Here is a 288358-nt window from a genome sequence, read left to right as displayed (position 1 = left end):
CTTTCTTTCTAATTTTTGTGTTTGTTTCATTGACTGTGCTGGGTCTTAGTTGTGGCATTTGAACTCTTCAGTGGTGACATGTGGGATCTAATTCCCTAACCAGGGATCAAACTCAGGGGCTCCTGCATTGGGAGTGTGAAGTCTTGGCCACTGGACCACCAAGGAAGTCCCCATAAGGAATATCCTTGAGTAAGATTTAGAAAACAGAAGTGAAGCAGCAAATCATTTTGATGTTTCACACTGACAATGAAGCCCTTCTTGACCAAACTTAAAACTCCTTTGAGCCCTCATCCTTTGAATTGCTGAGCAGTTTAGCAAGAGTACCCACGCTGCTGCCATCTAATCAAGTTCCTCTTAGTTTTTCTCCATTCACTGACCCCTCACTCTGCGTTGGCTATAAATCCTCACATGTCTTTGCTGAGTTTGGAGTTGAGTTCAGTTCTAGACTGAAGTCTCTTTCCCCTACTGCAGTAGCTTGAATAAAATCTGCCTTGCCATTTATAACCAGCATGCTAAGCAATTTTTCTTTTACAATATACACTGTGTTATAGATGATGGCCCACCCCTTTGCTGTAATTGTTGTATATCTGCTGGCTTATCTCATTAGCATGAGGCGGTAAGTAAACTTGTAGCTCTTCCAGCTTCACCAAAGTCCTCCTTCAGCTGTTCCAGCTCCTGGGTCTGGTGTATGCTTAGTTCCACCAGGAAGGGCCTCAGCTTCGGTGAGATACTCACGCTATCAAGGTGAGTGCTAATAAAACTGAGATTTCAGTTTATCCTCGTGAGCTCCAGCCTGTTCTTGTTCTCCTTCCCTTTTACATCCACTATCCCTTCTGGATGACCTGAACTTCAACTTCCAGCTGCAGACTTGAGGAGTAGAGACATCATAATCAGTCTTACTAGAGACGACATAATCAGCTCCCACAACTAAATAAAGTCAAATCGCTTTAACAGGCAAATCCTCTTCATTTTCAAAGCTAGAAATAGAAGAGATTCAGATATGGATGCAGATAAAGAGCTATAGACGGCCCTATACATAGATGAAATATATGCAGATGTAGATACAATTTCCTAGAGCTGCCATTGCTCTGATACAAGGAGCAAACGGATATGCCATTTCACTTGAGTGAAATAGTATCCCTTGAGTTCAGTAGTATTCAAGTATGTCAGTCAGTCAGTGGCAAAGAATCTGCTTGCCAATGCAGGAGATTCGGGTTCAATCCTTGGGTCAAGAAGATCCCCTGGAGAAGGAACTGGTAGTCTACTCCAGTATTCTTACCTGGGAAATCTCGTGGACAGAGGACCCTGGTGGGCTGCAGTCCATGGGGTCGCAAGAGAGTCATACATGACGTAGCAACTAAACAGCAACAAATGTCTGTGACACTGAAAAATAAGAGTGTAAAGCAAGATACTTGGGCTGGGGTATCAACCCCCATTCCTGGCATTCTCAGCACTATCAGAAATTCTCCAAATATAGCAGAAGCTTCCTTTGAAACAGGATCCCTACTCCATGGTGTGTATTCTTGAAGATTCTAGGTGGGGCTACTCCATTAAAAGGTGGATCATCCAGTATTAGGCTCACTGGCACAGCTCCTCTGGTGCCCTGAGAATTACCTTCTGCACAGCATGTAGGTGAGCTCAGCCGTTGGACAAAAACTCTGGAAAGAGAAATGAGAAACTTCCATGACCATGCCTTTTCAACACGACTCAAAAAACAGCAATGGGAGTTGCAAAAAGCAGAGAATCAGAGACGAGGGAGGCAAAGAAGAGACATTTTGAAAGACTAAATTGTATAGTGAGATGCCATCCTGAAAGGTTTACAATGTTTTTCCTGTTTATTCTTCTTTTTCTTTAATTGCTTTCTAAGAGAAGGTCTGTCATGACAGATCTCTGCTGTCAGTCTTGCTAAACGTGTATCATTAGCTCAATTGTACAGATATGCAAAAAAGAGGCTCATAGAAGGGAAGCTGCTGCTGCTGCTGCTAAGTTGCTTCAATTGTGTCTGATTCTGTGTGACCCCATAGACAGCAGCCCACCAGGCTCCCCCGTCCCTGGGATTCTCCAGGCCAGAACACTGGAGTGGGTTGCCATTCCGTTCTCCAGTGCATGAAAATGAAAAGTGAAAGTGAAGTCGTGTCAACTCTTCAAGATCCCATGGACTGCAGCCCACCAGGCTCCTCCGTCCATGGGATTTTCCAGGCAAGAGTACTCGAGTGGGGTGCCATTGCCTTCTCCAAATAGAAGGGAGGTTCAGTTCAGTTCAGTCGCTCAGTCATGTCCGACTCTGTGACCCCATGAATCACAGCACGCCAGGCTTCCCTGTCCATCACCAACTCCCGGAGTTCACTCAAACTCACGTCCATCAAGTCGGTGATGCCATCCAGCCATCTCATCCTCTGTCGTCCCCTTCTCCTCCTGTCCCCAATCCCTCCCAGCATCAGAGTCTTTTCCAATGAGTCAACTCTTCGCATGAGGTGGCCAAACTATTGGAGTTTCAGCTTTAGCATCATTCCTTCCAAAGAAATCCCAGGGCCGATCTCCTTCAGAATGGACTGGTTGGGTCTCCTTGCAGTCCAAGGGACTCTCAAGAGTCTTCTCCAACACCACAGTTCAAAAGCATCAATTCTTCGTTGCTCAGCTTTCTTCACAGTCCAACTCTTGCATCCGTACATGACCACTGGAAAAACCATAGCCTTGACTAGATGGACCTTTGTTAGCAAAGTAATGTCTCTGCTTTTCAATATGCTGTCTAGGTTGGTCATAACTTTTCTTCCAAGGAGTAAGTGTCTTTTAATTTCATGGCTGCAGTTACTATCTGCAGTGATTTCGGAGCCTAAAAAGATAAAGTCTGACACTGTTTCCACTGTTTCCCCATCTATTTCCCATGAAGTGATGGGAGAAGGGAAGGGACTTGTGCCTCTATGTTACTTCAAAATTTATGTTCTTAATACCTAAATTCTACTGTTTGTAGAATTATTTGTAGAAAAAATTTTACTGTTTGTAGAATAAATTCCTGATTTATTAATTTTTAATTAATTTTTATTGAAGTGTAATTGCTTTACAATGTTGTGTTAGTTTCTGACGTACACAAAAGTGAATCAGTTACACATATACACACACACACTGTTTTTCAGAGTTCCTTCCCACTCAGGTCACCACAGGTCGCTGAGTAGAATCCCCTGCGCTGTGCAGTCTGTTCTCATTAGTGACCTATCGTAGACAGAGCAGTGTATATACGTCAATCTCCAAATCTCCCAATTCACCCCACCCCTTTCCCCCCTTGGTAACCATGTTTGTTCTCTACATCTGTGGCCCAATTTCCGCTTTGCAAATAAGTTCATTTGAACCATTTTTCTACATTTCACATATAGATGATCTTATATGACATTTATTTTTCTCTTGCTGACTTACTTCACTCTATATGACAATCTCTAGGTCCATCCACATCTCTGCAGATAGCACTAGATTTTTCCTTTTTATGTATCGGTCAGTTCAGTTGCTCAGTTGTGTCCAACTCTTTGCGACCCTGTGGACTTCAGCACGCCAGGCTTCCCTGCTTTACCCCTGGTTTAAATGTAAGTATGCTAGTCACATTATCAGACTGAAGACTCCTCATGTCTATTCTTCCATAAAAGCAACAAGATACTGAAAAATTTGTCAAAATCAACTTTTTCTATACTTTAGAATCTAAGTCAAAAACTGTCACAATCTACAAAGAATTTATTTAAGAAAAACTTCTGAGCTTTAATTAATACAGTTGAGTTTGTAGGTTTTAAATTTGCCCTATTCCCATCCTCCTTCCCCTAGCTCCAAATCAGCCTTGAAAACCAACATCTCTGAAATCTTGCAGCCGTAAAAGTAAGCGGTGTTGCAGGCATTGAAAAGCGGTAAACTAGGAGCTCCTCAAAGAGCACCATCTCCAGAGCATTCTCCTCATTGGACCTATCTCTCGGCTCCTTGAAAAAACTCCATATGCAGGTCTTGAAAAAATCCCTATCAGCAGGATATCTAACACAAACAATCAACTGCAATTTTGTTTAATACAGCAATAGCCTAAAGCAGCAATGCCAGTTTAGGGGGCGAATTGGACAGGGGAAATCCAAACCTAAAATTTAAAAGGAAGATCTGGAGGAAGAGACAGCCAGAAGGGCCTTTGAAAAGTGCTTATGTATTCATAAATATCTCGAAGGCCACCTGCACATCCAAGACTCTGCAAATGCCCAGAAAAGGCCTGACGGGGCCCCAAGCTCTCACTTTTGTCTGACACTGAGGCCCTGTGAAAACTAGAAATGAAGCCTAAGTTAGATTAATAATTTGCCTGAGCATAGAAGGAATGCCTTAACCTACGCAGAGCTCCTTAGCAAAGACTGGAAGACTTACTTGCCCCAAGCACTTATGGGAATCTCTGATCAGTCATTCAGTTCAGTTCAGTGGCTCAGTTGTATCTGACTCTTTGCAACCCCATGGACTGCAGCACACCAGGCCTCCCCGTCCATCACCAACTCCTGGAGTTTACCCAAATTCATGTCCATTGAGTTGGTGATGCCATCCAACCATCTCATCCTCTGTCGTCCCCTTCTCCTCCTGCCCTCAATTTTTCCCAGCATCAGGGTCTTTTCAAATGAGTCAGTTCTTCGCATCAGGTGGCCAAAGTATTGGAGTTTCAGCTTCAGCATCAGTCCCTCCAGTGAACACCCAGGACTGATCTCCTTTAGGATGGACTTGTTGGATCTCCTTGCAAAAGGAATTTCTCTCCTTGTGAGAGTCCAAGGGACTCTCAAGAGTCTTCTCCAACACCACAGTTCAAAAACATCAATTCTTCTGAGCTCAGCTTTCTTTATAGTCCAACTCTCACATCCATACATGATTACTGGAAAAGTCATAGCTTTGACTAGATGGACCTTTATTGGCAAAGTAATGTCTCTGTTTTTTAATATGCTGTCTAGGTTGGTCATAACTTTTCTTCCAAGGAGCAAGCGTCTTTTAATTTCATGGCTCCAGTCACCATCTGCAGTGACTTTGGAGCCCCTCAAAATAAAGTCAGCCACTGTTTCTACTGTTTCCCCATCTATTTGCCATGAAGTGATGGGACCGGATGCCATGACCTTAGTTTTTTGAATGTTAAGTTTTAAGCCAACTTTTTCACTTTCATCAAGAGGCTCTTTAGTTGTTCTTCACTTTCTGCCATAAGGGTGGTGTCATCTGCATATCTGATGTTATTGATATTTCTCCTGGCAATCTTGATTCCAGCTTGTGCTTCATCCAGCCTGGCATTTCCCATGATGTACTCTGCATACAAGTTAAATAAGCAGGGTGACAACATATAGCCTTGACGTGCTCCTTTTCCTATTTGGAACCAGTCTGTTGTTCCATGTCCAGTTCTAACTGTTGTTTCTTGACCTGCATACAGATTTCTCAAGAGGGAGGTCAGGTGGTCTGGTATTCCCATCTCTTAAAGAATTTTCCACAGTTTATTGTGGTCCACACAGTCAAAGGCTTTGGCATAGTCCATAAAGCAGAAGTAGATGTTTTTCTGGAACTCTCTTGTTTTTTTGATGATTCAGCAGATGTTGGCAATTTGGTCTCTGGTTCCTCAGCCTTTTCTAAAACCAGCTTGAACATCTGGAAGTTCACGGTTCAAGTGCTGTTGAAGCCTGGCTTGGAGAATTTTGAGCATTACTTTGCTAGCGTGTGGGATGGGTCATTAGCTGACTACTAAGCACAGCTAGTGGAGAAGGCAATGGCACCCCACTCCAGTACTCTTGCCTGGAAAATCCCATGGATAGAGGAGCCTGGTAGGCTGCAGTCCATGGGGTCGCTAAGAGTCGGATACGACTGAGCAACTTCACTTTCACTTTTCACTTTCATGCATTGGAGAAGGAAATGGCAACCCACTCCAGTGTTCTTGCCTGGAGAATCCCAGGGACGGGGGAGCCTGGTGGGCTGTCATCTACGGGGTCGCACAGCGTCAGACACGACTGAAGTGACTTAGTAGCAGTAGTAGCACAGCTAGTAAAGAATTCAGAGCTGCACACTGAGGAATACAAGCTTTTTTCTCAGGGCTGCCACAATAAAGTACCAAAACTGAGATGCCTTAAACCAACAGAAATTTATTGTCTCATTGTTCTGGAGCCTAGAAGTTCAAAATCAAGATTTCAGCAGGGCCACATAATCTCTGATCGCTCTAGGTGAGAATCCTTCCTGGTCTCATCCAGCGGCAGGTGATTTCTGCCAATCCATAGCACTTCCTGGTTTGTAGATGCAAGACATCGGTTCCATGCTCTTTTCTCCTCATGTCTTCTTTTCTCTCCTTGTCTTTCTTATTTCTTCATAAGGTAACATAAATTTTTGTTGAAATTGGATATTTTAGATAAAATAAATGTCACAACTCTGAAAATCAGATCCCTCCTCCCCAAAGTTTGTTGTTATTGTTATTGCTTCAGGAGTGTGGGGTGTGTGTGTGTGTGTGATTGCTTAATCACTTTCCTAGTCTAATTCTATAAAATTCATATTATGATTTGAATTATGTAACTCCAAAAGACATGTTTAAGTCCCAATACCTGGTACCTTAGAATGTGACAATATTTGGCGATAGAATCTTTACAGAAGTAATTAATTTAAAATGAAGTCATTAGGGTGGGCCCTAATCCAGTATGATTAATGTACTTTCAAATTGATGAAAAACAAATGAGTCCCAAATAAAATAAACTTAACTAAGTTTATACTGTAACACACTGTATTCAGACTTAGAAAGACATAGACAAAGGATTCTTAAAACCATTAAAAGAAAAATACTCATCATCTATATGAAATTCTCAATAAAGTTAACACCAACTTCTCATTAGAAACTACGGAAGACAGAGGCAGTGGAACTATACAAAGTGTTGGGAATGGGAGGGGGAGACTATCAATCAGGAATTCTATATTCAGGAAAACTATTCCTCAAAATTGTGAGAGAAATCAAGACACTACAAGACAAACAAATGCTGAGGGAATCCACAATTACCAGTTCTATGGGAATCTTTCAGTCTAAAATGAAAAGACACTACAGGGTAACTCAAATCCACACGAAGAAATAGATTATTAGTAAGGATAACTACACAGATAAATATAAAACACAATATAATGTAATTTTTTTCTTCTGTCTGATTTAGAAGACAACTATATATTACAATTAATATAATTTTTTGTTGATGGTCTTATAATGTTTAAAGGTATGATTTGTAAAACAATAATATCACATAGAAAAAGGAAGGAATGGAGCAAAATTTCCCCATTAGAACAAAATTTCTATATACTATTGAAATTAAGTTAACATTAATATTAATCTAAATTAGATTGATTTAAGTTAAGGTGCCAGTTGTCAGGGCAAACACTAAGAAAACAACTTTTTAAAAAGAATAAGCAGAAAAGAGAATTTAAATGGTACACTAGAAAATATCTATTTCACACAAGAGAAGGAAGTAATGGAGGAACAGATAAATAAAAAAGACATATAGAAAACAAATAGCAAGATTTCAAATATAACTCCTACTTTAACAGCATTTACAGTAAATGTGAATAATTAAATGCTACGATGCAAAATGTAGAGACAGGTAGGATGGAATTTTTTAATGATCCAATTAAATATGGTATATAGAGGACAGTAAAATTCAAAGACACAAATAAGTTAAAAGATAGAAAAAGATATATAATACAAATAGTATGCAAAAAAGAGCTGGAGAGATTACACTAATAAAAGACAAACTTTTAAGAAAAAAATGCTACTAGACCGGAAAAACATTTTATAATAATAAGAGAATTGAGTTACAAGAACAAATAATTACAAAACAAATTACAAACAAATAATTACAAAAACCGAACAACTGACTCCCAAATATATAAAACTAAAATAAAAAAAATTAGAGGTAGGAACAGAAAATTCAATGATAGTTGCTCTTGAGAATTCCCTGGGGGTCCAGTGGTAGGAATCCTTGCTGTTGCTGCAAAGGGCTGGGGTTTGATCACTGCTGAGGGAACTAAGATCCCACAGACTACATCATGTGGCCAAAAAAAAAAAAAGAATTAAGAAAGTAAATAGCTGCTCTCAAAAAATTGATAGAAAAACTGGAACAAAAATCTGGAAGAATATGTATAACTTAAAAAATATCGTCAACCCACTTAATCTAACACCCATAATCAGCAATATTCATAAATATATTCTACCACAGATGGACCATTTTACAAGATAGATAATATGTTAAGTAATGAAATAAGCATTAATAAATTTAAATGGACTTAAGTCATACAAATGGAGTTAAGTTAGAAATCAAAAACAGAAGGAAGCTACAGCAATCAAGACTGTGTGGTATTGGCAAAAGAAGAGACAAACAGATCAAAGGAACAGAAGCGAGATCCCAGAAATAGACCCACGCAAATGTAGTCAACTTACGCTGACAAAGGAGCACAGGCAATTCAATGGAGAAAGCAGAATCTTCTCGACACATGGCACTGAAACACTGAACACCAAGTGCAAAAGAAGAGAAATAGATCCAGACACAGAGTAGACATTTTTCATAAAAATTAACTCAAAACAGTTCATAAACCTTGATATAAAACACAAAACTACGAAGCTCTTAAGGACAAAATAAGAAAAACTCTAGGTGGCCTTGGGCTTATTGATGACTTCTTAGGCACAACAACAAAAGCACAATTTGTGGGGGGAAAAATGTGATAAATTGGACTTTTCCTAATTTAAAAACTTTGGCTCTGCAAAGACACTGTTAAGACAATGAAAAGACTAACTGCAGACTAAAAGAAAATCTTTGCAAAATATGTATCTGATAAGGTACATGTATCCAAAATATAGAAAGAACTCTTAAAACTTAGCAGTAAGAAAGCAAACAACCCAATCAAAAAGTGATCAAAAGAACTGATAAGGTACCTTATTAAATGCTGCTGAGTCACTTCAGTCGTGTCCGACCCTGTGCGACCCCATAGACGGCAGCCCACCAGGCTCCTCCGCCCCCGGGATTCTCCAGGCAAGAACACTGGAGTGGGCTGCCATTTCCTTCTCCAATACATGAAAGTGAAAAGTGAAAGTGAAGTCGCTCAGTCGTGTCCGACTCTTCGAGATCCCACGGTCTGCAGCCTACCAGGCTCCTCCATCCATGGGATTTTCCAGGCAAGAGTACTGGAGTGGGGTGCCATTGCCTTCTCCAACCTTATTAAATAAGATATGGCAAATAAGCATATGAAGAGATGCTCCATATTGTACATCACGAGGGGATTACAAATTAAAGTAAAATTACACACTTTTAAAATGGCTGAAATCATTGACAGCACTAACAATACCAAATATTAGTAAGGATGTGGGCAATAAGAACTCTTATTTATTGCTAGTGGGAATCCAAAAGTGGTATAGCAACACTGAAAACAATTTGGCAGTTTCTTAAAACATTGAACATTGGCTTACCATATGATCCAGCAATTGCACTCCTTGGTATTTACCCAAATGAGTTGAAATGAATGATGTGCACACAAAGTTCTATTCACAACTTAACTAAAACTTGTAAGCAGCTATGATGTCTTCAAGGGTGAAAGAATAAACATCTGTGTTAATATTAATGGAATATTATGTTGTACACAATGGAATACTACTCAGCTGTTAAAATAAATGATAAAACATGGAGACATCTTAAATATGTATATTGTGAAGTGAAAGAAACCGATTCAAAGACAATACAGGCTACTTGATTCCAACTGTTGAAAATTTAGCTAAGCTACTCCATGGTAGCAGTGCGTTGACCTCCATTTTGGAGGGCAAGAAACTTGCAGTGGCCTTAAACGGACATCAGCTCCACATGCAAGAACATTGCCCAGATAGCAGCCTGCAGAGGCACAAGAAAATCTAAGTTCCCAATATGACTTCCCCCAAAGCCCTTGTGATAGACTCTCACCCCTCCGCCCAGGGCCTTCCCCTTGTGTGCTCCTGAGATAAGACAGCTGCTGAGCTTATCAAAGCCCTGTTCCTCTTGGTTTGAACTAACCAATCTGGCTTAGCGGGAAACCCTGAAGCACTCCACCCATGGACCTTAAACAAGCCCATGACGCACATCCTGTCTCTCTCTCTGCCTGTACCCTGCCTTGACCTCCCCATATGCTCCCCCAGTGTATGCGGTGTACTTCCTCCATGATCTATGGGCAATAAACTCTATTTCAATTGCCTTGTGGCCTCTTGTTGAACCAGAGCTCACCATCTGTCATCGCAAGACTCAACAAAACTAGTTTAACAAAAGCACAACAGTTGGAATCTGGAAAAGGCAACATTACTGAGACAGTAAAAAGATAAGTGGCTTCCAAGGATTTGGAAGGAGGGAAGGATGGATGAACAGGTGTTGCAGAGGTTAACTCGGGGGCAGTGAAGCAATTTGTATGGTACCATAATGGTGGATACATTTGTGAAAACTCATAGGATATACAACATAGTGTGAACTTTAATGTAATATTGGGTCATCAAGTGTATCTCTAGCACTAGATCCAGCGATTGTTGGATCACATGGTAAGCCAACTTTTAGTATTATTTAACATATTTAACAAGATGTTGATAATAGGGTAAACTGTATAAGGGTAGAGGAGAATGATGGGAGGAGGGGTAGGTGGGAAGTTTCTGTACTTTCTGCTAAATTTTTCTGTAAACCTAAAACTGCTCTCAAAAAATTAAGTCCACTAATTTTTTTCAAAAGGTACAGCAAGTTTGCTGGATATAATAATCTGCAAAAAATCAATTGTACTTTGATATATGAGCAAAATTAAGAATAAAATTTCACTCACAATAGCACCAAAATGAATGAAATACTTAAGAATATATTTAACAAGAAAAGTGCAACGCATACACTGAAAATCATAAAACTTTGCTGAGGTCAATTTTAAAAAGTGTTAGTCACTCAGTCATGTCCGACTCTTTGTGACCCCATGGACTGCAGCTTGCCAGGCTCCTCTGTCCAAGAGGCAAGAATACTGGAGTGGGTAGTCATTCCCTTCTCCAGGGGATCTTCCCAACCCAGGAATGGAATCCAGGTCTCTGCTCTGCAGGCAGATTCTTCACCATTTGAGCTACCAGGGAAGCCCCAGACCTAAATAAATAGGCATTCTGTGATTATGGATTAGTAAACTCAATATCGTTAAGATGACAATTCTCTCCCAAATAGATTCAACACATTCCTAGCAAAAAACTTCTTACAGAAACTGACAAATTCTAAAATTTATATGAAAATACAAAACACCCAACAGCCAAAATAATTTTGAAAAGAACAAAAAGTTAAAGAACTCTCATTTTCTAATTTCAAAACTAACTATAAAAGCTAAAACAATCAGACAATCTGGTAATGGCATGTGTGTGTGTGTGTTAGTCTCCCAGTCGTGTCTGACTCTGTGACTCCATGGACTGTAGCCTGCCAGGCTCCCCTGTCCATGTAATTCTCCAGGCAAGAATACTGGAGTGGGTTGCCATTCTCTTCTGCAGGGGATCTTCCCAATCTAGGGCTTGAACCAGAGTCTCCTATGTTGTAGGCAGATTCTTTACCATCTGAGCCAATAGAGATGCCTGGTATTGGCATATAGACATGCAATTATAATTGACCCTTGAACAACACAGATTTGAACTGTGAGGGTCCACATGTAGGCAGATTTTTTTTTTTAAACAGTAAGTACTATAATACAGCACTACATGATCTGCAGTTGGTTGACTCCACAGATGCAGTTATGATGAAACCTCAGCTATGGAGGGCAGACTAAATTTATGTGGATTTTTAAATGTGAGGAGAGCCAGTGCCCCTAATCTCTGAGTTGTGTAAGGTCAACTGTATGTAGATTAATGAAACAGAATTGAGAGCCCAGAAATAAAGCCTTATATTTCAGCCAACTGATTTGTTTTACAAAATTCCAAAGCAATCCATTGGGAGGAAAGGATAATCTGTTCAACAAATGGAACTGGGATGAGATCCATTAGATGCGCACACAAAAAAGATCGATTTTGGCCTTCTTCTTAGAACATACACAAAATTAACTCAAAATGGATTATATACTTGAATGTAGGAGTTAAAACGATAAAACTTATAGAAGAATATGTAAAAGAAAAGCTCCAAGACCTTGTGTTAGGGAAAGACCAAAAGCATAATCCATAAAATAAAAAAAAATTGTTAAATTGGACCTCATCAAAATTTAAAATTTTTGGACTTCAAAATTCACAATTAAGAAAATGAAAAGATAAGCAAAAGACAAGAAGCAAACATTTTCAAAACACATGCCCAATAAAGGACTTATATCCAGAACCTGTGACGAATTCTGACAACTCAATAATAAGATGATCCATCAAAAATGCTTAAACATGTTAACATACATTTATGAAAGAAGATACATGAATGGCTGATGTAAAATGTTACACAGAAAGATGCTCAAAAATATCATCCATTGTTGCTGTGTTCAGTCACTCAGTCTTTGGGACTCCATGGACTGCAGCACTCGAGGCTTCCCTGTCCTTCACCATCCCCTGGAGTTTATTCAAACTTATATCCATTGAATCGATGATGTGACCCAACCATCTCATTCTCTGTCGTCCCCTTCTCCACCCGCCTTCAATCTTTCCCAGCATTAGGGTCTTTTCCAGTGAGTCGGCTCTTCGCATCAGGTGGCCAAATTACTGGAGCTTCAGCTTCAGTATCAGTCCTTCCAATGAGTATTCAGGACTGATTTCCTTTAGGATAGACTGGTTGGATCTCTTTGCAGTCCAAGGGACTCTCAAGAGTCTTCTCCAACATCACAGTTCAACATCATCCATTAAGGAAATGCAAATTTAAATCACAATGAAATGTCATTTCACACCCACGAGAATGGCTCTAATAAATCAGACCGACATTAACAAGTGGTGGCAAGATGTGGACAAACAAGAACCCTCTGATGTCAGTTACAGGGTAAGGTAGTTCAGGCATTTTGAAAAAGAGAGCTTCCACATGGAGAAGCCAGAATGCTTCCACATACCTCTGTGTCTCAAGCTCTAAAAGGAGAGAAGTTTCTTTGTTTGGTACCCCACCTATGTATCTCTTCACCAGGTTGCTGACTCATATGTAATAAACTGGTCATCTCGTGAGTAAATGGATTTTCCTGAGTTCTGTGAGCTGTCTAGCAAATTAACCAAATGCAAAGAGAGGGCCGTGGACATGAATTGGAGCAAACTGCAGGAGACAGTGAAGGACAGGGAAGCCTGGCGTGCTGCCATTCATGGGGTGGCAAAAAGTTGGACACAGCTGAGCAACCGAAGAACAAGAAAGGACAGGGTTGTATAAGCCTCTTGTTTGCAGCACAAATGCAGGTAAAAGCTGGGTTTGCCACCGGCATCTGAAATGGAGCACAGTCTCCTGGGACTGAATCTTTACCTTGAAATTTGACTCTATCTCCAGGTATGTAGTGTCAGAATTGAACTGAACTCACAGGCACCAGAACTGCAAGTGTGAAGTATGGTTCCTCCCCTCATTGAAAACTGGGGGTCTCAACACCAACTCTGTGGGAAAGTAAGGATGGTAGTGTGACGAACTAGGGGAGCAAGAGACACACACATCCACCAGAGACGCCTGTGGAGTGCAGAAGGGGTCTGCGAGGGCCTTTGGGCCCCATTTGTGGCATGAACAGTAACTGGGAGAAAGCGTATTTCCCCTTTGTGGATGGTCCCACAACTGGGACAAAGAGAGGCACAACCACCAGGTCCTTTGTGGGCCATCCTCCAAACAGAAGGGCTGGAATAGGGTCAGGGACCACCAGTGTGATGAAGCAGAGTAGATGCCAAGATACGGCCACATTCTGTCCAGGCTGCCATTTGAGACAGCATCATACTTGCCTGTTGCCAAGAGTCTAATAGTATAAATTACATAGAAGGCAAGGACCCAGTGCAGGACTTAATAGATCAAGACCTGCATGAGGTCAGGCCCCTCCCGCATAACCCAAGGTGGCAGTTGCATAAGCCCCTAAAAGTTTAAAAGGGGCTTAAAATTTAAAATTTCATCCCAGGAGAAAGGAAAAGACGCAACAGGGGGCAACACCGTGAATGTAATCAAGCTTCAAAACTTAAGGACCGAAAACAACAGAATTTATTCTTACTTAGACATGACTAAGTTTTCTGCCTTGGGCAAAATAAGAACTTTGAGGCAAAAATCAAAATGAATTATACAGAAGAGAAAGGAGACGGCATTAGAAAAGCTTCTAGAGCAAGAACGCTACCCTCCACTGAGCTCCCCAGATTTGAACTTCTAGAAGGGGCGGCCGGAAAGGCTGACCCACAGTTGGCGCGAGGATGCGCGCGGAGCCCTGGGACCGGCATGGCCTCCGCACACGCCAAGAGCTGCAGCCGTGGCAAGGGTGAGCTGCCATGGGAGCGCGTCAGTGCTTGCAAGGAGGCCTAACGAGGCGGCCTGGGAACTCATTATTTACTTGTTTTAATAATTTACAGACCAGGAACAAAGGTTTACTTCTACAAACAGTGATTTTTCAACTGAGAGAGCTTTCAGCAGTCTTGCCCCTGAACTTTGGATTCTGGTTAAATTACTGTCTGTTCAGATTTTTTTCAGACTCATATGGACAGAGAAATCGTGTTTCAATACATTATTTTACCTTTCTTAAATTTGGTAAAAACTGGAAAAGATGTTCTGTTTTGTTTCTCTCGTTTGTATGGTAAGTGGCCCTTCTTGTCTAAGGAGATGGCTTAAGCTTACTTTCCGTATGTCTTACTCAACATTAGGCTGTTTTTAATTCTTATCCTGTTCAGTTTAAAACACTTCAGTTCAGTTCAGTCGCTCAGTCTTTTCCGACTGCTACCCCATGAATCGCAGCACACCAGGCCTCCCAGTCCATCACCAACTCCCGATGAAGATCTTTTCTCTACAGTTCTTCTGTGTATTCTTGCCACCTTTTCTTAATATCTTCTGCTTCTGTTAGGTCCATACCATTTCTGTCCTTTATCGAGCCCATCTTTGCATGAAATGTTCCCTTGGTATCTCTAATTTTCTTGAAGAGATCTCTAGTCTTTCTCATTCTGTTGTTTTCCTCTATTTCTTTGCATTAATCGCTGAGGAAGGCTTTCTTATCTCTCCTTGCTGTTCTTTGGAACTCTGCATTCAGATGCTTATATTTTTCCTTTTCTCCTTTGCTTTTCGCTTCTCTTCTTTTCACAGCTATTTGTAAGGCCTCCCCAGACAGCCATTTTGCTCTTTTGCATTTCTTTTCCATGGGGATGATCTTGATCCCTGTCTCCTGTACAATATTGCAAACCTCCATCCATAATTCATCAGGCACTCTATCTATCATATCTAGTCCCTTAAATCTATTTCTCACTTCCACTGTATAACCATAAGGGATTTGACTTACAACATACCAAATTATATTATTTAATCCTATCTTAGACACTGACTGAGCTATATTTTGCAAGTTGGTATAATATTAAAACACACAGTGTTTTTATACATGTGAGTAGAAAAATATTGTTAAATAATCAAATATGATTATGGATTTGTGGTCTCATATTTCAAAATGATCAAAAAATCATTTGATCATTTTGGCTTGGATCAAAAATCTCCAACTGTGACAAAATGGCATGTACTTCAAACAAGGATTGTATTTTTATAGAAAAAAAATAGGGGGAAATTATTTGAAACTGAAAATCTCAAAAACTTTTCCATTGCTGATTATGTTGTATAACATGTTAACATGCTGGCAAATTCCCCACAAAATGCATAAGGACAAAATGTCTACCACAAAGGTACAGAAATACTTAGAAAAATGTCTATATTCTTTTTTTTTTTTAAGATTTATTTTTACTTGTTTTTGGCTGTGCTGGGTCTTCGTTGCCACACACAGGCATTCTCTAGTTGTGGTGAGCAGGGGCAACTCTTCATTGCCCAGCACAGTCTTCTCATTGTAGGGGCTTTTCTTGTGCAGCACGGGCTCTAGGTGCCCGGGCTTCAGTATTTGCAGCACATGGGCTCAGTAATTGCAACTCTCCAGCTCTAGAGCACAGGCTCAGCAGTTGTAGCATGGGAACTTAGCTGCTCTGTGGCATGTGGGATTTTCTTGGACCAGGGATGGAACCTGTGCCCTCTGCTTTGGCAGGCAGATTCTCAATGAAGGTGAAAGAGGAGAGTGAAAAGTCTGTCTTAAAACTCAAGATTCAAAAAACAAAGATCATGGCATCTGGGCCCATCACTTTATGGCAAATAGATGGGGAAACAATGGAAACAGTGACAGACTTTCTTTTCTTGGGCTCCAAAATCACTGCAGATGGTGACTGTGGCCATGCAATTAAAAGACGCTTGCTCCTTGGAAGAAAAGCTATGACAAACCTAGACAGCATATTAAAAAGCAGAGACTTCACTTTGCTGACAAAGGTCTGTATAGTCAAAGCTATGGTTTTTCCAGTAGTCATCTACGATGTGAGTGTTGGACCATAAAGAAGACTGAGTGCCAAAGAACTGATGCATTCAAACTGTGGTGCTGGAGAAGACTCTTAGTCTCTTGGACTGCAAGGAGATCAAACCATTCAAATCAATCCTGAATATTCATTGGAAAGACTGATGTTGAAGCTGAAACTCCAATACTCTGGCCACCTGATGTGAAGAGCCAACTCATTGGAAAAGATCCTGATGTTGGGAAAGATAGATGGCAGGAGGAGAAGGGGGTGACAGAGGGTGAGATGGTTGGATTGCATCACCGATTCAATGGACATGAGTTTGAGCAAACTCCAGGAGACAGTGAAGGACAGGGAAGCCTAGCATGATGCAGTCCATGGGGTCACAAAAAGTCAAACACAATTGACAGAACAACATCAACAACAACAAAGACTACTAGGAAATTTCCAAAAAATGTTTGTATTCTTTATGAGAAATGTAGGAAAGATTTTTTTTTTTAAGGAGACAAAGAAGATTAAATAGAGAAAAAACATTGCGAGAGGAAGGAAATAATTGGAAACAAAGAGAGAAAGAAGGAAAGAAAAGAGAAAGAAGAGAGATCTAATTCATTCTCTGCTATTAATTACATTGTATATTCAAATCTCAGGAGTTCTTCCAAAGTAAAAGTGTTTATATTGATTTATGATAATGCTTTGAGAGGAATGGCCAATATATAAAAACCACTGTTTACAAGACAATATCATTTGCTCAGTTCATGTGAGGTGGTACTCACAATTAGACTTATGAAGAGAAAATGATAAATGTAAAGGAGAAATGCCAAAATAGTAAATGCACTTTTTAATTTTGAAATTGGTCTTGAAATCTTTCATTGTATTAAAAAAAAAAGGACAGTGTCCAGTTTGACTTCAGTATCGTCATCAGTCCTCTAAGTTTTGGCATGACCGTCTTTGGTGTAACCATATTTCATTGTATCAGTTAGGACTGCATGCAAATAAGTTACAGGAAATTGACGTAGCTTTTAAAAATATAGTCATCTTTTTTACTTGCCACAGAGGAAGGCTGAGGTAGAAATTGGTCCAATGACTTACCCCCTAATAGTTACTAGATAGATGGCTGCTAGAACTCACGCTTAGCACCAGCAACCAAGGCAAGAGGAAGACAAACTCGCAATGCTGCCTCACAAGTTTCTTTTACCAGAAAATCCAGAAAATTCAGGGAAATTCTCCAGTTCAAGGGGCAGGAAGAACCGTTGGATCAGCCAACCAACAGTGTCAGCCGTAGTTTGCAAAAGCTGTTTTTATTTCTTTGAACTAAGATCCTGATTATGAAATCAAGTTCAAGTGCTCCATAATAAGTTACAAGGAATTTATTTCAAAAGAATGGAATAGTCTAGCAACTAGATTAATCTTTAGTTTCCTACTTTGCATTATACCCAGAAATGCCAGTATTGCCCCATGTAGCATACCTCTTTCTGTGAGAACTCGCTTTGCCCCAGCATCTGTGTCTGCCGGGGAAGGCAGCTGGCCCAAAGGCACGCAGCACATGCAAGGTTCAGGGATTGTGGTGCTCTCTTAAGACCTGATCAGAAAGATGAGCTAGACCAGTATGATTCCTCAGTTAAGAAAAGAAAACTGAAAAACAGAGGCAGAAGCAGTGGTGGTTGTGAACATGCATGTGTTCCATAAACTTGAAATGGACCCATGGTAAGCAGTATTCAGGTACAGGAAAAGTTTTGACAGCAGAAGTTTATTAAAGTACGTGATGAGTGCCCTGAAAATGTAGTTTAAATTTTTTCTTGCATGATTCAAGAATCAGTCAATTAAAAAAAAAAAACAGCAAGCCTAATGGATACCTACAACTGACACATGTTGATATATTGCAGAAACCAAAACAATATTCTAAAAGCAATTATCCTCTAATTAAAAATAAATAGATTTAAATAAAAAATAAAAGCACCTGAATGTGAAAAAACACAGCAGGCCTAGTGAGTTGCCCACATTAAAAAGAGAATGCACATTTCAAGAAATATCTATTCATTTTATAAATAAGGAAAATAAAATGCTATTTATTCCATTCTCTGAATAAATGTTGACATATAATCATGAGGCAGAAAAGTAAACAGTGTTAAATCTCAACTAACTCACCCAGAAAATTAAACCCAGTCCTTTTTTAAAAATTTTTGTTTTATTTGTGGTCTTCTTTGCTGCGCACAGGCTTTCTCTAGTTGCAGAGAGCAGGGGGCTACTGCCTGCTTGCGATACCTGAGCCTCTCTTTGGGGGGTGGGTTTCCCGTGGAGCACAGGCTCAAGGGCAGGTGGGCACCAGCAGTTGCAGCTCGCGGGCTCAGTCGTGGAACAAGGGCTCAGCTGCCGCGTCACAGATGAGGCAATCGGACTCATGTCTCCTGATCAGCAGGCAAACTCGCAACCACGGAACCACCAGCAGAGTCCAGCCCTTAGGTGATTAACCACAGTATCAGACACAGCTTCCCGCTGCGTCGGGGGTGTCTCTGGGATTCAGCACTATTACTGAAGAGAGCAAGACCCAAATCAAGAACTACCAGACTGACGCTTTGACGGCACCTTACCCAGCAAGAAGCAGACCTGGAACTGTGAACAGAGCTCCCTGGACCTGCATTACTGTCAGAAGGCAGTGACAGCCGGTGGGAGTGCCGCCGCAGGGCGAGAAGGCTCTCTGTGTGGGAGCCCTCCAGCCCCAGAGCTTGACTCTCAGCCCGAGACACTGCGTCCTGGGAAGACCCACGGTAGCTCCACCCCCTCCTCTGCCCCCCATCCTTCTCCCAGGGCGGCAAAGGGGCACCTGGGTACATGGTGATCCCACTCCGGGACCCTGAATCATGGCTTACCTAATAATAAATGTTCATTGGAAAACTGGAAGGAGCATATTAAAAAGTAACATATACACACTACTACATGGAAAATAAATGGCAGTGACTTATCATATAACACAAAGAATTATACTCAATATTTTGTACCAACCTATATGGGAAAAATATCCCAATCACTTTGCTGTACACCTAAAACTAACGCAACCTTGTAAATCAACTATACTTCAATAGAAGTAAATTTTTAAAAAACAATATTAAAAGATTATGACCTAGTATTTCACAAGAATATAAGTTCTACCCGATGGCACTTTAGAAGTCTCTTCATAGAAAAGAACATTGAAACTTCTATCTTTTTCTGGACCAAAGTAGCAGATTTTTTTTAAATGTAGAATAATGCCAAAATTCCACTCATTGAGTACTTTAAATGTTTATCTTCTAGGATTTTATTTTAATTTTTCATGTTTCACAATAGTTCCACATGACTACCATCTAGAAAATACCTCAGCATAGCAATCATTTTTCTTATTCCCTGCTAACTTCACATATAGGTGTTAGCTGCTACTGCTGCTGCTAAGTCGCTTCAGTCGTGTCCGACTCTGTGCAACCCCATAGACGGCAGCCCACCAGGCTCCCCCGTCCCTGGGATTCTCCAGGCAAGAACACTGGAGTGGGTTGCCATTTCCTTCTCCAATGCATGAAAGTGAAAAGTGAAAGAGAAGTTGCTCAGTCGTGTCCAACCCTCGGTGACCCCATGGACTGCAGCCCACCAGGCTCCTCCATCCATGGGATTTTCCAGGCAAGAGTACTGGAGTGTTAGAACAGTTCTCAAATGAAAAATTCATAAAATGGATTTGTAAATGTTGGATGGAACCTATCTTCCAGGTCTAATGAAGTGAGCAAAGCCACCAGACTGTATTAGACAAGTAAATTTTAGATAAGTCAAGTAAAACAAGTTAATTGACAACATCAGAAATTCTCCAGTTGTCTATAGAAGGATCCTCGGGCGTCTGTGGCTGTCTTGTTTCTGGTTGAATGTGCTGATGAAGTCAGGACGTGGCCACTGAAGCCCATTGCCTATCCTGGAGGAATCTGACGGAAAGAGTAGTTCCACTGAACTCAGGGAAACGCTAGGGCCTCGCAGGGCTGTGTGCTAGCACCACATTTGGGATTACTTAGATCTCTGTCGTTCATATTTGAAAAAGTCAGCAGTTTGCCTTTGCTTCTGGTGACAGGCAAAGGCAACATAGCCTTTATGGCTCAGTGTCTTCAGCCAGGAAAGGTCACACGCACAAACTAGGAAACTATTTCTGATAACTTGGACTTGGAAAGACCAGCCTAGTGCTCTGTGAGCTATTTAAAACCTGCTCTGGATTCTCAGGCAACACCAGATCCTCTGATTACATGTTTACAAGCCAGTCCTTAAAGATTCACAGAGCTCTCCACCCCATAGCCAGGACACCTAAAGTTATTCACTTCAAAGTGAAATATAGATACTAGCGGAATAATCTCCATAAACACCTGTGCATGCCGATGACTACAATTAGCCCCATTTTATTTTTTTTTATTTTACTTTATTTTTAAACTTTACAATATTGTATTGGTTTTGCCAAATATCGAAATGAATCCGCCACAGGTATACATGTGTTCCCCATCCTGAAACCCTCCTCCCTCCTCCCTCCCCATACCATGCCTCTGGGTCGTCCCAGTGCACCAGCCCCAAGCATCCAGTATCGTGCATCGAACCTGGACTGGCAACTCGTTTCATACATGATATTTTACATGCTTCAATGCCATTCTCCCACATCATCCCACCCTCTCCCTCTCCCACAGAGTCCAAAAGACTGTTCTATACATCAGTGTCTCTTTTGCTGTCTCGTATACAGGGTTATTGTTACCATCTTTCTAAATTCCATGTATATGCGTTAGTATACTGTACTGGTATTTTTCTTTCTGGCTTACTTCACTCTGTATAATAGGCTCCAGTTTCATCCATCTTATTAGAACTGATTCAAATGTATTCTTTTTAATGGCTGAGTAATACTCCATTGTGTATATGTACCACAGCTTTCTTATCCATTCATCTGCTGATGGACATCTAGGTTGCTTCCATGTCCTGGCTATTATAAACAGTGCTGCGATGAACATTGGGGTACATGTGTCTCTTTCAATTCTGGTTTCCTCAGTGTGTATGCCCAGCAGTGGGACTGCTGGATCATAAGGCAGTTCTATTTCCAGTTTTTTAAGGAATCTCCACACTGTTCTCCATAGTGGCTGTACTAGTTTGCGTTCCCACCAACAGTGTAAGAGGGTTCCCTTTTCTCCACACCCTCTCCAGCATTTATGGCTTGTAGACTTTTGGATCGCAGCCATTCTGACTGGCGTGAAATGGTACCTCATAGTGGTTTTGATTTGCATTTCTCTGATAATGAGTGATGTTGAGCATTTTTTCATGTGTTTGTTAGCCATCTGTATGTCTTCTTTGGAGAAATGTCTGTTTAGTTCTTTGGCCCATTTTTTGATTGGGTCATTTATTTTTCTGGAATTGAGCTGTAGCAGTTGCTTGTATATTTTTGAGATAATTAGCCCCATTTGAGAAATCAGCCAATAAACTCTTTGTCTAGTATCATCAGGAAATTCCACAGTAAATTTGGATCTAAATCACACACTTTTCCAACTTAATTACAGCTCTTAGGATAAACCTGATGTACTAGAAATAAGGGCCTCCCAGGTGGCTCAGTGGTAAAGAACCCCCCTGCCAGTGGAGATGCAGGTTCAATCCCTGGGTCAGGAAGTTCCCCTGGAGAAGGAAATGATCATCCACTCCAGTTTTCTTGCCTGGGAAATCCCATGGGCTGAGGAGGCTGGTGGGCTACAGTCCTTGGGATAGCAAAGAGTTGGACCGAACTTAGTGATAAACAACAACAACAAAACCAGAAATAAAGTATTTGGAGTATAAGATGCATTCTGACAAGCATGAGAAGACTGATTAAATTATCCACCCCAGAACCAGACTGGCTATGTATGACCTTTGGTCGTTTGCTAAGCTTCCTTACCTTAGTTTCCCCATTTTTCAAATGGGGCTGATACTAATAAGCACCCCATAGATTTTCTGTGAGAACAGAATACGTTTAATATTTGTAAAATGGTGAGAACAACTCCCTGGAACACTGTGAGGATATCAGGAGTATTAGCTAACAGTAGTGCAAAGCAAGAGAGCTTATTCTCCATAAAGACGTATTCTCATCACCAAGCAAGGAGACCAACCAGTCCATCCTAAAGGAGATCAGTCCTGAATATTCATTGGAAGGACTGATGCTGAAGCTGAAACTCCAGTACTTTGGCCACCTGATGAGAAGAGCTGACTCATTGGAAAAGATTCTGATGCTGGGAAAGATTGAAGGCAGGAGGAGAAGGGGAGGACAGAGGATGAGATGGCTGGATGGCATCACCGACTCGATGGTCATGAGTTTGAGCAAACTCCAGGAGTTGGTGATGGACAGGGAGGCCTCACATGCTGCAGTCCATGGGGTCACAAAGAGTCGGACACGACTGAGCGACTGAACTGAACTCATCACCGAAAGTAATGCAGTTATATCTCTGAACAAAGGAAATCGGCACTGCCCTTCTGTGACACTACGGGTCCATTTCTTCTATCTTGCTCTGGGATCAAGAATCCCTACCATTCGTGAAACAGTGGGTGTGGAGATTTGTAACAACAAATATTGATTGTGCAAAAGTCTATAAATAACTTATTTCTCCGTAGTTGAAATAATTTTATTCTCAAATGTTAATTTGTGGTAGAAAATTCATTCAAGGTAAAACTTAGTCATCTTCAGCTTAAAATTTAGCCTCTCAAGACTGTCCCATCTTTCTCATCACCTTTATGCCCTTTCTCCAGCAGTAACATCCCTGAAATGCTGTAGGTTCCTGAGAGAGTCATCCTGGGCTTGTGGGCGTGGAGCGGTGTGCCGATGCGTCTCAGATAAGACTGCACTGAGTGAGGCTTCAGCTTCTGGATCTTGGGCATCAGTCTCTGTCTCCACCACTTCTCATGTGTGCCCTCAGCTGACGTACCCTGGAGTCTGGTTGCCTTGACGTGGGCGGCCCACTCTGCAGACCCTAGCATAGAGTTCTGTCACCCTAGTCCTGGGCTCCCCTCTCAGATCTTAATTCTTAACCAAAAATATTTGTTGGGGGAAAGATAGATCACCTCATGCTCTCTTTGCACAAATCTGCTATACCACTGTTTCTCTTGAAGCATTTTTTTTTTTTTTTTTTGGTGCTAGACTGTATTAGTCACCCTTTGCTGCATAACATATTATCCCAACACTTAGTGGTTTAAAACAAAAAACATGTATTATCTCAGTTTCTGTTGGTCAGAAATTCAGGAGCAACCTATGGGTGGTGGGTGGTTGTTACCTGGGGTCTCTCCTGAAGCTGAAGTCAAGATGTTGAAACCAAGCAGGACCCTGTGGGTCTCCCAGGCACAAATCCCTTCTGTGTCCTTCATTTCTTGTTTGTAAGAAACAGACTTCAACCTCCTTGGTCTTCCCTGAGTTCCAAAGTGCAGATTCCGTCTTTAATCAGGGATGGGAGGGAATGAACCCAGAAATAAGGTGAAGATATAATATTGCAACCTTGGACATGGAAGCAACCTAAATGTCCATAGACAGATGAATGGATAAAGAAGATGAGATACATATATACAGTGGAAATTTTGCCTATAAAACCGTCTCCCCCCAAACCATCAGGGAGTTCAGGGGTTTTGAGCACAGGCCGCCTGTTTTCCTTGCTTGGCGCTGCAATAAGCCTTTCCTTGGTCCAGACTCCAGTGTCTCAGTTTATCTGGCCTCACTGTGCATCAAGCACACAAAACTTTGTTCGGTAACAATGTCAGCAGGGCTGCAGTCATCGGAAGGCTCAGCTGGGGCTGGAGGAGACCTGCTTCCAAAGTCACTCATGTTGTTGTGGGCCCAGTTCCTCACCATCTGGGCATCTCGGGAGAGATTCTGAAGACATCCCAGGACATGGCAGCTAGCTTTTCCCAAGGCCAATGATCTGAGAAAGAGAACAAAAAAGAAGCCACATTGTCTTTCATGATCCAGCCTAGTGAATCGCATACCATTCTACTGGGGGCAGTGACACGGCGGAGCAGTTCTACACAAGAGTGCCAACACCAGGAAGAGGAGGTCGCGGTAGGCCATCCTGGAGGCCGACTCTACGCGCATGTTCTGCCAGGTTCCTCTTCTCCCAGAATTCTGCATGCGGTACAAGGCGCCAGTCATTCTTCATGAGCCCCAAACTCACCAGAGACGGTGCAGGCTCAGGAGTTTACTGTCTGGATTCTAATTCTCTTCCAACACTTTTTAAGTCCGTGACCTGGGAAATTTACTTAATATTAATATTTCTGCATCCAAGTCCTCCTTATAAAACAGAGCTAATAATGCCACCTACAGTGAGGTGTTGTGCTGGGCTTAGTCTCTCAGTCGTGTCTGACTCTTTGCGACCCCGTGGACCGTGGCCTGCCAGGCTCCTCTGTCCATGGGGATTCTCCAGGCAAAAATACTGGAATGGGTTACCATTTCCTCCTCGAGGGGATCATCCCAACCCAGGGAGTGAACCCAGGTCTCTTCCATTGCAGGCAGAGTCTTTACTCCCTGAGTCACCAGGGAAGTGAGGTGTAGGGAGAATTATAAAAGATAATGCAGGTCAAGCACTTAGAACACTCTGGCATATTGTTATTGTTCAATAAATATTAGCATCATCACTGACATTCAAAAAGATTTCATCCAGGGAAGCTGAGAATGGGCAGGCAGGGAATAAAGCTCCACATTGTATCTGAGCTCTCTGACTCTTCTTTCTAAATCCTCCCCATATATCTTTCTCATATCAGGGGTTTATTTTTGGCTTTTGAGCTTCCGTTTTGGTTCTTGTTTTCTAATTTCCTTGCCCTGACTTAAAACTGCTCTTGTATCTGTATCTTACAGTCTCAGACTCCATAATGTTGTGGCATACTCTTTAAGCCTACAGCTTTGGTTCTTGATACTTAACAAGATTTTGAAATTTATAGAGCATTTTTCTCTCCTAAGCACCTGGTCTTGGAAGCTTTGATGCCCTGTTTTAAAAACGCAAAGCCACTACAAAAACAATAGCAATTGCTCACCAAGGGCCAGGCCCTAACGGAGATGCTTCATGCATTAACTCATTTAATCCCTGCAACAACTGCTTAGCGTAGATATTATTACCCCATTTCACAGATGAAACAGGCACGTAGAGGGTTAGTGGGCAAGTCCACAGAAAAGAAATAGCAGAGCTGATCTTTGTCTTTTGAACCAAGGCAACCCCAACTCTGCACACCCCCACTTCCCACCCACCCCCTTCCCCACATTGCAGGCTATGTTCCTGTCCATTGCCTTGCATAACCTTTCAAGAAAGTGCTCTTGCTATTCACTTGTTCTTTTGCATTCTCCTTTTCTTGTAGCACTTTATTTCAGCCTCAAGGACACTTCTTTTAGCATTTTATTTTATAATCATTTCAGACTTACAAAAAAGTTACAAAAATAACACAAAGAATTCCTTATAACCATCATCCGAATTCTGCAAATGTTAATATTTTACCATATTTGCTTTACCATTCTCTCTCTCTCATCTCTCTATGTGTGGAGATTATGTGTATATAACCATATAAATTTTCTGAGTAAGGTGCAGACATAAAACCTCTTTGCCCTTAACTATTTCAGGATTTGTTTACTAAAAACAAAGATAATCTTTTACATAGTTTAGTACAATTATCAACAGCAGGAAATTAACAATTCTAACAATACTAGCAGTGGAATGCTGGTAAATATTTAACAACAAGCTCTCCAGGTTTTAAAAAAATGGCCCTGGTTTGTCTTATTTGCTACTCCCCACCATATAAATACTCACTGCTGCTGCTGCTGCTGCTAAGTTACTTCAGTCATGTCTGACTCTGTGTGACCCCATAGACAGCAGCCCACCAGGCTCCCCCGTCCCTGGGATTCTCCAGGCAAGGACACTGGAGTGGGTTGCCATTTCCTTCTCCAATGCAGGAAAGTGAAAAGTGAAAGTGAAGTCGCTCAGTCATGTCCGACTCTCAGCGACCCCATGGAGTGCAGCCTACCAGGCTCCTCCATCCATGGGGTTCTCCAGGCAAGAGTACTGGAGTGGGGTGCCATTGCCTTCTCCATAAATACTCTCACTATGGCTGATTTCAAGCCAGCAACCTGATGTCACTAAATTTGGAGTTGAGAAGATGTCCCAGTCAGCTCTTGTGGACAAATACAAAGCAACCTCAGCACATCATTGAAAATAAACATTCAATTACTAAATAGCTATAAAAATTTACAGAGCATTAAAGAAAAAATATATATTTATAATAATCAAAATATTTTTCTACTTCTTTATTTACCTGTGTTCCTCTAGTGTCCTCCCCAGGTTCCTCTAAGGGTAGTTGTCATCAAGTGCCAGGTAGAGAAAATGAGGCTTAGCAATTTTATGTAAAAGATTAACATGTCCTACTTATGAAGCAATGTTTCACATGACTTTATTGGTCCATGTGGCTTCCAAAGCAATTAACAGAAATTTGATATCTAGAATTAAAGAGATGATAATCCTGTGCTATGATTATTCTCATTTGTAATTTAAATAGCTGCTGATAATATGAATTTGAAGCTGTAAGACTGAACCTGCAAAAATGAGAATAACAGCAACAAACTTTATGTCACAAGAATCAAAGTTTGCCACATAACTATGGTATTTGAGCAGAAAATTGATGTGAATCTTATTTTGAATTGAATATGCCACAATAATATTCTCTAAGGCATTTGAGACTTTTTTTGAATGCACACAGGAAAAAAAAAGATAATGATCCCAATATATCAGTCTCCCCCATCCCCCCAGGAATAAAACATTAGGAAGGAACTATTGATTGTGCAAATGGCATTACTCCCACCTTCAAACTATTATCAGAGAAAATACTCAGAGAAAACTGAAAAGAATCTTTTATTTTTTCCAATTACTTCCTTTAATTGAGCATAACTTACAAATTCCATAGAGAAAGTACAGGGAGAAAGAATATGAGCAACTCTTTTATTTAATGAAGCAATCATGCAGATTAATTTTAAAGAGATACACATTATGTATGAATAAGACAATGTGAGCCTACAACAGACTAGGCTTGAATTTAGACATATTTCCTTAGTAGTTCACTTCGGAATTAAATGTGTTATAGTATTTTCACTATTTTTGATTGAGCAGACATTTAATTTTTATTTGGAATTCGAAGCATCCTCGTAAAGCTGTTTCTCATAGCTTCCTGCTCAGGCAGCTCTTCGTCAGCTGCATTAGGTGAAAAAGCCTTTGATAGCAACTACAAATCCGTGATCTTCATCAAAATAAAATGAAATACAAAGAATACTAAAATTAAATAAAACCTATCCCACAGAGAAAATATTATAGGTAGATAACATGGAGATGTGATCATTGGGATCAGAACTAAAATAGATGAACAGTTTAACATGAAAAACCGATAGAGTGGTATCTGCATAGTTCTCTAATGATAAAACAGAATCTAGGTTAAGGACCTATGAAGCAAGTTGAGCTATCTTGGAAGGTGTAAAATAAAACTGAAAGGAAGGAGATGATTTCGGAGGGTGTCATTGTCAGGATTTTGCTTCGATGGTAGGAGCACGCCTTAGTGATCATACCCCACTAGTGTGTCAGGGTTGCAATCACTCGCTGCCTGGCCAGCACGGGTCTATGGAGATTTTCTTTAGGGCAACACAAGTAAACAAATCCCAAACTAGAAAAAGTTCATGTTATAAATCCACAAAACATCACCCAGCTGTGTTTCTGTCAGAGGGTAGTAGGTTATCTGGTGTGATTTAAGAGGCAGGAGGGAATCTGGGTGTGAAGTGAAGCAAAAGTCACTCCGTCGTGTCTGACTCTTTGCAACCCCATGGACTTTACAGTCCATGGAATTCTCCAGGCCAGAATACTGGAGTGGGTGGCCCTTCCCTCCTCCAGGGGATCTTCCCAACCCAGGGATCAAACCCAGGTCTCCCACACTGCAGGAAGATTCTTTACCAACTGATCCACGAGGGAAGCCCAGAACTGGTGTGTTGACCAACAATTCCCTCAGCCTTTTCTGAGCTTTATCCCTTCCCCTTACCCCAAATACCTCCACTGCTAAGGCTAATATTTCAGCCACTAATCTCAAACCACATAATGAAGGATGCACCTTTTTGCTATTGAGTCATTATGTATTCAGGATTTTCTCTTAAAAACTAGTGTGATCAGATCAGATCAGTTGCTCAGTCATGTCCGACTCTTTGCAACCCCATGAATCGCAGCATGCCAGGCCTCCCTGTCCATCACCAACTCCCGGAGTTCACTCAGACTCACATCCATCGAGTCAGTGATGCCATCCAGCCATCTCATCCTCTGTCGTCCCCTTCTCCTCTTGCCCCCAATCCCTCACAGCATCAGAGTCTTTTCCAATGAGTCAACTCTTCACATGAGGTGGCCAAAGTACTGGAGTTTCAGCTTGAGCATCATTCCTTCCAAAGAAATCCCAGGGCTGATCTCCTTTAGAATGGACTGGTTGGATCTCCTTGCAGTCCAAGGGACTCTCAAGAGTCTTCTCCAACACCACAGTTCAAAAGCATCAATTCTTCGGCGCTCAGCTTTCTTCACAGTCCAACTCTCACATCCATACATGACCACAGGAAAAACCATAGCCTTGACTAATGAAGGGTAAGCCATTTGCCTAACGCCTTTTAGGATAGTCAAACACTGAGATTAATGGAGAAATAAGAGTGCGCAGAAGATAACTAACTAGGACACACGGACAAATGTTGGTCAATTCTCCCACACACCTGAGGCTAACCCTTTGCCACTTTTAAGATGCACATGTATGTCAGGGTATAATCACAATCATAAAACCTCATCTTACTGAATGTTTACTATGAGTCACACACTGTGCTCAGTACTTTGTTGTCGTTATTTATTCATTTATTTTTCAATCATTAAGGCTCAAACACTATTTTTGATACATGGGTTTTAGCGATGAAAAAAAATCAGATAATATTCCTGTTTTCACAGAGTGTACATATTAGTGATAAACAAAATGTCAATAGGTCAAATGGCTATGTTGAAAAATAAAGCAGGGAAAGATGGTTAGAACTGATGCTTTTGAACTGTGGTGTTGGAGAAGACTCTTGAGAGTCCCTTGGACTGCAAGGAGATCCAACCAGTTCATCCTAAAGGAAATCAGTCCTGAATATTCATTGGAAGGAATGATGCTGAAGCTGAAACTCCAATACTTTGGCCACCTGATGTGAAGAGCTGATTTATTTGAAAAGACCCTGATGCTGGGAAAGATAGAAGGTGGGAGGAGAAGGGGGCGACAGAGGATGAGTTGGTTGGATGGTATCACTGACTCTATGGACATGAGTTTGTGTAAGTTCTGGGAGTTGGTGATGGACAGGGAGGCCTGGCGTGCTGCAGTCCATGGGGTTGCAAAGAGTTGGACACGACTGAGTGACTGAACTGAACTAAACTAGAACTTCTAAAGAAGGGTAAATCATGGTGTAGTGTCCACGGCCAGTAATAAAAATTTTCCCAGTGCTCGATGTGGGGTGCCTAGCATCCTTTGCTTGTCCCTATGTGGTCCTTACTGTGCTCTACTCACAGTTCTCTGTCTATTTTCTAACTCTTCCATTGGGCTGTGAACTGCTTGAAGACAGGAATAATCATTCATTTTTATGTTCACAATATCTAGCACAACCCCAGGACCACAGCTGGTGGCCAATAAATAATTTCTGGATAAATAAATTAGCATTTAAGTTAGAATTTAAGAGAAACGTTTTGAAGAAGGTAACTGAAGTAGCCTTCATTCCAGGTATTCTTTTCTGCCTTCCAACATACTCTCAGTGCATTGGTCAAGAGCTCGGACAGCAGAAACAGAAATTCTGAGATTAGATCCTCAGCCTCAAACTCATTAGATGTCTGTATACGCCGCTTCTCTAGGTCTTAGTTTCTTTACCTGCAAAACATCAATAAAGATTTCTCATTTTTTGCTGCTATATTAGATATATATATATATATATATTCTTGGCAAAAAACCTAATTCTTATCATTGCTTCATACATGTTAGCTGTAATTATTATTATAGATACTTAACACAAGCCTATAATTATATACAGATTATCTCTCATGGACAGAGGAGCCTGATGGGGCTTTAGTCTGTGGGGTTGCAAAGAGCTGAGCATGACTGAGCACACAGCCAGCCTATCTTTTCCAGGTTTAAGTCAAGAACTTTTTGACCACGGTGTGCTGATTCAGTTGTGTCTAAATCCAGTGGACTGTAGCCTGCCAGGCTCCTCTGTCCATGGAATATACTTTTTCATAATAAGAATGTTGCTACCTACTCATTCTTTCTATCAAAATCTTCCTTATCTTTTGAGGCCTTGAAGACCAAATAGTTTTTGAAACTCAAATAAAACCAGAAGGTTCGGATGGAAACTATAAGGTGGTGGATTGACATTTTGGATTAGGAGTTCTCAAAGCTCCACTAAGAAGTTGTCTCTTCTACTTGTTATATGATTAAGAAGAAATGCAGAGTGTGAATTCATAAACGGCTTCCCTGGTGGCTCAGCTGTAAAAAACCTGCCTGCCAGTGCAGGAGACACGGGTTTGATCCCTGGGTTGGGAATATCCTCAGGAGGAGGAAATGGTAACCCACTCCAGTATTCTTGCCTGGAAAATCCCATGGACAGAGGAGCCTGGTAGGCTACAGTCCATGGGGTCACAAAAGAGTTGGACATGACTTAGTGACTAAAAAAATAGTTTCTGAATGATCCAGTAATGGTTTGTATGCATGACTAGCTACAGAACTGCTCTTCAGAAGCAGAGTTAGGCCCTAGGATACCGACTGTCCCTGGGTGTATCCACTCTATAAGGTGTTCTAAGGACTTCAGTAGCTCCAGTTTGTCTTTGATGGCATCAACATATTGTCCATTCATAAAATAATAAGAATGATGAAATTGCAGCATGATGAAATTACAATGACATCACATGGTTCAACAATTTAATAGCTTCACTGAGTTCACTTTTTAAAAGCTTATGAATCTTTCTAATGCCAGTATACAAAAAGTCACTTAGATTTTCCTCTTAAGAACAGTTATATCAGATTTACTGTTCATGTACAATAAAGATATTAATGATGGCTGCTCCTGGACACCCTTGCTTCTATACATTGCCCTTCTACACTTTTCTGCAAGACCCTTGCCTATAAAGAACCTGAAGCAAAACAAAGCTACTCTGAAACTGTCTATTCACATTAAGTAATTGAAACAATGGAAACAAAAATTGAAACAAAAACCAATCAAACCAGTCAAAAAAACCACTAAACCAAACAGTGAGATACCTGTCATCTAATATTGTTTTCTTAACAAAAGGAAAAACAAGAGGGAAAAAATCCACAAGATGCTGAAGCAAAATTGGATGATTCAGTGTGATAAGCCTCCAAACCCCTCTGTTCTGAACCACTTCTAATTCACCTTGTTGATGAAGGAGGGATTCTTCATCCTAAGTAGTTAGATATCTGAACATATGACCCCCAAAACTGGACAGATGAGCACAACAGCAGGTTATCGGTCACAGAACTCACACCTTTGGGTCAGAGGACACTGCCCGCCGTGCAAAGCCATGCAAGGATGGCAAGCCAGAGCAGAGGGAACCAACAGAGACCGTGGGAGTCAGGCTTTGCAGGAATAAGTGGATCACCCCTGGAGGACGTGATTGCTTGTTTGAATAATTTCCAGGCTAGCACAGAGGTAAAACCCGGTAGGTTAAGGACTAAGTACGGCAGGTCCAGCTGAAAGAGGTACTAGGCAGAGGAGGAGCCTCTCCTGTAGAGTGGGAGGCGTATCTACAAGAGCGGGAGTGGAAGGATGTCATGGCAGCACTGGAAATCGAATGTCCTCACCCCTCTCTACTGTTGAGTAAACAAATTCCTCAGAATTCTAACACTCTGATACTTAGCCTTTAAAATAAAAACTAAGTGAGTCATCTTATTTTTGTCATACACATGAGTGATGGGAAAAACTGGTTCCATGGCAGAAACTAGCCTTGAGTTTGATTCACGGTGAGTCACACTGAATTGGAGAACTTATCTGAGGCTTGATGGTACTTAACTGTTTACAATTATTTTTTGAGCACCAAAGCAGGGTGTGAACCTGCAACAGAAACATTGTTATGTGTTCATTAAATCCTTCTAATGTTTCTGCTGAGCACACATTTTCTCTGTATCTCCAAGCTACTTTTCAACAATGTGTGGCCATGAAACTAAGTTTTGGCCAACGGAATGAGGGTAAAAGCTAAAAATGATACTGTCAGGCCCATGTGAGAGTATTTGTTTTCTCTTTCCTTTCCATTGATGACCCTGAGAGCCACGTGTTGAAGATGACAACCTCACAAGATGGAAGCTTTTATCCCCTGAATGACTAGATGACAATGGTCTCTCCCCACAATATCTCATTGGACAAAGACTAAAATAAGTGAACTAAAACAAGGTTTTATTGTGCTAAATCTCCAAGGTTTGAGAATCACTTGTTACAACAGATAGTTTAACCCTCATAGATAACCCCTGTACACAATGTTAAGAAAGCTTCAGATACGAGAGCAAAGCCTAGGTATTGTTACAAATACTAGATATAATTTCTTCTGAGTTATCCCTTTGTCCTATGATTGTTTGTGCTATCGAAAACATCTCTAAATTGTATCACACAAAAGAAAGTCAACTCCTCCAGGCATGGTGTAAAGAAAACCAATAATTAAATATATTAGAACAAAGATAAATTCTGAACTACACTAACCAAGAGTGGGGCAAAAATAAATGGGTAGACAACCTACTATGTTAATGGAGAAGTTTTTAAAAAGTTAAAAACAAAAGATGATAAGAAAAGAACAGGAGAATAAATGAGAGATTATAAGAATCCAATTGAGGGGCAAAAGAACATCATTACAGATAAATGAATTTAAAACATAATGGACAGAGATGAAAGCTGAATTATTAAATAGATGAAAAATTTGAGAAAATCACCAATAAGATCAATCACCAGATAAGAATATGGCAAAGGTTTGCCTACTGAAATTATCAATTTCAGATTGGAGCACAGATGGCTACAATTCAATAGAACCATTCTGAAACCAAAGAACTAAACAAATGTAAGAACAAAAGCCTCCAAAGAATTACTGCCAACTAATAACCCTCAAATAATGATTCCAGCAGACTGAACACACATAATCAACATTCATCAAGCCATAACTTGGTGAAATCAGGATACTTTAAAAATAAAGAAAACAAACATAAGGAAGAAAAAGAGAGGAGAAAGAGAAGGACAGGAAAGGAAAAGTTAGGAGAAGAAGAAATCTTCAGACATCAGGTAGGAAAAAACTCCACTGAAAAGGAGAAAGAATTGAGGCACTGCTGCTGCTGCTGCTGCTAAGTCACTTCAGTCGTGTCCGACTCTGTGCGACCCCAGAGACCGCAGCCCACCAGGCTCCCCCGTCCCTGGGATTCTCCAGGCAAGAATACTGGAGGGGTTGCCATTTCCTTCTCCAATGCATGAAAGTGAAAAGTGAAAGTGAAGTCGCTCAGTCGTGTTCAACTCTAGCAACCCCATGGACTGCAGCCCACCAGGCTCCTCCATCCACGGGATTTTCCAGGCAAGAGTACTGGAGTGGGGTGCCATCACCTTCTCCAAATTGAGGCACAGCATGATGCAAAACAAAACGTAGCAGAGAGGCACATCCAGAAAACTCTAAAAGAGAAAAAAAAAAACAACCTCATATGGCCCAAGGAAATTATACTCATCCAAGAAGTGAGAAAATCAAACAGACCTTTCATCTATTTCAAAGAAACTGCAAGAACATAGGACTCATGGGTTCTTATTAAGAGAAAAAGAAAGCAAAGCAAAAAACCCCCCAAAATTCCAAATTACTGAACTCAGAAACGGAAAATACAAGTAAAAGGACTGGGGATGGAATGAAAGTCACGTAAGTGTGAAATAAGCGCCTGAACTGTGGTGTTGGAGAAGATCCTGAGAGTCCCTTGGACTGCAAGGAGATCCAACCAGTCCATTTTGAAGGAGATCAGCCCTAGAACTTCTTTGGAAGGAATGATGCTAAAGCTGAAACTCCAATACTTTGGCCACCTCATGCGAAGTGTTGACTCATTGGAAAAGACTCTGATGCTGGGAGGGATTGGGGGCAGGAGGAGAAGGGGACGACAGAGGATGAGATGGCTGGATGGCATCACTGACTCGATGGACATGAGTTTGAGTGAACTCCGGGAGTTGGTGATGGACAGGGAGGCCTGGCGTGCTGCAATTCATGGGGTCGCAAAGAGTCGGACACGACTGAGCAACTGAACTGAACTGAACTGAATTGTGTTCAAAAAACAGTGGTATAAAGTTGACCCTTGAACAACACATGTTTGAACTGTGAAGGTCTGCTTATCTATGGATGTTTCTATCTATCTGTAGATTTTTTCCAGTAAATACATATTACACCACTACACGACTCACAGGTGGTTGGATCTGCAGATGGAAAACCAGGGATATGGAGGACCAATTGTAAAGTTAACATGGATTATTTTCGCTTCACCAAGCGATCGGCACCCCTTATCTCCAAGCTGTTCAAGAGTCAGCTGTGTATATACCATGAAATATTGTTCAACTATTTAAAAAAAAACAAGGAAAGCCTACCATTTGTGATAACATGGATGAAACTTGAAGACACTATGCTAACCAAGTCAGAGAGAAAGATAAATACTATACGATCTCACTTACAGGTAAAATCTAATACCAACAAACAAAATGAAACCAAAAAACACCAAGCCCATAGGAAAAGAGATCAGATTTGTAGTTGCCAGAGGCAGAGGTTGGAGGTAGGGACAGTTAGAGAAAGGTGGTCAAAAGGTATAAACTTCCAATTTTAAGGTGAGTAAGTACTAGTTTTAACATGTATAACATATTAACACTGCTATGTAAACAGAAAAGTTAAGAGCATAGATCCCAAGAGTTCCCATCACAAGGAGAAATTTTTGTCTTTTGATGGTATCTGCATGAGATGACAGATGTTAACCAAACCCTCTTGTGGTAATGATTTCATAACATGTGTAAATCAAATAACACCAGGTTGTACACTGGAAACTTATACAGTGATTCATGTCAATAAACCTGGTAAAGCAAAATGAAAAAAAAAAAAAGAAAAGAGGTAGGAAAAAAAATTCAATTTGACCTTAAACTGAAAAACACAATGAGACAAAACAAATCGACCATACAAAAAATAGAAGTGGCATACAGTTTGACAAAATAAAAAAGAATTCGGCTAACCAACAGGGGTGCAGGCACCAAAGCAGAGCAGTGGAGTCAGGAACCCAAGGCTTCAGGCCCCAACTTGAATTCTGCTGCTGCTGCTGCTAAGTCGCTTCATTCGTGTCCGACTCTGTGCGGCCCATAGACGGCAGCCCACCAGGCTCCCCCATCCCTGGTATTCTCCAGGCAAGAACACTGGAGTGAGTTGCCATTTCCTTCTCCAATGCATGAAAGTGAAAAGTGAAAGTGAAGTCGCTCAGTCATGTCCGACTCTTCGAGACCCCATGGACTGCAGCCCACCAGGCTCCTCTGTCCATGGAATTTTCCAGGCAAGAGTACTGGAGTGGGGTGCCATTGCTTTCTCCGGGCTTTAATTCTAGCTTCACTGATTTCTTAATTAGTGGCCGTGGGTAATCGTGACATTTTATTTACCTTAGTTTTTTCACGTAAAAAAATGAGGACGATACCTCTGCCTTGTGGGACTGTTCTAAGCATTCTATGATTTAATGCACTTAAAGTATTTAGAGTAGTGCTTGGCCCTTTGTAATCACTCAGTCACTGTTTGCTTTTGTTAGTAATGCCCTCATTTCCCACAGCAGAGACTGTAATCAATACTACTTAAAGTGGAAACAAGTAATTTTTAAGTATGACTCCAACTTCTTAATGCACTTTATTTTCTCTTAAGCTCAGATAAATCTTTCAGAACATAATAGCCCATTGAGAGGAATCTTATTCCTCTTAAGCATGAATAAATTTAAATATAATATTTTTCATTTAGAATATGATCTCATTAAAAAATCACTTTCACCAATTTATATACCTATGCTTCCATTTATGCATATGTATAGAAAAACATCTGGAGTAAAGTTATTTCTAAATAGGGGACTGGCAATGATTTTTTAATTTCTTTAAAAAACTTTTTTTAACAAATCACTGCAGATGGTGACTGCAGCCATGAAATTAAAAGACGCTTACTCCTTGGAAGGAAACTTATGACCAACCTAGATAGCATATTCAAAAGCAGGGACATTACTTTGCCAACAAAGGTCCGTCTAGTCAAGGCTATGGTTTTTCCAGTGGTCACATATGGATGTGAGAGTTGGACTGTGAAGAAAGCTGAGTGCCGAAGAATTGATGCTTTTGATCTGTGGTTTTTGGAGAAGACTCTTTAGAGTCCCTTGGACTGCAAGGAGATCCAACCAGTCCATTCTGAAGGAGATCAGCCCTGGGATTTCTTTGGAAGGAATGATGCTAAAGCTGAAACTCCAGTACTTTGGCCACTTCATGAGAAGAGTTGACTCATTGGAAAAGACTCTGAGGCTGGGAGGGATAGGGGGCAGGAGGAGAAGGGGATGACAGAGGATAAGATGGCTGGATGGCATCACCGACTCAATGGACATGAGTCCGAGTGAACTCTGGGAGTTGGTGATGGACAGGGAGGCCTGGCGTGCTGCGATTCATGGGGTTGCAAAGAGTCAGACATGAATGAGCGACTGAACTGAACTGAACTGAACTTCTTTAAATGTCAATCCACTCCAGGACTATTGCCTGGAAAATCCCATGGACGGAGGAGCCTGGTAGGCTACAGCCCATGGGGTCACAAAGAGTCAGACACGACTGAGCAACTTCACTTCACTTCTTTATATAGATCCTTTGCTACTAAAATAAAATTAATATTACAAGGGAAGAAGAAAAATTGTTTCTTGCACTGTGGATTGTATATCTTTAGGTGTTACATACTTGGCTATATTTACTGTTGCAATAGCAAAGGATTTTGTACAAACACCATGCTCCTGGCAAAACGAGCTGCTTATAGTCTGTAGATCTTTTGGTTCAGCTCACTACCTAATAGAGCCTGCAGGAGGTTTTGGTGTTTTGGTTTTTTTTTTTTTTTGTATTTATCTTTTAAAAATAATTTTAAACATTCTATATTGTAAAAAGTACTACAAACTCTTGGAACATTTCAAACAAAAAATGTATTGTGAAAAGCAAATTCTGTCATTGATAGTCCCCTCTTCCCATTTCCATTGCAACACCTTTTTAAAAAAAATTTAACTAAATAGTTGATTTGCACTATTGTGTTAGTTTCAGGTGTACAGCTTCAGATTTTTTTCCATGAGAGGTTACTACAAGGTATTGAATAATGCTCCCTGTGCCATGCAGCAAATCTTTATTGTTTATCTATTTTATACATAGCGGTGTGTATCTTTTAATCCCATACTCTTAATTTATCCCTGCCCTTCCTCTTTCCCCTTTGGGAACCATAAGTTTATTTCCTAAGTCGGTGAGTCTGTTTCTGTTTTGGAAATAAGTTGATTTCTACTATTTTTTGGGCTGCACAGATAAGTGATATCATATAATTGTCTTTTTCTGCCTGACTTACTTCACTTAGTATAGTAACGTCTAGGTCCATCCATGTTGTTGCAAATGGCAATATTTCACTGTTTTTTATGGCTGAGTAATATTCCATTGCATGCATATGTGTGTGTATATATATATATCCACCATGTCTTCTTTATCCACAACTTATTACATCATTTCAGACGTTTTCTAAGCACCTACAAATGTGCGCACATGCATAGAAAACATAAATCTAGTCATTATTTTTTACATACATAAGGTAAAACTACAAATATTGTTCACTGCCTTTAAGTCAGTTTCCTGGGAAATAGACTTGAAATGCAGATTTGCATGCAGAAGGTTAACAGGGAAGTGATCTCAGGAATAATCCCTGTGGCGGATTAAAGGAAGTACTGAACTGCTGTGCTAAGAGCGCTGGTACCCAGGTTGCTCTCGGCAACTGCAATGATTCTATACAACTTCATCCTAACTTAACCTATCCCACTCTTACTACCAAAATTTACTTAGGAATTAGATCAATATTCGGTTTCTCCAATGGAGTAATATGGGAACAAACAGGTCAGAGTTCAGAACCTGGGACTGGTATAAAAATCCACAAGAATTCTGACTTTCTATCGTTTCAATCTTCTGTTTATTTCACAGCTTTGAGTGAGTTTTTCAATGCTGACCAAGACAAGCACGTTGTCCACATATCAGTTATTGCTGCAGTAATGATGCATAACAAACCAAATCAAATTCAATGACTTGTAAAAACAAGCATTTGTTCTTAAGTTTATTACATTTTATAGCATATATTTTAGTTACCATTAAGTTGTGAGCATTGTATCAAGTCATTAAATTTTCTTTTTAAACATGAGCTGTAGTCATGTATTGATGTGAGAGTTGGATTATAAAGAAAGCTGAGTGCTGAAGAATTGATGCTTTTGAACTGTGGTGTTGGAGAAGACTCTTGAGAGTTCCTTGGACTGCAAGGAGATCCAACCAGTCCATCCTAAAGGAAATCAGTCCTGAATATTTACTGGAAGGACTGATGCTGAAGCCTAAACTCCAATACTTTGGCTACCTGATGCAAAGAACTGACTCATTTGAAAAGACCCTGATGCTGGAAAAGATTGAAGGTGGGAGGAAAAGGATGAGATGGTTGGATGGCATCACCAACTCAGTGAACATGAGTTTGAGTAAACTCCAGGAGTTGGTGATGGACAGGGAGGCCTGGTATGCTGCAGTCCATGGGTTCACAGAGAGTCTGATACGACTGAGAGACTGAGCTGAACTGAATTTATTCGATAGTATACACTGCTAGACATCGATGTGCGTAAATTTTGGGGCAACTCTGATTTTTTTTTGCTCATTGCCTTCTCACTCTGCTCTTTGTTCCAGTCACACTTGCCTTCCAGTTGCTTATCAATATATGTCAGACACATTCCTGCCTTAGGGACTTCGCACTGGCTGTTTCCTTGGTGTGGGGGAACGCTCTTTTCCCTTACCTTCTTGAAGCTTTTTTAAAAATCCCAGTAAAACCTTCTGTGATCACCCCGTTTGAAATTGCAACCCTTTGTCCTTTCTTTAGCCTCATCTTTTTTTCAACAACACTTAACATCTAATACCCTAATAACAATACCTTATAATATTCATCATCTAATACCTAAATTATTATTTATTTGCTGTATTTACAATTTATAGTCTCTCTCCTTTGCTAAAACTAAGGTCTATGAAAATAAAGATTTTAGTCTAATTTTTTCACTTATAAATCCCCAGTGCCTAGAAAAGTGCCTAGAACTCACTAGATACTCAGTAAAGATTACTAATTAATAAACATCTAGAAGTAGAATTAGACTGTATTTCTGAACTTCTAAAAGTTAAATTTATACCCAAAATTGGCTTAAGAGTAGGCATTTTTAATCAGGTCACATGTTATTCAGTACACTTTATAGTGCGTCCAGATTCAAACAAAAATTTTTTAATTTTATTAAAATTATTACCTATTCATAGTATACTTATACTTCTTGAAAGTTAAAAATTGATCATTAATCATACACAGGCTGTCGAATTCTGTTACTAGAAAAACTGATCCCACTTCTGTTTAGTTAGCATATCCCTAGTATGGCTAGATCATTACAATCCAACTTCTTCTTCTCTTGGCATAATTTAAGAACAGAGACAAAACTAAAAACCATTATTAAAGTCTCACATACGCTTTCTAAACTTCTTAAGCGCTCACTAAAGAAGCAACAACCATGTGCTCAAAAGGAATTTGCTTTCATTATTTATAGTAGATATATGAGGTTTAGTGTTTTATTTAGGAAATTACTAATTTCCTACTTCTCTAGTCCTTGCTTTTTTCCACATTTCCACACCTTCCTTGGATACATTACTCTTGTTTAATACACGTTCTTCCCTTTGAGATTTTTATGGTGCATGTTCTTATTCTTTTTGTTATTCTTTTCCCATTTTCTGTACTTAACAAGAACTCTAAAATACTGCTGTTCTAATCTTCATTATCTTAAGGGCATATTTTCAAACTGACTTCACAACAAATATCTGTAAGAGTATTAGATATTGTTGGTTTGTTGGCATTTGTTTCTATTAATCTTCAGTATGCACTCTTTCAAGAGAAAATACCCTTTTACACTCATGAGCACAATTTTTATTAAAAAAAAAGTCACAAGTGTTGTTAAAAATATAAAGAAACTGAAACCCTAGTGTATTACTGGTGGGAATGCAAAATGGTGTAGCTACTGTGGAAAATGGTATGGTGAATCCTCAAAAAATTAAAACTGGAATTTCCTTGTGATCCAGAAATTCTACTTGTGGTTATTAAAGTTAAATTAAAAGGATTAAAAGCAGATATCCGAGCTAATATTTGTACACCTATGTCAATAGCAGCATTATTCACAATAGCCAAAAGGTGGAATTAGTACAGGAGTCCAAAGCAAATGAATAAACAAAATACAGTATACATAAGCAATGAAATATTGTTCAGTCTTAAAAGGGAAGAAAATTTTGACACATGCTACTACATGGATGATCATGAAGACACCATGCTAAGTGAAATAAATCAGCCACAAAAGGATAAATATCATGATTCTGCTTATATGAGTTACATAGAGTAGTCAAGTTCATAGAGACACAAAGTAGACAGATGATTGCCAGGGTATGCAGTGAGCGTGGGGGTGGGAAGTTAATGCTAATGGTTATGGGGTTTCAGCTGGGAAGATAAAAATGTTCAGGAGATGGATGAGGTGACGATTGCTCAACAGTGTGAATATACACCATGCCACACAACTGTTCACTTATAAATGGTTAAAATTATAAGCTTTACATTATAAAGCTTTAAACATTTTTAGTGCCCAAGAACAGATAAATTAGAGTAAACACTCTCTTCAATTAAGAACTGTGACCCACAAATTCTTCCAAAGATGTTATAGATGGTAGCCCTGTTCATGGGGCTCTTCATGGTGTGTGTGCTCAGCTACTTAGTCATGTCCGACTCTTTGGGACCCCAGGGACTGTAGCCCACCAGGCTCCTCTGTCCATGGAATTTTCCAGGCAAGGATACTGAAGAGGATTGCCATTTCTTCCTCAAGGTGCTCTTCCGGACCCAGGGATTGAATCTGCACCTCCTACCACTGAGACACCTAAGAAGATCCCGGATCGTGTTTAGGAAAAGTCTTATGAAAATGGACTACAACAAAGAAACCAGAAACTTTAGTCACATCTTTACTATGCAGTTTCAGTTACAGTATTTGAAATGCATTCAATATCATCAAAGCTCATATTTTATTTAAGGATAAAAGTTTCCCTACACAGAAAATAGCTTTTGTTGTTTATGATAAATAATTACATATCTATATGTAACTGCTGCTGCTGCTGCTAAGTCACTTCAGTCGTGTCCGACTCTGTGCAACCCCATAGATGGCAGCCCACCAGGATGCCCCTTCCCTGGGATTCTCCAGGCAAGAACACTGGAGTGGGTTGCCATTTCCTTCTCCAATGCCTGAAAGTGAAAAGTGAAAGTGAAGTCGCTCAGTCGTGTCCGACCCTCAGCGACCCCATGGACTGCAGCCTTCCAGGCTCCTCCGTCCATGGGATTTTCCCAGCAAGAGTACTGGCGTGGGGTGCCATTGCCTTCTCCATAATCTATATGTAACTATAACTGTACAAATTATATAAATACAACTGTCCTCTACATATAGAGCCACGACACTCCTCAATAATTCAGTAGCACTTAAGCACTTGATGAAGATAAGCTCATTTTTCTCTTAGTTATTTACTATCAAAAATAAATAGAGGACTTCTTAGAGTGTCTGAAAAAATAAGCAGAGAAGATTCCACAGTCAGTAAAGGAACTGTTGTTAACAACATGCTTTGGAATCACCTGTGGTTCTTCTTGGAGAAGGCAATGGCACCCCACTCCAGTACTCTTGCCTGGAAAATCCCATGGACGGAGGAGCCTGGAAGGCTGCAGTCCATGGGGTCGCTGAGGGTCGGACACGACTGAGTGACTTCACTTTCACTTTTCACTTTCATGCATTGGAGAAGGAAATGGCAACCCACTCCAGTGTTCTTGCCTGGAGAATCCCAGGGACGGGGCATCCTGGTGGGCTGCCATCTATGGGGTCGCACAGAGTCGGACACGACTGAAGCAACTTAGCAGCAGCAGCAGTGGTTCTTCTGTTTCTCTAAATATCAAAGAAAAGAAAAGAAGTACTGTTCATTAGTTATGATTTCTGAAAAAGATATGCTCTGCAATTCTAAGGAAATAGACACATATGTTCCAGACACCTATCACAGACTTTTCAACGTGTTGAAAATTTCATCAAATTGAAACCCAGTTTCAAATATTATTACATCCTGTTCTCACATCGTGGGCCCCGATTTTTGGTTTAAATTATGGTAAATATAGAAATGAGAACAGGAAACTCTGATCTCTCACTAGAATGTGAGCTAGGGCCATTGAAGCTCTCTAAGCCTCAATTTCCTGAAAGCTAAATAAATATGACTGATAATATCTATCTTGCAGTTATAAGAATTAGATATAATGTCCCTGGAAAACAGTAGGAATTTAGTAACTCATTATTAACATAAGTATATTCAATAATAATAGTACAAGAACTTGGTAGCAAGAGGGGCATCTGTTCGGATTATCTGTATCCTCCTGTTAACTTTGTATAGTACTCACACACAACTAAACTGGTAAGAAGAAATAACTGATGTTAATAAAGGATAATGAAACACAATTATCATCTGTTCTTAGGACTCGAACCCAAGACACAATAGAATAAATGCTTTTTATAAATTTTAACCCAAACTGCTTTTAAACTATTGGTGTACAGGAAACTGTACACTAGGCATCCCAGTTCCAGGACCCCACATAGAGGAGACAAGGCCCCTTGGCTGCTGGGGAGAAAGCTGGGACAGATGGAAGATGCGAAGAAGCCTAGACTCCACTTGTGACGAGTACACGGGTGCTCACTTGCCTGCAGGCAGGGCAGGAGAGCTCTGCACTAGCAGCTGTCCCCTCGCCTTCCTCCCCAAGCCAAGCTGGGCAGACATACCAGCTCCACTCAGTCCCTGCCATGGCACAGGATATAGGGCAAGCTGGTCCCAGAAAGGGATGTGATATGGTCATACATGGATGACCAACAGGCCTGGGCGGTGATCCGTGGGAGGCAGCAGTAACCACGGCCGACACTTACAGAGGCAGCACCACAGATGTAGCCCAAACTTTTGGGCAGGTGCTCAAAAAACTCCTTGCAACCAAAACACTGCAACCCCCAGTCCCAGCTGAGACATGCCTTGGCCCTGCCCACTCCACACCACAACTTTGTGCTATATCTGGAAAGCCCACAGTAGGGGAAGGGATGTGATTTTCAGCCTGAACAGGCAACATCTTGGAGCTCTGTGAGTGCAAGAGCCTCCCTTTCCTATGTACTTCACCTTTGGGGAAAACTCTCCAGGTCAGGAAGAAGAAAGGGCTTCTTAAAGTGCGCTCAGCCTGCCTGAGCCAAGCTTCAGGGCTTCCACTTTAGCAACTGGGGAGCAGACCCCACCCCGGGTAGGGGGACCGCAGTGATGGGGCAGGAAGTCCTGGCTCATGCCCTGCACAGGCTCTAGCTCCTGCAACACAAGTCACACATCCAGCCAAGATGACAGTGGCCAGCACACCTGCAGGAAAGACGGGGCTGGCATCCACACCGGATCCAGCCCTCCCTCCGAAGGCATGAGGCAAAGCAGTCTACACACGGAGTTCTACCAGAATAGATAACGGTTTCATCTAAACTCATAGATACAGAGAGGGTGAAGTGAAATGAAAGGCAGAGGAACTACTTCCAATTGAAAGCAAAAGAAAAACCCTGAAAAAATAAATAATGGACCATAACTAGTCTACCAGACACTCACTTCAAAAAGCTGATAATAAAAATGCTAACTGAATTAAGAAAGAGTATCAATGTAAATGCACCTCATTTTAATAAGGAACTAGAAACTATAAAGACCACCCAATCAAAAGAGGATAATTCAATTTCTGAGATTAAAAAAAAAAACACTTCAGAAGCAATAAAAAACTGAATAAATGACACAGAGAATGCATACGTAATCTGGAAGGTGGGATAATGGAAATCATCCAATCAGAACAGATATAAAAACAAATTTTAAAAAGTAACATACAAGAACTATAGGATAATATATTTGTGCCAACATACACGTAATAGAGGTTCCAGAAGGTAAAGAGACAAAAGGGAATCAAAAATGTTTTTGAAGAAATTATGGCTGAAAACTTTCTAAACCTGAAGAAGGAAATAGATTTTCAGGTCTTGGAAACACCGAAGGTCCCAAACAAATTAGCTCAAGACATATTATAATTAAAGTTGTAAAAGTTAAAAATAGAGAGAGAGTTCTAAAGGTAGCAAGAGAAAAACAAAGAGTCATATATAAGGGATCCCCCATAAGGCTATCAGTTGATTTCTCTGCAGAAATTTTGCAGGCCAGAAGGGAGTAGCATTATATAGTCAAAGTCCTGAAGTGAAGAAATGTGCAAACTAGGATACTCTACTCAGCAAGTTACTATTTAGAAATAAAGAAGAGGTAAAGAATTTCTCAGACAGGCAAAAAGTAAAACAATTCAGCAATACCAAACCTACCTTAAATGAAATGTTAAAAGGTTTTCTCTAAGGGCAAAAGAAGCAAGAATCTATAGGAAAGGGACAGTCTCAAAAGGAAAGGCACGTATACTGTATGGATTGAAGATAACTTATATAAGTCAGTATGTAAATTTTTTAAACACCCAAAGTGAACAAGTAACTATAGCTACAAAAAAGGATAAGCATGAGATGTAAAATATGAGATGAAAAACACAAAACATAGGGAAGGGTGGTAAAAAAATGAACTTTAAGAACATGAACTTAAATGATTACTAGTTTAAATCAAGTAGATATAATTGGGGATCAACATATATGAATCCCACGGAAATCACAAATCAAAAATGTATAATAGATATACAAAAACCAAAAAGAAAGGAAGTCAAGCCCACTACAAAAAAATCATCAGATCACAATGGGAAAAACAAAAAAGAAAAATGAACAAAGAAATTAAAAAAAAAACTGGAAAACAAGGAATAAAAGGGCAATAAGGACATTGTTTTTTAGTTGCTAAGTCATATCTGACTCTTTTGGACCCCATGGACTGTAGCCTATCAGACTCCTCTGTCCATGGGACTTCCCAGGCAAGAATACTGGAGTGGGTGACCATTTCCTTCTCCAGAGGATCTTCCGGACCTAGGGATCAAATCTGTGCCTGCTTCTTGGCAGACAGATTCTTTACTACTGTGCCACCAGGGAAGCCCATGAGTACATACATACCCATCAGTAATTACTTTAAAAGCCAATGGACTAAATGCTCTGATCGAAAGACATAGGGTGGATGATTAGGTTAAAAAAAAAAATAAAAGCAAGAATCTTCAAAATGCTGCCTACAAGAGACTCACTTCAGGGTGAAAGACAGACTGAAGGTAAGGTGAGGGAATGGATATTTCATGCAAATGAAAATGACAAGAATGTAGGAAAGCAATACGCATATCAGACAAAATGCACTTTAAAGCAAAGATCATTTTTTTAAAAAAAGAGGGACATTATATAATGATAAAGAAATCACTACAAGGAGGGAATATTACGTTCATTAACATATATACACCCAATACAGGATCACATAAATACACAATCAAATACTAAAGGAGAGGGAGAAATTACAGGAATACAGTAGTTGGAGAAGGAAATGACAAGCCACTCTGGTATTTTTGCCTGGAGAATGCCATGGACAGAGGCTACAGTCCATGGGATCGCCAAGAGTAGACGCAACTGAACAACTAACAACAACAACAATAATAATAGTAGGAGAATTTAACACCCTACTGACATCAATGGACAGATCCTTCAGACTGAAAATCAATAAGGCAATAGAGGTCCTAAATGACACAGTAGAACAGTTGGACTTAATTGATACTTACAGGGCACCACATCCAAACAAGAATATACTTTTTTCAAACATGCGTGGAACACTCTCCAAGACAGGTCACACAGCAGGTCACAAAATAAGCCTCAACAAATTTAAGAGTGTAAAAATTATATCAAGCATTTTTTCCAACCACAAGACTATGAAACTAGAAATCAGCTACAAAAAAGAAAAATACAAAAAGAACAAACATGTGGAGACTAAACAACATGCTAACAAAAAACCTAATCAGTCAGTTCAGTCTCTCAGTCGTGTCCGACTCTTTGTGACCCCATGAATCGCAGCATGCCAGGCCTCCCTGTCCATCACCAACTCCCGGAGTTCACTCAAACTCATGTCCATCGAGTCAGTGATGCCATCCAGCCGTCTCATCCTCTGTTGTCCCCTTCTTATCCCGCCCCCAATCCCTCCTAGAATCAGGGTCTTTTCCAATGAGTCAACTCTTCGCATGAGGTGGCCAAAGTACTGGAGTTTCAGCTTTAGCATCATTCCTGCCAAAGAAATCTCAGGGCTGATCTCCTTCAGAATGGACTGGTTGGATCTCCTTGCAGTCCAAGAGACTCTCAAGAGTCTTCTCCAACACCACAGTTCAAAAGCATCAATTCTTCAGCGCTCAGCTTTCTTCACAGTCCAACTCTCACATCCATACATGACCACAGGAAAAACCATAGCCTTGACTAGATGGACCTTTGTTGGCAAAGTAACGTCTCTGCTTTTCAATATGCTGTCTAGGTTGGTCATAACTTTCCTTCCAAGGAGTAAGCATCTTTTACTTTCATGGCTGCAGTCACCATCTGCAGTGATTTTGGACCCCCAAAAAATAAAGTCTGACACTGTTTCCACTCTTTCCCCATCTATTTCCCATGAAGTAATGGGACCAGATGCCATGATCTTAGTTTTCTGAATGTTGAGCTTTAAGCCAACTTTTTCACTCTCCTCTTTCACTTTCATCAAGAGGTTTTTTAGTTCCTCTTCACTTTCTGCCATAAGGGTGGTATCATCTGCGTATCTGAGGTTATTGATATTTCTCCTGGCAATCTTGATTGCAGCTTGTGCTTCTTCCAGCCCAGTGTTTCTCATGATGTACTCTGCATACAAGTTAAATAAGCAGGGTGACAATATACAGCCTTGACGAACTCCTTTTCCTATTTGGAACCAGTCTGTTGTTCCATGTCCAGTTCTAACTGTTGCTTCCTGACCTGCATATAGGTTTCTCAAGAGGCAGGTCAGGTGGTCTGGTATTCCCATCTCTTGAAGAATTTTCCACAGTTTATTGTGATCCACACAGTCAAAGGCTTTGGCATAGTCAATAAAGCAGAAATAGATGTTTTTCTGGAATAAGCATCTGAATGCAGAATTCCAAAGAATAGCAAGAAGAGATAAGAAAGCCTTCCCCAGCAATCAGTGCAAAGAAATAGAGGAAAACAACAGAATGGGAAAGACTAGAGATCTCTTCAAGAAAATCAGAGATACCAAGGGAAATTTTCATGCAAAGATGGGCTCGATAAAGGACAGAAATGGTATGGACCTAACAGAAGAAGAAGATATTAAGAAGAGGTGGCAAGAATACACAGAAGAACTGTACAAAAAAGATCTTCACGACCAAGATAATCATGATGGTGTGATCACTCACCTAGAGCCAGACATCCTGGAATGTGAAATCAAGTGGGCCTTAGAAAGCATCACTACAAACAAAGCTAGTGGAGGTGATGAAATTCCAGTTGAGCTATTTCAAATCCTGAAAGATGATGCTGTGAAAGTGCTGCACTCAATACGCCAGCAAATTTGGAAAACTCAGCAGTGGCCACAGGACTGGAAAAGGGCAGTTTTCATTCCAATCCCAAAGAAAGGCAATGCCAAAGAATGCTCAAACTACCGCACAATTGCACTCATCTCACACGCTAGTAAAGTAATGCTCAAAATTCTCCAAGCCAGGCTTCAGCAATACGTGAACTGTGAACTTCCAGATGTGGTTTTAGAAAAGGCAGAGGAACCAGAGATCAAATTGCCAACATCTGCTGGATCATCGGAAAAAAACCTAATAAGTCAATGATAAAATCAAAGAGGAAATCAGAAATACCTCATGACAAATGAAAATGAAAATACAACTTTCCAGAATCTGTGAGATGCAGCAAAAGTAGTTCAAAAAGGAAAGTGCATAGTAATGCAGGCCTTCCTCAAGAAAACAAGAAATATCTCAAATAAAACACCTAACCTACCCACTGAAAGAATCAGAAAAAAGAGCAAAGTCCAGAGTCAGCAGAAGAAAGGAAAAAACAAAGATCAGAGAGGAAATAAATAAAATAGAGATGAAAGTAATTGAAAGGATCAATGAAACCAAGAGCTAGTTTTTGAAAAGATAAAACTGATAAAACTTTATCCAGGTTTACTAAGAAAAAAAAGAAAGAGGACTCAAACAAAATAAAAAATAAAAGAGGAGAAATAACAACTAACACCACAGAGATACAAAAAAATTGTGCTGCCATGATTCTCTACACCAGCAGTACCTAAACTTTTGGTGCCAGGGACTGGTTTTGTGGAAGACAGTTTTTCCACGGACTGGGGGGAAATGGTTTGGGGATGATTGAAGTGCATTAGATTTGTCATGCACTTTATTTCTCTTGTTATTATATCAGCTCCACCCCAGATCATCAGGCATTAGATCCTGGAGGTCGAGGACCCCTGTTCTATATAAAGAACCCTAAATTCTCTACCCCAAAAGTATTCGAACTAATAAGTGAATTCAGCAAGTTGGCAGTATACAAGATAATGTACAGAAATCTGCTGCACTTCTATACACTAATAATTAAATAACAGAGAGAGTTTAAAAATTCCATCTAAAATTGCATAAAATAAAAAAATCTAGAAATAAGCTTAACCAAGAAGGTGAAAGATCCACACTCTGAAAAATATAAAACACTGATGAAAAAACTGAAGATGATTTCAAACAATGGAAGCATACCTCATTCTCTTACATTGAAAAAATTGGCATTATTAAAATGTCCATACCACCCAACACAATCTACAGATTTAATGAAATCCATATCAAAACACCCAGGGCTTTTTTCACAGAAGAATCCCAAGGAAAGGGGAGCCTGGTGGGCTGCCGTCTATGGGGTCACACAGAGTCAGACACGACTGAAGTGACTTAGCAGCAGCAGAGTAAACAATCCCAAAATTTATATGAAAGCACATAGTAAATCTTGAGAAAAAGGAACAACCCTGCCCGTCTTCAGACTATACTACAAAGTCACAGAAATCAAAATAGAATGGGACTGACATAAAAAGAGATACATAAATCAATAGAACAGAATAACAAGCCCAGAAATAAGCCCATACACGTACACTCAATTAATCTACAATCCAGGAGGCAAAAATATACCATGGAGAAAGGATAGTTTCTTCAATAAGTGGTACTGGGGAAATGTATAGTCACATGTAAAAAATGAAAATAGGACATTCTCTCAACCATATACCACACACAAAAAAAACTCAAAATGAATTAAAAACCTTAATATAAGACATCGTGAAGTTGTGAAGTCGCTCAGTCGTGTCTGACTCTTTGTGACCCCATGGACTGTAACCCACCAGGCTCCTCCATCCATGGAATTTTCTAGGCAAGAGCACTGGAGTGGGTTGTCATTTCCTTCTCCAGGGGATCTTCCCAGCCCAGGGATCGAACCCAGGTCTCCCTCATTGCGGGCAGACGCTTTACTGTCTGAGCCACCAGGGAATCGCTACAATATAAGACATACTACCACAAAATTCCTAGAAAAGAACATAAGCTAAACACTTCGACATAAATCATAGCATTATTTCCTTGGATCAATCCTCTAAGGCAAAAGAAATACAAGCAAAAATAAATGAATGAGACATAATTAAACATAAGAGCTTTTGCACAGCAAAGAAAATCATCAACAAAACTAAAAGACAACCTATAGAATGGAAAAAAAATTGCATATGATGTGTTCAATTCCTGGGTCAGGAAGATACACAGGAGAAGGGATAGGCTACCCACTCCAGTAATTCTTGGGCTTCCCTAGTGGCTCAGCTGGTGAAGAATCTGCCTGCAATGCAGGAGACCTGGGTTCGATCCCTGGGTTGGGAAGATCCCCTGGAGATGGGAAAGGCTACCCACTCCAGTATTCTAGCCTGGAGAATTCCGTGGACAGTAGGGTTCATGGGGTCACAAAGAGTCGGACACAACTGAGCGACTTTCACTCACCATAGGCTAATATCTAAAATATACAAACAGCTCATATAATTAGGTATTTTAAAATCCAATGAGAGTGTGGCAGGGGCCACCACAGTGTTGTGAAGTGATTGTCCTCCAGTTAAAATAAATAAATAAATAATTTAAAAATCAATGGAAAAATGGGCAGAAGATCTAAATAGACATTTTTCCAAAGAAGGCATACAGATAGATAATAGGCACATGAAAAGATGCTCAGCATCACTAATTATTAAAGAAATGCAAATCAAAATCACAAGATACCACCTCACATCAGACATCAGAAAGTCTATAAATAACAAATATGAAGAGAATTTGGAGAACAGGAAACCCCTGTATACTATTGGTGGGAATACAAATTGGTGTAATCATAGAGAAAACAGTATGGAGGTCACACACACACACACACAAATTAGAACTATCGTATTATCCAGCAATTCCATTTCCGGTATATATCTGAAAAAAATGAAAATATTAATTTGAAAAGATACACAAATACCAATAATCAAACTATTATTTACAATAGTTAAGACACAAGTGAAAGCAACTCAAGTGCCTAGCAACAGATGATTGGCTTGAGAACATGTAGTGTGTGCATATATATAATGGAATATGAGTCATAAAAAAGAATGAAATGCTATCATTTGCAGCAACATTAGTGGACCTAGAAAAATTATGCTTAGTGAACTAAGTCAAAGTATCAAACACTATACAACATCACTTATATGTGGAATCTAAAATGTAATACAAATGGATGTTTATTCAAGACAAAAACAGACTCACAGAGAAAACAAGCTTGTGGTCACCAAAGGGGAGAGGAAAGTGGGGAGGGGCAGATTAGAGGTATGCAAGGTTCCTGGACACAAACTGCTATAGAGTGGTAGCAGTGTTCACACAACTACTGTATATAAAGAAGATAAGCAACAAATACTCACTGTAGAGCACAGGGAACTATACCCATTATCTTGTAATAAGCTATAATGGAATGCAATAATCTGCTAAAATACTGAATCACTATGCTGAAACTAACACAATATTTTAAGACAACTCTACTTCCATTATGGAGAAGGAAATGGCAACCCACTCCAAGTAATCTTGCCTGGAGAATTCCATGGACAGCAGAGCCTGGCAGGCTACAGTCCATGGGGTCACAAAGAGTCAGGCATGACTGGGCAATTGTCACTCACTCATACTTCCATTAAAATAATAAGTAAATAAATAAAGTACTTATATTTTTTCCAAAAGAATAATGATTTTATTTCCTTTGGATATATACCCAGAAATGGAACTGCCACATTACATGGCAGCAATGTTTAAGTTTTTGAGGAACCTCCATAGTGGCTTCACCAATTTACATTCCCAGCACCAAAGTACTGGCTAGGGCTTCCAATGCTATGTTAAATAAAAAAGACAAGAACACGTGTCCTTGTCTTGTTCCTCATCTTAGAGGAAAAGTTTTGAGCTCTTCGATGTTTAGCATGATGTTAGCTGTGAGCTTGTCATACACGGCCTTTAATATGTTTATGTATGTTCTCCTTATACCCAGTTTTCAAGAGTTTCTTTCATGAAAGAATAATAAATTTTGTTGAAAGTTTCTTCTACCTCTACACCCAGTGTGTTGAGAGTTTTTTTAATACCTCTATTTCATTCCTTGGGTCTAGAGGTCCCTAGCCAGTCTACCTTTTTCTTTCCACTGTTCAGAGTTTCTTTTTTGCTTTATATATGATGTCCAGGAGTTTTCACTGTATTTACTGGGAAGAATAGGGAAATACATGTCAACTTAACCTTCTCTGGAGCAAAGTCCTCCTGTGCTATAGACTAAATATTTGTTTCTCCCCAAATTCATTAGTTGAGACCTAATCCCCAAAGTGATGGTGTTTGGAAGTGGGGTCTTTAGGAGGTGATCAGGCGTGGAGGGTGGAGCCCTCGTGAGTGGGACTGGAACCTCTGTGAAAGAGGGCCCACAGCAATGTCTCTACCTTCCACCATGAGAAGTCACAGAACAACAAAAAAACAGCCATCTGTGAACCAGGAAGTGGGCTCTCACCAGACACAGAAATTGCAGGCACCTTGATCTTGAACTTCTCAGCCTCCGGAACTGTGAAAAACAAGTTTCTGTTGTTTACAAACCACCTAGTTTACGGTATTTTACTATAGCAAACCCAGACAGAAGAGACTAAGCCTCCTGTTTAGCAGTTTTAAAAATACTGTAACATAGAAAATAGTGATATGCAGATTTTCTCATTCATCAGAATCTGAAGATTTCTCATACAGTTGATATTGTTGTGAGCTGTTATGAGCTGAATGTGTCTCTCTAAACATTTTTATATTGGAGTCCTAACCCCCCAATACCTTGGTTGGTGGCTCAAAAGGTAAAAAGTCTGCCTGCAATGAAGGAGATCTGGGTTCAATCCCTGAGTCGGGAAGATCCCCTGGAGAAGGAAATGGCAACCCACTCCAGTACTCTTGCCTGGAGAATCCCATGGACGGAGGATCCCAGTGGGCTACAGTCCATGGGGTCGCAAAGAGTCGGATCCAACTGAGCGACTAACACTAACCCCCAATGCCTCAGAATGTAACTCAGAGATAGCATCTTTAAAGAGGAAAGTAAATTAAAATGAGGTCTTTGGGATGGCCCTAACCCAATACGACTGCTGTCTTTCTAACAACAGGAAATTTGGACACACCACAGGCACAGGAGGAAGATCATGTGAAAACACAGGAGAAGACAGCTGTCTACAAGTCATGGGGAGAGGCTTCAGAGTAAAACAATTGTGCCAACACCTTCAGACTTCTAGCCTCCAGAGTTTTGCAAAAATAAACTTCTGCTATTTAAGCCACCCAGCCTGTGGTACTTTGTTATTGCATCCTCGCCAATTGATGCAGTACCAGAGTATTAAAATTATTTAATTACAGAAAATGTTTTCTACATGATAGAAGATAGTTATCTTTTCTTATCTCTTCCTTTTGATTTAGACTGAAAAATCACAATTGTAATAGCCAGCATATGCTCAAAAAAAGAATTTCTTTTCCTCAAGAGAGATATTCAGAGTAAATAGTTAAAAGTTGAAAATCTGGAAAGTTTTCTGCTATTGACTCTGTTTCATAGCTTGCTGATTAAAGACTCCTAAAATCACAAGGTTCATGACATTGTACAGGAGACAGGGATCAAGACCATCCCCATGGAAAAGAAATGCAAAAAAGCAAAATGGCTGTCTGGGGAGGCCTTACAAATAGCTGTGAAAAGAAGAGAAGTGAAAAGCAAAGGAGAAAAGGAAAGATAAGCATCTGAATGCAGAGTTCCAAAGCATAGCAAGAAGAGATAAAAAAGCCTTCCTCAGCGATCAGTGCAAAGAAATAGAGGAAAACAACAGAATGGGAAAGACTAGAGATCTCTTCAAGAAAATCAGAGATACCAAGGGAAATTTTCATGAAAAGATGGGCTCGATAAAGGACAGAAATGGTATGGACCTAACAGAAGAAGAAGATATCAAGAAGAGGTGGCAAGAATACACAGAAGAAGTGTACAAAAAAGATCTTCATGACCCAGATAATCACGATGGTGTGATCACTCACCTAGAGCCAGACATCCTGGAATGTGAAGTCAAGTGGGCCTTAGAATGCATCACTACGAACAAAGCTAGTGGACGTGATGGAATTCCAGTGGAGCTATTTCAAATCCTGAAAGATGATGCTGTGAAAGTGCTGCACTCAATATGCCAGCAAATTTGGAAAACTCAGCAGTGGCCACAGGACTGGAAAAGGTCAGTTTTCATTCCAATCCCAAAGAAAGGCAATGCCAAAGAATGCTCAAACTACTGCACAATTGCACTCATCTCACATGCTAGTAAAGTAATGCTCAAAATTCTCCAAGCCAGGCTTCAGCAATACATGAACCGTGAACTTCCTGATGTTCAAGCTGGTTTTAGAAAAGGCAGAGGAACCAGAGATCAAATTGCCAACATCCACTGGATCATGGAAAAAGCAAGAGAGTTCCTGAAAAGCATCTAGTTCTGCTTTATTGACTATGCCAAAGCCTTTGACTGTGTGGATCACAATAAACTGTGGTAAATTCTGAAAGAGATGGGAATACCAGACCACTTGACCTGCCTCTTGAGAAATCTGTATGCAGGTCAGGAAGCAACAGTTAGAACTGGACATGGAACAACAGACTGGTTTTAAATAGGAAAAGGAGTACGTCAAGGCTGTATATTGTCACCCTGATGATTTAACTTCTATGCAGAGTACATCATGAGAAGTGCTGGACTGGAAGAAACACAAGCTGGAATCAAGATTGCCAGGAGAAATATCAATAACCTCAGATATGCAGATGACACCACCCTTATGGCAGAAAGTGAAGAGGAACTCAAAAGCCACTTGATGAAAGTGAAAGTGGAGAGTGAAAAAGTTGGCTTAAAGCTCAACATTCAGAAAACAAAGATCATGGCATCTGGTCCCATCACTTCCTGGGAAATAGATGGGGAAACAGTGGAAACAGTGTCAGACTTTATTTTTTGGGCTCCATAATCACTGCAGATGGTGACTGCAGCCATGAAATTAAAAGACGCTTACTCCTTGGAGGGAAAGTTATAGCCAACCTAGATAGCATATTCAAAAGCAGAGATATTACTTTGCCAACAAAGGTCCGTCTAGTCAAGGCTATGGTTTTTCCAGTGGTCATGTATGGATGTGAGAGTTGGACTGTGAAGAAGGCTGAGCGCTGAAGAATTGATGCTTTTGAACTGTGGTGTTGGAGAAGACTCTTGAGAATCCCTTGGACTGCAAGGAGATCCAACCAGTCCATTCTGAAGGAGATCGGCCCTGGGATTTCTTTGGAAGGAATGATGCTAAAGCTGAAACTCCAGTACTTTGGCCACCTCATAGGAAGAGTTGACTCATTGGAAAAGACTCTGATGCTGGGAGGGATTGGGGGCAGGAGGAGAAGGGGACAACAGAGGATGAGATGGCTGGATGGCATCACTGACTCAATGGACATGAGTCTGAGTGAACTCTGGGAGTTGGTGATGGACAGGGAGGCCTGGCGTGCTGTGATTCATGGCATTGCAAAGAGTCGGACACAACTGAGCTACTGAACTGAGCTGAAAATCACGAGAGATATACCTGTCTGGAGCAAAGGCAGATGGTGCCAGAAAAGAAAACAGTCGTGAAAAATGAAGCCATGTATATGTGGAAAATAGCCACATGGAATCATATGATGAATCAAGTAAAAGAGAGACTGAAAGTTAGATGTATGTTCAGAAGAATAAATGAAAGGAAGAAAGACGAGAAGGAAGAAGAGAGTGACGGGAAAGCCAAAAAGAAAAGGCACTCGAGAGGGAAGAAAACAGAGGAAAGGAGTAGGCTGGAGAGACTGGGAGAGGAAAAGATTGTGAAATCATTTTTTTTTCTTTATTTAATGTTGCTAATACATGCTGATGGAGCTCTTCCAGAGTGGAAGTGTTCATTTGGCTTGATAACAATTGTTTTGGAGAAAATGGCTAACGTGCAAAAAAATAATGTCACGAGTGTTTATGAAATAACTCCTTTGGTGTGTTCAGTTTTTGCAGTGGTCAGGCAGAGTGATTGGAGAGGCAAGGGAAGTTCTCTAACATGATGACTTTCTCCAAAATGGCAAGGCATAGAAAGCAGAGAGAGGCTTTTCCTCTCAGTAATCGGTTTGAGCAGTATTACACCTTCCAAGCACTTGTCAATACTGTTACCAATGACTGTTTTAATTCTTGTTACCAGCTAGTAGTGATTCACGCTCCTATTCTTCAGAGTATTGCCCTCACCCAAGTGACAGCCCCCTTGCCTGGACAGAAACTAATACAGGAAACCTTAACTATGATACGATGTCTGCTCTAGAGCTCCCCTGCTGCTGCTGCTAAGTCGCTTCAGTCGTGTACGACTCTGTGGGACCCCACAGACGGCAGCCCACCAGGCTCCCCCATCCCTGGGATTCTCAAGGTAAGAACACTGGAGTGGGTTGCCATTTCCTTCTCCAATGCATGAAAGTGAAAAGTGAAAGTGAAGTCTCTCAGTCGTGTCCGACTCTTAGCGACCCCATGGACTGTAGCCCACCAGGCTCCTTCGTCCATGAGATTTTCCAGGCAAGGGTACTGGAGAGGGGTGCCATTGCCTTCTCCAAGAGCTCCCCTAGGGGAGAATAAAGCCTGCCTCTAGTTGAGACCATAATTTTGCTTAGCTTTTAATTTCCTGCTGTACCCTGCTTCCTTCCTTCCCCTTTATCTTTAGCATGTTCCTGCAATAAATCACTTACCATTAAGATCCCCAGTCTCAGGCTCTGTTTATGTTCTAGAATGTAGTGTTACAAGGCAGTCTCTAAGGATGAGATTCTGGAGTTGCAACCCTTGCCTGGCGAATGGCGCTGAGGACCCATCACAGGTAATACATGTAGCAGTCACTGTCACTGAATTGCTGTAGTTGTGCGATTGTGAAGACTTTCATTTCTGGAAAACTGTAAATATGTGTAAGGGCTTACAAAAGCTGGTGCTATGGTTGGGGCATGTGAGAAGTATTAGAGAAAGCAGACATAAAGATTGGAATGAAATGCTAAGTGTTACTGATTCATGGAAAAGAAAAAAATTAGTCTCAGATTTGTTAACCAACAACTTAAATATGATACTCAGAAGACTTCCTTGACTGCCTTTAAATAGAACCTCATGGTCTTATAGTTGAAACACTGAAGATCAGGTACAGGATTTGATTGTGAAGTGGCAGAACCACAGAGAAAGCTGGGTTCTCCTTCTGGCAAATCTCAGATGGCAAAGTCAGTGTTCTGATAGGGAAAGGGGAGAACTGAGATCTGGGATCAGAACTGAGAGGGAGCCTCTGGGGCCTTCCTGGGACAGCTGCCGCCCTCAAATCCTCTGCTTAGGTCCTCTGTGAAGTCCCTAGATAACAGCATCTGGTGCATATTTCCTGAGTTGTTTTTACAGATGCCAAAGTCCCCTCTCCCCTCACCAAATGGATGATATTAATTACATAGTTCCCAGCCAGCTGGAGCCTGATAATGTGAACCCCTGTGACACTGCCCTGTTATTTCACCGTCAACCAATCAGATGATCACAGGCCCTGGGACTTCGCCCCCTCCTCACCTGGCCTTTAAAAATCCTTTCTCGAGACCCATCGAGGAGCTTGGGCTTTTTGAGCACTAGCTGTCCTGGACTCCTTGCTTGGTCCCTGTAATAATGCTGCACTTTCCTTCACCACGACCCGGTGTCGGCAGATTGGCTTTATGGCACATGGAGGCTTGGATCCCAGTTTGGTTCAGTAACAGGCCGAGGATCGCCAAGTAGAAGAACTTCAGAAGCCTGAATGTCTGCATTCCTCTGAGCCCTCTGGGCTTGCAGAATTGATCGACTTTCTCTTACTGACAGACAGATCCAACCTTCACTTCCCTGCTTGAAGGGTCTGTGGAGACTTCATATGAGGCCAAAGCCTGGAAGATCACATTGCCTTCCTCAGCATCTGCTTCCATCTCCCTGGCTATGGACACATGATCAGGGTCAAATCTCCGCACAACAAAACTGGAGAAGTGCTCGGCCTGCTAAGGGAGAAGAGAGAGCATATGCTAAAGTTGCTATAAGACCTTGCTGATGTATCCCAGCAGGAATCAAGAAAATGAGGGTCAGATCAAGCTAGATGGAATATGAAACTCCAAATGGGTGGTTTTCATTATAGGGATATCCTTCCATAAGACGTTAACATCTTGGTCAAGGCTGTGGGTGAAGGTTCCAATATGCTACTGGGATAGTCCTGGAACTTCAGAAAAAAGAATGGCCCTCATCAGGCAAAGATGTCAGATCCATCATACTAAGTTAGTGGGAGAAGGAGTCAAAGGCTTGGAGAAGTGGGTACTCAGGGATGGGTTCACAGTGTGAGACTGGAAGACCCTCCATGTGACCATGTGCAGAAACTTCTGATTTTAAATTCAGAATTTACCCTCAAATTCCCTTGGATCTACCCATCCCCCTGGTGGCAGGAGGAAGATGGCACTGGGAGAAGAGGGATGATTTACATCATTTACCCGCGTGAGGAGCAGGGGTCTCATCCCAGCGTCTGCCTCTGGTTCTCAAAGGCCTCCACAGAGGCAGCGCTTCTCTAGCTTAGTCTTTAGGCTTTCAGACTATTGCCTCTATTTTACAGTTTAACACCATTGATCCACAATTAACTGAAAAAGGCTTTTAAATACTCCTCTAACTATCTGTGTGAGATCAAATTTTCTTTATGTAATTCAGCTGGACAGTATATTGTATATGACTGAATGCAAAGTAGGTAAGAGAATTCATTGATCAAGCCAAACTAAAGGTATTGGTAAAAATATAAATATATATATATACACACATACTGTTTCTACTATTTGTTTAGAAAAATATAACTTCTTTTCATGAGTCTGCAAGGTTAACATGTGACAAGTTTACTGTTATTGGTATTTTAAAATAAAGGAATACATGAAAGTTTTCAATTGTCTCACTTTTGACTTCCCTGTGGCTCAGGTGGTAAAAGCGTCTACCTACAATGCTGGAGACCCGGGTTCGATCCCTGGGTTGGGAAGGTCCCCTGGAGAAGGAAATGGCAACCCACTCCAGTATTCTTGCCTGGAAAATCCCATGGACAGAGGAGCCTGATAGGCTACAGTCCATGGGGTCACATGAGTCGGACATGACTGAGCGACTTCACTTTCACTTTGGCTTATAATACAGTATGTATTATAATTATAATATGTATATAATTATATTTATATACATATATTATAATTATAAATATATAATTATAATTATAATATAATTATAATATAAATATAATATAAAATATAAATTATAAATATGTAGCTGCTTTGCAAGTCTGGTATTAAATGAGATCGTGCAAGGACAGTAGAGGCTTCACAGGTGGTGTTAGTGGTAAGAACCCACCTGTCAATGGAGGAGACACAAGAGACATGGATTTGAGAGGGGTCTGGACAATCCCCTGGAAGAGGGCATGGCAACCCAATCCAGATTCTTGCCTGGAGAATCTCATGGACAGAGGAGCCTGGTGGGCTACAGTCCCTAGGGTCCCAAAGAGTTGGACACGACTGAAACAACTTAGCATACACATGGACAGTGCATGGTATGTATATACATGGAAATAATAACAGACTATCTTCATTATTTTGTCCACATAATAAATCCTTTGAGTGCCACTCAAAAATGACAGACAGCATTACTATTTTTACAGACCCTTCCTGGCACATGGTGGGCACTCAAATGGTATCAATGTCTGTTCTCATCCTTTCTCACCTCTCTTTATACAAGGACTATTCATTCACTACATAACCAAGTGAGCTAAATAAGTAAAATAAAAAAATACATTTTAAAAGCAAAAAAATATATGGTAAAGGTACACAGATGTAAGCTACATTAACAAAAGCTCTTTGGAATCCTTCATTATCTCCAAGAGTGTAAAGAGTCCTTGAGATTAAAAGGCTTGAGAACTGCTAATCTAAAGGATAGTAATCAGAGTTCTACCTCTTCCATAAAAAACTGAACCAAATAGAAGCGTGAGCAGAGCATCCTAAACTCTTAAAATGATTGGCATACACCAATTTGGTCAGCACCATCCTGACAAGACAGCTCCTGCCATGAACTCCTTGTTCTGTGGCCTCCCAGCTTCTTCGGTTCTTGCCTGTTCTCAAGCCCAAATCATCAGACTAAAGTCCTATATCTTTCCAATAAACTGATTTTGCTTAAATTTATAGGGTTTAATTTCTATTGACTGTAATCCAATCATGCTAACAGATAAAGCATCTAACAATACTCCTTTATTAGGTCTGAGTCTGAAATTGTTCCCTCATGGTGCAAACTCTGTTCTGTCAATGAGTTCCTGCCTATGGAGGCAAGCATCTCTGACATCAGAGGACCCACAACAACAAATGAGGAATTTAGCTGAAAGTGTGGGAAATCACAAGTCTCTTCTCCGTGGGCTGTTTTAAACAGTAAGCCCACAGACACCACCTCCTTCTTTGATTACATGTTGACAAACCAGTCATTAAAGATCTACCTAGCCCTTTATCACAGAGTCAGAGTGATTGTTATGTTTTATCTTCAAAGTGTGGTACACACATCTGTGGAATAGTCTACAAAATAAATATGGGTATTCCTGGAAATGTTACCAGCTGCATTTTGGAAAGTACAGCAATTAAATCTTTTCCCTTAGGTCCCCAGGGGGATACATATTTAAAAATCCTGGGTCCACACCTCACACCACTCAATGCAATCATGGCTCCCAGAATAAACATGAACGTTTAGCATGTGTACAGAAGGAATTTGAAGGCAGCATATTTATTGAACAAATTTTTTATAAGGTCTTCTTTTAAAATACAGTAAACAATTCATGTTGCAAATTTCACTTCCCTCAAAGACAAATTTTACATTTCTCTTTTCTGTCAAGGTTATCTCATTTCTTTTTATCTTTCTTGGAAGAATATGTTCCCTGGGAGGACCTATACACTATCTTTTGTAAATGCAATAATCAAGCTCTAGTTTAGGTAAGAGATTTACAAAACCCATGGACCTATGTATGGTCTGAGGGTCAACAGACTTAATATCTAGAATTAGAAAAGATACAGCCCTGCCCTACACCTCTGTCCTCAGACCGTATCTGGAGAGATGACATTCATTCTCGGGTCTCACGTATATAGAAAATATATAAAGTAAAGAAAATTGACCAGGTTGATAAATCAGATAAAAATCAGATATTTTACAAAGAAATTAAGAATAATTAGCCTAGAGAAATAAGGGTCATGGCAATAGTTGCCTTCAGCTCCTTCACTGAAAGAGGTAGTAGATCCCACCAATTTATCACCAATTTGTGAAGGCTAAAGGCTTTCAGAGATGCTTTCATTCTATAACTGTTCTTGTTTGTTATTTAAATAGCTCCCATGTCTGAATCTGAAACAAATTTTGAGTTAATGCAAGTAACTATGCATCCTACATCATAAAAATAATTTTGGGCTTCAAGTCAATCAGTTAATAAAAATGAAATAGCTCTAAGTATGTGTCCTATTTGTAATTGTATAGAAACATAGACATGCTTTCCTAGGCATTTAGGAATACTAATAAATGTACACAGAATGAAATGAATCACATTTTAAGATGATAGTACTAGAAATTTAAAAGTGGACACAGCAAATGAAGTTGTCTTCTAAACATGAAATCAAGGCCTCAAATAGGTTTTAGGGAAGAGAAAAAGATTTTATTTTTAGCAACTTTTGTTAATAGTATAGTTTAGATTTAACAGAGAAGGAAAAAAACAAAAAGAATGAATGAGTGGGATAGGCAGGTTATAATTTATCAAGATGTGAAAAGGGAAAGTCTCCACACTAAAAAAAGGCACCATCTGAGGGCAGATGCCGCCAGCAGTTGCATGTAATAGAGTAAGCACAGATGTATCGCTACACATGGACATCACCAGACGGTCAATACCGGAATCAGATTGATTATATCCTTTGCATCCAAAGATGGAGAAGCTCTATACAGTCGGCAAAAATAAGACCAGGAGTTGACAGTGGCTCAGATCATGAACTCCTTATTGCCAAATTCAGACTTAAATTGAAGAAAGTAGGGAAAAACACTATACCATTCAGGTATGACTTAAATCAAATCCCTTACGATTAGACAGTGGAAGTGAGAAATAGATTCAAGGGATTAGATCTGATAGAGTGCCTAAAAAACTGTGGATGGAGGTTTGTGACATTGTATAGGAGACAGTGATCAAGACGGTCCCCAAGAAAAAGAAATGCCAAAAGGTAAGATGATTGTCTGAGGAGGCCTTACAAATAGCTGAGAAAAGAAGAGACACAAAAGGCAAAGGAGAAAAGGAAAGGTATACCCACTTGAATGCAAAAATTATACCCATTTGAATGCAGAGTTTCAAAGAATAGCAAGGAGAGATAAGAAAGCCTTCCTCAGTGTTCAGTGCAAAGAAATAGAGGAAAACAATAGAATGGAAAAGACTAAAGCTCTCTTCAAGAAAATTAGAGATACCAAGGGAACATTTCTTGCAAAGATGGGCTCAATAAAGGACAGAAATGGTATGGACCTAACAGAAGGAGAAGATATTAAGAAGAGGTGGCAAGAATACACAGAAGAACTATTAAAAAAAAAAAAAGACCTTCATGACCCAGATAACCACGATGGTGTGATCACTCACCTAGAGCCAGACATCCTAGAATGCAAAGTCAAGTAGGGCTTAGAAAGCATCACTACCAACAAAGCTAGTGGAGGTGATGGAATTCCAGTTGAGCTATTTCAAATCCTAAAAGATGATGCTGTGAAAATGCTGCACTCAATCTGCCAGCAAATTTGGAAAACTCAGCTGTGGCCACAGGACTAGAAACAGTCAGTTTTCATTTCAATCTCAAAGAAGAGCAATGCCAAAGAATGTTCAAACTATTGCCCAGTTGCACTCATCTCACACGCTAGTAAAGTAATGCTCAAAATTCTCCAAGTGAGGCTTCAACAGTATGTGAACCGTTAATTTCCAGATGTTCAAGCTGGATTTAAAAAAAGCAGAGAAACCAGAGATCAAATTGCCAACATTCATTGGGTCTTTGAAAAGCAAGAGAGTTCTAGAAAAACATTTATTTCTGCTTTATTGACTGTGCCAAAGCCTTTGACTGTGTGGATCACAACAAACTGTGGAAAATTCTTAGAGATGGGAATACCAGACCACCTGACCTGCCTCTTGAGAAATCTGTATACAGATCAAGAAGCAACCGTTAGAACTGGATATGGAAAAACAGACTGGTTTCAAATTGGGAAAGGAGTACATCAAGGCTGTATATTGTCACCCTGCTTATTTAACTTATATGCAGAGTGCATCATGAGAAACACTGGGCTGGATGAAGCCCAAGATGGAATATCAGGGAGCAATATCAATATGATCAGATACGCAGATGACACCACCCTTATGGCAGAAAGCAAAGAAGAACTAAAGAGCCTCTTGATGAAAGTGAAAGAGGAGAGTGAAAAAGCTGGCTTAAAACTCAACATTCAAAACACTAAAATCATGGCATCTGGTCCCATCACTTCATGGCAAATGGATGGGGAAACAATAGAAACAGTGACAGACTTTATTTTTTGGGGCTCCAAAATCACTGCAGATGATTAGTGACTGCAGCCATGAAATTAAAAGACTCCTTGTCTTTTAATTAAAATTAAAAGAAATTTGCTCCTTGGAAGAAAAGCTATGACCAAACCAGACAGCATATGAAAAAGCAGAGACATTACTTTGCAAAGATAAGTCCGTCTAGTCAAAGCTATGGTTTTTCCAGTAGTCATGTATGGATGTGAGAGCTGGACTATAAAGAAAGCTGAGTGCTGAAGAATTGATGCTTTCGAACTGTGGTGTTGGAGAAGACTCTTGAGAGTCCCTTGGACTGCAAGGAGATCAAACCAGTCAATCTTAATGGAAATCAGTCCTGAATATTCATTGGAAGGACTGATGCTGAAGCTGAAGGTCCAATACCTTGGCCACCTGGTGCGAAGAGCTGACTCATTTGAAAAGACCCTGATGCTGGGAAAGATTGAGGGCAGGAGGAGAAGCAGACAACAGAGGATGAGATGGTTGGATGGCATCACCGACTTGATGGACATGGGTTTGGGTGAACTCCGGGAGTTGGTGATGGACAGGGAGGCCTGGCATACTGTGGTCTGTGGGTTTGCCAAGAGTCGGATACAACTGAGCGACTGAACTGAACTGAGAGCAAGCATGCCAGCTGGCTGCATTGCAGCTCCACTAAACTGTACATTCTTAAGAGGCAGCCCTGTGAATAAAGGCACTTGATTTTCATTTTAACAAAAAAGTTGTTTTTAAGTATAAATTTTGCTCAGTTTTAAAAATATACCTGTTACCATATGCTAGACACTACATATCTAGGAATACGTAGACACATGATCTCATTCTTAAAAAAAGAAAAAGTGTATAGAACTTTCACACTGATGGTTTTATAAGGATGTATCTCTTTTTTTATAAGTACAAGAAACACTTATTAAACTCATAGCATGCTAAAACATTACTAAGAAATGGTCTACAAATATACAAATGTCTCTCAAGGAAACAGGGAGCCCTATGTTGTTAATAATTTCTTTTTTTCAATTTATTTATTTATTTTAATTGGAGGATAATTAAAATATTGTGATGGCTTTTGCCATATATCAATATGAATCAGCCATAGGTATACATGTTTCCCCTCCAGAAGGATGTATCTTTATGTAGAATTTGGAGAATCTGTTTCCAGACACTTCAGAGAAGAAAGTATTCAACAGTAATTTTGAATATTAAATGATTTTTCTTTCAAACTCAATGGAAAGAAACTGAAAGCACACTCAAGTTAGTTATAATAGAAATTTGTATAGAGAAAGACAGATTTTTGAAATGTATCTGTGAAGGCTTGATCATTGGGATCAAAGCCAAGCAGAATTTAAGGGTTTCTTAGGAATAGGAATAGGAAAAGAACAGGTTTTTTTTTTTAATTCTTTCTATAAAAATTCAGATTTTTTTATGTATCTTCCCATAAAGATATAGGAAACAGTAGATGATTTAATGGGAAAAAATGAGCTAAAATTAAGTTGTTAGCTGAGACTCATTTTCAAAGAGTTGTTTTATTTTTTGAAAGATATTAGTCCAAAAATCAACATTTAAGAAGTAGATTAATTAAGCAGCATCCCTCTTTTGGAACAGGGGCTGTAAGGCTAAGCATTCTGCAAAACTAAGTGGAATAAATTGTTTATGAGAGTCCCCGTGGAGCCAGTATAAGTATCAATAGGTTTCATCAGACAGATCTCAAGGCAGAAAAATGTCAATGATAAAAATCACTAGTAATATTTTCAAGTCTATTGCCATTCATCGTTGGAAAAGATTGACATCAAAAGGTATAATTTCAAGCCTGTGAAGTAGTGGAAATGAAGAGGGAATTTGGAAACTTGGCCAAAATAATTCTCCTTTAAAATCTACCAGGAGAAACATAAATCTCTGCTCTTATACTCTACTTGAATTTAGCACTCTGAGAATCCTCCTGCACTAACCTGTGCATTTTGGAAGAAAGAAAGCAGACAGACACTTCTGACATACAATTTGAGAAAAGCAAGTGCTCTCCTCTACCCCAAAGTACCTCCACAGCTAGTGTGAGATGCTGCACCCCATAATTAGATGAGCATTCTTTCTGAGTCTTGAAGGGCTTTTGTGTTTGGTTGTCTTATGCAATTGAAAAATATTCTTGGGAAGAGTAAATCCATCAATTAACAGTTATTAACACTTTAGAGAGAATTAGTTACTAAATAAAGGAGTGAGAGATCCGAAGCAACATGAAAGAAGAAAAGCATGAAGCGGGGTACACCTGCAACAGATTCCAAACACTTCTCAGTCATCCCCAGGCTTTGTAAATGTATGTGCATAATACCATTAGTAACAATAAATAGTGCTCATTGAATACATTCTATGTGGCAGCGTGCCAGCCCCCTCCCATGGATAGCAGATTTGAAATGAACAGTCAAAAACTCTCAGATGCTCCAAATATGGCTTTGTTCACTTCTCTAAGACTTGAATATGAATTAGTATGTAAGTACCCATGTCCACTAATTGAGGAAAAATATAAATTTGCCCACCAAAGTAATTCCAGACACTTTCAACTGAAAAAAAGTAAACTCAGAACTTAATCTCAGTGCAAAATTTCAGCCTCTTCCTTCATCTCCTCTTCTCCTTGGTAAAGATGGGATGTAAAGACGGGCCCAACCCAATGCCTTCAGTGATGCTCAGAGGCCTCCACTGTGAGAAGACAGTTTCTCTAGTTCGGTCTTCAGCCTTTCAGGTTATTGTCTCTTAGAGATGTTAACTTTCCATTTGGAAATTTAAAGATAAGCAGTTTTACTGACTTTTTAATTCTAGGCTGAAAACTCCAACTCCATATTGACTAATAATGAAAGCCCAGGACAAGTAAGAAAACCTCAGGAAACACTAAGAATGAAGAAATTCTGTCAATGCTGCTCAAGGACGCTTACATTACACATGCATTATCGTCCTGAAGCTTGTTCAAAGGGTTACTGAGTGGAAAGTCTACGATTTTCCTCAGATGCAACCAAGTGCAGAGCCTGACCAGCTGCTCACACCTATTTACACTTTCATTCAGAGGAACAACATGACCACAATCCACAATGAACCCCTCAAATTGTTACAGCATTAACTTCAATGATCTCACAAAGGTCTAGGACCAAAATATCAAAGAAAGAAGGTGGAAGATATGCTATCATGTGTTACTCTTATTTTTTTTTTTTATAGTTTCTTTTTTTTTTTATTTTATTTTTAAACTTTACATAACTGTATTAGTTTTGCCAAATATCAAAATGAATCCGCCACAGGTATACATGTGTTCCCCATCCTGAACCCTCCTCCCTCCTCCCTCCCCATTCCATCCCTCTGGGTCGTCCCAGTGCACCAGCCCCAAGCATCCAGTATCGTGCATCGAACCTGGACTGGCAACTCGTTTCATACATGATATTTTACATGTTTCAATGCCATTCTCCCAAATCTTCCCACCCTCTCCCTCTCTCACAGAGTCCATAAGACTGTTCTATACATCAGTGTCTCTATTGCTGTCTCGTACACAGGGTTACTGTTACCATCTTTCTAAATTCCATATATATGTGTTAGTATACTGTATTGGTGTTTTTCTTTCTGGCTTACTTCACTCTGTATAATAGGCTCCAGTTTCATCCACCTCATTAGAACTGATTCAAATGTATTCTTTTTAATGGCTGAGTAATACTCCATTGCATATGTGTACCACAGCTTTCTTATCCATTCATCTGCTGATGGACATCTAGGTTGCTTCCATGTCCTGGCTATTATAAACAGTGCTGCGATGAACATTGGGGTACACGTGTCTCTTTCCCTTCTGGATTCCTCAGGGTGTATGCCCAGCAGTGGGATTGCTGGATCATAAGGCAGGTCTATTTCCAGTTTTTTAAGGAATCTCCACACTGTTCTCCATAGTGGCTGTACTAGTTTGCATTCCCACCAACAGTGTAAGATGGTTCCCTTTTCTCCACACCCTCTCCAGCATTTATTACTTGTAGACTTTTGGATTGCAGCCATTCTGACTGGTGTGAAATGGTACCTCATAGTGGTTTTGATTTGCATTTCTCTGATAATGAGTGATGTTGAGCATCTTTTCATGTGTTTGTTAGCCATCTGTATGTCTTCTTTGGAGAAATGTCTATTTAGTTCTTTGGCCCATTTTTTGATTGGGTCATTTATTTTTCTGGAGTTGAGCTGTAGGAGTTGCTTGTATATTTTTGAGATTAGTTGTTTGTCAGTTGCTTCATTTGCTATTATCTTCTCCCATTCTGAAGGCTGTCTTTTCACCTTGCTTATAGTTTCCTTTGATGTGCAGAAGCTTTTAAGGTTAATTAGGTCCCATTTGTTTATTTTTGCTTTTATTTCCAATATTCTGGGAGGTGGGTCATAGAGGATCCTGCTGTGATGTATGTCAGAGAGTGTTTTGCCTATGTTCTCCTCTCATGTGTTACTCTTAAAGAGAGACTCTAGGGAGAAATACCAATAACCTCAGATATGCAGATGACACCACCCTTATGGTAGAAAGTGAAGAGGAACTAAAAAGCCTCTTGATGAAAGTGAAAGTGGAGAGTGAAAAAGTTGGCTTAAAGCTCAACATTCAGAAAACTAAGATCATGGCATCTGGTCCCATCACTTCATGGCAAATAGATGGGGAAAAAATGGAAACAATGACAGACCTTATTTTCTTAGGCTCCAAAATCACTGTGGATGGTGACTGCAGTCATGAATTAAAAGACATTTGCTCCTTGAAAGAAAAGCTATGACCAACCTAGACAGCATATTAAAAAGCAGAGACATCACTTTGCTGACAAACGTCTGTATAATCAAAGCTATGGTTTTTCCAGTAGTCATGTACAGATGTGAGAGCTGGACCATAAAGAAGGCTGAGAACTGCAGAATTGATGCTTTTCAACTGTGATGTTGGAGAAGACCTTTGAGAGTCCCTCAGACAACAAGGATATCAAACCAATCAATCTTAAGGGAGATCAACCCTGAATATCCACTGGAAGGACTGAAACTAAAGCTTCAACACTTTGGCCACCTGATGCGAAGAGCTGACTCACTGGAAAAGACCCTGATGCTGAGAGAGATTGAGGGCAGGAGGAGAAGGGGACGACAGAGGATGAGATGGTTGGATGGCATCACCGACTCAATGGACCTGAGTTTGAGCAAACTCCAGGAGATAGTGAAGGATAGGGAAGCCTGGCATGCTGCAGTCCATGGGGTCACAAAGAGTCAGACACAACTTAGCAACTGAACAACACCAAAGGGAGATGCTAAAACATACCTTCCTTTGGAGCTGAGGTGCTCTTCAGGGATTGTATCCACTTGGGGAGACAACTCTCTAGGTGTCTCTGATTTCCCTGCACTTCTGAGTGGAGCCACGGATGGCCTGTGTTCTGGATGGTGTTTTCAAGAATGTGTGTAGAGCAAACAGCCTTGGAGAATAGTGGTGTCTCCCACTCGAGGATACAGATTTATTTATTGTCAAAATAAAACCATGTCTTCCTCCAGAGCAAAAATTGGGGAAGTTTGATTGCGGTGCATTAAAAAAGGATTTCGGTTTCTTAAGCTTGTGATTTTAATTGCATGTGCAGCATCTTCCCCAGGCTGTTCCACTTCCCTTGTGACTTTGGGAAAAAGAGGAACCTCATGCTGCTTTTGGTGCTGTGATTGATACAGTCCTTTGTGTCTGATCTGGGTATCCTCTGAGAGCAGCCATGAAACTGGCAGGCGAACTTGTGGGCTTGCAAGTAGGATGACACCCCAGCAGCTTCACAGCTTCTGAAACTCATAAAATCCTGTTCATGCCTTAATGCACTTTCTACAGTTGACCCCTGAACAACTTGGGGATTAATCTGTGTATAACTTGTAGTCAGCCCTATGTGTCAGCAATTCCTCTGCATCTGTAGATGCAACCGGACATGGACCTTACAGTACTGCAGTACTGATATCTACTATTGAAAAATATCCACATGAGAGTGTGTCTGCACAGTTCAAACCCATGTAGTTCAGCTGTAGAATGCTGTCCTGTTTTATCCTATTAGTATCTACCATAGGTTAAGAACTGTTGGAGAACAGTGAATCAGACAGCTTAGGCTAAGTTGTGGTGTGGTAATGAACAATCTCAACTATCAGTTTCTTTAAATACTGCTGCTGCTGCTGCTAAGTCACTTCAGTCGTGTCCGACTCTGTGCGACCCCATAGACAGCAGCCCACAAGGCTCCCCTGTCCCTGGGATTCTCCAGGCAAGAACACTGGAGTGGGTTGCCATGTCCTTCTCCAATGCATGAAAGTGAAAAGTGAAAGTGAAGTTGCTTAGTCGTGTCCTACCCTCAGTGACCCCATGGACTGCAGCCTACCAGGCTCCTCCGTTCATAGGATTTTCCAGGCAAGACTACTGGAGTGGGGTGCCATTGCCTTCTCCGTGCCCTTATCTAGGACACACCAATTTGTAGCAGGGGAAAAGAGCAAGAGTGGAGCCATAGGATGACTCTTGGTGGTTCTGTTCTGAATTGCTGCAAGTCGCTGCTACTCATATTTTCTTAGCTAAGGCAGATCACCTGTCAAGACAGACCCAGTAAAGAGGGGCAGCAAGTATTTTGACATTAATACAGTCTACAGTAAAGTGAATCATGTCTTATTGTTCCTTGAATCCACACCACCCAAGACAATACTTTGCACAAAGTACTAGGTTAAACAAAATTTAGCTGAAGTCTTAATGGTAACCTTCAGTTCAGTTCAGTTGCTCAGTCGTGTCCAACTCTTTGCAACCCCATGAATCGCAGCACGCCAGGCCTCCCTGTCCATCACCAACTCCCGGAGTTCACTCAAACTCAAGTCCATCTCATCCTCTGTCGTCCCCTTTTCCTCCTGCCCCCATTCCCTCCCAGCATCAGAGTCTTTTCCAATGAGTCAACTCTTCGCATGAGGTGGCCAAAGTACTGGAGTTTCAGCTTCAGCATCATTCCTTCCAAAGAACACCCAGGACTGATCTCCTTTAGAATGGCTTAGGACAGGCTAAAATGTTTGCCATAAGACCAGCTAATATTGTGATTTGCACTTTGCTTTCCATTTCCCCAGTTGTCTCCCAGAGGTTTATACAGACATCTCTGTGGAACCCCATGTGTTTCTTAGTTAAGACTATTAATGTCTTAGAATTCCAAGCTCAGAAAAATTTATTGAACCCATACTTTGGGTCAGGCATTGTTTTAGAATTTGAATAGATGGTAATATGAAGAAAATAAAGTTCTTGTTCTTATCGAGCTAAAAAGCTATCAGGAGACTTTTCATAAACAAACAAACATGCCATTTTGTGACAAGTTCTATGAAGAAAAATAACAAATAATATTTGTGAACCCGTTTTTATGAACACTTATGAACCCACAGCAAGAGTACAAAGGGAGGCTTACCTATATGGTCTTTGTCTAAATTAGTAGTTAAATCTTTATTTAGCAAAGAATATGAAGTTGCACAGATTTCATGACATATATATATGTTGTGAATTAGATGAAAATAATCTTCCTGCTTGCTTTTATTATTTTAATCACTAATTAAATCTTCATTAAATAAAGAATATGCAATGTGTTTTCATGAATTTTACGTGGGTTGTTCTCGACTCTCATTGTTTCTGGTTTTTAAAAATTTAAGCAGTCTGCTTTTTTAGGAGATTTTCTGTTTCATTTTTATTTTCAGGTTTTCTTATTTGGGGGTCTCTGTCTTGTAATTTCAATCTGCTTTCAACTTGTCCTCATTCTCAATGATCTAAAGAATAATACATATGCACATACATACCTGTGTATGTATGTGTATGTATGTGTATATATACATATGTATGTGTATATATAATAAAATTGTATTCAATGAGGTCATAATTTGAATATGTATTTATCCAAAAATAAAATAAATATAAAGATTAAAATTTTGATTCATGTTTTCAGAAGTGTTCTACTGTTTCTAAAATGCTTAGAGTTATCTATTAAAATTAAGCAGCAAAATTCAATTCGTGACTAAAGAACATAAATTTTAATTATATAAATAAAACAAACATTTGAATTTCATTTTCAAAATTTTAATTAAATCTTATTACATTTTTGTCAAAAAAGGAAAGCTATTAGTAATTTTATATTTTGGGCCTGATTGCCTATTATACCTATTATGCTTATTATGTGCCTATTATGTGCCTATATTTTATATTTTGGGCCTTTCTGCCTATTATGCCTATTATGTGCTTATATGTGCCTATATGTGTCTATTATGTGCCTATTATGTGCCTATATGTGTCTATTATGTGCCTATTATGCCTATTATGTGCCTATATGTGTCTATTATGCGCCTATTATGCCTATTAGGCATAAAATGTAAAATGTAAAGAATTGATATTGTTTCATATGTTGTGTTGAGATCTACTTACATACAAATTTATAAGTAAATATTAATTGTTTAAAAATGTTCCTCAGGGCCCACTTGTAATTATTGTTCCTCAGGTCCCAAACAATTTTTCTGAAGCATGAATCAAAACAGAAAAATATACAGGGCATACTGGGAAACATTACTTCATTACACAAGAATTTTTGGTATTCATGCTTTCTGAAAGGGTTTGAGAAGTTAATTAGCAGTTGTGTTTTTTTTTTCTTTCAAATTTTACTATAATCATGTACTTTAATATCTATGCATCTGCTTAAATTTTTAAAATTTTTTACTTGAAGGATAATTGCTTTACAGAATTTTATTGTTTTTGTCTTTTTCTCTTAAGTTCTTCCACTCCTTTTTGAGGTGCTGTCATTCTCAGCTGTTGGCAATAGCAAAATCCACAAATATTCACAGCATTTTGAAGATGTAGGGAAAAGACGTAAAAGACATTTCCCTGGGGCCTAAACAGTGTTAGTCACAAAAGTGTAAGTGTAGGAGGGGCTGTGCCATGCCGGTGCTGAGGGATGTCTCCTGAGTGACCAAGGTTACCTGTATGCCGTCTAATGCATCTACTTTGGTGTGTTTTTCTAATATGTGGGCGCCTCTAACGCATGGAACCATGTAGTGTCTTGGAGGCAGTGGTAAAGGGTTTAGGTTTTATTTTGGCTATAAAATCTTTGGGGACTTTTGAGCAAAGAAGTGGCCTGATTTTACATTAATTTAAAAATTATTTTTCTGAATGCAATGTGAAGAATAAATTGTAGGAGATCAAAAATAGAAACAGGGAGACCAGTTTGAAGACTACTGCAATGGCCAAGTGGAAAACGATGGTTCAGACAACAGGGATGAATGTAGTCAAACCGGTCTAATTCTGGCAATATTTTGCAGGCGAAGCCCAAAGGATTTGTTGACTCATACCTCCACACTTCTAAGATTAATTTTCTTCACTTTGAAATGGAGTCTTATTAAAATTGGACTTATATGAAGATTAACTATTATAATCTTTATGAAAGTATTCTCATGATGCTTGGTATATAATAAGCATATAATAAATATCAGCCATTAAATTACTTTTAAGGCATTTATCTGATAAACTCACTTTCCCCAAATATCCTCTTCCATGCCTCTAAATTTTGCACATTTGTATTTCTATAATTGGAAACACATTTGATCCTATTCTGTTCCGGTCCAAATCTTCCTATCTATCTATTAAGGCTTTGAAGACCAAAAACCTTTTCAGACTCAAAGGAATGAAAAGAAAGTACTGAAAACAGCAGAGAGTGGACTTGTGTTGGGGGGACGAGCGATTTTCCCCTTCACAAGTCAGTGGCATACACTGACCACCTGCTAACTCTGAAGCTGACTCGTGAGTACCACAGAGTACTAGTTCACTAGCACTTCATTAATGTTTTTTAAAAAATTTCACCTGTGTGCATGAATAGATCCATAAAAATAAAAACTAATCTTCTTCTCAAGAGAATAGTAATAATCTTTGCCTAACTGCTCCAGGAACCATTTTACCTCCCTAATGAAAATATATTTTGCACTGAACTGCAGAGACCTCATATTGAACAGGGGTTATATACGATACACAACAATACACTGAAAATTAGACCTAGACGGCATTACTGTTATATGTTTTACAGTTAGTAAATTAGCTGAGCTGTAAATAATTCCCCACATTGAAATTCTGAATATAGACTTCCAGTATCACAGAGCTAAAGTTGTCTTTTCAAATAGAGGAAAAATTACAAAGCCCATTGAATTTTAAAACTGGTTTCTCAGTTTTAACAGTCCTATCCCCCTCCTCTGTCCATGGAATTCTCCAGGCAAGAATACCGGAGTGAGTTGTCATTCCGTTCTCCAGGGGATCTTCCCAGCCCAGGGATGGAACCCGGTCTCCTCCATTGCACGTAGATTCTTTACCATCTGAGCCACCGGGGACTCCCCCCAAAGTTATCTTTTCCAAACAGAGGACAAATTATAAAGCCCACTGAATTCTAAAATTGGTTTCTCAGTTTTAACAGTGCCATATTAATTATGCAGTCCAAAGTGGATTGGCAAAGTGAAGACAGTTTCTCAAAGCAATTAAACCTATGTGATATTCAAAATGGCTGCCATGATAGTCATGACTGATTCAGCCAGGGCTGAAGAAGAGGGAACTTTAAACTTTGTGAATAATGAAAGCAGCTGGCCCTTTTGGCTAGCAGTTCAATTCAGTAAGGAAAAGACAGGAATCAGAAAGGCACTACATTCTCAGGCAGAAACACCAAAAAGAATGACCCATGTTATTGAAGGAGTGACTCTATCAGTCCATAAGACAGACACAACATTTGCAGAGAAGGAAAAAAGATAACATTTGAAAAGAATTACCCAGTGATGTATGCTTTAAACTACTCTTGAATGATAGCAGGAAATTCTCCTCTGATAACAAAAGAATATTGTGCTTTATGTTCCATTGCACTTAGTTGCGTTCACTGCCCCTCCCTCAACATACATATTATCTTGGGTCTGACTCCGTAAAGGCACTATTACAGTTTCATAAATGTTGTTTATTTTTATCTATTTCTTCCATTAAATTGTAAACCACTTTTTAAAATAAGGATCACTAAGAAAGATTCTGATAGGGAGTGAGTGGTTCTATTCTGAACATGTCAAGTTTGGGATGCCCGTGAGGTAGCAGCCTGTCTTACCAAAGGAATACATATCTGTCAATTAACCCCTAATTAAAATTTTATTACTGGATTTTAAAGCTAATTATGTCATTCTGCAACAATAAATTTCACTCTAACTTGCTGCTTTCAAAGAAAGAGATCCTGTGTCAAGTCATCGTACAAAGTAGACATTTGCTTAATGACTCCAAAATTGACTTTTGTGAACAGAATGCCATTTTTAATCCATTTTTACTTGATTATACCCTCTAAAAGAAATATGTATTTCCAGCGTGGCAGTGTTCACGCTGATAAATGGAGCCCCACCACTTGTCAAGAAGTGGTGGGCCAAGTTTGGATTCATTCAAACAGGTTTCTGAGAATGGGAAAGGAAATTGGGAGGCAGGGAAGGCTGACTCAGCGGGAGACTCTTTGTTAAAGTAAACACGTGCTGCACACATACTGAGCCATGTGGCTGCTTTTCAAAAAGCAAAGTACAGGGAGAAATTTCAGCTGTTTCCTGAAAACATGCTCACTTACACTTCCCTGAAAGAGAGGTTTTTATTACCTGCAAGAACTGAGGAGCTTGTTTATTGGGAAGAAAGGGACAAAATGGGGGGCTGGGTCGGGGACCCCTGGAGAGTCATCCCAGAGGCAAGCTGGGCAGGACAAAATACCCTCGGCTGAGGGTTCCTTCCACGGGAACAAGTGGCTACACAGTCTTCCCTCCAGAAGTGCACAGTCACATTTTCTCCTCTTACAAAATCTGCTAAATCAGTTGGCAGCAGAATTTGGGTGTGGTTGGGTAGGGATGTCAGTGTCCATGGTTGACACCCACTCAAATTCTCTAAGTATATTTAAAATGCAGACAGCTTAATCCAGGGCTTTTAGGATCATCAGGACTCAGACTACTGTCCAGGCCCTTGGCTGTTGACCGCATCACCGAGTTCATGGACTTCTGTTTATTTATTCAATAGATATTTACCAAGAACCTACTAACCGCTGAGCAGTGTTCAAGGCACTAAAAAGACAGCAATAGAGGAAAATACAGATTAATGTTTCTATTCTAAAGGAATTTACCTTTAACTGGGGGGAGATAAATGGTAAGCAAATAAGATTTCCAGATGGTGATAAGGACTAAGAAGAAACTAAACTAGGGTAATGTGAGAGAGCATGACCTTGACATTCAGTAGAAGGAAATCCTCTCCAGGGTGCTGGGTTGGCACCATTGGGGCATGACCCATCAGAGCCCCTGTGAGGATCACGGACTATTCAAAATCCAAGTCTATGCAGAAGATGGCACAGTCATCCCTCTTGGACAACAGCTCTGAAGGCTCCTGCCTGGTCCTTACTTTGGCTACAAAAGGCTCTTTATGATCTAGAAGCAGGAATGTTGTCAATACTCTGATATGCTCTGAAATTATGGGCCTCTTTCAGCAAATGCTCTCGACTGAAATACCTGCTCCCTCCAAGCATGCTCTGATTTATGACCTCTTTGATTATTTTTCTTGACTGCCTTAATATCGGTGGTATCAGTTTTCATTTAACCTTGAGCTTTGCCTGTTTTTTCTACCACCTTACCTATACTCTCTTGCTTGCTTTCTGCAACAAGCAAGCTTGCCAATCCTCTCTAGGGCTTAACTCCAGTTGTAACTTGGATGAAACATGCTGCTGACATGCCCCACAATGATGACATCCTGGCAGGATCTGGTCTTTGCTTTCCCTGTGCCAATGTCAGGACTTCTGCCAACGGGCTTATACTTACAAATGCTCCAGTGATGCCTTTTAAATCTATACTATCTAGAATATTTTGCCAACTGAGATTAAGATGTTACAATCTGAACACTTGGTAGTAAAAGGTCCTGAATGAGGTATCAAATGTCTAAGATTGCTAGTTGGCAGAGAATAACTCTACCCATCAGTACCGAAAATGTCAACTGCTTGTATATCCCTGGACACAAGAATTCAAAGTAAATAACAGAAGAGTTTGACTTTGTAAGCAGTAGCATTTACTGGAACTGTAATATCAGATCTGTGCCAAAATGGCTCCAGAGAAGGACAAGAGGTTCGCGTTAAACTGAAGTTCCTTAGGAACAGGAACTAAGAGCCGTGTGAAAAAGCCCGACTGCCTTAAGGAGAGTGAAGTGGAGGTAAAGATGGAGAGATGCAGAGAGCAGACATGGTGCTGACTGAAAAAAAAAGAAGAGAAAAGAGCTTGTCTGAAAATTTTCAGCATGTATGTGGCATAGTGGTACTACCTGCAGTTGGATTATGGAGACTCCGACACAGTCTTCAAATAAACACCCTACTCAGCTGGCCCATCGGAAAATCTCCTCAGCTCTTTAGGTGAATGACTTTGTAAGCAGAATCTACAGAGCTATTTTAAGGCACCTCAAACTCTTTAATATAGCAACCTGCTGCTACTGCTAAGTTGCTTCAGTCGTGTCCAACTCTGTGCGACCCCATGGACTGCAGCCTACCAGGTTCCTCCATCCATGGGATTTTCCAGGCAAGAGTACTGGAGTGGGTTGCCATTGCCTTCTCCATAGCAACCTGATCCCCTGTCTAATAAGTCTTGGGTAGGAATTCTTATTGCTACCTTGCTTCCTGTACCTGAGGTATACTTCTCAGATTGTTGACATTTTTGGTCCTGATGGGGAGAGTTTTTCTCTGCCAACCAGCAGGCCTAGAGTTTAGATATCTTATTCAGGACCCTTTACCACCAAGTGGTCAAAGTATAGCATCTTAACATCAGACTCTCAGAAAGAGAATCTTATTGGCCCTACTGAGCTTTAGGTTGCTTTAATCTGGGCTATCTGTCTAGTCAGCTGTGCTAAGCCTTTGGAGTTGAGGACCTGAAGATTCTGTGCTATAAACATGGTAGCCATGGGTGTGACCAGGGGGAAGATTTCCTTTAGACGGAGGGCTGGGTGAGGGAGGCAATGATTAGTAGACAGGACCAGCAAAGCTATAAAACCCAGTCACCACCCATAACCACCAGTGAGGCCACATTTTCTTGGCCAACACCCATGAAGAATCAGGTGCTTCCAACTTATATGAATGCTTGAATTGTCCAGTGTTGGTGTAGAATGTAGTACTAAATTTGTGCCCTTTCCAAAAGCAAACCAGATTGGAGACATGCTAAGGATAGAGATCTTGTAAATTGTAATCTAATAGAATTTCTCTAGCTAAATAAAAACTTGTGAGGTAACGGTGAATAAGACTGTGAATAAAATATAGTTTAAAAGGAGCTAGAAAATGGAGGCAGGCTTCCTCACGCTTGCATATGCTGTTCGTCTCCCTAGAATGCCTTTCCTTCCACCGTCTTCTTGGCAAAGTCTTATTCGTTCTTCAAGACCTAGATTAACCATCCCTGCTGGTCATCTTTTTCCTATGTGGTCCACTTTCCTCTTTCAGATCAAAGGCAGTCTCTTCTTTGATCGACACTGTAACACACACCTGGTTTCATCCTTCACTGCAGAAGTTCTCACACTAACTTCCACGTGCTGCTTTACGACACTGTGTCTGAAATGATGAAATAGTGTCTTATTCGACTGTATGTATATTCCTGGCATCTACCTCAGTGTCTGATACAGAGCTGGTGTTCAAGAAACGTGACTGAATGAGAGAGAGTAAAAAAAAAGCATGTTATTCATTTGGCACAAGCGTAGGCTAAGGAATCTTCTAGATAACTGAAGTGTATACCTTCAGTAATCAAAACTTTTAAAATGTTTTATGAAGGCAGAAATCTTTAGCAATTGTCTTACAGATTTTTCTGCCTCATTAAAGAAATTAAATTATAATGAATACTCTGTAAGCTATTCAAATTCCTTTTTTTTTGAATCTATCATATTTTTCTCTCACATGGTCTCAAGAAAGCTTAACTCAGGCTCCACATCCTCCAGGAACCCTATCCCATCAGACATCACTAGATACCATCTTATACTCACAGAACCCCATCTGTATACTGCTTACAGTGTTATAGAAATTATCTGTTCGCATGATTTCACTACATCATATGGTCACACACGTCCTATGTCTCTGTTAGACGGTGGGCAGCTCTGGACAGGAGACCATAACATTCATCTTTTCATTGGCAGGGCCAACCAGAGCATAATAGGTCTAAACAAATGCTGAACTTACGTGAATAGATGTTATTATTGTAAAGATATTATTATGCCCAATTTTTCTGTTTTAATAATGTTAAATTTTTTATATTGTTTCTTTTTTCCTTCCCAATTATTTCATGTGACTTTATCAGATTAACTGTCTCAGAAAGCTGCCTCTGTCCCTTGTACCAGTTCAATGACTTACAAACTTTTTGGATCACATATCTTGATTAGTAGAAAATATTTGAACCCACATCTCTATCAAATAAGGGAGAACAAATTTGCATATAAATTTATACACATTTTAAAATAAATTGCATACATGTATTATAGTACTGATATTTTGTGGATGTACACTTATAACCAGAAGCAGAAAAAAATAATTGAAAAGAAAGGTTAGATAGCAATTAAACCAATATTTTAAAACCAATGTGGTATTTTATTGTGTTTATTAACAATATAGAGTATTTTGCTCCTGGTTAGTGAAATCATCTTTTCTTCAATCTTGGTATAATATTTAGTGATATAATATTTTGATGGCTTGGGTTCTAAGTTCAATTGAATCAGTGCTAGATATTAACAGCTATTACAGATGAAAAAGACACTTCAAAAATATGTTGACACAAATGGATTAAGTATATATCATTATCCTTAGTTTTAAAACATGAAATTCATGTTACTCCCAGACACCAATTATGCCAAAGTTTTGAAATTCAGATAGGCAATTCAGTTCATCTTGATGTCACCCTGATGTAGGTGGTAATGGTTTACTCGCTAAGTCATGTCCGACTCTTGCAACCCCATGGGCTGTAGCCTGCCAGCCTCCTCTGTCCATGGAGATTCTCCAGGCAAGAATACAGGAGTGGGTTGCCCGTTCCTTCTCCAGAGGATCTTCCTGGCCTAGGAATTGAACCCAGGTCTCCTGCATTGCAGGCAGATTCTTTACCAACTGAGCTATGAGGGAAGCTGGTTTTTAAAAAAAAACTGGGTTAAAAAAAAAAAAAAAAAAGGCTAACCAAAAGGATTCAAATTTTTCATTTAGAAGATGATACTGTGGGAAATTCTATTCGGAAAGTTATAAGTAAGCAATTTTACAGATGGCACACCTGTATCACTTTCAGCTATAATACCATATATTAATATAAACATTTCCAAACATCTGTTTTCAAATAGTTTCCACAATACAAAGTTTCCCCCAAATTGTTTATTTTCTCATTCACTGTAAAAACGCGCCCTTCATTTTGATGACACGTAAAGGATAAGTGCTCTCTGCAGACAGCCTTTTGTCATCAGTGAAAAGGTCAACACATTTCCAGCACTTATCTTTTTGTAAATGAAACACTTAATTTGTCTTTAAATTCAGCAACTCCTTAAGCACTTTTCAGTGGAATAATCAGTGAATTTCTCTGGCAGCAAATTTTAACATTGTTATTCCCTATCTTATTACAAAGTCGTATAAATATTTGATGTCATTTTGGAGTTGTGTTCTTGTGAAATTAGAAACATCATTGTTGATGCACTCCTGACTTCAGAGTCACTGATGAAAAACCTGGCTAATCAATGATGCAGTTAAGATCTCACATATGAAAACATTCATAATTTTTAAATTCCATCAAAGCAATATACTTCCCATAAAACAATTTAAAAAAAAAAATCAACAAGGATTCTCTTACTGCTGAGAGTTTATCTTCAATATACTCTTCCTTCAGAGGCACAAAATTATGATCAATCATGAGCTTTCTTTTTGAAATGCAATCCAGCAAGTATATTTTGAGACATGGTAGAAATGCTGATAGACTCACTCAGTTCTAACACTGCCTAAATTCTGATGTATGTTCTATTATCTGTTTCTCAAAGTCTTTAGAAAACTTTCTGTGTATCTTCTAACACTGCTGACAACGGACTACATATTAGTTTGTCTTATGTGGAAGGAAAACAGTTTTCCAAGGGGTCTTTTATTAGCAAGGAAACTTTTGAACATTTGTCATTAACATCAGTGAAATTTCATTAAATGCCAGATTGAGTAACTCTTGACTTTGAAAATTTCTGAAAAACTTGTAAAATATTATCCTTATTTTTTTTAATGCCTTGTTAATCACGAACACATCTCAAGGCACAATGCATGCAGATAACTATCTTCATTAACAAGAATACCAAAAAATCCACATTTCAACTGGTTTCCTCATAACTTTGATTCCAGGGGGAGGTGGCTTTTTGTTAGATCTGATTAGATCTTGTTTAACAATTTGCAGAAAAAGCTTCTTCACAAAGAGCACTGTCACAGCGAAAGTTTTCTTTTGTGTCCAATTGTGCTTGCATTTTAAATTTTATTTGCTCTCACTATGTGGGACTCTTTTAAGCGAGTTGTCCATTTCATGAACGTCAGCTAAAACTTAAGGCATGTCCCATAACTTGCAATGCCTCACAGTGAAGGATTGGAAGGAGCTTCCCTTTGTTCTGGGGGATGTAATTTCCACTTTCATTTCCATGTGATGCCATGTCAAATACTAATACCATACATCCATGGGCTACCCACTGATAGTCCATTGTCAATCCTTTTTATTAAATGTTAGTAAGGACTAGATTCTTTTTTTAAAACCATTTCTAAATAAGTAGAAGTTTTAATATTTTCTTCCCAATCTACTACTATTACTACTGCTGGATTGTCTTGTCGTACTTTGGAGAAACTTCTAATGTTTGGTCAAAAGAGAAAATGTGTCCATCCTTTAAGAGATTTCCATCCATTGAAGTCTTAAGACTTGCATGATGTTCAGCACCAGAACATATCACTTATTGTTTGGTGTTATTTTCATGTTAAGTATATTTGTCTTACTGCCTCAATTAAATTATAAGCAAATTGAAGGCATGGCATACTACTTACTCGTTTCTTTTTTTCCCTCATATTACCTAGGACAATACTTTCTCTAAAAGATATAAAAGGCGTATCTTTTCTCATGCTGAACTGTTTGCAAATTCTCATATGTTATTGTCTTTTTTGTCCTGGATTGCAGTTTCTATAAGGGAACCTATTCTGTGGATTCCTCACATCTGCCACATAACTTACAAAAACTTCAAATAAATATTTGTTGATATAAAACCAGATAACCAAACAGATTTGGGCAGTAATCTCATTTTACACAGAAACAAAGTCAATAAACTACTGAGCAGGGCTCTAATGGAATGCTGAAGAGTACAAACTAACTTTGCTGCTGCTGCTTCGCTTCAGTCATGTCCGACTCTGTGCGGCCCCACAGACGGCAGCCCACCAGGATCCGCCATCCCTGGGATTCTCCAGGCAAGAACACTGGAGTGGGTTGCCATTTCCTTCTCCAATGCATGAAAGTGAAAAGTGAAAGTGAAGTCGCTCAGTCGTGTCCAACTCTGAGCGACCCCATGGACTGCAGCCCACCAGGCTCTCGGTCCATGGGATTTTCCAGGCAAGAGCACTGGAGTGGGGTGTCATTGCCTTCCATGACAAATTAACTTTAAACAGTACAAATTACCTGCACCATTCCAATGAACATTGCATTCAATTAACAGATGTATTATAAGAGAAAAACATGCACATCTTCCCATAAAGGATACATATGCTTTCAAGCAATAGTATTAAAGTAATAATTTAATGATAAAAGACAAATTCTATGAGGAAATATTCATTTATTCTTTCATTCAATCAAGTAATGTTTATAGTGTGTTTTCCATGTGCTAAATATTAATTATAAATGTAGCATAATAAAACAGAAAGCAGAGGACACAAAGTAAACACCTGATAAAGTAAATACGTTGTATAATCATCATGTGATAATCCATATTGAATAGAGACTTAATGAAGCTGTTACACACTCACAGGAAGCTATTCACTTCTGTTTGTAAACTCACTGTGCTTGTAAATTCTCTGTTCAATGTTGGCCTGCTTACCTCTCTGGACTATATGCTCCACTGGGGCCCAGAGCAGGTCTGAACTAATACTACTCTGCTCCTAGTGCGTATCACAATGCTGGCGTAGAATGAAGTATTCAATAAGAATATGTTGACTAATCATATAAATGGATGTATGGGGTTGCATATATTTAAAAATCCAAAAATAGGGATTAGGTTGTACACCTTAACCTTATACAGTGCTCTATGTATGTAAGTTACATCTCAAAAACTGAAAGAATAAACGTAGAGGGAATGATAAAACTGAAGATTAAGCTGTCTTTATTGAAGATAACCTGAGAAAAATAAATTATTCAAGCAAATAAGTCTTTATGAATACATAATTCTTTAAAAGAATAATTTAAAGATAACTTTCTGTTGTATTTTGGTAGGGGCTGACACATTTGAGAATTCAGTGATTTGCTCAATATGGAGTTCCATACCAAGGTCACAGGTGCAAAGCCTTGTAATGAGGCCACAGATTCAGGGCCCTGCACCAAGGTCGTCTTCAGGACTGAGCCCCATAACAACCATCACCATGAGTCTCCCTGATCTAAACTTGCCAGCTCTCTCACCCCATATGAGGGTGGGTAAAAATACCCACCCTAACCAATCTCCTAATGCCACCCTTCCAGCAGGAATTTTCTTTATCTTGACGCTATAAAAATTGGCTACTAACCCATGAAAAGCATCACCTCTCCCTGGTCTGTCAGGTGTCAGTCCGCTGTGCTCTCCGTGTCCACATTATCTCTGTTCTTTGTTCTTAGCAAATTTACTCCTTCCTGAAATACTCTGTGTCTAGAAATTCTTTACCAACCCATGCTCAGTAAAACACTCAACATATATTACTGAATTCAAAGAGCCGGACCCTGTGCTGGGTGCTGAGATGCGGGAGAGAATAAGATAAACCTGGTCTCCGTCCACACGGCATTTAAAGAAAACCCAAAGGTACTGAAAGGCTCAAAGATTATTTTCCTAACATGTAATATAAAACAAAAGTCTTATAACTACAAATAACTGCACAATTGACAACATAAGCAAATACCTAACAGGTCTTTAACTATACTTTAGCAAGTATAACTCCTGGTCCCACATGATGTTCTGTGGCCTCCAATATAATCCATGCTGTGGCACACTCCAGGTCATCATTCATACCCTTGTGCATGCATCCGTGCTCAGTCACTTCAGTCGTGTCCGATTCTTTGAGACCCTATGCACTGTAGCCTGCCAGGCTCCTCTGTCCATGGGATTCTTCAGGCAAGAATACCGGAGTGGGTTGCCAGGCCCTCCTCCAGGGGATCTTCTCGACCCAAGGATCTAACCTGCATCTCTGAGTCTCCAGCACTGGGAGGAGGGTTCTTTACCTCCAGTGCCCCCTGGGAAGCCCTCATATCCTTGTACCTTGCTGGAACTCATTTCCACCAAGGCTCATCTTTTACTTGTCTAAATCTACTCACCCTTTATGTTTCTCAACACAGCTCCCCATCCAACATCTGACACCGCTTAGATGATCACATGCTGTGTGTGAATGCCCCATCACTGTGTTTGCCATACTGAAATGGTGATTTACTTGTCTGTCTCTTTTCCAAACTCTGAAGTTCCTCTAGGACAGAGGCTAATTTTCACTAATTCTGCATTGTTTTTTTTTTAAATAATTTATTTCTATTTGGGGCTGTGCCGGGTCTTCGTTGCTGCAGAGGCTTTTCTCTGGTTGCAGCGTGCGGGCTTCTCACTGCAGTGGTTCCTCTTGTTGCAGAGCAGGGCTCTAGGCTTCAGGAGTTGCAGCCCATGGGCTCAGTAGTTGTGACTCCCGGGACCTAGAGCACAGGCTCAATAGTTGCGGTGCACGGGCTTAGCGGCTCTGCAGCCTGTGGGAGCGCCCTGGACCAGGTTCTTTATCATTGAGCCACTGGGGAAGCTCTTGATTTTGTATCCTTAATGCCTATTACTATACAACAGGTGATCAATAAATGTTTGTTAACTTGAACTGAAACCTCTGTGTTTTCTATTTAGAAACCTACATCTGCCTAATGTAAGAGTGAAGACTTCATGTGACAGCCTTTATTTCCAAATATCTTTCAAAAGCATCTATCAATACAGTCTATGAGATGTCAGGAAAGGTCATAACTGAAAGTATTCACAAACTTGGTTACACTCTCTTTTTTCTCATCCACACCTTAGGTCCACATGAGAATCTGAGCCAGAGAAGGGCCTTATGTCCACCACCCTGATCACATAAAGCCCACACCTTCTTAATACTTCAAATACCAAAAGACAGCCGAAGTCAGACAAGCCTAGGGTCTAAAACGCTACTCAAGTGCTAGAGGGAAACATTCTCTGGTACCAGAACTCTTCCTGGGGTAGTAAATGAGCTTTCTCAGAGACAGAAGGAAACAAAAAGAGATATGAACATATGAAAGTATCTGCCATCTGTGAATATTATCTCTGATTCAGCACCTCAAATACACAGGAAGTTCCCCTCATTGATTAATTGCTATTTGGGTATCTCTGTGTTATCCGTTGCCACAATTGTGCTTCATAATAAACCATCCCAAATTCAGGGTGTTAAAGTGACAAGCATTTATTTTGTTCACTACAAGTTGATGGTTTTGAATGAGTTTAGCTGGGCAGTTCTTCTGATCTCAGGTGGATTTCCCCACAGATAGGGGGCCCGGCTGGTAGCCGGCTGGTCTGGGGTGGCCTGAGCTGGGAGGTCTGGACTGCCTGGCTCTCTTCTACACGTCGCTCACGTCCCTCCTGCAGACTAGCCTAGGCATGTTTGCAAAACACGGCCGAGGAGAATGGTGAGCAGGCCCGATTATGCAAGAGGGAAATAAAAGAGCATTTGTGCTTTCCAAGTCTCTGCTTGTAACAGGGAGGCTAACATCCTATTGCTCAAAGCAAGTCACATGCCCAAGTCTAGAGTCAAAGTGGGAGGAAACGTTCAAGTTATAGGACAAACACAATGGACTTATGGAGGCCATTAGGTGGGGTCATTAACACAACTAGTTGATGGACACCTGGATTCCTGAACCTACCATGACACTAAACTTCAAAAACCCATTCAAGAGAAACGGACATTTCCACATAATGAATTCTGGATACTTCAGAAAGTAGAGTTCTCTAAGAAATATACTGTGTGTTTAAAAGTTTTGAAGTTTTATTTGGAATTTGGCACAGTTTCACAAATCTACAGATTTTTTAAAGATATATGTATTCTCCGTCTGAGGTACACTCCTCATATATAAGGGTAAAAGAAAGCTATGCAAAAATAGCAATGGTAAACTGAAGGTAATTTTGTCAAATCCAGCAAAGTAAAACTGAGAAGACAGGTAATACAGAGCATCCAACAGAGAAAGAACGTAACAGAAAAAAAATTTAACCTACAAACTATGCATGTACAAGTATACACGTGCATCCTGACAAATACATGAAAAAGTATAGGCAAATATTTGGGATGCATACTAAAACAAACAACCCAAGACCAAAATAAACATACAAATCTGGAAAATTGAATCTTGCTATATTTGAAGAAAATAATTGCATTAGCTGCGTTTTTTCTCAGATAGCAAGAAGCCACATGTTGGTAACATCTGTTGATACAAGGGGACATATGCAAAAACAGTCTGTCAATAGTCCCACAGGTCAGGTTTCCTGAGAAGCTGGAATGCCACTCGGGATGCACAGGTGCTGTGTCTCTGCAACTGCAGTAATGCAGCGGGGTCCTGTTCATCTACGACTGCTCAGCCCCAAGTACCTGCGGCTCTTCACTCCAGCTGTCTTCCATACTCATGGCTAAGCCTACCTTTGCTCCTACAGTGACTGTTTCATTCCTTCAGGAAGCTAGAAACTTTTATTTCACAGCCACTTTCATCTAACTGCTTTTACTTCTACTTCATGGCCTCTGGCTACTTCTCTCTGTGAAGTTTCTTTGTGTCCACGCCATTCTATCATTCACCTCTCTCTCCCTCAGTGTCTGGTACAATCATCTTCCAGGAGGCTGTGGCAAAGCCTTAATCCAGATCATGTCTTAAACTGCAGTCTAATTTAAATATGAATGTCTTTGGGTTAAGAACCCATCACTGCTCAGTTGTTGTCAAGTGTTTGTATTATTGGGGAAAAAAGTATTACAAGCACTCTGAGGCTTCTCAGAGGGGGGTAGCCTGGTTGTCAAGCTGCTCTTAATTGACAGTTTAATATAAAGTGAAAGTGAAGTCGCTCAGTCGTACCCGACTCTTTGCGACCCCATGGACAGTAGCCTGCACCAAGCTCCTCCGTCTATGGGATTTTCAAGGCAAGAGTACTGGAGTGGGTTGCCATTTCCTTCTCCAAGTTTAATATAAAAGCCACTACAAACAAGAAAAGGCTGATACAAGAATGCAAGGACAATTCACTATGAGAAAACCTGTTTATACAATCCCAGTGTGTGTTTTCTCAACTCAGGAGACACTGACAGGCGTCTTACAATGTATCTCAGTTCTGACGCTAGCTACCTAGAGACAGATCATCAGATCCCATAGATTAAGGGCTCAGTTCTTCAAAACTGCCTCACTGACCACTTCAGAAGCCAGTCCCAAGCTTAGTTTGTAACCAGTGCTGTGGGCTATAGACGGGAAGTTCCCATGACCCTCTTCTTGAGTTTAAGGAATTTGCTAGAGTGGCTCACAGAATTCAGAGGAATGCTTTCTTATTAGATTGCTGGTTTGCTGTAAAAGGATGTAACTCAGGAACAGTAAGAAAGGATGTGTAGGGCAAGAGTTGGGGGAAAGTGCAGAGTTTCCATGCTCTCTCCAAGCACACCACTCTCCCCACAAGTCACATCATTAACATAAACTCAGGAGTAGTAGAAGGGGAGTTCTTATGAATATCAAGGAACTTTTCTCATCTTATTACATAGGAAATTCCAAGGGTATTAGGAGCCGTGTGCCAGAAACAACTGAACACCAAATACATACTTCTTACTATAAATCACAATAATATAATAATACATCCTATCCATGGGCAAAGGGGAAAAATTGAAAGATATATTGAAAAAAAGAGCTGAATCATTTGAAAAGACCCTGATGCTGGGAAAGATTGAAGGCAGGAGGAGAAGGGGATGACAGAGGATGAGATGATTGGATGGCATCACCGACTCAATGGACATGAGTTTGAGTAAACTCCGGGAGTTGGTGATGGACAGGGAGGCCTGGCATGCTGCAGTCCATGGGGTTACAAAGAGTCAGACAGGAGTGAGCGACTGAACTGAACTGATATTGAAAAAAGCAATTGATGTACTCATATAGAGTTGACATTATTTCACATAGCTTTCTAGTAAGGTTCTTAATCTGGTGGGTCTAAATAAAGAAAACTGTAACATTTTGCTGGGGAAACACAGATGTAAACATTCTTTAATGAAAACACAGAAGTGATAGTGAGATTAAAGTGGAGTTACAGGTACCCAGGAAGACCTGAGTGGAGCCGTGGTCCCTGAGAACTGTATATACTCTGGGGCTTAGGATGGAGGAGGAAATGGCAACCCACTCCAGTATCCTTGCCTGGCAAATCCCATGGGCAGAGGAGCCTGGCGGGCTACAGTCCACAGGGTCACAAGAGAGTTGGGACACAACTGAACGGCTAAACAGCAACAAGGATGGAAGAAGATAATGTAATGAGGAGATACATCACTGTGCCCCTAAATAAAAAAAAAAAAAACTTGTATGAAGAGAGTAAAGAGAGAAGGAATCACTGTGCTGGTGGAGAGAGGTGAGAAATTCTTGGCTGTATGTTGACTAAAGTTGTTTTGAAAACAAGGAGTTTCTAAAGACTAAGCTGTTGGCACTGCTGCATGCAAATCCCTTGTCTCCCCCTAACTGTAAACGAAAAATGTTACACACGAAGAACCACTTTTGTGGGTGAGATTTTTTTTTTAAGGGTTGGGATGTTGAGAAGGAATCCAAGAAAAAGAGTCTTGAGATTCATGCCTAGCGTGGGGCAGAGAGGACACCAGCCGTGTGGGATGAGAGATGTGTGAAAGTAAAAGTTAATTTGAAGCTAACATAGCCTGAAGACACCATTGGACACTGTCTGCAGAGAATGCAGAGAAGCTGAAGGAGGGAGGGAAGGAAATTGGACTTCTCATAGGATGCTGTCTGAGTCGTTAGAGTTGGTTTTCTTTAAGTATCAAAAGGTGAACCAGCCTCAACTGACAACTGAGTTAACTAGTACATGTAGTAATTTAGTTCATGATTTTACAAAAAGAAAAAGTGGCATTATGAATCCATGGGAAAGGATGCATATATAAGAGAGAAAAAAAAGCAGCAGCCACCGTTGCATACCGATTCAGCTAGGAAAGGATGGAGTCTTATCTGTGTGCTAAGTCACTTTGGTCGTGTCTGACTCTTTGCAACCCCATAGACTGTAGCCTGCCAGGCTACTCATCCATGAAATTCTCCAGGCCAGAATGCTGGAGTGGGTTGCCATGCCCTCCTCCAGGGAATATTCCCAACCCAGGGATCGAACCTGCCGTTCTTAGGTCTTGTGCATTGGCAGGCGGGTTCTTTACCACTAGCACCACCTGGGAAGCCCTGTCTGAATTTAACCAGGTATTTGGTCAAGGGATCATCCATTAAAAATTATACACCTACTCTGTGGCAGGCTCTGTCTTAGGCATTGGGAATAGAGCCATGAACAAAGTAGATGAAAACACTTGCTCTCAAAAACTTTCCATTCTGGAGGGTAGAAAGGGACATTTTGAAAGTGAGTGGTAAAGCTCTTGGTGGTTTCGTCGCTAAGTCGTGTCCAACTCTTTGTGACCTCGTGGACTGTAGCCCTCCAGGCCCCTCTGTCCATGGGATTCTCCAGGCAAGAATACTGGAATGGGGTGCCATTTCCTTCTCCGGGAAAGCTGTTAACAATAGGCTATTTTTGGTATACTGAAAAGTATACTTTGAAAGTAGGGGATATGAATGAAGAGAATTTACATGGTGAGCAAAATGGCATGGAAAAACTACCTCAAGGTAACAATGGAGATGGGCCTTGAAAATTATAGAGTAATTAATTCACAATTAAAGCAAGGGTCAGCAAACTCATTCTGTAAAGGGACAGATAATAAATATTTTAGGCTGTTATTCAGGCTATACTGCAACTACTCAGCTCTGCTACTATAGCTCAAAAGAACCTACAGACACTACAAAAATGAGTGTCCTTGGCTCTCCTGGGAATAAAACTTTATTTATAAAACAAATGGCAGTCTGCAAGCCATCGTTTACCTATTTCTCCTCTACAGTCAGGTTGGTTGTACTCAAACTTGGCTTCATCTGTTCCTTAATGTGTGACCTTGTATAAATTACCCCAATTCTCTAACCTTCATATTTCAAAAGAAGAAAAGAAAATAATGCACCTAAACTGTCATAGTTTCTGGTTCATAATAAACTTTCAAAAGATCTTAGCCGTTATTACTATGTGGCTATTTTTATTGTGATAATAAAATAGCTACTGATAATAAACTTTCTCCTTGACGAGTATGTGTGTGTGCATATGTGTATATACATGCTTGTATAGGTGTACATGTATACATGGAAATGTATGCTTGTGTGAGACTGATCTAACATCCACTTTCTAGATTATGAAAAGATTAAAGAGTGTGCAAATAATATTTCACCTAAAGTGAATATATTGGAGTTTTCATGGCAGAGGGGCTTTGAGTACCAAAATCACTTCACCTTCTGAGATCATCCCACTGGATCTGGAGGACCAAAAACTAACATAGATAGAGCTTCTGGGGCCCCAGAGCATTATTTTAGACAGAATAACTTAAGCTTTGGAATTCGATTGCTGCAAGAGCTACAGTAGAGGAAGACTCAATGGATACTAACGTGAAATTAATCCCGAGTTGATGTGACAACTTTGTAGAGCAAAGAACTTTGAGAGAAGAAAGCAACATGAAGGAGGAGACTCAGAATCCAGCACGGAGTCACCATGAGACTGCTGTTGAATACTCAGTGACACATGCACGTGGTGAGACTTTTCAAAACTGGACAAAAATGGACGAGGAAGCTGTAACGTGGATGATCCTCAAAGCTCACACAGAACTCAGAGATGTTTGAGTTCTGACCAGCCAGATTCCAGGAGTCATTTGAATACCCACAGTCTATTCTAAATCAGTCCACCAAAAAAAAAGCTTAAAAGCAAGGCTTAAGAGAATCTAGTCAAGGCAGGTGTTGAAACTGTCCACAGAGCCCCCAAACCTACCAACAGTGTTTCTAAGGGTTTCTGTCACAAAACTCTTGAAAGCAGAAGGCCCGTGACTACAAATTTTGAAACAAATCAGAGTCCTTATGACTGGAGCAGCTGGTCAAATCGCATAGTCACTACTGTATGGTGTTAGAAACGGCTCTGCCTTTGGTAAAGACCAGCCTATAATTTTTCTGCCGTTGGATATTCCTCTCATGATGGGTGTCTTGGATGGTGTCCTAATGGAACTGCAAGACTGGGCCCAACCCTCCTGAAAGAGGTCACTGCCACAGATAAAAAATAAAAGAGAGATTGCCTCAAACACCTGGTCGTGGCCATGCTTGTGGGCTCCACATCAAAAAAGGGATGGCATGGAGAGGAAAGATGTATTCAAAGCAAATATGAAAATATTCAAATGCCCGGGTGCAGCCTTGAGAAATATGCCAAGAAGTCAGTTATGGTTCTTGTGGTAGGAAGCCCAGCCAATACCAATGGCCTGATTGCTCCAAGCCCATCCCCAGGGAGAACTTTGATTGCTTGACTCTTTTGGATCTTAACTGAGCTGAAATGCTCTGTTAAACTCGGTGTAAAAAACTTGGTGTGACTTCTTTTTTTTTGTGGCTGTGCCATGGGGCATTTGGGATCTTAGTTCTTTAACCAGGGAGCGAACCCATGCCCCCTGCAGCAGAAGTGCCAGGTCCTAAACCCCACACCACCAGGGAAGTCTCCAGTGTGACTTGCAATGGTGTGAAGGACATCATCATCTGGGGAAACCATTCCTCACCTCAGTATCCAGATGTCAATCACGGCAAAGTGAAAGCGTTCAGAAAGGAAGATGGTATTTCCGAAGCTCTGAAAGATGACAGCCGGTTCAAGGGCGGATTCCTCACGGCCGTGCAGGAGCATGGCGCTGGGGTCATCAGGCCTGAAACCTATCCAGTGCGGTGTCGGCTGCAAAGGCCATCTGTGACCACCTCGGACACCACTTCAGACACGTCCGGTGTGGAACCCCAAAGGGAGAATTTGTGTCCTTTACGTGTTATCTCTTAAGGCAACTTTTACAGTATTTTGGGTGATCTGCTCATTACCTGTTATAATCAAGAACAAGACCTGCAAGGTAGTTGAAAGTCTCCCTATTAATGATTCCTCAGATGAGAGAGGACGGATCTTACTGCAAGGGAACGGGCAAAAAGAAAAGAAACTGCATTTGCACTGCTTTCCTCTGCATGACAAGATCATCATTTTGATGTCACTAAGTGCCCCAAAGTGGAAAACTCTAAAGGTTGTCTTTGACTCTAGTATCAAATAATAATAAGGCTATACTTAAATTGTGAAAACAACATATTTTAAAGATAGGGTGTTTCTTGGTATAAACTGGTAACAATTTATCATCATGTTGTTAGTGCTGCATCCTAAATAAAATATGTACTCAAAAAAGGGAATCTAGTCAATTATTAACTAACTTAGCTAACAGAACAAACTTTCACAGTTTGCTGCTGCTACCGCTGCTGCTAAGTCGCTTCAGTCGTGTCTGACTCTGTGCGACCCCATAGACGGCAGCCCACCAGGATCCTCTGTCCATGGGATTCTCCAGGCAAGAACACTGGAGTGGGTTGCCATTTCCTCCTCCAATGCATGAAAGTGAAAAGTGAAAGTGAAGTCGCTCAGCCATGTCTGACTCTTAGCGACCCCATGGACTGCAGCTTACCAGGCTCCTCCGTCCATGGGATTTTCCAGGCAAGAGTACTGGAGTGGGGTGCCATTGCCTTTAGCACTCTTTAAAAAAAAAATACATAAGGAAAAAAAAACCCAGAACTCAGCAGGCTCACATGTAAAATGCCCAGCATGCAATTAACATTTGCTAGACATACAGAGAAGTATGAACTTGTTTCTCATACCAGATTTATAATCTGACAATAGAAACAAACTGGGAAGTGATAAATGATGGCATTAGCAAATAAGAATGATAAAAGAGCTATCTTAAACATATTCAAGTATCTAAAGGAAAATATGAATATAAAGAGGAGAAAAGAGAAGATTTTTTTAAAAAACGCCAAATACAATTTTCTAGGATTGAAAACTACAGCAACTGAAGTAGGAATTTTACTAAATGCTCTTAAAAATATATTAGATACTATAAACGAAGAAATAAAATCAGTGAAACTTGAGATATATTAAAAAACAATTGAACTATCCAAACTGAAGTGAAGATAGGAGGAAAAAAAAAAAACACCTCTAGAAACAAACTGAAACATTAACAAAGAAAATAGAGCCTCAGTAGCCTATGGGGGGGGGGTGGGGAGTGGAATTAAGTAGTAATTATTTAAAATATGTCATTCCCAGGTGGCACTAGTGAGAAAGAACGCACCTACCAATGCAGGAGACCTAAGAGATGTGGGTTCAATCCCTGGGTCAGGAAGATCCCCTGGAGAAGGGCATGGCAACCCACTCCAGTGGGAGCCTGGTTCCTCCAGTTCTGTTTCTCTTTCTCAAGAATGTTTTTGCTATTCAGGGTCTTTTGTGTCTCCATAACAATTTTAAGATTTTTTGCTCTGGTTCTGCGAAAAATGCCACTGGTAATTTGATAAGGATTGCACTGAATCTGTAGACTGCCTTAGGTAGCATAGTCATATTGACAATATTGATTCTTCCAATACACAAGCATGGTATATCTATCTTTCATCTGTTTGTGTCTTCGTCAGTTTATTTCATCAGCATCTTCAGTTTTTGGAGTACAGGTGTTTTGTCTCCTTAGGTAGGTTTGTTCCTAAATATTTTATTCTTTTTGATGTGATGGTAAATTGAATTGCTTCTTGAATTTCTCTTTCTGATCTTTTGTTGTTAGTGTATAGAAATGCAACAGATTTCTATGCATTAATTTTGTAACTTGCAAATTCACTGATGAGTGTTACCAGATTGACCAATGAGCTTTGGCAGTTTTCTTATAGCATCTTTCGGATTTTCTGTGCATAGTATCATGTCATATGCAAACAGTGACAGTTTAACTTCTTTTCCATATTCGATTCCCTTTACAACTTTTTCTTCTCTATTGCCATAGCTAGGGCTTCCAAAACTCTGCTGAATAAGAGTGGTGAGAGTGGACATCCTTGAAATGAAACTAGATTATTCTTTAACAAAACACACAAAAATAAGCTCAAAATGGATTAAAGATCTAACTGTGAGACCGAAAACTATAAAACTCCTAAAGGAAAACATGCACAGAACACTCTCTGACATAAATCACAGCAGTATCTTTTTCAGTTCATCTCCTCAAATAAAAACAAAAATAAACTAATAGGACCTACTTCAACTCATGCACAGCAAAGGAAACAATAAACAAAATGAAAAGACAACACACAGACTGGGAGAAAATATTTGCAAATGATGTGACTGACAAGGGATTAGGCTCCAAAATTTACAAATAGCTCACGATGCTTAAAATGGGCAGAAGACCTAAACAGAGATTTCTCCAAAGAAGCTAATAAACACATGAAAAGATGCACAACATCACTCATTATTAAAGAAATCAAAACTACAAGGAGGTTATCACCTCACATCAGTCAGAATGGCCATCATCAAAAAATAGACGAACAGTAAAGGCTGGAGAGGGTGGGGAGAGAAGGGAATCCTCTTACACTGTCAATGGGCGTGCAACCTGATGCAACCATTATGGAGAACAGTATGGAGATTAAAAAACTAGTAATAAAACTACCATATGGCCCAGCAATCAGGAAACCATAGTTGAAACAGACACAGGTACCCCAGTGTTCGCTGCAGCACTATTTACAACAGCTAGGACATAGAAGGCAGTGGCACCCCACTCCAGTGCTCTTGCCTGGAGAATCCCATGGGTGGAGGAGCCTGGTGGGCTACAGTCCATGGGGTCACGAAGAGTCGGACACGACCGAGCGACTTCACTTTCCCTTTCACTTTCATGCATTGGAGAAGGAAATGACAACCCACTCCAGTGTTCTTGCCTGGAGAATCCCAGGGACAGAGGAGCCTGTTGGGCTGCCGTCTATGGGGTCACACAGAATTGGACATGACTGACGCGACTTAGCAGCAGCAGCAGCAGGACATAGAAGCAACCCAGATGTCCATCTACAGATGAATGGACAAGGATGTTGTGGTACATATACACAATGGAATATTGCTCTGTTATAAAAAGCAATGTATTAGAGTCAGTTCTAGCGAGGTAGATGAACCTAAAGCCTATTATACAGAGTGAAGTGAGTCAGAAAGAGAAAGACAAATATCACATACTGGTATATTTTTAAATGGATAACCAACAAGGACCTACTGTACAGCACATGGAACTCTGCTCAATGCTAAGGGTAAGCCTAGATTGGAGGGAAGTTTGACGGAGAATGGATACGTGCATATACAAGGCTGAGTCCCCACATTGTTCACCTGAAACTATCCCAACACTGTTAATGGGCTACACTCCAGTATGAAATAAAAAGTTTAAAAAATATATCAGAAAAAGTAAATTTCAGAACAAATAACACTAACAGATTAAGAGGGAAACTGTGTAATGGTAAAGTATATATAACTATCCTAATGTGTAAACACCTAATAAAAGACCCACACAATACATGAATCCAGAACTCACAGAATGAAAAGTGCATCCATTGAATAGATTTAAAGAGATTTCTTTATTCATCTCAGTAATTGATAGAACAAAGTAGACAAAACTCAGTAAAACTACAGAAAGTCTGAACAATACTATCATCCACTTGACTGAGCCACTTATAGAATTATCTTCAGTCTCTCCCCAACAAGAGAACACACACTATTCAGGTGCAAATTTTCACCATGAATGCTGGAAAAGATATATAACAAAAGATATATGGAAAATTCCCAAATATTTGGAAAATGTACAACCTATTGGAGATCCAACGAGTCCATCCTAAAGGAGACCAGTCCTGGGTGTTCACTGGAGGACTGATGCTGAAGCTGAAACTCCAATACTTTGGCCACCTCATGTGAAGAGTTGACTCATTGGAAAAGACCCTGATGCTGGGAGGGATTGAGGGCAGGAAGGAGAAGGGGACGACAGAGGATGAGATGGCTGGATGGCATCACTGACTCGATGCACATGAGTTTGGGTGAACTCCAGGAGTTGGTGATGGACAGGGAGGCCAGGTGTGCTGCGATTCATGGGGTCACCAAGAGTTGGACACGACTGAGCAACTGAACTGAACTGATTTCCTAATAACTGATAGGTCAAAGAAGAGATCACAGGAATATCAGAAAATATTTATAACTAAATGAAAATTAGGATAAAATATATTTAAATTTGGGGGTATATCAAAATGAGGGCTCAGAAAAAACCTGTGCTCTAAATGCTTATTGTAGAAAATTAAAAAGGTCTCGAGTGAATAATGTAAACTTTCACCTTAATGAGTGAGAAAAAGAAGAGAAAATAAGCCCTAAATAATAGAAATATGGCAATTATAAAGGTAAAGGAAATAAAACAAAACAGAAATAAAACAGAAGATGAACAAACAAAATTAATGAAACCAAAGTTTTTTTTTGAAGAGCTCAATCAAACGAAATACTTTTAACTAAGCTTATTGAGTGAAAAAAAGAGAAAACATAAAATACTAATATTAGGAATAAATGAGACATCAAATACTGAACAAATGTTAAAGAATAATATAGGAATATAATAAATAACTTTAGGCCAATAAATATGACAAGTGAAATGGAAAAAAATCTTGACAGACACAAATTTCCAAAACTGGCACAAAAAAGACATAGAAAATTAAATGTTCTATCTACAAACAAACTTAAATTCATAATTTACATTTTCTCCAAAAGGAGACTCTTGTCCTAGACAGCTTCACTGATGAAAGCTATCATGAAATCAATTATACTTCAATAAAAATAAACTACAGTTTTTGGGAAAACCTTTCAAACAATTAAGAAATAAATAATAAAAATATCATACAACTTCTTCATAAAATAGATAATAAGCTACCATGTTCATCTTATTGGGCCAAGCTTACCCTGAAAACAAGCCCAGAAAAAGACATTACAAGAAAACTACAGACCAATATTCCCAATGAACTTGGATTCTTTCATATTTTTAAAATTTAGCTAGTAGAATCCAGCAATATATAAAAAGTATAATACACCAAGAACAAGTTTGGTTTACCTCAGGAATGTAGGTTGGTTTAACATTAATCAATTTAATCCATCATCTCAACAATCTAAAAAGAAAAAAGAAATCGATAAGATCATCTCAGTAGAAGCCCCTTGAAAGCAATTGATAAAAGTCAACAATCATTCATGATAAAAACTCTCAGCAAACCAGGAAAGAAACATCCTCAACCTGGCAAAGGACATATGCAAAAAATCTAGAGACAATATCATATTTAATAGTAAAACACTGAGTGATTTCCCTAAAATTAGGAACAAGACAAGCATGTTCTTTCTTATTACTTCTGTTTAGCATTGTACTGTGTGTTCTAGCCAGTACAATAAAATGAGAAAAGTAAATAAAAGCATGCAGAATAGAAAGGAAAAGTAAAACTCTCTTTATTTGCAGATATATGATAGTATACATGAAAACTCCCAAGAAATCTAAAAAACACTACTAAAATGAATAAACTTATTAGCAAGGGTTCAGCATACCAGGCCAATATTAAAATATCAAATTATTTAAATATACTATCAATGAACCATTAGAAAAGGAAATTAAGAATCCATTTATAATAACATTAAAAGTATAGAATACTTAAGGATAAGTATCTGCTATACCAGTATTATCAAAAATATAAAATATTGCTAAGAGAAATTAGAGAAGATCTAAATAAACTGAGATTTATACTGTATTTGTCGATTAGAAGACTAAATACCTTTCTTAAAAGACATTTTTCTTGATGGATTTACATCCAATTTATTTACTGGTGCACGAATCTTTGTTGCTGCTCGTAGGCTTTCTCCAGTTGCAGCAAGGTGGGCTACTCTCTAGTTCTGGACTGAGGACTTCCCTGCGGTGGCTTCTCTTGCTGGCAAGCACAGGCCCCAGAGCACATGGGCTTCAGAAACTGCTGTGTCAGTAGATATGGCTCCGGGGCTCGAGATCACAGGCTCACTAGTTGTGATATGTGGACTTCGTCGCTCCACAGCATGTGGGATCCTCCCAGACCAGTGATCAAACCCATGTCCCTTGCACTTGCAGGCAGATTCCCAGCCACTCAACGACCAGGGAAGTCCCCTTGATACTTTTAATGTGTCAATTCTTCCTAAATTGATCTACGTATTAATGACCCCAAACTCCTAGATGTATTTTTAAAATAAAAATTAAATAGCTAATTTTAAAATTTATATGGAAGTGTAAAGAACCTGGGAGAGTCAAAACCATTTTGAAAAGAACAACAAATTAGGAAAATTTACACTTTCTGGTATCCATACTTTCCAAAATTATTATAGTCAACACAGTTTGATAAAGATAGGCTTACAGTTAAATGGAATGGATTAAAGAGTCCAAAATGGTGCTGAGTTTTCCCAAAGTTAAAGGACTGTCTTTTCAACCAATGGTGTTGAAATAATAGTATATTCATTTAGAAAAAAAAATGACATTGATCCTTTCCTTGAGGATACCTTATGCAAAAATTGATTTGAAATATATTACAGTTCCAAATGAAAAGGTTAAAACTATAAATTTCAAGAAGAAAACATGTAAAAAATTCTTTTCTCTATTGCAGTAGGTAAACTTTATTTTCTGTATGGGAATAGGTAAACTTTCTTAAACATGTCATTCAAAAAACATGAGTCATAAAACAAAGAGTTAATAAACTGAACTTAAGCAAAATAAAAACTCTGTTCTTCAGAAGACATTGTTAAGAAAATGAGGAGCCAGTTTCACTGCTTCTGTGTAAAAAATGTCTCCAAAGCTTAGTGACTGAAAACAACAATAAACAATTACCATCTCTTACAGTTTTTGTGGATTAGGAATACGTGAATTTCTTGGCTGTCCAGTTGTGGCTTGGAGTGTCACATGCAGTCATCTGAAGGCTGGACAAGAGGCTGGAGCATTTGTTTCTAACGTGCCACATCTGACTGGCAAATTGCTGCTGGCTGTTTATCAACAGGTCTTAGTTCTCTTCCCAAAGACATTCTTTAGAACAAGCAATCCAAGAGGAAAGGGTAAAAGCTGCAAATGACTTTCACAACCTGGTACCAGGAGTCACGTACCATTGCTTTCACAATTCCTCTTGGAAAATCTGACACGGGTCTGCTCTAAAGATGAGGAGACTATCCAGGAGCGTGGGTACCAGGAGGCCAAGATCACTAGGGTCCATCTTGGACGCCTGCCTATCACAGCAAGCCACAGTCTGAGAGAAAAGATTCACAACACATGGATCTGACAAAGGACTGGTGTATGGAACATACAGAGAACGGACAAAAACAATTTGAAAAGGACAAAAGACTGGAACATACACTTAACAAAAGGAAATAAACGAATGGGCCATAATCACAGGAGAAGATACTCAACATCATTGGTTATCAAGAAAACCAAAATTAAAACACAGTGGCTTAGTCTTACATCGTTACAATGGCTAAAGTCAGAAAGGACTGATATTACCAAGTGTTGGAAAGGAAATAGAACAGCTGGAGCAACTCCCATACACTGCTGGTGGGAATGAAAAATGGTACAACCACTTTGGAGAAGAGTTTGGCAATTTCTTATAATTAAATATATACTTACCATGTGACCTAGCAATTCCACTCCTAGGCATTATTTAGCCAGGAAAAATAAAAACCAATGTCATCACAAACAGCTTTAACCCAATGTTCATAGAATCTTTAGTCATTATAGCCAAAAAAAAAAAAAAAAAAAGTCAAGAAGCAACCGTTAGAACCGGACATGAAACAATGGGTGGGTTCAAAATTGGGAAAGGAGTACAACAAGGCTGTATATTGTCACCCTGCTTATTTAACTTATATGCAGAGTACATCATGCGCAATGCGAGGCTAGATGAACCACAAGCCGGAATCAAGACTGCAGGGAGAAATATCAACCTCAGACATGCTGATGATACTATTCTAATGGCAGAAAGTGAAGAGGAACTAAAGAGCCTCTTTGATGAGGGTGAAAGAGGAGAGTGAAAATGGGGAACACATGTATACCTGTGGCGGATTCATTTTGATATTTGGCAAAACTAATACAATTATGTAAAGTTTAAAAGTAAAATAAAATTAAAAAAAAATTTTGAAAGTTTGAAAAACTTTGAAAAAAGTAAGATCATGTCATCAGGTCCCATCACGTTAAGGGGAAAAAGTGGAAGCAGTGACAGATTTTATTTTCTTGGGCTCCAAAATCACTGCTGACAGTGACTGCAGCCATGAAATTAAAAGACGGTTGCTTCTTGGGAGGAAAGCTATGACAAACCTAGACAGCATATTAAAAAGCAGAGTTATCACTTTGCTGACCAAGGTGCATATATTCAAAGCTAAGGTTTTTTTCAGTAGTCATGTACACATGTGAGAGTTGGACCATAAAGAATGCTGAGTGCCGAAGAATTGATGCTTTTGAACTGTGGTGCTGGAGAAGACTTCTGAGAGTCCCTTTGGACTACAAGGAGATCCAACCAGTCAATCCAAAAGAAATCAACCCGGAATATTCCTTGGATGAATTGATGCTGAAACTGAAGCTTCAATACTTTGGCCACCTGATGTGAAGAGTCAATCTATTGGAAAAGACTCTGATGCTGGGAAAGATTGAAGGCAAAAGGAGAAGGGGGCAGCAGAAGATAACATGGTTGGATGGCATCGCCGACTCAATGGACATGAATTGGAGCAAACAGCAGGAGACAGTGAAGGAAAGGGAGGCCTGGTGGACTGCAGTCCATGGGGTTGCAGGGTTGGACACGACTTAGTGACTGAACAACAAAGCCAGAAACTGGAAACAAATTAAATGTTTACCAATAAGACAAATCGAGGGAGGCACTAGGGCCAGTTTCTAAAAGTTTGGCAGATCAAGAAAACAGAATAATAGCAATGAGGAAAGAAGTGATTACTGCTGTACAAAATGGGAACGAATCTTTAAAATATGCTGACCTGAAGAAGTCAGCCACAAAAATACACACTGTATGATTCCATTTACCCCAGATCCTTGAAAAAGAAGAAAATGTTCTCTAGTGACAGAAAGCAGATTGGTGGTTGCCTAGGACCAGGGGTAAAACAAGGTAACACAGAACTTAGAGGAGCAAAGGATGTGAAACAAGTCTGTGTAAAAGAGAGAGAGTACAAGTGAGGGGAAAACGGAGAGGCTAGTGAAGGTTTTCTCATCTTCAGCATACCGCCATTCGGGATCTGCTCATTCTTTGCTTCTGTGGGGGGTGTGTGTGTGTGTGTGTGTGTGTTGGCCTGTGCACTGAAGGATGTTTAGCATTCTGTGGCCTCTACCCACAAGATGCCAATGGAAACCGCCCCCAGCTCCCTAGCTGTTATTAATACAGTTAAAAATGGCTCACAACATTTACAAATGTCCCCTGAGACACAATATGGTCTCCAATTGAGAACCACCAGGTTAGTCGGTTTATCACATTGATGCGCAAAAAATTGTCCCCCCTATTTAGTGCCTTAAAACAGTGAACAATTTATTACTTCACAGTGACTATATGGGTCAGGTATTTGAGTTGAGGGTTTCTGGTTAAAGTCTCTAATGAGGTTGCATTCAAGATGTCTGATGCCTGACTGGGGCTGGTGGACCCACTTCCATATACAAGAGGGTTCCATATACATGGAGACTGGCAGGAGGTCTCACATCCTTGCTGGTTGCTGGCTAGATATTCAGTTCCTCGCCACATGTGCATCTGATAAAGCTATTGATATGCCTTCATGACATGTAAACTGCCTTCCTCAGAGCAAGTGATCTTAGAGAGAGTAGCGAGAAGCCACGACACCTTTTTAAGACCTGCTCTTGGAAAGTACATACTGTCACTTTTATGGTATTGTATCCATTAGAAATGTCACTAAATACAACCCACATTCATTTGAAAGGGACTTAGTCTCTACTTTTCGAAGGGAGGAGTACTGGATAAATTCTTTGGCGTATTTTCAAATCTTCAGAGATGGAGAGAGAGTCTTTAACAAAAGAGCTGGGGGAGACCATGAGCTCTTTAGAAAAAGAAAAGGTAGATGAGAGTAAATTAAATCTGAAAGGATTAAATTATTTAATGGATAAAACAAAATGATCACGTAGAAAAACTCAAAGGCAGATAAATGACATGATCCCAGGGTGGTAATGGAGTTGTGAAGCAAAAAATAATAGAAGAAAACAAAAATGAGAAAGTAATGATTTTATCTCACATCAATATCTCAGTTCATTTCAGTTCAATTGCTCAGTCATATCAGATTTTTTGAGACCTGATAGACTACAGCACACCAGGCCTCCCTGTCCATCACCAACTTCCAGAGCTTTCTTAAACTCATGTCCAATGAGTCAGCGATGCCATCCAACCATCTCATCCTCTGTTGTCCCCTTCTCCTCTCGCCTTCAATCTTTCCCAGCATCAGGGTCTTTTCAAATAAGTCAGCTCTTCGCATCAGGTGGCCAAAGTATTGGAGTTTCAGCTTCAACATCAATCCTTCCAATGAACACACAGGAGTGATCTCCTTTAGGATGGACTGGTTGGATCTCCTTGCAGTCCAAGGGACTCTCAAGAATCTTCTCCAACACTATGGCTCAAAAGCATCAATTCTTCAGCGCTCAGCTTTTTTATGGTCCAAATCTCACATCCATACATGACTACTGGAAAAATCATAGCTTTGACTAGATGGACCTTTGTTGGCAAAGTAATATCTCTGCTTTTTAATATGCTGTCTAGGTTGGTCATATCTTTTCTTCCAAGGAGCAAACTTCTTTTAATTTCATGGCTGCAGTCACCATCTTCAGTGATTTTGGAGCCCCCCAAAATAAAGTTTGTCACTGTTTCCATTGTTTCCCCACCTATTTGCCATGAAATTATGGGACCAGATGCCATGATCTTAGTTTTTTGAATGTTGAGTTTTAAGCCAGTATCCACACTATATAAATGTATCTACATTTATATCATAAATATCTACATTATATAAACTGTACATCACATCTACATTATATATTGTAATTGTACATTACAATATATACTTTATATATACATCAATATCTACATTGTATAAATTGATTTTTGTGAATAGCAATAAAATGGACAATGGACCAACAATAAGATACCATTTTTGCCCTGTGATGAGAATATACCCAGACAAGACTTATACTATGATGACTTTGGCACAGTGAAGAAGGATAATCACATACTCTCATATGGTGGTGTGGGAAAACTGAGAATGAAAATTATAATATCAGTAACTTATTATGTGCCACGTAGTTCTAGTTATTTTATTTGTAGCAACTCATTTTCTTTTTACTACAACATCATGTGGTGGTATTAAACCAACTTTCTGGTTGAGGCACAGACTAAAGATTTTGGCCAAACCTCATAGCTCATACGAAGCAGGAGTGTTGACTTATTCAATTGACAAGATAGGTACAGTGCCTCAGGCTAACCAGACTTTTAGAGGGCCATAGGGCTTCCCTCATAGCTCAGTTGGTAAGGAATCTGCCTGCAATGCAGGAGACCCCAGCTGGATTCCTGGGTTGGGAAAATTGACTGGAGAAGGGATAGGCTACCCACTCCAGTAATCTTGGGCTTCCCTGGTGGCTCACCTGGTAAAGAATTTGCCTGCAATATGGGAGACCTGGGTTCGATCCTTGGGTTGGGAAGAGTCCCTGGAGAAGCGAAAGGCCATCCACACTAGTATTCTGGCCTAGGGAACTCCACGGATTTTATAGTCCATGGGGTTGCAAAGAGTCAGACATGACTAAGTGACTTTCACTATAATGTTTTATTGTCTTTTAAAATCAGAAAGAAAAAATGAATGCTTAGGCCAAAGAAATGTTTTAATGTATATTACCAGTATGCTATCTTTGTTTCAATGCAGTTATAAATATAATTTTAAATATTACTTTATGGAGGAAGAGGCCCAAGTAAAAGCACCCAGAATCCATGAAAATCAGAATGTGATGCTGGGTGGCAGAGGTGTGTTTTTATTCCAGGCAATGTGATACCTACACTGACGTCCTTCCTGAAAGGAACTTGCCAATATATTTCAAGAGGGCTAAAATTGTTCACATCTTCAATTACTTTTAAGCATATAAATTATGGCAGTAAGTTAGGACATGGGCAGTGATTTGTGAAAAGGTACTTATAATAGTGTTCATTTGAACACCAAAGAAACATTTAATAATGAAAGGCTGGTCCAATGTTGGCTATCAATTTAGGGGCCCTGGTGAGTACTGGGAATTTCTGAATGGAGCTCAACAGAGGTGAAAACTGAGGACTCTGGAGAGCCCTAAGGAGAGCAAGAAGTGGGAGGAGGCCTCTGTGTTCAGCAGATGGAGCACAGACCTTGGCCAGGAATGTGTGGGTTTATGTCTCAGAGTGCACTTGCCAGCATGTTCTTGAGTTTATTTTTAAAGGAGCTGGACAAGCAAAAAGGTGAGGGAAAGGTTAGAGGAAACAGTACTCTTCAAAGTAGAGATGAGTGAGTACAGTCAGGAACTTTGAAGACTTTGTCCTAACAGGAGGGGAAAGCCCATGAACATGAAAGAAGCCTTGAAGATTGTGTTAATTTTTGTCTCAAAAGTGCTGATGAGCCAATGAAAGATTTTAAGCAGTGGAGTCATGCACTCCAAAGTATGTGTTAGAATAATCATTGTGGATACAGCTTGCGTGAGATTCAAGTAGGAAGTCAGAGGGTAGGAACTGATGGAGTAGAGAGGAAGACAGGAACTGATGGAGTAGAGAGGAAGACAATGTGCATTTATTTAAAAGATTTTTTGCTGAATCCTACAAATATTCAAGAAATGCAATGTTCTTGATACACAATTCTTTCAAAGGTTTAGTTATGATGGAAGAAAACAGAGAACCAGAAAGAAGTTTTAAAGTCAAGGGAAGCTTTCAGACACAAAAGTCTTACCTAATTATCCTGGAAAGTAATACCAAAAGGGATAATGTTAAAGATATGCCAAGGAGGGCTTCACAGTGGGGAGCAGGCAGTGGAGAGGTTCACTTGGAGGGGAGCAGAGACACCCAGCCTGAGACAGAAGAAAAAGAGTAAGCTTGGGTGTGGACATAGGTAATTTATGGAGTTTGGGTGAGGCAACTGGGCACAAATTGTAGAAATCCATGCTGGATGACTTTTATTATCTCTCTGACGTAGAGGATCAGTTCATCTTGTGAGTAACGTGGTCATTACTTTTTTATCTGCAGGGTAGCCTGGGTTCTAAAAGCAAGACACAGACCCAAGAGCTCTTCTCCAGACTGCTGCTGCTGCTGCTAAGTCACTTCAGTCATGTCCGACTCTTTGCAACCCCATAGACGGCTGTCTGGGGAGGCCTTACAAATAGCTGTGAAAAGAAGAGAAGCGAAAAGCAAAGGAGAAAAGGAAAGATATAAACATCTGAATGCAAAGTTCCAAAGACTAGCAAAAAGAGATAAGAAAGCCTTCTTCAGCGATCAGTGCAAAGAAATAGAGAAAAACAACAGAATGGGAAAGACTAGAGATCTCTTCAAGAAAATCAGAGATACCAAGGCAACATTTCATGAAAAGATGGGCTTGATAAAGGACAGAAATGGTATGGACCTAACAGAAGCAGAAGATATCAAGAAGAGGTGGCAAGAATACACAGAAGAACTGTACAAAAAAGATCTTCATGACCCAGATAATCACGATGGTGTGATCACTCACCTAGAGCCAGACATCCTGGAATGTGAAGTCAAGTGGGCCTTAGAAAGCATCACTACGAACAAAGCTAGTGGACGTGATGGAATTCCAGTGGAGCTATTTCAAATCCTGAAAGATGATGCTGTGAAAGTGCTGCACTCAATATGCCAGCAAATTTGGAAAATTCAGCAGTGGCCACAGGACTGGAAAAGGGCAGTTTTCATTCCAATCCCAAAGAAAGGCAATGCCAAAGAATGTTCAAACTACCGCACCATTGCACTCATCTCACATGCTAGTAAAGTAATGCTCAAAATTCTCCAAGCCAGGCTTCAGCAATACGTGAACCGTGAACTTCCTGATGTTCAAGCTGGTTTTAGAAAAGGCAGAGGAACTAGAGATCAAATTGCCAACATCCACTGGATCATGGAAAAAGCAAGAGAGTTCCAGAAAACATCTATTTCTGCTTTATTGACTATGTCAAAGCCTTTGACTGTGTGGATCACAATAAACTGTAGGAAATTCTGAAAGAGATGGGAATACCAGAACACCTGACCTGCCTCTTGAGAAATCTGTATTCAGGTCAGGAAGCAACAGTTAGAACTGGACATGGAACAACAGACTGGTTCCATAGGAAAAGGAGTATGTCAAGGCTGTATATTATCACCCTGCTTATTTAACTTATATGCAGAGTACATCATGAGAAACGCTGGGCTGGAAGAAGCACAAGCTGGAATCAAGATTGCCGGGAGAAATATCAATAACCTCAGATATGCAGATGACACCACCCTTATGGCAGAAAGTGAAGAGGAACTCAAAAGCCTCTTGATGAAAGTGAAAGTGGAGAGTGAAAAAGTTGGCTTAAAGCTCAACATTCAGAAAACGAAGATCATGGCATCCGGTCCCATCACTTCATGGGAAATAGATGGGGAAACAGTGGAAACCGTGTCAGACTTTATTTTTCTAGGCTCCAAAATCACTGCAGATGGTGACTGCACCCATGAAATTAAAAGACACTTACTCCTTGGAAGGAAAGTTATGACCAACCTAAATAGCATATTCAAAAGCAGAGACATTACTTTGCCAACAAAGGTCTGCCTAGTCAAGGCTATGGTTTTTCCAGTAGTCATGTATGGATGTGAGAGTTGGACTGTGAAGAAGGCTGAGTGCTGAAGAATTGATGCTTTTGAAGTGTGGTGTTGGAGAAGACTCTTGAGAGTCCCTTGGACTGCAAGGAAATCCAACCAGTCCATTCGGAAAGAGATCAGCCCTGGGATTTCTTTAGAAGGAATGATGCTAAAGCTGAAACTCCAGTACTTTGGCCACCTCATGCGAAGAGTTGACTCATTGGAAAAGACTCTGATGCTGGGAGGGATTGGGGGCAAGAGGAGAAGGGGACAACAGAGGATGAGATGGCTGGATGGCATCACTGACTCGATGGACCTGAGTCTGAGTGAACTCCAGGAGTTGGTGATGGACAGGGAGGCCTGGCGTGCTGCGATTCATGGGGGTCGCAAAGAGTCGGACACGACTGAGCGACTGAACTGAACTGAACTGAACTGAGATGGCAGTCCACCAGGCTCCCCCGTCCCTGGGACTCTCCAGGCAATAACACTGGAGTGGGTTGACATTTCCCTCTTCAATGCATGAAAGTGAACTCATTAACGAGGATAATGGACCATTCTTATGGAACTGCTGTTTGGATTAATTGCACGTACACAAGCTCTAGCTTAGTATTTATCACTGTACTCTAGTGGGGTTCATTTCAGTTCAGTTGCTCAGTCCTGTCCGAGTCTTTGCGATCCCGTGGACTACAGGACGCCAGCCCTCCTTGTCCATCACCAACTTCCAGAGCTTGCTCAAACTCATGTGCATCCAGTCTGTGATGCCATCCAATCATCTCATCCTGTGTTGTCCCCTTCTCCTCCCGGCTTCAATCTTTTCCAACATCAAGGTCTTTTCCAATGAGTCGGTTCTTCTCATCAGATGGCCAAAGCGTTGGAGCTTGTGGGGTTAGTGGAGTGAATGTTTAGGTTAGTAGCAAAAGTGGACTAAAAGTCTTCTGGTATGACCATGTGCTAAATGCAATTATTTACTCTTGCAATGGTTCTGGGTCAAACACTCAGCGAGATCACGGAATATTAACAGCCTCCTTTTGCGTAAAGCGATCAAGGGAAGAACTCCGCGGCTCCGTGAGCCTTACTGGAAGCCAGGGACCCGTTCGGCCTCGAACCAGAAAGTCCAGCCCGCAACACCCAGGTCTGGCTTCCAGAAGCCTCTTCCCAAATCTCGGCGGCGGCCCCGCCCCTTGCACAGGCTCAGGCCCCCGCCCCCTACCTCCCATTGGCTGGCCTTCCCTCTTCCTCGCCCGCCTCGAAGACCCGGAGGGGCGGAGTTCTCCCGCGGTGGGGGCGGGGCGGGGGGGGCGCTCCCTCGCTGCGCATGCTCGCGGGGAGCCGGATTCCGGGTCCGGACTTGGAAGCACGGGGCCCGGGCCGGCGCGGGGCGTAGGTGGCGGGGCGCGCGCGCGCTCGGGGAGCGGCGCCGGCTGCGCGGGCACGCGGCGCGCTCCCGGGCGGGGAGGCGTGGGGCCGGCTGGGGGCGGCGCGAGGCCGGGGCGGGGTGGGGGGAGGGGCGGGTGTCGGTGAGCGCGGCGAGCGGGTTCCTAGTGGCTGCGGGCGGCCTGGGCTGCCGGGGCCGCCGCCTGGGTCGCTGCCGCCGCCGCCGCCGCGCCTGCTGAGAGATGGCGGTTTTGGGCGCCGAAGGCTGAGGGCGCCCGCCTGTGGAGGAGGCGCCGCCGCCGGGAGCCGACGGCTTCGCGCCGGGTGAGGACGCCGCGGCGCGCGGGGGCTCGGGGGCGCGGGCCGGGACCCCCTCAGGCGGGGACCCCCTCAGGCGGCGCCCGGGGCGGGAACCCCCTGAGGGCCGTCGGGGCCCGGCCGCAGCCCGGCGGCCGGCAGTGCTTTGAGGTGGGGTCGCGGGTCCGGGCCCGAGCTGACGAGACGGGCGCCCGGAGCTTCCGTGACTCGGCAGCCGCGGTCCTCGGGCTTCCTCCGCCCGCTCCCTGCCTTCTCCTCGCCTCCCCTCAGAGCCCTCGTCCGGGGGCTCGCTGCCCCGGCTTCCACCTCAGTTCCGCGGTCCAGAGGCGAGGGTCCCCGCCTCACAACGCCTTTTTTTTTTTTTCCTGACATATTATCGCCACCGGTTCTTCCCCGAGTCTGCGGCTCCCCCCCCAACACAACCCCCACCTCCACCTTTGTGACCTGCTGGGTCCCAGTGACCTTGCAATTTTTACTCGTCCTTATCTTATTGTGACTCGGACCTTTCTCCTTTTCGTCTCTTTAGAAATTTAAAAATTTTTTGTCATCTGCCCATTGCTTTTTGCAGCCTTTAAACCATCCGTCTTGTGCACAGCCAGCCTTTTCTTTGCTCCATAGGTTTCGGAGTTGAGCTTCCTTTGCTTCACCGTGATTCTATGAAACCTTCATCACCAAAGAAGAAAAGTATTTGTTACGTTTGCATTTTTGCTCTTCCAGGATAAAAATTTTTTCCAGGGGCTTTCATGTGGCTTTCTTTTCCTGTTTAATTGGTTTTTATCTCTCTGTGTAGCTAGTGTGCAAAAGATGTGAGTTTTCTGCTTTAAAATGTTACTGGCAATAGTAGTGTAAAGGATACAGTCCAAAGTTATCCTCCTTCTCTTTGGATTTTTGTTTTTTGCCTGAAATACCTGGTGTACAGTTGAATGTACATTTTTGCAAGGGTTCATGCTTATGTATAAATCCACTCTACCTGTCTCATTAAGTCTGTATGTATTATGTAAGCGAAATGGACCTTTTAAAGAAGGAAGGCATTCTTTTATTTATGTGACTTGTTTTTAGTCATAAAGTAGATAATTATCTGTGGCTGAATTGATCACTTTTCATAAATAGTTAATATTTTTTAAATTGAAAACTTAGTGTTGGGAGCTCTTCAAATTGAGAAGTGTAAAGTATGTGGGAAAACCTTTCTTTCTCAGGTAGCTTATTAACATTTTCAAATGGGTCTTCCCTTATAATGCAAAACTTTATATGACCTACAACATAGGGGCTTTGAAAGGCAGTAACAAAAGGTTACGTTTTTGGAAGCTAGAATGTTGCATGTAAGGTCTCTGCCTTCAAGAGATAATAATCTGCTTATCCTGTGAAGGCTGAAATTTCTTCTACTTCCTTACACGATTATTAAGCATCTACTGCATGACTGCAGTGTATTTGGGGGAATATAAAGATGAGGGTGTTAACAGTTTCTGCCTTCAAGGACTAGTTAGGCAGGAAGTTCTGTACACAAATGTCTACTTTGTCTTTTAATACATAATATTAAAAGAATTTGAATCATATTGAATTCAGATTCAGAGGGGTTAGAGCTCATATCTTATTTCAAGGTGAGAATTAGAGGGGTTATTTCATAGAGCTTCTGGCTTTTGAAATCTTTGGTTTGAAGAATGACTATAGACTTTTGATAGGCTGGGAATCCAGGCAGAGAGAAGGGATTAAGAGAGCTCAGAGTTCATACATTTGGGGAAGAGGCAAGAATGTTCGGATGAAATATAACTTAGCAGTACCAATATAAGGGGCCTCCCAAGTGGCACTAGTGGTAAAGAACCCACCTGTCAGTGCAGGAAATATAAGAGATGTGGGCTCAATCCCTGGGTCAGGAGGATCCCCTGGAGGAGGGCATGGCAACCCACTCCAGTATTCTTGTCTGGAGAATCCCATGGATGCAGGAGCCTGACGGGCTATAATATAGGGTTGCAGAAAGTCAGACACGACTGAAGCAACTTAATACACATGCATGCATAATGGGTGGTAAAGCTTCAAGTAAAAATTTCAACCAGTTTATGGGCTGCTTTTTAAGCTGGGCATGTAACCTTGGATTTAGTAGGTGACGGGGGTTTTACAGATGATTTTTGAGTTGGGAAGGAAATGATTAAAGCTTTGTTTTCAGAGGATTAATCTGGCAGCAGCTTGTAGCATGAATTGAAGTAGAACTTGGAGGTACAACAGACATCATTGCTGTGGTCAAAGGTGTCAGGGTGTCAACTCTACTGGCAGTAGTAGGGACAGAGGAAGGAAGTAGAATAGACAGAATTTGATAATGAGAGAGAAAAGAAAGTAAAGTAACTGAGGTTCTGATCCAGGCTGGTTGAGAGAATAATGGTACATTTTGAACAACATCCATAGAAGCTTTATCTTCAGCCTACTTTACAGCGGTAGTTCTCAGGTAGTTCTCAACCTTTCAGGGATTAGTAACCCTTGCTGAAACTAAAGAAATCTGCTAGCCTGGAAAATTTCCATATATACTTGTGCTTTGTGGATAATTTTCGAGGAGTCTGGACCACTTAAATCTCATTCATGGAACCTATGGGCTGGTGGGTTGGGAGCAGTGCTTAGAGTTACTGGGGACCTTTTAAAACAATAGAACCTTCAAATGTTTCCTATTACCAGTAAGAACCTCTGCTGTAGAGAGGTAGGCACATCTAGTGACAGTATCTCCTTAGACTTGTGGTTTTTCGCTTACCGAGAATTTTGACTAACTTATTTACTATTCAATTACAGAACCAACTAATCCAAGAAGTTAAGTGATTTGTCTCAAGTGTTTCAGTTAGCGAATGGGTAAAGTAGAATCAGGAGTTGATGGACAGTGGTGGTTTTCTTGTCTGGAAATGTGTACAACTGATTTACCATCAATTGAATGCAATCACTATCTTTAAGTGACCTCATCAGTAGGGAAACTGGGAGGTTCCTTCCAGTTCTTAACATTTTGTGATTCTTGGGTTTTAGATTTTTATTAGACTATCTGTACCTTTCCTGTTTTCTATGTACAGGGGAGCTAGTGAGACTGATAGGTGAGTTGGGTATATGGAGATCGGATAGGAATACCAAAACAGTCCTGCTCTCATTTATTTCCTTTGTATCTCAGTTTGGGTTGGAGAGGTGGGGCTGGAGGGGAAGTGAGTGGAATAAGAACTTTTAAGAACTTTTATCTTCTATATTCAGGTGTTCCTACTAGAGAATAGTTCTTCATTCAGGAACACTTTATTAAGTAAAAATTAAAACTTTACAGAATACTGAAGTGCGGAGACCTAGTCAGTGATTTTTTTTTCCCTTGGATTAAGTAGCTAATGCTGCATGTTATGGTTAAAGTGTAATTTTATTAGTAAACGGTTGACTTTTCTGCCTGTATAGGATTGTCTTCCTGGTAGGGAACCAGAGTAAGTTATTACACAGTATCCTTTATAGCTCTGGAAACTTTGATTCCATAATTATTAGAAAGGCTGGGATCTTTTTTACTCTTTCTATAAAAATATGATGTAGTAATAACAAGCACTGTAAACTAATAAATTAGCCTTAGTGGTGGTTATTGAAATAACTAGCTAGTAGTCCATGGAGAAGGGCGTGGCAGCCCACTCCAGTGTTCTTGCCTGGGGAACCCCACGGACAGAGAAGTCTGGCGGGCTACAGTCCGTGGGGTCGCAAGGAGTCCGACACGACTGCGGCGACTTAGCACGCACCCACACACGCAGCTGGTAATACAGTGGAGGAAAAATGTCTGATAAAAAGCACATACAGAGGTGGTTTTTTTACTCCCTGCTGGTGCTAAGAAGAATATCATATTTTATATATTACAGTATTTTACACTTTTTCATCATGGGTTATATACGTCATCATTTGATTCTCATGACAGCTGAGCAGTAGGTGTGTCAGGAATAATTGCCTTTTAGATGAAGACAGTGAAGCTCAAGTAAAAAAATGTGAAGTTTCCAGGATATATGGCAAGCAAGCTAGCAAGTGACTAAAATTAGAACTAGAGCTAAAACCCATCTTTTTGTTCCTGAGTCCGTATTCTTTTCCCATCAACTCTTCATCTAAAATGGAAATTTAACTGAAGATTTTATGTGAGGAATTTGAATTTACCTGTTTGGAACCTGTGGTAAACTTTTTTACTAAAAAAACAAAACAAAACTTTTTTTACTGTGTAGATCTGAGCTTGTCTGTTTCCTCCTTTGTATTAAAATGGTACCTTCATTGTAGTTGCTATTGGTAACGTAAATTTGAAAATTTTAAGTATTTATCACAAGTAGTTATCCTTCTATCAAGGAAAAAGCAAAAGGTGATTTCTTGTCTGAAAAATACATTGATGAAATGTAGATATTAATTTCCTTTTGAAAATCTGTTAGTTTTAATTCACCTGTTTTTACAGAAGAAGTTCTTTTATAAGCTTTTTTAAATGAAGATTTGTATTTTGGGAGCATATAAATCAGGATCTGATTTTCAAAAGTGTGTATCATGATACTTCACAGTTTTTGCCAGTATGTAAGAAGCTTTATCATTTAAAAAGAAATTTACCTTAAAAGCTCTTAGGATACATTTCAAATTCATATGTTTAAATGACTTTTGGGGCGTATATTTTGTAAAGCCATTTGTCAGGTAATTCCTAAGGTTTGTTAGGAATTTGCTGTCTAGGTCTGACCAACCTAGACAGCATATTAAAAATCAGAGACATTACTTTGCCAACAAAGGTCTGTCTAGTCAAGGCTTTGGTTTTTGCAGTAGTCATGTGTGGATGTGAGAGTTGGACTATAAAGAAAGCTGAGCACCGAATAATTGATGTTTTGAACTGTGGTGTCGGAGAAGACTCTTGAGAGTCCCTTGGGCTGCAAGGAGATCCAACCAGTCCATCCTAAAGGAGATCACTCCTGAGTGTTCATTGGAAGGACTGATGTTGAAGCTGAAACTCCAATACTTTGGCCACCTGATGCAAAGAGCTGACTTATTTGAAAAGACCCTGATGCTGGGAAAGATTGAGGGCAGGAGGAGAAGGGGATGACAGAGGATGAGATGGTTGGATGGCATCACCGACTCAATGGACATGGGTTTGGGTAAGCTCTTGGGAGCTGGTGATGAACAGGGGGGCCTGGTGTGCTGCGATTCATGGGGTCACAAAGAGTCGGACACGACTGAGTCACTGAACTGAACTAAGAAAGACCAACGTCTGCCTTGACTCTCCTGGAACCTGTCATTTGCTCACAGCACTCCGCGGTGTCCCTGCTGCCTGGCTGGCCAGGGGCTCAGGGCTGGGCAGGCAGGGCCGCGAGGATGGCCCGGGAGCCTGCGCTCTGGGTTCAGGGAGCTGAGGGGAGGTTCTGACCTCGGGAAGGGCACGAACTTCGTCTTCTGGGATTGTGTGAATAGTTCGGATTGTGATAATTTACCTTTGTCGTTTTTTCTGGGTTTTGAACAAGTGATGCAGAAAGACAAGGGGAACAGAGGAGCCTTGTTTCAGGTTACTTACTGTGTAACAAACGTGAAACTAAGTGACTAAACAGCCAGGTTTTGGGGGGGAGGTGGTTTTTGGGGTTTTTCTTTTTTGTTGTCCTTTCTTTTTTGTTTTTGGTTTGCAAGCTTGCTCTCCCAGGCTGGGCCACTTGAGCAGTTGTGCTGGTTTTGCCGGTGGTAGCTTTAATGGCTAGCATTCAGTTAGGTGCTGGTCTTCTCTCTCTGTCTCTTCCTCTGTCTCATTGACCACACAGACTTGTCTCAGGGCCAATTTTCTCCATTGGCCTTTCCAGGATTGCTGGCCTCACGTAGTGGCTTAGGGCTTCCAGGAGTGCAAAAGCAGAAGCCACCAGAACTTCTGAAGGCATAGGCTTGGAACCAGCCTAGTTTTATTTCTGCCACATTCTGTTGGTTAAAGCAGGTCACAGGTCCAGCCCAGATTCAAGGGAAAGGGACTAGACAAGTACGTGAATCCCGGGAATAGGGCTTCTGGAAAACTGTTTTGGAGGCTGAGACTTGAGCTGCCTGGTACTTTCAGTTCTTGGAGTCTGGGCCTGTCAGATGGAAAGCTGAGTCTCAAGTGCAAATGATAGTGTGTTTGGCTTGTTACACAGATGGGAATAGCCAGTCGTCCTGCGGTAGAAAAGAAGAGAAAGTTTGGGGTCTCTGGGGTTTGACCCAGTGTGCCACCATAATGGGCAGGATCGACTTGCTGTACTTCAGGGTAAGAAAGTTCTAGATCCAGAGCTCAGGCCCCTCTGAAGCAGTGATTTACCCAGGTTAACCGTTTGGATCAGACAAATCCCAGTCAGCATCCCAGAGATCCATTAGTGCTTGTGATTCGATGTCAGACCTGGGGTAGCAGAGCTCCTGGCCTTAACTAGCCTTGAGCAAAATGGTGCCTCACAAATAGTATTGTCTGTTTGCAGTGTTGGGAAAAGTTTAGGATAAGCCACCCTTTCTTGGAGAGAGTGTTATAATGGAGAGAATATTCTTTCCTTACGGAGACTGGAATGAAAGACCTGTATCTCACTGTCACTATCTCAGTAGTATCTTTTTTTTTTTTAGTTCGAGTTACATGCTAAGTAATGTTATGGCTAACTATTGAATGAAGAAAACAAATGTATGTTTTGTTGTTATTATAGCTTCTGCATAGAATAATGAATCAGTATATTTCATTTGAAGAATTTAGGTGTAGATTTGGAGCATTTTTAAATTTTGAATAGATTTCTGCCTCTGGTGCAAATCTCTTTGCAAATTTCTGAGTATAGTAGGATGTTGGCTCTTGTGGGCAGAACTTGGTAATTGAGTGTACACACTGAGAAACATTATTTATATAAATAGGAGCAGCTAGGGCACAGAGAAAGGTGTAGATCGAATTACCTTAAGGTGTTTCTTTACGGCCCTCCTCCCTGTCCTCAATTACGTGAGTGGTTTAAAAATGTGCTAGCATTAACAGAATTGCTGGTGTGATAGCTTTTTATTTAACTAAGGAAAACAAGTTCTTTGATAGCTGTTTAGTATACCCGTAATTAGGACCACACGGGACGGGTAGAAGCAAACTGCCTTGCGTCCTGACTTGAAGTCCGATACTCCTGTCGTACCTTAGCTCCAGCTTGCCACGGTGAACCACGCTTTGTGTTCAGTTAGTATGGGGAGGAGAATTAGTCAAATGAGCTTGCTCTGTATAAATTAGGGCATACTTACTTTACCTTAGAAGTAAATAAATTAGATCTTTCTGCTCTTAAAGTCAGTTTAAGAATTAAAGGTGTGCATTCCTGCATGTGGGTCAGGAGCTGTAGCTTTAGAGTCAGGCACACCTGAGTTCTGTCAGTGATTGTTAATAGCAGAAGAAGCACCTCAGTTGTTTCTTCTGTAAAAGGAAAAAAATCTGAGTTTTTGTAAGGATTCATTGAAATATTATTTATAAAGCAGAAAGAAAATGTGGTCCATTGGACATTAGCAGCCCTTGAACCATTTTTACTGCCCTCAATTCATTATTATTAACAAGTTGAATATTTTCTGTGAGCCACTCATTTCTCAAGGACAGATGTAGTTTAGTTTGGCATAGGCAGAGCTGCATGTCAAATCTCACCTCTTAGCTTAAAAAATAAGTTGCCGAAAGGTTAAGAGTGAATCTGAGAAAGACACTGACTCAGCATGGCTGCAGTATATCAGCTGGTGATGGTTTGGCTGTACAGTCTGGGAACAAGAAACTGGTCACAACGTCATTGGCTGAAGTACAGAGTAGGTCATAAGTTGTTGAGGTGCAGTCCCTGTATCATGGTCGTCTGGTTTACCAACATATTGGTTAAATGTAGGTTCTGTACTCTTCAATATCTGTGGTATGGTCCTAGTGGAGCTCAGGAATCTTCATTTTTAGTAAATACCTCAGATGATTTTGTACAAGTTAGTTTGAGAGCTGTTGGTATAAACTGAATGGATAATTTGGGGTTCTGATGTTCTTTGAGACCATTTTTTAACCTGTAGGGTTCAATAAATTGTTGTTCAGTCACTCAGTGATGTCCGACTTCGCAGCCCCATGAACTGCAGCACACCAGGCTTCCCTGTCCTTCACCATCTCCCGAATTCTGCCCAAACTCATGTCCACCGAGTCAGTGATGCCATCCAACCATCTCATCCTCTGTCGTCCGCTTCTCCTCCCACCTTCAGTCTTTGCCAGCAAATATCGGTCTTTTCCATTGAGTCAGCTCTTTGCATCAGGTGGTCAACGTATTGGAGCTTCAACTTCAGTCCTTCCAGTGAATATTCAGGGTTGATTTCCTTTAGGATTGACTGGTTTGATTTCCTTGCAGTCCAAGGGACTCTCAAGAATCTTCTCCAGCACCACATTTGGAAGCATCAGTTCTTAGGTGCTCAGCCTTTTTTATTGTCCACCTCTCACATCTGTACATGACTACTGGAAAAACCATAGCTTTGACTATACGGATCTTTGTCAGTGAAGTAATGTCTCTGTTTTTTAATATGCTGTCTAGGTTTGTCATAGCTTTTCTTCCAAGGGGCAAACATCTTTTAATCTCATGGCTGCAGTCACTGTCCACAGTGATTTTGGAGCCCAAGAAATACATATGTATAATGTAAATACAAGGAGAACTTAACATCTGAACCTTTCAGATAGTTGTCCGGCTTCCCAGGCAGCTCAATGGGTGAAGAATCCACCTGCAATGCAGGAGGTGAGGGTTTAATCCCTAGTCTGGGAAGATCCCCTGGAGGAGGAAATGGAAACCCACGCCAGTATTTTTGCCTGGAAAATCCCATGGAAAGAGGAGCCTGGTGGGCTACAGTCTGTAGGGTTGCAAAGAGTCGGACACAACTGAAAGACTGAGTATGAGCAAGAAAATTGTCAAGGACTTGGTCCAAGCAACCTATAGAAACCTAATACATAGTAATTACAGTGAGAAGCAGGCAAGAGAAGTAACCCTGAAAGAGGCACCCATCACGATTCCTTGTTTAAAAAATTTCCCTATATTTCTACAAAATATGTTTTTATGAATGAAAGTATTTCTTTTTTAAAAACTGCCTTAGCTGAAACAGTTAAGTTAGATACTATATTTATCCAGTAATCTTACTGCTTTTCACTTAAGAGAAATTAAGCTACTCAGAAATGGAGATTTTGAATGAAGTGTGTTTAATTTGGAATTTTTTCTTTTGGGTAGAAAGTAGTTTGAATGGGGCCGTGATGTGTCTTTTGTGGAGAAAAGCCATTGCTTCGAATAAGGATATTGATTTGAGAAGAAAGTCGTGAGAGAAAGTTTAAATTTTAAATCGATCAATCCAAAAGAAAAAACAACAACAAAGCCTTGAAGCTTCTTTTCTCTGACTTGTGTTCAGAGCAGTGGTCCTGACGACTTGCGTCTGTGTGACTGTGACCCTCCTCAGTCCTGTGATCCTCTCTCTCGTTGGAACAGCAGGTCTTTACATTGGGGCTGTTCCCGGAAAAACTTAAGCTACGTATCAACCTTATTTTTATCGTCTTAGTACATTTTGTGGTTAAAAAACATGCTAAACCCATGATTCTTTCTAAATTTCAGTGGAAAGGATCAGTTGGCATTTGTTTAAAGAACCTATTGTTTTTGTCTGTTTCCACTGACTGACCAGTTCTTTGGGAAGCAAAGCGACAATAAACTCATCTCTTTTTGTCCTTCAGGCTGTGAAATGTGTTGATGTTTAGATGTGACTACCCAGAAAGGAAAGTGTACATCATACTCAGGAATTTCAGTGTGCTACATTAGAAGTTTTTGGTAATTATAATTTGTTTTAAAAACTTTTGTTGTGACTTAATTTTCCTGTAAAGTATTAGCTAAACTGTTTAAGAGCTTAGGCCTTCAAGTTAGACAAGCCTAGACTTCAGTTCTGGCACTTATTTATTGGTTTGGCTTCCCAGGTAGCTCAGCCAGTAAAGAGTCGGCCTGCAGTGCAGGAGATCCGGATTCGACACCTGGGTTGGGAATATCCCCTGGAGAAGGGATAGGCTACCCACTCCAGTATTCTTGCCTGGAAAATCCCCATGGACAGAGGAGCCTGGCGAGCTCCATAGTCCATGGTTGCAAAGAGTCAGTCACGGCTGAGACTAAGCACACACGGCACAGTGACCTTGGTGAAGATGGCCTTAGATTAGGCCCTAGTTTCAGTGTATGTAAACTGGGTATTCACATGTAGAATGGTAATAGTAATAACAATACCTATTTGTAGATTTATTGCATGACTTACACCTGACAGTACTGAGTAAATATTCACTAGGATGGGTTTATACCTTGTTTTTGGTGTCAAATGTGTTATAGAAATAATTCTTTTTTTTTTTTATTTTAGAAATGTGTAATTACTCCATATTCTTTGTTATATAAAACCCCAATAAAATCTTAGGGCAGCACTCTATACTTTCCCTGGCAAATTTTTAGTTATGGATAAATGAGGACAGTAGATAGTCACACATCTGATCAAATTTTGCTGTCAGATGAGCTCAGGTCAGTTCGGTTTTTGTCGCCAAATGAGTTACGAAGTTAAGTTTGTAAGAATGGGGATATCTGAAAGTTCATACTTAGCAGCCTGGTTTAAAATTCTTTGTAAAAAAGTAAATTAGCACTGTGTTCTGTTACTGGAGTAGCCATAAAGTATCTTGAAATCATGTAATTGTAGAGAGTTTTGCAGTACTATGTACCTTCAAGTGATTCAGTGTGGTTTTGATCTGATCCTTACTACAGATGTGGGCAGTTTGCTTTGTATCTCTTTGCAACATGGTCATGTGATGGACATGCTCCTCAACCTGCTGTCCTCTGTGCTGTTGTGGAAGTATTGATATGGCAGAAAAATAGTGGAGTTTCTCAGACTAATTGAGAGTATTGGAGTGGTGGTGGTGATGGGAGTTACCAGTTTAGGAAGTTAACAGTTATTAGACATCTTCTCTATTTCATTCTGGAAACAATTCCAGTTTCTTAGAGTTAATGTTAACACTTTTCCCCTTCACAAAAGTTAAGTTGATATCTTCATTTTACAGATAAGAAAACCAAGCCTCAGAGAGGGTGGTGAATACAACCGAGTAGGAGAATTGAAGTTTGGACTCTGCTGACATTATCCAGCATGCTCTTCTCACACTAGGAGCTGGCACTTTGGAACTGGAGAGCCAGCAGATCTCCATGGCTGCTTACCTGCTGGGAACTTAGAAGCCTTCATGTATTTAGAGACCGGCAGGCCGTGTTGTGGGGTGAACGTCACTTTGGGTTGTGCTGTCTAGTGACCAGTGCAGGGCAGAGGAGTGCTGGCCTCAGCAGCGGGCCTGGGTTTGGCCTTGACATTAGGAACCTTTTTGTGTGTCCCTCAGCGGTTCTCTCAATCACCTCTCAGCCTCAGCTTCGGCTCTGATTGGTGACTCGGTGCTTTTTGCTACTTCAGAGCAAATACTGTGTATTTGAAAAATACCAGGCTTTTAACATTTTTGAATTTGAAGGAAAGTTTTATAGGCACATATTATTAAAATACTGCACTTGAAAGAAATGACAGATTATTGATGGAAATGTTTATCATTTTGAAATATGAGATGTTACATGATGTAATTAACATGAAATTTGATCTTTGCAGAGTGAGAATGTTACGTTGGCCTGGATGTTTTTTCCCAGAATACATGGAAATGATTTATTAAACACAGTCCCAGCAGTCTACCTTCTTCATTGTTAATGTGTTTATGCTTTTTACACATTCCTTGTTTTAAAGTACTTTTTGAGCTTTAAGGGAAAGCATTTTTAGTGACCTAGCTTAAAAGCCCCACAAAACCACCCTATTATAAAGTTGCTTAAGTGATAAAATAGAAAAGAATAGAACATCAGATTGATATAGGAGACTATTCATGTTCAGTCTTGGGTTTAACTCAGCATTTCTTTTTTTACTATCCTTTTTGTAACACAAATGTAGTGAAAGAGCATTGGCTTTGAGCCCAGGAGATCTGGGTTCAAAATTCTGACTTTGTAACCCTTTGTAACCCTGTGCAATTTACTTAAATTCCTAAAACCTCATTTTCCTTACCTGCTAGAAGAAATAGTAAAGACTGTGAAGGACATTAGAGATAGTTTTGGGGATTTTTTTTTTTTGCAACATAACAAGACAAATAATAGGAACCTAATAAATGGTCATTGTGATTTTTACTATTTTTGGAGTCAGAGACCTGACGATTCAGATTCCAGGTTTAAGATTGGCCACGTTTCTGTGTCATTTAGGTGCCCCACATAAGTGCTGCCCAGCTGCCAATCTCATGTAGCCACGCTCTGTCATCTTATTCTGCTGCCTAGGGGGGTATATTTATGAAGCTTTTTTTTTTAAGTATTATCTTAAATTGGTTCTATAGGTTTAGAACCCAAGTTTTAAGATGCTGTTATTTGATTTTTCTTTTAATTGACTTCATGCACCACAGGAATGGGAAACCAGCCTTCTACTGATACTCAGTAGGGTGTAGGGAAAATGACCAACTGCAAACATTTTTCTGCTTGAAAAGCTTTGGTTAAAAAAAAAAAAAAAGGTTTGGTAATTGGCCATTACAAGCATAATATTGTGTAAGAAATTGAGAAATTGTGCAGATTAGAAACTATGTCATTTGCATTTTGGTGTAGTTTACCTTTGTTGATGGAAATACATTTTAGTATCAATTCTTTTAAAATAGTAAAAGAATTTTTTTTAAATAATTATGTTAGTCAATGTTAGTTGACTTATGTTAGAATAAGGTTCAGTTCAGTTCAGTCGCTCAGTTGTGTCCGACTCTTTACGACCCCATGAATCGCAGCACGCCAGGCCTCCCTGTCTATCACCAACTCCCGGAGTTCACCCAGACTCAAGTCCATCGAGTCAGTGATGCCATCCAGCCATCTCATCCTCTGTCGTCCCCTTCTCCTCCTGCCCCCAATCCCTCCCAGCATCAGAGTCTTAGTCAATAAGTAAAAATGTTTTCTTTTTTCATTTTTTGTTTTTAGTGTTCTGAAGGAGGGGATGGAGCAGGGCGCGAAGGAAAGATTCGTGTGATAGAAGACACAATAATAGTGCTGGAGTCCTATGTTTTTAAGGACCGTAACTGTTGCCTTGAAAATCAAAATAGTTGCTGCTAAATTTGATGAGTATATTTTCTTCCTCATTAATGTTTTCTAGTAGGTAGAGTACAGACATTTTAATATTCTTTACTTGGAAGTGGAGGAAAACTATTAGTATTTTGGAAAGTTGGTATAAGATACTCGATTATATGTTTAAAAGGTGCGCTTCCCTGGTGGCTCAGAATGTGTAGCATCTGCCTGCAATGCAGGAGACCCTGGTTCGATCCCTGGCTCAGGAAGATCCCCTGGAGAAAGGAATGGCTACCTACTCCAGTATTCCTGCCTGGAGAATTCCCATAGACTTAGGAACCTGGTGGACTACAGTCCATGGGGTCACGAAGAGTTGGATGGGACTGAGTGACTAACACTTTCTTTTAGAGAGCAATATCACCATCTTGTGGCCTTCTAGAAAATTGTTGCCAAAGGTATACTGTGAAAACTACAAGCATCAATTAAGTTGTTCTCTGATGTTGGCCAAGGACTCAGTCAAATTTGTATTCAGTACCTCTTACTATATGTAAGTGGGAGATGGGAGTTAGAAAATAAAATGATTTGTACGGCTTTGATTGCAACTTTGTAAAAATAATCAATATTGGAGGAAAATAACAGTATAAAAATGGAAACAGTTGTGAGTTGAGTTGATGTAAAGATTGTGGATGATTGCTACTCTCTGTTTTCATGAAATAGGCAGTGTTTGTAGTCAAGCAGTTCTGAGCTAGAAAAATCTCCATGTGTTCTGTCCTCCATTTCTGAATTAATAAGATTACAAGGCCAGAGAAGTTCTGATGCCCTGTCTCATTCAGTCATTTAGGGAGACTTTATCTCAAGCAGTGTTGGCTAAGCTGGTGACTCCTAGGAGTATTTTGTACATGAATTTTTATATGTAAAAAATAAAGGAGTGTTTTCTACATGAATTTTTATCCTTTTTTCCTTCATTTTGGAAGTAGTTTTAAAAGGGGAAAAAAAATCAATTTGAGAAGTACTGTAGTTCACTTAAGAGAGCACCTGAGAACTAAATAAAGCTATTTGATTTTACGCCTGTAGTTTACTTAGTTGTTTTTTAAGATTCATTTTATTGACAGTAAGTATCCAAATATAATTATCTAAATAGTATTAAGCACTCCTGTGTGCCAAGCTTTGAGGGAGGCATGGTGAATAGGTGAGGAGTTCTCTGCACTCCTGGAATTTACAGTCTAGAATGAAGTGAGAAAAATAAAGATATTTGATTAACACAAAAGTTTGAAATCAAAGGTCTTGGGGGAAAATAGCTATAATTTAGGGTAAAGACTAATATTTATCATGTGTCAGGCACTGCAAAGTGCTTTTGGTATTTTTTTTTCTCAATGTCATTTGTTTATTTTGGAATTTTGCTTTCGTTTTTGCATATGTATACACATAAGCTTTTGTGGAAGCTCTGAAACATCTCTGTGGACAGTAGTAGATTGGTACAAAAGTAATTATGGTTTCAGACTGTGAATTTTAAATCGTTTTACTAGGCTCAAACACATCTTTATGAATCAAAATAGGAACTGTTACAATCAACACATTTTTGCCGTTGAGAAGTAAGTTTGTTTATTGCTGTAGCATAAAAATTCATGCTTCAGGATTTGAGAAACTCTTGGAAAGCATTTTCTGCTTCCTGCTGGTTGTGGAAGCGTTTTACCTGCCAAAAGTTGTTGAGATGCTTGAAGAAGTGGTAAGTTGGTTGGTGAGAGGTCAGGTGAATATGACAGATGAGTCAAAACTTCGTGGCCCAGTTCATTCAACTTTTGAAGTGTTGGTTGTGCAATGTGCAGTCAGACATCCTTGTGGAGAAGAATTGGGCCCTTTCTGTTGACCAATGCCGGCTGCAGGCATTGCAGTTTACAGAGCATCTCACTGATTTGCTGAGCATACTTTTCAGAAGGAACGGTTTCGCCAGAATTCAGAAAGCTATAGTGGATCAGACCAGCAGCAGACCAATTGACCACTGACCTTTTCTTGGTGCAAGTTTGGCTTTAGGGAGTGCTTTGGAGCTGCTTCTTGTTCTAACCACTGAGCTGGTCATTGCCGGTTGTATAAAATCACTTTTTGTTGCATGTCACAATCCGATGGAGAAATGGTTTGTTGTTGTGTAGAATAAGAGAAGATGACACTTCAAAAATGATGATGTTTTTGATTTTCAGTCAGCTCACGAGGCACCCACTTATTGAGCTTTTTACCTTTCCAGTTTGCTTCAAATGCGGAATGACCGTAGAATGGCCAAGGTTGAGTTCTTCGGCAACTTCTCAGGTAGTTGTAAGAGGATCAACTTTTTTTGATGACTGCTCTCATTTGGTTATTGTCCACTTCCGATGACCAGCCACTGTGATCTCCATCTGCAAAGCTCTCATCTCCTTTGCAAAACTTCTTGAACCACCACGCACTGTGTGTTTGTAGCAGTTCCTGGGCCAAATGTGTTCATGTTGCAAGTTGCCTCTGCTGTTTTCTGACCCATTTTGAACTCAAATTAAAAAAAAAAAATCACTCCAATTTGCTTTTTGTCTAACATCATTTCTGTAGTCTAAAATAAATATCAATTAAATGGCAGGTAATAGTCATTAGCAAAAAAAAACATAAAGTGAGAAATGAGCATTAAAATGATGTATAACATAACCACATTTACTGAAGAATGTAATCCATTATCAAATGACAAAGTTCAACAATGCAAAACCGCAATTATTTTTGCACCGACGTAATAACGAGTGGTCTGGCTCTTATGGGTTTGCTAGGCTCTTGTAGCTTGGTCTTGGCATCTCACAAGCACTTACAGCATTTCTGTTGGGAAAATCTGTACCGTGTTCTAAGTAGCTGTCTTTCCCCCAGGCTTTCAGAGTCTGCTTTATGTATGATTTGGGGATTTGCTTATGACTTCTGAATTATTCTGAATAGTTAGGGACAGAAAGTATTGAGTTTCATGAGCTCTTCTCTTGTTAATATATTTTTGGATATTTGAGTATTTAATAAGTCAAATGAACATTTTAGGTAACAATTATCCTCTACTTTTGTATTGAACGTTTTTTAATTGAGACTTTATTGTGGGCTGTCATGTTGGTAAGGTTGCACATGGACTTGGTACTCAGAATTATCCAGGCCAAGATGGGAGGGGGTACAGGTGGTTTATGGTCCCACCTGTATTGGATTTTCCTTAATATTTTAATTTAAAAGTTTCAGTTCTATGCTATATAAGTATACTGTTTAACATAGCCACTCTTTTACCATTTCTACAGGTTAAATATTTCATTCATTGTGAATCTTCATTCAACACACATTTTTTGAGTGTGTAGTAAGGGCTGAGCAGTGGGCCAGGGACTGGAATTATAAAGATGAGAATTAATAAAGAAATTTCCAGTGTAGTGGGGGTAGATAAAGAAAAAACACGGTTACAGTGCTATGTTTGCTTGAGCTGAATCTTGTGGGATGATTAGAAATTACGTAGATGAGCAGTAGGAATAATGTGTAGGAAGTCACTGGTGCCCAGATGTGTCTGTGAGAAGCACTTGGGGCCCACTGGCAGAATCCCCTGGCATTCTGACATGCAGCTCGGTTGAGGAGAGCTGGTAGTGGATTAGAAATGTGTCATTAGGGAGCTTTGGATAAAGAGCTTTTCTTTTCTTTTTTGAGAAAACCAGTTATTTTCTCTAGCTGAATTTTAATGAACAGAGGTGGCAGAGACTGTGTATACTTAATGCATCTGAATAACCACAATATTATAGTTTGTTAGTAGCTAGAATAGACCTGTTTCTCGTCTAGACCCTATGCTCTAAGCAGTTCTGCCATGGCTTTACTTGTAGGCGTGAACTGTGAAGGTGAATTGGAAAGAAAGGAAATCATGCGGGGATGGGCGCTGCTGTCTGCCTTGAGTTCCTTACCTCCATGTCCCTCTTAAAACAGGGATTGTTGTCTGCGTTTATTGACCGTTGTATTCCCCAGTGCCTCAGAGTGCCTCCTTCACTGAGGGAATTGGCAGTTAATCCCCTCCTTAACTTTCCAATATCGGAGGTACCTGCATTTTCACCCATTCTTTTCTCTCTAGTCTCACTTGTAAGGATTGTGTTTCTGCCTCTGGGTTAAATCTCAGCCAGTGTTTCTCAGAGATCTTGCCTTAGCAGTCATTGTCTTCTCTGTGACGTCAGCATTTTCCTGCCTGAAAGCACATTCAGGTCTCTTCTGTCTTCAAAAATAAAGCTATGTACCCCTCCCTTTAAGACTGCATCTCTTTTCCTTTATTATCACGCATCTGAAGAGGTTTCTGGCTGTTGATTTGCTTCTGAAGCTTGGCTTCTGGGCCTCCCACTCCGTTAAAATTGCCCTTGCTGAGGGTCTGGTGGCATCCCTGTAGTCTAGTAAACTGTTTTCTCTTTTACAGATCTTACTGGAGTACTTGCTGGGCTGAGCCACTCTTCTTCTCCTTCAAATTCTTAAACTTTTGTTTTTTTTCAATTCTGTGCACAGTCCTCATCTACCGTTCCGCCTTTCAATATTGCTGTTCGCTAGGTGCTATCTGTACTGCTAATTGTATGCCAGTGGCCTTTCCTGGGTGAAAGACCACCTGTTGCAGCAGGTGGCTTCCGTTGGTTCTTGAGCTCCTGCTTGTGGGATGTCATGCGAACATTTAGCTCTAGCATCTATTTTCTGAGCTCTGTCTCAGTTGGTCAGTAATAATTTTGGGGGGCCTTCACTCAGCCAGGCTTTAGCCTGGGTTCTGGGAATGAATGAGATAGAATTTCTGCCCTTGCAGGTAGATACAAGGTTGGAGATAGAAGTAAGAGGGTAAAATAACTGAACATAAATGAGAATTACTAGGAAAGATAAAATAGGGTGAGGTGGTAGAGTTGAAGGAGCGGGACTCTTTCTGTGCCTGGGCTAACTGGAGATTCTTTTCGGATGGATTATATTTGAGTGGAGCCCTGAGGCTGAGAAGGTAGCCGAGGGACTGTCAGATGGAGCAGGGGAAACAGAGAAGAGGGGAGGAGAGAGGTACGAGTTGTAGGGGCAGCAGGTCACATGGAGCCAGGTTTGAGTTTGGGTTTAGTGGAGTTAGAATGAGAGACCTTTGGAGAGCAAAAGAGCTTTTGCGATGATCCTGCTTTGGAAAGCTCGCTCTGACCACTGGATCGAGGATGGATGTGAGGGGCACGCAAGCATATGACATGAGAGGAGGAGTCAAGAGGCGGGCAGGGAGACCACGTGCTGCAGTCTAGGTGAGAAATCATGAAGCTTGGAGAAGAAGGTGGTATTGGAGATGGTGAGAAGTAATCTCTTTTATCCCTGCATCTGATTAGTCCACCAGTTATTACAGATTCTGGACTTACTATTGCTGCTGCTTCCTCTGTTTTTAGTCCCTTTCCAGCCTAGCTCACTGTCAGGCTCCCCTCACAACACTGTTAGAGCAGTTCTTCCAGAGTGGGAGTCCTTCCCTGATGAAAATGCACTGGTGCTCTGTGGCTTTCTCAGTACTCTTCAGGGGCAGCTTCTTTCTCGCTTCCTTAAGGGCTCATCTCTTGAAACTCACTCTCCACAAACTTCCCTGAGTGGAATCAGTGATGTATTCGCTGTCCACATTGGTGGCCTTCTCTGAGTACAGAAGGCTTGAAAGCACTCTTTCCTCTCGTATGGACAGCCTGACAAAGGAGTCCTGCACTGCTCATCTCCGCTGTTGACCGTCTCTCAGAAGCCTTTCCAGACACCTCGTCACTGTCCCACGGAATCTGACTTAGATGCTCCTCTGCTGTTGTTTAGTCACCAGGTCGTGTCTGACTTTCTGTGACCGCGTGGACTGTAACACTCCACGCTCCTCTGTCCGTGGGATTTCCCAGGCGAGCATACTGGAGTGGGTTGCCGTTGCCTTCTCCAGAGAATCTCCCCAAACCAAGGACTGAACCCACGTCTCCTGCATGCGCAGGCGGATTCTTTACCACTGAGTCACTGCTCCTGGGGAAGCCCGCCCTTCCTCTGTATTTCTGCTGCATTCTCTGCACCGCCCTGTCAGCTTGACGCTGCTTATTGCCTTGTCTGTTTTTATGGCGAAATTATAAACTCACTGAGGGCAAAGAGCCTATCAGAGATGAGTTTTGTATTCCTAGTGTCTAACACACTACCTGAAAACATGCATTAGTAGATTTATATGCTGAATGACTTAAATCAGAAGTGTTAAAAGACGCCTACTTTGATTATTGATTTGATTATTGATACCTACTTTGATTATCAGATACCTGCTACCTGCTTTGTTTACTGATCAGCTCTGTTTTGTCCCATGGCAAATTGATTGTCTTTTACTGGAAAGGTTAGAGGCCTGAGTCAGGATTTCATAGGGAGCGTGTGGAGGCCCAGTCCGTGTTTATTGAGTGGATCCCCATCTGACGGTGCAGAGAGCCGCAAGAGAGAGTGGGTATGAGGTAGCTGTTTGGTCACGGAAGAAGAGGAAGATGTTTCAGCAGAGGGTGAGGTGGCAGCCAAACCACATGGGTGGAGAAGTGAACAGGAGGTGAGAAAGGTTGGCTCTTCCTTTAAGAGGTTATTTGATCAAAGCATTTGGTCTTTCTTTTTATTGTCTTCTTGTTTTTTTAAATAACATAAGCCTCAGGTCGATTTGATGGCTGAAAAGAAGAGGGTATAAATGGGAGGAGAGAGTATATTTAGGAGGTGAAAAATATGTAGGTACTCAGTCACTTTGGAAAGGAGGGTAGTCTTCATTTTCAGAGACTCAATACTAGGACAGGGTATTGCATAATATATTTTTATAAGAATCACCCTCAGAAATTATTTAAAATATGGTAGATGGGGTGAGTGTCTCAGAAGGCCAAAGAGTTGAGTTTAAAAGCAACCTCACTGTTCAGAAAAATTTATTGATAGAATTGCAATAAGCAAGATTATATTTTTCTATAAATGCTTTGTCATTGTCTTATATGTAATGTTTTCCTGTGTTATGTGCTTAATAATTTAGTATTTATATATCACTTTGTAATTCACAAAGTGCTGATACAATAGTAATTTCTCCTAAGACATCTGCTGCTGAGAGAGGTTAAGTTACTTGTTGAAGGTTATGTCAGTTTACTTATTAGGCCTTTGTAAGCCAGACTGTTTTCTTAGCCATTTGTCAATATTAACCCATTTAATTCTCTTAATAAATCTATGAGGTAGGTGCCATTATTTTATAGATATAAAAACTGAGGCAGTGTAGGGTAAGGGAGCTTGCCAGTAGTGGAACCAGGATTTGAACCTAGACAATCTGGCTGCAGCATTCACTCTCTCAACTACTGCTATGGTGTCTTTTAGTAAATGTGGACGCAGAAGTTCAAATTCAGACTTGCCTCTGGAAATAGTTTCTTATTTTCAATCGTTGTTACTCTCTTCCCCCTACTCCCACCCCCATCGGCCAGACTGAAGGACTGCTATCAGTGAAAGTTTACTTGTTGACAGGATCTGAGTTGGGTTTCTTCTAACGTTACTAGATATTGAGAGTTTTATATTAAGTTTGCTGTAAATGTAGTGTTGCTTTTGTTTTTTTACTAACCTCTGACTTGGCATCTGGTCCTATCACTTCATGGGAAATAGATGGGGAAACAGTGGAAACAATGTCAGACTTCATTTTTTTGGGCTGCAAAATTACTGCAGATGGTGATTGCAGCCATGAAATTAAAAGATTCAATACAAGTATTTGAAAATTTGAGAAAGGAAAAGAAATTTTTATTAGGTAACTGATTGAGTAGATTGATTACACAGAGTGAGTTGAGAGCATGGTGGTCACATAGTGTGAAAATCTGAAACTGGGTGGAGATAATAAGAGTTGGATATTAATACAGACTTAGGAAATTCGACATTTTGAGGATAAATACATTTTCCTCATTAAACACACACACACACACACACACACACACACACACACACACACCCCTCCTGTGTTCTTCCCATAAACTGGCATGTATTGGGCACTAAAATAAACTTTGAAGTTTACTGCAAGTACAGAAAGGTGGAAGGCAGATGCAGAAAGGTAGAAGAGAGAAAGTTGTGATTATTAGATCCTATGATTAAATAGGCACTTTTAGATTAAAAACAAAACAAAACACCCAGACTACAGTTGGAGGATAAAAAGCTCCTGTGGATGCTGGTCTTCGTTCGTCCATTGTCTGGCAGATACTGCAAGTGCTCTTCAAGTCACTGGAGTTACAGGAGTCAAAAGCATTATTTTCACTCAGTGGCACTTGCAGATGTGATCAGGAGGGTGAAATTCCTGTGTTTTGCTTTTAAAGGATTAATCAGTGAAGTTTATACAGAGGTTAGTGTGGACAAGTAAATTTTTAAGAAATCTTCTAGGTTCTATCCCAAATAATTAAAAGTACACATTGAGACCTCAGCACCAAGTTTATTTGAAGGTAGAGGAAAAGGCACAGTGGTTGAGGGCTCCTGGGAAGAAAGCCCTGTAGGAAATAGAGAAGAAATGCGGACACAGACATAGAGAACAGACTTACAGACACAGGGTGACTGAGGAAGAGAGGGAGGGACGTATGGAGAGAGTAACTTGGACACATACATTGCCACATGTAAAACAGATAGCCCATGGGAATTTGCTCTAGGACTCCAGGATCGCGGGGCTCGGTCACAATTGAGAGCAGTGGGATGGGGAGGGAGGTTCTTGAAGGAGGGGACATACGGGTACCATGTTGATATTTGGCAGAAACCAAGGCTGTAAAGCAATTATCCTTCAATTAAAAATAGGTAAATTTTTAAAAATTAAAATTCAACTCAATCAAAAGAGAATAATGTTAATGTTGCAGTGTTAAATTTGAAATGGTTGTACTTTGCCTGTTTCCTTGAGATGAGAATGTGAATGTGTAACTGGGAAGTGCTATGCAGACATAGGTAGGGGTGCTCTCGGCTGGCGGAGAGCTGGGGGTCCGAGGGGCTCGAGTTCTGTGGACAGGACGCAGCTCCTGGAGCCTGGCACGAGGTCGCCCCTGCCGTTGGTGAGATGGAAGGGGGCGAGACCCAGGGTTGGCGCAGATGCCGAGGCTGGAGCGAGGGCGGCGACCTCAAGTTGGGAGGAGGCGCAGGACTGTGTTCAGAGGCCGCTCGGGAAGGCGTAAGTAATCTCGGAATCCTAGGAGACCGTGGTGGTGATCATTCGGAGAGTTCGATAAAAGGGAACGATTCTGAAGTTGAAAGGAACTGGGTACTGAGAAGGGTTTTCCTCCTTCCTCTCCCCTTTGCCCACGTGCAGTCACCTGGGCTTTGAAACTGAGGCCTGGTGATATGTAGTCCAGATAAAATGGATCTTTCCTTTCTGAATATTTCGGTCCTACAGAAACTGTAAAATCTAACAGAAGTGTGCTTTATTATATCAGGATTCTAGTGAAATGTTCTTGAGATACATCCAAAAGCTATCTCGGCAGTTAGAGCCATTGCATTGTTTTTTAAGGTTACCCTTTAGGGTCCCCATGTACCCAGGACTGAGATGTTCCCAAGAAGCAGGACTCAGCCTGGATGGTCTGTCTTTATCTTTGCCACATTCATTGAGTTTTAAATTTTAATTCATTGTTAAAATTCATTGAGTTTTAAATTTTGTTGCCTAAATGGCTTTTTAACCTTTCAAGTTCCACGTCCATTGGACTAACTTTCTTTATCAGCTGATATGTACCATCCTGTCTTGTTGCTGGGATGTTACCTGTGTATTAACGTCCTCAAACTAGAGTACCAGTGTGGAAACGGGAACCACTTTTGTGTCCTTGCCATACCCACTTTAATAGACTAGGCAGTCACTAAGTATATTTATTAATTGATCCAGGCAGATGGATACATGATGATATTTCTCTGCCTTTTCTAGTCCGTAATGCTGTGCATAGTATTCAAAATGAATCAGATCTGTTGGATTTAAAAAAAAAAATTTGCTTCTGACTCAAGAATGCCATCTTAAAGTAAGCAGGCAATTAAGATATATTTTCTGAGTGAGGCGTTGATAGGTCTGTAACCTTGGAGGACTGGAAATGTCATTTATTATCTACATTCAGGACTCTTGCTGTTCTTGGCAGTTGAATAGTAATGAGGTCTTATACAACTCTGTGATATTTTTAAAGGATTGAATTGGACGTAATCAGCTTACATATAACTAGCCATATATGTTATGACCTAAATTAATTTGGATGAGTAACCAATTCACTGAAACGTTTGTTAAAACTCAAACTTTGTTTTTTCCTTTTGCCATGCCTGGTCACACAGCTGTTTCAGTGGCAGAATTGGAAATGAAATTCAAATAGTCTGACTGCAGAATTGGCCTTTGAAAACTCTGTGGCATGTTGTCTTCCACAATTCGTTCCTCTTCTGTTCTCTGTCCTGGTTATGGCTCCGTTGTCCACCCAGATAACAAAGTGGGACATTTTAGTTGTGTGGAATCCTCCTTCCTTCTAAGACTCAGCTATCCATAATCATCTGTCAGAGATCTTACATGTATGCTGAGCTTTCTCCTTCTCATACCCAGTCGGGTTCAGATAAACTTGTTACTTTAAATCTGGACCCATTTCTACCAAAGTATTCTTCTAAAATGCAGTTCTTGCTATGGAAACCTATCAGTGTTACCTTCAGGATAAGCTTTAAACTTTAAACTACTGTGCTTTGTTTATTTTGGATACCATATGAACCATCCCATAGGGTTCTTTATAGTTTAGATTACTGTCTGCCTGTGGGCCTCCTCCCTTTGCACCAGTCTTACAGCAGTTCTCCGAATGCTCCATATTTTCTGTGATTCGTTATTGAAGAATTGCACTCTAACACAGTTTATTCGAAGGTTTCTTTCCCTGTGAGCCTCTTCCTGACTGAATCACCCTCTTTCTCTCGTGTGCCCAGATGTAGTGGCTGCCATTGTGCATCTGTTTTAGTAACTGTCACACTGAAGGCCGTTTATCTGTTTATAGGTTGTCTCCTCACTGGACTATGAGCTCCGTGGAAGAAGGAATCGTGTCTTACTCATCTTTATATCTCCAGTGTCTAGAACAGTTCCTGGTACAAAGTAAGTGATTAACTAAGACTGTATTTAGCAGTTAAATTCCAGACATGTTGATAGTTAAGTATACCTATGTAGACTGAGAATACATTGTCATAAAAAAATATGGTTGTGGACTTTTAACACTTCTGAGCCACAGTTTTCTCATCTATAAGATGGAAATAGTACTTCCCTACTCATACAGTGTCACTCTAATGCTCATATTAAAGAATATATATAGGTACAGAAGCAACCTAAGTGTCCATCAGCAGGTAAGTGGATTAAGACGTTATGATGTGTGTGTGCGTATATGTGTACAGTGGGGTATACATTTTAAGTGGCCATAAAAAGGAATGAAATTTTGCCATTTGTATCAACAGATGAACTTGGAGGGTATCATGCTCAGTGAAATAAGTCAGGCAAAGACATACTGTATAATATCACTTATATGTGGAATCTAAAAAAGCAACCAACTAGTGAATGTAACAGAAAAGAAAGATTCAGAGATACAGAGAATGAATTAGTGGTTACTGGTGTTGACAGGCAAGGATGAGGGGCAATATAAGGATAGGCGATTAAGAGGTATCAACTATTATGTATAAAATAAGCTACACGGATATATCTGTACACTTGGGAATACAGCCACTATTTTAAAATGATTATAAATGGAGTATAATCTTTAAAAATTATGAAACTATACTGTACATCTATAACTTACATAATATTGCACATCAGCTATACTTCAATAAAAAATTCATTATCACATTAAAAAATCAGGTATGTAGCAGTACTTTCAGAGAAGGCAATGGCACCCCACTCCAGTCCTCTTGCCTGGAAAATCCCATGGGCGGAGGAGCCTGGTAGGCTGCAGTCCATGGTGTTGCTAAGAGTCAGACATGACTGAGCGACTTCACTTTGACTTTTCACTTTAATGCATTGGAGAAGGAAATGGCAGCCCCCTCCAGTGTTCTTGCCTGGAGAATCCCAGGGACCGGGGAGCCTGGTGGGCTGCCGTGAAGTGACTTAGCAGTAGCAGTAGCAGCAGCAGTACTTACGTGTATTTTAAGTGTGTGCCTGCTAAGTCACTTCAGTCGTGTTTGACTCTTTGCGACCTTATGGACTGTAGCCCGCCAGGCTTCTCTGTCCATGGGATTCTCCAGCAAGAATACTGGAGTGGGTTGCCATCCCCTCCTCCAGGGGATCTTCCTGACCCAGGGATCAAAACTTTGTCTCTTAGGTCTCCTGCATTGCCAGGCACACACCAGGCATTTACCACTAGCACCCCCTGGGAAGCCCTTAAGTGCCATGCAACTTTGTTATTAAACGAAATATGAAAGCTAATTGTTGAAGTAGATGATTTTGTTTGCTGTATATCTTGCCTGTTAAGGCAAAGTAGTACTATTTTTGAACCATTTTTATCACTTGCAGTTTAAATTTTCAGTTACTGGTGACTAGAGGCATGCACTCTAGAGTCTGAGGACTGGTCTGTATAGAACAAAGGGAGTAATAGCTAACAGAAAAAGTTTTAAGCAGTTAGCACGAACAGTCTTTTGCCTAGTTGGCAGTTTCATAGTCTGCACAGCGTTTTAAACTTTACAATTCTTTTTAAGTAACTCTTCCTCAGTCTTTATCCTCAGCAGTGACCTTTTGGTCTAATTCACTAATAAAGTCCCTCAATTTTCTTTTAATCTACCTCCAGATTAATTCATATCTTCACTTATCCTTCGATCCCTCATTTACTGTTCAGGGGAAGAAGTACCTCCTTTTCTTGGAAGACTAATTACACACCATCTGTGGGAACGCTGTGGCTTTTCTTTGTTTGGCTTATCAGGCTGCAGGCATACTCCCTACCTCATCTGATGAATTGATGATCGACACTTTTCTATGTCTACTTCCTTGTCATCATGTATTTTTTACACTTTTTAAAAGTCTGTAATTTGAACATGCCAGTTCTGGATTGTATTAATATGCGGAAGTTAATAATAAAAGCAAACCTTTGGGAACCAGTTACTCTGCTCAGAACTGGGTCAGTACCAACACAGTTAAAGAGGTGCCTGTGAGTACCTCTGTTACCTACATTCCTGCCCTGAAGTAACTGCCATTTTCAATTTTTTTTAATTATATTTTTAAAAAAATAGTATTACCACAGATATGTTTCTTTATTTTGAATTTAATATTATGTTTAGAGTCTTTTTAAAGCTTGCACAAATGTTTTAAGAAAAGTCTAGTTTATAAACAGATCTTTATATTTCAATGAAAATATCCAAGCATCATAAAAGAATGATAGAAAAGGCTCAGTGCATATTCAAATTTATAACAAGAATATAACCATGGAGAAATATTTTTGTACAATGTGGATATTGCTGTACCATATATAAAAGAAAGCTCCTTAGAGTGCAGAAGTGTAGCCAGATGTATCTCCACACTGTGGTTTCTTGAATTTGTGAAGAATGTTTCAGTTAGATTCATAGCATCCTCCTTGAAGAATGGTGATTGTCCTTTGCTTGCCCTTTGCACCTCAGCAGTTCTTCAGTGGGCCTCATTCTGTTGTTCATACTGATCACATAAGCTTTTGAGACACAGGATCCACAGTGTTCCCATGTTTCTGGATTCTTTTCTTTTTTTCTGTTGTGTAATTGTAGCATTTTCAGAAGAAATACATAGCAAAAGATGAGGCTATGGTAACTGCCAAAAGAATTCATTTCTTCTTTGTCGTTAAGAATTGGAAGTCTTCCTTGATGCTCAGTGTAGAACATTAAGTCTTGGAGGTGGGACTCAGTGAAAGAAAGATGTTACTACTTTGAACTCCTTTTTGTCTGTTTTCATTTACTATTCCGTTTTCTAAGATCCATTCATGTTGTTGCCTACAGCTATAGTTCATTCATTCTCACTACTGTACAATGTTCCATTGTGTATTAGCCTAATTCTTTTAACCATTTTTCTGCCAGTGAACATTTGAGCATATTGGTGATGGCTTTTATTATGAAGAATGCTTAAATTTGGAACAAGAATCAGTGCAAAATTTTTGTAGTATGTACCTAGAATTGTTTGTTAAGGACATGCAAATGATCAACTTTATAAAGTAATGCCAAGTTGTTTTCCAACAAGTTTACCAAATTTAATACCTACCAGCAGTTTAAGCTTTGCCAGTTTAAACAACTAGCAGCAGTGTGTAAAGAGTCACCACTGCCCCACCTTTTTTTCTTTCCATTATTTAGGTCAAAATTCCTAGTCTTTACCATTCTTGTGAGTTTGAAAATAGCATCTCTTGTGGTCTTAACTAGTATTTCTCTGATGAATAATTGAGATTCTGTATTTCTTAAAAATACTTCTTGGCCAGACAAGTTTCCATGTCTATAAAATTTCTATTCAGTTTGTTTTCTTTTCCCCACATTTGCTTACTTTTTTTTGGTTTTTTTTTTTTTTTGTTTTTTTCAATTTTTTTGTCAAGGTTCTTACATAGTTTAATTACTAAAATTTATTCAGTTTTACATTTTGTAAATATTTCCCAGTTTGTGGCTTGTCTTTTAGTTGTTTGTTTTTAATGATGTTTTATGCTAAATAGAAGTTCTCAGTTTCCACACAGTCAAAATATTCATTCTTTTCTTCTTTGGTTAGTATGCTTAAGAAATCTTTCTTTTTGGGAGGACGCAAAACAATAGTATAATTTCTTTTAAAACTTTGTCTTTCATACTAATATCACTAGTCCATCTTGAATTGATTTTGTATATAATGTGAGGTAGGAATCCAGTCTAATTCTTCCAATATAGATAATATCAGGACCATTTAATTGTCCCTCCTTTCTCACAGTTCTGCATTGCTACATCTGTTGTATTAGTATGTCCTTAGATATGTAGGTATTTTGGGAAACTATTTTTTACTTTTTATTTTGTGTTGAAGGATACCAAATTAACAATGTTGGGATAGTTTCAGGTGGACAGCAGTGGGACTCAGCCACACGTACACATGTGTGCATTCTCTTGTGCGCCTCTTTATGTTGTTTCACTTTATTTGTTGTTGTTTTTATTCAGTCACTAAGTTGTGTCCAACTCTTTGCAACCCCATGGACTGCAGCACGCCAAGCTTCCCTGTCCTGCACTAACTCCCGGGGTTTGCTCAAACTCATGTCCATTGAATTAGTGATGCTGTCTAACTCTTTTATGCTCTGACACGCACTTCTCCTCTTGCCCTCAATCTTTCTCAGCATCAGAGTCTTTTCCAGTGAGTCAGTTCTTCACATCAGGTGGCCAAAGTATTGGAGCTTCAGCTTGCATCAGTCCTTCCAGTGAATATACAGGACTGATTTTCTTTAGGATTGACTGGCTTGATCTCCTCACAGTCCAAGGGACTCTCAAGAGTCTTTTCCAGCACCACAGTTCAAAAGCATCACTTCTTCAGTGCTCAGTCTTCTTTATGGTCCTGCTGTCACATCTGTACATGGTTACTGGAAAAACCACAGCCTTGACTCTGTGGACCTTTGTCAGCAAAGTGATGTCTTTGCTTTTAATATGCTATCTAGGTTTGTCATAGCTTTCCTTTTCTCCAGACAAGAATCCCAGAGTGGGTAGCCATTCCCTTCTCCAGGGGATCTTCTCAACCCAGGGATCCAACCCAGGTCTCCTGCATTGCAGGCGGATTCTTTACTTCCTGAGCCACTAGGGAAGACCCTCCAAGGAGCAAGCGTCTTTTAATTTCAAGGCTGCAGTCACCATCAGCAGTGATCTGGGAACCCAAGAAAATGAAATCTGTCATTGCTTCCACCTTTTCCTTCTATTTGCCATGAAGTGATGGGACAGGATGGTATGATCTTAGTTTTTTGAATGTTCAGTTTTAAGTCAGTGTTTTCAGTCTCCTCTTTCACTTTCATCAACGGGCCTTTAGTTCCTCTTCACTTTCTGCTGTTAGAGTGGTATCATCTTCATATCTGAGGTTTTGATATTTCTGTCACCAATCCTGATTCCAGCTTGTGCTTCATCCAGCCCAGCATTTCACATGATGTCCTCTGCATAGAAGTTAAATAAGCAGAGTGACAGTATATAGCCTTGACGTACTCCTTTCCCAATTTTGAACCAGTCAGTTGTTCATGTAAGGTTCTAAATGTTGCTTCCTGACCTGCATACATGTTTCTCAGGAGACAGGTAGGGTGGTCTAGTATTCCCATCTCTTGAAGAATTTTTCACAGTTTGTTGTGATTCATATATTCAGTGAAACAAATATTTTTTGGAATTCCCTTGCTTTCTCTATTATCCTACAAATTTTGTTAATTTGATCTCTGGTTCCTCTGCCCTTTCTAAACCCAACTTGTACTTCTGGAGTTCTCAATTCATGTATTACTGAAGCCTAGTTTGAAGGATTTTGAGCATAACCTTACTAGCATGTGAAAAGAGTGCAATTGTATAGTTTGAACATTGTTTAGCATTGCCCTTCTTTGCAATTGGAATGAAAACTGACCTTTTTCAGTCCTGTGGCCACTGGTGAGTTTTCCAAATTTGCTGGCATATTGAGTGCAGCACTTTCACAGCATATTCTTTTAGGATTTGAAATAGCTCAGCTAGAATTCTATCACCTCCACTAGCTTTGTTTGTAGTGATGCTTCCTAAGGGCCACTTGACTTTACACTTCAGGATGCTCGCTCTCTGTAAGTGACCACACTATCATGCTTATTCAGGTCATGATCTTTTTTGTATAATTCTTGTGTGTACTCTTGCCACCTCCTCTTAATCTCTTCTGCTTCTCTTAGGTCCTTACCGTTTCTGTCTTTTATTGAACCCGTCTTTGCATGAAATGTTCCCTTGATATCTCCAGTTTTCTTGAAGAGATCTCTAGGCTTTCCCATTCTATTGTTTGCCTCTACTTCTTTGCATTGTTCATTGAAGAAGGTCTTATCTTCCCTTGTTATTCTCTGGAACTTTGTATTCAGTTGGGTATATCTTTCTGTTTCTCCTTTGCTTTTCACTTTTCTTTACTCAGCTATTTGCAAAGCCTCTTCAGACAACCACTTTGCCCTCTTGCATTTCTTTTTCTTTGGGATGGGTGGTAACTGCCTCCTGTGCAGTGTCACAAACCTCTGTCCATAGTTCTTCAGGCACTCTGTCTACCTGATCTAATCCCTTGAATCTATTTATCACCTCTTCTATATACTCATAAAGGATTTTATTCAGGGCATACCTGAATGGCCTAGTGGCATTCCCTACTTTCTTCAATTTAAGTCTGAATTTTGTAATAAAGAGTTCATGATGTGAGCCACTGTTAGCTCCAGGTCTTGTTTTTGCTGACTGTATAGAATTTTTCCATCTTCAGCTGCAAAGTACAAAATCAATCTGATTTCAGTATTGACCATTTGGTGGTGTCCATGTGTAGAGTTGTCTTTTGTGTTGTTGAAAGAGGGTGTTGGCTGTGATCAGTGCGTTCTGTTGGCAAAACTCTATTAGCCTTTGCCCTGCTTCATTTTGTACTACAAGGCCAAACTTGCCCATTACTTGAGGTATCTCTTGACATCCTACTTTTGCATTCCAATCCCCTATGCTGAAAAGGACATCTTTTTTGGTGTTAGTTCTAGAAGGTCTTATAGGTAGGTCTTCATAGAACCGGTCAACTTCAGCTTCTTGGGCATTAGAGGTTGGGGCAGAGACTGGATGGCTGTGATGGTGAATGGTTTGCCCCCTGCTCTTCCCTGTAGCATATTGGACACCTTCCAACGTGTTGGGCTCATCTTCCACTTGTCACATCTTTATGCCTTTTCATATTGTTCATGCGTTCTTGTGGCAGGAATACTGCACTGTGTGGTTCATAGATTCGTTGAGTCACACGAGCTCCTTCACCACAGCCAGGCTGCGATCCATGAGGCTGCCATTGTATTTACCCTTCACCAAGTCTTGCCAGACATTTATTTGTTTTAGTATTTTCTAAGAACTGTGACTTTGTTGATATTCTCTGTTACTTTTTTTTAACTTCATTAGTTTCTGTTTTTTTTATTAACTTTTGCTTTCTTAGGGTTTACTGATTACTATCTTTCTAATTTAACAGATTGTCCTGTTAACTCATTTATTTTCAGCCTTTCTTCTTTTCCTAGGACAAGTCATTAAGGCTATAGATTTGCCTCAAACTGTAACATTTACTGTATTCCAAAAATGTTTGTAATTCAGTTACATTCATTTTTTAGTGTTTTTTTGGAAGCCTTATATGCTGCAGTCCATGGGGTCACAAAGAGTCGGACACAACTTCGCAGCTAAACAACAAAACATTTTTATTTTTTGAAAGTGTATTCAGTTATTTATGTTTGGTTGAGCTGGGTCTTCATTGCTACTCGAGAGCTTTGTCTAGTTGCAGTGAGCAGGGGTTTTGCTCTTGTTGAGACGTGGGGGCTTCTCGTTGCGCTGGCTTAACTTGTTACAGAGTACGTGCCCTAGGGCAGGAGGCTTCAGTACTTCTGGCTCGAGGTTTCTACAGCACAGGCTCAGAACTTATGCCCTTGGGCTCAGTTGCTCCTGATGTGTGCAATCTTTCCAGACTGGGGACCTCACCTGTGTCCTCTGCATTGGCAGGTGGACTCACAACCCCTCTTCCCGGGGAGTCCAGTTTTTAGTATTTTTAGAAAAATTTCCATTACCATTTCTGACAACTCATGCAATATTTAGAAGTGTTATTATTTTCTATTTGTATTTTAAAAATTAATCTTTTATTATTGATTTTTAACTTAACTGCATTTTGATCAGCGCCCAGGAACAAAATTATACATATTCTTTGAAATTTAGTGACATTTTCATTACCTCCCAACATATGTATTGTTTTTCTATATGTCCCATGTATCCTTGAGAAGCCGAGAAAGCAATGGCACCTGACTCCAGTCCTCTTGCCTGGAAAATCCCATGGATGGAGGAGCCTGGTAGGCTGCAGTCCATGGGGTCGCTAAGAATCGGGCACGACTGAGCGACTTCACTTTCACTTTTCACTTTCATGCATTGGAGAAGGAACTGGCAGCCCCCTCCAGTGTTCTTGCCTGGAGAATCCCAGGGATGGCGGAGGCTGGTGGGTTGCCGTCTGTGGGGTCGCACAGAGTCAGACACGACTGAAGCGACTTAGCAGCAGCAGCAGCAGCATCCTTGAGAAGAATGTTTGTTTTCTAACACTTATTAGGTTCTGTTCATTAAATTCTTGTTCATCATTTTTTGATTCACTTGATCTATAGAAAATTAGTGTGTGTTGAAATCACCCAAATCAGTGGTCAGTTGGTCAATTTCTTCCTGTAGTTCTAACAATCTTTACAGGCTTTTCTCCTCCTGGGAGATTGTGAATTATTATTATTATTTTTTTTTTTGCCTTGTCTGGATAGAGATTTGATTTGCTTAGAAATGTTTCAGGGTAGAGAGAGGCTAGGAGAAAGCACAGGGTGTAGAATTCTCTTTTTAATTTTCACTGTCAACTGGGAAAGCAGTGTACTCACGGTACTGAACTTAGAAGCTGCGTTCTTCAGGTTCCTTTGGGTTCTCAGATGCAGGTTAGAGCTCTTGATCCTTTTTGTTCTGTCTTCTCTCGGACTTCTTCCATTTGTCCTTATTACTTCATCTCTTGGTCCATGCTGGTGTTCATCTCTTGGTCCATGCATTTTTCAGGTTCCTTTGGGTTCTCAGATGCAGGCTAGAGCTCTTGATCCTTTTTGTTCTGTCTCCTCTCAGACTTCTTCCATTTGTCCTTATTACTTCATCTCTTGGTCCATGCTGGTGTTCCCACTTTCGACCTTTTGGGGCACTCACCACATCTGCCTTATTTTCATCTTTCCAGGTTGATCCTTGCTGAGATGGTTGAACTGGAGTGGCATCTCCACATCATTTCTAGGGGACTGCTGCTCTGTGTTTGAACTGAGATCAACAGAGGATTAGCACTTCGCTTCACCTAAGCATTCTCTCGATGGAGGGGCCAGCATTTCCTCTGGTAGCTCATCAGGTCTGGGAGGGGTAGAAGTTGGAGAGTGACAGTCTTTTGGTTTTACTGAGTATTTCATCTTTTTTCTAGAGAGGTCTCACTCTCTTTCACACACCCTGATCTGACTTCTGGTGGATGCGGCAAGATCCCAGTCCAAGGTGACTCACTTCCTGTTCTCGACCATCACTGTTCTTGAAATTCTTTACTTTGCCGGTTTTGGTGTCCCTCCGAGGCTGTCACTGTAGTTGGAGATCAAACCAGTCCATCCTAAAGAAAATCAGTCCTGAGTGTTTATTGGAAGGACTGATGCCGAAGCTAAAGCTCCAGTAATTTAGCCACCTGATGCAAAGAGCCGACTCATTGGAAAAGACCCTGATGATGCTGGGAAAGACTGAGGGCAGGAGGAGAAGGGGACGACAGAGGATGAGATGGTTGGATGGCATCACTGACTTGATGGACATGAGTTTGAGCAAGCTCCGGGAGAGGGTGAAGGACAGAGAAGCCTGGCGTGCTGCAGACCATGGGGTTGCAAAGAGTCGGACATGACTGAGTGACTGAACAGCAAGCTGATGCTGCCATTTCTCCTGTTCCTTCTGTAGCTGCTCTTCTGCTTCTTCTCTCACAACTGGGGCATCAGGCTGAGCTTTGCTGCTCCAAAGATAGAAGCTTCCTGAAAGCTAGATAAGGAGATACAAGCAGAGGAGACATCTGTTAGGAGTACTCTGAGGCTTTAAATGCAGTTTGGGTCTCTGGAAGGGTCCTCTTGTCGTCATACCTATAATATCTTGAGAGCAGTTGTCTTTGGTGCTCCACGACTGAACGTCCTATCTGTAGAGCTTCACAGTCATTGTCCCTCTTGTACCCGCTACAGCTTGCCTTTTTCCACTGTTTATCCTGAAGTCATGGCCTCTGTCACGGCCTCTGCTGCCTTAGTCATGACAGCAGTCGTGGCCTTCATAGCGATCATGATGTTTGCCTTCAAAGCTCTCTTCACCTCTTCTAGGTGAATAGGCAAATCCAGGCCGTCTGTGCAGGACAGCTTCTCCGGTCTGTATTTGTTTTGTGAAAATTCTGATTTCTTTTTCAGTGAAAAGAACCACCATCCTTGTCCCTGTCCTGTCCTTGATTAGCAGTGTTCCCTGGAATTCTGTTGTCTAGAGATTCTTTACTGAGGCTCTGGATGCTGAACAGGGACTCCAGGTTCTCAAACTGAGCATAATGAAAACCTTTCAACCTCCCTGCATTACTGGATTCTCATGGTAAATGCTCGGTGCTGATAACTCTCTAAAGAATTCCTGAGTGGAGACTCCTGCCTCTCACAAGTTGGGCTCCCTAGAAAGACAGTGTAGGGTGGCAGATGGGGAAGTGGCCCTGTTCCCAGCAGCCTGTGGAGCGGTGGGCAGGAAGGAACAGTCAGTCTCAGGTGCTGGGGCGCGCTGTCATTGTAACTGTGCCAAGTGGTTGAAACAGCTGCCAGATCGTCTGTTTCGGGGTCGTAGATGCTGCTTCTACCATGCTATACCATGTCTCAACCCAGAAGTCTGTTAGGGACTACCCATCCTTTTTGGCTGAGATCACTTTGTTGGGCTGGGAGAAGGAACCAAAGCTAGGCTATTTTTTTTTTTTTAAAGCATGCAAATTTGGAGTTCTCTATCTGCTTACTTAGATTGAATCTTGTATCATTTTCTTTGTTTTCCCTAATAATGCTCTTTTTCTGCTATTATAACTAAGCCCAGCTTTCCTTTTGTTTGTATTTGCCTAATACGTCCTTTTCCATATTTTTGCTTCCATGCTGTCAGCATCTTTATTTTGTGAGCATCTCTCGTCTTACTCTTGAATTTACTGTTACTGTGATTATTTCTATATTTGCACTCTCTTTCTTTGTGCTTTCTGATAATGCTGGTTGTTTATGCTTTTTTTTTTTTCTTTCCTTTTCTAGCTGTTTTTTGGGAATTGAATTTTTTTTTTTAATTGTATTCTCTTCTACTCTGCTGGTTTGGAAATTACACTTCTATTTCTGTTCTTCTGTGGTTACCCTTGAAATCCTGCTGGGAATGCTATGTAGTCCAGAGTTAAGCCAGAGCATAGGCCCTCTGCCGAACGATGCAGAGAGTTGACCTCGTCAGCCCCTGTCCTCTCGCTCCCTGCCCAGCCCCTCTACTCTGTGCTTCTGTATTTTAATGGTTTATTCTGGTTTTATTTACATACCGTAATAAGATGTCAGTGTTGTTATTTTATTGGCAGTGTTTATCTAGATTTACTTGTGTGCTGACCAGTTTCTTTACTCATCTTTCCCTTCCTGCATCTCAGAGCATCCTCCTGTGTAATTTTATTCTTTTTTGGAAAACGTGTCCTTCAGATTTTGTTGAAGTAAAGGCCTGCTGTTGGTAAACTTTTTTTGGTTTCTCTGGCAAAGTCTTGATACCTTCTGTGTTCCAAAGAGAGTTTTGGTGCTTGAATAAATTTTCTCAGTTTTCGCAGATAGGTGCTTGTTCCGCCTTCTGTGTTTCCATCGCTGCTTGTTGAGAATTCTGCTGTCACTCGACTCTCTCTTCTGAGTGTCGTCACTCTTGTCTGGCTGCTTTTAGCATGCCCTGTGTTTTGGTGCTGTGCGGCGTGACTGCTGTGTGTCCCTGGGTGTCCAAACATGAGTGTCTTCATGTTTACCCCAACTGTTTTATTCAGTGTTTCTTAGAATTGTGAACAAGTGTATTTCACGGGTCTAGAAAACTGAGTCATTTTCTCTGCTAGTATGACCTCCTCTTTCTTCATTTTCTGAGATTATGAGTAGAAATATATGTCAGGTCACATTTTATCTTTTCATGTCTTTTAGTTTCTCTTTGATTTTTCAAGCTGTTTATCTCAGCATTACTTCTAAATGAATATTTAAACTTTATATTCAAGTTTGGTGATTCTGTCTTAAGTGCTATGTAATCTGAATAAACTATAGGCTCTAATTAGTAATAATATATTGATATTGGTTCATTACTTATGACAAATATAGCATCCTAATGTAAGAAATCAATAGTAGAGGATACTGGGTATAGGATATATGAGAATGCTATTTTCTTTATAACTTTTCTGTAAATCTGAAACTGTTCTAAAATGAAGAGTTTAAGCAAATTTGAAATGGTTCTTTTTCAGATATGCAGTGCCATTTTCATGGTCTCCTTGCTTGACCAATATGCCTTTTATTACTAAAACTAATTTTTTAAAATTTATGTTTAATAATTTTTATTATTTTTATGTTTATTAAATTATGCTTAAAAATCATAATAATAAAGTCCATGAGGGTAAGAAACATATTTATATTACTTTTTTCAATCTTGCCCTTAATGTTCATCTTTATCTTAATAGGTTAAAGGTGAATAGAATTTAGCCTTAAAATAGTTGCCATGCAGGAGAAAGCTGAAGTAGCTCAGCTTTGTGTTTTATTTAAAAATTAAAAATAGGATAGGGCAGTGAAATAGAACTTGAAAAAGTTATCTATAAAAAGAAACATGCAAGATTTACTGGGGACAAGGTGTTAATTGTATTGAAAATTATAATCTCTGGTCTAATATATGAATAAATTAACTTTTTTGTAGATTTAAGCTGAATTTTGGGACATGGCCACTGCTTCACCAAGGTCTGATACTAGTAATAACCACAGTGGAAGGTTGCAGTTACAGGTAACTGGTAAGTTGTTTTCACAGTAATTTAAACTAATAGTTCTCTGATGAAACTTTCTTTTTAATACCTAATTTAGTAGACTTATTTCATAAGTATCTTTTCTTTTAGATTCATTCCATGGTGTATTTGTTGCAGTAGGCCTCAAAGATAGAAACTCTGTAAAAATATTTATTCCATGAGTATTTACTGAACCTGTACTGGATACAGAGGAGCTCTATCCTTTTTGGTAGTGGGAGAATTTGGGTATTAGAATAAGCCCCATTGAACTGAGCTGGTCTTTAAATGATTATTAGAATGGAGAAAGATGCTAAAAGCCCTTTTCCATGCATTTAAGCCATTCATTCAATCATGGGCAAATATTTGTTAAGTGGAAATCCATATATGAAAACACAAGACCCTAGTACTCCAGGGACTTACTATATAATGTCAAGCAGGTTTGTTTTGCATGGACAGTTACCATGCAAAGTGACTATTAACTGGATGCAGTGAGCACTTAAAGGAAAGTGTCATAGTTCTGCTTGGAACTGGAGATGGCCTACAGGTCTGTGAAAGTAGGGTAAGAGAAGGATTCACAGAGGGTAACACTTTGACTCTTATAGGAAGGATTAGAGTACATTGCAGATTGGCAGCCAAAGGTATGGGAGGAAGAAGGAACAGCAAATGTAAAAGCATGGAAGAGCCTTGGTTCAGATCATTTATTCTAGCTAACTGGAGTAATGATTCAAAGAGTGGTCCTTAAACCAGCAATTTTACTTGTATAAATTTATCTTGCAGGTATTTATATTGTTTATATATGCATATAAATAATGTCCACATATAATGTATGTGGATAGTTTATGTATAAATATCTGCAAGATAAATTAGTAGGAGTAACAGAAAAAGAATCTTTAATACCAAAAGATTGGCAGAATTCTAGATAAACAATGACATGAAATGAATATGTGTACCAGTAACAGCCAAGTTCTAAGGTAATATTTTTAAATGAAAGAGCTAAGTATGAAATAGTGCATATAGCCATATGGATATGAGAAAGGAGGGGTGTTTGTATGTGGCTCTGTGCTTAGAACATTAGAAATAATATTTGCCTTAGGAAGGGCAGGTTGAGTTTTGGATAAGAAGGAGACAGACTGTAATTCCCATGGTACTCATAACTATCAGGTCAGCTGTTAATAGGAGTTTTCAGTGAACAGAGCTAGAAGACGTTTATTGTCTTAGCAAAAAACAAATCCCGAGTTCATGCTGATATTGCTAATTCTAAAGAATAGCTGTCGTCTGTAAATAACTATTTTCCACTAAAAAAAAAGTTATTTTTACTTCATTTTACTTTATATTTCTGTTTTCTCTTAACTTCAGAATTTTAGTTCTAAATAATATCAGCACAGGTATATCTGTTTTATCCTAACACACACACACACACAAGAAGTCTTAGCAGTGTTAAGGTTACTGAAAGTAACAGGCCCTCTCATTGCAGTTTTAAGATTTCTCTGTGAGCGTCCCTCCTTCATATGTATAGTCAGAGTTATTTTTAAATTTGGTTATTTTACATTTGGTTATGCCACCAACTGGGTTAGTCAGATTCATTGCTTTCAGTTATTTATTTTTTATTTAATTTTATTTTATCACCATATAAGGCATTTATACAGTTCTAGAGTCAAAATCGTTAAGTCAGGATGATATTTGGAGAAGTCTGGGCACTCTGTCCATTCCTTCCCCTTCTTTCTCTTCCCCTTTGGAAACCTTTTTATTAGTGTTGTTTTATCCATCTGTTGCTTCTTTTTGAAAATATAAGCAGGTATACACATTATATGCATGCATATCTCTCCTCTCATTCTTCCTAGTTCTTAGCACCTAGTTCCTGCACCTTGCTTTTCTTCATTTAACAGTAATATCCTAGGGTAATGTCCATAGCAGAGTATTCCATACACCTTTTTATCGCTGCGCAGCACTCTGTTGACTGGATGTACCAAAGTTAATTCAGCTAGTGCCCTACTGATGGACATTGGGTTCCATTTTTTGCTATTGCAAATAGTGCTACAATAAAGGGCTACATGTGTCATTAGGATAGAATTCTAAAATAAGATTGCTTGATCAAATAGTAAGCACGTGTGGTACTATCAATCACAGTTGACCCCTGAACCACAGAGATTATGGTGCCGAGTCCTGCGCATTTGAAAAATCTGTGCATAACTTTACAATCAGCCCTCAATATCCATGGTTCCATATCCATGAATACAGCCAACTCCTGATGGTATAGTACATAGTATGTCCTTATCTTAAAAAATCTGTGTATAAGTGTATCCCCACGACTCAAACCACTGTTGTTCAGAGGTCAACTGTTGTGAAGTTCCTTTCCATAGGATCTGTACTATTTCTGTGTTCCCACCAGGTGTCTATGAGAGTGCCTGTTTTCCTATAGCCTCATCAAGATACGCTATCAGGCATGATGACACTTAGGTAAGAGGCAGTATCTGAAGTGTCATTTTATATATCATTTCTTTCATTATGAGTGAGGTTTAGGCATATTTCAGGGATATTTGTATTTAGTTTTGTGTGAACTGTGAACTTACATATTTTCAAGCAATTCCCTGATGATTCTGATGTGTATTCCACATAAGTGTAATTCCTGATACTTATGTTTTTCCTCTGCATAAGCTTAGAGCTGTATCCTTGGTTACTCACTGTTACTTGTGCAGCACCTGTGGCTACCATATCTGAGGTGTAACTTTCTTCTTGGTCTTTATCTACTGTATGAGTACTTAACTGGAGTAACAAAGACCTGGTCTAGCTGATTTGAGCCAAAAGGGACCTTAGAGAAAAGCCATCAGGTAGCTAATAAATAGAATCACTCGAAGCCTGGAGAACCAATTGGAAAATAGATATGGACCAAAGGAGTGTAAGTAGCCAAGATAGTGCCTCCACAGTATTTATCATTTTGAGTATCAGTTAATACAGCTAAAGCCTTTGACTGTGTGGATCACAACAAACTGTGGAAAATTCTTAAAGAGATGGGAATACCAGACCACCATGTCTACCTCCTGAGAAATCTGTACTGGTCAAGAAGCAACAAGTTAGAACAAGACATGGAACAACAGACTGGTTCCACATCGGGAAAGGAGTACATCAAGGCTGTATATTGTCACCATGCTTATTTAACTTATTTGCAGAGTACATCATGTGAAATGCTGGGCTAGATGAAGTGCAAGCTGGAATCAAGATTGCCAGGAGAAATATTAATAACCTCAGATGTGCAGATGACACTGCCCTTCTGGCAGAAAATGAAGAAGAACTAAAGAGCCTCTTGATGAAAGTGAAAGAGGAGAGTGAAAAAGCTGCCTTAAAGCTCAGCATTCAAAAAACTAAAATCATGGCATCTGGTTCCATCACTTCATCTCAAATAGACAGGGAAACAATGGAAACAGTGAGAGACTATTTTCTTGGGCTCCAGAATCACTGGAGATGGTGACTGCAGACGTGAAATTAAAAGACACTTGCTCCTTGGAAGAGAAACTATGACAAACCTAGACAGCGTGTTAAAAAGCAGAGACATTACTTTGCTGACAAAAGTCCATCTAGTCAAAGCTGTGATTTTTCCAGTAGTCATGTATGGATGTGAGAGGTGGACCATAAAGAAAGCTGAGCACCGAAGAATTGATGCTTTTGAACTGTAGTGTTGGAGAAGACTCTTGACAGTCCCTTGGACTACAAGATGAAACCAGTCAATCCTAAAGGAAATCACTCCTGAATATTCATTGGAAGGACTAATGCTGAAGCTCCAATCCTTTGACCACCTGATGTGAAGAACTGACTCATTAGAAAAGACTCTGATGCTGGGAAAGATTGAAGGAGGGAGGAGAAGGGGATGACAGAGGAGAGATGGTTGGATGACATCACCAACTCAGTGGACATGAGTTTGAGTAAGCTCTGGGAGTTGGTGATGGACAGGGATGCCTGGCATGCTGCAGTCCTTGGGGTCGCAAAGAGTCGGACAAGACTGAGTGGCTAAACTGAACTGAGCAACTGAACACACACACACAAGTTGTTTATCCATGCATCTACTACATCTTGGTTACTTAGACGTTTTGACAGTTGTATAAACAAACCTGTGATAAATATCCACTTGGAGGCTTTGTGTGGACATAAGTTTTCAGCTCCTTTGAGTAAATACTGAAGAGTGCAATTATTGGATCACATGGTAAGCCTATGTTTAGATTGTAAGAAACCGTAAAACTATCTTCCAAAGTGGTTGAACCATTTTGCATCTCCGCCAGCCATGAATGAGAGTTTCTGTTGCTCCACATTCCCCCAGCATTTGTTGTGGTTAGTGTCCCAAATTTTGGCCAGTCTAATATGTGTGTGGGCTTCACTGGTGGCTCAGTGGTAAAGAACCCACCTGTCAATGCAGGAGACATGGGTTCGATCCCTGGGTTGGGAAGATCTCCTGGAGAAGGAAATGGCAACCTGCTCCAATATATCTTGCCTGAGAAATCCCATGGATAGAAGGAGCCTGATGGGCTGCAGTTCGTGGGGTGGCAAAAGAGTGGGACACGACTTAGTGATTAAACAACAGTAGGTGTGTAGTGATATCTTACTGTTCTTTTAATTTATGTTTCCCTGATGACGTGTGTTGTTGAGCTTACTTGCTATCCATGTATCTTTGGTGAGGTGTCTGTTAAGGTCCTTGGTCCATTGGGTTGTTTGTTTTCTTATTGTTGACTGAAGAGTTTGTTGTATGTTTTAGACAATAGTTCTTCATCAGATATGTCTTTTGCAGGTATTTTCTCCCTGTCTGTGGCTTGCCTTTTCATTGTCTTGACTTTGTCATTCACAGCGCAGTTTTGAATTTTAATTAAGTGCTACTTGTAAGTTATATCTTTCAAGGACCATACCTTTGGAAAGTGAAAGTAAAGTCGTTCAGTCGTGTCTGACTCTTTGCGACCCCATGGCCTATAGCCTACTAGGTTTCTCTGTCCATGGGATTTCCCAGGCAAGGATACTGGAGTGGGTTGCCATTTCCTTCTCCAGGAGATCTTCCCAACCCAGGGATCGAACCCACGTCTCCCGCATTTGTCATTATCTAAAAAGACATCTATCACCATACCTAAAGTCACTTAAAGTTTTTCCTGTGTTATCTTCTACGAGTTTTAAGTTTTGTGTTTTGCCTTTAAGTCTGTGATACATTTTGAGTTAATTTCTATAAAGTATATAAGATCTGTGTTTACATTTATTTATTTGCATGTGGATGTCCAGTTGTATGTGCACCATTTGTTGAAAAGATGTCTTGTGCTGTTAACACCATCCAATACTGCCTTTCCCTTCTTCCAGTATAAGTCCAGCGTATACTGAGGAAATGACTTTAATTTGGAGTGAAGAACTTTGGTTGGGGGATGTCTAGGGAGAGATCTATTTCTTCTGTATCATGTCAGTGATACAGAGTTTAGAGCAGTTTGGAACAGAGAAGGATGAAAGTGGGTTTTGCCATCACCCTAATAACACTTCAGACGTAACGTTAAACACTGTTTGACTGTTTTATGTTGCTGGTATATAAGTATAGTATTTCCTTTGAATCTCTTCCTGTTCTTCAGTTGTGAACTGAGGACTACTGTATTTCAAATAGTCTACTTCTGCTATGGCTTTTTTCACTTCATGTTTCTGTGACTACTTGTTTGCACCACTGTCCCCTCACAGTAGAATGTGAGCTTGCATCAGCATGTTTATGCGATACCCACATGACATGGAGATGGCTTTCCCTTCTTATCTCAGACTCACAGTGTTCATCGGTGATTGACTACAGAAATGATCTTAATAAGTTCTTATTACTACTTGGTAGTCAGTACTTTGCCCTGAAATTATGTATTCCCCATTTGAATTAGTAGTTTTAAAAGCTATTTAAAAATCAGATGTTTAGCCTAAATTAAACAAGTCTTCCTCCAAGTCGGATAAATTCACTTTCAAATTCACTTTCTGTAAAGAGGTATGATTAACTTCTATAGTGACATTTTGATTTCAGAATTTTTCTTTGAAAAGGCAGATAACCTCCTTTTTTTGAAACCACTTCCTAGGAAAAGCATTTTTTTTTTTTTTTAAATTGCCAGTGTTTGTGTAATTTCAGGAGGGTAAGTTATGAATACTACCTCACGGAGAGGTTAATAGATACATTGAATCTGAAGACACTTACCTTTCTCTTAATGCTGGAGGCAGCTTAGAATTAGCAAAGATGTGGAGAAATCAGAACTCTTATACACTGCAGCTGGGTGTGTAAAATGGTACAGCCACCATGGAAAATAGTCTAGCCGTTATTCAACAGAATTACCGTGTGTGTGCATGCATGCTGAGTCGCTTCAGTCATGGCTGACTCTGTGCAGCCCTGTGGATTGTAGCCCACCAGGCTCCTCTGTCCATGGGATTCTCCAGCAAGAATACTGGAGTGGGTTGCCATGCCCTTCTCCAGGTGACCTTACCCCCTCAGGGATCAAATGTGTGTCTTTTAGTCTGCTGCATTGCCAGGCGGGTTCTTCACCACTAAAGCTACCTGGGAAGCCCCAGCCATTGCACTCCTAGGTAAGAGAAATGAAAACAGACGTCTACACAAAACCTAAGTGAATGTTTGTAGCAGTGTTATGCACAGTAGCCAAAAAGTGAAAACAACCCAAATGTCTATCAGCTGCTGAATTGATAAATAAAAAGTGGTATGCCTATACAGTGAAACATTATGTGTAAATAAAATGAATGAAAATACTCATGTATGCTACAACCTGGATGAAGTTAGAATGCTAAGTGAAAGAAGCCAGTCACAAAAGACCATGTTATATGAATCTAAATCCACTATTTGAAATGTTTAGAACAGGCAAATCTATACAGACAGAGAGTAGATGAGTCATTGCCTAGGGCTGGTGGGGTGGAGGAGGTGGAATGAAATAGAAGGGTGACTGCTTAATGGTATGAGGTTTCTTTTTGGGGTAATAAATATATTTTAAATTGCTTGTGGTGATGGTTGCACAACTCCTGTGACTATAATGAAAACTATTGTGCAGTTTAAATGGGTGAATTATATACTATGTGAATATATTTCAGTAAAACTACTTAAAGCCAAATGGTTCTCAGGCATTAACAATAGCCCTTTTGTATTGTTTCTTCATCTTGCCAGCAAAGAGTCTGAGTTGCTCAAGAAGCATGATTCCATTCGTATTGATTTATACTATTTTGTGTGCTAAGTCGCTTCAATCCTGTCTGACTCTTTGTGACCCCATGGACTGTAGCCCGCCAGGTTGCTCTGTCTGTGGAATTCTCCAGGCAGGAATACTGAAGTGGGTTGCCATGCCCTTCTGTAGGGGATCTTCCTGACCCAGGGAACGAACTCAAGTCTCCTGCATTGGCAGGCAGATGCTTTACCACTAGCATCACCTTGGAAGTCCATAAGAGTCAGACACAACTGAAGCGATTTAGCACACCCACACTTTGTAGCTAAATATATTCACTAGTGGTTATCGTGTTTCTTGTTAGTTTCTAGTGCCAAACTAAAAAGAAAAAAGAACTGGTTTGGAACAGCAATATATACAGAAGTAGCTGCAGATGGAGAAAGTAAGAAAACAGCAAAATCCAGTAGTTCTTCTAATCCAAAATGGGACGAACAGCTAACTGTGTAAGTATCTGGTGTAAAGAACGCAAAATTTTCAAAAGAGAGTGTCGTTTGGGGAATGTTTTTCTGGTGGTGGGTTTTTTTTGGTGATTTGCTGTTGTTGTTTTGGTAAGATAACTTCAGAGTAAGGAATTCTATATTTTAGTGTGACTAGACAATTTTAAATGTGAAAGAAGTTTTGGATAATTTTATTTTCTTTAGAAATGAAGCATATAATCCTTGGTTTCGCTTTACAGACTTTTCCCATATAATCATATTTTCTCTCATTGTCTTGTAAAAATAAATAGAGCAGAAAACCATTTGGCATTTCTGAAATACAGTGTTACAAGTTTGTGTATAGTAAAAGTATTATAACTAATGCAGTCAGCTTAAATCTTTAGATATTTGTTCAAGTAGAAGTAATGTTATTGGGAAGTCTTAATAAGACTTTTGATGTATTGTTGGTGTTTTGGTTTGTCAATTACAGAAATTGTTTAGGTATTGAATTCCTAATGTACTTGAAAATAAATGTTTTTATTTATAATTCAGCTAGTTTACTGTTTCATGTAGTATTTTTCCTTAAATAAACTGAATTCGTGACTTTTTCAAAGTTATTGAAGTAAATGTATTCTCCTGTATTTTTGTTACAATTTTACCCTTACAGAAGTGTGACCCCACAGACTACATTGGAATTTCGAGTTTGGAGTCATCATACTATAAAAGCAGACGCTTTGTTAGGAAGAGCAACAGTAGATTTGAAACAAGCTCTGTTAATACACAATAGAAAATGTAAGTTTTTTTTTTCTAATCTTTGTGTTTTTTTTTAACTTTATTTTAGACATTCTTAAAATATCCTGAAGTCTAAAAGCCAAAAAAAAAGTTTTATATTTATAAAAGGAGAGATTCATTTATTGCCTGTGACTTTTTAAAAATTTATAACATTATATGAAATACGAAATATGTTCACTGGCATTTCTCTATCCAAGAAATTTATACAAAATAACCCCAGTCATCTGTGAATATACCCTTTTATCAGTGATCATCAGTGCTTTATTTTATATTCAAAGACTTGAAAACAATGATCATTATCTGAGCCTACTCTTTGTTTCTTAGTTAATAACAATTTTGTTTGTACAAAATAGATTCTGACTTTAATTTTCTTTTTTCATTATGTAGTTCATGTTTTGAAAATATGGAGTCTATAGAAAACCACAGAGGAATATAAAAATTACCTGTAATTTTTACTATCCAGAGATAACTATAGACACATTTTTTTTCTTCTTTTGTTATCTATTGGTTTATCCTCTTTTTTCATTTAAGAATATAATATGAACGTTATGTTTCTGTTACATAAAATTTTTCTAGCATAAGAATTCTTAAAAGTTTAAGTATTGTAAACTTTCTATCATGGTATACAAAAATTTGGGTGTATATACTTGTTACTTCTAATTCTAAGAAATTGCTTTTGTGAAATTCTCAAAATATTGTGTGATCCAAAGAGTATTAAAAACTGGATGATTTAACTGATTTCTTACTTGATGTTTAGGCAGTTTCTAATAGTTCACTCAAATACAACTGTAAATCTTTATGTTCATCATCTTATTTCCTTAGAAATTTTCTTATTCCTAACAAATGTGCTAAAATGATTATTTTTAAAATGTGAATTTTAAAAAAAAATGTTTTTAACAAAAAATTCATATTAACTGAAAAATATGTTTTTAATATAGTTTTTGGACATAAGGAGTTATGAGTCAAGAAAATGTAAAAGCCACACTGATTTTTATGTATGAGTGCATGCTAAGTCACTTCAGTCATGTCTGACTCTTTGTGACCCCCATGGACTGTAGCCTACCAGGCTCCTCTGTCCATGGGATTCTCCAGGCAAGAATACTGGAGTGGGTTGCCATGCCTTTCTCCAAGGGATCTTCCTGACCCAGGGATTGAACCCACATCTCCTGCGTTGGCCACCAGCACCACCTGGGAAGCCCCAATGTTTATGTATAGTGATTTAAAAAAAAAAAAAAAAAAAGGCATTGCAAGTTTGATTCTCTGTTACGTTATGGCTTTCGGTCATTCAGTTCATCTTTGTGACAGAAAGCAGTAGGTCTTGTATGCAAACGTACGTTGCTTGGTCTGATGGTGGCTGGATTTGTACTTTTCCCCCAGCTCTGTGGCATTATTGGTATAAATATGTAACACCTCTCAATTTACCTGTGTTATTTCAGAATTGCCTATTCGGTTTCACCTCTTTATATGCTGTTTCTACTCTGGATTAAGCTTTTACACAGGACCTCTTTTCTAGTACAGTGATTTTTTTCTCATAATCTCACAGCCTAGAGATAATGAGTGCTAATATTTTGGTGAATTTTGTCTGCATGTGTACATGTATAATAATTGGGATCATATTCAGCTTCATATTCTGCATAACTCTCAATGTTATATCTTGTGTATTTCTCTGTAATTCAGTGGTATTCTTTGAAAGCTAATTTTAGTAGTTGCATAATATTTTACCACAAACCGTGATTTTTAAACCATGTTCCTACTGTTGCCATTTAGATTGTGTCCAAATCTGTTACATTAGGTTGTACTGAACCTTCCTATAAAGGTTATAATTATGCTCTATACAAAGATTACAATGTTTGTTTGCCAAAGTGATTTTGTGGGAAGGTTGTAATGTCTGTATACTTGGAGATGAAATTCTTATAAACTGTATATACTTAAAATTATCTCTTATGACTTAATTAGGCAGAATGTTCTCAGAGGAAAAACAAAATATTATAAACATTCTTGCATGTCTGAAGTCAGAGGTTTCAGAAATTATAGTAGGAACATCCTGTACACCCTAGGCAGTCAGTGTTTTTTTTTTTTTAAATTGAAAGGTATATTAGTTTTCCAGGGCTGCCATACCAAAACACCACAGACTGGGTAGCCTAAACAAAAGAAATGTACTCTCTCACAGTTCTGGAGGATAGAAGTCTGAGATCAAGAGGTTGACAGGGTTGGTTATTTCAGAAGACTTTTCTTGGCTTGTGGCTAGCCATCTTTACCTTACATCTTTACGTGATTTTCCCTATGTATGTGCATCAGTTCAGTTCAGTTCAGTTGCTCAGTTGTGTCCAACTGTTTGTGACCCCATGAACTGCAGCATGCTAGGTATATCTGTGTCCAATTTCCTTTTCTTGAAAGGACAGCAGTCGCATTGGATTAGGACTACCCTGGTGATCTCATTTTAAGTTAATTACCTTTTTAGAGATCTTCCATATAAAAAAGTCACCTTCTGAGATACCAGAGGTTAGGGCTTAAACGTATGAATGGGTTGGGGTTGGAGGAGGGGGACACAACTTAGCTTATAACAAAAAGGGAAGTAAATTAGTAAATTAACTTCAAAAATTAAAAATGTTATCAAATCATAGTGCCTTAAATGCAAGAGAAACCTGTGAGCATTAATCCCAGTCACTCATTTTGTTGATTAAATAAATTAACCTAAGTTAATTGGTTGGGGCTTCCATGGTGGCTCAGATAGTAAAGAATCTGCCTGCAATGTGAGAGACATGGGTTCGATCCCTGGGTTGGGAAGATCCCCTGGAGAAGGGAAAGGCTACCCACTTCAGCTTTCTTGCCTGGCGAATTCCATGGACAGACGAACCTGGCGGGCTATGGTCTATGGGGTCACAAAGAGTCAGACATGACTCAGGGACTAAGCACAAGTGAATTGGTCAAGAACAGAAATAACCACAGATTTTGAACTAGAGTACAGATTTTCTTATTCTTAGCTGCTTAATTTTAAGTAGAAGTAATAGAAAAGTAATATGGTTCTAGACAACCTTGTGGAATTTACAGATATACTCATAGTTGATAAAATCCTTGGTTGCCTTTGATTCAGCCTCTTGGTTTAGCACTTGAACATTGTTCCTCTTCAGATTTATGAGGCTAACTTCTTCCTGTACTCAGGGCCTTGACATTTTCTTCTCATAAGTTCATGTTTTTATGTATCCATTCTCCTGATATATTTGGGATAGAGCTAAGGATTAATTCATTTGAATAGTTTTTTTTTTTTAATCTGTTTTTGAAGATATTTACTTCTTCAGCCTTCATGGTGTAATATGAACTACTAGTCAGCCATGCTGCTGTTTAGTTGCTAAGTCATGTCCAGTCGTTTGTGACCCCGTGTACTGTAGCCCCCCAGGCTCCTCTGTGCATGGGATTTCCTTGGCAGGAATACTGGAGTGGGTTGGCAAATCCTTCTGCAGGGGATCTTCCCAACCAAGGGATCAAACCCACATCTCCTGTGTTGGCAAGTAGATTCTCCAGGCCAGAATATTGGAGTGGGTAGCTGTTCCCTTCGCCAGTGGATCTTCCAACCCAGGGGTTGAACCCAGGTCTCCCGCATTACAGGTGGATTCTTTACCAGCTGAGCCACCAGGGAAGCCCAAGAATACTGGAGTGGGTAGCCTATCCCTTCTCCAGTGGATCTTTCTGACTCAGGAATCGAACCAGGGTCTCCTGCATTGCAGGCGGATTCTTTACCAACTGAGCTATCAGGGAAGCCCCTGATATAAATCTTCAATTTATATAGAGGTAATTGGGCATTTCAAAGGGAGAATAGGGGAGTAGAAAGAGGGGTGAGTGGAAACTAAGTGGAGTCAGGGAAGTGAAAAATTACAAAGAACTGATCAGTATAAATGTAATTAGGCCAGCTTTCTCAACTGCTTAGAATTTTATTCTCCCACAAAGCCTGAGACCCCATCCTTCCTGATGATTACATTTTAGAGGAATAGCTTTGAGAAAGACACTTCTGAATAGTGGACACACACACATCTTACAGGGACAAAGGCAGGCTCCCCCAGTGTAAGCCCTTTCTAGTCAAACCTCTTGGAAAGGGTGGCCTGTCACAGGTGTCGCCTGAAACAAACAGTAGATTCTTTCAAGGCAGGCTAGATTCTAGAGTCTCCTTGAATTGTTAAAATGTGTTAACTGTTTGTTAAAGTGTTTTCATTTGGGGAAGAGGGGGGTGGATAAAATCTTTTGTGCTTTTATTTTTATAGCCAAGGTTGAGGCTTAGTGGAGAAGACAGCTCAGAGGAGCCTTACTTGAATTTGGGCAAGGAGAAAATCCTTGTCATTATATTCATGGGTGAACAGTGTAAGAGCAGTGTAGCTAATTCCAAGGTTGGACTGAATACAGAATTTAATTTTATATTTCAGTTTTGAAACTGTCAGAGCCACTTGAAACACTCCAGAGAGGAGTCAGATAGCTGCCTTTTAAACACTGGAATTACACTGTTTTTTGTTTTTCATGGTGTTATTAGCTTTTATCAACAAAAGTATTTTGAAATCCATTAAGATCACTTCAAATTGAATATGTCCAAAATGATTTACAGTGAACATTATCTCTTTACATTGAATGATAGAGAAACAAAGCAGAAGAATGTGTCATTTATTGTAGAAGACAGAGCATAGTCAAATTTATTAAAATATTTTGTTTTTAGCCTAATTTACTTGGTTAATGCTATTTGTTTAGTTTACTAAGTCTTAAGTTCTCCTTTTAAAATTCACTTAGTATCAGAACAACCTAAGATATTTTAAGCCAAGGATTTGAACAAACAATATTTTTATTACTGGTGATACATGTGTTTCTAGTCTTAAGAAAGATTTTTAGGATTGAAATTACTTGGTGGAAGGGAAAATAGTATTAAGCCTCTTAGCTATGCATGGCTGTCTAGTTCCTTTCCTTAAAACTTAAAATAATTTGTACATAAAATGTAGCATATAAGAGTGCCCATTTGGAAATATTTGTCATACTAATAGATAAAAAAGATGAATATTTTTCTTACCAGAACATTTCTTTAACTTTTAATTAAGTTAGATGTTTATTGATCATATTTCATCATTTGTGATTGTCATTTTCTTACCTTTTTTTTTTTTTTGCTGGTTTGCTCCTTTTATTCCTCACTAATTTGTGAAAGCTCTTTTTTTCTTCCAGCTAATCATTTACCTCCTTATTTTTTGTTCCCAGTTTTTATTTACAGAAGTTTAATATTATTTCAGTCATTAAAGTTTATTCATTTTCCATTATTACTAAGCTCAAGAAATCCCTTCCAGTACTTATATTTAATAATTATCCATTTTCTTCCACATTGTAGCTTTATTTTTAATTTTTTTTCATAAATTCTGAAATTTACTTTGTTACATAATCGGAGATGGGAACCTAGCACACTAGCTCATAGTATGATGTGATGGAAAGACTTAGAATTCAGAAAACCTGGTTATTCTTGAGACTGTTCCTTACGAGCTTTTGTAACCTAATGTACTCATTCTTTTCTAAAATCCTGTTATCCTATTTATGTGTATGTTGGCGAGCTTCCAGAGTGGCCCTTATATATTCCTATCTTCTATTTCATACATTTCTGTAGTCCCCTCCCACATTGAAACAGAGATGGTCTGTGTGAAAAATAGAATATGCAGAAGTAATGGTATGTGACCTCCAAGACTTGATCAGTGAAGAGATTTCAGCTTTTGCCCTGGTCTCTTAGATGCCTCACTCCAGGAAACAAGTCACCATTGTGAAGACTGTCGACAAGTCCTTGGAGGGGCCCAGGTGGAGAGGAAACTGAGGCGGCTTCATCAATGCCAGCTTGTCAGCTCTGTGCTTGAGTCACCTTTAGGCAGAGTTTTCCACCCCTCCCAAACTCCTGGCCCACAGAAACTATGAACAAGATTAAGTGGCTGTTGTTATTTTAAGTGACTGAATTTTAGGATAATTTGTTCCTTTGCAATAGATAGCACTATATGCAAGCACTTTTAAAAAACAGCTTCAGAATGTGACTGTGAGCTCCTGTCTAATTCTATAAAATGCCGTGAAGACCAGGATTTTTGAAGATCTCTTGTTTTCTATGGTACAGAAAGAGTATATGTTTTTGACAAGCCCATGGTGAAAGACTGTTCTTTTGCCCAATCAAAACTAAGGAAGAGGACTTCATGGTGCTTCAGCATATGGGAATCCACCTGCCATTGCAGGAGACATGGGTTCCATCCTTGGTCTGGGAAGATCCCACGTGCCGTGGAGCAGCTGAGCCCCTGTACCAGACCTTGTGCCACAGCTCCTGAAGCCTGTGCACCCTGGAGTCCACATGCCTCAACTACCGAGCCTGCGTGCTGCAGCTGCTAAAGCCTGAGGGCCTGGAGCCTGTGCTCCGTCACAGGGGAAGTCCACGCACCGCAAGGAAGGGTGGTCTCTGCTCGCCGGGACCAGAAAGCCTGAGTGCAGCAGTGAGGACCAGCGCAGCGAATTGGTGAATGAGACTAAGCCAGAGTGTCTCCGAGGCAGGAGGAAAATCAGCTACTGCCTTGCAGGTTTCCTGAGGATAGCCTTATCTCCATAGTTGATTTTAAACTTTATTAAGCACCTACCTTTTGTCAAATACTGAGGACATGCCACTGAATTAGATCTCTGCTCTCTTGGAGACTTCACTTCAGTTGAGGAGGTGGGCTCCCGCTCCCAATTCTGGTGGTAAATCTATTGAAGGAAATAAATGAAGTGATGGTAGGAAAGAGGCCTGCTTTTGGCTAATCCAGGTTTATCCTGCTTTCCCAGAGTGCACTATCTGACACAACCATGCATTCGCATACTGAATGAACAAATATGTCAGAGTTGGTTTGTTTATACAATAATGGAATAATACCCTCATATTCCACCCCCAGCCACCCCCACACATAGAATTATTTATGTGATAGTTCTCTCAGTTTAATGACTCATAAATGTTATATCCCAGTCTTCCATGTTTAGAATTGTGAAAGGCTTGATGTTATAAAGAACCTCCCACTGCAGAACAATTAGGTCCTGAATAGGGCGGCTTTCTATGGCCTTGATGAGTTTTGCAAAGAGGCAAGGGTGGTCTGCAAGGCCCTTCTTCGAAAAAAAAAAAAAAGGCAAAGAAAACTTATGAGCTAGAGTTATATTAGTGGATGATGCTGAGCAGTTTTAACTGACAGCCTGTCAGGGAGCTGAGCATAGACTCCTGTAGTGGGTGTCTTCACACCACTGACACAGTAAGAAACAGACCCTGCCTGTACTAAAGCCCAAAGGTTACCCTTACATTAAGATCAGAAAGGGAACTCACCATCAAAGATTACAAATTACAAAAAGCCACCCATAAGCAGAGGTTGGCAAACATTTTCTCTAAAGGACCAGATGGTAAATATTTAGTCTTTGCAGGTTATATAATCTCTGTTGCACCTATTTAGCCCTGTTGTAGTCAGAAAGCAGCCATCAGAAATATGTACATGAATGAACATGGCTGTGTTCAAATAAAACCTTATTTACAAAAACAGGTAATGGGCCAGATTTGGCCTGTGGTGTATAGTTAGTTTCCTGAGCCCTGGATTAGAGGGTGGAGTAGAGGAGATATTTTAAGAGATAATGGCTGTAGAGTTTTTGAACACGGATGAAAAATAAATTCATGATTCATGATATTCAGAGCAAGATGATAAAGAGGAAGTCATGCTTTCATCAAAGTGAAATACCTGACACCAGTGGACAGGGAGGCCTGGCGTGCTGCAATTCATGGGGTCACAGAGTTGGACCTGACTGAGCAACTGAACTGAAAGACCAAAACCATCTGTGAAACAAAATAGGTCATTTGTGAAGATTTATAAATTAGACAACATAATTAACAATAGTAGGATAAGACAGTAGAAAAATATCTTCAAAGAGTTGAGAGAGATTATCGATACTAAGTGGGCATACCCAGGAAGTCTTTCAAGGATGAGAATCCAAACATTTACAGGTTAAAAAAAAAAAAAAGATGAGAGAAGGAGAACAAGATGATGGAGGAGCAGGTGAACATGGAGTAAATCTGTCTCCACAGACACATCAGGAATATGCCTTCAGACAGAGAAGTACATGCAGGACACAAGCTGATAGCCGACAGGAGTACGTGACCAGTGGAAAAGAATATGTAGAACCACACAAAACTTTGTAGGATGAAGGAACTAGGGGGAAAAACAGGAGTGTTAGTAGGACTGAACCTGCCCTCGGTGGGTGGGGGAACTGAGGCAGTGGTCCAATCCCTGCATGGGGCAATTGTCTGAGTCAGAGGAGAAACATTTAAGGCTGAGAGTGAAACAGCTGATCTGTGGCAGCCTAAATGGAATGAGAATCAGACAGCCCTTGCCGCAGCCCAACATACCCAGGACAGAGACACAGGTCCCCTAGAAGGTGCAGCGGCTGCTAGCCGGAGTTTAGGGATTGTGGAGCAACCCCAGGGAGAGGGCTGCTGTTGACTGTGGAAAGACAGATCAAAGGGATGTGAGGAAGGAGATTGTGGTGGGAAAACACCTGTGGAGGAAAGCTGGGCAGCCATGGAAGCAAGGCGATACTGCTGAGTCACGCATAGGGGGTGGCGCCATCACCACAGCCCCTCTCTCCCCACAGCCAGCATCCGCAGCTGAACAACAAAGAGGCTGGCCCGTCAAACGCCTGAGGCACTGAACTACAGAGTAGGCCCCCACCCAGGGTGCCCCTTTAGTGCCTGATGTACTACTGATTTATAGAGTAGGCCCCCACCCAGGGTGCCCCTTTAGTGCCTGATGTACTACTGATTTATAGAGTAGGACCCCACCCAGGGTGCCCTTTTAAGTGCCTGACGCACCAATCTACAGAGTAGGATGCCAGCCTGGGGGGCCCCTCTATATGCCTGACGCGCTGAACAGAGAAGGACCCCAGGCAAGGGACCCTCCTAAGTGCCTGAACGGGCAGAGCTATGGAGAAAGACCGCCCCAAAAGGCCTGATTGCCAGCTACAAGAGGTTAGAAAAAAGGCTCTGGTAGGGCCATAACTCGGAGAAGACGATGGCACTGCACTCCAGTGTTCTTGCCTGGAAAATCCCATGGATGGAGGAGCCTGGTGGGCTGCAGTCCATGGGGTCGCATAGCGTCGGACATGACTGAAGCAACTTAGCAGCAGCAGCAGGGCCATAACTCCTGCAACGGAGACAATCCGAGTCCCTGCACACTTGGCGCTACCAGGGTCCCCGCAGCCCCAGCAGCTGCGCTACCTTCACGCTCAGCCTTCACTGGGGCAGAGCTGCCACAGGCTTAAGTCTTGCATCTGTGCACGCGGAGTCGCTTCGGTTGTTTCCAACTCTTTGTGATCCTGTGGACCTTGGCCTGCCAGGCTTCTCTGTCAGGGGGGTTCTCCAGGCAAGAACAGGAGTGTATTGGCCAATACTGGTTGCCGTATCTTTCTAGAGATCTATATTTCCTGCTGCCGTAGCCGCCAAATCCCCCGAGTACCTGATGCTGCCAGAACCCCTGTGACCCAAGCAGCTGCACCACCTCCACACCTGGCCCTCACTGGGGTAGACCCAAGTCCTCCAGGCAGCCTCAGGAGCAAACCCCAGTGGACGACCCACATAAAAAAATAAAAGGTGCAAATAAAACTATAGTTGAAACCCAGGGGTGGTATAGGTAAGAAGACCCAAAACCTTCCCACCAACTGTACAAGCTGCAGATTAAATCCACATGATCAACTAGGCACACTCTGTGTCTATGGAATATATAAAAGGAAACCGAGAGCCCCCATAAAAGAAAACGCGCTAGTTCTGATAGCTGTGGACATTGGAGGCAAGAACACACAGGAGTGGGACCAGACTAGAATCTGGGCCGCCCCCACAGCAGGTCCAGAGAGCAGCAGTGTTGGAGGGCATCCTCGGCAGGCGAGGGGGACTGTGACTCCCAGAGAGGGAAAGGGCTGACAGCAGTGACTCAAGAAAAACGTTTGTTATTCTTACGTTCTGACTTGTTCTGTACATTCTTTTTTTTTTTTCTTTTTCTTTTTGTTTTATTCCCCCTCTGTTGTAATTGTCAATTTTCCTGGAAATATGAAATCCAGTTAAGCTTTTGAACTTTTTTTTTTCCCCTCAGTTACATTTTATATTGTTGTTATAAACCTCTGCTTTTGCAGCTCTGTGGAGTTTTCCTTTTTTTTTTTAATCCTCCTTTCTCTTTTTTTAATTTTAATTTTTTAAACCTGTTATTATTTTTTCTACATTTATTCCTTTGTTTGCTTTCACTACTGTTCTTTTCCTCTTGCAGTTAATCTTTAATGTACTTATATCTTCTTTATCCACCTATATCTAACTTTGCATATCTAGTCTTTCTTTTCTTTCTCCCCTTTCCTCTCAACATATTTGTTTGTTTTGTTTTCATTGCTTTATTCCCCAATTGGCACCTTGCTTTAGTTTTGTTTTCCACCTTGTGCTTTAGTTAATTTTGTTCTGGTAGATATAATTTTTGGTTTCCTTTGTTTGCTGGGTCAATCTATTGTACTTTAATTTTGTTGGACTGTTTTTTGCTTATAGGAGTATATATATATATGTGTATATTCAGCCACACTTTTTATTGTTATAAACCTCTGCCTTTATGTTGGGCTTTCTTGAAGTTCTGTGGAGTTTTCCTTTTTCCTTCAATTTTTTTCTTTTCTTTTTTTTATAATTTTAATTAAAAAAATTTTTTAAACCTGTTTTATTTTTTCTACACTTACTCCTTTGTTTGCCTTTCCTATAGTTCTTTTCCCCTTGCAGTTAATTTTTAATGTATTTAAATCTTTATCTAGCTCTTCAAATTTGCATACCTATTCTTTCTTTCTTTTCTTTCCTCTCAACATATTTGTTAGTTTTGTTTTCATTGCTTTATTCTCCACTTGACACCTTGCTTTAGTTTTGTTTTCCAGTTTGTCTTTTAGTTTTTTTCTTACCTGATAAATATTTTTGATTTCCTTTGTTTGCTAGGTCAGTCTACTGTACTTTATTTTTGCTGGACTGTTTTGACTTTGCTCATGGGTGTATATGTATATTCCATTATTTTAATTATTATTTGCCTGATTTTGTAACGGCCGTTTGTCTGGGGTTCACCTTTGGTTTCTGGTTTTTGGATATTTGTTTTAATCTCACTTAATGTCATAACAGACAACTTGTGGAATCTTCATTCCTGACCAGAGATCAAGCCCTGAGCCTTTGGAGTGGGAGCACTGACTCCAAGACCTTAGACTACCAGAGAACTAACCCTCAGTTCAGTTCAGTTCAGTCACTCAGTCATGTCTGACTCTTTGCGACCCCATGAATAACAGCACACCAGGCCTCTCTGTCCATCACCAACTCCTGGAGTTCACTCAAACTCATGTCCATCGAGTCGGTGATGCCATCCAGCCATCTCATCCTCTGTCGACCCCTTCTCCTCCTGCCCCCAATCCCTCCCAGCATCAGAGTCTTTTCCAATGAGTCAGCTCTTCGCATCAGGTGGCCAAAGTATTGGAGTTTCAGCTTTAGCATCAGTCCTTCCAATGAACACCCAGGACTGATCTCCTTGCAGTCCAAGGGACTCTCAAGAGTCTTTTCCAACACCACAGTTCAAAAGCATCAATTCGTCAGTGCTCAGCTTTTTTCACAGTCCATCTCTCACATCCATACATGACCACTGGAAAAACCATAGCCTTGACTAGACGGACCTTTGTTGACAAAGTAATATCTCTGCTTTTGAATATGCTATCTGCTGCTGCTGCTGCTAAGTCACTACAGTCGTGTCCGACTCTGTGTGACCCCATAGACGGCAGCCCACCAGGCTCCCCCGTCCCTGGGATTCTCCAGGCAAGAACACTGGAGTGGGGTGCCATTGCCTTCTCCCAATATGCTATCTAGGTTGGTCATAACTTTCATTCCAAGGAGTAAGCGTCTCTTAACTTCATGGCTGCAAGCACCATCTGCAGTGATTTTTGAGCCCCCCAAAATAAAATCTGGCACTGTTTTCCACTGTTTCCCCATCTATTTCCCATGAAGTGATGGGACCGGATGCCATGATCTTCGTTTTCTGAATGTTGAGCTTTAAGCCAACTTTTTCACTCTCCACTTTCACTTTCATCAAGAGGCTTTTTAGTTCGTCTTCACTTTCTGCCATAAGGGTGGTATCATCTGCATATCTGAGGTTATTGATATTTCTCCCGGCAGTCATGATTCCAGCTTGTGCTTCCTCCAGCCCAGTGTTTCTCATGATGTACTTTGCATAGAAGTTAAATGATCAGGGTGACAATATACAGCCTTGACGTGCTCCTTTTCCTATTTGGAACCAGTCTGTTGTTCCATGTCCAGTTCTAACTGTTGCTTCCTGACCTGCATATAGGTTTCTCAAGAGGCAGGTCGGGTGGTCTGGTATTCCCATCTCTTTTAGAATTTTCCACATTTTATTGTGATCCACACAGTCAAAGGCTTTGGCATAGTCACTAAAGCAGAAATAGATGTTTTTCTGGAACTCTCTTGCTTTTTCCATGATCCAGCAGATGTTGGCAATTTGATCTCTGGTTCCTCTGCCTTTTCAAAAACCAGCTTGAACATCTGGAAGTTCACAGTTCACGTATTGTTGAATCCTGGCTTGGAGAATTTTGAGCATTACTTTACTAGCGTGTGAGATGAGTGCAATTGTGCGGTAGTTTGAGCATTCTTTGGCATTGCCTTTCTTTGGGATTGGAATGAAAACTGCCCTTTTCCAGTCCTGTGGCCACTGCTGAGTTTTCCAAACTTGCTGACATATTGAGTGCAGCACTTTCACAGCATCATCTTTCAGGATTTGAAATAGTTCAACTGGAATTCCATTACCTCCACTAGCTTTGTTTGTAGTGATACTTTCTAAGGCCCACTTGACTTCACATTCCAAGTCTGGCTCTAGGTGAGTGATCACACCATCGTGATTAGGTCGTGAAGATCTTTTTTGTACAGTTCTTCTGTGTATTCTTGCCACCTCTTCTTAATATCTTCTGCTTCTGTTAGGTCAATACCATTTCTGTCCTTTATCGAGCCCATGTTTGCATAAAATGTTCCCTTGGTATCGCTAATTTTCTTAAAGAGATATCTAGTCTTTCCCATTCTGTTGTTTTTTCTCTATATCTACTACTATGGGCAGGAATCCCTTAGAAGAAATGGAGTAGCCATCATGGTCAACAAAAGAGTCCAAAATGGCAGTACTTGGATGCAGTCTCAAAAACGACAGAATGATCTCTGTTCGTTTCCAAGGCAAACCATTCAATATCACAGTAATCCAAGCCTATGCACAAACTAGTAACGCTGAAGAAGATGTTGAACGGTTCTATGAAGACCTACAAGATCTTTTAGAACTAACACCCAAAAAAGATGTCGTTTTCATTATAGGGGACTGGAATGCAAAAGTAGGAAGTCAAGAACTAACCCTAGGGAGTATCAAATAAGGGAGTATCAAATAGTGAGAACTCACACAAATGAAATCACTTGAATACAAGACCCAGCATCACCCAAGCCCCAGTAGCACCCTGTGCAGGATGCCTCATCTAAACAACAAACAAAACAAAAATACAAACCCAGTCATCAGCAGACAGGATTACCACCTCACTCAGTCTTGCCCATCAGAGGAAAAACAAACAAACAAGAACTCAGCACAAATCTCACCCTATAGGAAGCTTACACAAATCACTGGACCAAACTTAGGAGGCCAGAAACCAAAAGGAAGAAAGAATTCAACCTTCTTCAAGGAAATAATTCAGCTTTCCTTGAAGCCTGGGAAAAGGAACCCTCAAACACAGTAAGTTTAAAAAAAATAATGAAAAGGCGGAGAAATACTATGCAAATGAAGGAACAAACTAGAAACACAGAAGTCCAAATAAATGAAGAGGAAATAGGCAAACTACCTGAAAAAGAATTCAGAATAACAATAGTAAAGATGATCAAAAACCTTGAAAACAAAATGGAGAAAATGCAAGAATCAATTAACAAAGACATGGAAGAATTAAAGAATAGGCATACAGAGACAAACAGCACAATTACTGAAATTAAAAAATACTCTAGAAGGAATCAATAGCAGAATATCTGAAGCAGAAGAATGAATCAGTGAGCTGGAAGATAAAATGGTGAAAATAACTTCCAAAGAGCAGAATAAAGTGAAAAGAATGAAAAGAACTGAGGATAGTCTCAGAGACCCCTGGGACAGTATCAGACAGAGCAACATTTGAATAATAGGGTCCCAGAAGAAGAAAAGAAAAAGGAAGGGTATGAGAACATTTTTTGAAGAGATTACAATTGAAAAGTTTCCCAGCATGGAAAAGGAAATATAGTCAATCAAGTCCAGGAGGTGCAGAGTCCCATACAGGATAAACCCAAGGGGAAACATGCCAAAACACATACTAATCAAACTAACAAAGACTGAACACAAAGAATATTAAAAGCAGCAAGGGAGAGCAGCAAGTAACATAAAAGGGAAACCACATACATTTACCAGCTGATCTTTCAGCAGAAACTCTGCAAGCCAGAAGGGAATGTCAGGATATATTTAAAGTACTGAAAGGGAAAAATCTACAACCAGATTACTGTACCCGGCAAGGATCTCATTCAAAATTGATGGAGAAATAAAAACAAAACAAAAATTTTTCAGACAAGCAAAAGTTAAGAGAATTTGGTACCACCAACCAAGCTTTACAACAAATGTTAAAGGGGCTTATATAGTCAAGAAATACAAGAGAAGAAAAAAGATCTACAAAATCAACCCCAAACAGTTAAGAAAATGGCAATAGGAACATATATATCAATAATTACTTTAAATGTAAATGGATTAAATGCTCCAGCCAAAAGACAAAGACTGGCTGAATGGATACAAAAACAAAACCTGTATATATGCTCTTTACAAGAAACCCACGTCAGACCTAAAGACATGTATAGACTGAAAGTGAAAGGATGGAAAAATATATTCCATGCAAATGGGAAGCAAAAGAAAGGTGGAGTAGCAATCCTCATATCAGACAAAATAGACCTTAAAATGAAGATTACAAGAGATAAGGAAGGACACTGCATAATGATCAAAGGATCAGTCCAAGAGGAAGACACAACAATTGTAAACATCTGTGCACCCAACATAGGAGCACCTCAGTACATAAGACAAACACCAACAGACATAAAAGGAGAAATTGACACTAACACAATAGTAGGAGATTTTAACACACCAATGGACAGATCATCAAAACAAAAAATTAATAAGGAAACACAAGTCTTAAATGATACATTAGATGAGATGGATCTCATTGATATCTTCAGGACATTCCATCCGAATGCAGAAGAATACACCTTCTTCTCAAGTGTGCATCGAACATTCTCCCAGATAGACCACATGTTGGGTCACAAATCAGACCTCAGTAAATTTAAGAAATTTGAAATCGTATCAAGCATCTTCTCCGACAACAGTGCTATGAGACTACATATCAGTTACAAGAAAAAACTGTAAGAAACAGAAACACATGAAGATTAAACAACACGTTTCTAAATAACCAGCAGATTACTGAAGAAATAAAAAGGGAAATCAATAAATTTCCAGAAACAAAACAATGAGAACACGACAACTCAAAACCTATGGGATGAAGCAAAAGCAGTTCTAAGAGGGAAGTTTATAGCAATACAATCCTACCTCAAAAAACAAGGAAAAGATCGAATAGACAGCCTAACTTTACACCTAAAATAACTGGAAAAAGACAAACAAAAAACACAGAATTAGTAGATGGAAATAAATCATAAAGAGCCGAGTAGAAATAAATGAAAAAGTAATGAAAGAAGCAATAGTAAAGATTAATAAAATTAAAGCTGTTTCTTTGAGAAGGTAAACAAAAGTCACAAACCTTTAGCCAGACTCATCAAGAAAAAAAGAGAAAATCAAATCAACAGAATTAGAAATGAAAAAGGAGAGGTTACACTAGACAATGCAGAAATAAAAAGGATTTTAAGAGACTATGGAAGAAATGGACAGATTCTTAGAAAAGTTCAGTCTTCCAGGAAGAAATAGAAATTATCAACAACCCAGTTACAAGCACTGAAATTGAAGCTGTGATCAAAAATCTCAAAAAACAAAAGCCCAGGACCAGATGGCTTCACAGGAGAATTCTATCAAACATTTAAAGAAGAGCTAATTCCTATCCTTCTAAAACTCTTTAAGAAAATTGCAGAGGAAGGAACACTTTCAAACTCATTTTATGAGGCCACCATCAACTTGATACCAAAACCAGATAAAGACAACACAAAAAAGAAAACTATAGGCAGTATTACTGATGAACATAGATGCAAAAATCATCAACAAAATTTTAGCAAACAGAATTCAGCAACACATCAAATAGCTCATTACACAATGATCAAGTTGGGTTTATTCCAGGGATGCAAGGATTCTTCAATATACGCAAATCAATCAGTGTGATACACCATATTAACAAGTTGAAAGATAAAACCATATGATAATCTCAATAGATGCAGAAAAAGCCTGTGACAAAATTCAGCATCCATTTATGATTAAAACTCTTCAAAAAATGGGCATAGAAGGAATCTACCTCAACATAGTAAAGGCCATATATGATAAGCCTACAGCAAGCATTATTCTCAATGGTGAAAAAATGAAAGCATTTCCCCCTAAGATCAGGAACAAGACAAGGGTGTCCACTTTTGTCATTATTATTCAACATAGTTCTGGAAGTCCTAGCTACAGCAGTCAGAGAAGAAAAAGAAATAAAAGGAATCCAGATCAGAAAAGAAGAAGTAAATCTCTCACTGTTTACAGATGACATGATGCTCTACATAGAAAATCCTAAAGATAGTATTAGAAAATTACTAGAGCTAATCAGTGAATTTAGGAAAGTTGCAGAATAGAAAATCAATGCACAGAAATCACTAGCATTTCTGAAAAATCAGAAAGAGAAAAAGTCAAAGGTGACATAAATCAGAAGGAGAGATTTTCCATGTTCCTGGGTAGGAAGAATCAATACTGTGAAAACACTGTAGTACCAAATGCAATCTACAGATTTGATACAATCTCTATCAAATTACCAATGGCATTTTCCCCAAAACTGGAACAAAAAATTTCACAATTCATATCGAAATACAATAAGACCCTGAATAGCCAAACTAGTCTTGAGAAAGAAGAATGGGGCTGAAGGAATCAACCTTCCTGACTTCAGATTATACTAGAAAGCTACAGTCATCAAGACAGTATGGTACTGGCACAAAACAGAAATATAGACCAATGGAACAAGATAGAAAGCCCAGAAATAAACCCATGCACCTATGGCTACCTTATTTTTGACAAAGGAGGAAAGAATATACAGTGGGGCAGAGATAGCCTCTTCAATAAATGGTGCTGGGAAAACTGGACAGCTACATGTAAAGGAATGAAATTAGAATACTTCCTAACACCATGCACAAAGATAAACTGAGAATGGATTAAAGACCTAAATATAAGACCAGAAACTATAAAGTTCTTAGAGGAAAACATAGGCAGAATACTCAATGATGTAAATCAAAGCAAAATTCTTTATGATCCACCTCCTAGAGTAATGGAAATAAAAGTAAACAAGTGGGACCTGATTAAACTTAAAAACTTTTGCACAGCAAAGGAAACTATAAGCAAGGTGAAAAGACAACCCTCAGAATGGGAGAAAATAATGGCCAATGAAACAACTGACAGGATTAATTTCCAAAATATACAAGCAGCTCATACAACTCAATACCAGAAAAACAATCAACCCAGTCAAAAAGTGGGAAAAAGACCTAAACAGACATTTCTCCAAAGAAGACATGCAGATGGCTAACAAACACATGAAAAGATGCTCAACATCGCTCAATAGAGAAATGCAAATCAAAACTACAATGAGTTATCACCTCACACCAGTCAGAATGACCATCATTAAAAAGTCTACCAACAATAAATTCTGGAGAGGGTGTGGAGAAAAGGGAACGCTCTTGCACTGTTGGTGGGAATGTAAATTAATACAGCCACTATGGAGAACAGCATGGAGCTTTCTTGAAAAGTAGGAATAAAATCACCAAATGACCCAGTGATCCCACTCCTAGGCATATACCCTGAGAAAACCAAAATTGAAAGAGACACATGTATCCCATTGTTCATTGCAGCACAATTTACACTAGCTAGAACATGGAAGCAATTAGATGTCCATCAACAGATGAATGGATAAAGAAGTTGTGGTACATATACACAATGGAATAGTACTCAGCCGTAAAAAGGAATGCATTTGAATCAGTTCTAATGAGGTGGATGAACCTAGAATCTATTATACAGAGTGAAGTAAGTCAGAAAAAGAAAGATAAATATCATATTCTAATGCCTATATACAGAATCTAGAAAAATGATACTGAAGAATTTATTTACAGGGCAACAGTGGAAAAACCGACATAGAGAATAGATTTATGGACATGGAAGAGGGGAGGAGAGGGTGAAATGTATGAAAAGAGTAACATGGAAACTTACATTGCCATATGTAAAATAGATAGCCAACGGGAATTTGCTGTATGACTCAGGGAACTCAGGGACTCTGGATCAACCAAGAGGGTGGGATGGGGAGGGAGATGGGAGGGAGGTTCAAAAGGGAGGGGATATATGTATACCTATGGCTGGTTTTGCATGTGTATTTAAGACTATACTTCAACTAGTGTTTGTATCTTCAGCATGTGTACTTTAATCAGGTGGTGAATTATTCTTTCAGTCTTTGGTAACAACTGGAAGTTGTCTTATGCTTTTGGTATTGCTTTGTAAAAGATTTTTATTTCAGACAGGAGTGTTCACCTTTACCATTTAGTATAGTGATTTAAGTGTTGATCATTCTATTCAAGGAGAGTCATAATTTTTAATGGTAAATAGTGACGTTTTGGTGGCTCGGATGGTAAAGCGTCTGCCTACAATGCAAGAGACCCGGGTTCGATCCCTGGGTCGGGAACATCCCCCTGGAGAAGGAAATGGCAACCCACTCCAGTACTCTTGCCTGGAGAATCCCATGGATGGAGGAGCCTGGTGGGCTACAGTCCATGGGGTCGCAAAGAGTCGGACATGACTGAGCGACTTCCCTTTATGGCTGATTCATGTTGAGGTTTGACAGAAAGCAAAATTCTATAAAGCAATTATCCTTCAATAAAAAATAAATACATTTTTTTTAAAAAGTGTTTTCCATCAAGAGACTCACTTTAAAGGGATTTCAAAAGGCTTTTTTAAAAAAATGTTACTGAAGTACAGTTGATTTACAGTGCTGTGTTTCAGGTGTACAGCAAAGTGAAGACATATACATCTATCTACTCTTTTCTAGATTCTTTTCACACATAGGCCATTATGTAGTGAAAGGCTATTAAGAATCTCCTTAGCTAAATATTTTAAGAATGAGAGCTAAGACCCCAAATTGCAGATGAATGAAATAGGATGGTGGTCATTAACTTTCTTCAGATATAGTTTCTTAGAATCTAGATACAACTGAAATTTATGCTTTTGCAGGGTTGGGTTTTTTCCTTGGTACTTTAAAATTTCCTCTAGTTTTTCTATTTTATTAATGTTGATTTTGTGATTTGAAATGGAAATGTGGTTTATGGGGGTGAAGATGGTTGGGGTAGGTCTTCTACAAGGCTTTATTGCATGGTCCTTAACTTTTTTGCAAAGAATTCCTGTGTAATGATTAGAGGTTCCAGATTTTTGTTTGTCTTATCTTGGATAATTAAAGTATTTGTGCTAGATATTTGGTAAATGGGAAAAAAATCTTGTTAAATGTAGGAGGAACCAAAGTCAAGGATATAATCTAGTAAAAAATATGTTTGGATTTTAAAAATGAAGGTCAGATTGAAGTAACTGGACTTGTTTTGAATAATAAAGGAATCATTAATACTTTTGATATATATTATGTGAGATAGAAGTTAAAGCAAAATAACTTTGCATTTAGTAAGAATTAGATATCCCGATAGTAAGAATCAATATTTGGCCTTATATGAAAAAGAAATAGTAAACTATTGCCATTTATTAAGCATGTACTGTGTGTCAGATGTGGAATGTTCTCTGTGACTTTGCATTTGGACCTTATGACAGTTCCTGCTGCTGCTGCTGCTAAGTCGCTTCAGTCGTGTCTGACTCTGTGGGACCCCATAGACTGCAGCCCACCAGGCTCCACCGTCCCTGGGATTCTCCAGGCAAGAACACTGGAGTGGGTTGCCATTTCCTTCTCCAATGCCTGAAAGTGAAAAGTGAAAGTGAAGTCGCTCAGTCGTGTCCGCCTCTTAGCGACCCCATGGACTACAGCCTACCAGGCTCCTCCGTCCATGGGATCCTTTGATGCTTTTATGATCTCCATTTTGTGATGAGGAAACTGAGGCTTTAAGTAATTTGACTACTTAAAGTACAGCTAGAAGTCCATGAACTGAAATAAGGAACCCTCTTGAGTCTCCTGCAGAAATTTTGCCTTAACCACAAGTCTTACCTTGTACTATGGGCCGTAGAGCAAGTTTGGGACATTATTGCACTTGTTATCTAGATAGGTTTGTATTTTCTCTGAATATTATACTGTGTAAAGGGACAATTAGAGATGATTCTGAAAGTATGTGGTGAAAGGAAAGGAGTTACTCATCTAGGCGTTAAAGGAAGTGATCCAGGTGTGGTATAGAAGGGCCTACAGATAAAAACACAAATAATTCCTTTCACACGTAGCCATCAAGCACTAAATAAGAGTCATTCTTGATATATAGTTTTGATTTCTGAAACATGTTTTTGTACATAACAAAACTTTTAAATTAGTTTTTCTTTTCCCCCCTCCCTTAGTGGAAAAAGTGAAAGAACAATTAAAACTTTCCTTGGAAACCAAGAATGGTGTCGTGCAAACTGGTGAATTAACAGTTGTGCTTGATGGACTGGTGATTGAGCAAGAAAATATAACAAATGGCAGCTCATCTCCAGCCAGTAAGCTGACTTTGGGTTATTAAAATTTGAAGGGAAAAAAAAAATCAAGAGGTATGTAAAAAACCTAGTGTCTGTCTCTTTTGTCATTCAGTAGAAGTACAGCAAAATGGTGATGCCTTACATGAAGACAGAGAACCTTCAGCAAGGACGACCACCAGGTAGAGTGTTGTATTTTGGCATTTGTGGCAAAGTAACACCACATTTCCCATATATGAAGTTTCTAACCTTCGTTTAGAGTTTGCCATAGACTTTAAAAGCTTATATCTAAATGTATTATTTGGTTGAATTCTTATCAAAGTGGTTTAAAAAAAAACCACAGCTGTAACAAGATATATTATTGGAATAAAGTGTATATCTCAGTGGTTTTTAGGTTAGCAGAGCTGAGTAACCAGTGTCTCATTTCAGAACATTGTCTTCACCCTCAAAAAGACACTGTACCCAGGGGCATTCTCTCTCCACCCCTCTTTTTTCCCAACTCCTGCCAGCCACTCACCTTCTGTCTCAGTGAATCTGCCTTTTCTGGCCATTTCTTGTAAACCGTGTCATACAATATATGACCTTCTGTCACTGACTTTTACTTAGCATATGATTCATCCATGCTGTAGGAAATATCAGAACTTCATTCTTTTTTATTTTTTATTGGAAATGGTGCTTAAAAATCTGTATTTAGGCATTTTTATCAGTAAATAGAGTCAGGTGATGTGGAAAAACGGTTATCTCACTGCTGTCTGAGTTGGCAGCTTCCTGTAACCACTAGAAGATAGATATTGCACTGATTGTGGTCTCTTCTTAGAGGTCACCCTGCCATCTCAGCAACTCCCATAGATTCACATTTGAAGGCAGTTAATAGAGACTTTCTGTTTGAAATAATTTGAATTAGAATAAAAGCATGTAATAGATCAAGTATAATGGAATGAACATGTGAAAGTACATTGCTGTGAAATACATTTGAAAAATCATGCTGGTATATGACAAAGTGTGACTTTTATATAAATCTACAGTTACTGATATTGCTACTAAATTGCTGTTAAATGATCTTCACAGAGCCTTTGAACAAATCAGTATGTCTTCTGAATATATATTTGGCTTAAATAAATGTATTTATTTAGTATCCACATGATTATTCACATAGAGAAAATTCAAAAGTGAAAAGTCATTCAGTCGTGTCCAACTCTTTGCGGCCCCATGGACTATACAGTCCGTGGGATTCTGTAGGCCACAATACTGGAGTGGGTAGCCTTTTCCTTGCTCCAGGGGATCTTCCCAACCCAAGGATCGAACTCAGGTCTCCCACATTGCAGGCGGATTCTTTACCAGCTGAGCCACAAGGGAAGCCCAAGAATACTGGAGTGGGTAGCCTATACCTTCTCCAGCGGGTCTTCCCGACCCAGGAATCAAACTGAAAGGATACAGCAATTAGGTAGATTAAAATGCTCTAGTGTGTATGTGTGTGTGTGTGTGTGTGTGTATATATATGTATCAAAAATTATAATTTTTGAAATTTTAGATGGTTAAAGGTGCCTGAATCACTACAAACCTAAAGATTAATGTTACTTATTACATAGCAATACATTTTGAATCAAAGATTAGTTCTACAGCACCAGGAAAACTTGAGTTGCATTCTTTTACTCTGTCTCCCAGGTCACTGATCCTTGCTGAGTGGCTTAGGGAAGGGTATACAAATCAGATTCACTTGAGAGAAATTTCAAAGCTTTGTGTGCCTGCTAAGTTGGTTCAGTTGTGTCTGACTCTGTGTGCTATGGACTGTAGCCTGCCTGCCTCCTCTGTCCATGGGGGTTCTCTAGGCAAGAATACTGGAGTGGGTTGCCATACCCTCTTTCCAGGAGATCTTCCCGACCCAGGGATCGAACCCAAGTCTTTTAGGTCTCTTGCATGGGCAGGTGGGTTCTTTACCACCTGTGCCCCCTGGGAAGCCCTTTCAAAGCTTTACCTTCCCCAAATTCCTGAACACATCTCATTCCAAATATGTGGGTGACAAGGAAAAGTGTTGTTAATTTGTCCAGGTGCTTACTGAGTGCCTGTTTGGTGGCAGGCACTAGTCCAAGCACTAAGAACACAAGTCCTGTTCCTGTGGAATTTTCATTCTGGCAGGATAGAGGTAGATAGGAGACAAGTGAGGAAAGAAATCAGCTAATTGGAGATGGTGATAAGAACTATGAAGTCATCGAAACACAGGACAGGGTGACAGGAATGTAAAGGAACCCTTTATAAAGAGAAATGTCGTGGAATCATCTCTGTGGAAGTGCCATTCAAGCTACAATTAAAAGGCCAAAAATGTGCCATCCATACAGAGATTTGAGAGAAGAACATTCCAGAGGAAATAGCAAGTAAAACAAGGACACTGATTCTTTCTAGTTAATTTTTGTTCTGTGCGCGTGCTCGTGTGTGCTCAGTCCTGTCTGACTCTTTGTGACCCTGTAAACTGTAGCCCACCAGACTCCCCTGCCCATGGGATTTTTCAGACAAGGGTACTGGAGTGGGTTGCCATTTCCTCCTCCAGGGAATCTTGCCAACCCAGGAATCAAAACCATGTCTGTTACATCTCCTGCATTGAAGGCAGATTCTCTACCACTGAGCCATTGGAGAAGCCCTTTTGCTCTGCAGATTCTTCTAACTCTAGAATATATTTAACCTTTCTTTGATAATCTTGTAAGTCATTATAATTTTACTCCCTGTATCTAATGGTTTGTAATAAACATTTGAAGACTCTTTGGCCTGATTTTCATATAAAATTGATATACTAATATATCTATTGCAAAGTAGGCAAGGAACAGCTTGGAGAGAAATAGATCAGAGAGATAGATGAGGTGGGGCAGGACTGAGATGTGCTCTGATTTATTTATTTTTTTAAATTAAGAAAAAAAAATTAAGGCTGCTTTGTGGAGAAGACGTATAGGGTTACCAGTGTATTTGGGAAAGTTCTCCTGATTCTTACGTGATATTGCCTAACTTAATGCCAATAAGATTTAAAATGCTTGATTTTGTAATTGTAGACATATTTATTTATTTGCAGTAATGAATACACTGTAAATTCTTCTAACTCTGGAATATAATATTTAGCTTTCTCTGATCATCATGTGGAGAAGGCAGTGGCACCCCACTCCAGTACTTTTGCCTGGAAAGTCCCATGGACAGAGGAGCCTAGTGGGCTGCAGTCCATGGGGTCACTGAGAGTTGGACATGACTGAGTGACTTCACTTTCACTTTTCACTTTCATGCATTGTAGAAGGAAATGGCAACCCACTCCAGTGTTCCTGCCTGGAGAATCCCAGAGATGGGGGAGCCTGGTGGCCTGCCGTCTATGGGGTCGCACAGAGTTGGACATGACTAAAGCGACTTAGCAGCAGCAGCAGCAGATCATGTACTCATTATTTTAGTGCTGGTAATAGCTTGCGATCAATATTGTAAGATGTTTTTGGTCTTTTCAGTACTCAACAGTTTGGAATTGATTTTTATAAGTTTCATGACCTTTTTGAAAATATTTCCAGACATTTTAAAAATAAATCTAATATTCTTAAACTTAAATATTTAAAATATACAATTTGATCATTGCTTTGAGGTACTTTTGACAGTATGATTATATATCTCAATATACGTTTACTGTGTGGATACACTTAGAACTGAAAGTAATTTAAACTTTTGCTGCTACTGCTGTTAAGTCACTTTAGTCGTGTCCGACTCTGTGCGACCCCATAGACGGCAGCCCACCAGGCTCCCCCATCCCTGGGATTCTCCAGGCAAGAACACTGGAGTGGGTTGCCATTTACTTCTCCAATGCATGAAAGTGAAAAGCGAAGGGAAGTCTCTCAGTCGTGCCCAACTCTTTGCGACGCCTGGACTGCAGCCCACCAGGCTCCTCCATCCATGGGATTTACCAGGCAAGAGTACTGGAGTGGGGTGCCATTGCCTTCTCCAATTTAAACTTTTAAGTATGTATTAAAATGTAAAATGTAAAAAATGTTTTAAAAACATAATCAAGATATTTCTTGTTCATTACTCTTTATACCTGTCATTTTGCTTCAGTGTTAAGAACTTGGTAAATGTTCTTACAAAACTTCTGATGAAAAGTTATGTGATTGTTTTTAATTCATTGAAGTAAGATATCTTTTTTGTTTGTTTTTTTGGAGGTTGGCTGCTGAAGATACTAACGGGATAGATACTCATGTACCTACAAACACTGCAGTACACAGCTCATGCTGTTCATATGTAGTTAATGGGGACGACACACCATCTCCATCTCAGGTTGCTGCCAGACCCAAAAACACACCAGCTCCAAAACCACTCACCTCTGAGCCTGCCAATGACACTGGTAAGCATGGTTACTTAGGACACATTATTTAAATGAAAACCAAATTTTATGTATCTGTACATATACTTTTCTTATTGTACAATCTTTCTTAATCTTCAGTTTTATAAAAGGAGTTTGAAGATTACACCACCTGAATTTTTTTTCATAATTTGATTTTCCTAGATTATTTAGGAAGATATTCCAAAACTACATTATAACAGCACATTTCACTAAGCAAGTACAAGTGCTTGCATGATAGTCAATCTTAGGCTTTACGCTACAAAAAAAATACTATTTATAATGTAGAATGTATTTCTAAAAGCACTTTAGGGAATTCATTGATTTGTTGTTAGTGATGAATGATTCCTTTAACCATTTTGGTTAAATGGTTCTCTTTTGCCAGACAGATATTTACTGCTTGGCATGTAACTTAGTAAAAAAATGTATTGTGAGGTGATACAGCACTCTGAAAGTTTTATATTTTCTAAGGGGAAGTGTTCTATGATTATAGAAGGACTGTCTATGGAAGAATTTTTTCTGTAATCCTGTTTTTCAGTGGATTCAGCTGTAATATTCATACATCATTTTTTGTTCGATCTTTATAAATTAACTCTTTCAGATGGATTTCTTGAAACGCAAACAGCATAAGATTACTAGTGTGTGTCTTGAGGCTAGAGTTGGCATCCTGTCTTTTGATCCCAGAGCCTGTATTCTTTCCCTCATCTATTTATGGGATTATTTAAAAGTAGAAACATGTAAAGAAGTAATTACATGAAAACAGATGGGGATGGGTTTATAGAGAAGACTGTTGTATATTTATACTGAAGGTTGGGGAAATATTTATTGTGTGCATGTTGGGAGTTTTTGTAAATGTGGGAACTGACATGGTTTTCTGAAAATGTAATTTATTAATGCTCCTCTTTTTTTATAAAAAAGATAGGCTTAAACATCCTAGGTCCTCACAATAAGTTGATGCTTTCATTATTAATTTAAGGTGTCTGGAAAATGAGAGAAAATAAACACAGATGACCAGGCTGAAATGAGTGAACAGGATCATTTGTTTTCTGATTCTGGTATGCTTTCTAGTCAGAACGTTTATCTCAGATTTATTAGCAAAGGGATAAAGGAACAAATTAAGAACAGACCAGTTAAAACAATTCCCATTGGGAATTCCCTGGTGGTCCAGTGGTTAGGATTCGACATGTTCACTGCCAGAGCCAGGCTGAGGTTTAATTATTTGGGGACTAAGATCCCACAAGCCTCAAGGTGCAGCCAAAAACCCCTCCCAAAACAAAAAATATGAACACCAGCTTTTATGCCTGATGTTCCATCTTATGGATCTGTATGAAAAAGCATCATTATGTGATCAGCATCCTTGCTAATTCCAAGAGAGTAAATACAGTAGTGAGTTTCATAGAACTCTGCTTATATTATGGATCCTAAGTTAAATTTATAGTTTTAAAAAATAGTCTGGGAAAATAAGTGTGGGAAGGACCACCCATGTATATGCTGCTGTTGCTAAGTTGCTTCAGTCGTGTCAGATTCTGTGCGACCCCATAGACGGCAGCCCACCAGGCTCCCCCGTCCCTGGGATTCTCCAGGCAAGAATACTGGAGTGGGTTGCCATTTCCTTCTCCAATGCATGAAAGTGAAAAGTGAAATTGAAGTCGCTCAGTCATGTCTGACTCTTAGCGACCCCATGGACTGTGGCCCACCAGGGTCCTCCATCCATGGGATTTTCCAGGCAAGAGTACTGGAGTGGGGTGCCATTGCCTTCTCCCATGTATATGGGTTACCACCAAATAATCACCTATATAAAAATGGTTTTATTAGTACTAGAGTTCTTAATAATAAAACATAAATCCAGTGCATTTGACCTATAGATCTGTAGATTATCAAATAGTTACCTATATTTACTCATACCAAAAATGACACACAAACTAGGTATCCACCCATAAGGAAATTTAGATTGTGAGTATTGTAACTCCCTTGAGAACGCTGTGAAGAGGTTGTAAAAATAAAAATACCCCTATGTGACCAGACTTGATTTGTTATATGGGATTATCATTAGATTCATTAGAGTGGTAGATCCAATTCCGTTATTTCTGTAAGTAATTAGACATCAGGACCAATTACTGAGTCTATTCTTTTTTCATGGGAAGTATAAGAATTTTGAATGCTCATTTTAGAAAGGCTTATACAGTCATTCTATGTCATTCTTGTCATTACCTTTCTAGTTAAAAATGTATGAAATTTGGAGATTTAGCTCTTCTTCCTAAAATATTTAGCTGTTAGAATAGATTGGGCAAAGTATCTATTGACCACTAGATAGTTGCATGTTTGGGCTTGTGGGCTTATTCAGATGTTGTTGCAAAAGAGAGAACTTTCTGAGTTCCCCCTCATTGTAGAATCTCCAGTTTATATTCTGCTTCTAATTTTGTACTTATAGACTGCTTCTGTTGGGAACAGATTTGCCTTCCACATTCTTCTCTTATCCTTGCCTGAAATTTCAAGTTGAAAGTAAAACACACACAAGGGACTAGAAATGAAGGCGCCATTGTAAATAATTCCCATGACATTCTCCATAATTGCAAAGAAGCCTAAGACGATCAGAATAACAGCTAATATCTGTGCTACACATGTTCCAAACACCATATACCCACTGATCAATACAGCTCTCAGGATAACTCTCTGAAAATAGGCACTAGTGTTTTTCTCCTGAGGGAACTGAGGCCCAGAGATCCCAGCTGGTAGAGGAGCTGTCCCTGACACCCACCTCTGTGGTCCTCTCCTCCCCGCTCTCCTGTTCATTTAGATGTGTGTGATATCTGTAGTGTCTCAGTGTTGGGTTGTTCATCTTTTATACCTTTGATAAACTTCAAATAATATTCCCCCAGTCAACTTAGTGATTGTGTTTGTATGTTCTTTGACACGTGACAAAACAATCCAACTGCCCTCATTCCATTGGCTGGTTTAGAAAGGCTTCTGGAACCTACTCTGTTGGTAGAAACCACTTTACCAGTGTCTTCTGTATGATCTGGCATCCCTCAGTAGGAAGATGAATTCAGGTATATTTTTCAAGGGGTAGTCTTCTTTAAGGTGTTGGTGTAAAAATAGGATTCTTTTTTCTGTAGTCAAGAACTTTAAAAATCAGTTTTCATTGTTAGAGTGGTGATGGAGTGGAGTGTGCATATTGTGTGTGTAACATATTACATGTTTTTAATCCATTACCTGTGATTCCAAAATCCTAAAATCCTTAAAACCAAAAGTTTTTTGGTAAACTTACTTGATAGCAAAATGACTAGGACTAACTTGAAGGTATTTATAATTTTTTCTGCTTAGTATGAGTATCCTTCTGTTTCACTCCAGAAATGATACTGTGTTTAACTACAGTGTCTAGCCCCCAGTCTGACTTGATATTAGTGTAATAGATAATATATGTGCCATACTACCTTTCTACATTCCAAAGTTAGGAATTCTGAAACACACTTGGCCCTAAGAGTTTCAGATGAGGGGTTGTGGTTCTGGAACTGCAGATAAATTATTTCTTTTCACCAAAGACAGTATTGTTCATGAGGGCTTTGGAGGGGAGGGCATTTTCCCTCACCCCCACCTGTTCTTTTGAGTCTTAAGAAGATCCATTTGCTAAGTTTAGTTGGTAAATACTGATACTTACTGTAAGCTAAAGTGGGAGGCAGTCATGCTTGGAAAGGTTAGATTTGGTTTGTAACAGGACTGCATTCCAATCCTAGCTCTGTCATTGAACACTTTAACCATGGGTTGTCATTCAGTTGTTCAGTCATGTCTGACTCAGCAACCCCATGGACTGCAGCATGCCAGGCCTCCGTGTCCTTCACTGTCTCCTGAAGCTTGCTCAAAATCACATCCATTGAGTCGGTGATGCCATCCAACCATCTCATCCCTCTGTCGTCCCCTTCTCCTCCTGCCTTCAGTCGTTCCTAGCATCAGGTCTTTTCCAACGAGTCAGCTCTTCACATCGGGTGGCCAGAGTATTGGAGCTTCAGCAGCATCATCAGTCCTTCCAATGAATATTCAGGACTGATCTCCTTTAAGATTGACTGGTTTGATCTCCTTGCTGTCCAGGAGATTCTCAAGAGCCTTTTCCCACACCACAGTTGGAAGCATCAAATTCTTCGGCACTCAGCCTTCTTTATGGTCCAACTCTCACATCCATACATAACTACTAGGAAAACCATAGCTTTGGTTTTTCTATATGGACCTTTGTCGGCAAAGTAATATCTTTGCTTTTTAATACCCTGTCTAGGGTTGTCATAGCTTTTTTTCCAAGGAGCAAGTATCTTTTAATTTCATGGCTGTAGTCACTGTCTGCAGTGTTTTTGGAGCCCAAGAAAAGAAAGCCCATCACTGTTTGCATTTTTTTCCCCACCTGTTTGCCAAAGTGATGGAACCCAATGCCTCGATCTTAATTTTTTGAATATTGAGTTTTAAACCAGCTTTTGCCCTCTCCTCTTTCACCTTCTTCAAGAGTTTCTTTTGTTCCTCTTCTCTTTCTCCCATGAGGGTGGTATCATCTGCATGTCTGAGGTTGTTGATACTTCTTCCAACAATCTTGATTCCAGCTGGTGATTCATCTAGCCAGGCATTTCACACGATGTACTCAGTGTATAAGCATGTGATCTTGGACAAATTTATCATTCTAAAAATTTAGGTTCTCCACTTACAAAATGATACAAATACTTAATAATACCTTACAGGATTGTTTCAAAGGTTAAATGAGATACATTTAAATCATCTACCATGTTTCTAGGACAGTGGTATTTAAGAAAAATATGATTTTCTTCTTTACTTTTCCCCCTTAGCTTCTAGAAGAAATGACTTTTTCTAATGTATAATTATTGTTTTATTAATAAAATAGAGCTCAGTGTAGTAAGGCAGAACTAACCGATTTCAGAAATTTATTAGACTTTGCTTTTAGTTTTTTATTTTGAAATACAGATTCACAAAAAGTTACCAGGAAATGTACAGGGAGGTCCCGTGTTCCCTTCATTGGCCTCCCTGAATGTTAATGTCTTGTATAACTATAGTACTGTATGAAAATGAGGAACTTGACATTGACACAGTCTCCATTTCACCGGTTATACCTGCAGAGAGAGAGAGAGAGAGAGAGAGTGTGTGTGTGTGTGTGTGTGTGTGTGTGTGTGTGTGTGCGTGTGTGTGCACGCGTGTGCACGTGCATGCACTTTTGTCATGTATGGCTTCACGTAACTAGCACTGCAGTCAATACACGGAGCTGCGTCATCACCAAAGGCCCCGTGTGCTCCAGCTCCTTTAAAGCCATAGCCACTTTCAGGTGTGAATTGTAAAGAAATGTAGTGTGTATATATATATATATATACACACACACAAGCAGTTTTTCATGTCATACTTTTTAAAAGGGGAAGAAATGATACTAGGTACTTCAATATTCCCTCCTTTTCCTGCTTTATTTGGCTGAACCATTAGAGGACAATGCATGGTGCTATGAGATGTACATATCATCAAGTCCATGGGAAATTTACTTCTCAGAGATAAAACCTGAAGTGAGGGAGATCTGCCTTCTGAATCAAAAGTCATAATGCATAAAGTCAGGCTTGAGATACACTCATTAAGAAACCAAGTCAGCGGGTGTGATCTCACATCTGTAGAGAAGGAAAGGCTTCACATAAGCGTCTACTGTCATTGCTGTCACATGGGGTTTTAATTATTTGCCCCTGTACAACTTTTTGTTCTTTCCTGAGGAGGGAACCTATGATCCCTCCCTCCCTGCCTGTCTCCTTGTTTCTCATCGTCTTTATTGTTAAGTTTATCCATTCAGTCATCCCTGTATCGTTTGTTAAAGAGGTATTTATTTTGCAACTACAATAGACTGAACGCTGCCTGGTTGCTGATTATATATGCATTAATCAGAGTTTCTCAGCTTTGGCACGCTTGACATTTTGGGCTAGATAATTCTCAGTTGTGGGTGGCTGTCCTGTGCATTTTAGGATCGTAGCAGCCTTTCTGGCCTGTACCCACTAGACGCCAATAACACCCACCCATTCCCCTAGTTGTAACAACCAGACATGTCTTCAGACATTGCTAAATTTCTTCAGTGGATGTCCCGTTGAGAACCATTGATATATATGAATAGTCATCCCTCTAATCAAATGCATGCTCCCAGTACTCCACTGAGAACTTGCCCTGCTATTAACATCTTGCATTACTGTGGCATATTTGTTATTAATATAATTAAGGAACCAGTATAAGTGCATTATGATTAACGAAAGCACACAGTTTATGTTAAGGTTCCTCGTGGTATTGCCTGGGTTCAGTGAGATTTGAGAAATGCATAGCCATGTGCTGACCATCACAGTATCATTCAGAATTATTTCACTCTTAATAGTTGCTGTGCTCCACTCCTTCATCTCCTTTCCCACACTCCTAGCAGCCACGGATCCTTTACTGTCTCTCTAGTTTGGCCTTTTTCACAGTGTCATATGTAGCCATTTCAGACTGGCTTCTTTTACTTAGAAATATGAATTTAAGCTGAGTGCCAAAGAATTGATGCTTTTGAACTGTGGTGTTGGAGAAGACTCTTGAGAGTCCCTTGGACTGCAAGGAGATCCAACCAGTCCATCCTAAAGGAGATCAGTCCTGAGTGTTCATTGGAAGGACTAATGTTGAAGCTGAAATTCCAATACTTTTGGCCACCTGATGCAAAGAGCTGACTCATTTGAAAAGACCCTGATGTTGGGAAAGATTGAAGACAGGAAGAGAAAGGGACGACAGAGGCTGAGATGGTTGGATGGCATCACCGACTCGATGGACATGAGTTTGAGTAAACTCCGGGAGTTGGTGATGGACAGGGAAGCCTGGCGTGCTGTGGTCCATGGAATCACAAAGAGTTGGACACAACTGAACGACTGAACTGACCTGATGAATTTAAGGCTTTCCTATGGATTTTCGTGGCATGATATCTCTTTTATGTTTGTTGCTGAATAATAAATATTCTATTGTATGGATGTACCATAGTTTGTCTATCCGTTCACCTATGCTTTGTCCACAACCAAGCATTGTGGTGGTTTATAGTTTTTCGCAATTATGAATAAAGCTGATGTAAATATTCACATGCAGGTTTTGGTGTGGACCTAAGTTTTCAACTGAGCTGGCTTGAGGACTGTCACTTCGGGATCTTACGATAAGAGTATTATTACTTTTGTAAGAAACTGCCAGTGCCAAACTGACACCCAAAATAGCTGTGCCTTGTGCGTTTCCACTACCAGTGAATGAGAATTTTTGCATTTTGAGGATAGTTTCCTTTTTAAATTTTGAAGCAACATTGAATCTTCTCATTCAGAGAGAATTCTGTCTCCAATTGATGCTTTAAACCTTTTAGAAATGTTTTTTTCTTTTTCTTCAGATAGGCCTTGATGTTGAACTTGAATCTATCTGATCATGGTGCTGAAATGTTTTGGTCAAATTAATAATTGGTTCTAATTTTTTTTTCAGTTGATTCTCTTGTGATATAAATAAATACTCTTATCTCTCTCAGTGAGTTTTACCATTTTATATCGGGTATTTTTCACTTCTCTTTTGTCTTAATGCATTTTCATACATAACCTGTAGTATTGAAATAGAGTGGTAATTGTGATCTTCCTTGTTTTGTTCTGATTTTAAAATTTGTTCCTGATCTTGATAGAAATTCTTATAATGTTTTACCATTAATATATCATGCTTACTCTTGGTTTCTGGTGGATAATCTAGATTATTTTTGAATTTTCCTAGATTCCTCTTATCAACAGTTTTATCAATATTTTTTGATCCTTTTTGATTTGTATTGAAAATTAACATGTAGCTTTTAACTTTTAACCTGTTAAATATGGTTTCCTAACATAATTTCCTAATATTGACCCATTGTTTAATTTATTCAGTTTCAATTTCAGGGTTATATTACTCTTGGAGAATAAATTAAGAAACTCCTTTTTCTTTTTTGCCACCAATGTACTATAACATTTCAGAGAACATGGGGGTAATCTGTTCCTTGAAGGCTCAAAAACTGAGTCTGTTGACTTTTGGAGGGATACTGTTCGATCTTTTATCCCCTTTTACATTTCTACTCTGATTGATCAATTTTTCTTTCTCTTGAGTTAGTTTAGTTAATATTTTAGACTTACTGATATAAAGTTGTACTTGGTATTCCAAATGCTATTCAGATTATATTTTTCTTTATAAAATTTGCTAAGGCACTATTTCATGGTTTTTCCAACCTTACTTGTAAGAATTCATCTGAAGCATTTGCTAAAAATACAGATCCCAGAGATTCCCTAGGAGATTCAGTAATTCTAGAATGGAAAGTGAGATCTATACTTTCTACAATATCCAACAGATTCTAGTCAGGTTAGGAAATTCTGATCTATTATATTTTTCTTATAATTCCTTTCCTCTACCATTTTCCCCTGGGTCTGGAATTGAATGCTAAGCTCATTTATTGCTGTTCTTTCTTATACCCTTGGAAACCTCTTTGCCATGTCAAATATTTCATACAAGTATTTTCATGCCATTAATTTCCTTAAAGTTTGTGATTTCATAACTATCATTTTTCTTTAACTTAATAATTATTTAGGGTTTTATAAAAAAATCTTCTAAGCTAAACTGGTTGCAGGTGGGGGAGAACTATCATTTTTATGGACATGTAAGCATCAATCTTCTTACCAGTAAAATGGGTAGTGTCTTCCTCATATCCTTGTTCTGTGGGAATTAAATAACATGATCCCTAAAAAATGTTTTACAGAATCTGCCAGACTTTCATTAAACATTTCAGTAAGTTGTATTTTGTTTTATTTCTAGTTTTCTTGAATTATAATCGGTTTCACCTCCTGATTGTAAAATTGGAATTTTCCTTTGGTCCTTTACGTGTCACTTTTTTTTCTTAAAATGCCTAGATTGTTTGGATGGAATATGTATGTAATGAAAACTCAGAACTACTTCTCTAATGCTGTAATTTAGAACAGGTTTATTGACTGTGTCATTCAGTCCTTCATGTACTTAATTAATGTTTCTACTAATGTTCTTTTTTTCTGCCTAGCTTTGAGAGAGATATGTTTACTTCTTCTGTGATTTGTCCTTATGCTATGCTATGCTAAGTCGCTTCAGTTGTGTCCGGCTCTGTGTGACCCCATAGACGGCAGCCCACCAGGCTCCCCCGTCCCTGAGATTCTCCAGGCAAGAACACTGGAGTGGGTTGCCATTTCCTTACTTAACATTTATTGTTTTCATATGCCAGGTGCATTGTAACTGTTGAGAATACAAAAGTGGAACAAATCTGACAAAGTGTTGTGTTTTGAACTAAAGGAAAAATAAAAACAAACTATTTCAGAACATGAGAAGGAAAACAGTCTAGTAGGCAGCCTGGGCTGAGGGTGGGGCAGGTGAAGAATTAAATAAGGTGCCTGAGCGCTGCCTTTCTGAAGGAGTGGTTGAGCCTGCCCGCTGCGTGATAAGAAGCAGGAGCTCTTCTGAGGCCAGCGCAGCGGCCAGTGCACGTCCCTGACGGGAGGGAGTTGGCTCTGCTCACGAGATGGAAGGGAGACCTCTGTGAGAAGTCAGGTGGAGCTGTGGGGCCGACTTATGTGGAGTCTTTGTCATGAGCCATGGTAAAGAACTTGGAATTTACTCTGGGTGCAATAGGTGTGTTTAATTAGAGAGTGAAAAGATCTTTTGTATGCTTTAAAGAGATTACTTTGGCTGCTGTTTGGAGAATGGGTTGGAGTTGGACCAGAGAGGAAGCGGGCAGACCAGTTAGGACGCTGTTGCAGCGAACGAGGAACAATGAGGGGGGCGGTGGTGCAGATGGAGAGAAGAGCTGAGAGCACTTGGAGGAGCTGAATTGTTGTGGGGGAGAAGGGTTTGCCTTGAACAACTAAGAGCTGCTGTTTAATAATTAATTTTCCGCTTCTGTTTTTAACACTTTGTTAGCATGTGTTATGTTTTAGTATGATAAGGGTTTATGATTCTTTCTTATTGGGCTGGATTATCTTGTCTCAAATATTCCTCTTTTCCATTTAGTGTTATTTTGCTTTCCAAAGACTGTTGCTAATCTTTTCTTTTTTTTTTGGAAATCAATTTCTACATTGTTCAAGATTGAAAGTTAAATGAAAAAGTTCACTTTTAGACATCATATATTCCATGAATTCTGAATATCATATAAGAGACCAGAATTTACTCTCTCTGTGCACATTCTCTTTTCTTCATGTTTTCTAAGTGTTGAGTACAGGTAGCACTGTGCATTTTTATTTCTTATATTTTGTTATTGATATTTTTCTTCCAAAGTTGCTCTCCCCTGTAGTTGGTACAGAACTTGATTGGTTCTGTTTTGCTTCTACAGTTTGATTCCTTTTAATAGTACTCATTTCTCTTCTTCCCACTGTTTACATCTCTTTCTTTAAAAATCTACCTGACCGTTCCATTACTCTTAATTATGTCTCCTTCCTCTGTTTCAATTAGAACTTTGCTGTGTAATTTTCTAATAGGTTTTCTTCAATAATCTATTCCCTTCCCAGTTTTAATTTGACTTTCTCTTATAGTGACATGTAGTTGAATGGATTGATTACATTTAAAATGAAAGAATTTTTAAATTATGTCAATGGATCTCAATGCTGGGTTATTTCTCCAGCAAGTGTAGAATGAGTTACTGGATCTTTTTGCAGTCCCTTATAATACTGTCTTAAGAGTTAATACCACTTTATATTTGACAAGAATTCTTTTGATATTAGCTGTATTTGCATAGGAAAAGGGAGATTGAATGGGGTCATTTTGAAGGTTTTATATAACCCATGTAGATATTCAGAATTTATTGTGTGGAGGAAAAACGTTTGTTCATGTTGATTTCTCTTTCCTTAAGTTTGGGTTATTGTTACATATATATTCTTATGTTTTTATTATTTAGCATTCATCTCAAAAATATGAGCCACAAAAAGTATTATCTGTCTTATTTCCATCAGTACCTGATACACTGCTTGGTGTGAATTAGGCTCTGAATAAATACAGTTGATGAGTTAATTGGGCGCTTGGTTGTTTCTTGACAGATCATCTTACTGATTTTCCCTTTTCAGTTAATGGAGACTCACCCTCATCTGGACCGACTGATAACGCCTCCAGCACGGGTACTGCAATAGGATCTGGAGAACCCGCCTTGTCTTCAAATTGCACTAGTACTCCTGTTGAAGACCCTCCAGTTCAAGAAACACTGACCTCCTCGGAAAACAATGAATGTATTGTCTCTAACAGTGCAGCCTTTGGATCTGAAGCTCAAAGTACATTGGATCCTTCCACCTCCAATTCTGCAAGTAGCTCTGCTTTTGAAGCAGCCAAATTAAGACAGCCCGACGGATGTGTGGAACCTGCCCGGCAGCAGTCTGGAGGTGCCAACACAGAAACGCTGCCATCAGGGTATGTTGTTGTTTTTTTTTTTAAGATGTGTGACTTACATTTAATTGCAACTTTTTAGTAATAACCTGAGTGTTGAATATGTATATGAAATTTTTCCTTTCAGTTACTTGAAATCTAAGTTGGAATCTAATTCATACAATTTATTTGCTACAAACCAAGTATTTTTTAAAAACTAAGAACAATTGCTAGTTATAGTTACAGCATGTGCTACATGACAGGAAGAGGAAAAAACCTTATATTAATTTGCACGACTGTCGATTTGATTCTTGGCTTACTTTTAGAGAAGAGTGACCCTGACACACTCTGTAATAGCCTCAGTTCTCTAGCTTTCTTTACTGTTGCCTCCCCAGGCTAAGCTTGAAGCAAGTAGCCATCTTTTTTTCTCAGTTTATACTCAGTGCTGGGAAGGATCCAGTAAGCCTGCTGAGAAGCACTGTTACAAACTCAGGTTTTCATTGAAAGTGAAAGTCACTCAGTTGTGTCCCATTCTCTGCGACCCCATGGACTATACAGTCCATGAAATTCTTCAGGCCAGAATACTGGAGTGGGTAGCCTTTCCCTTTTCCAGGGGATCTTCCCAACCCAGGAATTGAACTGGGGTCTCCTGCATTGCAGTCAGACTCTTTACCAGCTGAGCTACCAGGGAATAATTCTTCATCTTTTAATTTTCCATGGTAATAATTCAGCTTCCTATGATTTTCTTTAAAGAATATTCTGTGTATTCCATTTGGTCATTTCTCCCATATTCACTTAATATGTTTCGAGCTCCTCTGAGAATCGAGTGCTGCTGCTGATCTGACAGGAGGCGGATTGCAGGTGGTAACGTGAGCTGTGGGGAGCAGCCCTGAATACAGATGAAGATCCCTCCTCTCCACCGCCACTCCCTGCCACCCCCCTCTGCTGCATGCCCCAGTTCCTGACAGGCCAGGGACTGAGACCAGTCCATGGCCCTAGAGTTGGGGACCCCTGGTGGATGCTGTGTCCTGTATCCAGGACAGTGTACACAGTCCTACCTCCGACAGCCGTTAGAACTGTCTCCTCTCACAGCTGTGAAAACGGCGCCTCTGGTGGTCTCTGCCCCCGTGCCCTCATTCTTCCATCACAGCTGCTGTGCCTGCACCCTTTCTGACTTTCTGAGCTGTTTTTCTGGGTGCTCTTTATTGGATTATAGGACTTTGCCTGTTGCCTCATTGTGGTTTCAGGCTTTGGTCTGCTCCTGAATGGGTGCTTCTCTTGAGTCTTGCACTCTCCCATCGTTTTAACTGTTAAATTTAAATGTGCAGGCCAGACCTTTCTCTGAGCTTATTTTTATCCACTTACTGGAAATCTCCACTGTTTCCTGCAAGCATTTTTGGCCACGAAGTATCTTTCCTTGCTCTCAAAAACCTCTCATTGTTCCTTTGTGTTCTCTTTGACAACTTATCATTAGTCATTTATCTTAGTCTCACGTGTCTGCCCTTATGACATTGATATGTAAGAAGCTTTCCATACTGTCAAGAACCTCTGATCTGATGGGAGATAAAGATAAGTAAATAGTCATTGACTGTACAATTTAATTAAAGCTAAGCTAGAGGTCAAGTTTAGGGTGCTGTGGAGGCAGGGGAGCATATGTAGAGGGGGGTTAATAGGATATCCTGTGATACTGAGATCAAAGAATACTTTCTGGAAGAGAGGACCCTTCAGTGGTTTCTAAAAAAGGAGTAGGCGTTAGCAAAGCAGCAAAGAAGGCACATGTGGTGCAAGATTTCATTTTTAGGGGAGCTATCTGCATGTTCAGCTCTCTGACACCCATACATGGATAAGCTGACCTCAGGAATGGTATTTTGTTACAGCTTGAGTTGAGCATTCGAGGAAGCAAGCTGTGTAATACAGAAGAATAAACAGCCCTCTGAAGAGTTTTGTATACCTGCTGAAGCTTTGGAGTCCTTCCCCCTCCACCCCCCTCCACTCCGGCCCCCGGAAACCATGGATAAACATACAGGAATTTTAAGCAGGAGAGTGGCACAGTCATATTTGCATTTAAAGATTATTCTAGAAGTGGTATAGACAGATGAGGAGTTAAGGAGACAAAGCAGAACAAAACAGACCAGGCTTTATAAATGAGAAAGGTGGGCACATTCCTGTTTAAAATGATAAGTACATAAACTTAATTCTGTGGGGCCAGGTAAATGCTTCTGTGTGCTTGTAGCCACTGTATGTGAACTTTGCATGAAGAGAAGTTTGTAGGACTCTACATGAGTGAGGAATCTAGATGAGTGATTTTCAAATCACAAGTTGTAGCCTGTTAATAGATTGTGACCAGCACTTGAAAACATAATAAAGTAAATCAGTATTGACCGGGTTGGAAACCTGGAGTGTGTTAAGTAAGCATTGTTTCCTGGCAGTTTGTTTTTCCGGTATGTTTTTGTGTGTGTAAAATCTATAGGTGAATAGCAGCCTAGGACAAACAGATATGTTTATGTAAGGTTAGAAGCAACCAACCTGAGTAAGAAATTAAAATAGACTGCCCCAAGGTGGATGCTAGTCTTCTGGGCTTACGTTACTATGGGTTGTGGGAATTAGCTGTGGGAGGTGGAATGTGAGAGTGGGGCCGAGGTTGGTTCTTCTGGCTTAGGCAGTACTTGGCTTCTGTAACCATCTTAGCAGTTTTCAAATCTACATCACCTTGCTTCTTTCCTCAGAAATCTTTCTTAGTTCCTGTATTTTATCTCTTTGGTGACTTATTTCACTGGTGCCCAGAATTACGAGCGTTCTGAAGGGAGCCTGTTCTAGCCTGGAGGGTTATCCAGCGTGGTCTGACATAAGCCCTTTGCATTTGCTCTCACTTCCGTGTGGAATGTTATTCCTCAGATATGTGCATGGCTCTGCCCAAATGTTACCTTATTCCAGAGGCCTTTCCTGATTCCCTCTGGCCAAATCAGGCCCCCCTGTCCTTATCCCCAACCCCTGCCTTATTTTTTTCCAACCTTCTGTTAAGAAAATTTACAAACATGCAGGAAAATATAAAGAATTTTACAGTGAACACCTGTGTATCTATCACCAAGTTCTAGAGTTGACATTTTACTCTTTTTGCTTTATCGCATATCTCTGCACCTCTCCATTTGTCTAATGTTTAAGTCTAATTCAGTAAGTTGTAGTTGTACATTTTGCCCCTCAGAACTTAAGCTTGCATGTCATTCACTAGAGCTCAGTATTTGTTTACAGATTTTTAGGTAAAGTTTACATAGAAATGTATAAGTCTTAAGTATGTCATTGATGAGTTTCGACAGGCGAAAATAACCCAAACCTTTATCAAGATTAGAGTGTTATCATCACCTTAGAAAGTTCTCTCAGGCCCCTTTCAGTCAACCCCCGGTCCCGCTTTTAGGGAGGCAACACTGTACCTCCCTGCAAGTGTTTTTCCACAATAGATTATAGATTAGTTATGTTAAGTTGGTGGAACTTAACATAAATGGAATCAGTATAAACTCTTTTGAGTAGGGTCCTTTTAATCAACATGATGTTATTTGTATTGTTTTTCAACACTTAAATCATTATGTGACATATTTATGTGTTTATCAGTTTTCTCTCCACTACACCGAAAAGGGAGCTTTATTTTGTCCATTTCTGTATCCCTTGTGCCTAAGACGACACCTGCCACATAGCAGGTACCAGTAAACGTAAGTGAACTAGTGCTTGATGCAATGGTTTTGAGTGAGTGAGCAACTGGGCAAAGGCCCTGGCTTGCAAATGCTTAGGAGGAAATTGTTAACAAGGTCAAAACCTACTGAAAATTCAAGTAAGATAAGAACTGAAAGGCACCTTTGAATTTAGCAACAAAGAGATTATTTATTGTTGACCTTTGACAGAATGATTTCTGGGAAGGAGAGCTACATTCTGACTGCTGTGTGATGGAGTGAATGGGATGGGTGGAAATGTGATAGAAAACTCTTTGAAAGAGTGAGAACTAGTACATGCAGGTTTTTCCCTGTGAACACACGGGGAAAGAGGAATGTTTGGTAGAAGCAAGCAAGAAAAGACCCAATATTGAGGAGTAGTTTTTTGGTTTAAAAAATGAGAGTGACCTGAAGGGTGGGCAGGAGAGAGGTTAGCAGGCCAAGCAGCAGCAGAGAGGGGCAGCTGTTGACCATGGTTTGTGAGAGCCCAGTCGTCATCCAGTCAGTAACTACATTCTGTCATTTTTACTGTAATACATTTAACAAAATTCTCCCACTCTTCTTTCTTTCTTTTTTTAAAATAAGGTCTTTTTCAGCAGTAAGTTTTAGAAATGTGTGTATATGAGATACTAGGGACAGGAGAGTATTATGGTTGAAGGTGACATGTAGCAGTTATAAATTAGCACATATCCCTTTGAAATCGAAGAATTCTGTTGGGAAGTCCCATCACTCAGCCTGGTAACTTGTGCCTGTTTGTGGCAATCCACTCCAGTGTTCTTGCCTGGAGAATCCCAGGGACGGGGGAGCCTGGTGGGCTGCCGTCTATGGGGTTGTACAGGGTCGGACAGGACTGAATCGACTTAGGAGCAGCAGCAGCAGCAGCAGGAGTTTCCACTGGGGGGATGCTCTAGCCTCTGACCAGTTCTGTTCTGGCCCATCGCTGCTGCAGGACACACGGGCTCAGCTCTAGCTGGCTGTCACTGAGTCCCCGGCCAGGCCCGAGGCAAGCCCCTTACCCTTGTACCGCCTTCTCCCCCGCCAGCACCTTCTCTCCTTCCTGCTGCCCGACATTAGCTCTGGTCACCCCACACGCACGGGGGCTCCTTCTCGGCAATGGTACTGCCCCAGAAGGTAAACTCTCACTCTGGGAGTGACAGTTTAGCAAGTTACCTTCCCATGAGCCAGCTTCTGGGGAAGGAGGAGAAGCACCCTGATCCTGGTCACTGGGGCGGGTGGTGGAATTGACCAGGCTCCTCCCCCGCGGGCCAGGAGTTCTTTGTTGCAAGAATGTTGTCAGCAGAGCACAACTGGGAACATGGCACATCCACAGCCTGGGTGACCTACCTCAGGAAGATGCGGTGGGGCATGACAGGAGTTTTTGCTCTTTCTATGTTAGTACCTACATAATAGTCCTGATTTTGCCTTTTGGCCCACAAAGTCTAAAATATTTACTATCGAGTACTTCACAGAAAAATGCTGCCTTCGCTTGATCTAATGAATGGAATGTAGAAAATTACAAAGATGATATCCAAAAGGAGGTCTTCATATGATGTATGTAGCAAGCAATTTAGTTTGAGTAAGATAAATTCTCTTTGGAGGAAAACCCTGAAATCTGGAAGCGATATGGAAAAATTAATTGGAAAAAGTAAGAACTAGTGGCCAGAATTATAGTTGGAACCTAAGTGCTTACTGAATATTGAATGTTAAATTAGAAATATTTCCAGCTAACTTAGGATCAAATTAGAAATGGCTTCATAGCCCATTTTATGGATGGCGCACTCAGTTATGTACATTACACTCCTCTTACATCACACTCCTCTTACATTACACTCCTTGCAATACAGGAGACCAGGGTCGGGAAGATCCACTGGGGAAGGAAATGGCAATCAGTCCAGGACACTTGCCCAGGGATGGAGAAGCCTGGCAGGCCATAGTCCCTGGGGTCGGAAAGATTTGGCCATGACTGAACAACTTTAAGTTTCACTTTTCTCTAATTAAAAAGAAGTCAGATTAAATTGAATCCTTGTGTTTGAGAAAGGAAAATATTTCCCATTTATTCTACTTTCAGCTGAGAACAAGAATGTTAAACTCAGAAATAGGAAGTTTTTGTTTTTAACGTTTGAAGTTTTTTCTTCTGTGCCATTCCAAGGAGAGAGTAGAGAGGAGAGATCAAGGAGCGTAGAGGAGAGAACGAGGGTGGGGAGAGGAAGAGGTGGAGTGTGTCTGAGACGGAACAGAGAAAGACAAATGAGAATGTCCTTAAAGTCAGAGGCTCACCAAAGATAAAAGAGGGGTAGCTATACACAGAAAGAAGACCCTGTATGCAGATGGAAGAAGGAACGTTCATGGAACTGTCTCACTACATACTTTAATGCAGTTTCTGCTAAAATCTTTTGGATGTGTATTTTTTTCAGTTGCCAAAAACAGATATTACTTAACTGACATTTTGTCCTTTGGGCATGATATTAGGGTGACAGTTCCTCAGCTCTTGATTAAATTTCTGTTTGTGATGATTTGGAATTCCATGAATTAGTCACTTTAAAAAACTTTGGGTGTTATTCTGTCTTCCTCTGCTAAATGTACTTACTGAGTTTCCAGTGTGTGCTGTGTGGTAAGTCGCTTCAGTCATGTCTGATTCTGTGCGACCCAATGGACTGTAAGCCACCAGGCTCCCCTGTTCCTGGGATTCTCCACACAAGGATACTGGAGTGGGTTGCCGTGCCCTTCTCCAGGGAATCTTCCCCACCCAGGGATTGAACCCACATCTCATGTCTCCTGCATTGGCAGGTGGGTTCCTTAGCACTAGTGCCCCCTGGGAAGCTGGGAAGTTTCCAGTACTGCTATTGAAAAGGGAATAATTAAGCATTTACAAAGCCCAAAAGAAACAACTTCATTTTGTGTGTATACATGACTCTTTAAAACGTACCTGTAATTTTTTGGCTTATAAAAAGGAATCGTTCTTCAGATAGTCTTTAGCTTGTTCTTTTATTTCTGTATTTTTATTAAAGGTGGGAACAGAGAAAAGATCCTCATGGTAGAACCTACTACGTGGATCATAACACACGGACGACCACGTGGGAGAGGCCGCAGCCTCTGCCTCCAGGGTAAGGTAGCGTCTTCTCCAGCTTCAGCTGTGTTTCATACATGGAATTTTAAAAGCTCAGTTAATGCAATATAAAATGGTTCTTTCCTACTACATGTTACGTTTCCTTGATTTGCTTTTGTGAATAGTAAATGTTCAGTAGATGAGATTTGTTACCCTGTGTCTCATTTACAGTTAGTCTGAAGGGCTTCCTCAAGAGATGAAGAGATGTCGAACACTGGCATGAGTTTACTGAGAGGAATTACAGACTTCTGATCCAGTGTCAGTCCTTGCTATTTTTTTAAGGAATGAGAGTCATATTTAGGGCAATTTGTGTGTATGTTTCCTCATAGACAGGGATCTAAACTATGCTGTTGTGTGATATTTACGTAAGAGATCCTAGTGTTGTTCAAAATTATTATCTAAAAGATCATTACAAGTAAAAAATTATTGTATTATTGTATTAATTATGGCTGAAGTTAATAGAGCATTTTAAATGAAGAGGCATTCCTATTACATACTAAATAAAGCTTGTGCTGTTAGGCTGTTATTCACTAACAGTCCTTCCAGATGCAACTCGTAGCTCGCCAATATAAACATATTCAAAGTCCAGAAAATTAAAGGCAACAAGTGTGTTATCTCGTGAAATTGGTTGCTGAAAGGATATCGAAAGCCTATGAATTAATAATACAGATTGACTGGAGGTGAACGGAACCCTGGAGGGTAGGGGTTCAGGAGGACAGGGCGTCTTCTGGCTGGTTGAGAAGGGTATTCCGTTGGCTGAGAGAGGATTGAAACAAAGGCACGACGGGATGAGATGTCTGACACATTTGGGGCCCACCAGGAGTTGATTTCGCCCCTCGGATGGGTCCCTTGAAAGAAAGGGAAGTGAGGGTGAGGCTGGAGAAGGGCAGTAAGGCTGAGGTGGTGACTGGGTTCATCGTTTTGCCATGCCAGCAAACGGTGATAGGAAGAATGGTGTGGCTCCATGTGCACTTTGGTTCAGCAGGAGTGTAGCCGCAAAAGGTGGATTAAAAAGCTGTACAAGTTGAGTTAAAACCCTTCACATGGACAGGGATGATAGAGGCAGATTGCTCGGTATACAGTTAGCACTCAGTGAGTATTTATCAAAGAAAGAGGGAGAGTAGTCACATGGATACTGTTCAGTCTATGACCTCTTTTAGACAGTCCTTAGAAATCATGTATGGGAAGAATGGGAAGGTAATTTAGCTAAATAGATAGCAAGTTACATGTCTGTAATTTTTCTGAAGAATATCAATATTTACATTCTTTTGAACTCATCATCTCTTGGACTTGATTTTTAAATTATTTAGGTAACATGTTGCTTAACTACTTTCCAGTTTCTTATATAAAGAGATGATTGTTTATTTTCATTTTCACTGCTGCTCCGTTTATCTTTGGTAGTTGGGAAAGAAGAGTCGATGACCGGGGCAGAGTGTATTACGTGGACCATAACACCAGGACGACCACCTGGCAGCGGCCCACCATGGAGTCGGTCCGGAACTTCGAGCAGTGGCAGTCCCAGCGGAGCCAGCTGCAGGGAGCTATGCAACAGTTCAACCAGCGATACCTCTACTCGGTAATTAGGAAGTTATAGGCGTTAATGCATCTTTTTCTTCCATATGTCTTCCCTTTTCTCCCTTAGTGACTTTTCTTAAATGTTATAGATTGTAAGATCTTTTTTAGTTGATCTTTAATAACTAATTCACATTTCTGATATGCATAAGCACTTTAAGTTTTTTTTAATCCTAGTTTACATAGCTATACACTCGTGCTTTTGTCCTTATTAAGAGGTAGTCTCATAAATGCAATTTCTTAATAATATAATTTGTCTTGGCCAGTTCCCAATCTTCTACTTTCGGTTATAATCATTTTGTTTGCTGTAAACAAAGCTGGTTGCCTCCTGACTTTACTTAAGGCCAGTCTTGCCATATCCTAGCTATCCTGGTTCCATCCCAGCTTTGTAGAGATGCTGTCATCTGTTTTGGCCCACTAAATATGTATTCCTGGGATCGGAGATAGTTTTGTCCAAAAAAATTTAATGCTGTCTGAAAATTTGATCAATTGGTGATTTACTGCCATAAGCAAGCATCCACGGGAGTGTGGGGAATGGGGGGAGGACTTCTGTTTAAATAGATTTGATCACAAGAAGTAGAACGTATAAATCTCAAGTACTGGGCATCTCTAGGTAGTGTTTCAGGGCAGCTTGAAACCCCAAAATGTGGAAAGAAATTAGGAAAGATACACAAAGAAAACAGCTCTTCAGAATCCTGCCTTGGGCAGGCTCATTCAGCTCTGCGTTTTTGGGAGGTTAAGTAGCAAGGTTTGGTTGCTCTCATTTGCAGGTTGGTCCAACTCTCCTGGTTGTCTGACCATCAGAGAGTGGGCCGGCCCAGCCTGCTCAGCATCTCGTGTGGTCAGTTCTTGGTTCCTGAGTAGCTTGTGCAGAAATCTGTGGGGATGTTCCACCGTTTAGCTGTATGTACTAAACAAATTATGTGTGTGCATTTGTTTTGGTTGGACTTTGCTGTATCTATGGAAAACCTTGGGGAAACAGGGCAGAATTAGGTAATAGTGTGCATCAGAAGTGTGTTCTTCTGCAGAAACAGAATATCCTAAGGTTGAGATTTAGTTGTCTAAATGATATTGAGTACAATTTATAGTATCTGTTATGAAGTTATAAAATATTTATCAAGATGTATATATTGTATCATTAAGAAATGATTTTTCAGGTAATAAGTTTTTGTCTTTCTTTAAAAACTGATGGTAAAAATGTTTATTTTCTTTTGAATATATTTCTGAGTTGTCATAATATGTGAGCATTAATATATTTTTATGTATGTTTGAATATATAAAATATATTAATACAAAGGTAAAAATTTATTTTTACGAAGATAATTCTGGAGTTTAATATTATTATGTTAGTAGACATTTGTTTTAAAGAGAACTGTGGTAATTATTCTGTTTTTCAGCAAATAATGTTACCTCATTTAAACACTACAATTTTCTGTATGTTATTTTCTCATGTCATTTCACTCTTATGGACTGTTACAGAAGGGCTAAGAGATTAAAGTGCTAATGTTGATACATTATTTGTAAATCATTGTAGAAAAACTAATAATTTATCACTTATTTAACTCCTCTTAACTCATGACAGTTTTAGAATTCTGTGCCTTGAAATTACTATATTCACATTTCTTTATATTTTTTAGAAAAGGACTATTAAATGTGATTCAGCCAAGTGCTTAGTTTATGCTTTTATATTAAAAACCTGTTCTTTTAACTTCTCCCAATCCTTTTCTCCATTCAGGCTTCAATGTTAGCAGCAGAAAATGACCCATACGGGCCTTTGCCACCAGGCTGGGGTAAGCTAATGTGTTGTTGATAAAAATATTGAAATGTATATATAGCAAATAGTTATTAAATGCCATGCTCACTCTATTTTTTAGAAAAAAGAGTGGATTCAACAGACAGAGTTTACTTCGTGAATCATAACACAAAAACAACCCAGTGGGAAGACCCCAGAACTCAAGGGTATGTATATCCTGGAGCCTTACTTAAGTGAGCTTACGTGTCGGGAGACAGAATCAAGTGAACCTCAACTCAGACGTTTTTAGCACCTCGAAAATGTTCACCTTGTGTGACTGTGACTTTATCTTTTAGTTTGCAGAATGAAGAACCCCTGCCAGAAGGTTGGGAAATTAGGTATACCCGGGAAGGTGTGAGGTACTTTGTTGATCATAATACAAGAACAACAACATTCAAAGATCCTCGCAATGGAAAGTCATCTGTGTAAGTGAAGTTCTGAGATGCTGTTTAATGAGAACATAAATTTTGACTTCTAATATAGCCTCAAGCAAATTTTACATTATATATCGAGAAAATCTACACAAGTAATAATCTAATATACCTGTTTTGCTCTACTGTATATATTATAGAGTGGATTTGTGGCATATAATTCCTTAAGAAGAACAATAGTAAATATTTATCTAGTGATTACTATGTGCCAAGGATTCGTCTAAGCACTTAATTTATATAAAGCACTAATTTATATAAGCTTTTATCTTCCAACAGTTCCTTGAGGTTGATACCCTTACTTTCCAAGTGTGGAAACTGAGGCCTAGGGAGCATAACTGACTTATGCAAAGTCATACAGCAAGTGATGAGAGTGGTTTCAGACCAAGGCAGTCTGTCCACGGAATGTGTGCTCTTAACAGGCACATCCTGCCTCTGCAACATCAGGACTGAGACATTTAACACGGTTTTCCTGGTAAAAATACCTTAATTAAGTATTTGAAAGGTCTCTCCTTCATCCTTATTCTTAGATGTGATGTCTTTACATTACTAAGAAAATGGAAGAGCCATAAAAGTTATTCACGAATTCCTACCGTTACATCTCTCTACCAGTCAGCATCTGTCTTCCCTCTTCATCCTGAAGTTAAATTGTCATTATTCCTATCAAAGGCCAATCCCTCTGCTGGTGCTCCAGATCTTTCCCCTCTCTTCCGATTAGCTACTCCAACAGTAATTTTCATACCATCCATCTTTCTCTGCTGTATCATTCCCATCAGGTGTTACTTCTCTGAGATTAGAAATGGACAAATGGAAAGCCATGACTCATCACCTTATGAGTCCATTTAATGGAGAATTCATTTTTATTGCTACCCTCTGCAAGAAAACTCGGAGAAGGCAATGACAACCCACTCCAGTACTCTTGTCTGGAAAATCCCAGGGACGGGGGAGCCTGGTGGGCTGCAGTCTACGGGGTCGCACAGAGTTGGACACGACTGAAGTGACTTAGCAGTAGCAGCACAAGAAAACTACCTGAACGACTTGCCTGTGTAATTGCTGTTTCTAGTTTATCTCTCAAACCAACAACAAGAAAGTTTCACTGACCCTGACTGACCTTACTAAGGGGACCAGTGTCTTCCACTTGGTTAGTCCCTAGGTTGGTTTACAGCTCTGTCTAATTTGACACAGTCAGGAGTATTTGAAGGAAGTTTCTGTCTCCTGAGAAGTAGTACAAGGACTCTGCTTCCTGATTTCCTTCTGCCTGTCTGGTCTTACTTCTTCCTCTTCCTTTTTGTGGGTGATGGGGGACCCTTCTTTCCTGTCAGCCTATTAACATTGACATACCCAAAGTGCCTCCTCAGATCTCTTTTCTCTGCTATCTATACTCATTCTCTTGGTGAATCTTACCCAGCTCACAAATGTTTTTCTCTAGTGTTTCACTTGTAATTTTGTTGCTACTTACTTGATAGCTATTCTTAACTTCTTCCTGATAACTACCACCAGTCAGACTTATTCTTCCTGGGATATTTCCCATCTCAATGGAAGGGACCTCCACTCTTAGGTGTGTTTGAGCCAAAAATCTTGGAATTGTCCTTGACTACTCTCTCTGTCACGTCACATACATCATGAGTTCCAGTTACCTCAGCTTCAGAATGTATTCAGGACCAGCTGTGTCTCACATCCACTGCCGTCACTTTGGTCCAAGCTACCGTGGTCTCTCACCCGGAGTGTTTCTCTGAGTATCACTCTGCTTTCTACCTATACTTCATGTAACACTGTCCCCCATACAAGACTTTTTACTTTTTTATTTTTTCTTTTAAGTAAGAAGTTACTCCACAAAACCCTTCCGTGGCTTCCATCTTAATCTGAATAAAAAAGCAGCGTACTTGACCATGGCCTCTAAGCCCTTGGAGCATCTGACCCCTGTCACCTTGTCAGCCTCACGTCTCACATTTCTCCTCATTCACTCTGCCTCAGCTTCCCTAGCGACTTAGCTGTATCTCAGACATCTGAGGCTTCCTCATCTGGGCTCTGAGTTCCTCTAGTTGGCATGCGCTTTTCCCCAATAGTACCTGTATGACTTAACGCCCTCCATGTTTTCTGCTCAGACGCTGCTCTGTCTATGAATCCTATTCTGTTTATTCTGTTCACAGTTGAAAAATTCTTCTCCCTCCTTCACTCCTTGTCCTTTTTTCATCTTTTTTTCCCTTTTTTAGGAGCGGGAATGGTGACACATTTATGCTCTTCTAACACTAAATGTATAGTTTACTTTTTCATTGTTTCTTGTCTATTCTCTTCACTAGTACATAGACCACATAGAAAGAGGTATTGTTCTTCAGTTTGTTTTATCAGCCAGTAATACTCTGTCTAGAACAGTGCAGGGTACATACTGAGCATTTTGTAAATATTTGTAGAATGAATTCAGTTGAAGCTGACAGCAGAAGAGAACATTTTCCATCCATTCCAAAATGTTCCCTAGAAATGTAAAAGTTCTTCATGCCTGTCTCGTAGGCTGTCGCTCAGTGGGCCGAAGACCCAGGTGCTCTCAGTGTGAATAGAACTTCCCCTAAATGCCGCCCACCCTGCTTTTTCCCTCACTGACCTACTGAGCTGGGTGACCTGGACATCACTTCCTAGGAGCTCAGTTTTCTTTGCTTACTCTCTCCAGCAGTATTTCTTTTGATTTCAGATTAACTTTAACATGTGACAGAATATCCTTTCCTGTCTCTTCTACCTAGAGCCTCTTGTCCTCCCCTCCTTGGATTTAAGGGTTAGCAAGAAGTTTTTTTTTTAAATAGTCATAGACTTTCATATTTAACTAACTTTTTAATATTAACATAACATTTAATATTTGCACTCTAATTCATGGTTAAAATCTAAAATGTGGGAAGTATAACCCCAGAAAAAGCAATATATACCATCTGCAACAAGTCCTGGTGCCAATCCTGGTGTTATGACACAATTCAGCTTTATATTTTCTTTATATTATAGGTATTATGCCTATCGCCCCCTTCCCCATCTACATTCCTGCAAATTCAAGTGTTAGTTTAGATTTTCTAATAAAAATGTAAATCTCATTATGTTAGTGAAAAGTAATCCTTTGAAACATATATTTTTTTCACCTGCAACACTGTATTAGAAGTGCTGGGTTATTTGAAAATCTATCCTTTTTTTTAATATCTTTTAAATTTTTAAAAAATTTCATTTTATATTGGAGTATATTTAATTTACAATATTGTGTTAGTTTCAGGTATTTAGCAGAGTGATCTAGTTATACATATCCACTCCAGTATTCTTGCCTGGGAAATCCCATGGACAGAGAAACCTGGTGGGCTGCAGTCCCTGGGGCTGCAGAGTCGGACACGATTGAGCACACATGCACGCATCAGGTCAGGTCAGTCACTCAGTCGTGTCTGACCCTTTGCGACCCCATGGACTGCGGCACGCCAGGCCCCTTGTCCATCACTAACTCCCGGAGTTTACTCAAACTCGTGTCCATTGAGTCGGTGATGCCATCCAACCATCTCATTTTCTGTCGTCTCCTCCTCCTGCCTTCAATTTTTCCCAGCATCAGGGTTTTTTCAAATGAGTCAGTTCTTCGGATCAGGTGGCCAAAGTATTGGAGTTTCAGTTTCAATATTAGTCCTTCCAATGAATATTCAGGACTGATTTCCTTTAGGATGGACTGGTTGGATCTCCTTGCAGTCCAAGGGACTCTCAAGAGTCTTCTCCAACACCACAGTTCATAAGCATCAATTCTTTGGCACTCAGCTTTCTTTATGGTCCAAGTCTCACATCCATAGATGACTACTGGAAAAACCATTGCCTTGACTAGATGGACCTTTGTTGGCAAAGTAATGTCTCTGCTTTGTAATATGCTGTCTAGGTTGGTCATAACTTTTCTTCCAAGGAGTAAGCATCATTTAATTTCATGGCTGTAATCACCATCTGCAGTGCTTTTAGAGCCCCCAAAAATAAAGTCTGCCACTGTTTCCCCATCTATTTGCCATGAAGTGATGGGACCAGATGCCAGGATCTTAGTTTTCTGAATGTTGAGCTTTAAGCTAACTTTTTCACTCTCCTCTTTCACTTTCATCAAGAGGCTCTTTGGTTCTTTTTCACTTTCTGCCATAAGGGTGGTGTCATCTGCATATCTGAGGTTATTAGCATTTCTCCCGCCAATCTTGATTGCAGCTTGTGCTTTGTCCAGCCCAGTGTTTCTCATGATGTACTCTGCATATAAGTTAAATAAGCAGGGTGACAATAAACAGCCTTGATGTACTCCTTTCCCTATTTGGAACCTCTGTTGTTCCATGTCCAGTTCTAACTGTTGCTTCCTGACATGCATGCATACATATATCTGTTCTTTTTCAGATTCTTTTCCCATATAGGCTATTACAGAGTATTGAGTAGAGTTCCCTGTGCTATATATATAGTAGGTCTTTGTTGCCTATTTTAGTTTATTATTTTTTAATTTTAATTAAAAAATTTTTTGCCAGGCAAAAGTATCTTTGTGTAGATTTATATTCCACACCCCTCCCCCACAAAGAAAGATAGCTATAATATGCTAAAGGGATTCTTTTAATCTCTAGCTAAATTTTAGATGCTTACATAAGTTCTCTGAAACTTTTCAAAGAGAGGTTAAACTATTGATAATTAGGCTTATTTGGTATGTTGAATTACATGGGCTGCTACTGCTGCTGCTGAGTCGCTTCAGTCATGTCTGACTCTGTGCGACCCCATAGACTGCAGCCCACCAGGCTCCCCCGTCCCTGGGATTCTCCAGGCAAGAACACTGGAGTGGGTTGCCATTTCCTTCTCCAGTGCATGAAAGTGAAAAGTGAAAGTGAAGTCGTTCAGTTGTGTCCGACTCCCAGCAACCCCATGGACTGCAGCCTACCAGGCTCCTCTGTCTGTGGGATTTTCCAGGCAAGAGTACTGGAGTGGGGTGCCATTGCCTTCTCCGAATTACATGGGAAGCACTGTCAAATGTAATGATAAAACTTCTTAGATTCTACAGCTAAATGTTAATTAATGTAAATGTTCTAGAAATTATATGACATTCCTCAAATTGGGTATATCCTGGAATAGTGTTGCATCATAATTTTAGTTTATCTTAAGATGTTATATGTTGCATAAATAGCCAGATTTCTTTTTCAGTTGCATTGAAGTTGATTCTTTAATCATGCCATTTCAATTCTTTGACATTTATATTACTCTGATGCTTTTACAAATATGAAGATCTTCCAGAAGATTCATAGAGAGGACTTTTTTACAAATATAGGTTTCTAATAACTTTTAGATCATACCACTTAACTGAGTAAGAAATTACAGAATTCTAATGGAAAACCTGATGGCTTCATAAACTGCTAATAAGAGATCAAGACCAATAAGAATAATTACATGGGATTGAAAGAACAATACGATTTATGTTTTAAATGCTTTTTTTGTCTGAAATACTACTGGCTTTTAATATTTGTTTTCCAGATATGAGGAAACTTTTCCCATTATGCTAACTGTAACTATGTATAATATACATATATATTTAAATTCTATCACATATTTTCACTGTTTTGTACATTTTTTATTTATTTGGAGTTACCCACATATTGAATATTGTTCCTGCGTCTTCACTCTGTTACGTGGGAATTTCCTCCTCTTAAAAATATTTTTTACTATTACCCTTTAGTTTGTTATGCTAATGACAAATCTGTTTTTTGTTTTTCTATAAATGCTTTCATTTTTTCCCAAAAGATGTTTTTGCTGATACACAGTTCTTTTGTTTGTTATTATATGTTTCTAGCACAGTAACTAACTGCTTTACAAAAGATCCATCCATGCACATCACCCCCGTCTGTGTGTGTATATCATGTGTCCTCATTGCTCAAGTCTCTGTTGGCTCCTAAATATTACCTTCACTTCTTTCCCAGCAGGTGTTACAGAGTAACTTTCCTGTCATTTGTAGGACACTGGTACACTCCAGTTTCATACTGAATAGTGAACATCCAGCTTTATTATTTATTAATATATGGTTTGTTTTTCTTTTTCTTTAGAACTAAGGGTGGTCCACAGATTGCCTATGAACGCAGCTTCAGGTGGAAACTCGCTCACTTCCGTTATTTGTGCCAGGTACTGCGGTGGTAAATAAACCTTCTGTTCATAATCATTTAGTTTTCTTGTTACAGGGCACACGTACTGTAACTTACATGATATTACAATATTATTTTTGTTTTCAGTCTAATGCTTTACCCAGTCACGTAAAGATCAATGTGTCCCGGCAGACGTTGTTCGAAGATTCCTTCCAACAGGTAAGAAAGATGTTCCAGAATAAAATTGTATAGTCAGCCCTCTGTATCCACAGATATAATAGCATCCATGGATTCAACCAACTGTGGATACAAAATATTCTGTGGTGGGGTGGAGGGAGATGTCCAGAAAGTTTCAAAAGGCAAAGTGTGAATTTGCTGCCGCTAGCAGATTGTTTTATTGTGCCTTGCTTTATTTCACTTTGCAGATACTGTGGTTTTTACAGATTAAAGGTTTATGACAGTCTTGTGTTGAGCAAGTCTCACAGCACCATTTTTCCAACAGCATGTGCTCACTTGGTAGTGTCTCTGTCACATTTTCATAATTCTTGGAATGCTCCAAACTTTTCATTATTATTAATTTGTCAAGGTAATCTGTGAACAGTTATGTTTGATTTACTGTTCCAAAAAGATTCAACTTGCTCAGATCACGGTTAGCATTTTTTTTTAACAATAGAGTATTTTTTAAATTAGGGTCTGTACATTGTCTTTTTAGACATAATGCTATTTCTATTTCCCCCTTAATAGACTATAGTACAATGGAAACATGACTTTTATATGTACTGGGAAACCAGAAAATTAGTGTAACTTGATTTATTGTGATATTCTCTTTATTGCGGTACTCTAGAACCAAATCTGTAATATCTCTGAGGTATGCTTGTGTGTATGTGGTATTTATATTGTATTAAGTATTGTAAGTAATTTAGAGATGATTTAAAATTATATGGGATGATGCACCTAAGATGAGCACCCCCATATTTTGGTATCTGTGGAGCTGTCCTAGAACCAGCACACCTTGGATACTGAGGGAAATCATACAACTTGAGTCATGATATTCGTAAAGGGAGTTAAGGCTTAGAAGTTTTCAGCCATTTAGGGTACAACTGTGACAATGACTACCACTTACTGAGTGTCCCTTATAATAATAAAACCCATCATGTATCGAGGGATTGTAATGTGCAGGCACTGACACCTTCCATTTATCATTTCCTTTAATTCATCACAAAATCCCTTTGAGGTAGCTCCTGTCATTATCTTCCATTTTGCAGGCACAGGTACCTAGGCTGAGAAACAAAACCATTCTACCGTGAATTAGATTACTAAAATAAAGTATAACGAGCTCTGGAACAAGTTGACATATTTTGACACCTATTTAGTTTTTTACTAAGACTTTATTAACTCAAAACAGAAAAGTCGTGATATGAGACTAAATTAAAATTAGATTGGTATAGGCACTGTATTCCCTTTAAATAATTCTTTCATACCCTAGTGTTAATTCTCACGTCCTCCTGGTTTCTGTTAAACGTCATGACCTCAGACCTTGTCCAAGCACTCATTTAAGATGGCAGTTCTCTGCTCACCTCCCTCACAGTCCCATTGTAGCCAGTCATGGTACTTCATTCCTGTTTGTAATACTTCTCACCACCTGTGGAGAAGGAACTGGCAGCCCACTCCAGTAGTCTTGCCTGGAGAACCCCATGGCGCCTGGCGTACCACAGTGCACGGAGTCACAGAGTTGGACACAACTGAGCAACTAAACCGCCGCCACCACCCCCTGACACAGTTTACCTCCCTTACCAGAATGAAACTCCAGGAGGTCCCAGCTATTTTGTTTACTGCTGCTTTGCACAGTACCTAGAAGCAGTGCTTTGCACATAGCCGGTATTAATAAACATTTGGTGGCATGAACAGATGAATGTAATACCTTTGCTGAATTATCTGTAGAATAAAGATGAAAAACCAAAATATTGTCAGTTCTTTTTTTCTGATGAGGTTGAGAATTTTTCTTCTCAGTCCTCTCCCGAAGTATTACAGGGATGAATTAAAATTCTCTGTGTGTTCAGGGATGCAGGGACTTTTATGTATAGAAGCCAAAATGGAATAACAGTTCTTAAGTCAGTGGTGTTCACATCCTAGCTTCAGTTTAGTCACTTGCTGCAGTTTGGACAAGTTACTTAATATAGCTATTATCAGCAATTCTGTTTGATTTAATAAATTCTTATCTTGTTCCAAGCTATGTGTAAACTTTTTTTTAATACATACACATCTGAATTCATGGTAGATTTTACTTGGCTTTGTCCTCTGGCTTGCGGAGAGTCGTGCCCTGTGAGCCATGACTCGCCGTAAAGTGGAGGCCAGCTAGTGAGCTGTCGCCTCACCGAGGCCAGTCTTGGCTTTGGGATGTAATTCCCTTTATCTGGAAGTAAAGCTTATTTACTAGTAACCTTAGTGTGAGCCTTTAAGGCTTATAAAAAATCTAGTATAGATATAGTTTTAAGATAAAACTTTTTATGCTAAAATTCATCATCTTATAATTAATTATTCACAATAGCTGAGTTCCTTTCCTACTAAGAAATGGAATGTCTGGTGTAAGCAGTAAATTCTACTTCTCATTAAGTGTTGCTCATCAAAAAAATTTGCAAGTCACCTTTTATAATATTTCAGTAAAATTCGGAGAGTGACAGAGAAGGGAATATTTTCTAACCTGAAAAACATTCTGTTTCAAGCTGTTCCTCTCTTGCTACTAACCCAAAGTAGAACTACCATTTAACACCAGAAGAGGGGAAAGAGATTTGTGAAAGTTAATCAGAGAAAGCTTAGTAGAGTAAGATGCATCTTTGCTAATTTGTGGAATAAACCAGTTGATCTCTTTGAATTAAAAGCATTGTTGTATAAGATAATGAAATGTGTAATTTTGAAAACACAGATGAAATTTAAATAAAACTGTTTTGGAGGAAACTTGTATTGCATATGAATGTTTAAGCATCCATGTTTTTGTTTTTAATTAGATTATGGCATTAAAACCCTATGACTTGAGGAGGCGATTATATGTAATATTTAGAGGAGAAGAAGGACTTGATTATGGTGGCCTAGCAAGGTAAAATAAAAGACATATCTGCTTTGAAATAAGTGTATCTCCACTGTAGATATATTCTTGAAAAGATAACATTTTTTTCAGTAGCAATCTAGAATTATTTTTAAAAACAAAAATTGAAATATTCACGTAAATCTAGCAGTAACCATTATTATTATGTTGTTGTTTATCCCGTACATTTTCTCTGTATATTCAGTTGACCATTGAAAACACGGGGGTTAGGGGTGCTGACCCCTGTGTTGTCAAAAATCTGCGTACTGCTACTTCTGTTTCAAAAACAAAGAGTATGGAATTAATCAATACAAGCTACTGCACATAAAATAGATAAGCTACAAGGATTTACTGTATAGCACGGAATTATATTCAATATCATACAAACCTATAATGGAATATAATCTGAAAAATTTAACTGAAACACTTTATGCCTTAAAACTAACACAATATTGTAAATCAACTTGACTTCCATTAAAAACAACATAAAACAAAGGATTTGATGATTGACTTACCAAAGGACAGGAAGCTAAAGCAGTTTGGATAAAATCTGGATTCAAATCCCTAGTTCTTTCAGTTCCACACACTGTGATCTCTAATTGACTTTTGCTGCACTTAATTGATTTTAAGATATTTGTAAAATGAAAATACAGGTACTATATTTATTGAAAAAAAATCCACATATAAGGGGACTTGCAGAATTCAAAAGCATGTTGTTCAAGGGTCAGCTGTATATAAATTTGAATATATGTGTGATATCATACATATTTGCTGATTTTTTTAAAACAGAATTGATCATACAATTTGCAAAATATAGCAGCTTGATTTTGTTATTTTGTATATCATGGATATCTTTCCATATCAGATATAGACCTTATACTCATGGTTGCATAATCTTCCCTTGTTTGGACATAGTATAGTTGATGAATCAGCATGAATAAGGTTGTTTCTTATTTTTTGCTATTATAACAATTTATGTTGGTTTGATGTTTGTGTTTTTAATCCAGTCTGAGTCCTTTTGACTAAATAGTTTTCCACATTTACTAAATATTTTTTTAACAGACACTTATGAAGCAATAAGAACGGGAGATCCTTTTTAATTTTTTTTCAATTGCTTTGCCCAGACCTAATTTGACAGCAGTTTATTTTTTAGTCAAAGCATTTTCATTAAATGTTGACAAAGAATTAAATTTTCTTTTCTTAGAAACAGCTCTCTTTTTGAACTCATACTTCATGGGTGTTCAGAATTACATAATCACAATTTTAGTATAGCTGACTTAAAAACAGGTAGAAAACTAGACCTGGCAGAGTTATCAGAGCTGGTTGTGTTAGTATATTTTCTCATCTAAAACATTAAGTTTTTTTGGAAGAGAAAACTGCCTGTCACCGTGGATATTCATATCACATCTATTGTTATTTGTCTCAGTTTCAAAAATGTTCAGACATTAAAAAGGCACATCTTAGAAATGAAATATGGTATTGTTTTTACAGTGTCTGACTTTATAATATTCACATTCTTAACCATTTTTTACCTCAACTGTTTGGGTTTTGTTCTATATTTTGTTGGTTTTAATGTATCTAATGTACATAATCAGTTACTGCACTCCATGTTTTTCTTATTCCCAAATTATTTATTTTAATTCATGTATTGGTTTTGGTTTAATCAGTTCACAAGGGTGATATATCCCTCTAGTTTTACATGTTTGAGAATATGTTTTCTGCTGCTTTTGTATTTAAACAAGAACTTCACTAGATATAAATTTCTCACACAATACTTGTTTCTCCAGTACTCAGTAGACATTGCTTCACTGTCTTCTAATTGAATGTAAATGCTATCAAATAGGAGGCCAGCCTCTTGTAGGAAGCTTTTTTCCTCTGGGTACCCATACAGGTCTTTTCTTTGAAGTTCATTAATTTCAGTGTTGATTGTTTTATATCTTTTTCTGGAGCTTATTAAGATTTTCCTTAATTTAAGGGAAATTTTCTTCTATTAGGTCTTTGAATATTTTTTCTGTTCCATTTGTTCCATTTTTCTTCAGGAACATCAGTCATGGGTATGTGGATTCTGCTCTCTCAGTCTTACATGTCTGTCATCTCTTCTCAGGTCACTTTCATCTTTGTGCTTTTTCATTCTGTTCTGATTTTGTCCACGCATCTCTGTTTGCAGTACTGCCCTGTGTTTTGCTGCTTCTAATGTGACTTTTCATCGTTGGTGGTTTTACTGTTTTCCTCTCTAGGCTCTGCTAACTCATTCATTGTCTATTAATTTTTTTCAACCTCTTGTAACTCTTTAATTTATTTGAGAGTATATGGAAGAATATGTTAACAGGAACTCTTCTACCTCTTGTTACTTAGAATTTTTCCTTCTTTTTTCTTACTGTTAGAGTATATAGGTTAGATGCCATGCTGTGGTCATTCTTTTTTTCAATGTACCCAGTTTTCTCTGGGCTGATTGCTGAAAGTCATCTGCAACATCTGGGCGTTTTATTTCTAGTTTTTTTGTCTAAACACATTCTCACTGCTGCTGCTGCTGCTGCTAAGTCACTTCAGTCGTGTCCGACTCTGTGTGACCCCATAGACGGCAGCCCACTAGATCTGTTCAGTTCTCTTCCGGGGGGACATGTGTTACTTCAGCCTCACCATAGTGGGAAGTCAGCTTGGTTCAGCTACTATTATGGGACTGAATTTCATTTTATAAATTGGTTTTAACATTTCTCAGTTGATTCAGACTCCCTTCTCTACCCTTCATTAAGTTTCCAAGATTATATTTTTAAAGTTTCAAAAAAGCTTTTCTGAACAGGCTGCCAGGCCAGACTTAGCTTGCATAGTGATGGCCCCCATTGTGATTTTAAATTTTTTTATATTATTTGATAACATTAAAGAAATCACTAAATTACTCTTATGAATCAAGATTTTCAGCCTCTTTTTAAAAACAATTGCCACACCTTCTCACGTGGCATCAATTGCTGAATTAGAGTAGCTGTTTTCCCTGTTGGGTATCATACATTCTTTTTCACTTCCTGCCCACCATAGCCAAGTTGTCTAAGGACTATGATAGATGCCTAGAAGTAATTCTTCCTAGACCAGTGGTAACTTGTATCTGGGATTCAATGAGGAATAGGGGTTTGTGACTGAGTAGAAGACTGTGAGCCCATGCAGAGAAGGAAGCCCCTTGTACTCACTATCTTTAGGTATTTGAGTTTGGAACCCTGTGTTATAAGAAATTGCTATGGAAGACAGTCTTTGCATATTGAGTTTATTTTATAATATAAATTATTAATCTTTTACCTAGTCAGGTTTTCTGTATTGGACTTTTTAAAATGAGACAAATTACATGGTAATAAGTTAGATAATGCCTATCCCATTTAAAGATTTCACCTTTTAAAATTTTAGTTCCATTTTTAATGCATTGCCTGAAAAAAAACAGTTAAAACTGTTCCATAGCGGCCATGCTGTGTTACCTCAGTATCACGAGCAAATACTCACTGAAGCCTATTGTTCAGGGCTTCCCTGGTGGCTCAGTGGTAAAGAATCCACCTGCCAGTGCAGGGGACATGGCTTCGATCCCTGGTCTGGAAAGATCCCATGTGCTGCAAGACAGCTAACCCGCGTGCCACAGCTATTGAGCCTGTGCTCTAGTGCCCAGAGCACAGCTCCTGACGCCCGCGTGCCCTAGAACCCTGCTCTGCAATAAGAGAAGCTCTTCCAGTGAGAAGCCCGAGCACCACAATCAAGAGTAGCCCAGTCACCACAGTTGGAGAAGGCCTGCATGTAGCAACGAAGACCTAGCACAGCCATAAATAAATAAAATAAATCTTCCTTATAAATCTAGTGTGTATAGATTGTCAAGTGCCTATAAGAGTTAAAGGTACAAAAAATAGAGACATGGCTTTTGTTTTTGAATTGCTTACAGTCTGGTGGATATAGTGGTCATGTGGGCCAGTCAAGTGCAGAAAAATGAATAATATTGTGGGATTGTTACCACAGAGTATTAAGTGACTGAGACACTGAAATACACTGAAAAATGCTTCCAAAAATTGCTGAAATAGATACCAGCTGAACTTGAAAGTGGGATCCCCATAGGCTGAGTGGAAGTTCAGGATTCATGCACAAACATATGGCCTAGGAAGAAGCACACAATATGTGAGAAATACCTAGTTTATAGTTTGGCAGTGTGGGAACTGGCAGGTAATTTAGAATGGGCGGCTTAGGAATTGGACAGTAGAGTTGTTAAAGGCTGCTGAGTAGAGATGTGATGTTACGTATGAATTTATTTAAGGTCTGTTTTTAAATTTATATATGGTTGCTAAAAATAATATTGACATCTTCTTCTAGAGAATGGTTTTTCTTGCTTTCACATGAAGTTTTGAACCCCATGTATTGCTTATTTGAGTATGCTGGCAAGAACAACTACTGTCTACAGATAAATCCAGCATCAACTATTAATCCAGACCATCTTTCATACTTTTGTTTCATTGGTCGCTTTATTGCTATGGTGAGTCTTGACTTTCCATTACCTATTTATTTATTTGAATTTTGCTTATTCCAAAAGTATTTTAGAGAAGATTTTTTTTAAGTGATACATATCATCCTTGGTTATATGTATTCACAAATTTGGTTACCAAGGAAGTTTTCCTAGAGAGTATCAAAATAAGTTCCTATGTGAAATCAAGATTGTGAATATAAGGATTATTGATACAGCCCGTTGGTCTTTAGAAGTCCTTTCATTTAAGCCTAATTGTAGTATGACCACTTTTCAATAAGGGGAAAATCCAAGTTGTATGTATAATCATTGAACTTGATTGATATTTTTGGAATTTTCATAGCTTTGCAGAAGATCTTGTGGGACTATAAACTTCTTGAGAAGTGTTTGTGTTTATATATTTATTTGCACTTTATTATCTATCCATTCATTCAGCAAATATTCATTGCCTGCTATGGCATCATAGTATGAACGGGGTGAAACCATGATAAGACACAGTCCTTGTTCTTAGGGATATAAATATTGTTAGAGGGAGACAAATAATAAATATATACTGAGGGAAAGAAAGTGTTGCTCTGTTATTTAATATGAGTACAGGAGGCCTGTCTGACGGGTAACACTTGAACAGAAATAAGAAAGCAAGGGATTGAATCATGCAAATATTTTGGAGAACAACATTTGAGGCACAGGGAACAACCTGAAAAAAATCTTGAGTGGAAGTACGTTTCTGAATGAAAATGTCGTAACTGGCGCGTAGAGGGAACGTGGTAGGAGATGAGACATAGGCAGTTTGTGGGATCATTCAGAAATTCAGCTAAGGGTTTTGAGCTGGGAGTGGTGTGATCTAAGGAACATAATGTGACCATGGATTTTATTAAGCTCAGTTTACTGCCTTGTAGAAAGAGACTAATTGAGGGCAAAGGAAAGCAAGAGGAAAAGCAGGAAGACCACTCGCAACAGCTCAGCTGAAAGATGGCACCTGAGTCCTCAAGCTCGGACTCAAGAGCTATAGCCATGGAGGTGGTGAGGCGTGCTGTGTGGGTTCTGGATGTATCTGTACGTAGAGGCAATCAGGTCTTCTGTCCATTTAGATGCAAGATGTGCGAGTCTGGTATTGCACCAAACTGTAAGGTCTGTGCATCTGGTTGCAGCTGCCATTTCCCAGGATGGCAGGGTTGTGACAAAGAGGAAATTTGGTGGGGAGGGACTCCAGAATTAGGATTTGGTTTAAGATTCCTGCTGACTTTCAAGTGGGGATGTAGAATAGATAGTTGGATATACAAGTCTGGCAATGAGGGGATATCTCAGTAAGATGATATAACCATTTAAAGAATCAGTGTGGACAGAGAAGTTGTTTAAGGACACTTATAAGTTGGGGAGATAAGAAGAAACTGGCAAAAGAGCCTTGGCAGAGGAGGAGATAGGAGAATAAATACACATGATTTCCAGAAGACCAAGGAAGAAGGAAGTGTGTTTCAAGAAATAAGAAGTGATCAGCTATGTCGAATGCTGCTGGCTGATCAAGATGAGGTTCAAGAAGTAAATGTTTGATTTGGCCAGGTGAATGATATTCATGTGCAGTGGAGAGGAAAGGTGGATGGGAGGAGCCTCAAGAGAGAATGGAAGGAGAAATGGGGACAATAAATAAAAACTAATCTCTTAAATAGGAAAAGATGTACGTCAAGGCTGTATATTGCCACCCTGCTTATTTACTTATATGCAGAGTACATCATGAGAAATGCTGGGCTGGAGAAAGCACAAGCTAGAATCAAGATTTCCAGGAGAAATATCAATAACCTCAGATATGCAGATGACACCACCCTTATGGCAGAAAGTGAAGAAGAAACTAAAGAGCCTCTTGATGAAAGTGAAAGAGGAGAGTGAAAAAGTTGGCTTAAAGTTCAACATTCAGAGAACGAAGATCATGGCATCTGGTCCCATCACTTCATGGCAAATAGATAGGGAAACAGTGGAAACAGTGGCTGACTTTATTTTTCTGGATTCCAAAATCACTGTGGATGGTGATTGCAGCCATGAAATGAAAAGATGCTTACTCCTTGGAAGGAAAGTTATGACCAACCTAGATAGCATATTAAAAAGCAGAGACATTACTTTGTCAACAAAGGTCTGTCTAGTCAAGGCTATGGTTTTTCCTGTGGTCATGTATGTTAGATGGATGTGAGAGTTGGACTATAAAGAAAGCTGAGTGCCGAAGAATTGATGCTTTTGAACTGTGGTGTTGGAGAAGACTCTTGAGAGTCCCTTGGACTGCAAGATCCAACCAGTCCCTCCTAAAGGATATCAGTCCTGGGTATTTATTGGAAGGACTGATGTTGAAGCTGAAACTCCAATACTTTGGTCACCTGATGGGAAAAGCTGACTCATTTGAAACGACCCTAATGCTGGGAAAGATTGAAGGAAAGAGGAAAAAGGGATGACAGAGGGTGAGATGGTTGGATGGCATCACCGACTCGATGGACATGAGTTTGGATAAACTCCAAGAGTTGGTGATGTATAGGGAGGTCTGGAGTGCTGTGGTTCATGGGGTCGCAAAGAGTCAGACACGACTGAGCCACTGAACTGATGAATCTCTTAAAGGAGCCTCCCTGGTGGCTCAACTGATAAAGAAGCCGCCTTCAGGGTGGGAGCCCTGGGTTGGGAAGATCCCCTCGAGGAGGGCATGGCAACCCACTCTAGTATTCTTGCCTGGAGAATCCTATGGACAGAGGAGCCCGGAGGGCCACAGTCCGTGGGGTTGCAAAGAGTCAGACACGACTGAGCAACTAAGCACACACACATAAAATCTCTTAAACTTGCTATAAAGGGTTAAAAAGAAATTGGGCAGTACCATGAAGTATGTATGGAACCAAGAATGGGAGGAGAATAAAACATTTATATGCTGCCGATGATCAGAAAGAGAAGAAGGAATTTGATGAGGTCAGAGAGATAGGGGATATGGGAGCAGTGACCTTGAATAGGAGAGCAAGGGGGAGATGTGTCCAGTGCACAGAGAAGTCATAGCTTCTCCACAGTAGGAATACATAGATTCAGATACTGTTAGGTTTGTGCAAATGTAATTACAGTTTCAGACAGTGAATTTTAATTCATTATAACTAGACTTAAACACATCTTTATTAATCAGAATAGAAACCATTATAGTCAGTGCATTTTTGCCAGTGAGAAATAAGTTTGCTCATTCCTGTAGCATAAACATCCGTGCTTCGGAATTCCACGAACTCTTGGAAAGCATCTTCTGCCTCCTGCTGGTTGTGGAACTGTTCTCCCTGCAAAAACCTGTCGAGATGCTTGAAGAAGTGGTGGTCTGTTGGTGAGAGGTCAGGTGAATATGGTGGATGAGGCAAAACTCGTGGCCCAATTCATTCGACTTTTGAAGCATTGGTTGTGCAACGTGCAGTCAGATATCAACAGACACTGTCATGGAGAAGAATTGGGCCCCTTTCTGTTGACTAGTGTTGGCTGCAGGCATTGCAGTTTTCAGTGTATCTCATCGATTTGTTCAGCAAATGTCTCAGCTGTAATGGTTTTGCAGGGATTCAGAAAGCCGTAGTACATCCGACTGACAGCAAACCACCAAACAGTGACCAGTACCTCTTTTTGGTGCAAGTTTGGCTGTGGGAAGTGCTTTGGAGCTTCTTCTCAGTCCAACCACCGAGCTGGTTGTCACCAGTTGTCATATAAAATCCACTTTTCTTCACACATCACCATGTGGTTGAGAAATGGTTCACTCTTGTTGCACAGAAAAAGAGAAGACACTTCAAACTGAAGACGTTTTAAATTTTTGGTCAGCTTATGAGACACCCACTTATTGAGCTTTTTCACCTTTCTGATTTGCTTCAAATGCCAAACGAGTATAGAATGATGAGCTTAGAGTTCTTCGGCAGCTTCTCATATAGTAAGAGGATTGTCTTTGATGATCTTCTCAGCTGGTCATTGTCAACTTCTGATGGCCAGCCACTACGTTTCTCAACTTCAAGGCTGTCGTCTCCTTTGTAAAACTTCTTGAACAACCACTGCGCTGTGCGTTTGTTAGAAGTTCCTGGGCCAAATTGCATTGTTGTTGTGAGTTGTCTACGTTGCTTTACGACCCATTTTGAACTCGAATTTAAAAAAAACAAATCACTCAATTTGCTTTTTGTCTAGCATCATTTCTATAGTCTAAAATAAGTATATAGTAAACAGCAAGTAATAATTATTAGCAAAAAAGAAAACTATAAAGCAAGAAACGTGCATTAAAAGGATGTATAATACAACTACATTTATTTAGAATGTATTCTGACATCAAATGGCAAATTTCAACATTGCAAAAACTGCAGTTCATTTTGCACCAACCTGATACTAGTGAGCAGGTGTTGGGGAAGCACAGAAGTTCTCTCGTGGTGGCTGTTTCCTCGGTGAGATGGAGAGCACGCTCGTTAGTGCAGAGTGAGGAGACAAGGTTTGAAGGTACATGGGAGAGGTGGCCAAGCGGTTAAGGTGATTGTGCTCTGAAGGTCCAAGGGAGTAACTTTAGTGACTGACGATGGAATCTAAACTGAGTAAGGGGAGGACTTCCCTGGTGGCCGAGGAACTAAGACTCCTGAGCTTGCCACTGCAGAGGGTGTGGGCGCCATCCCTGGTTGGGGGAACTAAGATCCCACATACCGCGTGGTGTGGCCAAAATTTTCAAGAAAAACTGAGTAAGGGGAGAAATAACTTCATAAGGGGGCTGAGCAACAGTGACAGGCTAACAAGTTCCCTGGAGTTTTTTAGATCCCAGTAGGGTCAAAACTTGCTGGTGTTTATGCTGAAGGTGGTGAGCTGGAATGTCAGGAGCTCTTTGGAATTCAGTTTATGAAGGAATTGCAGTCAGTGCTAATAACAGTGTCGAGGGTATGGTGTTGAGAACATTTAACTAAGTTAAAGACTAAGATCACAGAAAGGATTAAAATGTGCCAGGGTGGTAAAAGAATCATCAGTGCAGATCATGAAATCTTAAAAATGATGATGGTTGTGTTGAAAAAGCATGGGACTGAATGAGTAAAGGGGGGAAACCAGAAGATCTAAGGATGACTGCAGTGAGGAAGTAGGGGGTAGTGAGCCATGAACGTAGAGGGCCGGCATGGTCTTGCGCGCTGGGGCAGGTGACGGAGGTGAAATCAGTGATGAGAAGCAACAGACACCCACTCCCAGACTTGGTGACACAGGGATAGGAGAGAGAGAGCCTATTCCTAATCCTGTTCCTAGGATTTGAAAGGAAACACGGTCCTCAGAAAAATGCCAGATTTTTGTTAGAACAATGCGAAAGGATCTTCAAAGGATGAATTGAGAACATGGGGGATTTTGCTAATGATGGACCATGAGCTTGAAGAGGACAAAACATAGTAGGGTGGTTTTGCAAGTTAGGTAAGATGTGAGACACGGAATCAGATTTCAAAGTAGATAGGCGGATGGTGGTGAGAGTCAAGGTACTGCAGGTCTGGGGCTCTCTGCATTGGCTATTGTGAAGGCAAGACAGGTTAGTCCTAGAGCTCTCTCAGGCAACTGTGGGATAAGAAAGGAGTTGGGGAGGGGTCTTCCCAGGTGCACAGGGACCCCCAAAATGCCTTCTTTTCTGTGTCCAGTGGGGTTAATATAATTCATGAAACGTATTTAAAAGTGGGAGTTTGATAAGGCTCCATTATCATCCTCTTTTAAAGTTATTGACAGGATATCATATAGCTAAGCGTTTGACCTCAGTTAAAGAGATACTGTTTTCACTCTAAATTTGTTTTTCATGCTTAGCATCTTATAGAATATTTTATTTTTTAGTTTTCATGATTTCAATCTTTTAGTTTTCATGATTTATGCAGATTAATTATTAAGTACTTTTTTGCCTGTAAAGCCTTATGATACCTCTGTTATCATTGTGCCCTGAATAGGAAAATTGCTACTTTGTAAATTTTTTTAATTTTTTGTTTTTCTTGGCAGGCACTCTTTCATGGGAAGTTTATTGATACTGGTTTCTCGTTACCCTTCTACAAGCGTATGCTAAGTAAAAAACTGACTATTAAGGATTTGGAATCGATCGATACTGAGTTTTATAATTCCCTTATCTGGATAAGGTTTGAAGATTTATCTTTCAATAAGGTATTTTCTTGAAACCAGTTTTACATATTTTGTTAATTAGTGGTTGTATCTCTCTATCACCCAGAGACAACAACATTGAGGAATGTGGCTTAGAAATGTACTTTTCTGTTGACATGGAGATTTTGGGAAAGGTTACGTCACATGACCTGAAGTTGGGAGGTTCCAATATCCTAGTGACAGAGGAGAACAAAGATGAATATATTGGGTAAGGTGATTGTCCCTACGTTCTACAACTGCCAGAGTGTCTTAAAACTGTCTTTCTATACCCTTGTCTTTATGCCTTGTTTGCTCCTCTGGGGACATGTTTCACATTCATTCCCTCTTTCAGTGATCCTTTTTAATTATTTTTTTCTACTCAATATTCCTCTTAATTTATAAACATGTTGCAAAAGCACTCAAAAATTCAAATATAATTTTAAGAAAACTCACTTCCCTTGCCTCTGACATACATTTATTTAAGTTCTTCCCAACAGTACTAACATTCTTGGGAAAAAGTGTATATGATGACCTCCACTTTCCCACTGCCACTTACTGTATTGCATCCTGCCTTGTCTGGATCAAAAATCAGAGAACATTGGTGCTAAAGAAGGGCTTTCCAAAGCCCGTGCACGTCTTCATTTCTAGATGAGGAGATGCAGGCCCTCTGTAGGTAGTAGCAAAACCAAGTCTGGAGCCGCACCTGACTAGCACTGTAATACTCATTCCTATTCCATTTCACTTTCCCTTTTTAACTTATTCTTTGAATAGTGCTCACCGCAACTTCTGATTTGAAACTGTGCTCACTTGAATTCTACAATCCATAAAACTTACTGATTTTCTTCACTTTCTCTTTTAATGATGGTTAAGAAGTACTCTGTGTTTTAAACCCTTTTACCTTACATAGAAAGTACCATCTTTTTAAATACCATCTTTATTTTCAGTTTAATGACTGAGTGGCGTTTTTCTCGAGGAGTACAAGAACAGACCAAAGCTTTCCTTGATGGCTTTAATGAGGTTGTTCCCCTTCAGTGGCTGCAGTACTTTGATGAAAAAGAATTGGAGGTTAGGATCTTTTATTATGCTATTATAGGGAAAGTTAATGGGAGGAGGGTCTGTTGTTATGCTTCTATAATAGAATGTCCGCAAGCTTTAAAAACATATGGCACCATCTTCAATCCGCTCTGATTCATCGAAATGTTTAGGGGGTATAAAACTCCAGCACTGAGTAAGGGTCTTAAGTTCTCCCAAATGTGATCCTGTCATAGCGCAAAATCATCAATCAGTGCCAACTCTTAGGGCTCCTGAAGAGTGCAAACTTAATAATTGGGGGAACTCAAGTAGGGGAAATCATACAATATTTGTCTTATTGTGACTGCCTTATTTCAGTTACCATAATGTCTTCATGGTTCATCCATATTGTAGCATGTGTAAAAATTTTTTGCTTTTTAATACTGAATATATACAATATACAGGTATACATATATAACATATATGTATATATTTTCAGTATTTATATATGTAAGTAACATATATATCCTGGAGGAGGAAATGGCAACCCACTCCGGTATATTTGCCTGGAGAATCCTATGGACAGAGGAGCCTCATGGGCTACAGACCATGGGATGACAGAGTCAGACATGACTGAGTGACTGAACAACAACATATATATGGTAAACAGTAAGAAAAGGCAAAAACATGTGACACTGAGAAATGAATTCCCCAGGTCATTAGGTGCCCAATATACTACTGGAGAAGAGTGGAGAAATAGCTCCAGAAGGAATGAAGAGGCTGAACCACAGCAGAAGCAACGTCCAGTTGTGGCTATGTCTGGTGGTGAAAGTAAAGTCCGATGCAGTAAAGAACAGCAGTGCATAGGAACCTGGAATGTTAGGTCCATGAATCAAGGTAAATCGGAAGTGGTCAAATAGATGGCAAGAGTGAACATCGACATTTTAGGAATCAGTGAACTAAAATGGACCAGATTGGGCAAATTTAATTCAGATGACCATTATATCTACTACTATGGGCAAGAATCCCTAGAAGAAATGGAGTAGCCATCATAGTCAACAAAAGAGTCTAAAATGCAGTACCTGGGTGCAATCTCAAAAACGACAGACTGGTCTCTGTTCATTTCCAAGGCAAACGACTCAATGTCACAGTAATTCAAGTCTATGCTCCAACCACTAATGCCGAAGAAGCTGAAGTTGACAGGTTCTGTGAAGACCAACAAGACCTTCTAGGACTAAAACCGAAAAAGATGTCCTTTTCATCATAAGGGACTGGAATGCAAAAGTAGGAAGTCAAGAGATACCTGAAATAACAGACAAGTTTGACTTTGGAGTACAAAATGAAGCAGGGCAAAACCTAAGAGAGTTCTGCCAAGAGAACACATTGGTCATAGCAAACACCCTCTTTCCAACAACACAAGAGATGATTCTACATATGGACATCACCAGATGGTCAATACCGAAATCCAGTTGATTATATTCTTTGCAGCTGAAGATGGAGAAGCTCTATACAGTCAGCAAAAACAAGACTGGAAGCTGACTGTGGCTCAGATCATGAACTCCTTATTGCCAAATTCACTTAAATTGAAGAAAGTAGGGAAAACCACGAGACCATTCAGGTATGACCTAAATCAAATCCCTTACAATTATACAATGGAAGTGACAAATAGATTCAAAGGATTAGATCTGATAGGCAGAGTGCCTGAAGAACTAGGGAGAGAAGTTCATAACATTGTATAGGAGGTGGTGATCAAAACCATCCCCAAGAAAAAGAAATGCAAAAAGGCAAAATTGTTGTCTCAGGAGGCCTTAAAAATAGCTGAGAAAAGAAGAGAAGTGAAAGGCAAAGGAGAAAAGGAAAGATACACCCTTTTGAATGCAGAGTTCCAAAGAATAGCAAGGAGAGACAAGAAAGCCTTCCTAAGTAAACTGCAAAGAAACAGAGGAAAACAATAGAATGGGAAAGACTAGCGATCTCTTCAAAAAAATTAGAAGATACCAAGAGAACATTTCATGCAAGGTTGGGCACGATAAATGACAGAAACGGTATGGACCTAGCAGAAGCAGAGATTATTAAGAAGAGGTGACAAGACTACACAGAAGAACTATACAAAAAAGATTTTAATGACCCAGATAGCCACAATGGTGTGATCACTCACCTAGAGCAAGACATCAAGGAGTGCAAAGTCAAGTGGGCCTTAGGAAGCATCACCATCAACAAAACTAGTGGAGGTGATGGAATTCCAGCCGAGCTATTTCAAATCTTAGAAGATGATGTTGTGAAAGTCTACACTCAGTATGCCAACAAATTTGGAAAACTCAGTTGTGGCCACAGGACTGGAAAACAGATTGAGTTTTCATTTCAATCTCAAAGAAGGTCAATGCCAAAGAATGTTCAAACTACCGCACACTCATTTCACTTGCTAGCAAAGTAATGCTCAAAATTCTCCAAGCTAGGCTTCAACAGTACATGAACCGTGAACTTCCAGATGTTCAAACTGGATTTAGAAAAGGCAGAGGACCAGAGATCAAATTGCCAACACCCAATTTGATCATCGAAAAATCTAGAGAGTTCCAGAAAAACATCTGCTTCACTGACTAGGGTAAAGACTTTGACTGTGTAGACCACAACTGTGGAAAATTCTTAAAGAGATGGGAATACCAGACCACCTTACCTGCTTCCTGAGAAACCTATTGCTTCTATGCAGATCAAGAAACAACAGTTAGAACCGGACATGGAACAATGGACTGGTTCCAGATTGGGAAAAGAGTACGTCAGGGCTGTATATTGTCACCGTGTTTATTTAACTTTTATGCAGAGTACATCATTGAAGTGCCAGACTGGATGAAGTGCAAGCTGGGTGCCAGACTGGATGAAGCGCAAGCTGGGATCAACATTGCCATAAGAAATATCAATAACCTCAGATATGCAGATAACACCATCCTTAGGATAGAAAGTAGAAAGGGACTAAAGATCCTCTTGGTAAAGCTGAAAGAGGAGAGTGAAAAAGGTGGCTTAAAACTCAGCATTTAGAAAACTAAGATCATGGCATCCAGTCCCATCACTTCATGGCAAATAGGTTGGGAAACAATGAAAACAGTAACAGACTTTATTTTCTTGGGCTCCAAAATCACTGCAGATGGTGACTGCAGCCATGAAATTAAAAGACACTTGCTCCTTGGAAGAAAAGTTATGACAACTTAGTCAGCGTTTAAAAAGCAGAGTCATTACTTTGCCAACAAAGTTCCGTTTAGTCAAGGCTATGGTTTCCAGTAGTCATGTATGGATGTGAGAGTTGGACTGTGAAGAAAGCTGAGTGCCAAAGAATTGATGCTTTTGAACTGTGGTGTTGGAGAAGACTCTTGAAAGTCCTTTGGACTGCAAGGAGATCCAACCAGTCCATTCTGAAGGAGATCAGCCCTGGGTGTTCATTGGAAGGACTGATGATGAGGCTGAAACTCCAATACTTTGGCCACCCGATTTGAAGAGCTGACTCACTGGAAAGATCCTGATGCTGGGAAAGATTGAAGACAGGAGAAGGGGACAACAGAGGATGAGATGGTTGGATGGCATCACCAACTTAATGGACGTGAGTTTGAGCAAGTTCCGGGAGATGGGGAGGACAGGGAAGCCTGGTGTGCTGTAGTCCATGGGGTCACAACGAGTTGACTGATATATCACAAAGGTCACAACTGATACACATAATACATATATGTGTGTATTTTCTTTATCCATTCATCAGTCACTGAATCTTTGTCTTCATTCCACCTTTTGGTGATTGTGAATAATGCTGCTCTATACATGAGTGTACAGAATATTCTTTGAGACGCTGCTTTCCGTTCTTTTGAGTAAATACTCAGGAGTGGTATTGCTCTATCAAATAGTAATTCTCTATTTAACTTCTTGAAGAACCGCTGCCGTTTTCCATAGCAGCTGTACTATTTTCCATTCCCACCAAATGTATATAAGGCTTCCAACTTCTCCACATCTTTGCCTATACTTGTTATTTTCTGTTTTTGTTTTTAATAGTAACAATTCCAGTAATAATAGTATGAGGTGGTATTTCGCTGTGGTTTTGATTTATGTTTCTCTGATGATTAGTTATTGTGAATTCTCCAAGTCTCCCCCATGTAGATTAGAAGGTAGGGAGGGCCATTTAGGAAAGTGCTTGCATTTCCCCTCTGCCACCTTTTGGGGGCAGTATTTTAACTTCAGCCATCTTGCGTCCTCTGTTAAGAAACTTGGTTTGTCCATGTAATCAAAATGTGCATATGAAAAAATTAGCATTTTAAGTTTTATAAAGTAATAGTCCTATGTAGGACTTAGCCTTCTAGAAACTCTGACACAGGAAATACATGAAAATCAGGACTCAGAGCCTGAATTACAGGCAGACTCTGTAAACCTTAGTTAATGGCTCTTTCCTAACAGCTTGCTTACACAGATTAGCAGAAATGCATTAGTAGAATGGAAGATACTTTTTAGAGTAGTATTGATCATTTTTTAAAATCACCAACTCTATTAAGAATCTGAAGAAAATGAAACAATTTTGCATCCTCAAAATGCTTACATCTAAAATACTCTGTACCCTTGGTTAAGAACTGCTGTCTTAGAGGCCACTCAGTGAGAGGGGGTGTTACAACAAGAGCCTGACATCAGAACCCAGAGGAAACTAAGACAGTAGATAAAGAAAGATATTAACAGGTGCATACTTTTATATCACCCTTGGTAGCGCTTACAGTCTTCTCACAGGACACCTTGTGAAATAGTCTGGCTGCATGATAATTTTCTAACACAGATAAGGAGACTAAAGGCCTAATTGCTTACTGATTTGCTTTTAGCTCACAGTACAGAGCTATGAGGAAATAGAAATTTGTTTTGTTTTGTCCTGTCTTTCTCTTGTTTCTTCTTCTACTCCCATTCATTGTCTCTTTTAACCATGAATAATACCACAGTAAAGAATATTTACACCATTATCCAAAAGAATGGTTATCCATAATCATGCCCGTTTTTTACAGGTTAAAATCTGTTTGTAAGAAGATAAAACAGTCATTCTGTATAAAAACTCTTCATCACACTAGGAGTAGAAAGCAGCCTTCTCAGTTTGATAAAGGGCCTCAACAAGAAAGATAAATCCTAACATCATTCTAATAGTGATACCTTGGATATTTCTCACTGAGACTGGGAACTCGGTGATGTGCACTCTCACCACTTGTGTTCTACGTTGCACCAGATTCCAAAGCCAGTGCAATAAGGCAGAAGTAGAAGCAAAAAGCATAAAGTTTGGAAAGAAGTAAAACTGCCTTTATTCACAGATGATAACATGATTGTCAACTTAGAAAATTCTAAGGGACCTACCAAAAAACAACTAGAAATGATAACAAATTTTAATAATTCATTGTAGGGTGCAAGCTCAGTTATTTAAAAAAATCAATTGTGTATCTTCTGCATGCTAGCAGCAAACATTTAGAAATTGAAACTTCAAAGTTTCATTTACTAAAGCATTAAAAAAAAAATGAACAAATTTAGCCAAAGCCATGTAAGAATTCTAAAAACTGGAAACAACGCCGAGAAAAATTAATATTTTAATAAGTGGAGACATATTTCATCATAGGTGTTGGAAGATTCGGTATTGTAAATATCAGTTTTCTCCAAACAACACAATCCAATCAACATCCTGGTAGAATTTTCTGTAGAAATTGATCAGCTAGTAGGCTGCAGTCCATGAGATCCCTAAAACTCGGATATGACTGAGCGTCTTCACTTTCACTTTTCACTTTCATGCACTGGAGAAGGAAATGGCAACCCGCTCCAGTGTTCTTGCCTGGAAAATCCCATGGACAGAGGAGCCTGGTGGGCTGCAGTCCATGGGGTCGCGAAGAGTCGGGCACAACTGAGCAACTTCACTTTCACTTTTCAGTTTCATTCACTGGAGAAGGAAATGGCAACCCACTCCAGTGTTCTTGCCTGGAGAATCCCAGGGACGGGGGAGCCTGGTGGGCTGCCGTCTATGATGTCGCACAGAGTCAGACACGACTGAAGTGACTTAGCAGCAGCAGCAACACTTCTAAAATTACAAGGAAATGCACAGGTTCTAGATTAGCCAAAACAATTTTGAAAAAGGACAAATCTTATAGGATAAACGTTTACTACCTGATGTCAAGGATTTTTATAAGCCATAGTAATTAAGATAGTGTGATATTTGTGTGAGGATAGACAGACAGGTCAGTGGAACACTTTAATTAGAGTCCAGAATAGATCCACATATATATTGTCAATTATTTTCATCAAAAGTACTAATATATTTTGATGGGGAAAGGGGAAAAGTCTTAAACAAATGATTCTGGATTAACTTGATATTCATATAGAAGAAAATTAATTTTGACCCCATCAGCTCATAAAGATTAATTTGAAATAAATTATGAACATAAATATGAAAACTAAAAATACAACGTAGTAGAAATATCTTAGTCTAGACAGAAGTGTCTTAGGAAGAACACAAAGGATGTTAGATTTCATCAAAATTAAAAACTTCTCTTCAAAAGATGCTGTCAAGTAAATGAAAAGGCAACCTACCTGCTGAGAGAAACTCTTGAGACAAAGGTGTTACATCCAGACTATATTAAAAACCTGTCACTCAATAAAAATACAGATTTTAAGTGGACAAAGGCTCACTTCATTAAAGAAGCTCTATTGATGGCATAGAAACCCAGGGAGATGCTCACTGATCATTGGGGAAATACAGATTCAAGCTGAATGAATCGTCACTGCTACACACGCCTCCGCTACTGCCCTAGCGGTCCCACTAGTGGTGCTTACTCATGTGGAAAGGAAACATGTATGTTCACAGAAGAACTTTTCCATAAATGTTCATCACAGTTTTATTCATCAACATCAAAAATTCGAAGTAACCTAAATGTCCATCAACAAGAGAATGGGTAAATAAATTGTTGTATATTTACGTAATGAAATACCACTCAGCAATATGAAAGAACCACGGGTGCCCCTCACAGCGTGGATGAATCTCATAAACATTCTACTGGTGAGAAAAGAAAACAGAAAAGAGCGGATGAGTGTAGTCTATCTGCTGCGTTCAGAAATCTAACCTGTGGTGAGATCACTGAGGTGGTTAACAGGTGTATATACTGCTGTCAAAATGCATGTAACTCTGTACTTAAAATATGCATGCTTTATTGTGTCTAAATTATAGATCATAGTTGATATGAGAAATAAAGTACAGGTTATTATGCCCAAAATAGTTTTCATCCCATATATAATAAACTAGAGTTACTTGAGAATTTTACATATCTAGAAGATTTTATTCTCAAAGCCTGGATAGATGAATAACAGGAGGTTAGTATACTTTTAATTTTAAATAGGTAGCATAGATTAAAAAAAGAAGAACCAGAAATTTATGTTTAAAACTTATTTGTAATGTATGTGATTTGGGATATATGTGTAGTAAAAGTGATTGTTTTTATATAGCTGATGTTTTTCTTGAAGAACAGTTACTTTTGAACATTTTTAAGTTCAGTAAACATGAATAAGATAAGAACCGAAGAATTCTGCATGTTAAATTGCCACACAATTTAGTTAGACTTGCTTTACTGTGATCATTATTTGATGTACACATAGCCATTTGACATAATTAGCATGTGCATAGCTGGGCATTAGCAGATTTCTGTCCTGTAGTTACTGTCTTCACTAAATCTTTCCTCTGACCTGCTACTGTGCTCATTCCCCAGGTTATGTTGTGTGGCATGCAGGAGGTCGACCTGGCAGATTGGCAGAGAAACACTGTGTATCGACATTATACCAGAAACAGCAAGCAAATCATTTGGTTTTGGCAGGTATTTGCTTTTATCTTCTTGACACTAAATACTGAAAGAAAATGTTTTCTGATGAAGTGGTAATTTGAAAAGTTAATTTTTAAGGTTGAGACTGCTTTTGGACATGGTATTTAGTCTTTGAATTTTAAATTAGAAGTGGATAGTGTAAAAACTTGTTAAAGGATTTTCCATTTCTTATTTCCTAAATGAAAGAACAAATGACCATCTTTAAATAATAGTTTAACGGTAATGGTTTTAGGTATAATATTTTTTCTAGTAGTATGAAAGTATTCTATAAATTCTACTTAATTTTGGAAGTAAAAGAGGAATATGTTTTTAATGAGAAAGTCGATGAAAATACTTAATTCCTCTAAAGGTGATAATATGCCAACAAATTAGAACAATCTAGAGGATAATGTTCAAGAATGACTTTCCTTTCCTTTCCTTTCCTTTCTCTCTCCCCCCTCCCTCCTTCTCTCTTTGCCCATCAGGGGAACTGAGTAAATAAATTGTAATATATCCGTTCTGTAATTCCATACCTTTTTGTCATTCTTTTTCTCAATGCAAATTAACAAAAATATTGGAGAATAATGTTTTTCAATACAGCATTAAGCTTAAAAGAAAGTTGTATCTATTACTTGGCTTAAAGGAAAATATCTATTCTATCCAGACGAAGTGTCTGCTAGTGCATGAACACAACCCCTGAGAAGGTGGCAGGTGCCTGGGCAGAGAGCTGCCTGAGGCAGAGGTGTGCGCGGGGGCGTCCTGCTGCACCCTCCTGCTGCCTGAGGTCCACACCACATGCACATGTTATCCATTGCAAAAAGTAAATGAAAAGTAAGAAGAACTCTGTTTTCAAACCTAAGACATCAGAATTGCATCCATACAGAGTACGTGCAAGTATCTGTAATCTTCCTTTTGGGCTCTTTACCAGCTTCCTTGTTCCTTTTGTTCCCTGACACTCCCTTTGGGCATTTCTTCCTATATACCTTAGGAGCTTAAGCACTGGGTTATATAAATCCAAATGAATAGTTGTATTTTCTAAATGGGATTTCCCTGGAGAAGGAAATGGCAACCCACTCCAGTATTCTTGCCTGGAAAATCCCATGGACAGAGAAGCTTGGCGGCCTATGGCCCACGGGGTCACAAAGACTCAGACAAGACTAGCAACTTCACTCACTCAACTCATTCAAATGGGTTTGTTCTGGGGAAAGGGGTGAGATTTATGCCAGCCCTGTTCACCTCCATTTCTACGTCTTGATGAAACATGTTGCCTCAGCACAGTTCTGTGCAGAAACATTATTTTTCGTATTTAGCACAACATTTTGTCTTACTATTAGCTAAAGTTTAGTCTCTTGTTTTTAAGATACATTTCTACTCTCACACTGTCCCCTAAGTTCCTTACCTTCTGTTGTAAGACACTCAGAGCAATTCAGATCAGTATTTCACATTACCTGTCTATGTCCACTTTGAAAAGAAACAGTCCATGAAGAGAGATATTTTTAGAAGAATGCATACTTTGGGTTTTCAAGTATGAAGAACATAGTTGGGAAAATGATGTCATAGTGAAAGAAAATATCAGAAACTGCTGAGAGTGGCAATTGAGAAGGATTTGTTCACCGTCACCGTCAGTAGCTTGCAGGGTAGTCCGCTCAGGTCAGGATAACAGAGCTTTAGAGCTCAGTCAGACCTGAGTTCAAATGTTAGTTCCGCCACTTAGTAGCAGGTTGAGAAGGACAAATTCTTTCACCTCTCCAGGCCTCCGTTTTCTTTTTTTCTGATTACTTGTTTATTTTTGACTATGCTGGGTCTCTGTTGCTGCACACGGGCTTTTCTCACGTTGCGGCGAGCAGGGGCTCCCCTCTGGCTGTGGTGCACAGGCGTCCCATCGCGATGTCCTCTCTCTTGTGGAGCACAGGCTCTGGGGCACGAGGGCTTCTGCAGTCGTGGCCTGTGGGCTGAGAGGTGTGGCTCCTGGTCTCTAGAGCACAGGCTCAATAGCTGTGGCCCACGGGCTTAGCTGCTCTGTGGCGTGTGGGATCTTCTGGATCAGGGATCAAACCCATGTCTCCTGCATCAGCAGACGGGCTCTTTACCACTGAGCCATCAGGGAAGCCTGGCCTCCGTCTTCTTAACATGTATCGTGGGGATGCTAATGATAGTACCTGTCTCATAATACTGTTGTTAGGGCCACATACACAAAAAGCATATGGCACATCCTCTGTTTTCATTTTCCTCTTAAAAATAGGAAATTGGGCTTTGAAATCAATGCAAGAGTTGTAAGTTAATTTGAAAATAGAAATAGAATTTTAGTACGAGTAATTTTCACCAGGTCGTAAAGTAGACTTGATTTTGTTACGCAGTTTGTGAAGGAGACAGACAATGAAGTGAGAATGCGACTGCTGCAGTTTGTCACTGGAACCTGCCGTTTACCTCTAGGAGGATTTGCTGAACTCATGGGTAAATGCAGTTTTCTCTGTAAATAATTCTGTGATAATGCGTCTAGACACACAGCAGACTTAAGCCTAAGGATTATTCTTCTATGCTTTATGTAGGGCATCTACTGAAAGAAAGACAAATTAATGCTTAATATCAAGTACATTTGTAAGATAGATATGAAAGTCTGCTCTCAGAGGCTGGTTGGCCATTGCTTTGTGAAGGGAGCACAATTCTGTAGACACCGATCTTTCTACTTTGTGATTCCTATTGCTGGATCTCTGCAACATTAACAAGCTTCTCTGGGCAGAAGCCATTTACACTGTAGTTTATTCTGTATCATTCATGTTGATTCTGTGATGTGTTCTGGTTTGACTAGTTGTCACAACTAAAAAGTTTAAAGGACCAAATAAATTTTGTCGTATTTTCCTGATTTAGGAAGTAATGGGCCTCAAAAATTTTGCATTGAAAAAGTTGGCAAAGATACCTGGTTACCAAGAAGCCACACATGGTAAGTTCAAAAATCTTAAATAGTACAGTGACTGAGTATAATTGTTGATTCATTAAAGTAGTCAGAATTTTAGTTTTTACTGATTAATATGGCACTCTATAACTAAACACTTTAGAGTGACTGGTTAATATAAATACTGGAGAAATGTATTCACTGATTCAAAAAATATTTAACGTACCACTAGGTATAAAATAAAATAAGATTGAAGTGCTCCCTGCCTTTTATGAAGTTTGTACTCCATTGGGGGTGGGGGCACAAAAGACAAACAGGTCAACACCTCTTTACGAATGCTAGGAGTCCTTTAAAGGGAACCAGGAGAACAGCTGGAGAGGAATCCCCACCAGATTGGTGGTCAGGGAAGTTTCTTGGAAACAGTGATGTTTAAGTTGAGTTTGATGAATAGCATGCTGTGGGAAGAAATGGGGAGTATATACTTTGTATAGTCATTTTAAAGATTTTAAAGATGACTTCGTATGAGTGGAACTTAATGATTCCGAGGAGGAAGATAAAAGAATTTGGAAATGCAGGCAGGGGCTACATTATGTAGAGGTTAATAGGCTATGATGAGCAATTAGATTGTAAATACAATTAGGAGCCATTGAGGAGTCTTATATAAGAATAATGAGATCTAAGAAAAACAACTCTGGCAGCAGGGGGCGGGCGGGAACTGGGTGAGTGAGAGCAGGGAGGTCAGAGCTGTTAGTCATCCAGACAGAAGACGCTGATGGCCCGAAGGCATGCGTTGCTTTCAGGAGGTCAAGGTCAGCTTTCACACTGCCCTTTTCTGCCTTTTTGTTGCTTTGACATTGGCACTTGTGGTACCAAAGTAACGGTGGGCCAACAGCTGCTGCCGAGCACAAGTCAAGGAAAGGCAGTGACACCAGGCTGCTGTCTCTGCAGTTTTCAACACCAAACATTTGAAGTTTAAAAAAAAGGAAAGAAAAGGCCAGGCTTATTGAAAGTTGTTCATTATAAAGTAGTAAAAACTATTAACTTTATTAAATCTTTACACTTGAAGTGTATTTGGTTTTTTTTTAATATTCTGTATGACAAAATAAATGGCAAGTCTACATGAAACACTGGTTTTTGTCTTGTGAAGAAGTTCTTAGACAGTTGTCGAGTTGAAAGCTGAAGAGCTTGCTTTTTTTGTGAAATGCTCTAGTTACTTGAAAACATAACAGACTGTTTCATTCAGACGTTTTTCTTGAAAATTAAGTAGAAGCTCATCATTTTAAGGAAAACAACTAACAGCATTTATTGGTGATGATAACATTGAGGTTTCATACAAAAATCAGAATTTTGGAAAACTTGTATATTCAGCTTTGCAGCTTCCCAAGACTTTTAATATTTGAAAATTCATTATAACTTGGTGAACCTGTATTTCCAAATAACTGATACATGATGTTATAAACTCATGCATGAGAAAAACATCCAGGGTGCAAAATAAACCAATGGCTTTCATAGAACAGAATACAAAGGGTTCTGTGATATGATTTCAAAACCCATATTATGCATAACCTTGTCAAACTTAGTATATTGTCAAAGAATAATATCCACAATTATCTGGAAAAAAAAATTACTTGAGTACATCTCTGTTTTCTAATTGCATATCTGTATGGGAAGAGTTTTCATATACTTAATCTAAAACAATACAGTTTGATAGTATAAACACATAGGTATTAGAATCCAGATGTCTTCTATTAAACTTGACGTTAAAATAATTTGCAAAAATATGAAACAAGGCCACTTTTTTCACTACTTTTTTGAAAACAGTCACTTTTTTCATAAAAATAACTTACTTTCATTTTCACAGTAAATTATTTTTAAAATTTATGGTAAATATCAATAGTTATAATTCACATAAACAGAAAGCTCTTTGGATTTCTCAATATTTTTAGATGTGAAAAAGGATCGTGTTCACCAAAAACTTTTAGGAACACCAGGTTAGATTAAATTGGTGAGTTCAATGCAGGAGAGATTGTTGAGGCAGGGGACAGAGAGTTCATAACCAAAGGAGATGGAAAGAATTGGGATTCTGAGTAAGAGTTAAGGAATTCACTTTTGATGAAAACAAGAACATTTCCTTTGTTGTAACAGAAAAGGAAGAAAAGTTGGGTTAAACTACAAATAGATTTTAGATTTTGTGAAGGAAAAAAGAGTTGATCAACTGTTGATTTTTTTCCTCCAAGTATTTATAAGGTGAAGTCACTGGCTAACAATGAAGAAGGGAAAGACTTGGAGAAAGAAAGGGAGAGTTGTCAGGGACGAGACAAGTGTTTTCTAGAGAAACATGGCTGAGAATGCTGGGCAGCATTGGATTGCCCACTTGGATCTAGTAGTTAATGTGAAGTCGTCAGATATCCCCTGCAGTAATTTTCAACTGATAAGGTACAAGGAATGAGAAAGTAGAAGGCTGAATTCATTCAGAGTATGAGTAAGTTCAAAAAGGAGAGATAAGATTTTAAAGAATTTGCAAGGTAGTGATTCTAATGATGGACCATGACTTCTATAAACTATTAGGTTGGTGCAAAAGTAATTGCAGTTTTAGACCATGAATTTTAAATCATTGTAACTAGGCTCAAACACATCTTTATTAATCAAAATAGGAACCATTACAGTCAACACACTTTTGCCAGTGAGAAATAAGTTTGTCTGTTCCTGTAACATAAAAATCCATACTTGGGGATTAGACAAACTCTTGAGGAAAGCATTTTCCCTGCAGAATGTTGTCCAGATGCTTGAAGAAGTGGTAGTCAGTTGGCAAGAGGTTAGGTGAATACGGTAGATGAGGCAAAACTTCATAGCCCAGTTGGTTCAACTTTTGAAGCACTGCTTGTGCAGCGTGTGGTCGGGTGTCGTGGAGAATTGGGCCCTTTCAGTTGACCAATGCTGCCTGCAGACGTTGCAGTTTTTGGTGCATCTCATCAATTTGCTGAACATACTTCTCAGATGTAATGGTTTCACCGCGATTCAGAAAGTTGTAATGGATCAGACGGGCAGCAGACTACCAAACAGTGACCATGATCTTTTTTTTTTTTTTTTTTTTTTGACCATGACCTTTTTTTGGTGTAAGTTTGGCTTTGAGAAGTGCTTCGGAGCTTCTTCTCAGTCCAGCCACTGAGCTGGTCATTGCTGGTTGTCATATAAATCTACCTTTCATCACACGTCACAATCCAATCAAGAAATGGTGTGTTGCATACAATAAGAGAAGATGGCATTTCAGAAAAAGTTTTTTTTAATTTTCAGTCAGCTCATAAGGCACCCACTTACAGAGCCTTTTCATCTTTCCACTTCCTTTCAAATGTGGAATGACCGTGGAATGGTCAACGCTGAGTTCTTCAGTCGCTTCTGCAGTGGTAAGAAGATCAGCTTTGATGATCTTCTGTATTCGTCATCGTAACTTCCGATGGCCAGCCCTCACGGTCCTCATCTTCAAGGCTCTCATCTCCTCTGCATAACTTCTTGAAACACCACTGCACTGTACGTGCATTAGCAGTTCCTGGGCCAGATGGGTTGTTGATGTTGCAAGTTGTCTCTGCTGCTTTATGCCTCATTTTGAAATCAAATAAGACAATCACTTGAATTTGCTTTTCATCTAACATCCTTTCCATAGTCTAAAGTAAATATAAAATAAACAGCGTGGCCACAGGACTGGAAAAGTTCAATTTTCATTCCAATCCCAAAGAAAGGCAATGCCAAAGAATGCTCAAACTACTGCACAATTGCACTCATCTCACATGCTAGTAACATAATGCTTAAAATTCTCCAAGCCCGGCTTCAGCAATACATGAACCGTGAACTTCCTGATGTTCAAGCTGGTTTTAGAAAGGGCACAGGAACCAGAGATAAAATAGCCAACATCCGCTGGATCATCGAAAAAGCAAGAAAGTTCCAGAAAAACCTTTATTTCTGCTTTATTGACTATGCCAAAGCCTTTGACCGTGTGGATCACAGTAAACTGTGGAAAATTCTGGAAGAGATGGGAATACCAGACCACCTGACCTGCCTCTTGAGAAACCTGTATGCAGGTGAGGACCTAACAGTTAGAACTGGACATGGAACAGCATACTGGTTCCAAATAGGAAAAGGAGTACGTCAAGGCTGTATATTGTCACCCTGCTTGTTTAACTTATATGCAGAATACATCATGAGAAACGCTGGGCTGGAGGAAGCACAAGCTGGAATCAAGATTGCCGGGAGAAATATCAATAACCTCAGATATGCAAATGACACCACCCTTATGGCAGAAAGTGAAGAGGAACTAAAAAGCCTCTTGGTGAAAGTGAAAGAGGAGAGTGAAAAAATTGGCTTAAAGCTCAACATTCAGAAAACTAAGATCATGGCATCTGATCCCATCACTTCATGGCAGATAGATGGGGAAACAGTGGCTGAATTTATTTTTCTGGGCTGAAAAATCACTGCAGAAGGTGATTGCAGCCATGAAATTAAAAGATTCTTACTCCTTGGAAGGAAAGTTATGACCAACCTAGATAGCATATTCAAAAGCAGAGACATTACTTTGCCAACAAAGGTCCATCTAGTCAAGGCTATGGTTTTTCCAGTGGTCATGTATGGATGTGAGAGTTGGACTGTGAAGAAAGCTGAGCACTGAAGAATTGATGCTTTTGAACTGTGGTGTTAGAGAAGACTCTTGAGAGTCCCTTGGACTGCAAAGAGATCCCACCAATCCATCCTAAAGGAAATCAGTCCTGGGTGTTCATTGGAAGGACTGATGTTGAAGCTGAAACTTAAATACTTTGGCCACCTGATGCAAAGAGCTGACTCATTTGAAAAGACCCTGATGCTGGGACAGATTGAGGGCGGGAGGAGAAGGGGGCGACAGAGGATGAGATGGTTGGATGGCATCACCGACTCAATGGACATGGGTTTGTGTGGACTCCGGGAGTTGGTGATGGACAGGGAGGCCTGGCATGCTGTGGTTCATGGGGTCACAAGGAGTCGGACATGACTGAGTGACTGAACTGAACTGAATCATTAGCAAAAAAAACATAAAGTGAGAAACGTGCATTAAAGTGATATATAACATAACCACATTTATCAAGAATGTATTCCAGTATCAAATGGCAATTTGAACAGTACCGAGACTACAGTTAACCTTTGCACCACCCTAATACTTATAATGATGGGCTGTGGCTTAAGAAGTGAAGATCGGAAGAGTCTGTGGACAAGGTAGGATGGTGAGAAAGTATTGGGTTAATAGGTTGGCATTTTGATTGAAGTAAGTTGGGGAAAACAGATAATCAGAGAAGAGAGTGTTTCAGTTAATAATTTCCTTTGCTGATGGTGACCAAGTTCAAGGTATGATACTAAAGTAGGGGAACAGATCCCTGAAGAAGGGCCAAGACCTGGGAGGCCGTAGCGTTGCCTGTCACCTGAGTGAACGAGAGGACTGTGAAGCAGGGGCCAGAGGTGTCAGTGAGCGAAGGAACATGGTCAGGAAGGAGGTGATAGCAAGAGTGGAAAAGGCTTCATCGCCAGATCGTTTGCTTCAGAGGACGAAAGTGTGTTGGCTGGCTGCAAAGGAAACGGACTGTTTCAGACTAGCTGAGTTTTAGTTAAGGCAAGAGAGGAGCTGTTAAGACTGTCTCCAGGGGATCTTCCCGACCCAGGGATCAAACCCAGCTCTCCCGCATTTACAGGCAGATTCTTTACCATCTGAGCCACCAGGAAAGCCCATTAAGACTGTAGAAGCCTGCAAATCATGTAATAGAAGTTCAAAAGAACAGACTGGAACGCTGTGAGATGGAGGGCACAGGTGGAGATACTGTTCAGATCAGGGGAAATAGAGTAGATCAGGACGGGGGTGAGGATTTAGGTGAAAAGATGACGCAGAGACACTTGCGTGTCCGGCAGTGACTGAGGGGCGTGGGGCTGTACCTGCAGTCTGGGGAGGCAGTCTTGATGGCCCTCAGGCGGGGTCCCACTGCTGCGGTCCCCAAGGCTTTGCTTAGAGAGGCGGCTGCTCTCTGGATATGGGAACAGCAGGCGACGTACGTGTGAAACAAGCTAATGGGGTACTTCTCCCCTCCCCTTTTTACATATAAGAAAACAGAAGTAGTGAACACTACCTACTCCAGTTTTAGTTTAGTTTAAAAAGCTAAACTAAAACAGTATTCTGATATTCACATAGTAGGTACTCAGCAAAAGATGAGTATTTTTAGTATGTTTTTGTCTTTTTGTAAAGCAGCACAGAACAGAATAGCTCATGTCTTAGAGCCATGGTTTTGAATGCTTTAAAGATACCCATTTTCTTACATGGTTCAACTCAACATGTACTAAATGTCTCCTGTACGCAAAATGAATCTGTGTCAGGAGAATAAAGGGGACTCTGCCCTTGTGAACTTTAGAATCTAATGGAAGAAACCAGTCAGTCATAATACAGAGTAAATCCTAAATAGAAATAAAAAGACCTTATGGAGAGCAGAATTACGAAGTCTGTATAACATGTTCAAGAATTCTTGGAGGAAGTTTTGTAGCACTTGGACTGATTCTTAATAATAATTTCATAGGCAGAAAGGGTATTCCAGACCATCGGAGAGACCTAAGAGCATGGCCATAGAACAGACGAGCGTGTGGTCTGCCTGGAGAACACGGAATAAGCGGTGGGGCGGCACCAAGTGGCCCAGGCCTCCCCTCCCACTCCCCCTCCACAGGAGTTAGCAGCAGCAAAGGGGCTTTGCACTTGCCTGTCTTTTTAATAAAGGACCCCTGAAGGTGATGTAAGGCTAGATAGATTGTGAAGAAGTGAAAAAGAAAACTGTACACAAGACCAGTAGGCAGGAAATTCTGATGGTACAGATAAGAGGAGGAGGAAGTAGATGCAGGTGGATATGGCAGCAACAGAGATGATCGGGGGGAAATGGCGGGGCGACCTGATGAGCAGAAGGACAGTCTGACACAGGCAGGGGATCGGTTGTCTTAGTGTGGGACTCCTGTTGGGAAGTCTCCCCTGGCCTCAGTCCACTGTCAGACTGCACCTCAGGCAGAGGCGGCGGGAGGGGCCGGGGGGAAGAGAACGGTTCCCTTGCTTGGTACTGTGAACAGCTTTTCAGAGAGAAACATGGTCTGAGAAGAACACAGTTTTAATTGGCTGCCTTTCCTGTTTCAGAAGGCTCTCTCCTGATGTACAGTTTCCTGACTAGGGCAGATAACTGGTAGGAGGAATAGAAGGGAACTGGACCATCTCTAGAAGCCTTCCACATGAGAAAACAAAAGTACAGAACGGTTTTGACTTCTCAGAGCTATCTCACTAGACCCTAGTAGAGTGGAGACCAAAAGCCAAAACTCCTGAATCCTGACCCAGATACTCAGTGATGTATCTTAGAAAAATTAAATGTTAGTCTACACCTGTGTAAATTGTAAACAATACACTGGTGATTTAAGTATTTTCCATGTTTTTTGTATTTCATCAGTTAATCCCAGCAAGGAATTCTCTTTGAGTCTGGCAAGACTGCAAGCATATTATTTTAGAAATAGTTCTACATATGACAAGTGAAAGTGAAAGGCGCTCCCTTGTGTCCGACTCTTTGCGACCCCATGGACTATACAGTCCATGGAATTCTCCAGGCCAGAATACTGGAGTGGGTAGCCTTTTCCTTCTCCAGGGGATCTTCCCAACCCAGGGATCAAACCTAGGTCTCCCACGTTGCAGGCGGATTCTTTACCAGCTGAGCCACAAGGGAAGCCCAGGAATACTGGAGTGGGTAACCTATCCCTTCTCCAGTGGATCTTCCCCACCCAGGAATAGAACCGGGGTCTCCTGCATTGCAGGTGGATTCTTTACCAACTGAGCTACCAGGGAAGCCCAACATATGACAAGATATTTGAAAAGACAAAAGTATATATTTGGTGATAGACAGTCTCCACCCTAGAATGTAAGTTCAGTGAGAACATGGACCTTAGTTTTCATCTCTATCACTAGCTCCTGGGAGAAATACCTGATACAGAAAAGATTCAGTAAGTAACTGATGAGTGAGTGAATTCATAGGTGAATGAGTGAAAGAAATGGACTCTTTTAACCCAAGAGAAGTTAGGGGGACTCCAGAAACAATGTAACATGATACTATAGAGAAGAGGAAAAATATTCCAGTGGTTTTATCCATTATTGCTACAGTTATATTTGTAATTCCAGCTTTCTCTGGGAAACACTAAAATATTTTTATGAATAGGTCTTAAAATTGAGTCGATTGCTATAAGAAAATTTGTATATTTAATATTATCTTCAGTAAGTATTAATATAGTAGTAAATTGTCTGTTAGAATACTTCCAACAAAATTTTTATATTCTTCCTGTTCAGTTTTTCAAATGTATTTTTAAAATATATTGTATTAGAAATATTTTCAGTTTATTTTATTGAAAACACATTTTGTTTTTGTTTTTGTTCAGTTTTAATCGCTTGGATCTACCACCATATAAGAGTTATGAACAACTAAAGGAAAAACTTCTTTTTGCAATAGAAGAAACAGAGGGATTTGGACAAGAATGAATGTGGCTTCTTGTCTTGGAGGAGCTCTTGCATTTAAATACCCCAGCCAAGAAAAGTTGCACAGATAGTGTATATAAGCTGTTCATTCTGTACAGTGAATTTTCTGAATCTCTCAAAAGTATAAATGTTTTCCGTTCTTCCACAGAAATATGCAAAACAGCTCATCCTTTTCTACTTTATTTATTGTTCCCTTGAAATGACTGACCAGGAAAAAAAAATCATCCTTAAATTTTGAAGCAAGCAAGAGACTTTATTAAAAATAAGTATATATCTATATAAGCATATGATAGTGGCTCTAGTTTTATAGAGCTCAGAGTGTATTAAACGTGACAGCCACTCATTTGAAAGTAGTCTGGATTTGCTTTACCTTGTTTCTGTTACCCAGGGGAAGAAGTTCAAATTGCTCCATGTTTTTTTCCCTGATGTAACATCTCTTGAGGGTGTTTAGCTGCATGGCTGTTCAGGAAGGTATTAAGGGCTTAGGCCAAAATCTTACTTTGAATATGTTAAAAAAGTGCTGCTGGCTTTTCTTAAGATGGGTGCTTGAACCTGTCAGTTTATTTTAAATAAATACAGTAGTTGAAAATTTTCCCTCTTTGCTACATCACTAATACAGTCAGTCAAAGTCATTAATGAAACCATAACTTACATGAGTAAATCATATACTAGATCTACTACCATTTAGTTTATTCTGGAAACTGGGGAGAATTCACTGAGCAGCATAGAGGTTTGTTTACAGTTACTTTGAGATGCTAGCTTTTTGTGGAATTAAAAAGAATCAGGCACTTCTGTACTTTAGTTTTAGTATCTATGATGTTCTTTAAATACAGAATAAATTGATATAATTTGATACTTAGGAACATATAAAAAGGTAATGTGAACTTTTCTGCTTTTGTGTTCGAAATTTTGGTTTTATAAAACCAGATGGATTGAAGACTTACATAAGCATCTAAATATTCAAATAAGTCTAATGATTTCCTATTACAGTTTGAGTATCTTCATTCCTCTTAAATTCATAAAAGTTCTATGTATCTGAATAAGCATATAAAAAATATTTTGGTCTTCCCCCCTTTTTATATAAATTATTATTTTTGTCCTAAATACTTTGTTTTTCATTATCAAAGACATTTACTGAACTACAAAAATGTGTAACAATCTGATGTGAATGGTATTAATGCTACTTTAGCAAGTGGGGCTTCCTTATTAATATAAAAATTTAAATTTCCACTTGTATCATTTCAGTATACACTGTAAATTTCATTAACGTAAATGTTTTTTAACCATGGAACTGACATCTTAGAATGTTACCAGTAACATATTTCACTAAGTACATACAGATAATACTAGTATACAATTTAACTTCTCTAAACAATACTTTTTGCTTTGCCAAAACTTTTTCTACATATTTAGATTATGTTCTACATTTTTATTCAGAATTCATAGTAAAGATGAAATAAAAGTCAGTGATCCACTTGGTTGAATACTTTTCCCAAATCCTCATTCCTGACTTTCTAGTTATTCTCATGCCTAAAGAATAAAAAATAAGAGAATGAGTGTACAGGACAGATTACGCATGAGAGGGTGCCCGGTCTTTGAAAAGGGCCACTTGACTTAGACCCTGAGGGCAGCGCTGCTGAGCTTCGCTGAGACCGCAGTGGCTGTCGCCCAGTGTGCGGAAAGGGCCGTGTGGCAGGTCTGATGAAGCTCTCAGGGTGCCCATGCCTGCCTCCTCACTCCACGTAAGAAACGGCTATACCACAGGGGCTTCAGCGAGGAAACCAGCGTCCTGGAGAGCTCGTCAGGCTCTTCTGTCTGTCTGATTCCTAGAAACCCAGGCCTGTAGGCAGGATATCCCGGCTTGTCTGGTACGTGCACTGTGGCCGTGAGAGGCACCTGAGACCTGTGTCCTCCCCTCCCTTGGCAGTGCCCGTCCTGGGCTGGGCTGAGCAGAGAGAAGTCGAGTGCGAGGCCTCGAGTGCAAGGCCCCCGGTGCCCGGCCACGACCCCGCAGTGGGTGCAGAGGCGGCCCGGCGCCCTTCACTCCCAGCACCGCGCGTCAGCGCACGAGTCCACCCATCAGAGCAGCTGCCTGCCTGCCAGGGAGAGAGGCCGCCCGTGGGGTTTGTGTGTTCAGTGCTTGTGGGGCAAAAGGGTTAAGCAACACCTCCGCCCTGGGCCGCAGCTCAGACGCCCTAGCTTTTCCCGTTTTCAAGACTAGGTAGGCTGGTGCGCCAGCAGTGCTGGGGGCAGTGCCTTTTCTCATAAGAAGGGCCCCTAACTGGTACATTGTGTCCGGACGGGGAAGACTCCAGATACTTGACAGGAAACCACAGCTGCGGACTTCCCGGGATGGGAAAACTCCTACGGGCCTGTACCTTTGGGATTCCCGAGCTGTGACCCGGGGCGATGGTGGTTCTGGAGCTGCATGGATGCGCTGCTCCTGACGAGGCTGTAAGGTCATCCGAATGTCGGGAAGCCTGACACGGACCGCCGGGGCCAGCTTGGTTTTTGTCCATCTGAGTGAACTGGTGCCAGATGAAGCCTGTCACAGGCTTTGAGTCTGAATATTTGGTTGAACCTCAAAAGACTCTCCAATGGGCATTACAGAATCTACCAGAAATATTCTGTGGTTGAAGTAGGTTAAAAAAAAAAGGGGGGGGGGGGGGGGCAGGTGTATCCCAAACCAATAACAAAGAGTAATAGTACAAAACTGGCACCTTCTGCCCTCACTTCCACAGCACATACACTATAGTTGGAACAGAAGTGGCATTCTCCTAAATTCCAAATTTTCTCTCCCCAGTCTTTGACCAAGGACAGTCAGATGTTAACAGCATTTTTAAATATTTACTGATACTCTTGGTAAATACATGTTGTTTAATCCTCAAAATTCCATCAAGTTCTCAAAGTGTTTTGTTTTCTCCTTGATGTAATTATGTTTATTTTAAAAAGTGAGTTTGAGAAAAATCATTTTTACAAAATCTATAACTAGTCCACTCAGATAGGAAAATTTCTGGCAACAAGAGTAGGATAACAGCCACTTTCCAAGTCAGATGTCTGCTCTCATTCTTAAAAGGTAACAGGTGCACAAGAAGAGGCAGTTGTAATCACCCGTAGCTCATGTCTATGGTATGCTTAGAAGACAGAATACGGCAAACTTCTGCTGACATGTATGTGGGGAAATAGGCATCTCAAACTAGCAGTCAGCTCTGGACACAAGAGCCAAGTTAGGTGGGCACTGCACAGGAAGGGGAATAATGGGGCCCCAGAGCTCACTCCCGGAAGCAGTAGTTCTCATCCAGAGTGGAGAAATGCCAGGAGGCAGTGTGAGACCTGGGAGGTCAGACTCCTGGGAAGTCAAAAGAGGCTGAAAAAGCACACAATCAGAATCTCAGGAAGGTGCCACTTCTTGGAGAAGGGGGAGCTATTCCTTTGTAAAGGGGCGGGGGAAGAAACATAGCAGCTCTATAAAAGACCCGGCAACCACACTCCTGGACGTTTATCCCAGAGATGAAAAGCATGCTGATAAAAGTTATACCTTATGTTCACAGAAGCCAAAGTTGGGAAACCACCCAAATGCCGCAAGGTGGCTAGTTTAAATAAACTGGTACACCCATTCAGTGAAATATAATCAACAATAAAAAGGAACTGTTGACTAAATTTAGATGGATCTCAAATGAGTTATGCCAAATGAAAAAAGCCAATCTCAAACGATCACATTCTGTATGATTCATTTATATACTGTTTTTGAAATGCCAAGATTATAGAGGACTGCAGAGAATTATTAGCAGTTGTCAGGATTAGGGATGGTGGCAGGCAATGTCGGACCGTAAGGGACAGCACTAAGAGTTTTTGTGATGGAACACTTCTATGTTTTCATCGTGGCAGTTACAGAAATTTACATGTGACACAACTGCATAGATGACACCGTGAGATGACTTAAAAGTGGTAAAACCTGAATACTCTCTGTGGACTGTAGTCTCCTGGCTTTGATACTGTACTGCAGTTACCTGTTACCATCGAGGCACACTGCGGGGAGGATCCGCAGGACCTTTCTGAGTAGTACTTTTTGGCAACTTCTTACAAATCTATTGCAAAGGGAAAATTTTTTAAACAGCTCTACATAATATCAAAGATAGATCCTCCCCTCCATAAAAGGCTTTATGACTAAAAGAAATCTTATTTTTACAAAACTATTTCATTTTGTAAATTATTGAGGATGTTACTGAACTAATCCAAACTGCTTACCTCCCATTTGATAAAGTGGCATTGCTGGTTATTAAATACATACAAAAAAGTCATACCTCCAAAAAATGACATTCAAAGTCACTCTAAAGAGAAAACTGAAAACGAGGAAATTTCAGATGAAAATGCTAAACAGGAAAAAAAAAAAACAGTAAAATCCTTAAACACTAAATACTAGTCAGAATTATATCTAAATAATAATTGCAGACGAGAAAAATCCAAATTAGAAATTCAGAACTGGACCAAAAAACATGAAGATGTGAAATGCCTACTAACTTAGGGGAAAAAAAAAAAAAAACAAAACTGAAGAAAAAGAAACATCTCAAAAGTGAAGACAAGCAGTAGCTATCAGAGAAAGTGATAAATATAAACGTCAAAGAAGATCTAATATACATATAAGATGGAACAGTGTTTCTCTAAAGGTGGTCAATAAGGCCATTCTGGAAGGAGGGATGGTTTGAAAGACAACTGGACTGGCCTTTTTAAAAACTCAACGCTGTGAGAGAAACAGATGGGTTACTGTTCTAGATTTTAAAAAACTAAGGTGGAAAATTAAATGCAATGTATGATCTTTGAATCTTGGTTTCTAGAAGTATAAGACATTTTGGGACATTTAAGAATATTTGAATATGGCTGGATGTTAAAGAATTGCTGTTAACTTTCTAGTTGTAATATGAATTTGTGTTTAGAAGGATGTCTTGAAATATTCTGAGACAATGAATGCTGAAATATTTAGGGATGAAATATGTTGTCTACTATTTCAAAAGCTTACAGATACTTGTAAATATATGAATATTTACACATAAGTAAAATATAGCAAAAGATTAGCAACTGTTGAATCAGAGATGGGTATAAATAGTCCAATACTTTGAGTGTTTGCTTCTGTTTGAAAATACACATGATAACCACAAAGAGTACATACCTACACTGTATGTTTTCCCTTTGAGAAAACTCCACCTAGACATACACTCAGATGTCTCTAAGTGACATTCAAGACACCACTTCTCACAGAACTTAGGGTCTGCACTGGTGGCACCCCAGGGATCACTGTCCTATTTAAACACCGTCATTTCCATTTGTCCTTGAGTTCCATGGTCCTTTCACCCATTAGGGAATAGACTTTGGGCTCACCAACCTAGACAGCATATTCAAAAGCAGAGACATTACTTTGCCAACAAAGGTCCGTCTAGTCAAGGCTATGGTTTTTCCAGTGGTCACGTATGGATGTCAGAGTTGGACTGTGAAGAAAGCTGAGTGCTGAAGAATTGATGCTTTTGAACTGTGGTGTTGGAGAAGACTCTTGAGAGTCCCTTGGACTGCAAGGAGATCCAACCAGTCCATTCTGAAGGAGATCAGCCCTGGGATTTCTTTGGAGGGAATGATGCTGAAGCTGAAACTCCAGTACTTTGGCCACCTCATGCGAAGAGCTGACTCATTGGAAAAGACTCTGATGCTGGGAGGGATTGGGGGCAGGAGGAGAAGGGGACGCCAGAGGATGAGATGGCTGGATGGCATCACTGACTCGATGGATGTGAGTCTGGGTGAACTCCGGGAGTTGGTGATAGACAGGGAGGCCAGGCGTGCTGCGATTCATGGGGTCACAAAGAGTCGGACACGAATGAGCGACTGAACTGAGTGACAAAAGCAATCCACTTTTAAGACTACCTCACGTTTTAAAAAAGAAACCACTCCATTTTCAGTCCTCTCCTGACTGAGCTCTTTCCTTATGCAGGCTGGCTCCAAGACACATCAATTAACTGCTGAGCTCCTGTCACTGTTGCTTCTCTGCAACGGATCAGCTTTTCAGTCCAACTTGAAAATGCACCCCTCCTAAGCCAGCGCTTCCGCACTGTAGCTTTCCTTTCTTGATCCCCATCCAGACGTGCTGCCGTCCCCCTTGGCAATCTCACGCCCTGCCGTATTGCTGGCAGCTTGGGTGCAGTCATCTCTGCCTCTCAGCCATAGAGACGTCTCTACCACTCTTGTGGTAACCATTTCTTTTGCCTTGTTATTTGTGAAGAAATCTAGAGTTTTGTATATCTGTTAAATGGTCACAACGTTAAAAGAATAGTCATAGAACAATTATAGTTAATGTATTTATTATCTTAAAATCTGATGAAAAGGCAATGCTCCTTAGGTACTTCATTGAAAAATTCTCAGTTCTTGTCACTGAAACCTGTAAGTAGCTGAGCAGCTTCTGTCTGTATCTAAAATGGAAGAATGCATATTATAAATAAACAATACAGCAATACAGCACAGAGATCAACTTGTGAAACAAGTTTATAAAGTAGTTTTCTAAGAGTTTCAAAAAAAAACCAGACTAGTACACAAAGAATAAAATTCCTTAGAGAACTCAGAGATGAGACGCTTGGAGAACTCTATCACATTAACACACATTCCTTGCCTTTTATGCTTTAGAAATCTTATCTGATCTGTTATATATAGATATGTCAAACAGGAACAATTCTATATTGTAGTGAGAAATTCATACGTGTTTGTTGGTAGTAACTAAATATTTGCTATGTGTGTGTATTCAGTCGTGTCCAGCTCTTTGCAACCCTATAGACCGTAGCCCGCTAGGCTCCTCTGTCCATGGGATTTTCCAGGCAAGAATACTGGAGTGGGTTGCCATTTCCTTCTCCAAAAACATTTGCTATATACATTTGAAATAAGCACTATTATTTAATAATATGCATCTAGACAATGACATTTTTAAAGCAGTTCTTGATTCACCTTTCCTTCACGTGCCTCAGTGGAAACCTGTTTGCCTTGTTCTGGAGATGCTGTACCTGTTTATCCTCCTCTGTGTGCGCTGGGTAGTCCTTGGCCTTTGTTAGCCAGAAAGCAGCGAGCTTTTTGTTGTGCAGCTTCAAATATGTCTTTCCTAGAAGGAGCAAGTTTTTGCTGTAGAAGTTTGGATCCACTGTACGTAAGAAAGAAAAAGGATTTACATATTATCTCCAATGAAACAGTATTGCTCTTATTTTGCAAGGCTTAAATTTTCTGGTCTAAATGCCAATACAGTAGGTCCCCTCCATTTGAACAAGACCCATTCTGAGAGTGCACACATTCGTACATCTGGTTGGTTCCTAAGTCCAAGAAAGTTAGCCTAGGCCAACTAATACAATGGGCTGTGTAGTATTGTAGTGGAATACTTTTCACAAATAATACGTAAAAGCTTCACAGTACAACAGCTGGCATCCGGGAGCTGGCACTGAGCGGACAGACAGTTACTTTGTGGAGGAGGAGGAGGAGGGGAGATGGCAGAGCTGAAGGGTCGTCAGCACAGGAGATACCAGCTACAGCCCTGCTGCTCTCACACCTGCTTCCAGACCTTCTGGGCTTGAAATGAAGATCCTGCACCTCCACAGCACTGCCCAGCACACGGAAGCCCACACTCCTATAGGGCACGTGCACGCTGACTGTACACCAGGTACGTGAACCAACGTAGCTATCTCTTCAGGTTCCCAACGTGAAAGTTTGTATGTAAGGGACTTACTGTAATATACTAGGCTAATGAGGATTCTCTTTCGCTCAACTATTCCTATCAAAAAATTGAGATAATTACTATTTTTTGAGTGTCTACTTTGTGCTAGCCATTTATATTACACATATTTCTTATTTTTACAGCAATTTTATAAAACTGGTACTCCATTTAATAGATGAAAACCTGAGGGGTCCTGATAGACAATAAGCCCCACCTCTTTTGTTCCCTGGATCCTAAGTGCCTAGAACAGTGCCTTGAACTGTGCTCAGTATGTACTTGATGCCTGAGTAAATGAAGTCATGATGACTGTGTGTGTGTGTGTGTGTGTGTGTGTGTGTACACACATTTGATCAGCCTTTACTGAGTGTGGGCTATGTTTGGTGGTGGGGCCCAGTTGTTGTCTGACTCTTTGTGACCCCAGGGACTGTAGCCCACCAGGCTTCTCTGTCCACGGATTCTCCAGGCAAGAATACTAGAGTGGGTTGCCATTTCCTTCTCCAGGGGATCCTCCTGACCCAGGGATCAAACCCCTGTCTCCTGCATTCCAGGCAGATTCTTTACTGCTGAGCCACCAGGGAAGCCCGTGGGCTATGTTTAAGCACAGATAAAGTCTCTGCTCTTTTGGAATCTGTAATGAAAAGCAGTGACAAGCATTAGCATATCTGAACGTAACATAAGAATAAAGGGACTGCTTTGACAGGAGTACAAATTTTAAAGTTCTATGGGAAACCGAAAAAAGCAGCTAAGAGGTTACACATGGGCTGACTTGGGGCCTGAGTAGAATTTTAACATCTAAGTGGAGAATATGTTTGGCTGAAGCAAAAATGTGAACAAAAAGCCTATGAAGGAAAGCATGGGACTGTCTTACTGCATTAATTCTATAGTTTCCTCCTATCAACCTGGGACCCTTCTATATTTAAAGTATAATTTTTCCTGGATATGATTTATGATTAACTACATTTGTTTCTTAACCCAAACTTGTTTTAGTTCTTTAATCCGAAGATGTTTGTAAGATGCCATGCTGATGTGCGTAAGGCTTCCTCAGAGTTAAGCAGACTCCATCATTCTGTCCCCGCTTACGCAGCCCTTTGGCAAGTCTGCCCAGTGTTCTGTGCTAAGCGACAAGGGTGCCATGTACACAGAAGACAGTCACGTCTTCCCTGAATTTCGTTTCAGACAGGGAAACAGTCACACTGTGGACTGCTAAGGGCCATGAAGGGGGAAATAAAGGGTACTAAAAGCATGGGAAGAGCTTCTAAACCAAACATCAGCCATAAACAAAGGCCCCCGAGAGGAGGTGACCATACAGTGAAGCCTGGAGGATGATGGAATTACCAAGGGTCGTTTCGCTCTGTAAAAGTATGACCGTGTTCTTCTCAGCAACCCAAATGCTTAAGTCTCTTAAGGTGCTTTTTTAACTTTGTAATTATACTTCTAAGTTTCTTTGAGAAAAATGCATTCCCACATCATACCCATGATAATGTAAAACTACCATCATGAGAGGATGTCAATGGAAGGTCATTAACAGTAAGTCAGAATTAACACATAACAGAGTTAACATTCAGACAAAATTTTTTAGAAGAAATGTGTTTCAAAAATACTTTGCTATTATGAAAGCATTTGAACAAGTCCATATGAGTAGGCTCTCAAATTTAGTAAATTGTTTTAATTTTCTTCTGATTAAGTTTTATAGACATATTGGCAACGGTTTTTTTGGGGGGGGGTGGGAGTATTTGGACATTAGGCTTCTGTCTCTGACGTCTCTAGTTTCTGCCGTTAGAAAGGATAAACGTAAGCTAATGTTTTCTAGGCTGGCTGTTTCTTCAAAATAAGAGTAACAGAAAACTCTTCACCACAAAAGGCTATCTGCAACAGAACAAAGACTGACCTGGTTTAAAGCACAGAGTTCTCATTTAAATGCCATCTGAAATTTGCTAAGACAGTTGATCTTTAAAAGTGTCTTTTGGTAACTCTGTGAGGTGACAGGTGTTGACTTGCTTTTGTGATCATGATGTGTTTCATGATGTCTATGAATATCAAGTCATGCTGTACACATGAAGCTAATACAGTGTTATATGTCAATTATACTTTGGTGTTAAAAAATAAAAATTTTAAATGAAGATAAATACATGCTTCTGATTAGCTGTGCAATCTTAAAGAGTTAATCCATCAAAGCCTCCTCTCAAAAAGGAAGGTTGAATTACATCAGATGAAGGACCGTTAGAACTGCAGCTCTAAATTCACTAGTAGTCTATTTCTTTCTCAGGAGATCTTTACTAAATAAGGACTTCTAAAAATTATTTGAGGACTTCCCTCGTGGTACAGTGGACAGGAGTGCAGGGGACGCGCAGTCTACCCCTGGTCCGGGAAGACCCCACCAGCGTGAGACCGCTCAGCCTGTGCGCCACACGAGAAGCCACCGCAGCGAGAGGCCCACGCACACGGCAGAGCAGCCCCATGCGCTGTGACCAGGGAAAGAAGCAATGAAGACCCCGCACACCCATGAACAAATAAATAACTTAAAAAATTATTTGGTAGTGTCTAGCTCAAAAAGAAGTTTATGAAGTATATATATCAGAACAAATAATTTTGTTTAAAAAATTACTATTACATGTCTGACATTCATACAGTTATATGAAATAAAAAAGGTTACCTTGCTCTGCCCTGTGAAAGTAGCCTAGGGCCTGTCAAATACACAAAAATTGTATTTTCAATACATTGAAAAGGATTAAAACAGAGTACTGAAAAGGCATTTTTTCAAAAGATCTATTCCTACATTAAATATAAGATAGGAAGTAAATCAAACCATCCTAAAATAATGATCCCCTTAAATAACAGTCAATTCATCAACAGTGAGAGTTAATACAGCAAAATTGAACATAACACTATTAAATCATCAGAATACAGATTACAGTATGTGGACCATTTCTAGTAATAACTTGATTGTTACTCAGAACTCAGACTGAAACCAGCATCACATGAAGAGAGGAAAGATCATTATCATGTACAACTCAGATTATTCTGACATTTTTCTTCTTCAATCAGAACAGTGGCTTTATGAATAAAAACTAGATAAAATTAAAAGGTGTGTTTACAGCGATACACAGGTTGGGCCAATGCATTTCTAAGAGTCCTTTGTAACAGAAATCCCTACATAAGATGTTCATGTCCACCTGAAAGTCCCTGCTAATTCCTTTTTGTCCCACTTAAACCTGTTTCCATAGCATGTCAACTGACACTTAATCTTTTAGATACATAACTAATTTGTTGGAGTAGAGATGATTCTGTCTTTTTTGTGAGAATGCATTCTTTTTAATAAAAACAAGTATTTCACAACTCTACCTCAAATTCTACACTATAGCTTCACAGAAAACACTGTGATCAAGTATTGGGAAATGTTTTTCAACTGTCTCCTTCCTTACCCTGAAAATTTTGTGATAAGTAAACCAAAATATGTGCCCTGAAATCCCTTTCAGGTTTTACTTTTAACAGGAAAAGCAAAGACCTTAGAAATGAGACTATAAGGCTTTCAAACCTGCTTTTACAAAATGCTCTTAAGTACTATCTATCAATACGAACATGCTCTAATTCCCAGATGGCTGTTATCTTACAGAATGTGTGCCATCTGGGCCACCAGGGAAGCCTAGGATGTGTCCCTAAAATATACTGAGAAGCAATTGCGTATTTCCTGCTCTATTTTATAATTTTCATATGTTATAGATTTCAAAAAGAAAATGAAGGTAGCTTTCAGCCATGGGGTTCTTTAGGGGCAATATACCAGAATGACCAGCCATTCACCTAAAGGGGAAACAAACATTCACCATCATGGATCATAAGCATTAGGCCTCTGTGATAAGAGCCGCACGGGGCCATCAGAACGTGCTGGTGGCCCTCACTGCTCAGAGCTCCGGATGAGTGGACACCACAGAGCGGCCCAGCGGTTAAGAAACCAGAATAACCAACAAAGGACCTCACACTACCTCCTCATAGGTGGAGCTAGGCGGAGTTGCAAACAGCACTTTAGCAATCCTTCTTTGATACCAAGGCATTTCAGCAACTGTGTAACACCTATAGGGAAAGAAAATGACACATATATTCAAATTGCACCTTCTTTTTTTCTCTTAAAGAGAACTAAGCATCTTAACATATATAAAGGGAATCTTCTCCTACTGTATATTTAAACAGCTTATACTTCTCATAATACCCAGTAGGTTAATATTTATACTGAGTTATTTAGAGACTGACTGATATTGCTCCATCGATCACAGTGTATTTTGTGACTAGGTGTAAACAGTAAGCAATATTTATAATAGTAATGATACTACAGTGTATCGTTCACCACTGAGTACTCACTTTGTACAAAGTGCTGAGCTGAGTGATTATCTCATCTACTCCTTACAATAATAAAATGAGATAGAATCATTACCCCTATTTTTTTCACATAAAAACTAACTCAGAAGTTTTTAAAAAAACAAGAAAAATAACAAAACATGGTATACTTAAATGACAAGAACAACCAACAAGTTTATAAATGTGAAAGGGAGAGGCAGTAATGAACATCCGATAGTAGAGGAGGCCCTTCCTTGCTGCTTATCCATCTTAAACACAGCAGTGTGTGCCTGTCCATCACACACTCCCTAAATACTCCTTCCCCGCTCACCTTCCGCCCCCACTAGCAGCCCTAAGCTAGTTCCAGAGCACAGGGAGCTCTGCTCAGTGTCATGTGGCAGCCTGGATGGGAGGGGGTTTGGGGGAGAAGGGACACATGGATATGTACGGCCGAGGCCCCGGCTGTCCACCTGAAACCATCACAGCATGACTAACCAGCTATACTCCAGTACAAAATAAAAAGGTTAATAAAAAAAGTAACATCAAAACTCTCGATAACTTTCTGAAATAAGGAGGAAAAAAGTGTTTGATCTTTGATTAGGGTCTGAAGTCCTTGAGAAAGAAACTAGTTCATTCATATTTGGTCACAAGCATCTGAATTACTGTCCCTCAATCATCATTAATTCTCACTCAGTATGTGTTTTGTTAAACATGTCCTTTATCCAGTATTTACTTCTCTTTAAAGAGAGTTTGATACGAGACTTTGCACCCCTCATGCTGCTGCTGCTGCTAAGTCGCTTCAGTCGTGTCCGACTCTGTGCGACCCCACAGACGGCAGCCCACCAGGCTCCTCTGTCCCTGGAATTCTCCAGGCAAGAACACTGGAGTGGGTTGCCATTTCCCTCTCCAATTGCACCCCTCACGGAAGACAATAAATACTCAGCTCTGTAGACCACACATAAAGAAAATGGTGGTAAACCTAAGACTCTCAAACCAGTAAGCATTTAACACACTGGTGTATGCTCATACCAGCAAAATAAGGATGCGCTTTAAACAGAGATTACATAAAAATGGAAAGATACTAAAATTCCTCAGATGAATCACACTGTATTTGACATACTTTGAAGATACAAAGACTCTCTGAGGCCATCCTATTTTTATATAGTTAGCTTAATCCAATTCCATTTAGTCTGGTAAATGAGAATAATCTTTCCCAAAAAAGGGAATGTAAAGTTTAATGAAAAGTTTCAATGCCTGTTTAGTCTTAGTACCTGTTTCTAAATAATCTGAATAACAATATTTAACAAAATCACAATCAAATTTAATATTTTCTAAATACTAAACACTAAATAACCACTACAAGTGTAAGTTAATCTAATGGATTAAACACTCTTGACTCCCAAATATTTGAAACATTTTACTTTTTTATATACTACAAAATAAGATCAGAGTAAGTACCACTGAAATATTTATTTCAAGAAATTTTCTTACCAAATACCCATAAGGTGAATTGAAGTAGCGTCTTTAGGGTTCAGTTCAATTGCTTTCTAACAAGAAATGAGAAAATAAATCATATTTGTTTTCTAAACACCAATAAGTACGTTACCATATTTGCTGACAAAACCCATGATTTAAAAAAAAAAAATGCAACCAAGAATTTCATTTTTCTAAGATAATCAACACCAATTTTCTTCCTTTTGACTCTTTAAATTTATTTCAGCACACTATTAATTACTTAGATTACTATTTTATAAGATTCAGAAACTGATAGCAAGCTGTAGCAAGAGGAAAGAAAACAAAATCTGTGAATGAATCGAATTTGACAACAGTGACAATATATTACTCTCAGTTATATCTTCAAGATTAAAGGAAAACAAAATAATAGTTCTTTGTGGCAAGTCCTATATGACTGTTAAGTAAAATTATTCTTTGTTAGAAAAACAAAATACATAATTTTAGAAAGTCTCTTCCTATGTGCAAATTTGGTTTAACTTCCCCATCTATATTTAACAAAGGGAGAATAAATACTACTTATTCACAGAATTCATTAATAGAATAATTATGTACAATAAAAAATATACTGATAGTCTCCCTAATTTCTATTTACTATGTGGAAGTCCTATATGAATTAATGTAAAGCATAAACTACAGAACTACAACAACAACTTTAAAAAAATTACTCCTCAATTTTTCATTATTTTGTTGAAAACCACTAAGGAAATCTCACAGATTAATGTTAATCCTATTAAATATATATATTAAAAAAAAAACCCTTTTTAAGACTTCCTAGCTTACACTTTTCTATAAAAACACATTTTCACTTTCAGTTGATAATGTGTGAAATACACATTTTTAAGTACCTGTACTAGTTACTAGAGTGACTCTGAAGTCAGACCAAATAGGGTTCAAATCACAGCTCAGTGACCTCTAACTTTTTGACCTTAGCAAGTTCTATATTCTTTCCAAGCCTGAGTTTGCTCTTGTACAGAATCAGGAAAGCAGTACACTTAACTTATAAGGTTGTAGTAAAAATTAAATGAGCAAGTTAACAGGAGGTGCTTAACACAGTAATATTTTCTATCATCAGAGTCGTCATTATTTTTACTTTTTTGTAAGTCTCATAATGTTAGTAATGAGAGAGAGAATAGCTAAATAAGGCTAATCACCTATGACTTGGCGGAAATCTTGTTACCAATAATATGGGTAGGAATCACCATTGACCTAATTTTGACTTTTCTATAAATAAGGTGATGTGCTTTACACAGAAGAATATATTTTAAAGTATATACAGCTCATATTCTAAACAGGCTTTCCAAATCAGAGTTCCACCAGAAAATTAAGCCCTACAAAATATTATACAAGTTACTATATTTTCCATTCTGCCAAGAATGGTACAGAGCTAGTCCATTTTGATGCAAAGGAAAGAAGTTAATTCATCATATACAACTGATGTCTTGGAATATTACAATTTAATTTACTTTTGGGATGTATTCAGAGGGGCTATACTTAAGCAAACCTTTTCTTTTATAATCCTTTCTGTCATAAGTTTAAGTTTCTTCAAAAACAATACCAAGATAGTAATTCCTTATGGTTTTAGATGTAATAATGGAATGTGAAATAGAAGTAGTTTAAATGATCTTTTAAGTATATAAACACTAAACACTGTCATTTAAAAAATATAGTTAATATACACACTTAAAAACTTAAAAACATTGCTTATTTTTAAATAATCTATAGTCTTCACAGTTTCTTTGAAGTGTATGTTAATTTATTGTATGCAGTGTTTCATTATTCACTTGGAAGTTATCAGGTATTTCTACATCCCAAGGCACAAAATAATCTAAGTGATTTATCTAATGCATCTGAGATTCTATTTCACTGAATCTCTAAGATAACATAAAAGGTATGACATCATCATTTTATATACCACTAAGAAAAAAGCACTGCTGATTATATATAATGCAATCTGATTTCAAAGGTCTTAAAATGTGAAAAATTTATATTACTAAATCAAAATATATATGTATGTATATCAATGTGTATGTGTACGTGTGTGTGTGTATGTATACATGTATATATATACTATTGATGCCCAAATAAGAAGCTAAGTCTCCTGACTCCTAGTCCAGTGCTCTTTTCTGCTAGTCATTACAATAATTAGGAATCGAATCAGTAACGATAAATATGTTTGTTTTCATCACTTTCTCTTAATTTGTATTTTTGAGATGGTCTATAATATCAAAAGACAAATACACTGGGTTTTTAGCTGCAGTTTTTTTGTTGCTTGTTTTTGGACAATAGAATAATGTGTAAGTATAACATGAAATATACAAATTCCTGGAGAATTTCTGGCACCTAAGGAAGAGCTTACTATAATAAGTAAATGAACTTTGGGGGAAATATTAAAACACAGAGATCATACTCATATATAGTACTATTACCTTTGCAAGGGGTATGTCAATTATATTAGACCGCTGGATGAGACCATACCTCCTGGCATGCAGGACTTTGTATAACCCCCTCTCACGTTCTCTGGTCTTGGCCAAATGACTTGTTTAGGGTCGACAGGTTATTACTAAGTGTGATGCAAATATGCTTGATAAAAGTCTGCACAGTGGAACTTTTCCCCTGGCATGCTCACTCTTGGAAGCAGTGACTATGCGACACAGAAGTGTGGGCTACAGTACTAAATGATGAGAAGAAAAGTAGGGGGAAATGCCACATGCGAGAGGGCATCTCGTCCATTCCTGTCCGAGCTGAGGGTCCAGGTGAAGGGAGCCCTTTAAATGACCTCAGCCACAACGAGCAGAATGGAGGCACGACTGTGCACGGTTAATCCACAGAATTTTGAGAAATAATTTGTCATTGTTTTAGGCCACTAAGCTTTAGGTAGTTTGCTATACAGCAAGAAATAAGTGAAACAGAAATCTATTCAGAAAACTAATGACTTTTCAAGTCCATCAGTACCTCAAAATGCTCCTTGATAATGTAGGCATTTGCAATTTTAGCCTTGATTCCTTCATAATCTCCAACATCACCAATACAGATTGCATACCACTAAAAACAGAAGAAACAAAGGTATAAGAATACTAATATTCAATAATATCCCATTCAATACCAGGTTGCAATTCCTCAGTAGTTATTCTCATTTAACTAAAAGCTGAGCACAAAATCTGTATTAAATATACTAGAATATACAAAGAAAAAGTAGACATAGCCCGTAAGGAACTTAAGTTAGGACATGTTTATAGAGAACTATAATGTAAGACAGAGGTTAGTGTATCTCTAAGAAAGTTACCAACACAATGGGGATATAATGATTCATATTTATGATATGAATATAAATTTATAAAAATGTACAATTTAACATTATCGTTTTATTTTCTCAACCTATTTTCTGGACACTGTTTCTTATTTCACAGCCACGTTACTATAGTAATAACGGCCATATTTGTCAATCGTGACTTTGTCCTCACGTCCATAGCTGGACAACAAACCCAAACTGAGACAATCTGAGCTTCTTCTCTGAGAACTGAAACCAAATATCCAAGCTTCATAAACCTAGGTGCTGGCGAAAGTCAGACTCAGGACAAGAAATGTAAATCAAAACCACAATGAGGTATATCACCTCACACCAGTCAGAATGGCCATTGTCAAAAAGTCTACAAACAATAAATGCTGGAGACGGTGTGGAGAAAAGGGAACCCTCTTGCACTGTTGGTGGGAATGTAAATTGATACAGACACTATGGAGAACAGTATGGAGCTTTCTTGAAAACTAGGAATAAAACGACTATGACCCAGCAATCCCACTACTGGGCATAATACCCTGAGGAAACCATAACTGAAAAAGACACATGTATCCCAATGTTCACAGTAGCACTATTTACAACAGCTAGGACATGGAAGCAACCCAGATGTCCAACGACAGATGAATGGATAAATATATGGTACATATATACAATGGAATATTACTCAACCATAAAAAGAACAAATTTGAGTCAGTTCTAGTGAGGTGGATGAACCTGAAACCTATTATACAGAGTGCAGTAAGTCCAAAAGAGAAAAGCAAATATAGTATATTAACCCATATATACAGAATCTAGAAAATTGGTACTGATGAACCTATTTGCAGGCAAGGAATGGAGATGCGGATGTAGAGACTGGACTTATGGACACAGAGGGGGAAGTGGGATGAACAGAGAAAGCAGCATCAACACATACACACTACCATGTGTAAAACAACTTGACCGGAATGACTCATATGACATACGCTCAACAGCAGTTGAATAAATACACCTTCCATGTGCAAAAAGAACATTTACAAATATGGACCATATTCTGGGCCATAAAACAAGTCTCAACAAATTTAAAGGGTCTGTATGTTTTATTCTCAATATAAACAAGAAACAGTGGTGGTGGGGATCAGGGCAGATGGAACCATCCCCTAAAGGGAGCATTTGCAAATGCGTGAAGACAGAATTCGGCTGTCACAATGACTTGGGGGCTTCCCTGGGGACAGTCTAATATGGTCAAGTAAGGTCCTAATCCAAAATATCAATAGTGTCCCTTGGCCTCCCCACCATGTCCATTGAAAAGATTATTCTAAACCAGTCAGGAAATCTAGAAGCTCATGGAGTCACATGTAAAAAGTTACACTAGGTATCTGCTGTCCAGCTGCTATACTCCTATCTCCACATGAGACAGAAATAAAATGTGAGGAAAATGAGAAAACATTAGTCCCGTGTTTTTACAACTGAACTAAAGAGAGAGGTAACTGATGGAACTAACGCTTCAGTTTAAAAATAAGCCTTCACAAAGTAATTTATCGAGCACACTAATGAAGCTAGAACAGATGTTCAAGAACACAAAGAAAAATACTACTTCTTTTTGAAAAAAAGTTTATAAAAATAAATTTCTTCCCTACTTCTTTAAAAGAGAGCGATTTCTTTCCTGTGTAAGTTACATATAACAGATAAGTACAGACCAAAATCCGTTTCAATACACGGTAATGGTCTCATTACTTAAGCACCTCACCTTATGGGCCGCACAACTGGATTCGTTTTTCTCTAGTGCCCTTTTCGCATACTCTAGGGCTTCATATACCAAGAACTTTTTCTCCTCTTCTGAGGTTCCACTAAGCTGAGCTACATCACGTGATGCCCGTGCCAAACGCCACAGTAACTCTGCATCTTCACTGATGTGAAATAAATATAAAACAACAACCATTTTAGCTCACACTTTCATGGTTAAAGGTCATATCACTAATGAATACATATGGTCTTTCAGGTCAGTGAGGACATAGCAAGCAGCACAACATCAAAATCCACAATTCATAATGTTAAATATATTATTTTCTATCATACAAATCTATATGTGCTAAAATTTCCTCCAAAACATCCAATATTATATACAAACATTAAGTTACCTGTAATATCTAAAATACTAATTTCCTTAGAAAATATCTTTATATTTGAATTCTCTAAACAATTTCCCTACAAAATTCAACATATAACTTGACATTTGAGTTCAGTGGCACTGTGCTTCAGACAACTCACTAACTGCTTCAGACAGTACTATAAAATATATTAATTTACAGACAAGGTTATGCACTATAAAACAAAATGCTGTATCCATAGCTCCAAATATAGTACCTGGCATACAAAAATATATATGATAAATACCTGTTAATGAATGATGATTAAATATAATGTAATCTCAAAATAAATCCTATCTTTGAATATGTCACCCATACCATGATGCATGGAATATTTAAAGCAAGGGCTCTGGACTCCTTGAAGAACTGCCGTTTAAATAAAATTATATAAGACAGAAATGTCTACTAAATAAAACAAATTGTGCATGTATGCTCAGTTGCTCAGTCATGTCCAACTCTTTGCAACCCCCATGAACTATAGTCCACCAGGCTCCTCTGTCCATGGAATTTTCCAGACAAGAACACTGGAGTGGGTTGCCATTTCCTCCTCCAGGGGATCTTCCCGGCCCAGGGATCGAACCCACGTCTCTTGTGTCTCCTTTATAGCAGATGGATGTTTTACCACTGTGCCACCTGGAAAGCCATTTTAATAAAAATTCCTTTTATTAAATGTTTCTCTTTCAACCTACTAAGTTATACTTTAAAACAAAAATAGTATTCGATGGGGAACACGTGTATACCTGTGGCAGATTCATGTTGATATATGGCAAAACCAATGCAATATTGTAAAGTTTAAAAATAAAATAAATAAATATTACTTTAAAAAAAAATTGAGTGAAACTAAAGGTAGGGACTTCCCCGGTGGTCCAGGGGTTAAGAATCCACCTGCCAATGCAGGGCACATGGATTTGATCAGTGGTTTAGGAAGATCCCACATGCTGTGGAGCAGCGAAGTGCATACACCTGGAGGCCGTGCTCCTCAGCAGGAAGAGCCACCACAGAGAGCAGCCTGCGCACTGCGACCAGAGAGCAGCCCCGCTCTCAGCAACCAGAGGCAGCCCACGTGCAGCAGTGAAGGCCCAGCTCAGCCCGAGACAGTTAAATACGTAAATCAAAGTAAAATCTAAATAAAGTATCATGAAAAAGAGAAACGGAGGGTAAGTAGCAATAGCGTATCTATAATCCAGTGAATATAGAATAGCCTCCTGACAGCCTCCCTGGTGGCTCGGTGGTAAAGAACAGTCTGCGATGCAGCAGACCTGGGTTCCACCCCTGGGTCAGGAAGACCCCCTGGAGGAGGGAATGGCAACCCCCTCCAGCGCTCCTGTCTGGAGAATTCCATGGACAGAGGAGCCCAGCAGGCTATAGTCCATGGGGTCAGCAAGAGTCGGACACAACTGAGCCAGAGAACAACAGCCACCTTATAGCTTATGTTGTTATTACTGAAGTGACTATAAAATGCCAAGCCAACCACTTCAAGTTACTGAGGGGACGAAGGAGAAGAAAATTTGGATCCTACAGATATTTAGGAAGTGAAATTGATGGGTCTTCTGGGGAAAACTGGTTTGGGAAAATCTAAGAAAGTCGGTTGAAAATGTCTCAATATTTTTAGTTCAGTAGATGAGGCAGATCATGACCTGGAAATGCCATTTAGCCTGATTTGACTTATTTAATTGGGCTGAATCTCCTCTTTCCATCTCCATTCTCCCCCACAAAATGAGTACACATTAATGTGCTGGACTAAGCATGCATGCTAATATTAAAAATAGGAAAAGGATTATTCAAAGGTGACAAAAAAATCCTAGTTCATTCTAATCTTACAGCAATAAGAAATTACCTCAGAAGAAATGAAAAATATATGACACAGATAAAGACAATAAACGTCTATTTAATGACTACCTTGTATTCAAAGCAAAGTAACAAAAAGAAAAAATGTCAACACTACCTAGAATGAATAAGTAGAACCACCTTTTCTAAATCAATGAAATATATGTAGCACTTTTGAGTCACTTAACATAAGGAAAAAAAATACTATAAATTAAACTCTAAGAAATATTACTTTGAAGTAAAAACTTTTAAAAACTATAAAAATTCCAAGCACCAAGAATATTTTAAGTATTAAATAACAGAAAATTTCAGTCAACAGCAAACCTAGGCCTATGATACATCACCCACCTTTCCTTGTACTGGGTTAGCAACTGGTAAAGTTTTTCTGTTTCTCCACTTTCATATAAGTAGTCTGCTTGTTCAAGGACTTCTTCAATTTTAAAGACTATAAAAGAAAAAAGACAAAATAAAGTAAGTCTTCCCAAGCCAGTTGGCAATAATTCTAAGACACACGAACACTTTTACATAGAAGCAAAAGAAATCAGATACAGAAATCACCTATAAAGAAAGATCAGAAACTCTGAACAATCAAAATGTGAAGTGTAGTAGAAATAAGTATGAAGCTATTACACACAATACTTAATATTCACTTACTTAATGAATATTAATATTCATGTTACTTCCTTAATATTAATTTATTAAAACCTTCAAAAACAAAAAATCAGAAAACTTACTCTAGTACTAACTAAATATGACACAGTTTTAACAATGAAAAGAGTAATTCCCCATGAGGGATTTACGACGCCCTTACCTCCCACACAGCCTTTGCTGCTGCTGCCGTGGCGCTCAGTCATGTCCGACTCTGGGAGCCCAGGGGCTGCAGCCCGTCAGGCTGCTGTCCATGGGCTTCTCCAGGCAAGAACACTGGAGTGGGTTGCCATTTCCTACTCCAGGCTACACTGTGTACACAGATACACACACGCACACATATATATGAAAATGAAAAGTGAAACTGTTAGTTGCTCAGTTGTGTCCAAGTCTTCACGACGCCATGGACTGTAGCCCGCCAGCTCCTCTATCCATGGAATTCTCCAGGCAAGAATACTGGAGTGTGTTGCCATTCTCTTCTCCAGGGGATCGTCCCAACTCAGGGACGGAACCTGGGTCTCCTGCATTGCAGGATTCTTCATCTGAGCCACCAGGGAATATATATACATATATATATATATCAGACTGACATTCAAACATAGTAAGTTATTAACAAAATATAACAAATACAAATAAATAAAAATAAATAAATAAATAAAATAAAAACAAAAATAAAAACTAAAAAAAAAACCACAAATAACTCTAAGTGTTCCCGATGTTTAGCTTAGGCTTACCTTTGGCTGCAGCATGAACCAGAACAGCCTGGGAAATGACTTGATAAGTTTCAAAACCCAAATAAGACAGAGCAGAAAATAAAAGACTTCTTTTGAAAGTTCCTGAGTTTCCCATCACCTATGGAAAGAATTATGATCAGGGTTGTGAAACAGAAAATTTGAAGAAACTGCTACCACAAGCAAAGAGTACATCAATTTTTTTCCCACCCTCAAAGCAATCAATCCTAAGAGTATTAGAAGTGCAAAATTTACTTTGACAAAAATAATTTTACTTTGACAAAATTTTTACTTTGTCAAATTCTTCTGTAAAACTATTTCACATAGCTACTTTATTGAGAGAGCACATCATGTTAAGGAAAGATTCTTAGCAGCTAATGATGGTAGCTTGATGTAACAATCTCAGTTATCCTGGTAAATGCTAGATTGGAAGATCTACATTCTATTTGAAGAAGCATGGATACTATAATTTCTTGAAACAAAATAAGAGACCAGTATATAATCAGTATCAACCTTAAGAACAGACAAGATGAAGAATATCAAACACGGCAATTATATATAAATAACATACATGGCTTTAAATAAAGCTATCTTCAAAAGTGACCCATGAAGTTTTAAAATAAACAATGAATAAAATAAAAAGCATATCCAAACAGATGTAGAAATTCATTGTCATAAATATGGGCAGAATTCTCAAAACCAATGGCAAAGGAATATATGGATATCACTAAAGAAATTTTTCTCTCTTCCCATGACACTTTTCCTTTCACATAGCATCTATTTTTTCCTGTCAATTTATTGCCATCTATATAAAAACAAGCTATCCTACCTCTGTAAGCTGTAACTGTTCCCTTCTTAAAAACAAAACAAAAAGCTTCCTTTTGACTTCACATCTCCCTTCAATCTCATTTTTCAAATTCTCTTTTCAGCAAAACTCTTTTAAAAAGTTGTCTGGAGCTCTGTCTCTATTTCCTCTCTTCCCATTCTCTCTTGAACTCATACAAATCACACTTCTATACCCACAACTCCACTGACAGTATTCTAGTTAAGGCAAGCAAGGATGCTATTTCCTAGAAAATTCTCATCTTACTTGATCTACCAAAAGCATTTGACAGCCGTTCACTCCTTCCTTTAAAAAAAAAAAAAGAATATTTAATATAAGAAATTTTTAAAATGTTGCTTTATGGAGAAATTGGACTTCCCTGGTGGCTCAGATGGTAAAGCATTGTAGTGGGAGACCCGGGTTCAGTCCCTGGGTCGGGAAGATCTGGAGAAGGAAACGGCAACCGACTCCAGTACTCTTGCCTGGAAAATCCCTTGGACAGTCCATGGGGTCACAAAGAGTCAGAGATGACTGAGCGACTTCACTTATTGAGAAATAAGTGATATAAAAACTGCATATGTGTAACATGCAGCGTATGTGAAGGATACATGTAAACCTGTAAAACCATCCCACAATCAAGATAATGAGCACATCTATCAATCCCCCAAATTTCCTCATGTCTCTGTTTCTTTTCTAAACTCTCCTTGGCTGCACTGGGTCTCAGCTGCCAGCACGTGGCACCTTCTGTTGTGGTGCCAGTCTCCTCTCGAGTTGTGGCTCACAGGCTTAGCTGCCCTTCGGCATGTGGGATCTCAGTCCCCAACCAGGGATCGAACCCGTGTCCTTGGCCCCGGAAGGCGGATCCCTAACCCCTGGACCACCAGGACCGCCCCCTCATGTCTGATTCATCCAACCCCCTTTTCTTCAGTACTTGCTGTGTTCTCTCACCCTTGAGACACTCTCAGCTTGGCTTTAAGAATACTACTCTCGAATTTACTCCTGTTCAACAGCTGCTCCTTCTCTTCTGTTGGTTCCTCATCTCCAAAACCTCACTGTCCAGGTGTGTCCTGTGCTAAATCCCAGAGCTTCGCTATTCATATCATTTCGGTGATTTCATTTTGTCTTATGGCTTGCAATGCCATCAACATGCCAAAAACATGCAAATTTAATAAAGCCAAGAGGTCTCCTCTTAACTTAAGAATCATATATGCAGCTGCCCAAACAACATTTACATCCACATACAGCGTAACAGGTGCCTCAAGCACCAGCCAGTGACTGTCTCCCTCAGATTCACTCCACTCAGTGTTCCCCTTCTTGGTAAACGGTAACTCCATGCTTATAGTTTCTCAAGTTGAAAAAACAAAACTTTCTCTCACAACCCAAATCTGAACCATATTTTAGCTTCTCATAAGTATCTAGGGTAAGAATGAGGAATTCAATATACTACAGTTTGCTGAGTGCTTTATTTACTTTCTTGAGCTTGAATATCCAAGATACCAAATACAACTGGATTCCAAACAAACCAACAGCAAAGCAGTAAAACCAAATTTGACACAGTCACATTTCTTTCATTGAATGTTCTGAGTTTACTCATAGTTACCAAAGAGAAGGGAGACCCGGCAGGAGCACAGCAGATGGGGGTGGGGGGTGTGCATGGTGATGGCGGTACAGGGAGAAGAGGCGGAACCACTAGGATCTTTCAGTAAGCCCCTGGTTTCACCTATTGTTCTGGCAGGTGTATCACGTAGAAGAAAAGATGGCACAGATTATCACAGCTTGAGGAAACTATATATTTAGGGTGTCTGACGCCCCTGCTGATACGATGCTCAGTAAACAATATCCTGGCTTTCTCAGAGGGGAGAAAAAACACTGTTGGGCAGCTGACATTTCTATTCCTTATTCTACCTTAATGACGTGACAGCTGACCAGTGGAACTTTGACATCAGTTTGGTTAAGGTGAAAGAGCTCTCTGCTCACTTCTGAGAAAGTAAACAAAAATCATGTTTCTAGAACTCAAATAGTCAACTGAAAGAATCATAACTATGTGACACCTCTGAGATGCTAACAACTGGTGAGACTGTCTGAGCTAGAATTTGCCATTTCACCTCGAACATTAGGCATTACTCAACACAAAGTCTTTCATACAATGAATTCTGAAAAATATATGTGTTGAAAAAAAATGTTGAACAAAAGAAGCCAGCTATCTCTTAGACATGTCTTTTCTTCAACATTGATTATACTGTTTTCAAGCTAGAAGCAATTAAAAATTACAGACCCATCCTCGATGGAAAGAATGTGTCACCTTCATCTCCTGCTTTTTTCTAACTTCCGGCCAGCCCCTCCTCCTCCTCTTAATCGTTGGACTTAAATTGTTCCCTTTGGTCCTGTCCCAGGAAACAGCGCCACCATCCACACTACTGGAGGAGACAGAACACGGAGAATCATCCTTGATTTCTTCCTTTGAACTCCCTCATCAAAGCTATCTTTTAGGTACACAAATTTCACATTACTGATATCCTTTTATGGCATCCACTTATTCCATTTCCACGGCTAAAACTAAAGTTCAAACCACCACAGCATACTCATCCTCTATACCGAACCGAAAGTCGCTCAGTCGTGTCCGACTCTTTGCGACCCATGGACTGTAGCCCACCAAGCTCCTCTGTCCATGGGATTCTCCAAGCAAGGATACTGGAGTGGGTTGCCATTTCCTTCTCCAGGGGATCTTCCTGACCCAGGGATCGAACCCAGGTCTCCCGCATTACAGGCAGACGCTTTAACCTCTGAGCCACCGGTGATCTTTTCATTTCCAGCATCCACACTAGCCTACCTACTCCTGACACGGGGCAGTTATTTTTTTAATTCAAATCTGAGCTTATGAATTCTCTGTTTGAAAGTCTTTCATAGTTTCCTATAACCTTTAGAATAAAATAAATACTTAACATGGTCTACAGGTTTTCAGAATTTAGTTGTGGTTAAGCAGCCTTGAAAATGGTCCCCACTGGGTCCTGGTTCAAGACGGCAACCTAGGAGGATGCTGAACCCACCTCCCACACAGACACACCAGACCTACAGCTACATTTAGTAAAGAAAAAAAAGGTTTCTTTCTCTGAAAGAAATGCCCAAACCAGCTGAGTGACTCCTTCATATCAGGCAAAGGAAGAAAAACCCACTTCAAAACAGGTAGGAAAGACTGAGACAAAATTTTCCCACAAACCACAGTTTTGGTGAGGAGAGAGGCAACTCACAACCCTGAGCTTCTCCCTGAGCAATGAAGGATTTGAAACCCACAATAGGCACCCCAACTTAAAAGACCTATACCTGAGAAATGAGCGCTCAAAGTATCTAGCTCAGAAAGGCAATGGAGCTCGGGTCTATGACACGCATTAGACTGCAGCGCACTGAGAAGTGGCTCTTAAGGGCTCACTCAAGCTCACCTACCCCAGAGTCCAGCACAGAGGCAGTCAGCCTTTCCGTGAAAGAGCCTTATTGGCTTACATTAAAACTTCCGCCTGAGGAGCAGGCATCTACTTTAACACGTGTCTAGGGGCCTAGAGTAATCACTTAAGAGAACTCAGAGGGCGGGCATGTCACGGCACTCTCCCTTGGCCATGCTGCAGGTAACCAGTATCTCCCCCAAGACCCTGTGCATACTGAAAGGGCTTCCGTGGAGGCTCAGACGTAAAGCGTCTGCCTGCAATGCAAGAGACCCGGGTTCAATCCCTGGGTCAGAAAGATCCCCTGGAGAAGGAAATGGCCACCCACTCCAGTACTCTTGCCTGGAAAACCCCATGGACGGAGGAGTCTGGTAGGCTACAGTGTATGCATTCCCAAAGAGCTGGACATGACTGAGCAACTTCACTTTCAAGGGTGGCTCAGACAGTAATGCATCTGCCTGCAGTGCAGGAGACCCAAGTTCTATCCCTGGGTCAGGATGATCCCCTGGAGAAGGCAATGACAACACACTCCAGTGTTCCTGCCTGGAGAATCCCCATGCACAGATGAGTCTGGCGGGCTGCAGTCCCTGGGGTCACAGAGAGTCGGGCCGACTGAGCGACCGACACTTTCACTTGGTGCTCCAGTCTGCACAGCTCCCACCAGGGGGCGCTCCTGGTTCTCTTGACTCTGATGGCCAATGAGGCTTAACGTTCATGAGTTTCACAGACCTGTAACAAACAGAAAAACAGTTCTACAGTGGCTAGCCTCCCTAACCCCCAGGGCACAGTACAGTTAAGTCCTCTACACGTGAACCTTCAAGGAGCAAACTTTCAGAGATGTGAACGTGCATCCTCATCCTAATCACCTAAGTTAGCTCACGTGACCAGTGTACACTGTCACCTGCATGCATCCTCCATAAGTGGTTGTGCTTTTGTGCACTTTACTGTCCAGTACTATATAGAGCACGGCAGTAGGGTATCTTTATTTCATGCCCAGGATGCTTGGAAGCAAGCGTAACAGTGGCGGTCAAGTAGCTGGTACTGCTAAGAAACAGTAACGATGGAAACAGAAGTGAAAATAATTGAGAGAGGGGAGCAAGGCAAAAAGATAGAAGACATTACTTGTTCTTAAAACATGAATCGTTCCACACGATTTTAAAGCAGCAGCAGGATTCTAAAGAACAAGATCACAGAACACATGAGGTCTGCTGTCGATGATGTCAACAGTAACACCAAAGCGCAGAAGAGTGATGGAGAAGACGGAGAAACTGCTTGGTTTGTGGATGCAGGATCAGCATCAGCCTTGAGTCCCACTAAGTTTAACACTGATTCAAAAGAAAGCTAAAACCCTTTATGAAGACTTGAAGCAGAATCACAGCGAAGAATCAGAGGACGCATCTCTTAATGCCAGCCATGGCTGGTTTCATCAGTTCAAGGCGAGAGCCAAATTTCACAACGTAAAAGTAAGTGGTGAGGCAGTGAGTGCAGATAGAGAAGCTGCCCAGGAATTTCCTGAAATGCTTTGAGAAATTATTGATGAAGGTACGTATTTACTCAAGCAGGTTTTTAACGTGGATGAGACAAGCCTGTACTTGAGAAGATGCCAGACTGAGGTTACATCAGTATGGAGGAAAAATGATGCCAGGCTATACAGCAACAAAGGACAGGCTAACTCTGTTGTTCGGTGGCAATGTTTAGGCGACATGAAGCTGAAGCCTTCCTTAGTTTATCATTCAGAGAGCCCTAGAGCCACTGAAAACATAGCCAAGGGCTCTCTTCCTGTTGCGTGGAAGAGTAACCCCAAAACTTGGGTTACACAGGCCATGTTCCAGGACTTGTTTTTCCACCACTCTATCCTGGAGATAGAGAAATACTGCTTGGAGAAGGATGCCCCATTCCACAATGTTTTGCCGTTCAACAATGCTCGATGTCACACCATATTCATGGACGACTTTCATCCCATGTACTGCATCTGCCACAAAATATTCATTGCTCATCTAACTCATGGACTAGGCAGTTAGGAGTCACCTTCAAAAAATATTATTCATGTCATACTTAATCGAATCAGGAACAACCTGTGACAATTTTGGAAGAACTATAACATCTACAAGGCATAAAAAAACATTGACTTTGCTTGGTGTGAAGTTATGGCCATCATCATGAATGAGGCTTGAAACAAGCCCACAGTCTGTTCACAATTTTCTTGGATTTGAAAAAGTGGATGAGGAGTCCAAAGAGGTCTTCGGCAACTTAGTGACCCTCAGCAAGAAGCTGTAACTAGATCTGCAAAAGGACGACTTAACTGAACTCATGGCTGTGCAACATGAGGAGCTTACTAATGATGATCTGATGGAACTGGAGGTCCAAAGAAAGAATGAAGAGAGACAGTGAAAGAAGTAACTAAAGAACCAAAGAGATTCATTGTGCAGGAAACAGCAAGGGCATTTTCTTTACTTGAGGAGGCACTGTTAGTTTCTGAGGCACAGGACCTGAATGCAGAATAGTACACAAAGGTTGCAGGAGCCACCAGAATGCAGTCCAGTGCTATCATGTCATCTATGATAAGAAGAAAAAGACCTACTACTCAGACAGCACTGGATCATTTTATCAAGAGGGTGGATAAACTAGAATCCAGCAAGGAACCAGAACCTATGCCATCAACATCAGGTGTGAGTCATATTGCAACTTGCCCTCCGTCCCCTTTGCTGATGACCCTTCAGCTCTACTTGGGCTGTTCAGTCACTCAGTCGCAAACTCAAGGACCACAGCACACCAGGCTTCCCTGTCCTCCACCATCTCCCAGAGCATGCTCAAGTTAATGTCCACTGAGTCAGTGATGGCATCCAACCATCTCGTCCTCTGTCTTCCCCTTCTCCTGCCTTCAATCTTTCCTGCATCAGGGTCTTGTCTAATGAGTCAACTCTTTACATAGGTGGTCAAAGTATTGGAGCTTCCGCATCACTCCTTCCAATGAATATTCAGAATTGATTTCCTTTAGGATTGACTGGTTTGAACTCCTTGCAGTCCAAGGGACTTTCAAGAGTCTTCTCCAGCACCACAGTTCAAAAGCATTAATTCTTTGGCACTCAGCCTTCTTTATGGTCCAACTCTCACATCCATGCATGACTACTGGGAAAACCATAGCTTTGATTTTATGGACCTCTGCTGGCAAAATAATGTCTCTGCTTTTTCATATGCTGTCTGGGTTTGTCACATCTTTTCTTCCAAGGAGCAAGTGTCTTTTAATTTCATGGCTGCAGTCACCATATGCGGGGATTTTGCAGCCCCGGAAAATAAAGTCTGTCACTGTTTCCATTGTATTCCCATCTATTTGCCATGAAGTGATCAAACCAAATGCCATGATCTTCATTTTATTAATGTTGAGTCTTAAGCCAGCTTTTTCACTCTCCTCTTTCACCTCTATCAAGAGGCTCTTTAGTTCCTCTTTGTTCCTCCACCCCGTAAGGGTGGTGTCCTCTGCATAGCTGAGGTTACTGATATTTTCTCCTGGCAATCTGATCCCAGCTTGTGCTTCATCCAGCCTGGCATTTCCCATGTTGTACTCTGCATGTGAGTTAAATAAGCAGAGTGACAATATAAAGCCTTGATGTACCCCCTTTCCCAATTTGGAACCATCCTGTTGTTCCATGTCAGGTTCTAACTGTTGCTTCTTGACCTGCACACAAGTTTCTCAGGAGGCAGATAAGGTGGTCTGTTATTCCCATCTCTCTATGAATTTTCCAGTTTGTTGTGATCCACACAGTCAAAAGTTTTAGTGTAGTCAATGAAGCAGAAGTAGATGTCTTTCTGCAACTCTCTTGCTTTTTCCATGATCCAACAAATGTTGGCCATTCAATCTCTCATTCCTCTGCCTTTTCTAAATCTAGCCTGCACATCTGGAAGTTCTTGGTTCACATACTGTTGAAGCCTGGCTTGAAGGATTTTCAGCATGACCTTGTTAGCATGTGAAATGAGTGCATTTGTGCAGTAGTTTGAACATTCTTTGGCATTGCCCTTCTTTAGGACTGGAATGAAAACTGACCTTTTCCAGTCCTGTGGCCACTGCTGATTTTTCTAAATTTGCCAGTATTATTGAGTGCAGCGCTCTAAGAGCATCATCTTTTACGATTTGAAATAGCTCAGCTGGAAATCCACCATCTCCACTAGCTTTGTTCACAGCGATGCTTTTTAAGGCCCACTTGACTTCACACTCCACGATGTCTGGCTCTAGGAGAGTGATCACACCACTGTGGTTATCTGTGTAATTAAGAGCTTTTTTGTATAGTTCTTCTGTGTATTCTTTCCACCTCTTCTTAATATCTTCTGCTCCTATTAGCTCTACTATCGTCTACCTTTTCTCCCTCCTCCAGTCAGGAACTCTTCTTGCCTATTCACTCAATGCCAGCCCCCATATGTCAGCTTCGGTACTGTACCACTGTACTTTTCAAGGTAAAGTACTATAAAATTACAGATGTTTTATTTTTGATGACTTTTTAAATGTATTATTTGTGTGAAAAGTATTATAAACCTATTACAGGATCATAATATACAGCCAACACAGTATAAGACTGTGCTAGTTAGATACCTAGGCTACCTTTGTTGGACTTAGGAACAAATTGGACTTAACGAATGTTTTCTCAGAATGGAGTTCACTCATATATAGAGGATTTACTGTACAGAGAAAACAGACCAAACTTCCAACCTTTCTGTGACAGAGGCCTATTAGTTTATCTTCAAAGCTAGACCTAAGGGAAGGTTGCTAATTAAACACACAGATAAGGACCAGCTGTAATCCTCTCCAATTATAAGGCCTCAGAAAAAGACCTTAACGAAATGGAAATCAGGGATTTATCTGACAGTGTACAAAATAAGCCACAAAGATGCTCACTGAGCTCAGGGGGAAAACAGATGAAGGTCAGAATTTCAACAAAGGAAAAGAAAATATAAGAAAGCAGCAAACGGAAATCACAGATCTGAAGAATACAGTAACTAAATTGAAAAATACAACAGAGGGCTTCAACCGTAGACTGGAAGAATGGAAGAAGGTATTAGCGAACTCAAAGGCAGAGCAATGGAACTCATCTAATCAGAGAAGCACAAAGGGAAAAAAAAGAATACAGAAGAGTGAAGATAACTTAAGGGACTTAAGGGACAGCATCAAGCAGACCAATCTTTGTATTGTAGGTGTCTCAGAAGGAAAAGAAGAAGGGCATAAAACTTATTTGAATAAATGGTTAAAACTTCCTTTACCTAGAGAAGAAAACAAGTATCCAGATCCAGGAAACCAAGGCAAAAAAAAAAAAAAAAAAAATGAATCCAAAGAGACCCACACCAAGACACATGAAAACGAAAGTGACACAACAAGCAGGAGACCTTAAAAGCAGCAAGAGAAAAGCAACCTTTTACACACAAGGGATTCCCCAACCCCACCCTGCAAGATTTATCAGCAGATACCTCAGCAGAAACTCTACAGGCCAAAGGGAGATAGACAGACAGGATATATTCAAAATGCTGAAGGGAAAAACTGCCAAATAAGAACACTCCACCCAGAAAGTTCCCCTTTAGAATTGAGGCAGAGATTCAGTTTTCCAGACAAGTAAAACCTAAAGAAGTTTATCATCACCAGAATGGTCTTACAAGAAACCTTAAAGGGACTTAATTTGAAGTGAAAAAGTGCTGATGAGTAACAGGAAAACACATGAAAGTATAAATCTCACATATACGAAAATTCAAAAATCTAATGTCATAAAGATGAGTTAATCGCTTATAAAGCTAGTATGAAATTTAAAAGACAAAACTAGTAACAATAAGTACAATAATTTGTTAACAAACACAAAAGATAAATATATTGTGATACCAAAAACATAAAACATGGGAGCGGGGAGCAGCAAAAACTTACAGCTTTAGAAAACATTCAAACCTAAGTTACTATCAACCTAAAATAGGCTGTTAAAGCTCTAAAATGTTTTATGTAAGCCTCATGGTAACCACAAAGCAAAAACCTATAGGAGATACACCAAAGAGAAAGACAAAGGAATATAAGCATTCTATTTCGAAAAATAAATCACAAAGGAAGACAACAAAAGAATAAACAAAGGAATTACAAAACAACTAAAAAAAATTAAGAAAATAGCAATAAATAAAAGAGTTAGTCACTGAGTCACATCTGACTCTTTACAATCCCATAGACTGTAGCATGCCATGTTATTGGAATTCGGCCCATGGGACTCTCTAGGCAAGCATTCTGGAGTGGGTTGCCATTTCCTTCTCCAAGGGATCCTCCCAACACACGGATCAAACCCAGGTTTCCTGCATTGCAGGCAGATTCTTTACTGTCTGAACCATGCATGCGTGCGTGCTAAGTCACTTCAGTCATGCCTGACTCTATGTGACCGTATGGATTGCAGCCTGCCAGACTCCTCGGTCAATGAAGATTCTGTAAGCAAGAATACTGGACTGGGTTGCCATGCCCTCCTCCAGGGGATCTTCCTGACCCAGGAATCGAACCCATATCTCTAACGTCTCCTGCATTGGCAGGCAGGTTCTTTACCACTAGAGCCACCTGGGAAGCCCGTCAGAGCCATAGCTATCAATAATTAGTTTAAAATTAAATAGGCCAAGTTTCCCAATCAAAAGACAGAGAGTGGCTGAATAGATTTTTAGGAATTTTTTTTTTTTTTAAACCTTGTGAATTTTTTATCTCTGGCTTCAGAATTAGCAGAACAGACCTCTGACCTGCTTCTGACCTGCCTGGACACTGCTCGGATTCCATGCTTGCCTGCAAGCACAGTAAGTTAGGCAGCACTTTAGATAAGAAAGGGAGTAGATAAGAAAGGGAGTGCATCTTGGAATTCTTGAATCCAAGGAGGCCTGGCCAACCCTCTGGGCTCTAACAAAATCATAAGACTCACAAAGTGAAACAAACAGCATTGTAAAAGTTAAAAAAAAGTTGCATTATTGTATGCAAACTGATGATGATAACCGATACAACAGAAGTACAAAGTGCCATAAGAGATTACTATGGAAAATGACACACCAACAATTTGAATCCAGAAGAAGTAGATCAATTCCTACTAGCAAACAACTTGTCAAGGCTGTATTATAAAAAAAATTTTTGAACAGACCATTTAAGACAACTGAATCAGTAATCAAAAGCCTCTCAACAAAGAACAGCCTAGGACTAGATGGATTCACTGGTGAATTCTATCATTTAAGGAATGAACATCAATCCTTCTCAAATTCTTTCAAAAGTTGAAAAGGAAAAACTGCCAAACTATTTTTAAGAGCGTAGCATTACCATAATACCAAAGACAGACAAGAACATTAAAAGAAAAAAAAAAAGTACAAGCCCATATTCCTGATGAACATAAATGCAAGAATCTTCAACAAAATTAGGAAATGAAATTCAACAATACCTTAAAATAATCATAAGCCAAGATCAAGTTAGATTTATTTAGAGGATACAAAAAAGGTAACATGTGCAAATCAATCTGATATACTACATTAACAAAATGAATGCCCAAAATCATACGATCATCAATAGATGCAGAAAAAGCATTCGACAAAATACAGTATCTATTTAAGACAAAATTCTGAACAAAGTGGGCACAGAGGGAATGTACTTCAACAAAATAAAAGCCATAAACAACAAGCTCATAATCAACATTACAATGAATCATTAAGTCAGAAGTTTTCAGAAGTTTTTTCTCTAACGTGAGAAACAAGACAAGGATACACTCTCTTTCCACTTTTATTCAGTATAGTATTGAAAGTTCCAGCCAGAACAATTAGGCAAGGGAAAAAAAAGTAAAACTGTCAGTATCTGCAGATGACATAATAGTACACACAGAGAACCCTAAAGACTCCACAAAAAAACTATTAGAAATAACATATACATTCAGTAAAGTTGTAGCATACAAAATCAATATACAAGAATATATTGTTTTTATATACTAATAAAAAACTATCAAAAAGAGAAATTAAGAAAACAATCTCATTTATGATTACACCAAAGAGAATAATACCTAGGAATAATAAACTTAACCAAGCAAGTAAAAGACCCGTACACTGAAAACTATGACTGATGAAAGAAACTTTAGAGAGTGTAATGGAAACACATTCCACGTTCATGGTTTAGAGGAATTAATATCATTAAAAGGCCCATACCACCCAAAGCAATCTGCAGGTTTAATAAAATCCCTATCAAAATTCCAATGGTGTTTTTCACAGAAATAGAACAAACAATCCTAAAATTTGTATGAATTACAAAAAATCCGAAGTAGCCAAAACAATCTAGAGAAAAAAGAGCAAAACAAAGGCATCATGCTTCCTGATTTCAAACTAAATTAGTGATCAAACTAGTATGGTATTCACATAAAAAACAGACATATAGACCAATGAAACAGAATTGAGAGCCTGGAAATAACCCCATGCCTATGTTGCCAGTTAATTACTGTCAAGAATATATAATGGAGAAAGGATAGTCTCCATGGTGTTGAGAAAACTGGACAACCACATGCAAAAGAATGAAACTGGACCACTTCCTTACTCCATACACAGAAATGAGCTCAAAATGAATTAAAGACTTCATTTTAAGACCTGAAACCATGAAACGCCTAGAAACATAAAGATAAGCTCCATGACACTGATTTTGGCTATGACTAAATTTGACACCAAAAACAACAAAAGCAAAAAAAAAAAAAAAAAAAAGTGGGATTTCATCAAACTAAAACAACCTCTGCACAGCAAAAGAAACAATGAACAAAATGAAAAGGCAACCTCAGTTTAGTTCAGTTCAGTTGGGTAACTCAGTCATGTCCGAGTCTTTGGGACCCCGTGAATCACAGCATGCCAGGCCCCCCTGTCCATCACCAACTCCCGGAGTTCACTCAGACTCACGTCCATCAAGTCAGTAATGCCATCCAGCCAACTCATCCTCTGTCGTCCCCTTCTCCTCCTGCTCCCAATCCCTCCCAACATCAGAGTCTTTTCCAATGAGTGAACTCTTCGTATGAGGTGGCCAAAGTATTGGAGTTTCAGCTTTAGCATCATTCCTTCCAAAGAAATCCCAGGGCTGATCTCCTTCAGAATGGACTGGTTGGATCTCTTTGCAGTCCAAGGGACTCTCAAGAGTCTTCTCCAACACCACACTTCAAAAGCATCAATTCTTTGGCCCTCAGCTTTCTTCACAGTCCAACTCTCACATCCATACATGACCACAGGAAAAACCATAGCCTTGACTAGATGGACCTTTGTTGGCAAAGCAATGTCTCTGCTTTTCAATATGCTATCTAGGTTGGTCATAACCTTTCTTCCAAGGAGTAAGCGTCTTTTAATTTCATGGCTGTAATCATCATCTGCAGTGATTTTGGAGCCCCAAAAAATAAAGTCTGACACTGTTTCCACTGTTTCCCCATCTATTTCCCATGAAGTGATGAGACCAGACGCCATGATCTTCGTTTTCTGAATGTTGAGTTTTAAGCCAACTTTTTCACTCTCCTCTTTCACCTTCATCAAGAGGCTCTTTAGTTCCTCTTCACTTTCTGTCATAAGGGTGGTGTCATCTGCATATCTGAGGTTATTGATATTTCTCCCGGCAATCTTGATTCCAGCTTGTGCTTCCTCCAGTCCAGCATTTCTCATGATGTACTCTGCATATAAGTTAAATAAGCAGGGTGACAAGATACAGCCTTGACATACTCCTTTTCCTGTTTGGAACCAGTCTGTTGTTCCATGTCTAGTTCTAACTGTTGGTTCCTGACCCACATACAAATTTCTCAAGAGGCAGGTCAGGTGGTCTGGTATTCCCATCTCTTTCAGAATTTTCCAGTTTATTGTGATCCACACAGTCAAAGGCTTTGGCATAGTCAATAAAGCAGAAATAGATGTTTTTTCTGGAACTCTCTTGCTTTTTCGATGATCCAGTGGATGTTGACAATTTGGTCTCTGGTTCCTCTGCCTTTTCTAAAACCAGCTTGAACATCTGGAAGTTCACGGTTCACGTATTGCTAAAGCCTGGCTTGGAGAAGCTTGAGCATTACTTTACTAGCGTGTGAGATGAGTGCAATTGTGCAGTAAGTTTGAGCATTCTTTGGCATTGCCTTTCTTTGGGATTGGAATGAAAACTGACCTTTTCCAGTCCTGTGGCCACTGCTGAGTTTTCCAAATTTGCTGGCATATTGAGTGCAGCACTTTCACAGCATTATCTTTTAGGATTTGAAATAGTGCAACTGGAATTCCATCACCTCCACTAGCTTTGTTCATAGTGATGCTTTCTAAGGCCCACTTGACTTCACATTCCAGGATATCTGGCTCTAGGTCAGTGATCACACCATCATGATTATCTGGGTCGTGAAGATCTTTTTTGTACAGTTCTTCTGTGTATTCTTGCCATCTCTTCTGAATATCTTCTGCTTCTGTTAGGTCCATACCATTTCTGTCCTTTATCGAGCTCATCTTTGCATGAAATATTCCGCTGGTATCTCTAATTTTCTTGAAGAGATCTCTAGTCTTTCCCATTCTGTTGTTTTCCTCTATTTCTTTGCATTGATTGCTGAGGAAGACTTTCTTATCTCTTCTTGCTATTCTTTGGAACTCTGCATTCAGATGTTTATATCTTTCCTTTTCTCCTTTGCTTTTCGCTTCTCTTCTTTTCACAGCCATTTGTAAGGCCTCCCCAGACAGACATTTTGCTTTTTTGCATTTCTTTGCCATGGGGATGGTCTGGATCCCTGTCTCCTGTACAATGACACGAACCTCAGTCCATAGTTCATCAGGCACTCTATCTATCAGATCTAGTCCCTTAAAACTATTTCTCACTTCCACTGTATAATCATAAGGGATTTGATTTAGGTCATACCTGAATGGTCTAGTGGTTTTCCCTACTTTCTTCAAAGGCAACCTAGTGAAAGGGAAAAAATATTTGCAAATCATATATCTGATAGGGGGTCAGCAACTAAAATATATTAAGAACTCATACAATGCAACAGCAAAACAAAACAAAAAATCATGCATTAAAAAAAAAAAAATGAGCAGAGGATCTGAAGAGACATTTTCCCAAACATTTAAAGACAGCCAACAGGTACATGAAAAGGTACTCAACATCACTAATCACCAGGGGGAAGCAGATTAAAACCATAATGAAATCTCACCTCACACCCATTAGAATGGCCATTATCAAAAAGACACGATATAGCCGTTCTTAATTCATAAGGTTCATGGAAACATTTCAGTAAACAAATCAGGTAATGTTTAACACATAATGCCTGGTTATAGTAATGGTTCAACAAATGTTAGCTGTTATTATCTAAACTATGATCATTTCACTAAAACGGAATTTTTAACTCACCAAAGCTCTAATTTGGAAACTTGAGGCTAATGTCATACTTAATACTCCTCCTGATGAAAGTGAAAGTGGGGAGTGAAAAAGTTGACTTAAAGCTCAACATTCAGAAAACTAAGATCATGGCATCCGGTCCCAACAATTCATGGCAAATAGATGGGGAAACCGTGTAAACAGTGGCTGACTTAATCTTTCTGGGCTCCAAAATCACTGCAGATGGTGATTGCAGCAGTGAAATTAAAAGATGCTTACTCCTTGAAAGGAAAGTTATGACCAACCTAGACAACATATTAAAAAGCAGAGACATCACTTTGCCCACAAGGGTCCGTCTAGTCAAGGCTATGGTTTTTCCAGTGGTCATGTATGGATGTAAGAGTTGGACTATAAAGAAAGCTGAGCGCCGAAAACTTGATGCTTTTGAACTGTGGTGTTGGAGAAGACTGTTGAGAGTCCCTTGGACTGCAAGGAGATCCAACCAGTCCATCCTAAAGGAGATCAGTCCTGGGTGTTCACTGGAAGGACTGATGTTGAGGCTGAAGCTCCAATACTTTGGCCACGTGATGCGAAGAGCTGACTCATTGGAAAAGACCCTGATGCTGGGAAAGATTGAGAGCAGGAGAAGGGGACAATGGAGAATGGGATGGTTGGATGGCATCATCAACTCGATGGACATGGTTTGGGTGGACTCTGGGAGTTGGTGATGGACAGGGAGGCCTGGCATGCTGTGGTTCATGGGGTTGCAAAGAGACGGACACGACTGAGCAACTGAACTGAATACTCCTCCCATTCCTCTGTTCACATCATGAAACATCAACCCATGTGGCTATAAGCTCTGACAAGGAAAGGGATCTATCCTTACGGTCATTCATCCCTCCCTCACCCCAGAACTCTGAACATAGCAGGAGATCAAAAATGTGTATTTAAAATAATGAAGCCTCTAGTTCAAACGATACATACCCAAAGCGCAACCTCACCCTTCCACCCTGTTTCACAGATTACACAAACCAAGACCAATCAGTCTAACAGAAATGCCAAAACTGGGATGACAATCTATCCCAACATCCTTCCTTACATTATGCAGATGAAGCAAGAAACTAGAAAATAATTTTTTAAACCTACATAGCAAAAAAGTCTGAGTCGCAGGAATTTTCTTTTCACACCGCAAGCTTTCCCAGGTACGACAGACTGACAGCCTCAGGAGCTGTCACCGTATCGGGCCATCACTGAAAGGGAAAAGCATCTCACGGCGGTCAAGAGCTTTCTCCCCACTGTCCACCAGGTATTCACACAGGAGACATAGGCAGGAGCAGGTTCTCCCTGGCCCTCGCTCCTCCTCCGACCCCGGTTTTCAGAGAGGAAAGCAGGCTTGCGCAAAGGGGAGGACCTACATCCCTCGAGGTCACGGGTGTGCTCCAGGCGCACGGCCCCGAGGTCTTTCCTCAGCTCCCCACACACCCTAAGGCGACGCGGGGCCCCCGGGGCCTCAAGAATGAAGGCGCCGCCGGAGAACGGTCGCTGGGGGAGGAAAGCGGAGAGCTGGGGCGGCGAAGGTACCTCAGAGGCGCCGAGTCGCCAAGGAACGCGCTGCCGCCGTCTGCCGGCAGCACCTGCCGGCAGTCGAAGTCCCCAGGCGGCGCTACGTCCCACAGGGAGAAGGCACCAAAAGCGCACGGCTAGCGCCATGTTGTATAACTCTCAGTGCTGACTTTTCACCTCTTCCGCCGCAAGGAGCGGGGCAGAGCTAAAGGCTTTCCATCTCTCCAGAGAGAGTCGCGCCAGCCCACTTCCGGTTCCACGCCCGCTTCTGGTTTCACCCCCGCTTCCGGTACCGCGTGGCAGCTTCCGGCGCACTACGTCTGCGGGCGGGCAATGCCCCATTAGGTGGGACGTAGTGGCTCCTCGCCCCTGCGCCCGCTGGGTTGCGGCCCGGAAGATAGCGCCTTTCTGGCTGCAGACTTCTACCCATCCTAGGAGTCTGTCTTGGCTTTGGCACAAGGGCAGATCAGCATTCCATAATTTATGTCAGGTCAGATCAGATCGGTCGCTCAGTCGTGTCCGACTCTTTGCGACCCCATGAATCGCGGCACGCCAGGCCTCCCTGTCCAACACCAACTCCGAGAGTTCACTGAGACTCACATCTATCAAGTCAGTGATGCCATCCAGCCATCTCATCCTCTGTCGTCCCCTTCTCCTCCTGCCCCCAATCCCTCCCAGCATCAGAGTCTTTTCCAATGACTCAACTCTTCGCATGAGGTGGCCAAAGTACTGGAGTTTCAGCTTTAGCATCATTCCTTCCAAAGAAATCCCAGGGCTGATCTTCAGAATGGACTGGTTGGATCTCCTTGCAGTCCAAGGGACTCTCAAGAGTAATTTATGTATGCAAATACAAAATGCTTAAAAAAAAAATTCTCTGCTGCCTCCAGAGGTGGGGAGAATGCTGGTACTGGAGGGTCCGTTAAGGAAATAAATGCTTGGGAGGATTAAACTATTCTATGTAAAGGAAAGAATGAAGGAAGAGGAGGATGTCAGAGAGAAGCCAGAGACAAAGAATGACCAGCCTAGGGACTTCCCTGGTGGTCCAGTGGCTAAGACTCCATACTTTCAACTTAGGGGGCCTGGGTTCCATCACTGGTGAGGGAACTGATCCCGCATGTTGCAACTAAGAGTCCACAATCTGCACCTAACAAGGGGCTTAGCCGAATAAACAATGACCCGCCAAAACTGATCCAGTAAGAAGGACTAGAAAGAGGAAGCCTTTGGGCAGAAGATTGACAGCTGTTATATGCTTTGGATTGTATGGTATGAAACCCCTGGCTTCCCCTCAAAATATTCAGTACTTGCTTCTCATTGCACTAGAATTCTTTTGAAGGGAAAGAAGAGGTTTTGAACCTACCTCAGAATTGATGTGAGAGAAAATACAGGCTGAAAACCTAGTAAATGGATTACATGAAAAATTTTTATGGCCAATAAGGGAAGATAGTTAGTTTTTGTTTTGTTTTGTTTTGTTTTAATTAGGTTACACTTATATAGTACTCTTAATACTATGTAGTGAATTAACACACACTTTCATTTCATTTGATCTTCCCAACTACATTGTGAAGTGGTATCCAAAATTAATAAACAAGTGAACTATAGCTTAAAGAGTTTTATTATTCAAGGATACATAGCTGGTAAGTATTGGTTCGTCGTTGCTCAGTCCTGTCCAACTCTTTGCGATCCCATGGACTGTAACCCGCCAGGCTCCCCTGTCCATGAGGTTTTTCAGGCAAGAATACTGGAGTGGGTTGCCTTTTCCCCCCTCTAGGGGATTTTCCCAACCCAAGGATCCAACGCCCATCTCCTGTGTCTCCTGCATTGGCAGGCGGATTGTTTATCATGGAGCCATCAGGAAAGACCAGTAAATATTGGTAGAAGAGTTGAATTCATGTCTTCTAACAACAAGTTCAAAGCTTCGTCTATGGGATTTCTCCTTCCACCGGTTGATCAACCACATTTCTTCAGGATTATATCAGTGACATCCCTATTGTGTTTATTTTTAAAGCATTTTGCAAAATATATACAGGTCCTTTTCACAATTTACTTTCTCTTTAAAAAATTTTTCTACTGGTAGCTTTCTCAATATTGCTGAATAATAGGTTTTTACCACTGACTGGCATCATAATCCTGAGATTGACTTTCTGATATTTAAACCAGAGTTAAAATTTTAATTAAATTTTTTATTTTGAAAAAAAAAATCTAGATCCTTAGAAAAGTTGCAAGAAATCTGATATACTCTTTGCCATCCATTAGTTTTAGATCCTTAGAAAAGTTGCAAGAAATCTCATATTTTCTTCACCTAAATTCATCCATGATTAACATTTTGTCACATTATCTTTGTTTAAATATCATACATATAACATGTATATTTTATTCCTGTTATTATTTTCTATTATTGAACTTGTTAAGAGTAGATTACACATATCATGACTCTTCAAGCCCAGAAAAAAGGACATTCTCTTATTTAGTCCTAGTGAAGTGAAGTGAAGGTCGCTCAGTCGTTTCTGACTCTTTGCAACCTCATGGACTATACAGTCCATGAAATTCCCCAGGCCAGAATACTGCAGTGGGTAGCCTTTCCCTTCTCCAGGGGATCTTCCCAACCCAGAGATCGAACCCAGGTCACCCACATTACAGGCAGACTCTTTACCATCTGAGCTACCTGGGAAGCTCAATAATACTGGAGTGGGTAGCCTATCCCTTCACCAGCAGATCTTCCCCACCCAGGAATCAAACTGGTGTCTCCTGAGTTGCAGTTTAGTCCCAGTACAATGATCAAATCAGGAAATCAAAGTTGACAGAATATTATTGTTTAATATACAAGATATGCTTATTGTCCCAATGCTTTCCTTCATAGTAACAATTTTCCCCAACTCAGATAAAATCCTGATTACTTGTTGTGTTTAATTGTCCTGTTTCTTTAGTCTCCTCAAGTCTGTGATATTTCTCTCTTGGCTCCAGGGACAGTATCTTTGCTTACCTCCCGTGAGCCTCAGATTTCCCTCTGTTATATTTTTTTTGTCAGGATTCCTTCCCATTCCATTTACTTCCTTGTCACCCTCCCCCGTCTCCTGATCACACTCCACTATTCCTTACCTAGGTAATTCCTATTCATCTTTCAACTCTCTGTCCAAATGTTACTTCCTCAGAGAAAATTTTCTTTATTCCCCTTAGTATATTTTCATTTTCTTTATGACTCTAAGCACATTTCATCATTTCTTTTATATATTTGTGATTATTTGTCAATCTGGAATAAATTTTAAAGATAGCAATGATAAGAATCAATAATATGTGCCTTCACTATACTGTAACCTCAATGATGTGTCAGATTTTTGCATATAATAGGGCCTGACACAATTTCTTCACTCATTAAACAAATATATTTTGCTCTTCTATAGTATGCCTGGGAGAAGTCAATGGCACCCCACTCCAGTACGCTTGCCTGGAAAATCCCATGGATGGAGGAGCCTGGTGGGCTACAGTTCATGGGGTCACCAAGAGTCAGACATGACTGAGTGACTTCACTTTCACTTTTCACCTTCATGCATTGGAGAAGGAAATGGCAACCCACTCCAGTGTTCTTGCCTGGAGAATCCCAGGGACAGGGGAGCCTGGTGCGCTGCCATCTATGGGGTCACACAGAGTCAGACATGACTGAAACAACTCAGCAGCAGCAAAGTATGCCTGATATTCTTCTAGGCTGAATGAATAATTCTTAGTGGAGTATATATTTCAGCTGGGAAGAGACAGTAAACAAGATAAAAGATATGATAGATAATAAAAGATATAATGTGTGTGTTAGTTGCTCAGTCGTGTCTGACTCTTTGCAACCCCATGGACTATAGCCCACCTGGCTCCTCTGACCATGGGATTCTCCAGGCAAGAATACTGGAGTGGGTGGCCATTGCCTTCTCCAAAGATATGAGACAGTGCTAAATGCTGAAAAGGAAGATAAGCAGGAAGGGGTATAGGTATACTTCTTTGTAGGCATTACAGTTTTAAATAGGTTGGTGGCCACAGAAGAAATCACTGAGTGAGAAGGGGGAATAAGTCATTGAAGATATATGGGGGCAGAGCATATCATGTGGGGGGAAATGAAAGTGCAAAGGCCTGAATTTGGAAGTCAAGCGACATTTTCTCTGAATATAAGGGCTTCCCTGGTGGCTCAGATGGTAAAGAATCTGCCTGCAATGCAGAAGACCCAGGTTTGATCCCTGGGTCAGGAAGATCCCCTGGAAGAGGAAATGACAACCCACTCCAGTATTCTTGCCTGGAGAATTCCATGACAGAGGAGCCTTGTGTGGTAGAGTCCAGAAGTCCTAAAGAGTCGACACGACTGTGTGATTAAAACTAACTAACTAGCACTCTAAATTGAATGAGCAAGGAGGAGAGTATTAAGAAAAGATAAGGTCAGAGAAGAGATGGGGACCAAGTAATGTAGGACCTCATAAACCATTGTAAGTGCTTTGCCTTTTTTTCTTTGTATGATTGTATGTGACACAGGCTTTCCAGGTGTCTCAGTGGTAAAGAATCTGTTTGACAATGGGGAAGATGCAGGTTCTACCTCTGGGTCAGGAAGATCCCCTGGAGTAGGAAATGGCAACCTGCTCCAGTATTATCACCTGGAAAATTCCATGGACAGAGGACCCCTTGTGGGCTGCAGTTCATTGGGTTGCAAAGAGTTGGACATGACTGAGCACACACACACATACACACACACAGACACACACATGACACATTCTAATTTACATTTTAATTAGATTCTTCTGACAGTTTTGAAAACAGACTAGGGGAGCTGGTAAGGAAGCAGTTACTAGGATTTACTGTAATCTAGAAAGAAATTGTGGTGACTTGGACTAGGCTGGAAAATAGTCAGAAGGCAGACGTAATTTGAAGGCAGAGTTGATAGAATTAGCCAACACCCTGGAGCAGATGAGGCGGGATCTGACAAAGGCAAAGATTTCTCCAAATGTTTTGGCCCAAACAGCTGACATTACTTGAGATAAAGACTCTGGGAGATACAGATTTGGGAAGGAAGATCAGGAGGGTATATTCGTACATTTATATTTGAAATGATTATTAGACATCTCTGTTAGCCAGTCTTCAAGATGGTCCACAATGGTTCTTAACTTCTGAATATACTCCTTTGTGGGATTCCATCTCAAATTAGATATAGTTAGTTCAGTTCAGTTGCTCAGTCGTGTCTGACTCTTTATGACCCCATGAATCGCAGCACACCAGGCCTCCCTGTCCACCAACTCCCAGAGATGACTCAAATTCATGTCCATTGAGTCGGTGATGCCATCCAGCCATCTCATCCTCTGTCGCCCCCTTCTCCTCCTGCCTCCAATCCCTCCCAGCATCAGGGTCTTTTCCAATGAGTCAGCTCTCCCCATCAGGTGGCCAAAGTATTGGAGCTTCAGCTTCAACATCAGTCCTTCCAATGAACACCCAGGACTGATCTCCTTTGGGATGGACTGGTTGGATCTCCTTGCAGTCCAAGGAACTCTCAACAGTCTTTTCCAACACCACAGTTCAAAAGCATCAATTCTTCGGCACTCAGCTTTCTTCACAATCCAACTCTCACATCCATACATGACCACTGGAAAAACCATAACCTTGACTAGATGGACCTTTGTTGGCCAAGTAATAGCTCTGCTTTGTAATATGGTATCTAGGTTGGTCATAACTTTCCTTCCAAGAAAGAGGTGTCTTTTAATTTCATGGCTGCAATCACCATCTGCAGTGATTTTGGAGCCCCAGAAATAAAGTCTGACACTGTTTCCATTGTTTCCCCATCTATTAGCCATGAAGTAATGGGACCGGATGCCATGATCTTCGTTTTCTGAATGTTGAGCTTTAAGCCAACTTTTTCACTCTCCTCTTTCACTTTCATCAAGAGGCTTTTGAGTTCCTCTTCACTTTCTGCCATAAGGGTGGTGTCATCTGCATATCTGAAGTTATTGATATTTCTCCCAGCAATCTTGATTCCAGCTCGTGCTTCTTCCAGCCCAGCATTTCTCATGAGGTACTCTGCGTATAAGTTAAATAAGCAGGGTGACAATATACAGCCTTGACGTACTCCTTTTCCTATTTGGAATCAGTCTGTTGTCCCATGTCCAGTTCTAACTGTTGCTTCCTCACCTGCAGATAGGTTTCTCAAGAGGCAGGTCAGGTGGTCTTGTATGCCCATCTCTTTCAGAATTTCCCACAGTTTACTGTGATCCACATAGCCAAAGGCTTTGGCATAGTCAATAAAGCAGAAATAGATGTTTTTCTGGAACTCTTTTCCTTTTTCCATGATCCAGCAGATGTTGGCAATTTGGTCTCTAGTTCCTCTGCCTTTTCTAAAACCAGCTTGAACATCAGGAAGTTCACGGTTCACATATTGCTTAAGCCTGGCTTGGAGAAGCTTGAGCATTACTTTACTAGCATGTGAGATGAATGCAATTTGTGCGGTAGTTTGAGCATTCTTTGGCATTGCCTTTCTTTGGGATTGGAATGAAAACTGACCTTTTGCAGTCCTGTGGCCACTGCTGAGTTTTCCAAATTTGCTGGCATATTGAGTGCAGCACTTTCACAGCATCATCTTTCAGGATTTGAAATAGCTCAACTGGAATTCCATCACCTCCACTAGCTTTGTTCATAGTGATGCTTTCTAAGGCCCACTTGACTTCACATTCCAAGATGTCTGGCTCTAAGTGAGTGATCACACCATCGTGATTATCTTGGTCATGAAGATCTTTTTTGTTCAGTTCTTCTGTGTATTCTTCCCACCTCTTCTTAATATCTTCTGCTTCTATTAGGTCCATACCATTTCTCTCCTTTATTGTGCCCATCTTTGCATGAAATATTCCCTTGGTATCTCTAATTTTCTTGAAGAGATTTCTAGTCTTTCCCATTCTGTTGTTTTCCTCTATTTCTTTGCAATTATCACTGAGGAAGGCTTTCTTATCTCTTCTTTCTATTCTTTGGAACTCTGCATTCAGATGCTTATATCTTTCCTTTTCTCCATCTTTGACTGCGAAGAATAAAATCAGTCTGATTTTGGTGTTGACCATCTGATGATGTCCATGTGTAGCGTCTTCTCTTGTGTTGTTGGAAGAGAGTGTTTGCTATGACCAGTGCGTTCTTTTGGCAAAAGTCTATTAGCCTTTGCCCTGCTTCATTACATACTCCAAGGCCAAATTTCCCTATTACTCCAGGTGTTTCTTGACTTCCTACTTTTGCATTCTAGTCCCCTATAATGAAAAGGACATCTTTTTTGGGTGTTAGTTCTAAAAGGTCTTGTAGGTCTTCATAGAACCGTTCAACTTCATCTTCTTCAGTGTTACTGGTTGGGGCATAGGCTTGGATTACCGTGACATTGAGTAGTTTGCCTTGGAAACGAACAGAGATCACTCTGTCGTTTTTGAGATTGCATCCAAGTACTGCATTTCGGACTCTTTTGTTGACCATGATGGCTAGTCCATTTCTTCTAAGGGATTCCTGCCCGCAGTAGTAGATATAATGGTCATCTGAATTACATTTTCAAATTAGATATAGACTGGTTTATTTGACCACTGGAATATGGCAAAAGTGATTGTATATGACTCCTGAGGCTAAATCATAAAACTCATTCAGCTTCTGTTGTGGTCTTTTAGATTGTTTGCCCTGGGGCAAGCCAGGAGCCATAGGATACTCAAGCAGCCCTATTGAGAGGGGCCGGTGGGAACGGAACTGAGGTCTCCCACCAGCAAAGTGCACCACTGTTACATGTAAGCAAGCCATCTTGAAAGTGGATCCTCCAGCACCAGAAGACAG

General features: G+C 39.9%; 2 protein-coding genes and 1 pseudogene across 9 annotated transcripts; 2 read left to right on the top strand and 1 right to left on the bottom strand.

The window, feature by feature from the left end:
• Positions 1-91305: 91305 nt before the first annotated feature.
• Positions 91306-92452, top strand: LOC129626925 (malate dehydrogenase, cytoplasmic-like; annotated as a pseudogene).
• A 16018-nt stretch (positions 92453-108470) lies between these two features.
• WWP1 (WW domain containing E3 ubiquitin protein ligase 1) lies at positions 108471-242701 on the top strand. Of its 5 annotated transcripts, none has more exons than XM_055546728.1 (25): positions 108471-108504; positions 132824-132918; positions 145401-145491; positions 152986-153124; positions 153765-153889; positions 174727-174864; positions 174956-175022; positions 179013-179194; positions 190285-190621; positions 197286-197381; positions 198785-198959; positions 200691-200745; positions 200830-200914; positions 201044-201172; positions 207226-207301; positions 207409-207480; positions 210267-210355; positions 214679-214838; positions 220794-220927; positions 221017-221157; positions 221873-221993; positions 229682-229786; positions 232129-232225; positions 232640-232712; positions 241119-242701. In XM_055546728.1, exons 3-25 carry the CDS (start codon positions 145422-145424, stop codon positions 241216-241218), a joined length of 2766 nt encoding a protein of 921 aa, XP_055402703.1. In that variant the 5' UTR covers positions 108471-108504; positions 132824-132918; positions 145401-145421; the 3' UTR covers positions 241219-242701. The 5 variants fall into 5 exon arrangements, 4 of the variants coding, with proteins under 4 accessions (XP_055402703.1, XP_055402705.1, XP_055402701.1 ...); XM_055546730.1 differs by lacking the exon at positions 108471-108504 and adding an exon at positions 108632-108822 and having other exon boundaries at positions 174959-175022; XM_055546726.1 differs by lacking the exon at positions 108471-108504 and adding an exon at positions 108632-108822.
• Positions 242702-247511: 4810 nt separating this feature from the next.
• RMDN1 (regulator of microtubule dynamics 1) lies at positions 247512-280853 on the bottom strand. Of its 4 annotated transcripts, none has more exons than XM_055546732.1 (10): positions 280574-280853; positions 263422-263539; positions 262388-262484; positions 259813-259972; positions 257744-257833; positions 254768-254823; positions 252928-253015; positions 251601-251631; positions 248194-248383; positions 247512-247667 (listed from the first exon to the last, which is right to left on the bottom strand). In XM_055546732.1, the coding sequence occupies exons 1-10, from the start codon at positions 280700-280702 to the stop codon at positions 247532-247534; spliced, it is 1095 nt and encodes a 364-aa protein (XP_055402707.1). In that variant the 5' UTR covers positions 280703-280853; the 3' UTR covers positions 247512-247531. The 4 variants fall into 4 exon arrangements, with proteins under 4 accessions (XP_055402707.1, XP_055402706.1, XP_055402709.1 ...); XM_055546731.1 differs by having other exon boundaries at positions 280733-280826; XM_055546734.1 differs by having other exon boundaries at positions 247543-247667; positions 248250-248383; positions 280574-280849.
• Positions 280854-288358: the final 7505 nt, after the last annotated feature.

Source organism: Bubalus kerabau, chromosome 14, assembly GCF_029407905.1.
Source record: "Bubalus kerabau isolate K-KA32 ecotype Philippines breed swamp buffalo chromosome 14, PCC_UOA_SB_1v2, whole genome shotgun sequence".
NCBI lineage: Eukaryota > Metazoa > Chordata > Mammalia > Artiodactyla > Bovidae > Bubalus > Bubalus kerabau.
This window is presented reverse-complemented; position numbering and strand designations above follow the sequence as displayed.

Excerpts from the sequence above, each read along its gene's own strand:
- WWP1 (XM_055546728.1), top strand. The coding sequence starts at position 145,422 with ATGGCCACTGCTTCACCAAGGTCTGATACTAGTAATAACCACAGTGGA. Across the intron at positions 175,023-179,012 it reads TCAGCAAGGACGACCACCAG|GTTGGCTGCTGAAGATACTA; the intron begins GTAGAGTGTTGT and ends GTTTTTTTGGAG. Across the intron at positions 221,158-221,872 it reads AACAAAGATGAATATATTGG|TTTAATGACTGAGTGGCGTT; the intron begins GTAAGGTGATTG and ends CTTTATTTTCAG.
- RMDN1 (XM_055546732.1), bottom strand. The coding sequence starts at position 280,702 with ATGGCGCTAGCCGTGCGCTTTTGGTGCCTTCTCCCTGTGGGACGTAGC. Across the intron at positions 251,632-252,927 it reads CTAGCTCCACCTATGAGGAG|GCCCTAGGCTACTTTCACAG; the intron begins GTAGTGTGAGGT and ends TGTATTTGACAG. Across the intron at positions 248,384-251,600 it reads CTTTCACAGGGCAGAGCAAG|TGGATCCAAACTTCTACAGC; the intron begins GTAACCTTTTTT and ends TCTTACGTACAG.